The 288,358-nt window shown below is 42.2% G+C and overlaps 5 protein-coding genes and 2 long non-coding RNA genes across 12 annotated transcripts in view; 3 read left to right on the forward strand and 4 right to left on the reverse strand.

Moving 5' to 3' along the window:
• Positions 1-6,705: 6,705 nt before the first annotated feature.
• LOC132381903 (splicing regulatory glutamine/lysine-rich protein 1-like) lies at positions 6,706-18,173 on the reverse strand. The gene is made up of 2 exons (XM_059951616.1): positions 16,389-18,173; positions 6,706-6,712 (listed from the first exon to the last, which is right to left on the reverse strand). The coding sequence occupies exons 1-2, from the start codon at positions 18,074-18,076 to the stop codon at positions 6,706-6,708; spliced, it is 1,695 nt and encodes a 564-aa protein (XP_059807599.1). The 5' UTR covers positions 18,077-18,173.
• An 11,966-nt stretch (positions 18,174-30,139) lies between these two features.
• On the reverse strand, positions 30,140-66,387 carry LOC132382123 (uncharacterized). Of its 4 annotated transcripts, XR_009508213.1 has the most exons (9): positions 64,903-66,387; positions 61,246-61,376; positions 57,250-57,358; positions 54,271-54,401; positions 53,418-53,620; positions 52,715-52,816; positions 50,413-50,512; positions 49,465-49,615; positions 30,140-33,685 (listed from the first exon to the last, which is right to left on the reverse strand). It is a non-coding gene; the product is annotated as an uncharacterized LOC132382123 (long non-coding RNA). The 4 variants fall into 4 exon arrangements; XR_009508212.1 differs by lacking the exon at positions 53,418-53,620; XR_009508211.1 differs by lacking the exons at positions 53,418-53,620; positions 54,271-54,401 and having other exon boundaries at positions 64,903-66,380.
• Positions 66,388-83,518: 17,131 nt separating this feature from the next.
• On the reverse strand, positions 83,519-115,332 carry LOC132382124 (uncharacterized). 2 transcript variants are annotated; one of them, XR_009508214.1, is made up of 3 exons: positions 113,461-115,332; positions 100,423-100,620; positions 83,519-87,915 (listed from the first exon to the last, which is right to left on the reverse strand). It is a non-coding gene; the product is annotated as an uncharacterized LOC132382124 (long non-coding RNA). The 2 variants fall into 2 exon arrangements; XR_009508215.1 differs by lacking the exon at positions 83,519-87,915 and adding an exon at positions 88,590-91,867.
• b3galt6 (UDP-Gal:betaGal beta 1,3-galactosyltransferase polypeptide 6) lies at positions 99,243-112,006 on the forward strand. The gene is made up of 2 exons (XM_059952010.1): positions 99,243-99,429; positions 110,472-112,006. Exon 2 carries the CDS (start codon positions 110,506-110,508, stop codon positions 111,496-111,498), a length of 993 nt encoding a protein of 330 aa, XP_059807993.1. The 5' UTR covers positions 99,243-99,429; positions 110,472-110,505; the 3' UTR covers positions 111,499-112,006.
• A 17,547-nt stretch (positions 115,333-132,879) lies between the features above and the next one.
• On the forward strand, positions 132,880-240,033 carry sdf4 (stromal cell derived factor 4). The gene is made up of 6 exons (XM_059952009.1): positions 132,880-133,441; positions 196,899-197,035; positions 222,697-222,810; positions 229,451-229,609; positions 233,087-233,262; positions 235,937-240,033. The coding sequence occupies exons 1-6, from the start codon at positions 133,131-133,133 to the stop codon at positions 236,111-236,113; spliced, it is 1,074 nt and encodes a 357-aa protein (XP_059807992.1). The 5' UTR covers positions 132,880-133,130; the 3' UTR covers positions 236,114-240,033.
• A 6,007-nt stretch (positions 240,034-246,040) lies between these two features.
• LOC132382126 (tumor necrosis factor receptor superfamily member 5-like) lies at positions 246,041-282,863 on the forward strand. Of its 2 annotated transcripts, none has more exons than XM_059952013.1 (7): positions 246,041-246,231; positions 264,255-264,383; positions 268,391-268,522; positions 270,325-270,406; positions 276,021-276,202; positions 277,983-278,084; positions 278,507-282,863. In XM_059952013.1, the coding sequence occupies exons 1-7, from the start codon at positions 246,045-246,047 to the stop codon at positions 278,602-278,604; spliced, it is 912 nt and encodes a 303-aa protein (XP_059807996.1). In that variant the 5' UTR covers positions 246,041-246,044; the 3' UTR covers positions 278,605-282,863. The 2 variants fall into 2 exon arrangements, with proteins under 2 accessions (XP_059807996.1, XP_059807997.1); XM_059952014.1 differs by lacking the exon at positions 246,041-246,231 and adding an exon at positions 246,262-246,528.
• A 915-nt stretch (positions 282,864-283,778) lies between these two features.
• Positions 283,779-288,358, reverse strand: part of LOC132382125 (zinc finger protein 239-like) — a 13,659-nt gene continuing 9,079 nt past the window's right edge. The window contains exon 2 of the mRNA XM_059952012.1: positions 283,779-288,358. This exon is cut by the window's right edge and continues 4,948 nt beyond it. The gene's annotated coding sequence lies outside the window, so the exon portion shown is untranslated.

The following is a 288,358-nucleotide window of genomic DNA, read 5'->3' on the forward strand; positions in this document are numbered from 1 at the left end:
AATAAAACAGTGGGGGGGGGGAAGAGACAGAGAGAAGTGATTGCCAGAAGTTAGAGAACTCGATGTTCACGCTGTCAGACTTGACACTACAATTATCTGCTTCACGTTTTAATGGGCACTGATCGTCCCGTGCACTGAGTTAGCCTGCTGATTGTTTTGTGGGGTGCCTGGTGCTGAGTAAGCGCCTGCCTTGTGGCACTCACTCGCCAATGTGGAGATCAGACAATAAACCTGCTATACAGTGAGGCAGACTCAGAAATGCCAAGTCTGCAGTGGAATAGCCACTGAGCAACTTATCACCTGTTTTACAACGTAACTCGTTCACTTTTACCAGAATCACGTTCTTTATCACTTTCATATGTCATGAAGTGTGTTGCTTTATGGCAGCAGTGCATTGCAAGAGATTAAAGATTATAAGTTACGATAAGAAATATACCTCAAACCAATTTCACATTACTGATTGGCTGTTTCCTGGTGTTGTAGGTGTTTATTCACTCCCGTCCTTTCCCTGGGATAATGTGTTCTAATCCAGCAACATATGCTTGAAGGGTTCATAGATACATTTGCCAGTCTCTGCTTCGATGCTGCTTCAAGACCAGTGTAACAGGGAGACAGCTGGCGATGCACCGTGGCCCGCTGGAGCAGATTCCCAGTGCCTGTTACTCTAACGGAGCGTAGAAGGCGCTGACTGCGGCACGACAGAGCAGATGCAGATTCACTGTTGTGAGAATCCGGTAAGGATATGTGTGCTGGAAGTTTAAAACAGAAACAGGTCCTGCTGGATGTCAGGGTTGGACTGTGGGGAAAGTAACAGTCAGCGTCTCAGGTCAGAGATCTGCCTTCCGAGTGACGAAGGGTTCCAACTGAACTGTCACAACACACAAAATGCTCAGCAAGTCAGGCATATATCACACAAAACAATGGAGGAACTCAGCAGTTCAGGCAGCATCTCTGGAGAGGAATAAGCGGCTGATGTTTCTGGACAAGAACCTTTGTCAGCACTCATCATTCTGCCTGCTGATGACCTTTAGCATTCTGTGTGAATTTCTAGAATCTGCAGAATCTCTAGTGTTTATGCTCAGCAGGTCAGGCAGCATCTATGGAGGGAAATAGACAATCCAAGCTTCAGTCTGGGACCTTTCATCACGAGTCCTCATAAAGGGCCTCGTCCTGAAGCGTCGACTGTCTACTCCCCTCCACAGATGCTGCCTGACCTGCGGAGATCCTCCAGCACATTGTGCATGTTGCTGAGGGTTTCCAGCGTCTGGTGAAACTGGGTTATTAACTCCGTTCCTTTCCCAGCAGAGGCAGCCTGAGAGCTTCCGGTACTTTCCGGTTTTGTTATAGCCGTGAGATTGACAGGCCCCTGGAGTAACAGCTGCTGACTGATTGAACATTAAACTCTACTATTACCTCTCTATGATGTAATATTGTAGAGTCATAAAGAGATACAACATGGAAACAAGCCCTTCAGCCCTCCAAATCCATGCCAGCCACCAACCCCACATTTACACTAGTCCAATATTAATCCATTTTTATTCCCCTTACCTTCTCATCAGCTACTCCATTCATTTATAAACTAACGGCTATTTACAATGGACAATTAACCTACCAACCCTTTGGGATTTCTGAGGAAACTGAGGGAAACTCGCGTGTAGGTTGACTGCTTTCTTCCCCATGGAGTGAGGGACACTGAGTTACTGTCTCTCCCCGTGTACTTACTGCTGATTCCCCGGTGAGCGCCTCACGGAGTTACCAACCTGCTCCACGTTGAGACCGCTGTTGAGGAGCCAATGCCATTGTTTGCTGTGAAATGCGCTCACTCACCAGCACGTTTCATGAAGTAACCGGCTTGGGCTCATTACTGCCGGTTTCACTGATACTGACTGACTTTGGCTTGGCGAAGCAGATGGAATAGTAGGTGCACACTCGCCTGAGTCAGGTGCCACAGGGAGCAGGGAAGGAGGTCTGCTTGGAATAGAGGCTGCAGTTCTGTGGGAACAGGGACAGGATTTTTACTGGAAATGAGCCGGGAATTCTGCTGGGAATTGGGGCAGGGGTACTGCTGGGAATGGAAGAGGCCTGCTGGGAATGGGTGAAGTGCTGCAGGGAATGGAGGGGTTGTGGGGCTGCTGTGAATGGGAGGATTTCTCCTGGGAATGGGGGCAGGAATGCGGCCAGGGATGGAGGAAGCTGAGTGGGAGGGAGCAGTGCGAAGACCATTTCCTATCAGCTCCCCAACCTGGTCTGTTGAAGAGGGATCACTGGTCTGTTGGAGATGCAACAATCGGCACTGGAGAGCACAGCAGAGTGATGGAAGGGTGCAGGGTGGGAAGGTGGTAGGAGGGGATTATCTGAGTAAAAGAATGCTTAGTAGATCGAGACCTCAAACACAACACAAAGTACGATTATCCCACCTTCCTGAGTGCTTCTGAAACGTATTCAGTAAGAAGCTCAAAACAATGGGCAGGTGTTCCTGCTCATAAACACAAGAGATCCTGCGGATGCTGGAAATCTAGAGCACACACAAAAGATGCTGGAGGAACTCAGCAGGTCAGGCCGCACCCATGGTCGACGTTTTGGGCTGAGACCCTTCCTCGGGACTGGGGGAGAAGAGGGTAAGATGCCAGAATACAAAGGTGGGGGTAGGGGAAGGAGTACTAGCTGGAAGGTGATGGGTGAAGCCAGGTGGGTGGGAAAAACAAAGGGCTGGAGAGGAAGGAATCTGATCGGAGAGGAGAGTGGACCATAGGAGAAAGGGAAGGAGCAGAGGCACCAGGGAGAGGTGATAGGCAGGTGAGGAGAAGTAAGAGGCCAGAGTGGGAAATAGAAGAAGAGGGAATGGGACGGGAATTTTTACCAGAAGAAGAAATCTGTATTCATTCCATCAGGATAAAATCTACAGATGAATCACCCATGAATAACAAAGTGAAGTATATTAATATTAAATATAATCAGGTACGAAACAGATTAACCAGCGACACTTCAAATACATTGCAGCAGAGAGTTCAGAAGCCTAATGGCCTGGGGAAAGAGACTGTTTCTCATCCTGACTGTTTTTATGCATCGGAGTCTCCTGCCTGATGGTAGAAAGTCAAAGAGGATGCTGGATGGGTGGGTGGGATCCTTAATAACACTAAGGGCTCTGTGTATGCAGCGCTCCTGATAAATATTCCCAGTGGATGCCAGGGAGAACCCTTTGATCCTCTCAGCCATTCTCACAGTCCTCTGCAGGGACTTCTGGTCTGATGCTCATCTGCTCCCATACCAGATGGAGATGCAACTTAACACTCTCAGTATTGCTCCTGTAAACCACAGTTAAGATGGTGGTGATTGTGGGGGGAAGCCTTGCTTGTGTCAATCTTCTTAGGAAGTAGAGGCTCTGCTGTGCCTTCTTGTTCAGGAAGGTGACATTGAGGGACCAGGTGAGGTCTGTGATGTGAACTCCCAGGAACTTGACGCACTTAACCCTTTCTACGGAGGAGCCATGAAATCGCAGAGGGGGATGGTTCGTCTGCACCTTCCTGAAGTCCACAAAGATTTCCTTTGTCTTCCCCAACGTTCAGGCTTAGGTTGTCCTTCTCACATCAATCCACCAGCCGCTCCACATCCTCTCCATACTCCATCTCGTCATGGTTCCTGGTAAGGCCAAACTTAGTGATGCAGTTTGAGCTGAATTCTGCAACAGTCGTGCGTCAGCAGTGTGAACAGCAGCGGGGTGAGCACACAGTCCTGGTGAGTGCCAGAGCTCAGAGACGCTACTGCCCACACGGACAGACTGTGGCCTTTCTGTTAAATCCAGTATCCAATTGTAGTGGGAGGTGTTGAGACCCAGTGAGGACAGTTTCCCCATTAGTTTCTGGGGTATGATGGTGCTGATCGCTGAACTGAAGTCTAAAAACAGCAGTCTGTCATATAAGACCCCATTTCCAGGACAGGAGGGACAGGACAGAGGCTATTGCATCCTCACTGGATCGATGAGCAATAAGCAAACTGGAAAGAGTCCTGTGTAGCTGGGAGAAAGTCTTTAATGTGTTCCATGACCTGCCACTCAAAGCATTTCATAGTGGTTGATGTTAATGCACCGGACGATAGTCATTTAGGCAGGATAGTACTGCCTTCTTCAGCACTGGGATGCTGGTTGCCGAGGTGACAATGGATTGTTTCAGAGAGATGTCGGATATATCCGTCAGCTGGGCGGCGTAGTCTTTCAGAACCTGACCTGGTATGTTATCGGGCTCCACGGCTCTGCATGGATTGACTCTGGCCAGAATCTTTCTCATCTCAGCTTCAGCCATTTGGACAGTCTGCTCCCCGGGACACCCTCTACCACCATATCAGGCATCCATCACTCTGAGTCAAAAACTTACCCCTCACGAACCTACCCCCTCTCACCTTCAACCCTCTGGTATTAGACATTTCCGCCCTGTCTACTCTATCCATGCCTCTCATAATCTTGTAAACCTCTATCAGATCTCCCCTCGGCCTCCGGTGCTCCAGAGAAAACAGCCCAAGTTTACCCAGCCTCACATGCTCTCTAAACCAGGCAGCATCCTGGTAAACCTCTTCAAAGCCTCAACATCCTTCCTATAAGGGGGACTGACCAGAACTGTTGCCAATACTTCAGGTGTGTCCAAAGCCGGGGAAAGTCGCATACAGCTGTGATCACATAGAATAATTGTCAATTGATAGACCCTACGCTAGAATCCCTGGAATCCTGGAATTCCCTTTGGCTTTAAAGCCGAGAAATGTACAGATTTCTCACTGAATCCATTAGCAGCGTTCATTATCTGCAATCGCTGATCACAATCGGGCATTCTTTGGCCAGGCTCATAGCTTGTGAGTCTGAAATTACAGTGCTTCCAATGTCTCCAACTATTCTGCAAAACAGATGGACCATCAGCTATAACACTGGGGACACCTACAGCCCCAAATGGGGGAAATCAGGTTGGCAGTTTGTTAACATTGTCCACATAGTTTTATAGGGTCATGGAGTATTACAGCACCAAAACAGGCCCTTCAGCCTATCTAGTCCATGCCAAACCAGTCTATCTACTTACACTTGGAGCACAGCTCTTTATATCCCTCTCATCTACTTATCTGTCCAAACTTCTCTTAAATGTTACAGCTGTATTCTTATCTACCAATTCTGCTGGCAGCTTGTTCCACACCTAAACTACGTGAATAAGAATGCCCTCAGATTCCCCTTGAACGTGTGGCTCTGTTAGTCAAAAAAAAAAGAATTCTCAACAAGATTGTCGACTTAGAAAGTTACACGCACCCGACCACACCAGCTTCCAGGGTTCACGTGCCGCAGCTCTCCGGAATATGGCGAGCTGGCACGGCCCCTTTGAAGATTCAGGCCAGCCCCGCTAATTGGCGGCCATGTTTTGGCGCCAGGATTTTAATATTTAAAGAGCACCTGAACTGAGGTTCAGCGTCCAGTCATCAGCTCTGCTTTAGATCGTTGCCTCGCACCTACTTTAAAACCCTGTCCTCGTCTCAGAATCGTATCGGGTCTCCATTCTAGTCTCCAATACTCCAGCACTTGGGTCTTTACCATCCTTGCCTAGGTTTCTCGTCTCAGTTGCAGGGTAATTTGAGATACATTTTCAAGATATTAAGGAGATTTGATTTGATGGATGGGGGGGGGGGGGAGACTATTTCTGGTGATTAAAGAGTGTAATTCCCGGGGGCAGAATTTAAGAAATCAGAGTCATGCCCTGCAGAAGTGAAGCTACAAACTTCCTATGCAAACACGAGGAAATCTGCAGATGCTGGAAGTTCAAGCACCACACACAAAATGCCGGTGGAACGCAGCAGGCCAGGCAGCATCTACAGGGAGAAGCACTGTCGACGTCTCGGGCCGAGACCCTTCCTATGCACTCTCTTTATCAGTGGACACAGAAGTTGAGTCAATGCTTAATTTTAAATCTGTGACTGACAGACCTTTGTTAGCTGCGGGTGAGGAAAAAGATATCAAACTAGATTGACAACATCATCCCCTTTAAAACCAGATGCCCGAACAGATTTTTTAGTCTCTGCTAGTTAGACTTGTCCACAAGCAGCTTCCAGAAATTACCAAAAATCACACACACAAAAAAAAGTCAGTTGCAGATGCTGGAAATACAAAACAGAAACAGAATATACTCAGTTGGTCAGGCAGCATCTGTGGTAAGAGATGAGAGAAAACCTGCAGATGCTGGAAATCCGAGCGACACACACAAAATGCTGGAGGATCTCAGCAGGCCAGGCAGCATCTGTGGAAAAAAAGTACAGGCAAAATATCGGGCCGAGACCATTCAGCAGGACTTACTTTCATAGACGCTGCCTGGCCTGTTGAGATCCCCCAGAATTTTGTGTGTGTTGCTCTGTAGAAAGAGATACAATTAACATTTCAGTTCCCAGCCCATTCATCAGAATGGTTCAGGTGAAGGGTTCTGGACTTACAACATTAACCATGAATACTAATTTGTTTGCAATATTACTATTAAGATCTGAGGAATTCAGTAAGGCTAGGTTGAACAGAGATGCGTGCTAACCTTCCCAGCTAGGAGATTCTCTCAGCTATAAAACCGTGTCTCCAAGGTTTCCAAAAACATGGGATGACTTCATGACATTAGTGCATTTTAGAAGTTCTTTCATTAAAGTTGATCACTGTGCTCAGCTTATAAACAATTAAAACAGGAACACCTAGCAGGTCAGTCAGCACCTGTGGAAAGAGAAATGAAGTTAACATTTTAGGTCAACGACCATCTACCAGAACTTCCAAAATAAAAATCTCAGACTGAAATGTTAACTCTCTTTGTGCAGAAATCACCTGACCAGGGAGCTTTGTGCTTTTTTCTCAACTCTCCAGTTTCTGCCTTTTTTTTTATTTTAATAGCTGTTGGATCCTGGTGTCTCTATGGCCCAAAGTTTCCTCAGAAGTCAAGAATAAGGTATAAACCATGTTGCATTTGGCTGTTTTATTAAGTTTAACAAGAACGAAGAACGAAAGAGGAAAGAACAGAAGTTGTGGTTACCTCATACTCTGACTAGAGACAAAGAAAACTGCAGTGATAACAATTAATCTATAATTAACTGCAGAAAAGCTGAGAAAATGCAGAATCAGCGAGACTATAATTACTGGAAGATTGACTGAACAATTACGTGTATACAGGCAATTATATAAAAATACAAGGAAGTACAGGAAAGTTAAACAACAAGATAAATCAAGGAGAACGACAATTGTATGCCCTAATCCAACATAAGCAAACTTATGTTACAATTGAAAACACCTTGGTTTCCTCGGCTGTGTAAGCCTGGAGAAGACAACCTGGTGAGATTGAGGTGCGCTCGATCCCACACCAAGCCTGCTGTGTCATTTGCTCCCCTGTTACAGATCAGTGCCACGAAATAACAGACAGTACACTGTGTACAATTAAAGGAATTATATTTATAAATCTTAACTGAAACATTAGTAAAGAATAACAAAAAGGAAAGGGCCCATTCTAATTAAACAGTCAAATGTGCACAAGTTGGAGCTCTAGCGCTGGGCCCTCGGTCAACGTGAAAACACACACCACCTTCCGAATGCTGCTCACAACCCACCTCGAACAAACGGGTCTCCCACCAGATTGCACACTACGACCATTCTCCCCGGCATCTTCTCTCTTCATCTCCTCTCAAACAGAAGTCCCAAGAGCAATTTTATTGTCCCTCACCAAGAAAAACCTGCCGCTAATTGGATGGCACGCATTCTACATCATCCCTTATCTTCAACAAACAGGCTGAAAGCAGAACAGAGCTGCTAAATGAAATACCTACAGCGTAAAAGTAAAGATTTGAAACAGGGCACTACACAATTTATTTTATTTCTATTTTATATTTTTTATTGAGATACAGCTGGGAATAGGCCTGAGCCCAGCGCTTTGAGCTGCGCTGCCCGGCAACCACTGCCCTATTCACAGCACGTTTTACAACAACCAGTTAACCTGCCAACCAGTGCAGCCTTGGACTATGGGAGGAAACCGGAGCACCCGGAGGAAATCCAGTTACACAGCAATCCCCGATATAACCCTAGCTTAATCACGGGACAGTTTACAATAACCACTAACCGTCCCAACCAGTACACCTTCGGACCGTGGGAAGAAACCAGGACATCAAGAGTAAATCCATATGGTCACACGGAGAATGTACAAATTCCTCACCGTGTCGCTGGCACTGTAAAGGATTGAGCTGACCACTGCACTACCGCACCGCCCGGTGGGTTAATTCCTCACTGAATCCAATGCTGCTCACTTTACGGTAATTCGGGCATGGATGGGAAGGTCACCAATAGCTGGAGAAATTGCAAACTCATCAGTCAGGCCCTCATTACTGTGTCACCTGAGTTTCTCTGATCCTCCAGTTTAGATTCCCCTGTATTTTAGACAATAGTTTATTTGGAAATCTATCACTTGCTGTGGCAGCATTCACATGGCCTCGGGGCATTGGTATAATCAGAAGACACAGAAAGTGCCTTGCTCAGATGAATGGAATTTGCTAATTAATCTCTGATTAAGAATTGAGCCAGTTTTACTAGTTTATCCAAGACTTATCTGGCACAGAATCAGTTCATCACAAAAGAACTACAGTTCATCACAGAATTGTTCACTGTCATCGCGTGGTAATCATGAAGCCATTACTTGTAGCGACACAGCAGCCGTAATTACAATCATTTCCCTCGCTTGTTTATGATAAATGCCAATATCCTGTAACACCAGGGTGTGTAAGCTCTTGCCGTGCTTACATGGGCTCAGGTAACAGATGAGGGTGATTGTCTCTCAGAGTATTCAGCCATTCGTCTGATATAAATGCGCCAAATCTCAGCCCAGTTAGAGCAGTCCAGGCAAACCTAGGTAATGCGACTCTATGAGCCCACCAGTGGTTTGAAGCCTGGTGTATGAAGTGGATATCCTGAACTTTTACAGATTAAGCAGCGAAAATCATTCTGTGTACCCAGCTAAACCTGCAATTAGAGCCTGTCAGAAGAAATGGCAGGCTTACTCATTTTTCCTCAAATTAACAAACTGTAAAACTTGCAGGAATGTGGTTTTGAAGCATGTAATTTGTAAGAATGTCAATTAACGCCTGCTGATCATGATGCATCAATAATGCTTTAACATTTCTGAAACAGCTACTGCGCTGCAATTCAGTGCAAGCATTGAAAGGCTTGTTAACCTACCTGTGGACTGTGATAATTGGTGAAAATGGCTGTCAGACAACAGGGAGCAAGTCGATTTAATGCCTGTACCTTGCCGTGCTGCCAACTGCTCCACTGGAATGAAGCGAAGGCTGAGAGAGGACGGTGAGGGTGGGTTTAAGCACGGACAGGCTGGTTTCTGATGCTGTTGCCCTGCACGTTAGAGGTCCAAATATGAGGCAACAAGCAATCAGCTGGGGATCTCAGAGGGCCACGCTTGACAGTACCAGCAACCTGGGTTCAATTCCCACCACTGGCCATAAGGAGTTTGTACGTTCTCCCCATGACCGCGTGGGTTTCCTCCCACAGTCCAAAGACCTACTAGTTGGTGGGTTAATTGGTTGGTCGTTGTAAATTATCCCATGATTAGGCTAGGGTTAAATTGGGGGATTGCTGGTCGTCACGCCTCGAAGGGCTGGAGAGGCCTATTCAGCGCCATATCTCAATAAGCACATAAATAAATCTACATGAGGAAAGGGATTGCTGACGCTTTGGGTTGAAACCTGCATCTGGACTGTGTCTCCACCTCACCTCCAGGTTCAGCACATCCTTTCTAAGGGGCCCAAAACTGCTCACACTACTCCAAGGGAGGCTTCGCCAGTGCTTCATAAAGTCTCGACATTACATCCTTGCTTTTATATTCTAATTCTCTTGAAATGAATGCTAACATCGCATTTGCCTTCATCACCACAGACCCATCTGTAAATTAACCTTTAGAAACCCTGCAAAGCTCCCTCATGTCACCTTGTGTCTCCAGTTGTTGTATTTTCTCTCTATCTAGAAGATAGTCAACACTTTCATTTCTTCTACCAAAGTGCATGACCATACGCTTCCCGACATTGTATTCCACCTGTCACTCGTTTGCCCATTCTCCTAATCTGTCTAGGCCCTTCTGTAGTCTTTCTACTTACTCAAAACTACCTGCCCCCCCACCTATCTTCATATCGTCCTCAAATTTTGCAACAAAGCCCTCAATTCCATCGTCCAGATCATTGACATATAACATAAAAAGAATCAGGCCCAACACAGTTCCCTGTGGAACACCACTAGTCACTGGCAGCCAACCAGAAAAAGGCTCCCTTTATTCCCACTCTTTGCCTCCTGTTAGCCAGCCACTGCTTTATCCTAATAACAAACACAAAATACTGGTGGAACACAGCAAGCCAGGCAGCATCTATAGGGAGAAGCACTGTCGACGTTTCGGGCCGAGACCCTTCGTCAGGACCCGAAAAGTCAACAGTGCTTCTCCCTATAGATGCTGCCTGGCCTGCTGCGTTCCACCAGCATTTTGTGTGTGTTGCTTGAATTTCCAGCATCTGCAGATTTCCTCATGACTGCTGTATCCATGCTAGAATCTTTTCTGTAATACCATATGCTCATAGCTTGTTAAGCAGCCTCATGTGTGGTACCTTGTTAAAGGCCTTCAGAAAATCCGTGCACACAACATCAACTGATTCTCCTTTGTCTCTCCTGCTTGTTATTCTTCAAAGAATTCAACAAGATTCCCGTAAGGAACCCATGCTGACTACGGGCTATTTTATCATATGCCTCCAAATACCCTGAGACCTCATAATAAGCAACTCCAACATCTTCCCAACCACTGAGGTCAGACTAACTGGCCTATAGTTTCCTTTCTTCTGCCTCTCTCCCTTCTTGAAGAGTGGAGTGACATTTGCAATTTTTCAGTCTTCCAGAACCATTCCAGAATCATCTAGTGATTCTCGTAAGATCATTAATGCCTTCACGATCTCTTCAGCCTCTTTCAGAACCTTGGGGTACAAACGATCTGGTCCAGATGACTTATTTACCTTAGATCTTTCAGTTTCGCAAGAACCTTCTCCCTAGTAATGGTAACTTCACACACTCCATGACCCCTCATGCCTGGAACTTCACCATACTGCTAGTGTCTTCCACAGTGAAGATAATACTTACACTCAGCCCTCCTTATCCACGGGTTCCGCATGTGCGGATTCAACCAACCACGGATTGGGAAAACCCAGAAGTTGAGCATTGTTTGCCTCGCATCTCGTTCATTCACTACTTGTGTTGTGAGTGAGAGGAAGGAGTTTAAAGCTAGTAAGGGATGGCTGGCTAGCTATGTAAAGCGCTACAGCCTCAAGAACTTAAAGATCACGGGAGAATCGGAATCGGCTGATGCTGAGGCGGCATCAGCATTCCCAGAAGAGCTACGATGGTTGCATCTGTACTGAGCATGCACAGACTTTTTTCTTGTCATTATTCCATAAACAATACAGTATAACAACTATTTACATAGCATTTACATTATATTAGGTATTACTAGTAATCTAGAGATGTTTTAAAGTATATGGGAGGATGTGCGTAAGTTATATGCAAATACTACGTCATTCTATACTTGAGCATCTGTGTTTTTTGCTATCCGCGGGCGGTCCCAGAACCAATCCCCCGCGGATAAGGAGGGCCGACTGTATTCTGTTTGTCTTCCATTTCCTTGTCCCCCATTACTATCTCTCCGGCATAGTTTTCCAGTGGCCTGATAAACACTCTCACCTCTCTTTCACACTCTGTGTTTCTGAAGAAACTTTTAGTATCCTCTTTAATATTCTTGGCTAGCTTACTTTTGTATTCTTTACCTTATTTATGACTTTTTTTAGTTGCCTTCTGTTGGTATATTAAATCTTCCCAATCCTCTAACTTCCCACTAATTTTTGCTCTATTATATACCCTCTTGTTTGCTTTTATGTTGGCTTTGACTTCTCTTGTTAGCTGCAGTTGTGTCATCCTGCCTTCAGAATACTTCTTCCTGTTTGGAATGTATATATCCTGTGCCTTCTGAATTTCTTCCCTGAAATTTCAGCCATTACTTTTTTGCTGTCATCCCTAATTATCACTCCTCAAATCAGAAAACCTGCCACGAAGCTCTGCCTTCAAATCTCGATCCCCGCCCTGATTAAAAGTAGCCCTTTTCAAGCACCCCTGCTGTGGATTGGCCAGTGGGAGAGAAGGGTTAGGTCGTTCTTGGCATGAAAAGGCCAGCCAAGGGCTTGGGGAGAGGGAGAGGGGGCATCCTGCAATGAATTAGGACAGCTGTTACCCTTTTTGGATTTGCCCAACTATAAACTTACTCAAGTTCTCAAGCACCCAGCCTTGAGCAGAATCTGCACTCCAACAGTGTTTAGGCCCTGCATGGGTATTTCCTGGGGTAATTAATGCTTAATAATTAGAGGATCATCTGATGCTGCCCTAGTTGTTAAGGTGGAAGTCTATGAATCTGCTCCACAAACACTGATCTAACTACTGGAATATTTCTCACGAGGCCTGAGCTGCTGGATGCAATGGAGCCCTGAGCTTCCCTCTGTGGAAATTACAACTGCTCCTGTGCCCCAGTGCTCTTCAACTGCGCTCCGTACCTCCCCAAATCCATCCCGTAGCCAGCTCACCGGTTGTCCTGCACTCCCTGGCTGCCACAGTGGTGCTCCTCGCAGTCAGAGCAACGTGCTTGGAACAGGAGGATCCTGTTCCCCTCCACCTCTCTTACAAAGCCAGCGACGAGGAATCGATTGAAGCTCCTTCGCTGTCACAAGAGGTTGCAGTGATAACATTGCCCAGGAAGATTACCAAGGGACCTCATGTGATTCTGGATTTGGGTGTAGCAGAGGGAGAGGAGAACAAGGCTGGGAAGATTCCTCTTTGCCCACTTTCTTCTGTCTTAAGGAGAAGGGAATGGCAGCCTTTCATTGATACTGCAATGGTTAGGAATTCTATAGATTTACTGAGTATGCCTGCAAGAAAATGAATCTCAGGGTTGTATATGGACTTTGATAATAAAATTAACTTTGAACTTTAAACGAGGCAAGGAAGCAGGGAGCTTGGCCAGAGAGTAAACGCCCACATAGACTGGATGGACTGAATGTGGAGTATACCCTATGAAACCTCTCTGAGAAAGAACAACCAAAGTGAGTTCCTTTATTTGATTGTCCACTTCATCCTCTTCTCCGTACATTAGATATGGTGAAGGGGGAGGAAATGACATTAGAACATAGAACAATACAGCCCACTACAGGCCCTTCAGCCGATCATGTTTAAAATACTCCAAGACCATAGAACCACAGAGCATTACAGCACAGAAACAGGCCCTTCGGCCCTTCTTGGCTGTGCCGAACCATTTTTCTGCCTAGTCCCACTGACCTGCACCTGCACCATATCCCTCCATACCCCTCTCATCCACGTACCTGGCCAAGTTTTTCTTAAATATTAAAAGTGAGCCCGCATTTACCACTTCATCTGGCAGCTCATTCCACACTCCCATCACTCTCTGCATGAAGAAGAACCCTAATGTTCCCTTTAAACTTTTCCCTCTTCACCCTTAACCCATGTCCTCTTTTTTTTTTCTCCCCTAGCCTCAGTGGAAAAAGCCTGCTTGCATTCACTCTATCTATAGCCATCATAACTTTATATACCTCTATCAAATCTCCCCTCATTCTTCTATGCTTCAATCTTACCCTTCCCTCCCACATAACCCTCCTTTGTTCTTTCATCCATGTACAAATTAAGAGTCTCTTAAATGTCCCTAATATACCTGGCTCTATCACCACCCCCAGCAATAAGCTGACATTATACGGTAGTACAGGAAGACCATAAAGACACTATGTACTGTGATGTCTGCCAGTGCAGTTGCTCTGAGAGCCTCTCGTTTTATGTTCCCATTGCTACGATCCTGTTAAACATCTCATTGCCTCCAGCTAGGCCTGTGAATAGTTAATATCTCATGCAACTGTTGATCCCAATTTCCAAGATGCTTTTCTGCTCGCCCTGACTCAAATGGGGCCCTTCCCTCCACAGGTGGTTGCCATGTTAGTGCAGGATGGAGATAAGGTGCTTACTATGCACATATCCACAACCAGAAAATGGCCAAAACGGAAACGTTTGGAAGTCCTGCTCTAAAAGCATATATTATTGAAAGAATCCTGAGAAATTTCTCACAAGCTATCAAATTAATATGAAGGAGGATAAATCTTTTAAGATCTTCATGGCAGGCAACAAGTAGGCCAGCTCAGCACATCACCGGGACTCAACTCCCAGACCTAGAAACAATCTACAATGCTCGATGCCCAAGGCGTGCTCGTAACATCATTAGAGACCCATCCCATCCCGGATACTGTTTGTAAAATCTGCTGCCAGCTGGAAGGAGATGCAGAAACATCTCGGCCAAGACAGTCAGACTGAAAAACAGCTTCTTCCCGAGGGCTGTTGTGCAGTTGAATAACGCTACACCGCAGCTTGCCAATGGCCTTTGGGTGTAATGGACTATTAAAGTCACTTGTTGCATGTAAATATGGGAATTTTTGTTTTAATTAAGCCGTACCGGGTGCATTGTAAATATCTGCTTTTGCACGGAGTGCAATCTCATTGTCTTGTGCAATGACAATAAAGTTCTATTCTGTTTTTTTGTGCTAACCAATTACGCAAGTTTCTCTTTCACATGGGAATGAGTTGTGGCAGCTGTCACAGGTGTCATCCAAGAGGAATCCAGTGATAAACAAATCCACACTACTCAGAGTAGCTCTTCTTAAATCAGTTAGACAATTATCTCCAGGCACTTATTCTGCTTTCCATCAGCCTCTGATAGATTTGTGCTTCTTCAGTCCTTGGTACGATTAAGTGTTTAGACAGTGCGAGACCATCAGCGCAAGGACATTATAATGTTTTGAAAGCTAATCTTGTAAAATATTGAGGTTGTGAACCATTTCTTTGGAGGTCATAGTGCAAGATGAAGCTCCTGTAATTTATGTGAAACCCCTGAAGAAAATTAAGGAAGATCTCGCTGTAGAATGCACAACATAACGTGGATCTGGAGAGCAAAAAGAAGATTCTAAAATATGGAACAAGACCCTCCAAATACTCTGTTCAATCTGTGATTCCACTGGTCTCCCCATCAACCGTCAGTGCAGATCAGAAATAATATCTCTTCCTCACTGACAATCAACACCTCCAAGATGCACGCTTAGCTTTGCCCTGCTCTTTCTTGCTCCCACGACTCGGCACAGCGCAAACGCTATCTATAAATTCGCTGTTGTCAGCAGTATCTTATACGGTGACGAGGAAGCGTACAGGAGTGGGATAGACCAGCTGGTGGAGTGGTATGGCAACGACAACCTTGCACAGTGTCAGTGAGACCAAGGAATTGATTGTGGATTTCAGGAAGGGGAAGTCAAGGGAACGCACACCAGACGTCATCGAGGGGTGAGCAGTTTCAAGTTCCTGGGTGTCAACATCTCTGATGGTCTATCCTGGGCTCAGCATATTGATGCAATTACGAAGAAGGCACGACAGTGGCTATGTTTCACTAGGAGTTTGAGGAGTTGGTATGTCACCAAGGACTTGAGCAAATTTTTACAGATGTACCGTGGAGAGCATTCCAACTGGTTCCATCACCGCCTGGTATGGAGGGGCCACTGCATAGGATCAGAACAAACTACAGTCTGTATACTCACCCTGCTCCACCACGGGCATTAGCCTCTCCAGCATCAACAATACCTTCGAAGGGTTATGCTTCAAAAAGGCAGCGTCCATCATTTAGAACCCCTGCCCTCTTCTCAATACTCTTGTCAGAGAGAAGGCCCAGAAGCCCAAAGACACAGGAACAGTTTCTTCCCCTCCTTCCTCCTTCAGATTTTCGAATGTACAATGAACCCACAAACACTACCTCACTAGTTTTCACTCTCCTTTTGCACCACTTATTTAATCCTGTTTCTTATTATAGTTTACAGTATTTTTGATCTATTTCACTGCACTGCTGCCACAAAGCAGCGAACTTCACAACATGTCAGTGGTAATAAAACTAATTCCGATTCTGGAGTCTCACACGTCACTTCTTGTCTCCTTGCTCCAAAGGATCTTATTCAATATGCAACATGGAACCTGATTATTCAGACAAGTTCATCATTATCTGTGATGATATTCCACCTAAATCTCATTCCACCCCTCCGTCCTGTTCTTGTCTCACTCCTTTCTACACCATGTCTCACTCTCGTCTCTCTCCTTTCCACACCGTGTCTCGTTCTTGTCCCTCTCCTTTCCACACAGTGTCTTGCTCTTGTCTCTCTCCTTTCCACACCGTGTCTCGTTCTTGTCTCTCTCCTTTCCACACCGTGTCTCACTCTCGTCTCTCTTCTTTCCACACCGTGTCTCGCTCTCGTCTTTCTCCTTTCCACACGGCATCTCGCTCTCGTCTCTCTCCTTTCCACACCGCGTCTCGTTCTTGTCCCTCTCCTTTCCACACCATGTCTCGTTCTTGACTCTCTCCTTTCCACACCGCGTCTCGTTCTTGACTCTCTCCTTTCCACACCATGTCTCGCTCTTGACTCTCTCCTTTCCACACCGCGTCTCGCTCTTGTCCCTCTCCTTTCCACACCGCGTCTCGTTCTTGTCCCTCTCCTTTCCACACCATGTCTCGTTCTTGACTCTCTCCTTGCCACACCGCGTCTCGTTCTCGTCTCTCTTCTTTCCACACCGTGTCTCGCTCTCGTCTTTCTCCTTTCCACACGGCATCTTGCTCTCGTCTCTCTCCTTTCCACACCGCGTCTCGTTCTTGTCTCTCTCCTTTCCGCACCGTGTCTCACTCTCGTCTCTCTCCTTTCCACACCGCGTCTTGTTCTTGTCCCTCTCCTTTCCACACCATGTCTCGCTCTTGACTCTCTCCTTTCCACACCGCGTCTTGCTCTTGTCTCTCTCCTTTCCACACCGCGTCTCGCTCTCGTCTTTCTCCTTTCCACACGGCATCTTGCTCTCGTCTCTCTCCTTTCCACACCGCGTCTCGTTCTTGTCTCTCTCCTTTCCACACCATGTCTCGTTCTTGACTCTCTCCTTTCCACACCGTGTCTCGTTCTTGTCCCTCTCCTTTCCACACCGCGTCTCGTTCTTGTCCCTCTCCTTTCCACACCATGTCTCGTTCTTGACTCTCTCCTTGCCACACCGCGTCTCGTTCTCGTCTCTCTTCTTTCCACACCGTGTCTCGCTCTCGTCTTTCTCCTTTCCACACGGCATCTTGCTCTCGTCTCTCTCCTTTCCACACCGCGTCTCGTTCTTGTCTCTCTCCTTTCCGCACCGTGTCTCACTCTCGTCTCTCTCCTTTCCACACCGCGTCTTGTTCTTGTCCCTCTCCTTTCCACACCATGTCTCGCTCTTGACTCTCTCCTTTCCACACCGCGTCTTGCTCTTGTCTCTCTCCTTTCCACACCGCGTCTCGCTCTTGTCTCTCTCCTTTCCACACCGTGTCTCACTCTCGTCTCTCTTCTTTCCACACCGTGTCTCGCTCTCGTCTTTCTCCTTTCCACACGGCATCTTGCTCTCGTCTCTCTCCTTTCCACACCGCGTCTCGTTCTTGTCTCTCTCCTTTCCGCACCGTGTCTCACTCTCGTCTCTCTCCTTTCCACACCGCGTCTTGTTCTTGTCCCTCTCCTTTCCACACCATGTCTCATTCTTGACTCTCTCCTTGCCACACCGCGTCTCGTTCTCGTCTCTCTCCTTTCCACACCGTGTCTCACTCTCGTCTTTCTCCTTTCCACATGGCATCTCGCTCTCGTCTCTCTCCTTTCCACACCGTGTCTCGTTCTTGTCTCTCTCCTTTCCACACCGTGTCTTGCTCTTGTCTCTCTCCTTTCCACACCGCATCTCGCTCTTGTCTCTCTCCTTTCCACACCGTGTCTCACTCTCGTCTCTCTTCTTTCCGCACCGTGTCTCGCTCTTGACTCTCTCCTTTCCACACCGCGTCTTGTTCTTGTCCCTCTCCTTTCCACACCATGTCTCGCTCTTGACTCTCTCCTTGCCACACCGCGTCTCGTTCTCGTCTTTCTCCTTTCCACACGGCATCTCGCTCTCGTCTCTCTCCTTTCCACACCGTGTCTTGTTCTTGTCTCTCTCCTTTCCGCACCGTGTCTCACTCTCGTCTCTCTCCTTTCCACACCGCGTCTCGTTCTTGTCCCTCTCCTTTCCACACCATGTCTCGCTCTTGACTCTCTCCTTGCCACACCATGTCTCGCTCTCGTCTCTCTCCTTTCCACACCGTGTCTCACTCTCGTCTTTCTCCTTTCCACACCGTGTCTTGCTCTTGTCTCTCTCCTTTCCACACCGCGTCTCGTTCTTGTCTCTCTCCTTTCCACACCGTGTCTCACTCTCGTCTCTCTCCTTTCCACACCACAGCTCCTGACATGATAACCTTCTTATTTCTTCTTCATGTGTTGCTCTATCTGTCCTTTAATATATCGATGCTGTTCATCACAACCAGCCTTACTGGTAACAAGTTTTACATTCACACCATTCCCTAGGAATAAAAATACCTCAAGAATTTCTAATTAAAATTCTTCGTGACCATCATACACCTGCAGTTCACAATTCTGACCTTTCCTACTAGTAAAAATATTTCCACCACTTCCTCTAGATTAAAATCCTTTGGCACGTTGAGCTTCATTCTCCACCATATATGGTTTATTATTGTCTCTTTGCTTTATTTGATCTCCAGAGAGAGATTCTTCATAATTCCATTGGCTTTAATTTAATCAAGGGCTTTCACTGAGCCTTTAAACACCAGGATGTTACGTTCCCAAGACACCACACCTATTTGCTTCATTTATTGAAGACTAAAAGGGGAGAGAAACACTTGCAGACACAATGTAGGAAAGAGAGATCTGAGAAAGAAATAGGAGAAGCAAAATTTAGAAGATGATCAAAAGAAGATAAATTTTGAAGAAAGAAATACAGGAGATAAGTAGGTGCCCTGTTGAAGGGTTTCGACCTGAAGCGCTGACTGCTTATTCTTCTCTATAGATGCTGCCTGACCTGCTGAGTTTCTCCAGCACTTTGCATGTGTTGCTCTGGTTTTCCCGCGTCTGCAGAATCTCTTGTGTTTATGATAAATGCATTATTTATCACATACTTAAGACTTTAATGATTATAAGTGCTGGCAAGCCTGTTTGGTCAAACTTTGAGAAGAGAATAACGCAGAGTAACACCAGAGTTCATGATAACTTTGCAAGCTAATAGTTTTGGCAGGACGTCAGACCAACTGATTTAAAGTTAAAGGTGATGCTTTTTCTTCCGAGAGTTGTTTAGCCAGAAGCGTGTTTTTTAAAAAAAATTTGGTCACTGTAAGGTCAAGGTTCACTCAGTCCCTTAATAAGTGAAGGTCTTCAGTTGCTTGGTACAGTTTCATCGTGAATAATACAAGCAACGGGATGCTCAGATGGACTGTCACGTGCTACCTGTAGTGCATGCATTGCTTCTTAAAATAGCACCGCAGGCAAGTGACTCCTTTGTCCAAACTGGCACTTCTCTGTATTTACCCCTTAAAGGAAAGTGTTACACAAATACCCTGAGATTTCCCCACGCACTGTCATCCTCACGCGCACCCTCCTTGGTTGACCCCATTCCACACTCAGGACTCTTCTCCAGGTTCCGGTAAAGAAGGGGCAAGGAGCCATGACCTGAAAAAAAAATCGACCGTCCGTTTCTCTCCTGACGCCGCCGGACCTGCCGGGTTCCTCCAGCCACTTGTTTTCTTCCCACTTCGGGGATGAATTAAGATCTTTGTGTTCACAAACCTTGTTTACTTCAAATGCCAACGCTCACCAGCAAAGTGCCAGACATTCCATGCACCATGGAGCGGTTATTTGCTTTAATAATATGCATAGTTCTGATGCCAGCGGAGTTTACTGGCCTGTCCTACTTGTCCACACCTCTGATGAAATGCCACCTTGAGTGAACTTTGAGTGAGTGGAGTAGGCAGCTGAATAGGACGCAGTGTCTCTGTCAGCTGCGGCTGCTGGAACTTGGAATAGGTGAGGGACTGTTAGCTTACTGATGGCTTGTTGAAAATCAGAGGTTTTCTGTTTTCCTACATTTAAAAATAACCTATGCTTGGTAACATCTAAAAGTGCTTCAAAGTTAATCCAAAAGGTATTATTTTTAATGTAGGAACAAGAATTTCCCTGGGAGCTAGAACAAAAGTAGCTGTCCAACCATTTTGTTTGAAGTTCCGTCTTTGGATTCCAAAACGCGATGGGTTGAATTCTGTGGCCGTAATGCTGCAGGAATTTCAGAAATATTGATACTTCCACAGATACATAACTTAATATGGAAACACCTCAGCTGCTCTCAGTGAACCAGTGTGGTTCCCTGAACTCTACTTCTCAGCAAAGAGAGCAGACGTGGGTTTCAGCTACACACACCCTGCTGCCATAATGCAAAATCGAATGCTTTGTACACGTGAATATACGAACTGTTACCACTGCTGCGCGGGCAGTCCCGCACTAAAGTTAAATTTTTATGTATATGTAGCATAACACCTTTACGGGACTATTTCAAAATATAAAGGATTCCAAAGCCATCCAACAGTGGGAGGGTGAAATCGGAATGGCTATAGTGGGGAGCCTTGTGTTACTTCTTTACTCTCAACCTTTAATGATCACCCCCAAACGAAGATGAAAAGATACTGAGGTGGTTCTCGCACACTGCTGCTGTGTAAGGAGCTTTGCCGACCTCACTCCAGTGGTAATTCTGATAATCGCAGTGAAGACTGATTACTTCGATGGCAGCTTCCAGTTTTGGGCCTCCTCCTTGCAACAGGTTCCCCAGGGGGCTTTCAAAGGAGCCCCGGATGATGCCACCAGTTGTAGATGGCACAAACTGCAGGTATATAGGGAACCGCATGGTAGCGTAATGGTTAGCACAACGCCTCACAGTACCAGCGACCCGGGTTCAATTCCCGCCTCTGCCTGTGAGGAGTTTGTACGTTCTCCCCGTGACGGTGTGGGTTTCCTCCGGGTGCTTCAGTTTCCTCCCAGAGTAACAGGGCGTAGTGGTCTAATCCCGTGATTAAATCAGGGGTCGCTGGGCGGCTTGGCCCGAAGGGTCAGGAGGATGATATCCGACACAGCAGCTCTATAAATAAATGTATATATTGCTTGGGTGACGTACTGAAGGTGGTTGATGTGAATGCCAATCTAATTAGTTCCCTTGGCCTGGATGAAGGAAGTCTTTGACTGGAGCTGCTCTCACTCAGGCACCAGAGTTTTCCTGCAAGTTGTGCTGAGGATTTGCGAGCCAATGCCGCAATCATTCGGCTGTGGTCCGACTCAGTTACGTTGGTGATCAGGGGGTGTTGTGGTGGGGTCAAGTTGAGTTCAGTTTATTGTCATGCACAGGTGCAAAGAAAGACTTGCTTACAACAGCATCACAGGCACATAACATCAAGTTAGTGGCATCCTCAAGGAAAAACATAAATGAAGCATAAAACCTATAAAATATTTATAATAAAGGACACAATCAGAACAAATAATAGTCAATATTGTAGTGTAAAGAGATCAAAGTGGTCATGGTGTTGCAAAACTGACTGCAATAGTAATTGAGATGAACGGAATGGTTGAAGGGAAGTAGCTGTTCCTGAAGCTGGTGGGATGGGACTTCAGGCTTCTGTATCTCCTGTCCGATGGTAGCTGTGAGAAGATGGCATGGCCTAGATCTTTAATAATAGATGTCGCCTTCTTGAGGAGGCTCCTCTTGTAGAGGGTGAGGAGGGGACACGCCCACGATTCACTGGGCCGGGTCCACCACTGTCTGAAGCTTCTCGCGTACCTGCACGTTCGGACTGCTGCACCAGACCGCAATGAAGCCGGTCAGGGTACTTCCAAACTTTCACGTGTAGAAGTGACAGGGCCAATTTGTAAGAGTAACTGTCACACGTGGAATGAGGTTACCAACGGCCAGCTCTCCACATTGCATTGTGAGAGGTACTGTGTCATTCGAGTTGTCTAACGTTGCGTGGTAAGTTAGTACTTCGTGATCACAATTTGCGGCCAAAGTTCTCGGCAAATCAGCAGTGGCGGAGATGACAGTGTTTGTGCTGCACTCTCCCATTTCTTGGTTGTGGATTCTATTCTGTTAATCCTCCAGTGCTTCTCTCAGATCTCATGACTATGAGATCTCATGTGGGGTTGCCATTAAAATTGACCCAGACAGGAAACGGTCACACTAATTAGTTTGAAATCCTGGAAATGCTTCTAATATACAGTTGTGGGTGAAAACAGGTTCCCTTCGTGCAATGGAGCAGTCCCGCTCCCAATGCATGAGAAATCCACTCCAGTGTTTTTTCTCTTTTTTAATTTAAATACACACACATTCTATTACATTTCCCAATTACTGAAAGGGCAGGACAGGTTGAAAATGCAACGTGCATTCAGCCTGTAACTTTCCTTTCAAATTTCACAATGCCTTTGTGAATCTTTTAATCTTTGCCAGACATTGAGTCTCCAGATCTCTGTTGCAAAATCTTTCATGATAATTTAAGACGTTACGTCTGGCAACATTTGTAATGCCCTTTCAGTAAACAGTTCCTTCCCCTGTGATTTAAAGTACTATAAAAAATCTTCAGTCTCCATCCACAACCAAATAGGCCAAAGCTTTCTGAACTTAATACTGGATCCGGTGTCTGCTCTCTGGCTGGCCAGCACCTTGTGCAGTGCAGATAAGGTTCAGGAGTGTTTACATTCACTTTGTGTCACACTATTACATTAACATTGACTGAGCAATATTGTGTGTTGTCACTCTTTGGCTGCTCAGCCAAGAGCACCTTTAAAAGCTTATACAGTGCTGCGATAGGTGCGCAGCAACATGTCTCGATCTGCGTTCAATTGAACCCTTTAGAATCATACGCTCTTCTGCCTAACTGGTCCATGCTGGTTCCAGTTGCCCATAACCCCCTCCCCAAGCCCTTCCCCTCGATGTATATGTCCAAATGCCTCTTAAGGTGTTCCTGCCTCACTCACTTCCTTGGGTAACTCACTGCCCTCTGTGTACACAAGTTGCCCCACAGGGTTCTTTTAAATCTTTCTCCTCTGACCTTATATCTGTGCCCTCTAGTTTTGGACTCCCAAACCCCGGGAAAAAAAGGACCATGACTGTCTACCTTATCGACACCCCTTGTGATTTCATAATCTTCTTTGAGGTCATCCTCATTTTCTTGCAGTCCAAGGAATAAAAATTCATTGTAGCCAACTTCTCCCTAAAACTCAGATCCTTTAATCCAATTAACATCCTCACGAATCTCTCCTCCATCCTCTCCAGCTTGACAATGCCTTTCCTATAACACAGTGACCAAAACTGTTCACAATACCCCAGGCATGGCCTTAGTCTCAACTTAAATAATAGCAACATAACGTCACTATTCCTAAACTCGATGCCTGGCTGATAAAGAACAGCAAGCTGTCTAGTACGCAGCCATTTCCTGCAAACTATCTACTTGCATCCCCAAGAGCCTCAACTCCACAACACTCATCAGTGCCCTGCCATTCACTGAACATGTCCCAAATGTGTTATGCCACACTCGTCTCTGTTGAAATCCATTTGCCATTCCTCAGCCCATTTCCCGAACTGATCAAGATAAGGGTCACACAGCTCCTGTTTTAATGCATGATTCTGAATATAAATTATTCTACTGTTGTTTCTGTCACTGTTTTGGCCAATTTCATATCTTTCCTCAGTGGACCAAACAAACATTAAAGGGGAAGGGTGAACAGTCAGATGTATGGTACATATTGGCACCAAGAACGTAGGTAGGGAAAGGGAGGAGGTCCTGGAGAGAGAATACAGGGAGTTAGATAGAAGGTTAAAGCAGGACCTCCAGGGTAGTAATCTCTGGATTGCTGCCTGTGCCACACACCAGTGACAGTAAGAATAGGATGATTTGGCAGATGAGTGCATGGCTCAAGAATTGGTGCAGGGGGCAGGGTTTCAGATCAAACACGAGGAAATCTGCAGATGCTGGAAATTCAAACAAAATGTTCACAAAATGCGCTTCTCCCTGTAGATGCTGCCTGGCCTGCTGTGTTCCACCAGCATTTTGTGTGTAAGGGTTTCAGATTTCTGGATTGTTGGGATCTTTTCTAGTGAAGGTACGACCTGTACAAAGAGGACAGATCACACCTGAACCCGAGAGCAGACTAATATCCTTGTGAGCAGGTTTTCTGGAGCTGTGGGGGAGGGTTTTAACTAATTTGGCATGGGGATGGGAACCAGAGTGATAGGCTGAGGATGGGGCAGCTGGTATACAAGTAGATGCAGTGTGTAGTCAGTCAGACTGTGAGGAAGGACAGGCAGATGATAGGGCTGAATTGCAGTCAGTGGGATGAGTTAAAGTGTAAAGGGGTCAAAACCAACTGATGAATACAGGACTAAAGGTACCATATTTGAATGCACACAGTACACAGAATAAAGTAGGCGACCTTGTAGTACCATTAGAGATTGGCAGGTATTGGCAGATTGGGCATCTCTGCATCGTGGCTGAAAGATCATAGTTGGGAGCTTAACATCCAAGGATACACATTGTATTGAAAGGACGGGTAGGGGGTGGGGTGGTTCTGCTGGTAAAACAAATGCTTAGAAAAAGGTGATATAAGATCAGAAGGCGTAGAATCCTTGTGGTAGAGTTAAGAAGCTACAAGGGTAAAAAGACCCTGATGGACATTATATACAGTCCTCCAAACAGCAGCCAGGATGTGGGCTGCAAATTACAACGGGAGATAGAAAAGGCATGTAAAAAGAGCGATGTTACAATAGTCATGGGGATTTCAATATGCACGTAGACTGGGAAAATCACATTAGTGCTGGATCCCAAGAGGGAATCTGTAGAATGCCTATGAGCATGCTTTTTAGAGCAGCTTGTTGTTGAGCCCATTAAGGAAATGACAAATCAGGTTTGAATGTTATGTAGTGACCCAATTTGATAAGGGAGCTTAAATTAAAGGAACCTTTAGGAGTCAGTTATCATAATATGACAGAACTCACCTTGCAGTTTGAGAAGGAGAAGCAAAAATCAGATGTATCAGTATTATAGTGGAGTAAATGGGATTACAGGGACATGGGAGAGTTGCTGGCCAAAGCTGTTTGGAAACATAACTGGCAGAACAGCAATGGCTGGTATTTCTGGGGGAAATTCAGAAGATGCAGGAAGAATACATCCCAAAGATGAAGAAGAATTCTAAAGGGAGGATGAGGCAACCGTGGCTGACAAGGGAAGTCAAAGACAGCATGAAAGCGGAAGAGCGGGCATATAATATATTGAAAATGAGCAGAAAGAGCATTGAGAAAAATTTAAAATCCAACAGGAGGTAAGCCATAAGGAGATAAAAGATGAAATATAAAGGTAAACTAGGAAATAATATAAAAGAGGTTACCAAGTGAATCTTATTTATCTAGATGAATGGTGGTGAATACAGAACTGAATAGACTACAGCACCAGAAGACCACATATATATACTCAGTGGAGTCTTTATTAGGTACAGGAGGTACAGTAATAAAGTGGTCACTGAGTGTATGATTCTCAAATGTGAAGGTGGCACCATATTGGAGGGAAGTGTTAACGTTGAGGAGGATTATGTAAAAATATATTAATCAGAATCAGAATCAGGTTCATTATCACTGGCAGTGTTAACTTAGTAGCAGCAGTTCAATGCAATACATAAACTAGAAGAAGAGGAAGAAGATTAATTAATTGATTGATTGATTGATTGATTAATTAGATAACAGTATGCATATATTGATTAGATTAAAAATCATGCAAAAAAGAGAAATACTATATATATTTTTTTAAAGTGCGGTAGTGTTGGCGGGTTCAATGTCCATTTAGGACTTGGATGGCAGAGGGGAAGAAGCTGTTCCTGAATCACTGAGTGTGTGACTTCAGGCTTCTGTACCTCCTACCTGATGGTAACAGTGAGAAAAGGGTATGCCCTGGGTGCTGGAGGTCCTTAATAATGGACGCTGCCTTTCTGAGACACTGCTCCCTGAAGATGTCCTGGGTACTTTGTAGGCTAGTGCCCAAGATGGAGCTGACTAGATTTACAACCTTCTGCAGCTTCTTTCGGTCCTGTGCAGTAGCCCCCCCACCACCATACCAGACAGTGATGCAGCCTGTCAGAATGCTCTCCACTCTTTTCTTCCATAGAAGTCTTTGACTACATTTGTTGACATGCCAAATCTCTTCAAACTCCTAATGAAGTACAGTTGCTGTCTTTCCTTCTTTATAACTGCATTGGTATGTTGGGACCAGGTTAGATCCTCAAAGATCTTGACACCTAGAAATGTGAAACTGCCCACTCTCTCCACTTCTGATCCCTCCATGGGGATTGGGTATGCGTTCAACCTCCAGACTGAACATTTTGGGAGGGAAGGATGATCAGAAGAACATGCAGTCCTTGCAAAAACGAGTAGTACAGAGGAGCAATGGGATCTGAAGATTCTCGTACATATAACCAGGCATTCTGCTAGGGAGAGTTAAAATGGAATCCCAGTTCATTCCGACTGTGAAAATGTCCAAGGCACATATATATAACTAGGCACCTTAGTCTTCTGTATAGTACTGTAATTTTATGTGTTGCACTGTACTGTTGTGGCAAAAAAAAACAAATTTCACGACATATGTGAGTGATGATAAACCTGATTCTGAAATGGGTCACTTTTGTGGATTGAGATTGGGAAGGGGGCAGGGAGAGAGGAAACATGGTTGGGAAAAGGGGAAGGGAGAGGGGAGGAAGCAGAAAGCCCCGGAGAGGTCAGTTGGAATCAAATGACCTTTCCTGGTGTCTCAGGGCTCATGGCAACCCCTGCCCCTGGTTTCCTTCTCTGCCACTTGTCCCACAGGCCCCCCCCCCCATGGCACTCCACCCTTGCCATTCCCAACATACTTTGCTCCAGCCAGGCTTACAAACGTGCTCGTTGACAATACAGTACTTGTTCACCCTTGCTTTATTCATGTGCCTAAGGCCCGTGCACTGTACTGCTGATCCGTACACTGAAAAACAAAGAAGTTGGTTGAGCATTTTTTCAGATCTTGAGGCATTTTAGGAATCTTGAAACACTGGAAAAGGTGTGAAAAACGAGACAAGCCAGGATGGTACCAGAACTGAATCATGCTTCATCCATTGGGGAAAATAGAACTTCCTGGCTTTTTTTTTGGGGGGGGGGAAACGGACAAGGACATAACTTGATTAAGGCTCTTAAACCCAACCTGTCCATCTTGCCAAGCCCTTGAAGGAAGTATTTAGACTTCTACTGCAGACTGAAGGTTGGAGTTCACCTAAGATATTCACAAATCAGTCCAAGAGAGAACTTAGAAGAAATATCCTTTCCAGAGAGTGGATAAAGAAGAAGATTAGCTTTATTTGCCACATGTATATCAAAACATCGAAACATAGAGTGAAATGTGTCGTTTGCATTAACTGTCATCACAGAGCCAGGGCAGGCAGTAAGTGTCACCACGCTTCTAACTGCTTTCTAATCCTTATATCTTTGGACTGTGGGGAAAAGCACAGAGCACCCAGAGGAAACCCACACGGTCATGGGGAGAACATACGGACTGTGGCAGAAATTGAACCACGATCGCTGGCGCTATAAATCGTTCAGCTAACTGCCGCCGTTACTGGTGCTAGACTGCGGAACCTGCGACCGTAAGTGGAACAGTATGAGTGATTTAAGTTAAAATCTGGAAAAACAAGAGAATACAAGGACACAATAAAATGGGAGCAGGAGTGGGCCACCAGCCTCTCATGCCATCCAGTACCATTTTAGCCAATCTGCCCACAGGCCTCAACTCAATGTCAGATTCACAAAGCCTTTGGTTCCTCAACCTTTCAAAAAAGACTATCTCCTCCTTAAATGCTTTCAATGACTCACCCTCCTCAACCTTATGGGGTTAAGAATTCCAGAGATTTGCACCTCTCTGTTAGGAGAAATCTCTTTGCTCTTTGGTTTTAAGTGACTGCTCCCTCATCTTGAAATCATGTGCCCTCATTTGAGGCGCTCCCAGTAGTGGAGATATCTGAGCAACTGAGCTGTCATACTGATTGAGTGTCTTGCGGGTTTCATAAGGAAATAATAAAAGTGGGAACAGATGAAGTGGGACTGGAGAAGGCTAAATGAAGGGTCCCGGCCTGAAATGTTGACTGCTCGTTTCCACGGATACTGCCCTACTTGCTGAGTTCCTCCAGCGTGTTGTGCTTGTTGCGTTGACCCCAGAGTATTTTGTGCTGGAGAAGGCTAAAGTTGGCCATCAGATAAAAAGCCAGAAAGCACATAACACCAGGCTCAAGGATAACCTCAATCCCTCTCTACAAGACTATTGAACGGACTTCTTGTACGAAAGGATGGACTGTTGACCTCACAATCTTCCTTGTCATGGCTTTACACTGTATCACAAGGCTTCCCAACCATTTTGTTTTGCCATGGACCGATACCATTATGCAAGGGGTCCGTGGACAGTAGGTTGGGGACCTCTGCCGTATTGCCTGCCTCCACTACGCCTTCTCCAGAACAACATTCTGTCACTGTTTTTCCCTTTCACAACCTTGTTGTAGATGTGGCATAACGGTCTGTATGGATGGTATGCAAAACAGACTTTCATTATTCATGTAAACCAATTACCTATGTCTAACAATAACACGCATTAGATGGCACGAATGGCTTCTCTCTGTGTTGAATAACCACTGCAACGCTGCAGATGTTAGCGTCTTTGTGAGACTACTTTGCTCCGATTCAATACAGCAGTTGGAAAGGCAACAGAAAATTTACAGTGCTTTTATCAGCACCAAATTCTGAAGTGGAAAACTCACGGCTGCAGACTCATTGTCAATACCTTCTCTATTTCTCAGCCTTTGTCCAAATACTTCAGCTATATTTCCAGCTCCTTCTTACTTCATCTGGTCACTTCGTCTAAACCCAAATCATTACAGGTATTTTCCTTCTCTAATCTTCGTGGTCCGTTGCAAAATTGACCCTTTCCCAAGGGTCTCAAGGGCATAAGGATGTAAAATAGGTAGATAGCAAAGTTTAAGCGGAATTAACATTTTGGTGTACATCTCACTAAGGAGAGGATGTGATGCAAATGCAGATCAGATGTTTCAAAGGGAAAATCAGCCTTAATCTGCAAAGACAAGTCGGGGATGAAAGCCAAGAGGTAGAAGAACAATCACAGATGCTTGAAAAGCCAGAAAATCAAAGAATAAAAGAACATGAACTGACTCGGCAATCCATCTTTGTCCCAGAAATTAACTGCCCACTCCGTCAAACGGCTGTAGAATCCTCCCAATAATTATCCCGCACGATCTTCCTCCCTTGGCAATCTGTCCCTGGCGATCGGTGACTCCTGGAAAACCTAGCTAAAAGAAATTAAGCATTTTATATTTTATTTAAAATTACAGAATCTGCATTTTCTATTGCCTTCTGTGCATTTATATTGTTCCTTTTACATCCCCAACAGGCTATCCCGAAAGATTTTAACCCTAATGAAGTACTTTTAATGGGAATTCACTTCCGTATGGCAGCAGCCTGACTCTGCAAGCTCCCTCAATGGAGAACTGAGGAGTAGTTATTGACTTGATCGATTCTGAGTAATTCCTTTGCTCTTCTTTGAAATAATGCCATGGATTTCCTTAGATCCAGCCTGGAAAGGGTATTTAATATCCCATCTGAGGCATCGAGCAGTACTCTGAAGCATGAGTTAAAGCTTTTGTGCTTAAGTCTTGGGAGTGAATCACATCCTTTTAGCACTAAAACCAATGAGCTACCAAGCTAATTGGACAGTTTAGTCTAGATTATGTCTTGGAATTTGTGCCTCTGCATGGCAAATGTAACTATTTTTACCTTCTCTTGAATATAATTTCTGAAGTCCTTTTCTTCAGTAAACAATCCCAAACTCATTAACCTCTCCTCATTGCTCAGATGTCACAATCAGGGTGTAAGGTTCGGGTTTCTCTTCATTTTTAGCAGCGAAACCAGTTGTTTGGATACACAACTCTAACTGTGTGTACCAATGACTTGCCTCCACTATACCCCTCCTCCACCCGCCCCCCCCCCCCCCCCCCCCCCGCCAACGCTGGTATTCCCAGTGAGTGACCCTCGTTTTATCAGGATCAGCCACAGCCTCGAATCAACCCAATCCTGAGCATACCCTGTGGACACGGAAGAGGGCCGATGTCCAATTGATCTCCAGGTTCCTGGCAGTGATCTTTGCTGGTGTGTGGATCGTATACGAAACAAGGGGCTATCAATCCTCCTCTGAGTCCAGGAGTTAATGGCAAGTCCCTGGGGCATTTTTGAAGTTGCCTTAGAGCCATAAAGTCATAAAGACCTGTAAGAGGCTGTTGGTCCCGTTGGGTCTATGTCAGCCATTAAGTGTCTTGGTAGCATAGTGGCTAGTGTAACGCCACTGCGGCGACATTGACCAAAAGTGACCCAGGTTCCGTTCCGCCAATGTCTGTGAGGCGTTTGAATGTTCTCCCCGTGCCTGTGCAGGTTTCCTCTGGTGCTCCAGCTTCCTCCCACTTTCCAAAGAGTTAGTAAGCCGTGGCCATGCTCTGTTGGCGATTCCTGTGGCCTGTCTCCACACAATCCTCTGACCATGTTGGTCATTGAAGCAAACAACGCATTTCACTGTATGTTTCCACATACAGAAGCTTTGCCCAGTATGCCTGCTGGGAAAAGAATCTCAGGGTTGTATGTAGGTACTCCGATAATAAATTTTACTTCAAACTTTGAACCGATGTGACAAATAAAGCTATTCCTTATCTTTAGAAGCGCCTGTTGGAAAGACAAGAGTTAATACTGGACGAGAAAAGGTGTTGAACTAACTAAGGCAGTCGGAAACAACAGGTCACTCAATGAACATTCCAGAACTATAGTCAGCTAAAGATGACAAACATCACCCACCATTACCGCAGCCCTGGAGTTGTACTGTCCAGCTCCCCTCCACCCTGAACACCCACTGTCCGGAGCCCTGATTGAATCCCTTTGGCTTCTGTAACCCCTAAATGAAATCAAGCCACATGCCCAGCCAGCTTTCCCCATGTCAAAGTTAGTTTTAGTATGTATCTATGCACGGTATGTGGACGTTATTGGCATTGCCAGTATTAATTGTCCTCCCATGATAAACTGAATTGTCAGGTAAGAATTAACCTCTCCAGTGTGTGTGAAATCACGTATTGGCCAGACTGAGTAGGGATGGCAGATTTCTGAAGCTTTTGAATAAACCTGATGAGTTTTTCCAACAGCCCAGTGGTTTTATGATTACCATCACTGACACAGGCGTTCTTTTATTCCAGTTGTATTTAATTAATGCCTTGATTTTAAGCTCCCCATTTGGCCACGAGATTTGAACACATCTTCAGATAAATGGTCTAGAACCCTGGCGGCTGGTTCACTAATTTAACCATTTCATCACCACAGCTCCTTTAGTCAGTTCTCAAGTGCTTGGTCTCACAATAATGCAAAATTACCAGAACTGGGGTTATGATTATAAGAGTTAGTCTACTTGCGATTTGCTCTCTCTATTTCTAAAAGCCCAGTGCTGACAGATGAAATTGTAACTCCTTTATTTTAAGATAAGGTCATGTATTTAAAAATCATGCTGATGCTACTGACTATAATTGACATTCTAGTGAAGGCTTCCAATAAATAAATTCTGTCCACTATATAACTTCAGACAGACATTCTTGCATCAGTTCAATGTGTCACGTGACCCACCACAAGTGAGCACCACAATCGACCTGCTAAGGTCTGTAGGTTTCAACATTACGCTTAAAACCAGGAGGTTGAAATTAGGCCAGGATCATCCCTTGAGAAAAAGACTTATACATTTGAGTCACATTCCAGAATTATGGACTTTTGCAATCACTGAAGTTTGTTCTAGACCAGTTCACACAAGCAGCAACCAGATGATCTTTTTTTTAAATATTTACAGACAAATAAATATTGACTAGAGCTCCTGGACTAATTCCTTTGACCGGCTTCAGAACTATGGCTGTCAGGGATTGTTGAGGAAGTTTGGCCTGAAGGCAAAGCAACAGAGATGATTTGGAGGCAAGCGATAACTGGGGTTCTGGCTGGTGATCGAGAGGGTTGTTCCATAAGACGCTGTCAACATGGAGGGCCAGAGTGATGAGGTTTCCAAGGTCGGCGGGCATCTCTTGGGTAGACAGTTCGTCTTTCAAGCACTCTAGGAGGCCGGGATGGAAATGGGCCAGCAGGGTTTCTGCATTCCAGCTGCACTCCACTACGAGGGTCCTCAATTCCACGGTGTTATCCTTGACGCTGGCGAAGCACCCAATCCACTACCTCCTTTTCACTTCCCTGACAGTCTCACCTCAGCGGTGAGTCCCTCGTATTTATTGCAAATGGTGGTTTTATTGTCCCACTTAGCAGTGGCCCACGTCGGAGCAAGCCCAGTCAAGAGAGAGATGACGTAGGCGATTGGTAACACACAGAGGCGGCTGGAGCACTGGGACAGGGAATTGCGCCACTGGGTTGGAGATCTGCCGAAGCGTTCAGGCACTGGAACGTGGGGCTCCGACAGAGGAGGCTGGCTGCAATGAGAAGGAGAGATGCTTGAGAGTGATGAGCAGATTGTCTTTTGGTTTCCCACTACTCCTGAATCACGTACTCATGCTGGTGGACAGCTTCCTTTAGGTGAGCAAACTTTGCTGTGTCAATCACTGGTTCTCCCATTTTGTCCGGGGTTATAGAGGAAGCTTCGCTCATTTGATGGACCAAAGGCAATGTCTCTTTGTAAAAAGCTCTTCAATTATTTTCACTCCCTTGTCCATTTGGCCCTTCTCACTGATCTCCCCCTGGCACTCATTCCTTTCTTCCCCCTTCCCCTTCTCTTTTTCCATTCCCCCCTCTTGCTCCCCTCTTACCCCCTCTTTTCTCCTCATCTGCCTATCATCTCCCTCTGGTGCCCCACCTCCTTCCATTCTGCTATCAGATTCCTTCTTCTTCAGCCCTTTACCTTTTCCACCTATCATCTCCCAGCTTCACACTATTCATTCCCCTTGCCCCACCCACCTACTTTTCCCCCTCACCTGGCTTCACCTATCACTCATTCCCCTCCATGCTCTTTCCCTCTTCCTTCCCAGTCCTGGTGGAAGATCTCGGCCCGAAATGTGGACTGCTTATTTCGCCTCCACTGACGCTGCCTGACATGCTGAGTTCCTCCAGCATTTTGTATGTGTTGCTCTGGATTTCCAGCATCTACAAAACCCCGCATGTTTATTATTTTCACTCTCTTGCTCTTTTCTGAAGCTCTGCATCTTCTCGGGTTGGCAAATCTGAAATATTTGGCGTGGGCCGAGGTGTCACTTGCTTCTGTGTTTGGTTAAACACAGAGCTATTGCAGCCTGGGATCTTCGGAAGTTCAATTATGATGACTGTAAGGAGCTTGCACATTCTCCCCGTGAACCATCTGGGTTTCCTCCCTGCTCTGGTTTCTTCCGACAATCCAGTTAGTAGGTTCACCGGTTTTTGTGAATTGTCCTGTGGGCCGGCATTAAATAGGTGAGTCGGAAGGACCAGTTCCACGCTGAGCCTCCAAGTACATAACTAGGTGTGTTGCTAGGCAGCGTGGCTCACTAGGCCGAAAGGGCCTGTTCCAGGCTGTGTCTGTAAATAAAAATAAAATAAATGTTTCCCTATTTCTCTCTCTGATTCACAGATCAAACAGATACTAAATTTCAAAACAGCCCGGGCTCCCATCTGAGGAAATGGTGACTTAATTTGTTTGTGTGCACAGCTGCTGGGGGATGAGAGCCTCTCCATCCACGGGGGCGATGCCACTGTCTGACAACTCCGCCACCTGTTTAATCAATCAATGGCTTTGAAGAAAATGCTGAAGTTTGTCGGATGAGACCCTTTTAGTCATGAAACGATCTCTTTATAGTAGGGCTGTTTATTTAGAATGAAATGGAGTGATAATTACCTAAGGCCTGTGTCTGATGCTGTACTGGGAATCCGAAGAGTCCCAGGACAGGAAGGCTTGCATGATGCTGGAATTATTATGACAGTGATGTTCTGTTTACAATAAAGCAGTGTAAATGCAGGCCAACTCTAAAAGCAGTGCCAGCTCCAGCCTCCTCCAACAAAAGCTGTGAGAGCAGTTTAGTAATCTGGAGTGAGGCAGTTCTGCTGCATCACCAGTCCAGTCTCCATAGGTGCTGGCAACAGAGCAAAAGGAAAGAAGTATTGGCATTTACAGCATATAGCATCTTGGGCATCTCATGACATTTACAGCCAGTGAAGTTGCTTCCAAGTGTAGTCAGTGCAGAAGTAGCAAACTGTTTGCACTCAGCAGCTCGCAGGAGCAGCAATGTGATAATGACCCGATAATTTCTTCCTTGGTTGTGCTCACGGGCTAAGCTTTGGCCTCCGAAGCAGTGGCAGGGGATCTTTTGAAGCCCGCCCGAAGGAAGAAGGTGGAGAAACGGCAGCGGGAAGTGCGGGAAATAGTCAGCAGGGCAGAGGGGCCAGGTCGGTAAAGGCCGGGGGTACCGGTTCACAGAACGTCTGCCTCACAGCAGCTGAGTTCAATCCTGTATGTGACTCCACGACTTTCCTCCAAGTGCTCTGATTTCCATCTACATCCCAAGGATGAGTTGGTAGGGTAATTGGCCACTGTGAGCTGCCCCTGGTTTGTAGGTGAGGGTAAGATCTACAGAGAATCTCACGTTCTCACCAGTACCGGGGAACCGGTTAAACTGTGAGGAGAATACAATATTGTTAACAACAATGTAGTGTAACTGGTGGTTGATGGTCAGTGCAGACTCGATGGGCCAAAGGGCCTGTTTCCTTGCTGATTCTCACAGGGGTTCCCAAACTGAGGTCCACGGACCCATAGCTCAATGATCTTGGTCCATGGCATTAAAAAGGGGTGGGAACCCCTGTTCTAAAAAACCCATGGGACATTGATTTTTTATCCCATCGAAAAGCTGGTACCTCTGACAGTGCTGTATTCCTTAATAACGCACTGTACAGGCACATCAATGTTAAGCATCTATTGCCACTTAGGCCAGCATAGACACTGTTAATTCAACTGGCTTTCAAGCAAATTGCAATACTATGGTAAACTTTCAAAATACACAGTAATTCCTTTATTGTTTGGTTCTATCATGGCAAATTGTGCAGATAATGTCAGTCACTCAGCACAAGCCCATAAAGGAGATAATTAGGATGCCAGTTCTGCTCGAGCTTTCGGCGATGACAGCCCTTCCTGAATCACTCCTGCAGCTTTGGATCAATAAAGAACAGACTGTAGAACCGGGCCTCAGCAAAACCACCCCCCTCCCGGAAAAAGTCCAGCATTCCCCCCCTAGGGTGTCCGGGTAGAGAATTTCCGGGATTTCCCCATTTCCCGTGTGAAGATATCTCTAAAGATTTTGGAGATTAACTCTATTTGTCACATGTACATTGAACCATCAAAACCTACGGTGAAATGTGCCATTTCCTTCGATGACCAGCAGAGTACTAATATGTGCCGGGGGCAGCCCGCAAGTGTGGCCACACTTGTAGCCCCAGCATTGGGACAACTCTCTAACCCCAACCCCTACACCTTTGGTGTGCAGGATAAAACCGGAGCACCCAGAGGAAACCCACGTGGTCACGGGAGGAGCTCCTTACAACCAGCAGCAGGAACCAAATCTTGGTTGCTAGTGCCATAAAGCATTTTGCTGACCTCGCTGGTACCGTGGCACCCCTAATCTCCAAGGTATCATCCCTGATCTACTCTACTGTGACCCCTGTTTCTGAGACAATGACGCCCACTTTATCAGAATCAGTCACAAACGTGCCTTCGAGAAAAGCAGTAAGCACTCATTTGTGACTTCCTTCGCCTACTGGAGCAGATTCCCCCCTCCTCCTCCATTTCCCCTCTCCGCCCCCACCATACACACACGTCAGAGCAGCAGGATGTCAGAGAGCTGAGTTGGTGGAACGTTTCTCAGTAGGACGTTGGGTCGAACTCAGAGCACTGCCTGCGGAAAAAGTCAAAGGTCACAGTGGAACCTACGTCCAATCAAAGTTGCAGCAAATGGGTTGCTTGCTTTTGATGAAGTTATTTGGTGAGCTGGCAGATAAGGTCTAGGCGTGCTTATAACAAACGCATCAGCTCCTAGTCAGTACAAGGAGGGCAGCTGTACATATGCACGGCAACTAATTCCAAATTAGGAATGACTTTAACCATACAGAAGAAGGAATTGGAATTTTTGCTTGTTACGCTCTTTCTTTCATAGTCTAAGATCTTAAGACTCATTTGTTTTGTGTGACTTGGAAACGCTTTCTTTTGTTAGCAGAGAACAGCTCAGAAACTACTGTTAGGGATCTTAGTGAACAAAAATTAAAGGTTTGTATACCAGGACACTCTGCTTGATGACGGAGTGAGATGAAGAAACAGGAGTTCTAACCAACGTGGACCATTTGTTCCAAAGGCTCCTCCACACTGACTGGAAGCCTTGACTCGCGTTATCAATAACCTCACGCTTGTTTTCATAAAGTAAATCCTTAATTTATTAACCAAACTACATGTACTACAGAGAACAACTCCATAAAGCCAACCTCCAGCAAGAGCAGCGTCCACACAACGCAACGGACACACAGCTGGGCTCGTACCTCTGGCCACGCCCACCTTGAGCCCCATTTCTCTGTTAGCTGTATGGGGTGGCAAAACAAGACTTAAGCATGAAGTCCTGAAGAAGGGCCTCGGGCCAAAACGTCAACTATTTGTTCATTTCCACAGATACTGCCTGACTTGCTGAGTTTCTCTAGCATTTTGTGCGTGTTGCTTTGGACTTGCAGCATCTGCAGAATTCCTCTTCTTTAAGACATAAGTATGTTGATATGCCAGCATTTTGCCCACTGTTTTAATGGAGTAGTTATCTAACTTCCTGCTCTTCTCAGACAGTTCCTCAGCCTCCAGCATGATTTGTGATCACTGGAACATGGAAGCTGTCTATGAGTGATTTCTATTAACAGAAGTGGGTGCTGTACACAAGCAATCTCACAGACTTTACAGCAGGAGGGTCTGATAGCAAGACAGCCCATAGATGATTGGAGTGCAGGCTTATCATACGCGTGTGCACTAACTTCGAGAGCGACTTGGATGACGTGTAAATCTTTATGTTCCTGCTTTTCTAGCCCCAGACGAAGAACAATTGCCAATAAATGCTCATTTGTTACTGCTCAGTTTCAACATTCAAATAACTATGATTTTTGATTTATCTTGTCTGACTTTAATACCTTGAGCAGAGTGGCAGCATCAATAAAGCTTCACAATAATTGCATGTTACAGCAGACAAATTCATGTGAAAAAGGATCTAGTGCTTTCCCGGTGTAAATGATGAATAAACTCTTCCATCTGGGTACAGGTATCGATTATAACCAATGTTTCGATGACAAACTCTGCCGTCTTCATTGGGGATGATGCCTGGACATTAAGGTGTTCACTTGTGTCAGCATGTGTCCATTTAATTTGGCAACAGTAATTTCAAGCTGTATATTCTGAGTCAAGTTATTTGCACTCAATGTAAGTAAGACCCAGGAATTGATTATGGACTTCAGGAAGGGACAGTAAAGGGAACACACATTGGCGCTCACTTAGGGATCAGCAGTGGAAAGGGTGAGCAGTTTCAAGTTCCTGGGTGTCAACATCTCTGAAGCTCTAACCTAAGCCCAACATATTGATGTTGGTATTACAAAGCTATATTTCACTAGGAGTTTGTGGAGACTTGTTACGTCGCCTAAGACCCTAGGAAATTTCTGCCATGGAGAGCATTCTAACTGGTTGCATCGCTGTCTTTTAGGGAGGGGCCACTGCACAGGGACGGAAAAAGCCGTAAACTCAGGCAGTTCCATCGCGGATACTGACCCGCCAGGTATCAAGAACGTCTTCGGAAGACAATGCCTCAAAAAGGCTGCATCCACCATGATGGACCCCACCCCCCATGACCCAGCGCATGACCTCCTTCCATTGCTGTCTTCAAGGAGGAGGTACAGGAGCTTGAAGACAAGCACTCAACGTTTCAGGAACACCTTCTTCACCTCTGTCAGGATCTAGCCTAAATGTGGAATAAACTCTTCTCGGGTTTCCAGCCCGGTACCTGTATTGATTATAACTGATGTTTCAATAACAAACTCTGCCATCTCCTTTAGGGTGATGCCTGATAACAGATCTATGAATGGACCCATGAACACTACTTCAATATTTTTTCTTTTTTTTTGCTTTTTTTATGCTATTGTCCTTATTTAATTTTTATATAATACATTCTTAGTGTAATTTGTAGTTTTTTTAACTGTGTACTACACTGCAACGCTACTGCAATAAAACAAATTTCACAACATATGTCAGTGGTATTAAAACTGATTCTGTTTCTGAATACATTTGAAGTTAGTCAGTATGAGGTAGTGAAAACTCTCCTGCTGTGACAGCTCTTAAGCCAATTAACAAATGGGGCAGAATCCATGGAAAAATATCTTAGGCATATTGAACTAAGTGAAACTGTAGCCATGGAGAGCTCCACGAGACTTGTTGACATAACGAATTGAAGATAACACTTCTGAGACAGGATGCTCTGATGTTTGCCTCTTTGGTGAACACAGCTCACTTTATACACACACAATAATGTATCAAATGTCTGTTACTGATGGGCAAAAAAATACAGAGAAGATGTGAGGGGATGTTTTTGATCTTTTGATCTGAATGGAATGGGAAGAACTGTTGAAAGCAAATCCGCTGAAAGGCTGCGGGAAAAGTGAAGACGATGGTTTGTAGGAATTAATTCAATAGGCCGAATGGCCTCCTTCTATGCTGTGATGGTTCTGTGATCCTTTGTTTCGTTCTCAGGGTGTGTTGTGGATCACTATGCAGGTCAGCGTTTATTATTATCCAGATCAAGCTCTGGCAATTCTTCCGCTTGAACATTGACAAATTCCACTGGTAAGCGGTTTGCTCCAATCGTGCTGTTGGCTGGCTAACTTCAGAGAGCAGCTGAGAGTCAGGGAGGACTGGAGTCACATGTCAACAAGCTGGGTTAAGATAGCAGCCTGTCCTTCTTTAAGAAACACTAGTGTGACCTTTAGCGCAGCTTCACCTGGTCACTTCTACTGACCTTCACGATAGGTTACCATTCAGGATAAGAGCTAAGGGTTTGGTCAGGCAATCAGGATCAGTGACTGCGGGGGGGGGGGGGGGTTCGGGGTAGTGGTCAGGTCACCAATCAGAATCAATGCCATACGATTGGGTCATCTCATTAGGATGCATTGGAATCAGATTGGTGAATAGGGTAGATGATTTGTGGTTGAACCACCAGTTGGAATCATTTGCTGGGGATCAGTTAGTGATGAGGTTGAGGTAAAGGAAAAAAATAGAAAGGCAGGTTATTTTTTTAAATATTAAGAACTTGAAAGGTGATGAAGTCAAGAGGAACTGGGCATGTACACAACTCACTGAAATTTAATATTGCAGTTTGGCAGACAGAATATTGGCCTTTATAATAAGAAAACGTGTGCAAGAGTAGAGAAGTCCATTTCCTGGTATATAAAGCACCCAGGAAACTGTATCTGGAACACTATCTAGAGGTTTGGTCTTCCAACCTTGAGGTGGATATGTTTGTCCTCGAGGGAAGTAACAGGAGTTCACCACATTCCTTCCTAGCATGGTGTAGTGGGCAAGATTAAACAGACAGGCTGTTCAAAATAATAAGTGATCTTACTGAATTATACGAAGTTCTTAGGTAGTTCTGGAGGTTAGGTGCAGAAGTAGTGTTTCTCGGCTGCTGTGTCTAAAGCTGGAAAGGAAGGGTGTGTGGCATAACCTCAAGTTGGGGAAGGATCATTCAAAAGGCAAGAGTGTAGAAAACACACAACACACACAAAATGCTGGAGGAACTGAGCAGGCCAGGCAGCATCTGTGGAAAAGATGTTTCGGGCTGACACCCTGCCAGCATCTGCAGATTTTCTCTTGCTTGAGGAAAGGTTCTTAACCCAAAGGGCTGTTGAGTAAACTCAGGGCAGAGATGGGTTATTTTGTTGGATATTAAGGAAAGCAAGGCATATGATGTCAGTACAGGAAAGTAGAGCCGATCAGCAACCCTTTTTGAATTGCAGAATGGCTTAATCTTCCCTCTGCTTCTTGGAAGAGACTGATCGCTTTATTTGTTGGGCTACAGGCTAGTGGATCAGAGAATTGGGGCTCGGACATCCTCAGATGTGGAGGTCACTGGCCTTGAGTACTGCTGAGGGATTCACACCCAGAAAGGTTGGGGTCATGGAACACATTGGAAGTTAGAGTTAGAAGAAGTGACACCAGGATGACAAGAGGACACACAGATTGGAGGTGAGTATGGGACCTACCTTAGCAGGGTACCGGTTGTGGGATGGAAGCAAGGATTTCCCCAGAGAGAAAGACTATGATCATTCCTAGGGCAACATGGGCTACTGTTTAAATTTGATGCCACTGATGCCTGGACGTGGTTGGTCGTAATGTCCTTCCTGTGCTTCAGCCTGGGGAAGCTGAATGGAACAGAACTCAGTGACCCAATTTCCAGCCCAGGGTCGCTGGAACAAAAATCTTCTTCCAGTCCAAACTTTCTCACAGACGTGGTGATGTGAGAATTGGAGGTGTGGCAGCACTGTGTGTAAATTACAGGTCTGGTATCCATAGACCTGGTTCAGTGGCGTGAATGGTAAGCAATGGGGACTGAAAACCCACTGGAAATGGAATCAGGATTGTGGTGACACAAGAGCCAAATGTCTCCCTGTAAAAGAAATCCTCAACATGAAAGCTTCTGTTTCTTTTATCTTCCAGACCTAACATACTGCAAATCATTAAGAACTTTCAAATTTATTTTTTGTGGTGTTTAATAGCTTCATTAAAATGTTATATTATTTTCCATGTGGGATGTTACCCATTTATTTTACACATCTATCACAGTATATTTTAAATTATGTCTTAACTTTTGATATTAAATTAGTAAAATGTGTTAATTCTTTCGCTAAAATTTGTTTCAACACCTATGACGATGGTCTTCAGGTTTTCTGTAGACCACAGGCTTGATTGAGTGCACGGCCTCGTGTATTTCTCCATGGGTGGCTAAAAGAGTTTCCTGCTTTTCATTGATCTTACCCATTGGAACACTAAGCTAAAGGCTGAGTTATGCCTTTTGATTTTGTGTATGTTCTGTGTTTTTTGCTCTTATTTGTCGTTGTTGCCGTTTGCACAAATTGTTTTTTTGTGTGCGTGGAGGCGAGGAGGGGGTTTGATGTTTGTTTTTCTTTGAACAGGTTCCATGGTTCTTCTTTGCTTCAAGGCTGCCTGCGGGGAAGACGAACCTCAGGCTTGTATGCTGCATACATAGTTTGATAATAATCTTCTGACTCCATTAGGACTCTAAAAGAAGTACCTACGTCCCTTCTTTTCAGGAACACTTGCCGATCTTCCATTGTTATCTGTGCTGTCGCAGTTGAGCTTTTCCCACTGTGGCTGGCTCATTGTCAGGCCCATTAAATGCTGGAAGTCATAAACACAAGAGATTCTGCAGATGCTGGGACTCCAGAATAACATGCACAAAATGCTGGAGGAACTCAGCAGGTATAAGCAGTCGCTGTTTCAGGCTGAGATCCTTCATTAGGACTCCTCCGTAGATACTGCATGACTGCTGAACTCCTCCGGAATTTTGGGTGTTGCTCCACTGAAGAGGAGGACTGGTTAATTGATGCACATGACCAGTGCCTCAGGGACTTCTATATCAGGGAGTGTGCTTCACTCGCCACTCACCTATCATTTGCCAGTGTACACTTTACCACTCCTCACTCGGACTTTTCATCTTTCTGCCAACTCCTCCAAAACTTTTCCACTCACTAGCTTCCTGTCAAACCCCATGGAATCCGAGCAATGTATGGTTTGTCCCCGTTCAACCCTCATCCATTTGAGTGGAGCCACAACAGTAATCTCTCACTCAGTATCAGCAAGACCAAGGAGCTGGTTGCTGCCTTCAAGAGGAGTAAACCGAAGGTCTATCAGACAGTCCTCATCGGGGGATCACAGCCAGAGAGGGTCAGAAACTTTAAATTTCTGTGTGTTATTGTTTCAAAGGATCTGTCCTAGGTCCAGCACCTAAGTACCATTACAAAGACAACACGTCAGCACTTCTACTTTCTTAGAAGTTTGCGACGATTTGGCATGTCCTTTAAAATTATAAGCAAGCTTTTATAGATATGTGGTGGAGAGTATATTGACTGGTTGCATCACGGACTGGTATGGAAACACCAAGGCCTTTGAAAGGAAAAGCCTACAAGAAGTAATGGATAAGGCCCAGTTCATCACAGGTAAAGCCCTCCCCACCATTGGGCACATCTACACAGAGCTTTGTTGCAGGAAAGCATCATCATCAACAAGCCCCACCACCCAAATTATGCTCTCTTCTTGCTGTTGCCATCAGGAAGGCGGTACAGGAGCCTCCGGACCACACCACCATGTTCAGGAACAGCTATTACCCCTCAACCATCAGGCTCTTGAACCAAAGGAGATAACCTCACTCAACTTCACTCACCCCATCACTGAACTGTACCCATAGCCTATGGACTCACTTTTAAAGACATTTCATCTCATGTTCTCAATATTTATCTATCTATTTATTTATCTATCTATCTATCTATCTATCTATCTATCTATCTATTTATTTATTTATGTATGTATGTATGTATGTATGTATGTATGTATGTATGTATGTATGTATGTATTTATTTATTTTTGTATTTGCACCATTTCTTGTCTTTTGCATTTTGGTTGTTTGCCTGTTCCATTGGGTACGGTCTTTTCGTGTTCTTACTATGAATGTCCACAAAAAAATGAATCTCAAGGTTGTATATGGTGACATATATGTGCATTGAAAATAAATATACTTCAAACTTTGAACATTCTCAGTCAAACTGCTCTCCTGCTTTATGACCATGTTCTAAAGCAAGCAGACTCTGATGTCTACAACTTGTTCCCTGCTAAGTACTATGCTCTGTCTTCACTGAAGAGTTCTCACCCATGATTATAAATCTCATTCATGGCTCTGCATCTCACTGTCTCTGCCACCTCCAACAGTCATTCATCCCAAATTATGCCCTCAGCTCTTCAGAGTCTGCTCTACCTCCCCTCTGACTATATTTTCAAACCCACATTCTCTCCGTTATTCTCCCTAAGTCCTTCCAACGTGCTTTATTTCTGTATACTTTAAAGCCTCTGCAAAACCCACTTGTCCAACTCAGCCCTGGTCAGTGCTTTGAACTCTCCCTTAAGTTGACACGACTTTCTAGATTTCCTTTCTTCATAAACACCTCGGGGATGTTTTGCCTTCTGTCAATGTTGTCGTGCTCAGTTTGCTCTCATCAAAATGTTCTGCGGTTTAAAAAGTCTGCAAAATATTAAACCTACTCAAAAACATCACCCGGATCTTCTGATGTCTAAAGTACACATGTTTCCACTTCCTGTGTAATGTTACCACATTTCCTGTTTAAACAAACAAAGAATCAAAACAATTATTTCTTCCTTTGCCTCACAAACATGACTGGGGTGAATGCCGAGTTCTCTGTGGGTTCAGCTTCAACTCTGAGGAGAAGTTCATGACCAAGGCCAAAGCCAGCAATGATACTGAATTCAAGGTTCCTTCTTATAATATGTTGTTTCTACTCAGCTTTTTATTTGAATCGACTCACTGGATCGTTCTCATCCAGACCTGTGGGGAAAGCGTTGAAGCGAGCTGACTGATCAGTGGTCGTTTCTCATAAGGACCTGAAGCTCAGGTTGCAGCAGAGCACCGACATCTTCACATTAAGGCTGTGCTCGCTCGGTTGCCTCCCTTGTTCCTTGTCTCTACTGTCAGGGCAATGGCTTTTCTGGCCAGTCTGAGGACCCAGCCAACAGCAGGTGTCGAATTTCCAATATTCAACACATTGGGAAAGAAATTAACCTTTAACAAGTGGCTTTCTTTTAAAATTTTTTACTGGACATGCGCCCAACTGTAAGTATCTTCGAGCCACTGACTTCCTCGGGCGTTGTAGAAGCTGCGGAGGTCTGTAAACTCAGCCAGCTCCATCGTAGGCACTAGCCTCCCACTGTTGAGGAGATCTTCAATAGGCGATGCCTCAGTTAGGCAATATCCTTCACTAAGAACCATATCCATCCAGTACACGCTGTCTTGTCATTGCTACCATCAGGGAGGAGGTGCAAGAGCCTGAAGACGCGCACTCAACGTTTAGGAAAAGCTTCTTCCCCTCCACCATCAGATATCTAAACGGACTATGAGCTCATGAATGCTACCTCACTTTTTGTTCTCTTTTTGCCTGACTTATTTTTTTTTGTTTTTCATTGTAGCCTAGTGATTTGCATGTATGCACTGTACTGCTGAGGCAGAACATATTTCTGTGATAAGAAACCTGATTCTGAAGGCAGCTGACCACATTGCCAGGTAAGGAAGGAATAGATTGCTTCTTGGAAGGACATCAGATACCCAAACGGCTTTTAAGGCAATCAGGTAGTCGCAAGGTCATCTCTACGTCAATTAGATTTTCAATTCCAGATTTACTTAATTAACCGAATTTAAGTGCTGAGGGGATTTGAAATGTCTTTGGATTACAGTGCCATGGTCTGATATCACACTTTAATTACCGAATGGGTCAGCCAAATGGTTGATGCTCACTGTTCCACTGCAATAAGGTTTCCAACCCGTAGTGCACCATGGGGCAAAAGGAATGTGCCACCACGGAGGCAAGTCAAACAACAAAGAGAATTCCAGTCAGGTGCCGTAATACAAAAAGTCCTGCAGCTGTTTTTTTTGGGGTGGGGCGGGAGAGGAACAGGAATATTTACATTTCATACGACTCACCTTCTTTATTATTTATTTATTCATTTAGCAGTCCCATGCAGGGTAGGCCCGTCCAGCCTTTCGAGCCACGCCGCCCCAGCAGCCTGATTAACTCTAGCCCAATCACAGAACAGATCACAATGGCCACTTAACCTAGCTGCTACGTCTTTGGACCGTGGGAGGAAGCACACCAGTTCCACGGGGAGGACGTACAGAGACTTCTTGCAGAAAAGGCTGGGATTGAACTCCAAACACCAGAAACGGAGCACTGTGATTGAGCGCCGCATTAGCGTAGAGGTTAGCGCAACGCTATTACAGCTAACTACGCTAATGCGGCGCCCAATCAGAGTGCTCCGTTTCTGGGATACTTGATATATGACGGAGGGCCATTTTCGCTTGTAATTCTAATGATTAGAAAAGGCTTTGCATCCACCTATCACTTTCACAACTTGAATGGAGTCCTGAGTGTATTAGAGCTACTGAAGAATTTGAAGGTTTCCCTGCTGTAATGTGGGACACACTGCAGGCACCCTTCCAGAACAACAGCCCAAATATAACCATCAGAATTGAATTGACTTTACTTCATATAGATGAGGAGTTAAAATCTTTACATTATTTCTCCGTCTAAATGTGCAATGCGCAATTTATAGTAATTTGTAATAAATAGTATGTACAATGGGACGTCAACACAACATAGGAATACAATTGTGCAGAGTGAATTAATCAGTCTGATGGCCTGGTGGAAGAAGCTGACCCGGAGCCTGTTGGTCCTGGCTTTTATGCTGCAGTACCGTTTCCCAGATGGTAGCAGCTGGAAGAGTTTGTGTTTGGGGTAACTCAGGTCCCCAATGATCCTTTAGGCCCTTTTTACACACCCGTCTCTGTAAATGTCCTGAATAGTGGGAAGTTCACATCTACAGATGCGCTGGGCTGTCCGCACCTCTCTCTGCAGAGTCCTGCGATTGAGGGAGGTACAGTTCCCATACCAGACAGTGATGCAGTCAGGATGCTCTCAATTGTGGCCCTCTAGAAAGTTCTTGGGATTTGGGGGCTCACACCAAACTTCAGCTGTCTGAGGTGGAAGAGGCACCTCCAGTAGGTACAGACCACGTGAGGATCCTCAGTGATGTGGATGCCAAGAAACTTAAAGCTGTTCACCCTCTCAACCCCAGATCCATTGATGTCAATAGAGGTTCATCAGATTCAGAGATGTTGGTTGAAAACCAGGACAGCAGGGATAATTATATATTTATCTATCTATATATATGCACATACATACACACACACACACACTCTCTCTCTCTCTCTCTCTCTATCTCTCTCTCTCTCTCTCTCTCTCTCTCTCTCTCTATCTCTCTCTCTCTCTCTCTCTCTCTCTATCTCTCTCTCTCCACGCTCCCCACCCCCCCCCCCCTCACTCTCCACAGTAATTCAGTGGAATCACCTGAACAACCTCAAGTGACCTCAGTTCTCAATTCACAAATGTCAGCTGAGATTCAGGGTGGGACTCAATACAAGGGTTGTGCCCATGTGGCCATATTCGAGGGAGCTGGAGAGAATTAGAATCATGGAGTTTTGGAGATGTACAGCTCAGAAGATGACCCTTCGTCCCAACTTGTTCGCGCTAACTGGGTTGCCTATCTCCGTTAATCCCATTTGTTCACATTTGGTCTGTATCTTTCTTCGCATTTCCTATCCAAAAACAAGTCCAAATGCCTTTCGAAACACAGTAACTGTACCTGCTCGTACCACACTCTGTGTGAAAGGTTTACCTCTCAGGCCTCCCCACGCCCTGTAAACTTGTGCTATCCAGTTTTCGATTCCCCCACCCAGCAATTAAGTTGTGGCATGTCCTGAAGGTTATTTATTCATCCATTTATTTACTCGTTGCGATATGACGCAGAATAGGCCCTTCAAGCCACGCCACCCAGCATCCCCTAATTTAATCCTAGCCTAATTATGGGATGATTTATGATGACCAATTGGCTCTTTGGACTGTGGGAGGGAACTGGAGCACCCAGAGGAAATCCACACGGTCATAGGGAGAATGTTCAAAACTCTTGACAGGCATCAGCGGGAATTGAAACCTGTACTGTAGAACACTGTGCTAACCACTGCGGTACCGTACCTTTTACATCCTGGCTACATAAGGTTTGGTAGTTTTTCCCCCTGAGTTGGAATTGTTTGTGGCAGAGGGTGAGTTGGAAGTACTTCCTCTGTCCTTGTCTTCCTGGATGTGGGGGATGGGGAGAGCGGTCGGAGAGGCCATACGGGAAATCTTGGCAAAGCAGATGCCGGAAGAAAAATGGGAACTGTGTGATAATCAGCATGAACTGAGTGGGCCAAAGGGCCTGTTTTTGCTCTGTAGTGACTCCATGAGCAAGGTGCTTCTTGTTGGAAATGACAGGGGAAGAACTGCAGGTTATATTAAAGGACCTCTGGCCTGAACAGATCAAGCAGGATATTAACCACAAAGCTTTTCCCTAATTCTTATCCTTCAATTAACAGTTACAACAGAGAATCTGGTGATTAATTGTGAGAACAAGATGGTTGCTGCGTTGTCCTATATGGCAACAGGGCCCTCACCTCTTTGGCTATAAAGCTCTTTGGATCATCTCAAGGCCATGAAAGGCACTAACTAATGTAAGTCTTGTATATACAGTATTTTCAGCTTTCCAGTGGTGAGTATTCAAAATAGTTGGTTAGATAATAAAATCTATTCATCGTATTAATGTGACTGACTCATTCAACTTGGAATGGTGTCAGCATGTACTTAAGACACAATCTGTACAAACATCTTGGGGTGATAGGGAATTCTGACCTGAGAGGTAGGAGCTGATTTATTCCCTGTGATGGTTGCCACTTGATTTTAAAAGACCTGGAAATCATCACGACTCATGTGAAGATAAGGCTTTGTGATTGGTTTCACCCAACTGCACCACAGAAAACCCTAGAAACCACAGGCCAGGCCAAGGGAGCGTTGATCCAGCATCACTGCAGTCCTTTTCCCTTTTAACTCTGTTTTGGTGCCCAGATTCTGTGCGTTCCCCAGACATTAAACAGAAGATCAAACCTCCTGCCTTTTGTAAGCTGACCTGATCCTGACTCTCACTCTAAAGTGAGCACCAACCCTGCATCCTTTCTGTAGTATTTTATGTTTATTCATGGCCTGTGTCTCAGACATGCTTTATCTTTCCTTGTGTCGCAATTCAACAATTGTTTATATATCTCCTACATTACCAGGCATTGCATTCGGTAAAATCCATTAAACATTTGTAAATGTCCTGGTGATTTTTTTTTTAACAATTCACCAGCATTAAGGTAATAAATCCAGATTAAAAGATTATGCTTTCAGTAATTGGGATCTGTCAAACCTGACAGAGGGGTATGGACACTCCAGCATTGAGTATACTCAACGTGGACTGCACTCTTTTCTGTAGATGCTGCCTGGCCTGCTGAGTTCCTCCAGCGTTTTGTGTGTGTCGCTTGAGTATGCTCAATAGGTTTTTGCACACGGAAGGCGCTGAGGGTTCGAGGACTGGCCAAGAAGACAAACTTAAACTCAAGTACGGGGGACATCATAGGTAGGTTTTTTACACAGACAGTGGTAGATGCATGTACCGCCCTGGCAGGAGAGGTGGTAGAGGCAGATACGTTCGGAGCATTTATCTAATTTTTAGATAAGTACGTGGATGATAGAAAAGTTGAGGGCTTTGCAGGCTTAATCCTAGAGTAGGTTAAGAGATCGACACAGCATCGCGAACAAAGTTCCCTCTAAGGTGTGCACGTGCACGCATCTTTTGCTACTAGTGCACAAAGCCATTTAAACTGGGCACAAAAAGTTGTCACCATCTACATCACTGCCATGTTAAGTATATTTCACAATCGCACACAATCACATTTCCCTTTCCAGTGTCTGATGCCGACGGTGTTGACAACATGGAGTTTGCAATGATTAGTCTGCAGATTTTAGAACTGGCTTATTTCTACAGTTTTTATTGAAGAAATTATTGATTCACTTTGTTGAATTCCGAAGAAGCAAAGGATGTGAAGCACAAAAGAGCTGCGAGCTCATTCAAAGCGGAACAGCTTGTTACCTTCAGATTTACTTCCACTTAAAAATTCAGTGCGCACAAGTTGTCATGGGGCAAAAACTTGCACAGCACAAGATTTTTTTGCGCACACTGGTCATTACAAATTGGAGGGAACATTGATCACATGCCAAGGGGCCTGGACCTTGTAATAATTTTTGCTTTATGTTCAATAGACATGGTGTGTGGAAATATGCCAGCTCTTGCCACAGTTTCTTTTCTGATACCCCTATTGACACAGATAGAGGCCACTCAGCCTATCACACCCATGCTATCTCCTGGACGGACCCCTCCTAATTCCCTGTATCCCAGAAAGACATTCACTCTCACGTATACTCTTCAACCCCCTCTTTTTCAATTTGTTTTGCCATTAAGCTGCATTAACAGATAACTTGCAGCTTGTCTACGGGAGGAAAATGGAGCGGTGGCTCAGAAAGAATGTGTAAGTCCTTACCGGGCGAACCTGAGCTCAGGTGCCTGTTCTGCCCACGTGGAATGGTTGCTGATTGTCTCCATCTTTCTTTCCTCACTTTTCCCCTTCTGTATTCTTCCCTGGTGCCAAACTTTGACATGGGACTTGGTGGGCTTATCATCTCCATCTGCACCTTAGAGGCAATCAAAGCAGGATTAGGCCATTTGGTCCCTTGTACACACACCACCATTCAACAAGATCATGGCAGACCTTGCCTCTCAGAACCACTTCACTACACTACCCGCAAATCCCTGAATTCTCTCAATATCTAAAAAGATCTATAGATCTCCCTGGAATGTGCCCAGTGTCTGAAATTTCACAGCCCTTTTGTGTATAGAATTCCAAAGATTCATAACCTCCCAGTGAAGGAATTTCTTCATATCCATGTCCTGAAAGCTCCACCTCTTTTGAGTCTGAGACCCCTGGTTCTAGACACCCTAGACAGAGAAAATACCCTTGCATCTACTCAGTCAACCTCCTCAAGAGTTCTGAATAATTCAATCAGATCACCTCTCATTCCCAGTGAATACAAGGCTGGTGCACATAACCCCCCCTCAGATATCAAACCCAACACCCCCAGAATCAATGTGGTTTATTGCAAGCTCATCTCCCTTGGGAAGGGAGAGCCCAACTCTGTACAATATTCCAGATACGGTCTCGCCGTGGCTCATATAATTTGAACAAGTTTTCTCTACTACTGCACTCAAATCCTCTTGCAATAAAGGGCAATTCACCTTCCCAATCGCTTGTTGAATCTATAGATTCACAAACAAGTACACCAAATCTTTGTGGACTTGTGTACGTCAGCATAGTTCAATTTCTTACCTCGTAAGAAAATCTGTACTTTCCTATTTTTTCCACTAAAGTTGCTAACCTCATATTTTCTTACATTATAAAGCTTCTGCTCTTTCTCTCAATCATTTAGCTTACCTGTAGCCCCTGGAGCCTCTATGTATCCTCCTTACAGCCCACACCGCCACCTAGTGCCGAAGTGAAAATCCTGCAACCAGCTGTGGCAACAGCCCTGACCCTCAAAGGAAAAGAAAATGCCTTTGTTTACTTACAGCCTTCCAAAATTTTGTTATCTGCATTCTTATCAGAGTCTGAATCCCTCACCAGAGACCTGAGCACAAAAACCTAGCCTGACTCCTCAGTCCAGCAAACTGCATTGCTGTAGGTGTAACTTTAAACCAAAGTCTGTCTGCACTTCCACATGGCAATGAAAGATCCTTTGGCTCTGTTATCAGGGACACCAGAGGAGTCCTTCCCAATATCCTGACTAATACTTATCTCTCAATCAACACTGCAAATGCAGGTCACTGTTGGAGCTTTCTGGGTGCACATTATACTTTTAAGATTACAACAGCAGTGCATTCATTGGATATTATCTGGGGTTAGGTGACTTCATAAATGCAATACTGTCTCTGAATTTTACAGAGTTAAACTCTGCTTGAGCACAAGACGATTTGAGCTCCAATACAGGGGGATTTAGTCCAAAAAGCCCACATAAAACAAAACTTTCACTAGCTTTTGGGTTCTTATTTATTTACATCCTCCTTAGTGCAATCATTTTGGAAAAGGCTCTTTATCACCTAAAATGAAGAACCATTGCTATCCACATTACAAAATGCAAACACAGTGATACAGTAACCATTTCTCTGTTCATTATTCCTTATTTCTAGTCTAAATCTTCCACTTTCATTTTTGCAAATACCCATCTCTTCCATCAAATGATTAGTAGATTCCTATGTTCCCAGATGCGATTGCTAAAATTATCTTTTGATCTTTTTACATGTTGAAGTGAAACGATGCATACGTGCCCGAAGATGATTATCGGGAAGATGAATAAAATTTTCTGACTGAAATAACAGCCGGTTCCCTAACGCCTAAACAAAACGTCAGAGCTAATACAGGCAGTGTCTGGAAGTAATTGCACTGACAGCTTGTTGACCTGCGTGTTAACATTATGAAAGGCTCACCAAACACAAAATACAATTCAAAATATACCACCAGAAAAATCTTCGGTATAGATGGAACTATATGAACATTTTCTTTCCCATAGAAAATAGGCAGACATAAAAGTGATGAAATAAAGAAGGTCAAACAGAATTTATTTATTCATTGGTCTCCTTCATGGATTAGCCAAAGCTGCTCGGCTTTATTTATTTTTCTAATAAGTGAGGCAGTCATTTTTATAGTTGAACCTCATGCCAATAAAGTAGATGGGAAACCAATCTGTATGCTAATAATCTGAAATAGGACTGCTTTTGAATTCAGTGGTAACATACATTTATATAAAGTTACAAGACCTGCAACATGGAGGGGAAGTTGCCGGTGAATGGTGCACAGGAGCCCTCTGAGGCTTTACTTCTTGCTGCTGCTGAAAGCAGGCTCTCCCAGTGGCCACACTTTTTAATTCCACGTCCCATTCCCATTCTGATATCTCTATCCATGGCCTCCACTGTCAAGATGAAGCCACACTCAGGTTGGAGGAACAACACCTGGTAAACCATTTGGGTAGCCTCCAATCTGATGGCATGAACACTGACTTCTCTAACTTTCATTAATGCCTCTCCTCCCCTTCTTACCCCATCCCTGATTTATTTATTCCCCCTCTTTTTTCTCTCTCTCTCTGCCCATCACTCTTTGCCTGTTCTCCATCTCCCTCTGGTGCTCCCCTCCCCCTTTCTTTCTCCCTAGGCCTCCCGTCCCATGATCCTTTCCCTTCTCCAGCTCTGTATCCCTTTCGCCAATCAACTTTCCAGCTCTTGGCTTCACCCCACCCCCTTCTGTCTTCTCCTATCATATCGCATTTTCCCCCTCCCCCTCCCACTTTCAAATCTCTTACTATCTTTTATTTCAGTTAGTCCTGATGAAGGGTCTCGGCCCAAAACGTCGACAGCGCTTCCCCCTATAGATGCTGCCTGGCCCGCTGTGTTCCACCAGCATTTTGTGTGTGTTGTGGAATATATTAGTATTTGGGTGTGAGTTTCATGCCAACTGGTCACTGATGTTAGCTGATTGCTTCCTTGACTCACTATGCAAATAAATTCTCCCCGTAGTAAAAATGTAGATAAAATATGTGATTTGACTGCAGCGACTGCTCCAAAGGACTGAATGTGAGTCAAGATCACACCGATGGGTGCTATTTACCTGTACCATCGGCCCAAGAGCTATGTCAAGAAATCCAAACTTCAAAGTAAATTTATTATCAAAGTACATGTATGCCAACCTGAGATTCATTTTCTTGCAGGCATACTCAATAAATCCATAATAGAATTAACGAAAGACTGCACCAACTTGGGCGTTCAACCGGTGTGCAAAAGACAACCAACTGTGCAAATACAGAAAGAAAGAATAATAGTAAATAAATAAGCAATAAATACAGAGAACATGAGAACATTTCTATACCTTTTTAAATATTTCCATGAATATATAAAAGTGAATATCCAAAGGTTCCAAGGTTGAGTGAAGAGCCAATGAGATAAATATATTAAATCCATATAATCACCACCCTCTGTGTGAAAAATTGCCCCTCAGGTCTCTTTTTAAAGTTTTCACTCTCATCCTAAACCAGTGCTCCTTCTCCACCCAGCTTTGGACTCCCCTGCCCTGGGGAAAGAATTATTACCATTCAACTTAACAGTTCCTCTCATAATTTTAAACCCTTCTGTAAGGTTCTCCTACATTTCTCCTGCATTACAAGGAATAAAGACCCACCCTGGCCAATCTCTTCCTGTAACTCGGACCCTCTAATCCTGACATCCTCTTAAATCTTCTCTTCACCCTTTCCCGTTTAACCACACCTTTTCTGTAACAAGATGACCAAACCTGCACCCGGTTTTGTGCTCCAAGTGCAGCCTCACCAACAGATTCCAGAAAAAGAAAGCATTTGAAGGGTAAAGTACAGGATCTTAGTCCTAAATAGTGCATACCTTTGAAAGTGCTTGCAGCAGCATGATGGGCTCAATGGCCTCTCCCTCTGCTACTCCATTTGCTCTGACTGGCAGTTAAGGACAAATTAATACAGAAAGGCTGGCTGTAGACAGGGCAATGTTGAATGAAAGCAATTACACCTTTTTTTTTGAGTGCGAGGGATGTGTGTGGCTGGATCCCGGACTTAACTTCCCACCATTCACTGTACAAAATAGAAAGCTCAAATGACACACAATCCAGGTGACCAATTCTAGGTGTTGCCACACGCCAACCAGCTGGCCAGGAATCAGAATCGGTACAGTTATTGTGGGCAGTTTATTGTGTGCAGTTTTGGTCACCTAATTACAGGAAGGATATTAATAAGGTTGAAAGAGTGCAGAGAAGGTTTACAAGGATGTTGCTGGGACTTGAGAAACTGAGTTACAGAGAAAGGTTGAATAGGTTCGGACTTTATTCCCTGGAGCGTAGGAGAATGAGGGGTGATTTGATAGAGGTGGATAAAATTATGATGGGTATAGATAGAGTGAATGCAAGCAGGCTTTTTCCACTGAACTTCGGGGAGAAAAAAACCAGAGGACGTGGGTTAAGGGTGAAGGGGGAAAAGTTTAAAGGGAACACTGGGGGGGGGGGGCTTCTTCACACAGAGAGTGGTGGGAGTGTGGAATGAAGTGGTAAATGCATGCTCACTTTTAACATTTAAGAAAAACTTGGACAGGTACATGGATGAGAGGTGTATGGAGGGATATGGGCTAGGTGCAGGTCAGTGGGACTAGGCAGAAAAACGGTTCGGCAAAAGGCCTGTTTCTGTGCTGTAACGTTCTGTGGTTCTAGATGATAATTCAGTTCAACTACCCTTCTTCAGAGGTCCTGCAGCACCAGTTCTCTTTCTTCCTTCTCAGATGCTGTCTTTGCCATTTTCATTTCAGTAGTTCAGCATCCGCAGTTTTTGCTTCTCGGGGGAGAGAGAGGAGAGCTCACCCGCACTGAGATCAAGAGAAAGTGAGAGGAGAAAGGTGTTGACAGTAAATTTCTCAGATACTTCAGTTAGTACAGATGTCTTCTTCACTCTCACGCTTGTGTAAACTGTTAACAAGGATCCATCAACATTCATGGCTGTAAAGCAGCATGACCAACTCTCCCTGGTCTCTATCCATGAAGGTCGAGAGGGGCACAAATTCAACCGGGCATCAGTGAAAGTCATGGCACCAGCAAACACACGGCATGGTTTTCTGCAAATAATTCTATAACTAGACACGTTGACCTCATCCTATTTATGAGCCAACGTGGGCAAAATTCAAGATCACGAGGCACAGAGTTCGCCACGCAACCAATCAGCGATGAGAGCCCCTCCCTACATCACAATCGAATGATGTCTCCTCGTATGGCGTCAAAAAGTTTGCAAGAGGATTGCCAAGATCGGAGAACAACTCAGCCCTCAGAATATCAGGATGAAGTTAATCTCTTAAGTATAAATCTATTGCATTAAAACAATACATAATGAATGCTTATAGCTGAATTTCACCACCTGTTAAACAGGTTCCAGATGAAGTCGAATTATCTACCCACCCAGCTGAGCAAACAAATCTTAAGTCAAGGGTAAGGTCTATCCGTCTATTTGAGTTTCCCTGTTAATTGTTTATCTTTACAGATTCTAAAAGGTGCAATTTGTCTTCACTACAGTAATGAATGGAGTAGCCCAATCTGAAAACTCAACCAATAAATAGTAACTCTCCCTGTAGTCTCTTCAGATATTCCCAACCTCATCCTTTATACCCTAAGACACATGTTGTGCTTTGAAGAGCAGTACCGCTTACTTCTTGGCTTCCTTACTGATGAATATTTTCAAATTCATCTGAAAGTACTTCAGGCCACACATCTAGCTTTTCAGATCGTTCCTGTATACTCTTGATCTCTCCCCAGTCTAGCCCCGTCAAATTGGATAGTGGATACTGAACAATCAAAAGCAGGAGCTTTGCTTCACTCTCACTACGTTTCACTCTAATTTCATATTTTCTTTTCGCTTTGATCATTTTCCCAGGGTCGGTATGAAGGAGACAGATGACTCTTTGAGCTTTATTATTCCAGCAGTTTGATGTTGATTAAGTTCCTCCACACACATCACTGGTACTGCAGCACTAACGACTACTTCCGTTGGCAATCTCTTCCCTTCACCATACGCCGAGGAATGGAAGTGGAAGGTAGAATTCTGATTGAGCATGAACAACTTGTACAATCTATCCAGGTCACCATCTTCTTCACTTGTTTCAGTATTTTGTTTCAGATTTACTATATCTTCCAATAGGCTTCACACTGCTTGAGTTGTCATGGCCTTGTTTTGCTTTCAAGTGAATTGTCCTTTGATTCCAAAATATGCAAGTGGTCTCTGTCTGCACACACTAGACCGATACTGTGTGCTGAAACTACAATGACCTATCCCCTTCAGGTCATTTATCCTTTTTTCCAACAATGCTTGGCTGTGGCTCATCAGCACTCTGAGCCTCGCCGAGTCTTGCTGCAGATCCTACGCTTAATCATCCTAGATTGCACAAACTATATAATCCTACATATTTCCGGTGTTGTTTCAAATCTGCCGCAAAGCACACGACAATTCGTCTGCTGTGACTGATTATACTCTCAAACTGTAAGACCAGACACTCAGCCTTTGGCTGGTTGGTATTGAGTGCAGGAGTTGGAACGTTCTCTTGAAATTGTATAAGATGATGGTGAAGGCTAAGGATTCCCCCGCTATCTGAAAGTGGAGCGTTTCTATGAAACCGTTTGTAAGCCGAAATGGCATCAAGAAGCAGTTACCATTAACTTATATAGGAAAAATTTCTGAACATTCCCAGAGCCAAAAAATAACCTACTAAATCATACCAAATAGCACATAAAACCTAAAAAAATCGGCACGTACACGCATGCGCACACACCTGCCCACGCAAGGCTTCACAGTCATGGTAGTCTTTCTCAGGGTAAACACAAGTTTAAAGCGGGTGCCTTTTTTCATAAAAGCTAAAATCCTCTTCGGATTTCTTTCGGTTAGCGAAAACAGGCACTAAGGTAGGTCTTTCGTGAAAGCGAAGTGACGTGAAGCGAACCTTCGTAAAGTGGGGGACACCTGCATTGTGTGCAGCTCTGTTCACCTAACTACAGGAAAGATCTCAATAAAATTGAAAGGAGTACAAAGAAAGTTTGCAAGGATGTTACCGAGACTTGAGTACCTGAGCTAGAGGGAAAGGCTGAATAGGCTTATTCCCTGGGGCGTAGGAGAATGAAGGGAGATCTGACAGAGGTATACAATATTATGAGGGTTAGAGATAGGATAAATGCAGGCAAGGTTTTTCCACTGAAGTTGTGTGAGACTAGAACTAGATGTCTAAGGTTAAGGGTGAACAGTGAAATATTTAAGGGGAACCTGAGGGTGGTGAGAGTGTTTTCTAAGCAGTCCTGCAGCACCTTCTGGCCAGGTCCTGATCTCCCTGTGAATTGATATAACTAGTGGTCGTTAACTAGTTAGCAAAATGAATATGAGGTCTGAATATCTGAAGCGAGGGTGGAGGATAGCCTTGTACGCTCCAGAAATGTCGGTATAAACTGTAGTTTATTTAATATTTGAGTAGTATTGTAAATATACTGTTTGATTAAGCATTGTTGTTTGTTTACATAATTCATTAGAGGTTATATGTAAGAAGTACAGGAATGACATGCATCATTAGACCACTAATGAGAAAAAACTGGCTCCTGTGGTTTTCTTTCCATTAGTTTCTGGTGTTACAAAACATAACAGTGGCGACAAGGAAGGTTTAAAAAGAACCCAAGATGACTACCTACTTGTTGAAGCACAGCACTTTTTTTTTCTTCGGAAGAGAAGAGAGAAATTTGAGTTTTTAAGAAGTGCAGCACGTGTTTCTTCAAAAGGGAAGAGACGGTCAAGTTAAAACTGGGAGAAAACAGACAAAATTCACGGGTTCATAAACAGTGAGAAGCACGTGATAATAATAATAAATAAATTGAGCAGAAGTAACTGGCTACATCGGAAAGAGTATTGCACAGTACTGCTACCACACAAAAAAAAAATGCCGCATGTGAGTGATGATAAACCTGATTCTGATATGGGTCTCCATTGTGGACTGAGAGTGGGAAGGGAACAGGGAGAGGGGGATCATGGTTGGGAAAGGGGAAAGGGAGTGGGAAGCACCAGAGAGACATTCTGTAATGATCAATAAACCAACTATTTGGAATCGAATGACCTTGCCTGGTGTCTTAGGGCTGGGAGTGTCTGCACCTGTGTCACCCTCCCCTTTCCTGGCTCTCCTCCTCTGCCACCTGTCCCACACTACTCCCATGGTGCTCTACCCTCACCGTTCTCAACATCCTTTGCTCCCACCAGATTTACAAGCTCGCTCTCCTCTGCATGTTGACAAATAAAGTATTGTGCAAAGTCTTAGCCACCCTAGTTATATATATGTGCTGAAGATTTTTGCACAGTAGTGTATATGTCACCGTATATAACCCAGAGATTCATTTTCTTGCAGGCATTCTCAATAAATCCAATAACCATAATATAATCAATGAAGGACTGCACCAACAGGACAACAAACAATGTGCAAAAGACAGCAAACTGCAAACACAAAAAGAAATAAAAATAATAAATGAATAAGCAATAAATGAATCGACAACATGAAATGAAGCGATGAAGATGGGCTTAATGATGTACTGAGAGATCATTTAGTTTGTGAAATCTTACAAGAAAGCACTCAAAAATGGCTCCTAACTGAAGCACAACTCATATTGAAAAGAGCAGTTGAAATTGCTGTATCAATGGAATCAGCAGCCAGAGATGAAACTGAGTTGCAGTCTGGAATGAAAATAAGTGTGATCAAAATTGCAAAGTCTAGGCAGAAGCCTGCCTGGCCAAACGAATTGTGTTACTGTTGTGGCAGCGGCTCACATACCAGACCAACGCAAGCTTAAAGGCAAAGCTTGCAAATAATGCAACACATACAAAGAGACGAAAATTCATGGTATGCACAGGGAAAAGAAAAAAAATAAAAAGTTAATTTGCAGTTTCAAAAAAAGCACTAATCTGCATGCTGTTTGTTGATAAAATCTGACAAAGATGAGTGACTCGTGTCTAAGTAGTGTTATGAATGTACCACAGCTCTGAGGGGCCGAAGGGTGCAGGGTAGCCCCCTCCTTTGTGAGAATCGCAGGATCACTATTGATTTGGGTCAGGAGACCCAGGAAATGAGAGAGAGACATGCGGAATGTCTTGTTCCCCCGGCGATATAAAGTTACGGGAAACGGCCATTGTCTCTTGGAGACGGACTTGTGTATTGCAATACTGTGCTACGTGGAAGCCCTCAGGCAAAGTGGGCTGGTTGAGGGAGGGATTGCATCACCCCCAACCTGATTGACATCTGAGACCTTGTGGGTCAGGATAAAAGAGGGTCTGTAGGAACAGCCCCTCAGACGCACCAGAAGAAACGCTACTGATCCCGTAATAGCGGAAGCCGATGGGAGGAGGCCACGTGTGTTCGGTTCCATTTTGCCCCGGAACCGGTGGTTTTTACCACGGAAGAACGGCTTTTAGCTAACAACGGGGAAACCAACTCCCAACGACTCTCGAAGGATTGACATCATAAAAGGACTGGACAAGTTTTAACCCGTCTTTCTCTCCAACCAAAATGCTGCAGCTTGAACGAAGTAACAGTGACTTTTATATTTCCATCTGACAATACATTATCCCCTAGACAACGATAGAGCTATTTCTTATTGATTATTATTATACCCGCGCTTTTAGATTTAGTATTGACGACACATATTATCTGTATGTTTGCATTGATATTATTTTGTGTATTTTTATCAGTAAATACCGTTAAAATAGTATCATCAGACTTCAACGGACCTCTCTTTCTTTGCTGGTAAGTGACCCAGTTACGGGGTACGTAACAGTAGCCTTGAGCTTTATAAAGTGAAAAGCAATAAGAGAGACAAGCAATATGGCTTACACCAGAAGTGAATGATTAATTAATTACAATGGAATTGAACACTGGCTTGGCTGTTTCAATCATTCCACAAAATGTGTTTGAATGGCATACTAAACTGAAGCATGCAGATCTCCAACTAAGAACTTAGATTGGAAAAAAGATCACTCCTGTGGGAATGATATTTGAAACAGTGAAATACAACAACCAACAAGCCACATTGGGCTTGCATGTGGTAAAAACAGGAGGGCCAGCATTGTGGAGCCATGATTCGCCTAGACAACTACAACTTTATTAGAGATCCATCCACCATTTAGATGTCACAACCCCTGCGACAGAGTCAACAGAAAGCAAATTAAGAAAGGTACTCTATGATGCCACAGTAGTTTTCAATGATGGTTTTGGAAAATTCAAACATATGAAGGGAAAAATAGTGTTAAATGGAAATGCCACACTCAATTTTACAAAGCCCATCCAGTTCCTTATACCATCCATGATAAAGCAGCCGGTGAGCTAGATTGCATGGAAGCTGAAGGAATTTGTTCCAAGGTGGAGTGGAGCATGTGGGCAATGCCAATGGTCCCAGTAGCCAAGAAGGATTGGACGGTCAGGATCTGTGGTCATCATCAACCCAGTACTGAAAATAGATCACTACCCTCTGCTCAGGATGGAGAATATCTTTACAACACTTTCTGGAGGGAAACTCTTCAGCAAAGTGGACTTAGCTGAGGCCTACCTACAGATGGAGATGGAAGAAGAGTCATAAACACCCAAAAAAGGCTTTGTCACTATAAGAGGCTTATTTTTGGAGCAGTATGTGCTTCTGCACTCTGGCAGAAAGCTATGGACCAGGTGCTGCAGGCTACCCAGGGACTCAAGTTTTACCTGGATGGCTTCATTGTTACCAGTGAGGATGACAAGGGCCATCTCCAAAATCTCAAGAGTGTATTAAAATGATTAGAAGTTTATGGGCTCAGAGTATGACAGAACAAGTGTGAATTCTTTAAATCAAGCATCGCTGACTGTGGTCACACCATCGCCGCACAAGGATTACACAAGTGTGCTGAGAAAATTCAAACAGTGGTGGATGCCCCAAGACCAAAGGACGAGTCACAGATGTGGCTCTTTTCAGGATTTGTCAATTACCATAACGGGTTCCAAATTTGGCCACTGTGCTCCACCCCTTGAACTCGTTACTACAGTTTGGGAAGAAATTACAATAGACAAAGCAGCGTTCCAAAAGGCAAAGGAAATGGTGATGTCAGACACTGTACTATTGTCCAGTGAAGCTTGCCTGTAGCCTCGCCTTACGATATATTTGCAGTCACGTCACATCATGAGTGATGGAAGTGAATGCCCCTTAGCTTTTACATCACATTCCCTTACGCATAGATTGGCAGAAAGGCCTTGAGTCTGATTTGGGGGTAAAATGTTTCAGCCAGTACTTGTATGGGAGGGAGTTTACCCTCATTACTGATCACCAACCCCTAGTGTCCATTTCCAATGCACAGAAGAGTGTTGCACTAACAGCAACAGCACAATTGCAGAGATGGACTCTGTTTCTTGGAGGACAGAATTACAGGATCAAATTCAAGAGGACGACTAATCATGGAAATGTTGATGGATTGTCCCTTTAACCCTTGGGAAAGGAAATAGCTGAAAAATTTACAAAAGAGGACGCTCTGTTTGATGTACTTTCCCTAATGCAAATTGAAAGTCTCCCTATTATGGCAGAGATGATGCAAAGGGAAACCCGAAAAAAACTCACTCTGTCTCAGGTCTACTTGGTTACTCAAAATGGCTGGACATGCAGCTGATATCCTAGTTCCTCCACTCTTACCGGTGCCGGGATGAACTTTCCTTGACGGGGGTTGCCAACAAATCCAGAAGATGCTATTCCTGGGTCAATCCTGGCGCTCACTCGTGGATCTCCTCAGTCCTAATTCCAGAAGGAATATGCAGGACAGACAGCTGAAAAAAAATTGAGGTCTGCTCAAACAAGGAGGTTCAATGTTTCACTCCTGGCGAGGGACTACGGAGGTGACCAAAGGTGGGTATTTAGGAAGATTAAGGGCAGAACTAGGCCACTCTCCTGCACAGTGGCAAGTATGTCTGATGTCATCTGGAGACAACACATCGATCAGTTGAAGAAAGCAGAGTTCATTGTTAGAGCTGTCAGAACCACCTCCTCCAGTCCCAGAGTCAACTCCTGCAACCACCACGGAGAAGGTCCAAGAACCTGAGATTGTGTACAGCCATAGTCTTACCTGCCAAGCAGAGTGACACCTCATCAGGAAAGACATTATCCCACAAAAGTAAGAAAGCCTCCATGGTGACTAAATCTTTAGGCCTGAATGGGACAATTTAAAATATACTATGCTGTAGATATCGATATAGTAGTTGTTTTCTATAGGGTGTGTGTGTGTGTGTGTGTGTGTGTGTGTGTGTGTGTGTGTGTGTGTGTGTGTGTGTGTGTGTGTGTGTGTGTGTGTGTGTGTGTGTGTGTGTGTGTGTGTGTGTGTGTGTGTGTGTGTGTGTGTGTGTGTGAAAGTGTATTCAGAATCAGAAATAGTATCACCAGCACGTTGTGAAATCTGATAACTTTACAGCAGCAATACAATGAAATACATGACAAATATAGAAAACAAAAACTGAGTTACATGAAGTGTATATACATCTATTAAATAGTTAGGTTAAAACAGTAGTGTTCATGGGTTGAATGTCCATTTAGAAATTGGATGACAGAGGGGAAGAAGCTGTTCCTGAGTCCCTGGTTGTGCACCTTCAGACTTCTGTACCTCCTTCCCCATGGTAACAGTGTGTAGAGGGCATGTCCCGGGTGCTGGGGATCCCTAATGACCTTCCTAAGGCACCGCTCCTTGAAGATGGATTAGATACCATGGAGGCTGGTGCCCATGACAGAGGTGACTAATTTTACAAATCCTGCCAATTATGGTTGTATCAACAGCAGATTTATAGCTGCTGCTCGAGCTACGCTGAGCCACAGTCATGGGTGTTGAGAGAGTAGAGCGGTGAGCTAAGCACACATCCCCGTGGAGTGCCAGCGTTAATTGTCAGTGAGGTGGAGGTGTTATTTCCAATCCCCACAGATTGTGGTCTACCAGTTAAGAAGTCGAGGATCCAGTTGCAGAGGGAGGTACAGAGGCCCAGGTTCTGTAGCTTTTTGATCAGGACTGTAGGAATGATGGTGTTAAATGCTGAGCTATAGTCATCAAACAGCATCCTGACTTAGGTTTTTGCATTATCCAGGTGATCCAAGGCTGCGTGGAGAGCCATTGAGACCATGTGTGCTGTAGATCTACTGTGGCAACAGGCAAACTGCAGAGGGTCCAGGCCCTTCCCGAGACAGGTGTTGATTCTAGCCACAACTAACCTCTCAAAGCATTTCATCACCGTAGACATGAGGGCTACTGGACCGTAGTTGTAGGGGCAGCTCACTCTGCTCTTCTTGGGCTCTGATATAACTGTTGCCTTTTTGAAGCAGGTGGGAACTTCTGACTGTAGCAGTGAGAGATTGAAAATGTCTTTGAATACTCCTGCCAGTGTTCTATATTGAGTTGGAATTTTTGGCTAAGCTGGGCAGAGTGCAGTCTATTTAATATTTCAGTAATAGCTGAGTAATATTGTAAATATATTGTTTGATTAAGCATTTTTGTTTGATTACATAATTCATTACGATTTATATGTAAGAAGTACATGAATGGGACATGACATAACACTACCACACTTCATTATTCTTCCCCAGCATTAACATGGGGGTGGGGGGATGTAAACTGCAATAATCTGAATGACAGTGCAGTCCCTCAGTCAGCAGAACGGGCTGTACATCCCCATCAAAAACTCTATCTGCGGGTGAGCTGTGGGCCATTACTGCCAAGGTGTTCACACACCAGTTCTTACTGATGTAGACACATAGACCTCCTCCACGGGTCTTGCCAGAGGTTGCAGCATTTCTGTCTGTTCAAAAGGAGTTTAGACCTTCCAGCTGGATGGCTGAGTCTGAAATGGTGTCTTGAAGCCACGTTTCTGTCAGGCCGACTGTGCAACAAGTCCTTCATCTCCCATTGGTGCGGACACAAACACATTTAATCCAGTTTATTTTCTAGCGATCAGATGTTAACAAGTAGAATTGATGGGGGCGCAGGGATCTGCTTTAAGTCTCGCTTTGGTACTGGCATGCTTCCAGCGCACGGCGTCCCCGGAAGGACTGCGGTGAGGAGCAAGTCCCCACTCCCTGCATTGGTCTGTAACTGCGCAGCACCTTCACTATTCCACTTATTCGCAAAGCAGACTTGCAGATTTTAGTTTTCCTATTACTCAGCAGTGTTGCTCACTCATGGAAAAGACAAACAGTACAAGAAATGTCACCGTTGGTTGGGACCGCTGCATCCATCTTGCTCATTAATGCAAATATTTAATCAGCCAATCGTGTGGCAGCAACTCAATGCATAAAAGTAAATAAACAAGGTCAACCGGTTCAGACTAAACATCAGAATGAGGAAGAAGTGTGATATAAGTGATTTTGATTGTGGAATGATTGTTAGGTGCCAAATGGGGTGTTTTGAGTATCTCCAAAAATGCTGATATGGGATTTTCACACACAACAGTCTCTAGAGTTAACAGAGAAAAGTGTGATTATCAAAAACACCCAGTGAGCCGTAGTTCTGTGGATGAAAATGCCTTATTAATGAGAGAGGTCAGAGGGGAATGGCCCGACTGGTTCAAGCTGTCAGAAAGGTAACAGTAACTCAAATAACTGTATGTTACATCTCTGAATGCACAACACATTGAGCCTTAAAGTTGACAGGCTCCAGCATCAGAAGGCCACAGACTTACAGAAATACTCGTGTACCTAATAAAGTGGCCACTGAGTGTATCTACCAGCTCTCTCCCCACGTGGACCTGCCTTACAATTGGCTGACTCAGATTTCAGGAGACCAAATACTGCACTAACATGTAGTTGATGAGGGCACATGTTTGTCAGCCTTTTGAAGGCAAGGTAGTAATCGCCTGCAGTCACTGGTTCCTGTTCAGTGGTTGAAATCATCTTGTGGGATTTATCCAAACTCACTGAAGACTTAGAAATAAAACTACAGAAAAGTATGCTTGACGTAACATTATTCTAGAACATGGGATCCATGGATCCCTCAGTTAATTGTAGGGGTCCATGGCGTAAAAAAGGTTTATGGCCTACCATGTTAAAATATTAAGGGCATAAAAATCAGGAAGTGTTCCAATCTAAGTGTTCACAAGTGTTTCTAATCTGCTCAGTATATTATTTAAATAGTTTGCAGAGTAGAAACTGATTGAACATACGCCCAATGTCAAAATGTACAAATTGCACAATTAGAAGGAAGGTTATGTTAAATTATCAATAAAAACACCAAAAAAGCCATTGATGGAATATGCATCCATATCTGGTCTCCATACTTTAAGAAGGATCAGAAGGCTCCACAGGGAGTGTGAAGACACTTACTAGAATGGTTCCGGCGTTAAGGGATTTCAGCTCCAGGTTTAGTTTGTAGAAAGCTGTTCCAGTTGTTGCTGATTGCTTTTGGATTGTCCTGCTTGGCTTTTTACCAGTCTCCTCAGTTCTGCGCCATTAGGGATGAACAACATTTTCTGCAAATCACGATAGCTTCCCCATCTAGCGAATGAACCAATGAAAAGGATTATCCTGGTATTCTCCAGTCGTGTCTCGTCAGGTGTAAAACAGTCTCCCTGTTTAGAAGGCGTGCACTGGGCTTTCTGCTCTCGCCTAGTCAACATTCAGTGGGATATTCACACTTTATAACGTTGCCCAAATACATGGAGTGGATTATGACTGTGTTCTGTCTACCTCTATAAATCCTCCTACATCGTCATTTTTCTCCAAACCATGAATACTACTTCCTTTCCCTCTTCCTCCAGTCACTCTCCTTTGTAATGAACTTTAAACCTGTGTCACATCTTGGTGAGATATTAACGCAATTCTCTGCACGATCCAGTGCCCCATATTCCTGCTCCTCCCTTTAACCTGCAGCTGGGTTCTCCTTGCGATTCTTCTGTGATGAGGGAGTCCGGTTTTTCCTCACTACCTAATGAACCCCATTCTCTTCTTTTTTTTCATCATTGCCTGATTACACTAATTTAACATTATTTTCAGTGTGACTCCTTAATCTCTGGCCCTTAGCTTACTCTGAGCTATATAACTGTATCTACTTAACTTATGCAATAACCCAGGCAGAGTGAACACGGAAAGGATAGTGGGGGGAGGAAGGTCTAGCACCAGAGGACACAGCCTCAGAATAGAATTAACATCCCTTATCAAAAGGGTTTAATAGCAATCATTTATTATATGATTATGAATTTATAGCCAGATATATCTAATAAAATTAAAAATGAATGGGCGATGTAACTTCAACTTTCTTTACCTTTAGAGAAATGGGAAAAAATTTTCAATTAGTTAATTTTTCTTCTATTTGTGCTAGACATATGTCGATTCAATTTAAAGTGGTACATAGGGCTCATATGCCTAAAGATAAATTAGCTTGTTTTTACTCACATACAAATCCGATTTGTGATAGATGTCACTCTGAGGTGACCTCTCTGACTCATATATTTTGGTCTTGCCCTCTTTAGGAAAAATTTTGGAAAAATATTTCTGAACATCCCTTTAGAACAGAGATGAGGAGGAATTCCTTTAGCTAGAGGATAGTGAATCTGTGGAATTCATTGCCACAGACAGCTACGGAAACCAAGTCATTGGGAATATTTAAACCGGAGGTTGATAGGTTCTTGATTAATAAGAGCATCAAGGGTTACGGCGAGAAGGTAGGAGAATGGAGTTGAGAGGGACAATAAATCAGCATGATGAAATGGCAGAGCAGACTCAATGGGCCAAATGCCTAATTCTGCTCCTCAGTCTTATGGCTTTGATGGCTTTGTGACCACGTTTAAGGATGATATGAAGATAGGTGGCTCTATTAACTCCAATAACTCATAGTTAGAAAACACCTGGTTAGAGCCCAAAATCTATCTACACTCTGTGGCGGCTTTATTAGATACCTCCTTTACCTAATAACGTGGCCATTGAGTGTAGGTCCATGGTCTTCTGATGCTGTAGCCCATCCACTTCAAGATTCAATGTGTTGTGCATTCAGAGATGCTCTTCTGCACACCACTGTTGTAACGTGTGGTTACTTGAGTTACTGTTACCTTCCTGTCAGCTTGAACCAGTCTGGCCATTTTCCCTGGACGACTCTCACTTATAAGGCATTTTCAGAACTGCCACTCACTAGATATTTTGTAGTTTTCCGCACAATTCTCTGCAAATTCCAGAGACTGTTCTGCATGAAAATCCCAGGAGATTAACAGTTTCTGGGATACTCAAATCACCCCATCTGACATCAGCAATCCACGGTCAAAGTCACTTAGATCGCATTTCTTCTCCCTTCTGATGTTTGGTCTGAACAACAACTGGACCTCTTGACCATGTCTGCATGCTTTTATGTATTGAGTTTCTGCCACATGATTGGCTGATTTGATATTTACATTAAGGAACGGCTATACAGGTGTACCTAATAAGGTGCCCACTGAGTGTACATTTTGGATTCCTGCCTTTGTTAATCTATATTTTTGATGAAATAAATTATTTAAATTTCCAAATTTTGCTTAGACTTCTTAAAAATTTGCCTCTACAGGTTGTTATTAGCCTCCATTTGCATCTCATCTCTAAGATGGAGGATTATGGCTCGGAAGTTCAGTGTGTTTTCTGGGACACCATTTCTTCTTCTGATTGACAAGGCCCGAGATGTTATTTCCTCAGAACTAGAGGGTCAGCAAAAAGCAGTCCCCACTGTATTGCAGCGGTTATCTGGTAAGTGGGACAGAATAGATGATCACTTCTGATGAAAGGATAGGCGATCATTTCTGAAGAGCTTAAACAAAAACCTTCTCTTCAAATCGGCATGACATGCTGAGTATTTCCAGCTTTTCCTGTGTTCAAAAGGAACAGAATTTAGTTTTTCAAGAACATCAGTGCGATCTTCTTCTCCCTTGTTGCTAGGGGAAAGGTTTGAGAGGCTCACCCCACGACGACCGTGCTGCTGGTGCTGAGAACTCTTCCCAAGGCCGTGTTTATGGCTCCAGCAGGTGACTGAAAGCAGAACAAATGACCCCGCCCTCAGGAAGGAAAGAATGCACAAAACTTGTGAGGGAGGGGAGGGCAACTAACGGGAAGAAAAGTTCAAGAGGTGTTGAACTTGTGCTGGGGCTCCCTTTCTGGTAGTCCAGCTCTCACGTCAGGGTCAGGTGTGGCTCGTTTAGTTGCATTTTCAACCTGCATCAGAAGGTTCCTGGTTCAAGTCCCTCTCCAGAGCCTTGTGCATGAAGACCTAACTAACTCTCCTATGTGAACTGGCGAAGTGCTGCACTGTTGGAAGGGACCTGACTAAAAATTCATCCCGAGCATTTGTGCTCAATGCACAATATAACTCCACTGAAACCAATGGCATGACATTTTAAAGTACATGAATTTCGAAGGTATGCAACTATGCATTTATTTAAAATTACTAATTGGGGATGAATTCCTAGTCAGAGGTTAAACAGAAGCTACTTTCTCAGTGGAGTAGTTTGAAGATCAACCAATATTTATCCCTCAATTTCAACAAACAAAACCAATTATCTGGTTAGTTATCTAACTGCTGTTTGTAAGACTTCCTCGGTACAAATTCACAGCCACGTTTCCTACATCACGAGAGTGACAGCATTTCAGAAGGACTTCATCTGCCGTAAGGAATTTTGGAACATCCAGAAAAATAGAAGTTCTTTGTCGGCTAGTTTTGATTTTTTTTTGTCTCTGAAGCTTTCATCATTTTGAAAGGGTCTGTGTATGTTATAGTAAGTTTAACAATGTGATAATGGCATCCCCAATTATGCAATAAAGCCTTCGTCACCTAGCCTGATAACTTACAAATAACAATGCAAAAATGGCAATGAATATACCTACAATAATGACATTGCCAAAAGATTTGAGAGGCAAAGTACTCCTAGTAAGCTTCAGTGATTACAATCTAATGGGTCAGGGTAGGTTATACGAATCCTTAACTGGGAAGTTTAATTGACCAACAAACATTAAATGTAAGCACAAAGTATATTCCGACATTTGTAGAATGGTATGTTCAATTCCACGATCTTTCCAAAAATGGACATTTCCATTGTGCAAATCAACTGAATGAGATTGTTATTCCAACATCACTTCAAACTTATTTTCAGAAAAGTTTTTTTTAACTCTGAATTTTCAGTCTTGGTTAGAGTGCTTGGAATGTATGTTTTGAAATGGAGAAGCTTTAAATTTGAAATATATCCAAGGAAAGTGTCCAAATTTTCAGCTGCTGCAAAAGTGGTACTTCAGTCCGTGATTTGTGCTATGAGCTAATGTCCCCTGAGACCCGGATGGAGACTGTTAGGAATCCATTTCAGCGAGACAGGCAAACAAGAATCCATTTTGAATTAGTTTTAATTTTGTATCTGGGGTGGAAGAAAGCAAGATACCTTTAAAAAAAACTGTCATATGCTTTCTAGAAGCTCTTTTTAATTTTTTTCTAAAACGATAGGAACAAAAATTATGCCATCCCAAAAAAAAGAACATGACCTTCCCCAATTAGTTTAATGAGTGATAACATCACACATGTAACTTGAAGCTAATCAGATCAGGGGCTGCATTTTCAGCGGTAACCTTCGCTGGCCATTGGCATCAACACAGCACAGCTCACAGAATATTGAACCAGGGCAGCAATCAAACGTAAGAAAGTGACGGGATAAAATAAAAACAGCAGAGCTCTTGGGCCAGCTTCATGCTCCCTTGGGACATCCCAACAATTATCATTTATCATCCACCTCCCACAATATCGCCTGGAAAAGGCAAGTTCAAATCTCTAAGATAATTCATGGAGAAGAGAGATGTGACTCCTAGAAGTGATTAAAAACACATTCTGGGAAATAAGAGCATGTTGCCTTAATTATCTTTTGAAGATTGTGAAGTCAGCGACAGTAGGGAACTCGAGATGCTTCTAAGTTCATGCACATTGCACTGGGAAACTTGTCTCCAAGGCTGATGACCTTCTGTGTAAAGTAAAGTGTCCAGATATTTAAATCATTTCTATGCTTACATGACTTATATACATGTTCCCCGATCCGCTCTGTCCTATCTGGTTCAAATAAATTAACTAACTAAGCCGGTGCCATTCCTGTACTCATTTTAACCAATTTAATCAATTCTTCCTGAATTCTCCAGAGTAAAGTTCAAACTCCCTCACTATCATTGTAGATTGTAGCTCATGCCCTCCAATTAAGTGTAACTTTGGTAGCCTTTCTCTGAAGAATTCTTAAGGCCACTCAGGATCTCACCAAATTGAAGCAAGCAAACCGAAGGACCACTGCCACATCCGTCATAAAAGCCCTGCGCCAGCTCTTCACTCTGTTCGGATATCCCTGCTATATCCACAGTGATAGAGGGTCCTCCTTTATGAGTGATGAGCTGCACCAGTACCTGCTGGCTAGGGGCATTGCTACTAGTAGGACCATCAGCTATAATCCCTGGGGAAATGGACAGGTGGAGAGGGAGAATGCCACAGTGTGGAAGGCCACACTTTTAGCCCTTGTCAAAAGGGTTGCCGGTCTCTCTATGGCAGGAGGTCCTCCCCGAGGCACTCCACTCTCTCTGCTCCCTGTTATGTACGTCCACCAATGTCACCTTCCGGTCTACTCCTATCATTTTGCATTTCCCCCTCCCCCCTCTACTTTCAAATCTCTTACTATCTTTCCTTTCGGTTAGTCCTGACGAAGGGTCTCGGCCCGAAACGTCGACATCGCTTCTCCCTATAGATGCTGCCTAGCCTGCTGTGTTCTACCAGCATTTTGTGTGTGTTGTTGTTTGAATTTCCAGCATCTGCAGATTTCCTCGTGTTGACACTATTCAAGTGCATCATAATCTGGATCATATACAGTATTTTTCTTCTTGATACTTCCTAATTAATTTTCAATTGTTACAGATTTTAGCATTGGTCATGAATATTAGAGATTCATGTAGTCTAAATTCTTGGCCTTCACTCCCCTACAATCGGCTTCAGGTTGCAACCATGTCTGATATGTATCAGCCTGTCTGACCCACGTACGTAGAATTTGATTTATTAGCTGGCATGCGCTGTGCTATTCCCTCAACACAATTACACCGCTTTATCATACACTCATCTCATTTAAGACCCTGATTCCCATAATTGTTTTGTTATCAGCTGTGAACTTGCAGGACCTTTCATCCAGAATTTTACTAAAAACTAGGACTGAAGTCCAATACTGATCGCAATGGGGCTTGATTAGTAACTGGAACTAGTGTAGTCTGGCCATGAAAATTTGGCCAATTCCTTTTGTAGCCCGACCTCAACCCATTAGCTCCACAAGGTAGTGTGCTTAGTGTTCTCTGCAAAACGAGTGATTGTGTCCTTAAAGCTGTCACTTCGTTAAACAGAATCATGAGATCGACTGGTCTTCTGATTGGAGTGACTGTCCAGAGAAGATTACCAAACCCTTCTGGAAGTCCTTTCACTAAACAATTATGCTGCGCTGAGCTCTGAGTTTGTGAGTCTGTTTAGTTGCTAGCACACAAAATGCAAAAATATCTAAAACCTGTACACATGGCTCTATTTTACTTATCCCCAAGCCTGGTTCCTCTTCAAAACTTGTTGTACCATTGGGATTTGGTGTTCACATAGTTTTTCAAATGGAACAACATTTTTCAACAGAATTACTTCAGTCCAATGACATCCTCTTTGTATCATAACCACTCGTAGTGGGTTAAACTGGTAATGCAGTGGTTAAATTACTGGTATAGCAGTTTTGAGACGCAGATTAACAATCTAGAGACCTGAGTTTGAATTCCGCCGTGGTTACTGTGGAACTTAAATTCAGTTACTAATCTGGAATTTGGAAGGAACAAGTGCTCATTAATAATGTTGACCATAAAATCTGCAACTTTTGCCAGAAAACTAGAACCAATTCTCTGATTCCCTTCTGTCCATCGTTATTTGATCAGTCCAGACCGACCACATGTCTTTGACTTTAAATTACATAGTGAATGACTCGGTTCTAGGTGCCTCATGACCACCTTGGCAACTATGAATTGGCAATAGATGTTGAAGTTGCCTGTGATATAGACTGTTGATCCTAAAGTATAAGTAAATAAAGTATATGTTCTAACATGTATATTTAGTGGCCACTTTATTAGGTACACCTGTATGTTAATGCAAATATCTAATTATCCAATCATGTGGCAGCAACTCAAAGCATAAGAGCATGCAGCCATGGTCAAGAGGTTCAGCTGTTCTTCACAATGGTAAGAAACATGGTTTAAGTTGAAGGTTCTTCAACTTGGTTGAACAAGGTTGAACAAGTTAGGTAAAGGTTGAACAAATTAGGTAAAGGTTGAACAAATTAGGTAAAGGTTGAACAAGTTAGGTCTTTATTCTTTGGAGCATAGAAGATTGAGGGGCAGACTTGATAGAGGTATTTAAAATTATGAGAGGGATAGATAGAGTTGATGTGGATAGGCTTTTTCCATTGAGAGTAGGGGAGATTCAAACAAGAGGACATGAGCTGAGAGTTAAGGGGCAAAAGTTTAGGGGTAACATGAGGGGGAACTCCTTTACTCAGAGAATGGTAGCTGTATGGAATGAGCTTCCAGTAGAAGTGGTAGAGACAGGTTCGATTTTGTCATTTAAAAAAGAATTGGATAGGTATATGGACAGGAAGGGAATGGAGGGTTATGGGCTGAGTGCAGGTAGGTGGGACTAGGTGAGAGTAAGCGTTCAGCACGGACTAGAAGGGCTGAGATGGCCTGTTTCCGTGCTGTAATTATTATATGGCTATATGCTGTAAGTGACTTTGACCTTCGTGGAATGATAGTTCGTGCTGGACAGGGTTGTTGAATACCTCAGAAACTGCTGATCTGATATTTTCTGAATCAGAATCAGGTTTAAAATCACTGGCACATGCCATGGAATATGTTGCTTTGTGGAACAGCGCAATACATAATGATAAAATACACTATAATAATAACAAATTATGGTAAAATATATAAAAATTAAATAAGTAGTTCATAAAGAGAACAAAATAAAGTGAGGTAGCATACATGGGTTCGTTGTCGATTCAGATATGCGAAGGCGGTAGGGAAGTAGCTGTTCCTAAGACGTTGAGTGGGTGGGTGTCTTGGGTCTTTGGGAGGTACTCCTTGATGGTAGCAATGAGAAGAGGGCAACTCTAGGATAATGGAAATCCTTAATGATGGATGCAGCCTCCCCTTTGAAAATGTTCTCGACGCTGGGAGTCTAGTGTCCATGATGGAGCTGGCTCCATCACAACACGACAGTCACGCATAAGTCTCTAAAGTTTACAGAGAATGGTGCTAGAAACAACAAAAAAAATCCAGTGAGTGGCAGCTCTATGAGCAAAAATGCCTTGTTAATGAGAGTTCAGAGAATGGCTAGACTGGTTCAAGCTGACAGGAAGACGACAGTAAGTCAAATAACCACACCTCACAACTGTGGTGTGTAGAATAGTATCTCTGAATGAATAAAACATTGACTCTTGAAGTAGATGGGCTATACCAGCAGAAGACCAAAAATATACACTCAGTGGCACTTTATTAGGTATAGGAGTACCCTAATAAAGTGGCTACTGAGTGGATGTCACTTATTTTCCACCCTTTCTTCCAGTGCAGAAAATTCTTCAGTTTATTTTCTGTTTTCAAAAATGGATGGAACAATGCAGTGTTCGTAGAAAGGGAAACAATATTTTGAATTATTATAATGATCTGCCTGACTGCACCACCTGATAGGACAATGAGGACTATTCAATCATAACTCTTAAAGGAAATAAGACTTGAGAAGCAAAAAGAAAACAATACATAGAGAGCAAGGCAGTGGGGTTAATTGGACTAATAAAGTGCTGCACTAGCCTGTCTGACCACCTGTACTTCATGGAAGTATTTTTGAATTGACAGTTTCACATTTCCATTTCTTAAAGCATATCTGTCATCTGAAACTTTGGCAAGTTGATACTGATAGCTACAAGGGGTATCCCTTCCACAATGTCCAATTGTTTTGTATGTTCTAGCCTGAAACATCAACCCTTTATTCTCCTCCATAGATGCTGAGTTCCTCCAGCATTTTGTGTGTGTAATTCCGTTTCTAGTTGACCTTGAAAGCTTTAAATTAATTTCTTCTTTGACTTCTCCAATGAGCCAATGCGAATCAATATTAGATGTCTAGGGATCTGGGACAGAAGTGCTCCCAAGTCCCGAAGAAATAAAAATACAAAAAAATGCAGATGCCAGAAATCTGAAATACAAACAGAAAATGCTGGAACCACTCATCAGGTCAAGCAGGATCTTTGAAAGAAAGAAAGAAAGAAAGAAAGAAGAGTTAATGTTTCAGGTCAAAGATATTTTGTCAAACCTGAGGACTTATTCTCCTTAGAGAAGGGCTCTAAGAGTATGGATCAATAAAGTAGACAGTCAAAGTCTTCAGGCCTTGATTCTGGTGGAAGCCACAGCCCAAGTTGAGTTGCCAAAGCTGTGATCCTTCAGCTGGTACTCTACTGTCTCCAGATTTTCTACCTTAGAGAGCTTCTCTAATTGTGAAGGCCGCAAATAGTTTTGAGTTTATTAAAAGGGGGGTGCTTTATTTTTATTTGCTAACAATAAGTGTATTGTGGAAGGGAGTAAGTATGGTACTCATGGAATGAATAATATTAACAGCAGGAAAACAGACCATGAGATAGAGGAGCAGAATTAGCCCACTTGACCCATTGAGCCTACACCACCATTCCATCAAGGTTGATATATTAAGCCTCTCAGCCCCATTTTTTTCTGCCTTCTTCCCATATCCTTTGACTCCCTGACTAATCAAGAACCTATCAACCGCTATTTTAAATATTCCTAGTGACTTAGCCTCCACAGATTCACCACTCGCTGACTAAAGAAATTCCTTCACATTTTTGTTGTAAAGGGGGCTGAGCCCTCTGGTCCTAGACTTGCCTGCTATAGAAAACATCCTCTCTATCTAAGCCTTTCAATATTCAATAGGTTTCAATGTGATCATCCCTCATTCTTCTAAACTCCAGCGATTAAAGGGCCAGAGCCATCAAACGCTTCTCATACCTTAACCCTTTCTTTCCCGGGATAATTCTCGTGAACCTCTTCCGGATGCTCTCCAATGCTAGCACATCTTTTCTCAGATAAGAGGCACAAAAAACTGCTCAAGATATTCCAAGTGCAGTCTGACCGATGCCTTATAAAGCCTCAGCATTACATCCTTGCTGTTATATTGTAGTCCTCTCAATTTGAATGATAACACTGCATTTGCCTTCCTTCCAGACCTTTCAGCCCACAGATCTCTGTCCATCACTATGCTTTCCAAAAGCTTCTTTTCAACTTCATCTCATCGTGTTGCCATACCTCTGTTTTGTTCTCTAAAGTTTATGTATCTGACTTGTCTTTAAATGTCCAGTATCTGTTTGACTCACTCAGTTAGTCTACGCGGTCCCAGGTTGTACTTCCTCACTGCTTCTTGAATAATGGAAGCCCTCCAAAATTCCTCATTGGGTTTATTGGTAATTATGTTAAGTTAATGTGGTGAACTACATATACATGTCTGGACACGCCCCCCCCCCCCCCCTCCGCTGACTGCTCCTGTGGCTCCTCCCACAGACCCCGGTATAAAGGCGATTGAGGCCTGAGCCTGGCCCTCAGTCTCCAGGATGTAGTATGGTGGTCAACTACTGCTTGTTCTTTCTTCCAGTCAATAAAAGCCGATATCTTGCCTTCATGTCTCAGAGAGAGTTATTGATGGTGCATCAGTTAATGACCTATTGTTTTAGATATCCACTAGAAAAAGTAGCTTCTCCAGCAATAGGCACACACACACACAATTGCTGGAGGTCAGGCAGCATCTATGGAGGGAAATTAACAGTCAGCATTTGAGATCAAGATCCTTCATCAGGTTTCAAGGTATAGTTTCTCCTTACTAATCTCCATTAATCTTCTGATTTGCTCGTGTACTTCTTTCTGATACCATGGGGATCAAAAATTGCCAGTCCCGGTAAGTAGCGATAACAATTTCTGATCAACCCTGAGTTAGCAGACAATCCCAGCCAGGGCATCAATATACATGCTGGCATCTGGCAAAGTTTAACCCTCAAAGAACACTGGTAAAAACAAACTGACCCATTATCTCGCCTGCACCCTCACTGGTCCTCAGCTGTTGCCTTTGCTCCTGGGCAACACCACATAAATAATTTAATGCCTTGAAGAGGTGAAAGGTACTGCATAATTTGTGGCATTTATGTGGAATTCATTGCCACAGGTGGCTGTGGAGGCCAAGCCATTGGGTATATCTAAGGCAGAGGTTGGTAGATTCTTGATTGGTCAGGGCATGAAGGGATACGGGCAGAAGGCAGGAGCTTGGGGCTGAGAGGGATATGCATCAGCCACGATGAAATGGCAGAACAGACTTGATGGGCCAAATGGCCTAATTCTGCTCCTGGATCTCATAGACTAAATTCAAGCTCTTTGCATATAAAACTCAGCTGAAGGAGGAGATGAAAGAGCCTGCAGATGCTGAAATCTGGAGCTAAAACACAGGACACTAGAAAATCTCAGTGGGTCAGCCAGCTTCTGTGAAGACAAAAGGTGCAAGTTGATGTTTTGGGTTGAGTCCCTACGTCAGAACCGCAGAACGGGATATCACTTGAATTCCTGTAAATTACAGCGGAAATAACAAAGTATGTATTGGAGTAATAAGTGTAACAAAGAGCTTACGATGCCTATAATGAACATTCCCATGTGCGGTCTGCTAAAAAACAAAACGCTGGACGAGCTCAGCAGGTCAAGTAATATCTGCTGGGGAAAGAGACAGTCGATATTTTGGGTCAAGACTCTGCATCAGTCCCGAGATGTTGACTCAGCAGTTTGAATTGGGCCCCTCTTTACATCATCTGCAATCTCATGTCCAGTTGTAATGCTGGAATGGGGACAGAAAGCTGATTAAAGGACAGGACTAGTCTTGCTGCCTGATACTGCCAGCAGGGCTTTGGTTCCAACAGCTGCTTTCATTTTCCTTAATTGTACATTGTGCCTAATTGCATTACCTCACCTCTGCTGGAGAGAGAAGAATCAGCTGTGAATAAGTCTGATTGGAAATAGTAATTTCCAAGGGGGCCACAGTGTTAGATCTCAGTAAACTGCTCCGCTGAACAAACACCGCTAAATGAACAGAATTGTGCTTTACTCCCTTGTGTTTATAAGAACTCAAGACATAAAAAGGACACAGTGGTGCAGGGAAATGGCAGATTGCTTTGCTAATTGAGCACCATGTGGTTGTGTGTTTGTTCATATGACTTAGAATGTGAGAAAAGGCCATTCAACATTAAGATTCTTAAACTTTGGCAGACTGCCTCTCCCATTATTGTGCCCATCTGTACTTCGTGTAAACTTTGCTTCCATTGCCAAATTAATCATCGCTTGAGTAAAATTCTTCCTAATATTTTCACCCAACATGCTAGTGATCTCAGCAGGTCACTCAGGAAGGCTCAGTGTGTCTTTGAGGTGTTTTCCAGCAATGTCTCCCCACGTGTTAGGCCTGTTTGAATGCAATGATGTCAAGAAGTAAAACCAACTACCAGTAACTCTGGTGTTACAAGGGGTTGCATTCCTAGAAAACAATCTGTATCATAATTTTCCATGGAGCAGGACCGTGCTGCCTGCTCAAGTGTCAAGAAATAAGAGTTGAAAAAAAAGTTGTATATACTTTCCTTCACATAAATTCTGTAGAACAAAGTTATATGCTACATCTCTGATTTCTCAGTGTGATTTGTGAATTCTATAAGGGTATATTGCAGTGATCGCCTCTAATTAGCTGTCCTGTGCCACAAAAAAAGGATAAAATATATAGGTATTTATTCAAGAGAATATTAAGTACTAAATTAAAATTTTATAAAATAGCAGATGTTAAAATCTGAAATTAAGGCTGAAAATACTGGAAAATCCTCAACAGGGCAGACAGTATCTATGGAAAGAGAAAAAGGTAAGATGTTAGGTTGAAGACATTTAATCAGCTGTGATGAAACATCTTTGACCTGAAACTTGAGTGCTTCCAACATTTTCTGTTTTTATTTTAGATTTAATACCTTTGTTGCTTTAGATTGAGAATGACTGCAGAAATTTTTGTAATTTTTAATTCTCCATATATGTACAGTACTGCAATATTCAAAAATTATTTAACAACATTCCTGTCAATAAAACCACCATTGCCGTAAGAGGAAAATTTTGTTGTTTTTCATCATTAATAATTGCTGCCATTTGCTCTCTAATTCGGCTTTTGGCATCTTCGACACATCCCATTTAAGGGTATTAAGATAGAAACTGCTAACCCTGAAATAGAACAATGAAGGTCATCGCGTCAGTGACAGAAGATCAGTTCATCCAATCTAAAAAAGGTCAAAATTGGATCGAGATTTATCCAATCCATACTTTAAATAACATCAATGGATATATTGAAGTAAAAAGGTGAGATTTCCATCATTCTACTGGTGCAAAATGAACCATTTGCAATGAATGTTTCCTTCTGTCAGAGCTCTGATCTGTATGTCCAACTGTACTTTCCTACTAAGTGGGAAATAAATGAGAGCTGGGAAAAACTTTGTCTACTTTGCACGATGATTTCATCTATTTAAAAATGGTGTATAGGTTGGCTTTGTAACACCTATATGCTGAAAGAAAATTTAAACATTACTGAGCTACCCTGAATTATTTTTACAATTCATAACTCCAATTCAACATTGGTGATTTCTCTATTATTGAAAACTTTCATTTGCATGGTTGGAGATCAAAATTTAGCTTCTCTTACAGAATTTTTGCTTCTGATGCATAGAACAATAATTTGCAAGCTGGGTTAGATACTGTTTACAAGGGCTAAAACCTAAACATTATGCTGGGGTTCATTTTGTGTGAGTCCATTATCAGTTTCTATACTTGGGTTAGTAACAGCCAAGACAAGGGAAGAAGAGCTGGGTGTTAACCTAGGTCTTGTGTAAAGTGATGAAACCAGTTTTATCCATGCACAGTATAGATGTGACTTTCTCTCTCAAGTAATCAACTGGAGATATGTAAAAGGGATGAAAACAGTATAACTACTGTTATTTGTCTTCTCAATTGGTGAAGACAACTGATCTTTGTCCTCATTGCTAATATTTTATGCTTTATTTGCTATTTTTTTCCTTTACCTGGTTCCACCTATCCACCCTTCATTCATCCTTCACCCTCTATCCTCTCCTGAAATCCTCTCCCTTTTCCCTCCCTTCATCCAACATTTCTTAGTTCTGATGAGATTCATCATCCTAAACATTGATTCTAATCTTCTCTCTTTTCAGATGCTGCCCACCCTGCTGAATATGCTAAGCATTTATTTCATATTTCTGGCTTTCAAAGTACAATATTTTGCCTTTGGATCTGTGAATAAATATTAAAAACCTTTTTATTCCAAGCATTGAAAAAGACTGCTATACAAGCATAAAGGTGCCTTTTATGTGTCTTATTTAAATTTAAATTCTATAATTTTAAGAAACACTAACGTTATTTTTGTTTTGGAACTGAGCTTTTTTGCAAGATACTCATTCATCTCCTTCCTCGTTGCCTGGAGAGTTATCGCTGAAGTATGCACTACATCTGGTAGTTAGTTAGGTAGCAGTTTTTAAGTCTTGCACTACTCTACTGCTGCTGCAAAACAACACATTTCATGACTTACGTCAGCGATCATAAACCTGATTCTGATTCTTATCACTGTGGTTATTTACAAAAGGCACCCAATTTTTACACATCTCACAATCAGCAAATAAGTTCATATTTTTAAGAAGGGTTGCCTGAGGGGAGAATATTAGCCGGAACACTGTGCTCTTCTTGACAAAGACCCATTCAATCGATAACAGGCAGGCAAGGATTGAAGGTTAACATTTACTGTAGTGATAACACAGCCTATAAATGCCAACTGAGACTTTAAGAGCTCATGCATACACTGGCACTTTGACCCACGGCTTTCAGCCTTGGAAGCATGCAGAACTCAGTCTGACAGTTAATCAGTTGCAATGAATTTCATCAGGCTTTTACTTAAGTTGACTTAAACCTATTCTTAAATATCTTGTTCAGCATGCCAGCAGGATGGGAATTCCACTGTGTATTCAGGACAGAGAAGCTTTCTAAGAATTGGCATCTTTTGGAATGAAGGGATGAGGTACAGATGAGTGAGCAGCCAGCTTGTAACAGTCACAACCACAAGAGAAAATAAGCACAAGTATTCGGCAAAGCTGTCACTTGCAGAGTCTTTGCATTGATAGACAGTTAAAGTACAAGTTTCCTTCATTTTGAAGAGTGGTTTCAATTGTGATGTTTTTAGTTTTTTTTTCTTATGTCCTGCATGATGAAGATATGAATTCCCTATAATACTTTCATTATTCCTGTTTTTATGACTCTCGCATTCTTCTCTCCATGCTACCTTTATCCTCTTTCATAAATACATTTGAAAGCTTCAGTAGATTAGTGACTGGTCTGTATACAACTGTTAATAGTTTTCTGGAACATTCCTGAGTGAAATATGTACACCAGTGCAGGATGGTCTGAGGTATGCCAGCTCCTGCAAAGACTTGAACCGTGAGAGCTTCGGGCTTTCTGTATTGTTACTACTGGAGTCCACAAACAAGCAAACGAGAAGCCCGATTAATTAGCCAAAATCTTAGCAATATTTCTTGGTCAGAGGGTTTAATCCATAGGTGTTAAGTCATTCCATAAAGCTACCCTAGAATTTAAAGAATTGCTATTAACATTCTTCACAGTATCATTAATGCCAGGGTTGTTTTTTTCAACATGTAGGCAGCTGCAGAGAGGAAAACAGTTCTGATGAATAATTATCATCCTAAAGCACATTTATGTAGCTCTCTTCACAGAATCTGCATTTCTCTTTCCATTTCAGAGTTCCAGCAATTGTCTTTTGTTTATTTTCCATTCAATATTTAGGCTTTGGTCTGCACAGATCATTGGATACTTGCTTAATTGATTTTTCTTCTTCTTCTTCTTCTTCTTCACCCTTAGCTCTTAGTGGACCATAGGTCACTGATGACCTCCCATCTCCATTGCCCAAAGTAGATGGCCTGGTTGGAGTTCATCAATGTTTCTGTAATCCATTGTATCCACTGTACAGGGAATTGGCCCATATAGCTTCACCAGAGCCCTTTGACCAGCATTATCCCTTCCCACCTCTCATGACGGGGACGTAGGTTGGACTTAAAGAGGCAATTGATTTTTCAGACCTGGATATTCATAACAAAGTCAGTATTTATTGCCCTGAAAACATAGAAGAAAGGACAATACAGCACAGGATCTTTTAGTCCACAATGTCTCTATTGACCCTGATGCCAAACTAAACTTATTCCTCCATTCCATTCCTGTTCGTGTGCCTGTCTAAACTCCTCTTAAATGCTGTTGCTGTTTCTGCTTCTACCATCTTATCTGGCAGCACGTTCCAGGTCCCTACCACTCACTGAGTCAAAAACATGCCCTACAAATCTCCTTTAAAATTTCCCCCTCTCATCTTGAATCTATGCCCTCTAGCATTTGGCATTTGACATCACTGGGAAAAAGACACTTGACTATCAACCCCATCTATGCTTCCTATAATTTTATAAACACGTCTGACACTTCAGAGAGAACAATCCAAGATTGTCCAACTTCTCCTTGTAACAAATACTCTTTAATCCAGGCAGCATTCTGGTGAACCTCTTTTGCATTCTCTCCAAAGCTTCCACATCATTCCTGTAATATGGTGAGCAGAATTACATGCAACACTCAAAATGTTTTATACAGCTGCAACATGACTTCCCAAGTTTTAAAGCCTCTCCTGATACAGGCAGTAAGCCCTGTGCTTTGTTCAGCACCCTACCTACATGTGCTGTCATTTTCATGGAGCTATGGACTTGCACCCCAAGACTGGTCTGCACATCAATGTTCCTAATACTCCTGTAAACATTCCTCTTGCAAATGAGTACAATACCTCGGATTTGATCAGATTAAATTCCATCTGCCATTTCTCTGGCCATCTTTACAACTGGACTATATCCTGCTTTATCCTTTGTGACACTTCCTCACCATCCACAACATTGTCAATTTTTGTGTCATCTGCAAGTTTACTAACCAGTGTACCTACATTTTTGACTAAATCAGTTTTATATATTTCACAGAGGTCCCAGCTCTGATCCCTGTAGATCACCACTGATCATAGAACTCTGTTTGGAATGACAGCCCCCCCCCCCCCCCACCACTTTCCTCTCTTCCTTGAGCAAGCCAAAGTCTCCACAGGTCCCATGTGCCTTAATCTTCTGGATTAGTCTACCATGAAGGACCTTGTTGAGTGCTTTACTGAAGTCCATGTAAACAATATGCCCTGCTCCCCCTCGTCTATGTCACCTATTTGAAAACTCAATTGAGTTCGTAAGAAGTTAGCGTCAACGTGCCAGAGAACCCTCTCTGACCTCCTCTTTAGCGAATCCGACTGCAAAGCATGCATTTAGCATTTCGTCCACTTCCTTTGGCTCCAGGCATAAATCTCATCCTTTGTCCTTTCTTAGCCACCCTTGTCTTTAACAAATGTACAAACTGACATGCCACTCTTCTTAGTGCTACTCACAAGGGTTAACTTATGGTCCCTTTCAAATCTATTGATTCCCTGTTAAAGTTCTTCCCGGCTTCCTTTATATTCCTCAAGGATCCTGTACAATTTCACCTTAAATATCCTCTTTTTTATTTTTTGACCAAATTTACAAGATCTTTCATCAACAAGGTCCCCATACTTTGCCAACAATGTCTTCTTCCTCACGGGAACATATTGGTCCTGACTTCCTCATGTCTGATGTGGACTGACCTGAATAGAATGACTCCCAATCCCCTCTTTCTGGCTGCTGCATGACACTGCTGTAATTAGCCTTCCCTCAGTTTAACACTCCCCATCCCCCCACTGAAGTCCAATCTTAACTTTATCCATAACTATCTGTAAACTTAAATTATGATCACTGTTTCCAAAATGCTGTCTCAGTGAAATTCCAATACCCTGGTCAGATTCATTTCCCAGTACAAGTGGTAGAATCACGGTGGTGAAGTGCCTCCACTGCTATTCAATGGGGACTTTCAGGATTTATTCACAGTGGTGACAAAGGAACTGTAATATGCTTGCAGGGGTATCAGCAGTAGGGAACATTCTCATGCCTCAGTTGCCCTTATTTTCTTGATGGTAAAGGTCATAGGCTTGGAAAGTGCTGCTGGAGTATGTTGGGTAAGTAACTGCACTGCATTCTGTATACCCATTGTAGATACTATACACTAGTAGAGCTGGCATTAAATGTTTAGAAGGATGGTGTTCAAGTAAGTTATTTTGTCCCAGAAGGTGGCAAACTTTTTGAATGTTGCTGGAGCTGTATAAAGGGTACAGAGTATTCCATTGCATTCCTGACCTATGCCTAAAAAAGCTGTAAAGAAATAGGATATCAGGAAATGAGTCACTTTCCATGGAATATCCAGCCTCTCATGGTCTTGTAGCAATACTTCTGTAACTGGTCCATTTGAACCCCTGCTCAGTGAAGCCACCAGTATCTTGAGGGTGGGCAACTCAACAACAGTCGATAGTTGGATTCTTCCTGTCACCAGAGTTGGTATCTGATTAGTACGTCTGTGGCACAAATTTATTTGGCACATCTCATGCAAACTGTGTTTTATACGTCAGTCTCATTATTACAGTCATACTGTGGTCCGTTATCTTTTGCAATAGGATAAGATGACATCAGTAGTATGACCAATGTTTTAGAGGAGATTGATCAGAAACTTCGCTTGTGGCCAATGTCAGCTAGTTTAAGCAAGTAAACCAGAACTACACTACACTTAGGCAAGATCATGATTAGAAGAATTTCATCCTCCACTCTCTGGAACAGGGATTCCCATCCGTTTTTATGCCATGGACCAATACCATTAAGTAAGGGGTCCATGGACCCCAGGTGAGGTACCCCTGCTCTAGAATGTTCATGTAACAGAGAAGACAAAAGCTGGTTCAAAATAATAAAATAACTAGAACTAATATTGGTATAAAATAACTAGAAAAATTGAGCCTGCTTTCTTTAGCACAGTGAATATTGTGTTGTTGATGAAGTGTCATTGACCTGAAGCATTGACTACATTTTGGTCCTACACTTTCTGTCTAACCTGCAGAGTATTAAAGTCAGAAAAATGTTGCCCATATTTTTTATGACTTAGAAGGAATATCCTTGAATCCATGTCAGTTTACAGAGCAATCCTGGAGCACAATCCTCTCTGTAACCTGTTGGTCCCACATTCCCAAAAGCTCTCCACCTCCCTGTCCACAAATTTTATTGCTCACCTACTCACAAGGGGTAATTTACAGTGACCAGTTACCTACTATCCTATCCTCCTCAACTATTGGTAGTGAGAGGAAACCAAAGGTCCTGGATGAAATCCACATGGGGACAATGAAAACGTGCAAACTCCAACCAGACACACCGGACAGAACCCAGGTTACTGAATGTGAAGCAGCACCTCCACTTGTATTGAATTGTTATGTTGCCTTTAATATTTTACTCAAATTGTTATGAGGTTAGGCAATGCACCATTGAAACCGATGAATAGAGTATTAGGTTGATACTTAAGAATAGGCTATCAGAATTAAGCTCATTATCACTGACATATGTTGTGAAATTTTGTGGCAGCAGTACAGTGCAATAAATTAAAAATTACTTTGGGTTACAATAATATATTGAATTAAGTAAATAGTGCAAAAAGAGAGCAAAATAGTAAGGTAGTGTTTATGGATTCTTGGACTGTCAAGAAACCTGATGGCAGAGGGGGAGAAGCTGGCCCTAAAATATTGAGTGTGTATCCTCATACTCCTGTTCAAATTATACTTCTTTGTTCATTGCAAACTACAATTAACCCTGGCTTTCACTGATTGCAAAATATTTACATATTAAAACCATATTTGCCGATGCTTTTAAAACAGATTTTCTGTCGGTTAATGTTTTATCAGGTGCTTGGTTAGTAGGAACTTTAACATCTTTTATGATTAACATCTTAATTCCAGTCACGTAGAATTTTCAAATGTGTTTTGCCAAGAGATGCTCTGCTTTGCTCAGAGTTGTGTTTTGATGTTGAGTAAAAGAGATTTAATGTCGATACTCAGAGCAGAAATATGACAGTCCCAGCAAAACGTTGAGTAGATACTAAATACTGCATCTTAGTGACCTCCTGTGGCTGGAGGGAGGCACAAATTATAGCAAAATAGTTTTGTGCAGCAACAATAAGAATAACTTACATCTGCTCCTGTTCTAATAGCAAAATTTAACATCAACCATGGCTGACACCAGCTTTTAAATACTCCGAAATTTAATTTTCTCCTGGAGCCCACTACTTAATACATTTACATCAAATTGTGAACACATTTTATCACATTTCCCCAAAGCATTAGTTTAATATTCTGAATTTAATCACATCCATTGAGAGGTGGGGTGGAGATTTGTCTCTACCAAAGGAGGTGTAATGCACTCCTTCCCTCCACTAGCCAGCAGGTCTTGGGCAAGGTGTAGCACCTGTTCAGCCTCTCTGACCAGGGTCACATGAAGCCATGGGAGCAGTTTGTGGATGGTCGTATAGCAATTGGTGCATGTCACAAGTCTTGGTTATGTGATCACTGACGCCTGGCAGATAATCTCGGAAGAATATTGACAATGGCTGGGGTCACCCACCTTGTAAAGACACTGCCCAAAAGGTGACAATGGGTGGCTTGTGTCTGTTCTGCAAGCAAGACAGAAGTCTGTAGAAAAATTTGCCAAGAACGATCATGGTCATGGAAAGACCATGGTCACCTATGACACACAGCATGGCACATAATGAACAAACATCCATAATTTGGTGTTTTTAACTCTATTTTAATTTTATAATGTATTTCCAAGTCAAAAATAAATAAATAATTTCACTGTAAAAAGCTATTGGAACACAGGTCCATTACTCACACTCTACACTTGTTCATTCTCATTTACTTTTCCACTTTCCAGGCTCCCTCTGCCTTGATTTTATGCTCTCTCTCAATCTTCCATTATCCTGCCTTGCATCTAGATATTACTCTGTGCTTCCCTACATTACAGATTATATTCTTCAAATCTACCACAATGTCCACGTGGGCAAAACGTATTTGGGAAGTTCTGAGATTGCGATAGACTCACTTGTAAACATTCATTCTTTACGATGGCAAAATGTTCACAAGAAGGGGAACTTGACCAGCCATCTTGTTGCAAACTGCCATGGTCAAATTTTGTGTGATGGCCAGAAGAGATGGAATAGACCTTGTTACTATGGGTTAGTAGAGGGTAGTTCTGTATATTGTGATGGCCCAAAGTGTCTAAATATTGCAGCATTGTACAGCTCTGAATGATTATAGGGCTGTTCACACATGAAAGCCATTGTACCAGAGGCTGAGGGCATTGAATATCTGACTGAAATGTCTGAGAGCATGGGAGTGTTTAATTGTGACCTTGCACACAGTCCTGTGAGGAAGCTGCAGTTCATCCTTCCCAGGACAAGGGCGATAGTCAATTTCAGATGAACAGACCCAGCTAAGGGTCAGCAGCCAATCGCTGATGTCACAGCATCTTGAGACAGAAGTCACCCAATGTTGTAGTTTTGCAGTGGCAATGGATAGCTTCCTACAAACCCAGAGCATGGAAGTAGTGGAGAGGGACCTCTGAGGGGGTGATCATACTCCAGCAGATTACCAGGGATTCTGATATTCTGCCTCTAGGAGAGGCACCAGCTCAGAGAAATACAAATCTACAGTCCTTCCTCAGGGTGACACCTCCTCTGCACTTACCGTTGCTCTTCCAACATTCCTCTTGCTACTGTGCATGGCTGGCAAGCTGCCAGTCCCGCTGGCACGTCAGGGTCCACCTGTCCCCGCAACTGCTCATAGATCGGCATTAAGCGGAAACTGCATGTCCTCCTTATCTAATTGGATCCTGGATTTCCTCACCTGTAGACCCCAGTCATTTCAGACTGGCAACATTTCCACGATCTCATCTGCACAAGTACACCACAAGGCTGAGGGCTTAGCCCCTGCTCTAGTCGTTTTACAGCTAAGCTCAGCTCCAGTGCCATATTCAAGTTTGCTGATGACACCTTTGCCATGGGCCGAATCAAAAGTGGCGATGAATCAGCATATAGGAGAGAGACTGAAAATCTGGCTGAGTGTGTCATAACGACAACCTCTCACTCAGAGTCAGCAAGACCAAGGAACTGATTATAGGCTGCAGGAGAAGGAAGTCAGAGATTCATGAGTCAGTCCTCATCAGAGGACCGGAGGTGGAGAGGATCAGCAACTTTAAATTCCTAGGTGTTACTACCTCAGACGGCCTGTCCTGGGCCCAGCACTAAGTGCAATTATGAAGACAGAACAGCAGCACCTCTACTTCCTTATGAGTTTGCGGAGATTCAACCTAACACCTAAAACTTTGACAACTTCTACAGATGTGTATTGCAAAGTATATCGCATCACAGCCTGATACACAACACCAATGCCCTTGAATAGAAAATCCTACCAAAAGTTATGGATACGGCCAAATCCATCACAGATAAAGCCCTCCCAACCACTGAGCACATGTACACGAAACGTCATCGCAGGAAAGCAGCATCCATTATTAGGGACACTACCACTCAGGGCCATGCTCTCTTCTCACTGCTGCCACTAGGAAGGTACAAGAACCTCAGGAGGCATACCACTCGGTTCAGGAACAATTACTATCCCTCAGCTATCAGTCTTTTGAACATAAAGGGATAACTTCACTAAACTTCACTTGCCCTATCATTGAAATGTTCTCATAACCAATAGATTCACTTTCAAGGACTCTTCATCTCATGTTCTTGATATTTATTGCTAATTTATTTATATTATTATTTCTTCTTTTTGCATTTGCACGATTTGTTGCCTTCTGCACTCTGGTTGAATACTTCAGTTGGGCGGTCTTTCATTGATTCTGTTATGGTTAATGTTATTCAGATTTGTTGAGTATACCCCCAAGAAAATGAATCTCAGGGTTGTATATGGTGACATATATGTACTTTGATAATGAATTTACTTTACTTTTACTCTTTACTTCCAACACAAATCATTGAAAGTTCAGGTACATTAACAGCAGGCAATCAATGAAGCAAATGATTTCATTGCAAGAGGAATTAGGTACAAAAGTAACAAAGACTTATCTTGAAAAGACTGCACTTGGAAAACTGTGTTCAGGCCTGGCCTCCCTGCTAAAAGAAAGATGTACTTCAACGAGGTTCATTGGATTCCTGTGATTGGGTTTTGTCCTAAAGGAAGAAATCATGCAGACAAATTTAGAAGAAAAAGATGCATTATTAAAACCCTTAATGTTTTTACAGGGCTTGATGGGATCACAATCAGAATCAGGTTTATTATCACTGACAAATACTGTGAACTTGTTTCTTTGTAGTAGAGTAAGACAAAAGATTACCATGTTATGATAGAGATAAAATAAATAAATAGTGCAAAAAAGGAACAGTGAGGTAGTGTTCTTGGGATTTCATGGATTGTTTAGAAATCTGATGGTGGAGGGGAAGAAGTTATTCCTAAAACATTGAGTGAGTGTGCATCTTCAGGCTACTGCCTTCCCTAATAGAAGTAACGAGATGCTGGGATAGTGGTTCCCCTGACTGACTATCTATAACCAGTCTCATAATAAGGGTCTTTAAACCTCTTCAATTCTCTACCCTAGAGATAGGGCAGCTTGGTCACTAGACGTTAAGGGATTTATGGATATTAAGGAATTCAAAAGATATAAGCACAGTGCTATGCCCAAAGATCAACATTTAGAATGGTAGAAAAGATTTGAGGAGGCAGATAGCCTCTTCCCGCTTCTTTTTTTTTAATTTATTTTTTTATTGAAGTTCATCTTCAAACAAACATTTCTATAAGATGTATTTCAGATACTATACATATATGTCATATAGTATTATTTGCCACAAATCTCCCCATAATATTAATCTGAGGTATACACTTATAGAAAAGAGAGGAAAGAAAGAACAAGTGAAAGGAGAAAACTATGTACAAGTAGGGAGTGATCTTTTTTTTTACAACATATTCATTGATTTGTGAGAATAAAATCAAGCCTATGAGGTTATCTTCTCCATTTTGTAAATGTCCATTGTAATTTCCATCCATGTGTTTAAAGTTGGGCTCTCCTGTGATAGCCATTTCCTGGTAAGAGTCTTTTTACCAGCCACCAACAGTATATTCATTAAATATTTATCTCTTTTCAACCATTCTTGAGGTATATACCCAAAATATATGGTCTTACTCTCTAAGATTATTTCACATTTAAAGATGTCTTGTATCCCACTCCAATAGTCTTTGATAATGGGGCATTCCCAGAAAATATGATAATGGTTTGCATTTTGTTTTTCACAATTTCTCCAGCAAACAGGGATGTTACTGTCATAATGGGATTTCTGAGAGTGTGTAATAAAATATCTTATCAAGTTTTTCCATCCAAACTCCCTCCATTTCTGTGAACTGGTACACTTCCATTGATACCTCCATATTATTTTCCATTCTTCCTCAGATACAATTATCCCTCCTCAGATACAATTATCCCTCCTTCCTTCTCCCATTTTGTTTTAATGTATGAAGTCGAATGTGCTTTAAGATTTGACAAACCCTTATACACGCTTGAAGTGATTCTACTACCGTTATCTGAATTATATGCTTTTCTAAATAGCTCTATCAAGCATGTACTTGACTTGGTTACATTTTTAACCCTCCTTTTAACATACTGTCACATCTGTAAATACAGATAAAAGTCTTGTTTTTCTAATAAGTGTTTCTCTTTAAGCATTTCAAAACTCAACAGCATTCCTTCTTTCATTTTATTAGTAAGAACTATTATTCCTTTAGCTGTCCAGTCCTTAAATCTAGTATCCAGTTTATTCGGCGTAAAATCCAAGTCATATGCACACCATTTAAGAATTGCAATATCTCCCTCTAGTTTATATTCTTTTATAATAGCTTTCCATATTTTAAGAGTCCATTTCACCCACGGGTTATCAATAGTATTTATGTAACTTTGTAGGTTGTTATCAGCCAAAATTCCCTGTATGGGGATGAGAAGTATCCTCCCTTCAATGTTTTTTTCCATTGAGCATCATTTGACAGGTTGCACCAGCATATCACAGCTCTCAACTGTGCTGCAAAATAATAATCTCTAAGAGATGATAGGCCCCATCCCACCTTTTCCTTGGTTATTTGCAAAGTTTTGAGATGAATTATACGCCTTTTACCTTGCCAAATATATCTTGATAACATTTTGTTCCATTCATTGAATTGATTTTTGTTAATCTCTATTGGTAGGGTCTGAAAGAGATATAATCGTCTGGGCAGAATATTCATTTTAATGGATTCAATCCTTGAACTGAGACTAAAAAAAGGAATTAGGTCTCTTCCTGCTTCTAATTCTTGTCTTGTTATGCTTATTTTCTCTTTCCAGCTACCTAAAGTCATCTTCACTGCAAATGAGCAATCACCCTCAGCCTGATGCATTGGGAGAACTCAGCTCAGTAACAACAGGTTAGACAAACCCATGCAAAACGACAGGTGCTAAGTGGAAGCACAGAAGTGATTAATAAGCAATTGCAGGACTTTATGACTGCTTGAATATGTAAGAATGACATGGCATGTCTATTTGGTGGTTTCTGGCCTTGTGATATGATGGTGTGACTGTTAAGGTAGAGGGTTGATACTGTGGAGATCCAGGCTTCTCGTTATTCAGTTGTCTGTAGTGGGCTCACACATTAACTCTAACCACCCAGTTAACTTCGACCTACTGCAACTTGCCTAGCGCCAAAATGGTGGGCACCAACTCTCTGAGTTCACACTCATCTCTGAAGCATCTGCACAGTAAAGACAGTTATATTAGACCATTGTTTATTGAGTACAACTATAATTCAGAGCGTTTCTAAGCAAACTCATCCCTAATCTTCTAGACTTGGAACTCAGCACCTCCCTTTGCAACTGGATTCTTGACTTCCTGACCAACAGTCCACGATCAGTAAGGACAGGCAGCAACACCACCACAACTAGTTTTAACATTTGTGCCTCACAAGATTGTATCCTCAGCCTCCTACACTATTCCCTATACACTCACATCTGTCCTAACTCCATCTACATTTACAGATGATATCATCAAAGGGGGCTATATTTCAAATAACAATGTGTCAGAGTACAGAAAGGAGATAGAAAGCCTACTGGGATGGTGTCATGACAATAATCTTCAATGCCAGCAAAAGGAGAGTGACTTCAGGAAGGTGAGGTGGGTGGGGGGGGGGGGGGTAACAGAGAGAACAATGCACAAGGTCCTGTTTGTATCAACGGAACTGAGGTCGAGAGGGTTGTGAGCTTCAAGTTCTCGGGTGAACATCATCAATGGCCTGTCCTGGTCCATCCTCATAGATGCTACAGTCAGGAAAGCTCACCAATATTTGTATTCCCTCAGGAGGCTAAAGAAATTCCGCACATCCCCTTTGACTGTCACCAATTTACATTGACACACTAAAGAAAGAATTCTATCTGGATGCATTACAGCTCTGACCATAACTGCACGTTGCAGAGCTGTAAACACAGCCAGCATATCACAGAAACCAGTTTCCCTACGTGAACTCGGTCTACACTTCTCACAGCCTTGGTAAAACAACATAATCAAAGTGGTCTATGGTCTTACAGAAATCTCTACAATATTCCTAGAGACCCAGAGTATCTTTAGAATTTACCCTGCAGATACAAGGATTGTCCCTAAGAACTATTACTTCATTCACTGCAGCAATTATAATCTGGCAGAGCCAGTCACCTGCCCTAGACTGGTAAATTCTACGAACTTCCCAGACAGATGGCATTGATCACTCTGACGGCTGGGGCACACTCGATGCATATTTTAGAATTGTTAAGCTTCTCCACTGATGGTCATCTTGAGGATTCCTGAGTACATTATGTGTGCAGTCAATTTTAAGAATCCTACAATTTGGTCGAATCCACGCTCACAATGTCTGCTGCACTCCACTGAAGGAGATGAATTTCTCATTCATTAACCAGAGAGCTCCCATCACACTGCATCTGCAACGATGTGCTCCGAGCTATGAAGCAGCAACTGAAATCCGGCAGTCGAGAAGTTGCGGCACCCACTCCCACAGAGAGGCTGATCCAGGAGCAGTTCCACAACTGGAGGTCTACCTGTAGTGTGATGGTCTGCAATCCCTGCACAGGGAGAAAGGCATTTAAAATCTGAACCACATCGATGCATATTCCGAAAAAATGCGTACCAGCTCAATTTTATTAAAAATGGTTCACACCTCCCTCACAGGAACATATTTTTCATACCCCTAAGCCAAGAAACTGGATGCAATTTCCGCCTCCGTCTTCAATAACCAGTTAGCTCAAATCCATGTACACATGCCTAGATATGAAGAGTAAAATCTACTAGGGAAACTAAGGGACAATAATGGAAATAATTTTACAGCCTGTTGTGCCTATACCAGTTCCTTAGAAGAGCTCTTAAGAATTGCACTTAGTATCAGTTAAACAGGTTCCCAATCGTTTTTTAATGCCATGGACCAATAATACCATTAAACAAGGGGTCCATGGATCCCAGGTTGGGAACCACTGAGAAAGGACTTGAACACACAGATATGAAGTGACAGAGCTGTGTCCACTTGCACTGCACCCAGTGTTATGCAATGATGGACCTGTGTTCACTTGCATTGTACTCCAGAGTTAAACAGTCTCTTGTGGCTATACTGAGACTTACTGTGCCTATAGTAGTCCATTACTGAGAGCTGGCTGGTGGTGTAGTGACATCAGCACTGGACTTCAAGGCAGATGATCCCGAGTTCAAACCCAGCCGGGCCCCAACCTGGGCAGCAGCAGTACCTGTGCAGAAGAAAGGCCTGGATTGGCCCTATCTACTTCTAGTAAATAGTACGTCCAATCTTCTTCTGTGTCTTGCCATGAACTCAACTAAACGACTGAACAATAAAGGCTAAGTCTAGGTTCATCTATAGGAGGTATGAATAACCTGAGGTATATGGCAACTTTCAATTCCTTAAGTTGAGAGAAAAACCTGTCACCCCCTATACAACACAGTGGCACTGTGTACACAGCCCCATCTGGCAACACAAGGACTGGATGTGTGACAAGTGAATCGATGTGTGCTGCAGGCTTGTGTGGGTGATGCCTGTGCAAGGCAGATCCATGATACTGGTTACAAGGAATGCTCTATAATATTGGGATTACGATAAAAATTACACACTCCATAATGCATCATGACTCAACGTCCAGCTGGAAACTGCAGAACCAGGTGCTCATACTGCCACCTTGTGGGCAGTGAAAGAGAAGCAGTACAAGAACTGTGAGCCGGGTGAAGGGAACAGGGGCAGGACCGACCCTACATAGTGTACTGCTCTGCCAAACAGTACACAAACCCACCAAACAGCAGACCATTACTTACAGTGTAGAAACGACTCAAATATCTTCCACAGCAAATGCAAAGCACGTGAATGCCCAGAAGCAATGAAAATCTTACGTCACCAGCTCATAGCATTAGAGACAACACAATTCAACATATACCCAGTGGCCACTTCGTTAGGTATCTCTTGCGGTTATTTGAAATACTGTCACCTTCCTGTCAGCTTGAACTAGGCTGGCCATTCTGCATTGACCTCTCTCATTAACGAGGTATTTTGGTAATCCACAGAGCTACTGCTCACTGGATTTTTCTGTTTTTCACACCATTCACTGTAAACTGCCATGTGTGAAAATCCCAGGAGATCAGTGAATTTCAGATACTCAGACCACCCCATCTGGCACCAACAATCATTCCATGGTCGAAGTCACTTAGATGACGTTTCTTCCCCATTCTGATGTTTGGTCTGAACAACTGAACCTATTTTTCCTCTAGTAATGTTTAATCACAGTTACCAGGCTAACATACGATGCATTGCCACCACATGCTGAGCTGGAGTGTGCAACAGGAGGTACACCCACTTTAATTCACCCCCCCAAAAAAATCCTCAAGTAATATCAAAAAGTCTAAGACCTTTCAGAAAGTCAATTACACACTTATATACATTAAAATGACAGTGATATCTTAACAAACTTTCTATGTTAAATTGATTCAGTCCCAAAGACCTCAATTTAGCAATTAGATATTTCCTTTGCACCACATAGAATCTACATTCAAACAATATACTGTACTGTATGCTGCACTATTCCTTGACAAGCGCACTCCCTACAAATGGCTGTGCCATGCGTACTAGTTCGGAACAAGGAATTATTCATCCTCGTAGGTCCAATATGTAAACATGTAAGCATAACTTCTTCTCTACTTTTATACCCATCTCGCTGTTGAGTTCATACCATCCTCTGAATTTTATATACATGCTGTCCTTTCTTTTCCTTATCCTGACTTTGTTGCCAAAGTGATTGAATGGACTTTGTAATTATGGTTTTCACTTCCCCTTTATGCAAAGGCACAACTACATTTACATCCTTAACTTTGCTTGGCTAAAATGCCTGCCACCTCTTCCCTCCAACCCCAACCTGAACAGAGACCCATAAAATGGGACAATCAACCCTAGACCCAGCAGCCTCAATAGGATGAACTGAACCTCTTCGTCTGCCACTAAAACTTGCTGACAGTTAACTGAACCTCTCGACCATGCCCACATGTTTTTCTGCTCTCTCTACACCTATGACTGTGTGGTTAGGCACAGCTCAAATGCCATCTATAAATTTGCTGCTGATGCAACCATTATTGGCAGAATTTCTGATGGTGATGAGGGGGCATACAGGAGCGAGATACAGAAAAGCTTGTATGCTCCCAATGGGTTTTTTTTTTGTTTTTTTTCCATTAGTAGGGTTTTTTTTAGTTAATTATTAGGGGTTCTTTTTTTCCTTTTTTCTTTCAAAAAAATATTCTTAACACTTTAATTTTTCTTATTATTATTGATATATTGCTTAGCCTTGTTAATCAGTTATTTGCTAATTTAATCCTTTATTGTACATAATGACATATTGACTTAATGTATCTTTTTTTGTTGATCTTCAATAATAATTAATAAAAAAGATTTTAAAATGGGAAAAAAGCAAAAAAAAGTATTGAGCCCCCACAACTACTTTCACATTTTACTGCCTCATTTTCTAAATTTAAAATATATTGAAGTTGGATTTTTGTGAGCTAATCACCAAAACATTATGCATCACGTCATATCAAAAGAAAAATTCCAAAACTTGCCAACAATTTACTAAAAATTAAACACCAAATTTGTGGAGCTATGAAATACCTTTGTAATTACTACTCTAACTTTCCTGATGTGCATTACTGTATACTATCATACCAACTCACCCAATTTTTTGGTGTAGAAAATTGGAGAACCACCTGAATAAATACCTCCTCTCTCTGTAAGGTATGCATGGCAGCTTTTGACAGACCAAGCCAAGTGAAGACAAAAGAGAATTCAAGATGAGTCGGGGAAATGATCACAGAAGCAGTCATCTCAAAGGTGCTGAACATACTCCAGAGTCGCTGCAGTCCACCGTAAAAAAGTGGAAAACATATTAAACCACAGCCGTACTACCTAGGTCAAGTCCCTCTCTAAACTTGGTCGCCAGAGAAGAATGGTGCTTGTAAGAGAGACTGCGATGCCAACAGTCACCCTGAGTGAGCTGCAGAAGTCAATGACTGCAACAGGAGATGAAGTTCATGACTCCATAATCTCTAAGGCCTTGCACAAAAAGGGCTTTATGGAAGAGTGGCAAGGAAGAAGCCCTGGCTTTAAAAAAGCATATCCTTGCTCATAAAGACTTTGCAAAAGATACTGTAAAGATGTGGAAGAAGGTCTTGTGGATCAGACTGCAATGGAACTTTTTGGCCTCAACACTAAGTGGTATGTGTCACATAAATTTAATACTGTGCATCAGCCAGGAAAAAGTATGGTAGAAGTGACATCATACTACGAGCAACACATACAAAACACTGGAGGAACTCAGCAGGCCAGACAGCAACAATGGAAAAGAGGAAGCAGTTGATGTCTTCAGGACTGGAAAAAATGAGTCAGAGTAAGAAAGTGGGGAGGGGGGAGGAAAAAACACTAGGTGAAACCGGGAGGGGGGAGGGGTGAAATAAAGAGTTGGGAAGTTGACTGGTGAAAGAGATAAAGGGCTGGAGAAGGGGGAATCTAACTGGAGAGAACAGAAGGCCATAGAAGAAAAAAAAAAGGTAGAGGAGCACCAGAGGGAGGTGATGGGCAGGTAAGGAGATAAGGAGAGAGAGGGAAAAGGGAATGGGGAATGGTGAAGGAGGGGAAGGGAAGTACGAGAAGTCAATGTTCACGCCATCAGGTTGGAGGCTACCCAGATGGAATATAAGGTGTTGTTTCTCCAACCTAAGAGTGGCTTTATCTTGACAGTAGAGGAGGCCATAGACTGACATTTCGGAATTGGAATGAGAAATGGAATTAAAATGCTTCGCCACTGGGAGATCCCGCTTTTTCTGGTGGACGGAGTGTAGGTGCTCAGAGAAGCGGTCTTCCAATCTGCATCAGGTGTCACCAATATACAGACCTGGATACAGCAGATGACCCCAACAGACACACAGGTGAAGTGTCGCCTCAACTGGAAGGACTGTTTAGGGCCCTAAATGGTAGTGAGGGAGGAGGTGTTGGGGCAGGTGCAGCACCTGTTCCACGCAAGTATAAATGCCAAGAGGGAGATCAGTGGGGAGGGATGATTGAGAAGGGAGTCATGTAAGGATGCTTTTCAGCAGCAGGGACTGGAAATCTGGTCAGGATTGATGCGAAGATGAATGTTGCTAAACACAGAGGGATCCCGGATAAAAACCTGCTAGCCTCTGCCAGAAAGCTTAAACTGGGGAGGAAGTTCGTCTTTCAGCAGGACAACAGTCCAAAGCTCACCATCTGAGAAACTATGAAGTGGCTTGGAATGAAGAAAATTATTGGCCTTAGCACGGTCAAACATCCCTGGCAAGACTTCAAGATTGCTGTTCACTCTCACTCTCCAACTAATCCGACACAGCTTGAGCAATTTTGCAAGGAAGAGTGGGAAAATCTTGCTCCATCATGTTGTGCAAAGCTAATAGAGACTTATCCAAAAAGACTACTGGTTGTAATAGCTGCAAGAGGTGGCTCAACGAAGTGCTGAACAAAGGGGGATGAATACTTTCAAACTAGTAACATTTCAGTTTTTGAATTTTTAGTTTTTCATGCTTTACGATATCCCATTTTTTGGGCTCTACTGTGAAAAAACAGCATGTGATTTACAAGCCAAAATTCTCAGTTAAATTGATCAAAATCCCTGATTGTAACACACATTTATGTGAACAAAGGGTTGGTGGCTGATTACTTTTACAAGGCACTGTGTTGTAGCTAGTTGAGTGGTTTTGCAGCAACGACCTTGCACTCAATATCAGACCAAAGAACCAATTGTGGACTTCAGGAAGGGTAAGACAAGGGAACACACACCCGTCCTCATAGAGGGATCAGAAGTGGAAAGAACAAGCAACTTCAAGTTTAGGCGTCAATATCTTTGAGAATCTAACCTGGACCCAACATATCAATGATGCGTACACACACAAAATGCTGGAGGAACTCAACAGGCCAGGCAGCATCTATGGAAAAGAGTACAGTCAACGTTTCAAGCCGAGACCCTTCATCAGGACTGGGGAAAAAAAGGCGAGGAGTCAGACTAAGAAAGTGGTGGGAGGGGAAGAAGAACCACAAGGGATAGGTGAAACCGGGACTGAAAGGTGATAGGTGCCCCCCCACCCCAGTTTCACCTGTCCCTTGTGGTTCTCCCTCCTCCCCCCCCCCACTTTCTTACTCTGACTCCTCATCTTTATTTCCAGTCCTGATGAAGGGTCTCAGCCCAAAACGTCAACTGTACTCTGCCCGGCCTGTTTAAGTTCCCCCAGCATTTTGTGTGTGTTGCTTGGATTTCCAGCACCTGCAGATTTTCTCTTGTTTATATCAATGCAGCTACAAAGAAGGCATGACAGTGGCTATATTTCATGAGGAATTTGAGGAGATTTGGTATGTCACCTGAAACAGTCAAAAATCTCACCAGTTTTAATTCCACATCCCACTCCCATTCCAACATGTCAGTCCATAGCCTCTTCTACCGGCTCAATGAGGCCATTCAGATTGGAGGGACAACACCTGATATTCTGTCTGGGTAGCCTCCAACCTGATGGGATGAACATCGATTCCTCAAACTTTCAGTAATGCCCCCCCACCACCACCTTCACCATTCCCCATCCCCATTCCTGCCCATCACCTCCCTCTGGTGCTCCTCCCCCTTTTTCTTTCTTCCATGGCCTTCTGTCCTCTCCTATCAGACTCCCTCTTCTCCAGCCCTGATTTCCTTCACCAATCTACGACCCAGCTCTTTACTTCAGCCCTCCCCCTCCTAGATGCTCCTATCACCTTGTGTTTCTCTCTCCCCCACCCCACCTTTTAAATATACCCCTCATCTATTTTTTTCTCCAGTCCTGCTGAAGGTTCTCGGGCTGAAACATCGACTGCACTTTTTTCTATCGATGCTGCCTGGCCTGTTGAGTTCCTCCAGCATTTTGTGTGTTTTGTGAAAATTTCTCCAGATGTACTGTGGAGAGCATTGTTTTCTATTATTCTGTATTGCACTGCACCAATGCTGTAAAGTTAACAAATTTCACAATCTATGCCGGTGATATTAAATCTGATTCTGATTGAGTTGCTGCAGCATGATTGGTTGATAAGACACTTGTATTAATGAGCAAGTGTCCAGGTGTACCTAATAAAATGGCCACTGTGCAATTGCATTTGAAAAAAAAAGCTTAGAGGAAGTTTGTTATGTTACCTGTGATGAACTGGTTCAGTTCTGAGACTGAGAAATTAGGTGTGCATTCCTTCAAGCATAAGAGGCTGAGGAGGGAACCTGAAAGGTATGTGAAAGTCATGAGGGACATGGGTGGCTAATAAGAAACACTTAACCAATGGTGAGGTATTTAAAACCAGAGGATGTCAATGTAAGTTAATAGTAGGAGGTTTAGAAGGGATCTGAAAAAGAATTTTTGCACAGATGGATGGAATCTGAAACATTACTGAAGAGGTAGTGGAGGGAGGGACTCTTAAAACATTTCCACATGAATTTCCAAAGTTATGGATGAATTGATGGAAAATGAGATTGGAATTGGTAATCGTGAGGAAATCTGCAGATGCTGGAAATTCAAACAACACACACCAGCATTTTGTCGGAATTGGTAATAGTGGCTAAAGGACTGAACATGAGTTGAAGGGCCTATGTATGGGACAGTCATACAACAGGCCCCGCCATCCCCCTTTTTGCATGTTTGTCTTCTACTTCTGTTGAAAGGTGCTCAGATCGAAGAGACGATTTTTTTTCTCTCCCCTTCCCTGTTGATGCTACTTGGTTGGTTGGGTGATTTCTCCCGTCCTGTCCTCCCGGTCACCAGCCTCTGCGCTCTCTGCGGGTCCTCCCGGCCGCTAGGGGAGCCGCTGAGCCGCGCGAGCTTTCCTCCCGGGGGGAGGGGGCGGGGCCTGGGGAGCGAGGGCCGGGGGGTGGTGCCACGTCACTGGGCCGCTGCCTGCTGCGGAGATGCTGCCGGGTGCTCGTCGCGTCCTTCTTCAGGGGTCGGGGCCCGGGAGGTGGCAGCCGCTGCCGGGAAAAGCGCAGGACGGAGCCGCCTGGACTTCCGCGCGGTTGTCGCCGGCCTCACTCGGTCAGGAATCAATGGAGCGGTGAGCAAGGTGAAGTATTGCCTTCGTTTCAGCAGAACCGACAATTCCGTGTTGACAAGGACAATAATATTGAAATTTGCAGCCTTGGTATTAATACTGCACTATTGTGCTGTCATGAATAATAATGTCTTGAATGCTTGTACTGCATTACTGTAAACATTATTTAACAGCCCAATTAATAATATTGCAATATCCTAGTTGTATAATACTGCATTGCTTGAAATGATGCCTCACTTACTTTAATAACTGCATTGTCCTGATGAATATTACATTATTCTAAATAATATCACGTTGGCCTAAGTACTGCATTATGAATTTTTATTAAATTGTAAGCTGTATCAACAGGACCAGTTGTTTGCTTCCCATGTTTAATTGCCCTTAACACAAGGTGGTAGTCACTACAATGAACTGTGTGTGGTGGTCTTCAGTGAAGTGTTTCTCCAGTGTTAATCAGTTTGAAATCCGTGTATTTAAAACAAGCAGTGATGAAAGAATAGTGATAGATTTACAAGTTAGGATGATGTTCCTATACTCTTGCTGCTCTTGACCTATTTGGGGGGGGGGGGGGGGTGTTTAAAGCAGCCTCACTAACTTACTGCAGTACTTGTAGATGGTACACATGATGGCTAAGATGCTATCTGACATTCCGATCAAACAGGCTGTTGTGTCCTCAAAGGTGTAAGAGCTGTTTGAATATTGGAACTGGACTCTAGCAGGTAATGATTCTTTGGAGGTGTGGAGACTTGGCCACTGGGTATATTTAAGACAGAGGTCAGAGCAGATTTGGCATTACGGATTGTGGGGCTAATACAGGAAGCAACAGATCAGCCCTGATAATTTTGAACAGTGCAAAGGGTTGTACTATTGACTGCTTCTATTTATTATATTCTAATTAGTATTTTGTCACAATCTAAACTGTATCTTAATACTTCAGTGAAGACCAATATCTTGAATAGTGTGCTGGCTAAATCTCTTTTAAGAATAATAAATTCATTAATTTACCATTGCAGTGTATAATAATGTTATAAGACCAGAGTAATCCTGAATCCCTGCCTTGTTCCACCTGTTCACATCTGCCTTGATCTTCATTCTTCGCTTTCACCAAGCTGTTGTCTTCCCACCCAGTTTGTCTTTCAGATGTCTTCCTTTTCTCCCAAGGTCTCGTGCAGAAATTCTGTCCCATTTCTGATATTTGTATTTCTTAAATAAAGAAATCAAAAATCAGCTTTATTTGTCACATGCACATCAAAACATAGTGAAATGTGATGTTTTCATCAGCGACCAACACCGTCTGAGGATGTTTCTCCCACCAGACGCACAGTTGCCAAATTAAACCACATTTCCCCAGCCATGTAATCTCAAATGGTCCCTCTAATCAGACTGTTTTACTCAGCAGCAGCAAATTCTCGGAATCCCTTTAACTTGTTGTTTGTCTTCCAGAGAATAAGCTTTCTCTAAAGAATTCAAACCCGGCTTCTGTTTATTACATTTCTAATTTGCTTCCTCACTCTCTCCATCTTGTCCAACATTCTCTCCTGCCTCTGGCTTATCGTTGTGAGATTTCCACTGTGGCACTGAAGTTCTGAAAGGTGCTGTCTTCCATGTACCTTGTGTTTGCACTCTGTTGTTCCATGTCTAGATATGGTCAGGTTCTCCTGTAGTATTTTACTATGTCACAGTTGTCTCAGGTAGCAAAGATAATTCCAGAGGTCTTTGCTTTCTAGTGTCCCTGAGCCTATCTTTGTTTTATCTTCTCATTCAACAATGTATGACGTGGACCATTTTGTCAGTGAGACATTCAACTTTGCTCTATCGAGTCCATAACTTGTCCAGGCCACCAAATCAAACCTTAACTCGGGGTTCCCAACGTAATGTCTGTGGATCCCTTGCTTAATGACGTTGCTCTATGGCATAAAATGAAGCTTGGCAACCTCTGCTTTGGCCAAATTTCCCCTTGCTTTCCTGTTTCCTCAACATTTTGCCTTGGGGCCTACTCCTAATCCCTCCTTGGGGCCCAATATTAGCCCTTTCTCCAAAACTCGCCCGTGATACCGTGAGATGAGACCTCCAGGCAAGAAAAGCAATGGTTTTCAAAGTTCAAACATTATATAATATTTGATAATAAATTTATCTTACATTACCATATGCTACTTGAAGATTAATTTCATTTTCACGGGGGCACTCATCGTAGGCACAAAGAAATGCAGTAGAGTTATTTTTTTAAACTACACACAGATGGACAAACAATGACATGCAAAGGAAAGGAGCCTCTGCATTTGGCGCAATACCTGTCAGTCATAGCAAAGTACTGCCCAGAAATAGGCCCTTTGGCCCATCTAGTTCATGCTTAACTATTTAACCTGCCTACTCCCATTGACCCCTTTGTCCTTCCTTACCAGAGAAAAGAGAAATTTAAACAAAAAAAAAACTGCAAATGCTGGAATCGAAAATAAAAACATAAATGCTGGACATACTTCGGTCTGACATTAATTCTGTTTCCACAGATCCATTCTAACCTCCCTGAATATTTCCAGAATTTCCTGCTTTTATTTTAGATTTTAGAGAATTAGGTAGTAGTCTAGATTAGAGTATGTATTCAGTAGGATTTGTTAATATATTTCATACAGCACAGCTCAATGCTGTTTGGGAATATTCAGAAATAATAACCTGGAGAGTGCAGTGGTGGGTGTGTTCTAACATGCAGAACCTTTCTGTCCTTGCTGCCAAATCTTTCAGCATCTTTCACTGGAATCAAAAACCGCTGTGTTTTTGAATCTCCAGTCATATTCTGCTCCATCTGAGCACTGAAGCTGTCCCTGTTGAAGTTAATACAAAAAAAAGTCCTCTGCCTTTGGTGCAAAACTTCCCCTTGTCTGTCCTCACCTCTGCTGTAACAGTACCAACCTCAGAAGCCCCTGTCCATTAATTTTCTGGAAATGTCCATGCTGGTAGCTAGGCTATTTTGCTATGTGGCATTCCTCTTTCCCCTCAATCTTCAAGGAATCTTGTGCTTCCTTATTCACCAAGAGTATAATGTTAGGTTCTACGTGTACAAGATGGCCTTCATCTTCACTGCCTCCCCAAATGCATCTATCATTCCTCCACATCATTGCTCTCAAACTGTATATCTGGTAACTAGTATCTGCTTCAGACCCTATACCAAACACTGATACTGTCCTTTTTCCTGGTCCCTCTGTTGTTGAATGGCCTGAGTAGTCTTGATATCCCATTTGACCCTGAGCTAAGCTTCATGCATCAGAAATGTCACTTGCTTCCAGTCCTGGTAGATACTTTGCTTAGTGCCTCTGATCTACTGTGAAATATGACTTGCTGAAGCAAGTGCAACCACTGTCTCGCGTTTGGTGATGTGCTGTATTGAATAATGTAACTGCTGCATGGAATAAAGATGTTTAGTTGCTCTGAAGACTGTTATAACCTTGTGTTTTGGTATTACCAGATCAGATCACATTTAATCACTATGTTCTTGTGCAGTGTAGCTGAAAAATTCAGCATCTGAACCACTCTGCTCATCAGTCTAGCAGTGATGTGACTAGTGAGGTCGTTCTTTTCATGACTGTATTAATTGTCATGAGCAGCAAGCTGGAAATGCAACAATAGCTGACTGCTGTACATAAATTCTGAAAGGATTTCCTAATGTTGCTGTGGAAATGTTCTGATTTAATTAGTGTCCCTCTTGTCATGGACTTTTAACAATTTTAGCGATGTTGACTCAATACCTAACCTATGCATATTCTGGAATAGGTGCAAACGTTTCATTTGAAAAGAGATGAGAACAGTGAGGTTTTTATCAGTACAATGATCTAGGCTAATCTAGTTAAGGTGACCTTGGTAGCATTTGTTTGACTTCTGTTACAGTGATCATTGTGACCATGTAAATGTAGGATGGAATAGTTTACAGATGCAAATGTTAATAGTTCATATGCATACAAGCCTGATTTTAAAAACAAAGTGAAATGATTTTTGTCCCTTTCCAGATTACTGTTCCCTTTGTCTCGTATTTCCCTTCCAGATGCTATTCAATCTCTGAAACTAGTCCGAGTATCAGGTTGGGGTTGGAGTAACGTTCTTCCACCCCACCCCCCTGCCGTTATACATGAGGAGGAAGAAATCCAGATAAAGGCTGCCCCTTTTCCAGCTGCTAACAAACAAGGTGGCAAAGGCTCATCACCTTGTCATGTGCAATTGGCATTTGGGATCTTTCCATGTCTTTGCTTCATGTCCTTTATTGGTAGTGATAGGTTCGTGGGTACAAAACCTAATCACAGGCATCCTCATGGCACGGTCAGGTAACCACAACATATCATTGAACCCTTTCATAAAACACTCTCTCTCACTGAGACCCTGCCTCCTCTCCAGTTCATTGTGGATTTGTGCAGGGATCTATTTTCATCATGTCAGTAAATTCTTGGTGCTCTAACAAACTGAGAATCTATTTTCACTTGTGTTAAAATGGCCTTTTGCATTGGCAGAGTAGCTGAACAGGGTGATTTGAAACTCCAGTGTTTGCTCTGCTACAGCAGGGATTTCAGAAGATGTTTGTTGGCTGTAAATGTCTGTTGGTATCCTGTGACTATGGGTGATGATGTGTTTATAAGTGCAACGCAGTCTTATTTCCACATTTCCATGGGAAGCTTCCTGGGGGTGGGAAGAACTGCCTGTTAGTTAAAGCTTGCAGATCCTTCACATTAATCAGGAAATCAGAGGTAGCACAAAATATCCTAAAATCAGTTTCTCATTCTTTTGCCAAGTTAATGGAAGCAACCATAAAATTGGGTGTAGCCCCTTAAATATCATTCAGAGTGACGTTTATCTGGGTGCATTTGAAGATGGATGCAATAAAGGAAAAACATTTGGTCAAACATTGTCCCACATAATCTTTGATCCTGATGGTTATTCTCGGCAAATGTTGATCCAGTTTATTTTTAAAAAGATTTGCTTGGCTAGTAATTAACCAGTCATTCCACACACCTGCCAACATTTCTAATCTTAGTCAATACGTCAACTCTAATTCCATGCTGACTGCAAAAGATTAATGGCTTCTTTACCCAGGGTTTTAGAGTTATTTTCCAGTTTATTGTAATCTGTTTGGTAAAGGTGATTTAATCCATCCCCACTGAATTCCCAGTTGGGCTAATCGACATTATTATTATCAAGTACTTGGCTTTGTAGTCCTGTGCCTTGTTCCAGTAATCTAGATGATTTGAATAACAAGTCCAATAAGCAGCTTGGGGTGGAGTTTAAAAAATTAGTCTGAAATGTAGTATAATAGCCTCGTAACAGTACCTATACTGAAGGGCACACTATAAATCAAGATGTGGGGCTTGTCAAAAAGTACTGCAATCAAAGAGATGCTATATAAATTGGCAAAATGAAATTGGCAGTAGTAGCTTTCCACACATTCAAAGAATGATTTCTGAGAGTAACACTGGGGAACTCAGTGAGCAGACTATTTTAGCTTTGGCATTGAAATATGGTTAATTGATTTCTTCATAAAGAATCCCCCCAAGGAAAAAATGATTATACCACAGTAGAATTTCAAATTCAGTTTGAGAGTGTGAAACCTGTATCTGAAGATTGAGTTCTAATTTAAATAAAGGCAATTACAGTGGTATGAGGACAGAGTTGACTAAAGTAGATTGTTAAGGGATGAGATGTCAGATATTTGTAATTCCCAACAAAGATATTCAGTTGAGGAAGAAAGATTCCATAAGAGAAAGTTACACTGACTGTGGCTAACAAAGGAAATTGAGTATGGTATAAAATTAAAATGGTGTTCTCTCTTGGTCAGACTAATGGTTGACTAGAGAATTAGGATACTTTTTTAAACTAGCAAAGGATGACTAAAAATTGCAGAGGGAGAAGACAGAGTAGGGGAGCAAATAGAAGGTGGATAGTAAGGTTGCCACGGAGATGGTTTTATGTAGACTGAAGAAGAGTTGGCATTGATCTGATAGAGGTGTTTAAGAACCATGAAGGGCAGAGATAAGGTAGATCATAAACGTGAGAAGGTATGCAGATGCTAGAAATTCAAAGCAACACACACAATGCCAGTCAGGCAGCATCTATGGAAATGTTTCAGGCCAAGACCAGACTGAAGAAAGAAGGGGGAAGATACCAGCACAGAGGGGAAAACAGTGAAAGACAGTTTCACTGAACTCCTGTTGCAGAGAAGATTTAAACTTCAGGGTAGACATCTCTCGAAGAAGTAGCTGATCAGTCTGCCAAAGGTAGGGTAGAATAAATCTGGAGGGCAAAAGTGTAAGATGACAGGGGAAATATTTAAAGAGGCCCTAAGGGGCAAGATTTTTCTCAGCAGGGTGGTGAGTGTTGGAGCAAGCTGCTAGAGGAAGTGGTGGAGGCAGATACATTTACAACTTTTAAAAGACATGTAGACATCTTTATATACTGTACCTGCATGAATAGGATATGGGCCAAATGTAGATGAATGGGACCAGCTCGAGGTCTGTCATGTGCAGATGATAATAACTGATTATTTACAATCTTTTAATTTCAAGTCAGCCTGCTAAAGTTGAGGAAGAGATCCATTTTGATTTTTGTGTGTTCTCAAATGGCTGATGGGGCCAATGTGGCAACTTCAGACTTGTGTTAATAACATGGATCAAGTGACAGCCTACTGTGGACAAATTAGTTGACGATGCAATGAGTAGATCGGCAGGTTGTGAGGAGGAAGCAAGCAGACAGCCAAGGGCAAGTCAGTGGAAATGAAGATGACAGATTATAATGCAGGAAAATATTTAATCTACTTTGAGGAAGAAATAAAAAGTGGATTATTATTTGGAGTGAGATTAGAAAAAATGTTGCAGTACAAAGATCTGAAGGTTCTAATACTTGAAACGTTGGCATACAGAACAGATGATGAGGAAGCTAACAAAGTTGGCTTAAGTAGAACATAAGATGTAGAAGCAGACTTGGTCCATTTGGCCGATCAAATCTGCCCTGCCAATTCATCATGGCTGATCCAATTTTCCTGTTAGCTCCAATCTCCTGCCTTTTTCCTGTATCCCTTTGTGCTGACTGATCAAGAATATATCAGCCACTGTCTAAAATTTGCATAAACGTAATCTCTGCAGCTAACTGTGCAAACACATTCCTCAGACTTGCCACTCTCTGGCAAAAGAAATGCCCCCTCATCTGTTCTAAAAGGACACCCTCTATTCTAAGGCTTTATCATCTGGTCTTAGACTCTCCCACCATAGAAAACATCCTCCACATCCACTCTAACAAGGCCTTTCACCAATCAATAGGTTTTAATAAGGTCACCCCTCATTCTTCTGGATTCTAGTGAATACAGGCCTGGAGCCATCACTTGCCATATGACAAGCCATTTAATCCTGGAATCATTTTCATGAACTTACTTTGAACTCTCTCTAGTTTCAGTGATAATGGGCCCAATGCTGCTCTCAATACTCCAAGTGAAGCCTCGCCAGTGCTTTATAAAGTCTAACATTACATTGCTTTTATATTCTAGTCCTCTGAAATGAATGCTAATACAGGCAGTCCCCAGGTTATGTATGACTTCTGTTCCTGAGTCTGTCTTTAAGTCAGATTTGTACATACAATGGAGCAAGTACATCTGGTATTATTTAGCATCAGTTAGTAAAACGTTTGTCTTGGTATATGGTATATTTTACCTTTCTATGCATATAAAACACTTAAGAAACATATATATTCCAATAATTAAACCACTGTGTTGCTTAGTAATAATTGTAGCTTTCATCAGGGCAGGGCCTTTCACATGCTCCATTAAAATTGTTCCGATTGTTGACCAACTGTAGCCTGATGCTTTTCCAATGACCGATGGCATTTCACCACTTTCTAAATGTTTTATTATTTCCACCTTATTTTCAATCGCGATTGCTTCCCGTCAATGGAACAGAGAAACTGTGGGCGGTGGGTCCCAAGCTGCACTGTTTCCCGAGGTCTGCTGGGTCCTAAGAATCACCACACTGAATTCCCTGGGTCCTAAACTCCACCACACTGAGACAGGTTAAATGGGACAAGTGGGGGCTGTGCTGGGTTTGGATATTTGATCCTCCACAATATTCCACGTGGCAATTTAAACTGAAGGTGGCAGGTTTTTTTACGAGGTTGAGTTGCGAGCTTGACATCAACCTGGCATGGGAGCAGTCTGTCACTAAATTGAACTCGGGAACCTCTGTTCTTGAGCCCGGCGCTGATCTCACAGCGCCACCAGCTGACAGGAATGGGGGGGGGGGGGGGGAGGGGGAGGGGTGAATCTTATGAAGAAAAATTTAAGCCAAATACAAAGTTAAGCACCCAACACAGTGTCAACGGCAACGATTTAAAATGGTGTATGGTGTCGAGATCCAACTTAAAATTGCGGACGACATTCTCCTTCCTCGGTTCGTAAGTACGAGTTGTTCATAAGTTGGACGTTCGTAACTCTGGGACTACCTATATTGCATTGGCCTTCCTCACTCCAGACTCAACTTTCAAATTAACCTTTTTGTGCCTTTTTTTACTTTCTCCATTCATAACATGGTCTAACCTTTTTTTTTCTACCAAAGTGCATGACCATACACTTCCTGACACTACTCTATCTGCCATTTCTTCGCCCATTCTAAGTCCTTCTGTAGCCTCTAGAATCTTTTCTGTAATACTATGGGCTCATAGCTTGTTAAGCAGCCTTGTGTGTGTGACACCTTGTCAAAGGCCTTACGAAAATCCAAGTACACATCAGCAACCAATTCTCCTTTGTCTATCCTGCTTGTTTCATCAATGAATTCCAACAGATTTGTCAGGCAAGATTTTCCCTTGAAGAAATCATGCTGACTGCGGCCCAGTTTATCATGTGTCCCAGTATCGTGAGACCTCATCCTTAGTCTGACCTCAGTGGTTGGAGAGTCAATTATTAACTGGCCTAGAGTTTCCTTTCTTCTGCCTCTCTCCCTTCTTGAAGAGTGGAGTGACATTTGCAATATTCTAGTTCTTCTGGAACCATTCCAGAACTTAGTGATTCTTGAAAGATCATTACTAATGCCTCCACAATCTCTTCAGCCACCTTTCTCAGAACCCTGGTGTGTACATCATCTCGTCGAGGTGACTTACTTACTTGCAGATCTTTCAATTTCCCATGAACCTTTTCTAGAAATGGCAACTCCACACACTTAATGATATGGACACCTGGAACTTCCACATTCCTGTGTTACGTACCCCATAACTGGGTAACTTACCAGCAAAGATAGAGAGGTCCGTTGAAGTCTGATGGTACTATTTTTAACAGTATTTATTGGTTAAAAAGACACAAATAATATCAATGCAAACATACAGATAATATACGTAGTCAATACTAACTCTAAAAGTACGGGTATAATAATAATAATAAATAGCTCTATCGTTGTCTAAGGGATAATGTATTGTCTGATGGAAATATAAAAGTCACTTCAGTTCATTCAGGCTGCAGCTTTTGGTTGGAGAGAGAGATGGATTTTTAGAACTTGCCCTTTTTTTTTATGATGTTGATCCTTCGAAATTTCGTTGGTGGTGATCTCTTCTTTAGCTAAGCCGTCTTCCGTGGTAAGGCCTCAATCCCGGGCAACGGGAAAGGACACACGTGGGCCCTCCACCGGCTGTCGCTGTTAAACGTTGTCACGGGATTTCTAGCATTTCTCCTGGTGCGTCTAAAGGGATTGTTTCCCCAGACCCTCTTTTATCCTTACTCACGGGGTCTCAGATGTCAATCAGGTTGGGATGGTGCCATCCCTCAACCCAGCCCACTTTGGTCATTCCCTGAGGGCTTCCATGAAGTACAGTACACAGTTCCATCTCCAAGAGACAATGGCCGTTTCCTGTGGCTTTGTATCGCTGAGGGGCCAGGACATTCCAAACCCCTTTTGGATTCTGCGTGTCTTTATCTCATTTTCTGGGTCTCCTGACCTGAATTAATAGCATTCTTGTGATTCTCAAAAAGGAGGGGGCTACTTTGTACCCTTCGGCCCCTCCGAGTTGGGGCACAGGCGTAACACTTGCTAGTATCTTCCACAATGAAGACTGATGCAAAAGACTTGCTCAGTTTGTCTACCATTTCCTTGTTCTCCCATTACTACTCCAGCATAATTTTCCAGTGGTTTGATAACACCTCTCACCTGTCTTTTACACTTTGTGTCTGAAGAGACTTTTAGTATCTTAAACACCAAATACACTGCAGATGCTGTGGTCAAATCAACACGTACAAAAGCTGGATGAACTCAGCAGGTTGGGCAGCATCTGTTGAAATGTGCAGTCAGTGTTTCGGGCCGAGACCCTTCGTCAGGACTCTTCCCGTATCTTTTTCCATATCATTGGCTAGCTTTTGTATTCTATCTTTACCTGAATGACATTTTTTAGTGAGTATTAAATGGGGAAGTTCTGATTAAATTTTACATAGTTTAGATCTGGATGTGCTTGCATCTGTATACAGGCAGAAAAGGCAAGAGGAATTTCTCTGAAGACCCTGAATCTGTGGAATCCTCTATCCCAGACAGCTATGAAAGTGGGATTGACAGGCCTTTAAACACAGTGGGAATCACAGGGTGAGAGCAGGAAGATGATATTGAAGTTGAGGATTTTATTAATTGATGAAGCCAAATTGAGAGCTAATTGGTCTACTTGTACTCCTCCTGTTTCTTAGATTTTTATGCACAATTTCTTCCAAAACTGTTAAATATCTAATTGTAAATTAACAATTCAAAATGATAAACTGACTGTCAGACAATTTCAGGTTTCTAAGAACACTTGTTTTACAAATTGTGAACAAGGTTATTTAGTCAACTTCTCAGTGTTTTATTTCCCCGTCCCTTTGGCTAACTTTTAGTGATGTTATGCATATAAGCTGATACTAAAAAGGTTAATTTGGCAACAAGTAATTATCTTCAGAGCGATTACTAAGAGACTATGTTAAAAGGTGTGTGTTTGCTATAAAAGGTTAGTAACAAAAAGAAAAACTGATAATATGGAACAATCATGTTTTTCCTGTTATTAAATCACCTTTTTTTTTTCCCTCCCTGTAGCTGAAAGCACTCCAGAGATCCAAGCACCTTCACAATGAATCTAGCTCGACTTTTCTGTCGTCACAAAACAGCCCTTGGTATTGCCACTCTATCCTTGTTTGCACTGATGTTACTCTACTTGGCTAAATGCACCTCAGAGACATTGAAGTCTCCGGGCTTACCACATGGCGTGGAAAGACGAGCGGATGGTCAGGGTCACAGCAGAGCCAAAGGTCTCTCTGCCTTTCTCGTACTACTGATCACCACAGGCCCGAAGTACACCGAGAGGAGGAGCATCATCAGGAGCACGTGGCTGGCCAATCGGGACCCAGAAATACTCCCGTTCTTTGCCATCGGCACTAGTGGGCTTGCAGCAGAGGAAGTTCAAAACCTGGAGCAGGAAGACGGTCGGCATCACGATCTACTGCTGCTCCCAGACTTGAAGGACTCCTATGAGAACCTTACTAATAAGATTCTTCACATGTATGCATGGGTGGACCAAAATGTGGATTTTAAGTTTGTCCTGAAAGCAGATGATGACACTTTCGCTAGGTTGGATATCATTAAAGAAGAACTGAAGGCAAAGGAGCCTAAGAAACTGTACTGGGGTTTCTTCTCTGGACGAGGAAGAGTTAAGTCCACTGGAAAATGGAAGGAGAGCAATTGGGTACTGTGTGACTATTATTTGCCTTATGCTCTCGGGGGTGGGTATGTTCTATCTGCTGACTTGGTGCACTACATTCGAATTAACATTGATTATTTGAAGGTATGGCAGAGTGAGGATGTGTCATTGGGTACTTGGCTGGCGCCAGTTGATGTCAAGCGCCTGCACGACCCACGGTTTGACACGGAGTACAAATCGCGTGGCTGCAACAACAAGTACATTGTGACGCACAAGCAAAGTATTGAGGATATGCTGGAGAAACAGCAGACACTCCAGAGGGAAGGAAAACTGTGCAAAGAAGAGGTAAAAGTGAGACTCTCGTATATTTATGATTGGTATGTCCCACCATCCCAGTGCTGCCAGCGAAAAGATGGCATACCCTGATGAACAACTTGGCCCTGGCAAGGAGGAGTCAGCGAGACCTATTCAGAATGATGGAGCGGATGTCAACGCAGGAAATTTCTCAAAAAAGGGACTCCATCGCTTCTCAGTACTTTGGGAGCACATTGGTCTTTTGATTGCAAGTCTGAGATTTGCACTTGAATAAGTATTTTCTTCCAAAAAGCACAAAATTGCTGTTCTTCCTGATCAGAGTTGAGAATAGCACATTGTAGTGCCAAGGATTTGGTCCATGTCTAACTACCTTCATGGACAAAATTTGCATTTGCTCAATTTCTGGGTGCAAAAGGTGTCCTGAAGAATACCTGGTGTTCATTAATTGAACCAGTCACTACAGAGAGGCCCATGGGTCCTATTATACTTGTATTTAATTGCACAAGAGTCTAAAGCTCTGGAATTTGTCTAATTCAGCAACAGTAAATGTTAATATATTTGTGTGTATGCATCTGTATGTTAACTAACAATTTCTTCAGGTAAAAACCTTTGGCTTGGCTCTGAGCCTTGAATTTTGTCAATTTCTTCTGGTCCATTTATTATAAGTTTGAATTATCCCTTTTCTGACAGTAAAATTTGCTACAATTAAGATTGGTTTTTAGCTCAAAGCAACACATTGTCTTTTTAAAAAAAAAACAACTTGGAGGCAGGGATAACTTGCATTAAAATGTTACAATAGGGAAATATTATCAATATGTCCAACTAAATTTGCATGACAAATGCATTTTCGTGAATGTTGCTGTTGCATGATTTGCGGCATTATTCAGTTTTACTCTTTGACCAACTGCGGAATTGATTCATCTTTAAACTGCAGCTCTGCTGGACTTTGGGTTTTAGATGGGGGGGGGTACAATGGTTTGCAGTCTGAGATTTCACTCTCCCATAGAGTGTACTCAATTCTCTGGAAATGCAGGAATCCATAGTAAGAATCCTATTGTGTAGGGTTTGTGCTGTGATGGTTTTCATTGCATGGAATCATAAAATTCAAAAGGCTGATAATAGCTTGGGTAATTATGAAAATGTTATTGTCAAGTAGCATTTTGGGAACATTTTGATTCAAATATTTATAACAGGCTTGCTGAAGAGAACACGTGAAGACATAGCAACAATTTTTAAAAGCTAAGCACTTTCTATAACTTGTGTGGGTGCTAAATGATTTTTCAAAAATGTTGCAGTCTCACAGCATTTGGGAGGGTGCATCAGTTTGATGCAGGCTGAAATGAGTTTTTTATGACTGCTGGCAACGTCCAAAGATTGAAGTGTACTTTTCTTTCAGTAACACCTTTACTATTATCTAATCAAGAGTGTGCCCAAGTTGTAGTCCATTGACAGGTGCAATTGGAATCGTGAGTCCAATGCAGCAGATGACCAAGGAGCCGCAGCACAAAACCAGCACCAATTGAAAGTAAGATCTGGTCAGTTGCCCTTTCATTAGGCAGTGGGTAAACAGATGTGAACATGCTCCCTGTGAATGCCTAAACTGAGTTTACATGGAGTGCAGAACTCTGATCAGTGATCATTTCAAAAACATAGCTAGTAATTTTGTTGAAAGATGGGTGGCAACAGTATTTTGGTTTTTTTCATTCTCCTCCCCAATTTCGATCCAGAACCATCTAATAATTTTTTTTTGCTATTTTGATAACACTACTTGGCATAAATAAGGTATTTATTGATTAGTGGGGATACAATGAAGATGGCCAGGTTCAAGGGGAAAGGTTTTCCTTCAGAACAAAAATAGTTCTCAATAGGAGAAATGACGTGTGAACTAGTGGTACGGTATGTTTTACAAACCTTGTTGGAAGGAGCATTTTCCTTGAATGTAGATATTTGAGTTTTTAAAATTAAGGTTAATATTTGCTCTAAATGTGTTTTTGCTCCTCCAGGGAGGTTTTGTAAATATGGACCCAGTTCTCACTATTCAGGCTTTTGAAAATAAAGTATGTACCAATTTACCTTGTACACAGTCTTGAGCCAGCCAATGTACAATATACCTCCCATGTGGAGCTGTCATTCACTGTGCCATTAGTTTGAAATTTTCTCTCTGTAAAATAGAGTAAACTATAAGAGTGATAAAATCAAATGTAATTATTTATTTTCTGTGAAACCTGCAAATCATTTTGTAATTAAAATGCTGGTTAATTGTGCTTGATAAAACCTTCCATCCAGAATGACAACGAGAGAAGTAACATCTTTGCTAGTTGGATCACCTCATATTAAGCTTGCTGTGGATGTTTACCTTATTTGGGCATTACCTTTCTTTAATGCCTCTGACATTTCAGCAGAAATTGCCAATAGAGCTATTTCCCTTGCAAACACACCTCCATTCAGTGGAGGCTTTCGTATTTCAGCAGCTGTGCAGCATCTCTAATGCACTCTAAAGGATGATGATTTACTGGAGACAATGCCAAGATGTACACCATTGCTGTAACTTCCACCTGGAATCTCAGCAGAAAGGGAACAATGATGTGTTATGCTTGAGTGCTTCCATATATGGATTGTAATGGAGATTTTGCATCAAAGAATGCTGAGCTGAAAACTGATCTCTTGACAGATTTGTTGTGCATGAATGAGCTGTTGGAATTGGAACTCTTATTTCAGTTGGATTCAGTTTTTTTAAAACTATTAACCTTGCCTCTGTGTGCATGAGTTCTTGCTGTCTGCTGAAAATGCACACTTCCATTTTCAATTAATTGAAAAACCAGTACTTGAAGTTTTCCTTGGACATTCTCTATGTCTATTGTAGAGTTGTAGTAATGCATTTGAATTTTCAGTGTAGTAAAAGTATAGAAGGTTAATGGTGCATACCAATATTTAACCTTTAATGGTACCACAATTTGTGTATGCATTTCAATCCAGGGAAGGTAATAAATGCATTTTTAAAATATTCTCCTACATTATCAGTATTGTTCATTAATTAAAGTCAATGGTTCTGAACTGATTGAAAGTCCCACTTATTCACACTTAATGAAATGTTCCTTGCCCCACTAATGACTGACAGGGGCACAGAATGCTTAATTGTCAGAGTTGGGGCAGTTTGTGGATTGTCAGGGACTGGTAGCAGAACTTGGCAGTCAGGGCAGCTGATGTGCATTTTTTTTTTTGAAGATCAAACTAGATGCTGCATAAAGAAAACATGGAAAAGGAAGTTTTAAACCAGAAGCATGGTCTTTTTCTCAGGTTGGGAACTAGTGATTTTTAAAACACTGAAGTACTCTGTGATATACAATGAACTGATGCAGTTCCCAAACCTCAGAAATTAGTTACAATTTGTATATAAAGGAATACAACTGGACATACTTTCTAAGTTTAAAAATCCCATAGTTATCTAGTATCTTTGTATTTCTTTAGTGCTCATGCAGTTTATGAAGTCCTATCCAAGTTCTAATTTTGTCCCTAACATGTAATACCTCCTGTATTCAATTTATTTATTATTTAGATTTCACCCACACGCCCCCTTCCCAAATCTGTTGAATACTGCTGAGTTTCATGCCCTTCTGGGCTGTCGGCATGTTGCTCCTGCTGCTGTATACGTCACTCTGTATGGGATAGGAGGTCTGCCTGTGACCAGTGCATGGCCGTGACCAGCAGTCAGCTAAAACTATACCAACTTGCTATGCCCTTGGTTAGTTCCCTGTACTCTGGTCACTGTACTTGGGGGATGCAGTGTGAAGTAAATCTGCTTTGAAGCAAATTCTACAGACGTATTAATGTATTATGCAGTGACTTTTAATGAACAAATTTAAGATGTCATGCGTTGTCTGTTGGAAAATGTGACAATGATGTTTAAGTGTATGGTGATCAGTAATTAAAACATATACACTATGATGGTTATTTTTGTGTTTGGGTTTTCGTTATTCCTCTGGCTTTTCCTAGTGAACACCACTGCCACCTTAACCTTGAAGGCTGTGGGTATCTGATCCATTGGGGCAAGACAGTGTATTGAGGTCTATAGTGAAAATGTGTCTGGTTCTAAATGGCAGAACATGTCCATGGCACTTCAATTCCTAGTTAAATGGAGAAGCTCCAGCCAGCAGCCACAAGTGAAGCATTCCAGAGGATAGATTGTGCATTATAAGGCCCCCTAGATCTGTGTAGAACAATAAACACATTTGCCCCCCCCCCCCCCGACTTCCTTGCTTTCCTTCAGCACTTTGGGCCTGTTCAGTTTGATGGTGCTTATTTTGTCTCCGATATTTGACTATCAATGCTTTTGGTTTTGGCTTAATATCTTCCTTTACCACTTCCAGTTCATCTTTACCATCAAGTCTGTTTCTGATTGGGATGAATTTCTGCATTGCATTGAGATGGCTGTTTAGATATCTGCCACTGATCATCTACTAACTTCAGCCTCATTCCTCAGTTCGTCCTGGACAATTTTTCTGTCATACCTTTGTAATGTCCCTCAATGCTTTTGTGTATGTTGATAATGTATTGGGAATTTTACCATGTGATCATTACAATGTGATAATGACAATATCTCTTATTAATACTATCACATTTTAATACTACCATTGTATTTGACCAAAGCTAAAAGAACTGGATAAAAGGAATGGGAATGCTTCAGGAACCAGCAGCAGAAGACTAAATACCTAAAATGGAAGGGAGAAAAAAGATTGAGAGAAAAGTGTCAATCAAAGTGTTTGGCAATATATGGGGGGAGAAAATAGGATAGTTGAGAGTAAAATGTTGCGAAGTGAGACTAGGGAAACAAAGAAATGGGAGATAATTTAAACTGATATTTTGTATTGGAGGACATTGCAAATATTAGATGGGCTGGCTTCAAATAGGAAGAAAACTTTGAACAGTGCCCATCACAAAGGCCAATGTTTTGGAAAACTGTTGGGACTAAAGGCAGTCAGGACCTGATAACCTCCATCCAAATAGTTTAAAGGAAGTGTTTTAAAAACTTTAAATACCACAAATTGCTTTTTCTTTGCTTGCATTTTCCTCCCTAACGTGGTCCATCTCTAATTGTATCCTACATCAATATCTTTATTTCTGGAGGTGCTAGTGAACAATAGACCTATAATTCTACCTTGGCTACCTTCATTCTTACTCCATTTACAGTGTGTTCTATTCCAATGTACCATTTTCTTTGCTTTCACCCACATCAGTGATTTTAATTTGCTTTTTTTTCTTTGAATAACAATTCTCTACCACTAGTTGTAGGGCCTTCAACCAAATCCTTTGCTGTTCCACGGCTTGATCTCCTTCCCCCTCACTCACAGCTTTCTCCTGACTCCAGTTTCTACCCTACTGCCCTTCAGATTCAGTGAGCCAACCAACATCATTTCCAAAGTGATGCTACAATTGTGGGCGGTGGGAAGAATCATTGCTCGGATCTATTGCTCAGTCACCTATCGAATCCGATCTTAACCCCTTTCTGTGAAATTCCAGAAATGCAGTACCTGCTGTTTTAAACAACACACACAAAATGCTGGTGGAAAACAGCAGGCCAGGCAGCATCTATAAGGAGAAGCGCTGTTGATGTTTCAGGCCGAGACCCTTCATCAGGACTAACTGAAAGGAAAGATAGTAAGAGATTTGAAAGTAGTGGGGGGAGGGGGAAACCTGAGTTTGGATTAATTTTGACAGTAGAGGAGGCCATGGATAGACATATCAGAATGGGAATGGGACGTGGAATTAAGATGTGTGGCCACTGGGAGATCCTGCTTTCTCTGGCGGACTGAGCGTAGGTGTTCAGCGAAACTCCGGTTGGAGGAACAACACCTTGTATACTGGCTGGGTAGCCTCCAACCTGATGGCATGAACATTGATTTCTCTAACTTCTGTTAATGCCCTTCCCCTTCTTACCCCATCCCTGACATGTTTAGTTGTTTGCCTGTTCTCCATCTCCCTCTGGTGCTTCCCCCTCCCCCCCTCTTTCTCCCGAGGCCTCCCGTCCCATGATCCTTTCCCTTCTCCAGCTCTGTATCACTTTTGCCAATCACCTTTCCAGCTCTTAGCTTCATCCCTCCGGTCTTCTATCATTTCGCATTTCCCCCTCCCCCCACTACTTTCAAATCTCTTACTATGTTTCCTTTCAGTTGGTCTTGATGAAGGGTCTCGGCCCAAAACGTCGACAGTGCTTCTCCTTATAGATGCTGCCTGGCCTGCTGTGTTCCACCAGCATTTTGTGTTGTTTGAATTTACAGCATCTGCAGATTTCCTCATGTTGTACCTGCTGTTTTATTTTGTTTCCCACCAGTCACAGCCATAATCAGATTTTGCTGGTGAAACGTTATTTTTCTTGGCAAGCAGTGAATATTGTGTTATTAATTATGTTGTAACTTCTAATTGAAAGATGTAGCGACAATGTAGATAACTCACTAGACTAGTATCCAAATGATCAAGACTAGTGATCTAGAGATGATTATTTCAAATCCCACTGTGGGAGTTGAGTAGTTAAATTCTGACAATTAAGTACATTTGGAATGTGTATGTATGTATATGTCCTAGTGATCATGTTTGCACAATTAAATGTGCTCATGTGACGATATCCATGCAGGAACAAAAACTGTTGTCACTGCCTGATTTAACCCATATGTCAACCCAGTTTTATCAATGTGCTAGTCTCTTAATTGTCCTCTGAAATTGTCTAGTCATTTAGGGCCACTTAAAGATGGGCATAAATACTGGCCTCAAAGGAGCCATCCACAATTTGAGAAATAAAAATGAAGAAACTTAAGGCAGATTGGTTGACCATTTTACAAAACTCCTCTTTTCAGTCTGCAGTTGTGATGCAACCAGTCTAGTGTAGCTTTTAATGTGGCCCTCAATCTTTCTGCCCATGGTCTCCTATCTTGCTCCATTGGAACACTTGTAAACTTCCCATTTGTTCTTTCTTCCCTTCTTTCTTCACACATATTGATTTTTAATCAAGACGCAAGGGATCACAGATGCTGGAATCTGGAGCAACAAGCAATCTGCTGGAGGAACTCGGGCAATCGAGTAGCAGCAGTGGGAGGAAGGAATTTTTTTTAATGATGTGGGTCCAGCATAGAAAGTGGAAAGGGAGTCCATCTCGTGCCTCTATTCTCAGTTCTGATTCAGAATTTTGAACAGAAACACTGAATTTATTTCCTTCTAACAATGCTGCCTGACCTGCTGAGTTCCTACAGCAGATTGTTACTTCCAGTTTTTCTATTTTTTTACCCCACAATTTGATGAAGGATGTAAACCTGAAACATCTTTCTATTCAGATTCTGCTGAGCATTTTGGATGCTATCTGTAATGTTTTCTCAGCCACCAACAAGGATCAGTGCTTTTTACCCAGAAGAAATGTTATTGTCAAATCCAATAGCTAACATTATTCATTTGAGTTTTTATACAAATACATGTTGCTACACTAAATTATTCAAATACCTGCTTTTATGCACTTTGGGTAAGAAATTCCCATGCCCACACAAAAAAGACTGCTGAAAATTGAAATTAATCTAAAATGGATTGATATTGAATGTTTTTAAAGCTCTCATCTCTGACAAAGCTATTGTCCTTTCTTTGGTGTTCTGAGTTTTAGCATTTTTTCCTCTCTACCATAAATCTCTCCAAACGGTATTAAAAAGTAATACACCACTTAAAATTTGTCTACAGGCATTTTAAACTCACTAGTCTGGCAAACAACAGTATTTGTTTACTCACTGAAGCGTCATATTTCACAATATTTGCTTTTCCTGTAGTCATGCTATTTACAGAGTTGATGCTTGCATTTTGTCCTTATTGAAATTTTTGATGACCTACAACTGCAATGACAAAGCTATTTGTGTGGCTTGACTGCTTTAACCACAACAGTCTAATTGCAATCAGCTTTCAAGCCTCGGAATCACTGCAGGCAGCTTCTGCCAATCTTTGCCACTTTTCATAGCATTGTGGAAGTAACACAAACCCCTTACTCAAGGAGAGGAAACTTCCTCCCCACAGACATATTCCTGCATTGCACCCTTCAGACACTGCACCAAGACCTCCCTGGCAACTTCCTGCCAAGGGTCCCTAGAGGATCTCCATAGCCATGTACATTAATATTCTGCCAGAAGTGAAAAGTACAGGTGACCAAAATGCATTATTCTTTACAAAATGCCTAGGACATCTCACTGGGGAAAACTCTGCCACACCCTTCATGAAATTATCTATTCACCCAGAAGTGGGAAGAGTGTATTGTTAAGTTGCTCCTTTAAGAGCTGGCTGCAAAGATGGTTTATACTGTCCAATGAGGGGGGGACTTGATAGAGGTATTTAAAATTATCAGGGGAATAGAGAGAGTTGACGTGGATAGGCTTTTTCCATTGAGAGTAGGGGAGATTCAAATAAGAGGACATGGGTTGAGACGGGGGGCAAAAGATTATGGGTAGCATGAGGGGGAATTTCTTTACTCAGTGGTAGCTGTGTGGAATGAGCTTCCAGTAGAAGTGGTAGAGGCAGGTTCAGTATTGTCATTTAAAGCAAAATAGGATAGGTATATGGACAGGAAAGGAATGGAGGATTACGGGCTGAGTGTAGGTAGGTGGGACTAGGTGAGAGTAAGCATTTGGCACGGACTAGAAGGGCTGAGATGGCCTGTTTCGGTGCTGTTACGGTTATATGTTAAGGTTGGCAAGGTCCAACAACACGTCAGCAGGGAATGTGGTGTTGAAACTGGCAATTTCAGTGCAGTAGCACACAATGCTGGCCTATAATCCTTAAAGTTGGGGTCTTGTACTTTTTGCAACTTTGACAGTCTGGTCAGCGTGTCCTCAGCAGAGTTTTAACTCCAAAAACAGCACAGAGCAATTTCCAGACCACTGTTACTTCCCACTGCTCGGAACTATTGGTAGGAGTGCGCTGGGCCAGCCTTGACTTCTAAGAATGATCTCTTAACCTTAACCTATTAGTGCAGATGCCTCAGACACTGAGGTTAGTAAGATGATGTATACGTGTGAACAGTACAGCAGAAAAAAAGTTACTGCACCAACAGTTGCTGAGTATTAACCACTGGAAGAGAGAGAAATAAAGAAAGTGGCACACTATCTTTAACATAATATCTGTTGGAGTCCTGGCAGACCCAGAGCTTTCCAGGGGACTAAATCTGTGTGAAGTACATCCAGCTGCAGCTCCTTGATGACTGTGTTAGGGATCTGGTGCAGCAGCTTTATGACCTTGTACGGACAAGTGAGGAGATCATTGATCTGAGTTGCAGGGAAGTAGCACCCCTAAGTTGCAGGAGGCGGGTAGCTGGGTGACTCAGTAGAAGGAATGGGACGGTGAACAGGCATTTGGTGCAGAGCACCCCTGTGGCCATTCCCCTCAATAAGTATACTGTTTTGATTGCTGTTGTGGGAGGATGACCTTTTGGGGAATTCTACAGAGATCAAGTTACTGGCACTGAGCACAGGTCCGTGGTGCAGAAGTGAGAGGGGAGTGGTAGTAATAGGGGACTCAATCATTAGAGGATCAGACAGGAACTTCTGTAGTCGTGAATGGGACACCCAAATGGTATGTTGCCTCACAGGTGTCAGGGTCAAGGATGTCTCGAATCGCACTCACAGTGTTTTGGAGAGGGAGGGAGAGCAGCCAGATGTCTTGGTACATAGGAAGGAAAAGCAAAGAGGTCCTGGAGAGAGAATTTAGAGAGCTAGGCAGAAAGCTGAGAAGCAAGACCTCTATGGTAGTAATTTCTGGATTGCTACCTCTGCCACACGCCAGTGAGGGTAGAAACAAGATGATTTGGAGATAAAAGCGTGGCTGAGAAGCTGGTGCGGGGGACATTGTGGGAGGCATGACCTGTACGAAAGGGATTGGCTACACCTGAACCCAAGGGGGACCACTATTCTCGTGTGCAGGTTTGTTAGAGCTGTTGGGAAGGGTTGAAACTAATTGGGTAGAGGGATGGGACCAGAGTGAAGGGGCTTGGGATAGGGCAGATGGTAAAAAGCAAAGATAATGTGCAGTCAGACTGTCAGGAAGGGCAGCAGATGATAGGGCAAAACTACAACCATCAGTGCATTAGGGATGCAGAATCAAAAAAGGTAGCAAATACAGTACTCAGTGTTAAACCTCAATGCACAGAATATAAGAAATAAGGTGGATGATCTTGTTGCACTTTTACAGATTGTCTGGTATGATGTGACCACCATTGAATTGTGGCTGAAGAGTGGTTGTAGTTGGGAACTGAATGTCCAGGGTTACACATTGCATCAGGGATAGGAAGGTAGGCAGAAGGGGTGGCGTGGCTCTGCTAAAAAGAATGGCATCAAATCATTAGAAAGATGTGACATAGGATCGGAAGATGCTAAACCCTTGTGGGTTGAGTTAAGAAACTGCAGGGGTAAAAGAATCCTGATGGCAGTTGTATACAAGCCTCCAAACCTTTAGATGGGATGTGGACTACAGATTACAGCGAGAAATAGAAAAGACATGTCAAAAGGACAATGTTTTGATAGTCATGGGAGATTTTAACATGTTGGTAGGTTGGGAAAATCAGGTTGGAAATTGATCTCAAAAGGGGGAATTTGTTGATTGCCTATGAGATGGCTTCTTAGAGCAGTTTGTCATTGAGTCTACTAGGGGATTTGGTGTTATGTAATGAACCGGAGATGATTAGGGAGTTTAAGGTAAAGAAACCCTTGGGAGACAGTGATCACAATATGAGTGAGTTCAACTTGAAATTTGATAGGGAGAAAGTAAAGTCTGACGTAGCAGTATTTCAGTGGAGAAAAGAAAATTACAATGGTATGAAAGAGGAGTTGGCCAAAGTAAATTGGAAGGAGATGCTGGCAGAGATGATAGCAAAACAGTAATAGCTTAAGCTTCTGGGGAAAAATGAGAAAGGTGCAGGAAATACTCAAAAACAAGAAATACTCAAATGGCAAAATAGTACAACTGTGGCTAACAAGAGTAGTCAAAACTAATGTAAAGCAAAAGACAGGGCATACAACAAAGCAAAAATTAGCAGGAAAATAGAGGTTTGGGAAACTTAAAAACCTACAGAAAGCAACTACAAGAATCATCAAGAGGGAAGAGATGAAATATGAAAGCAAGTCAGCAAACAATATCAAGGTGGATAGAAAAGGTTTTTTCAAGTACACAAAAAAAATAAAAGGAAGATGAGAGTGGGTACAGGACCACTAGAAAATGAGGCCAGAGAAATAATAACGAGGGACAAGGAGATGGCAGATGAGTGTTTTGCATGCATCACTCTTCAATTGGAAGCGTTTAACAGTGTGCCAGATGTGAAAGGGTGTGAGGGCAAGAGAAGTGGGTGCAGTTACTATTACAAGGGAGATGATGTTCAAAAAGCTGAAGGACCTAAGGGTACATAAGTCACCTGGGCCAGATGAACTGCACCCTATGGTTCTGAAGGAGGTAGTGGTAGAGATTGTGGAAGCATTAGTAATGATCTTTCAAAGGTCATCGGACTCTGGCATGGTGGGAGAGGACTGGAAGATTGCAAATGTCACTCCACTCTTTAAGAAAGGAGGAAGGCAGCAGTAAGGAAATTATAGACCTGTTAGCCTGACCTCAGTGGTTGGGAAGATGTTGGAGTCAATTAAGGATGAGGTTATGGAGTACTTGGTGATGCAGGACAAGATGTGACAAAGTCAGCATGGTTTCCTTCAGGGAAAAACTTGCCTGATGAACCTGTTGGAATTCTTTGAGGAGATTACAAGTAGGATAGACAAAGGGGATGCAGTGGCTGTTGTATATTTGGATTTTCAGAAGGCCTTTGACAAGGTGCCACACATGATGCTGCTTACCAAGTTAAGAGCCCATGGGGTTATGGGAAGGTTACTAGCACGGTTAGAGCATTAGCTGATTGGTAAGAGACAGTGGGTGGGAATGAAAGGATCCTTTTCTGAGTGGCAGCCAGTGAGAAGTGGTGTTGCGCAGGTGTCAGTGTTGGGGCTGCTTCTTTTTATGCTGTATATCAATGATTTAGATGATGGAATAGATAGCAGATGATACAAAGATTGGTGGAGGGGCAGGTAGTGTTGAGGAAACAGGAAGGTTGCAGAAGGACTTGGACAGAGTGGAAGAATGAGCAAGAAAGTGGCAAATAAAATATAATGTTTGAAAATCCATAGTCATGCACTTTAGTAGTAGAAATAAATGTGCAGACTATTTTCTAAATGGGGAGAAAATCCAAAAATCTGAGTTGCAAAGGGACTTGGGAGTCCTTGTGCAGAACACTCTAAAGGTTAACTTGTAGGTGGAGTCGGTGGTGAGGAAGATAAATGCAATGTTGGCATTCTTTTCAAGAGGTCTGGAATATAAGAGCAGGGATGCGATGCAGAGGCTTTATAAGGCATTGGTGAGGCCTTACCTTGAGAAGTGAGAACAGTTTTGGGCTCCCTATCTCAGAAAATATGTGCTGACATTAGAGGGGGTTCAGAGGAGGTTCACAAGGCTAGTTCTGGGAATGAAAGGGTTATCGTATGAGGAATGTTTGATGGCCTGTACTCGCTGAAATTTAGGATGAGAGGGGATCTCTTTGTCTAGGCCTTTTAACATTTGAAAGGTTTTAGAGTAGATGTGGTAAGGGTATTTCCCATGGTGGGAGAATCCATTTAAAACAGATGCCGAGAAATTTCTTTAGCCAGAGGGTGAATTTGTGGAATTTGTTACCACAGGCAGCTGTGGAGGCCAGGTTGTTGGGTGTATTGGAGGCAGAGATTAATAGGTTCTTGACTGGCCACTACATTGAAAATTAAAGCAAGAAGGCTAGGGAGAGGAGCTGAGGAGGGGTAAAAAAGGATTAGCCATGATTGAATGGCAGAGCAGACTCGATGGGCCAAATGGCCTAATTCTGCTCCCATGTCTTATGGTCTAAGTGGACTTGAAATATCTAAAGATCGAACTATATAGTTAAAACTATAGATGGGTAAAAAGCGATAATTTAAAGTCCCTAGTTGCGGCACGGTAGCGTACTGGTTAGCACAACACGTAACAGTACCGGGGATCCAGGTTCGGTTCCCACTACTGTCTGTAAGGAGTTTATATGTTCTCCCCTTGACCGCTTGGGTTTCCTCTGCTTGCTCTGGCTTCCTCCCACAGTCCGAAGACGTACCGGGTGGTAGGTTAATTGGTCATTGTATATTGTCCCATGATTAGGCTTGGGTTAAATCTGGGGTTTGTTGGGTGGCAGAGCTCAAAGTGCCTATTCCACACTGTAAGAAACAATTTCAACATCCAAGCTCCATTGGCAGTATAAGAAACTTCTGAGTCAGTAAGGCTGTGTGTCATTTCCATAGATGCTGCCTGACCTGCTGAGCTCCTCCAGCATTTTGGAAGCATTGCTCTGGATTTCCAGCATCTGCAGAATGTCTTGTGTTTACAAATACTGTGGGGAGCGCCTTGACTGTAAAGACACCAGTGATTCAAGATGATGAGTCACAGAAGTGTATGAAAACATGGAAAGAAATTAGTAAGTACTCTCACCCAACCTCAGTGGAAAAAGCCTGCTTGTATTTATCATATCTAAACCCTTCATAATTTTGTATTCTTCTATCAAATTTCCCCTCAATCTTCTATGTTCTAGGGAATAAAGTCCCAACCTATTCAACCTTTCCCTCTAACTCAGATCCTCATGTCCCTTGTAAGTTTCCTCTGCACTCTTTCCTGTGGGGAGGTGACCCAAACTGTACACAATACTCCAAATTAGGCCTCACCAACATCTTATACAATTTCAACATAAAGTCCCAACTCCTGTACTGAAATACATTGATTTATGAAGGCCAATTTAGAACTTTAGAAAGAGCAGCCTAGCTTATCCAATCTCTCTTTATAACAAAGGCCCTCCAGTCTCAGCAACATTTGTTGATCTGCACTCTCTGTAGCTTAATCACATCATTCCTACAGGATTCTAACTAACGATCTGTACAACTGTAACCAGACATTCCAGTTCCTATTCTGAATGCCTCCAGCAACCATACAATACGCCTTCTTCATCAACTTGTCCACTTTTGTTAAAACTATCAGGGAACTACACTGATGCCATGGCCAAGAAAGATCATTACTGCCTCTACTTCCTCAGGAGGCTAAAGAAGTTATCCTTTGAGCCTCCCTTTTTTTTAATTGATGCATCCTATCCAGACGCATCTTGGCTTGGTATGGTAACTGCTCTGCCCACATCCACAAGAAAATGCAGTGAGTTGTGGACACAGCCCAGCACCCCATGGTAACCAGTCTCCCCACCTTGCATTCTGTCCATACTTCTCACTGCCTCGGTGAAGCAGCCAGCGCAATCAATGATCCCACCCACCTCAGACCTTCTCTCTTCTTACCCCTCCCATCAAGCAGAAGATACAAAGGGCTGGAAGCACATACCACCAGGCTCAAGGATAGCTTCTCTTTCGCTGTTTTAAAACTATGGAATGGTCCCTTAGTGCCATAAGGGTAAGGAGTGGATCATTGAGGATACTCTTCCACCCCCCCCCCTCCCATTTGTGACATTTACCAGGAGAGTTGCCTTTGGGGATCCTTACAATCTCTTTGACCAATTCCCATTTGGAAGGAGGTACAGGAGCATCAGGACTAGGACTACTAGACTGGGGACCAGCCTCACCTCTCAGGCTGTGAGATGAATGAATACCCTGCCACCACCAAGGCCTCGTCACTAGGACAGCAAACTGTTTACTGTTTACCTGTGCTGTGCTTTACTTGAATTATATTAACTTATTCATTGTATAATATTTTGGTTTATGTGCTGTGTTGGCAATCCAGAGGAATGTGGTTTCCTTTGGTTGTGCAATCTGATGACAGTAAATTTAAACCTAAGGTGGATTCTTGGCGTCGCAATCTACCTCACCTCACACAAGATCTCATCAAAGTCTACAGTACCTGCACTGCAATTTCTCTCACTGTAACACTTTATTCTGCACTCTTTTATTGTTACACCTTGTAGTACCTCAATGTACTGTTGTAATGAAATGATTTGTAAGAATGGATGCAAGCCAAGCTTTTCACTGTACCTTGGTATATGTGACAATAATATAGCAAATTTACTATGTACTTGTAACCCAAGATTTTGCTGTTAAATAGCACTTACTGGTGCCTTCCATTTGCTACGTATGGCATGCCCTGGTTTAACTTCCCAAGTTACATCACTTTGCATTTTTCTACGTTAAATTCCCTTGCCTCTTTCTCCAGCTGATCTCAGTACTCTTGTAACCTTTGACAACCTTTCTCACTGTCCACTATACCATCTTTTTTGGTGTCATCCGTTAAGTCTACTCTTCATGACACCAACAACCTCATCCAGAACACTAATCTACATGACAAACAATAAAGGGCCCAGCACCATTTCCCCACCATTCCACTGGTCCCTCGTCTAGAAAGCAACTGCTGCAAGGATTACCCCTTGGCCATGGTGATCTGTTAGGGCACAGAGAGAATCTGAAACAAGAGAAAATCTGCAGGTGCTGGAAATCCAAAGCAACACACACAAAATGCTGGAAGAACTCAGCAGGCCAGACAGCATCTCTTGAAAAGAGTAAATGTTGACATTTCAGTCCCAGACCCTTCATCAGGAGAATCTGTATTTCCTGACTTTATTGACTTGGCTAAAATGCATGTGAATTTATACAACTGAATAGCTGTATGCACCCCACTAACTTTCTCTGACCCTCCACGAACAGCCTAAGAATAGAAAAGGTGTTACCCAGGAAAGGACAAGATTGAAGATTGATATTAAAACCTTGATAGTGTAAATAAGAAGAAACAGTCTGCTTTGGCAAAAAGACTGACTACCAGAAAATGCCGGGGATAGTTACTTAATAGAAGGGCCTGTAATATGCTGTACTATTCTATGTTCTATAAGCAATTAGATGTGATGAGAAGGATACTTTCAGAATAAAGATGGGCAGATTACTCATCCTTAATGATCATAACTTCAATTTGGACAGCAACCTAACTATCAAAAAACTCTAAATATTTTACAGTAGAATTCCTACTGAGACAGAGAATGAGTTATTACTCATGGAACAATCTGCTGGAGGAACGCAGCAGGTCAAGCTGCATCTGTGAGGGAAATGGAATTGTTGACATTCCAGGTGAGATCCTACTTCAGGACTTTGCATCCAATGTTCTGCCTTAATTCCAACATCTACAATCTTTTGTATCCCCAATGAGATATCACTGAATTGTTTACAAGTTAGGTTGATTGCCTAACAGGCTGATAGTAATAAACCATGCTTTAATTGGCAGGAAATGACAAATGGTGGCAAACATGGTTCTGATTGGGGGATGTAACTATTTGAAAATGTGTTTGATGATGGAGCAGAGAGCTGCATACCTAAAATTTGTTGATGATGTAAATTAAATTATAAACTAGTAAATTACTTTATTCCTCCAAGAGGACCACAACCTTGATGTGGTATGGAGGCTTGCGTGCCTCAGTGATCCAGTGAGCTGTGTTGGCTGGAGTCAGGGCTTTATGCTTTAGCTCCTGGTATAGTCATCCATGCCAAACAGGTCAAAGAGTAGAGGCCAGACTAAGTATGGTCCACCGGTCCTCAGGTTTGAGTTCAGATTAGGGCTAGCCTGGTATAACAAAACTGTTATGGAAACAGCAATGAAGAAGCCTTCTACATCTGAGCAGCCAAGGACAGACAGAGATGGAAGACCTTCATTCCTGCGTAAGTGCCGGTGATATAATGGGCAGTTAAAAAAATTACTTTATTATTGTCACATGTACCAAGGCACAGAGGAAAACGTGTATTGCATACCATTCACACAGATCAATTAATTACACCCGTGCATTGAGGTAGTACAGAAAAATAACAACAGAATGCAGAAAGAAGTGTTTCAGTTCCTGAGTAAATACAGTGCAGGTAGAGAATAGGGAGCAAGGTAGATTGTGAGGTCAAGAATCCATTATATCATACTAGGGCACCATTCAATAGTCTTATAACAGTGAGATGGGATCTGTCCTTAATCCTGGTGATATATGCTGTTAACACACACCAAATGCTGGTGGAACACAACAGGCCAGGCAGCATCTGTAGGGAGAAGTGCTATCAATGTTTCGGGCTGAGACCCTTCGTCAGGACTTGCCGATATATGCTGTTGGCCTTGTCTATCTTCTGCCTGATGGGGTGGGGTGGGGGATGCTTTTGATCATGCTGGCTGCTTTACCAAGTCAGCAAGAAGCGTGGGAGACCACAGACTGAGTTAGGATGGCTGAAATGAACTCACATGCCAACACTTCACTGTTAGATATTCCAAGCTGGGTGAGCAGGAGTTCGCCAGGATTGTCCCAGGTAAAGATAAACCAAGCGGTACAGATGGAAGCCTAAAAGAGTTTGATACCACAGGAACATTTAAAGGACTCTTAGATAGATAGGCACACTGATGGAAGGAAATGGACTGTGGGGGAGGGAAGAGTTAGACTGATGATGGAGTATGCCTATACAAGTTGACTCAGCAACATGTTCTCCCTGTGACTGCATGGGTTTTTTCCAGGTGCTCTGGTTTCCTCTCACAGACCAAAGTTGTACTGGTAGGAAGGTTGATTGGTCATTTTAAATTGTCCTGTGATTAGGCTGTTAAATAGGTGGCTTGCTGGGTGGTGATGCTTGTAGGGCCTGAATGGCCAATGCTGTGCTGTGTCTCTAAATACAAATAAAAATACAACAAAAATAAACAAAAAACACACACAAAATGCTGGTGGAACACAGCAGGCCAGGCAGCATCTATAAGGAGAAGCACTGTCGACGTTTCAGGCCGAGACCCTTCGTCAGGACTAACAAACACAGGCTGAAGAGTCTGTGCTGTGCATGCCACTTACTCATCGATCTCTGTGTAAAAATTCTACCTCTGACATTTCCCATGAACTTCCCTTCACTCATCTTAGAGGAAGGAAAATTAGAGATGAGTTGGAGGAGGTAGTGCCAGATTGATTTTAATATTACACTTTGAATTCCTCAATATGCTTTATGATAAATCAGTGTCATCCCTGTTGTTAAGCAGTTAGTTGAGGGCCAAGTTACTGGCCAAATTTCAGGAATTAAGATTGACTTCCAGGGCTACACAATGGGTATTAAGAAAGAATAAAGACAGATCATCAGAACAGTAGGAACTTCGCAGTGAGCTGACTACAATTTTATTATTTGGTCATGGGAGGTGGTGTCAATGGCCAGATGAGCACTTGTAGCCAATTGACCCTAAACTGGTGTATTAGAATATTTAACTCAGAAGGTAAGAATAAACTAGATTTTTGTGGCCTTGGTGTACAAACAAGCCAGGCTCAGGCTGGGTGGAGTTCTTTTCCTGAAAGGGATTGGTGAATCAATTGGGTTTTTTCTGCATTCCAGTGGCTTCATGGTTGCCATGGCTGAAGTTAGATTTCCTCCTCTGTGCGATCTCTGATCAATGAACCAAACCTTAGATGATTAATTTAATCACTTAACCACTCTGTGTAAATGCAGCACCACCACAAACCTCACTACGCAACTGAGGCCTGAGGTTAGGCTGTCCAAAATCCTTGGAGCACTAGTAATTGTGATCAGGGTTTTCCTTTGAATACCTTTTATATTCCTCCTATGTAAAAGGGAAAGTGGTGGTGGGAGTCAAAGGTAAGGGGTCAGTGAAGTTTTAATTCACTCAGAGAACACCTGTACACCTGCCCGTTAATGCAAATATCTAATCAGTCAATCATGTGACAGCAACTCAATGCACTACCGCATGCAGACATAGTCAAGAGGTTCAATTGATCTTCAAGTCACTTTTTATTGTCATTTCAACCATAACTGTTGGTGCAGTACACAGTAAAAACGAGACAACATTTTTCAGGACCATGGTGCTACATGAAACAGTACAAAAACTACACTGAACTAGATGAAAACGACACAGAAAAAAAAAACGACACTAGACTACAGACCTACCCAGGACTGCATAAAGTGCACAAAACAGTGTAGGCATTACAATAAATAATAGACAATAGGCACAGTAGAGGGCAGTAAGTTGGTGTCAGACCAGTCTCTGGGTATTGAGGAGTCGGATAGTTTGGGGGAAGAAACTGTTACATAGTCTGGTCATGAGAGCCCGAATGGTTCGGTGCCTTTTGCCAGATGGCAGGAGGGAGAAGAGTTTGTATGAGGGGTGTGTGGGGTCCTTCCTAATGCTGCTTGCCTTGTGGATGCAGTGTGTAGTGTAAATGTACGTAATGGCAGGAAGAGAGACCCCGATGATCTACCCAGCTGACCTCACTACCTGCTGCAGGGTCTTGCGATCAGAGATGATGCAATTTCCGAACCAGGCAGTGATGCAGCTGCTCAGGATGCCCTCAATACAACCCCTGTAGAATGTGGTGAGGATGGGGGGGGGGGGGGTGGAAGATGGACTTTACTCAGCCTTCGCAGAAAGTAGAGACGCTACTGGGCTTTCTTTGCTATGGAGCTGGTGTTGAGGGACCAGGTGAGATTCTCTGCCAGGTGAACACCAAGAAATTTGGTGCTCTTAACAATCTCTACCAAGGAGCCATCAGAATGGGAAAGGAATGTGATCTAAGTAACTTTGGCCGTGAAATGATTGTTGATGCTAGACGGGTCGGCTTGAGTATCTCTGAAACTACTGATCTCCTGGGATTTTCATGCACATTGGTCTCTAGAGTTTACAGAGTGTTATGATCCCAGCCCCCTCCTTTGTGAGAATCTAAGAGCACCCGTCGAAAGGGGAGGGGGGTCAGTAGACCCAGTCGGAGAGAGAGAGAGAGACGTGTCAAATTGCAGGTCCCACCAGGGATACAGAATAAAGACAACAGCGACTATTGTCTCATGGAGACCAGGTGAAAAGCCCTTGGGCAAGGTGGGCTGGTTGAGAGAGAGATTGCATCATCACAACCTGATTGACACCTGCGACCCCGTGAGGAAGTTTAAAGGAGAGTCTCAGGGGGACAGCCCCCTCAGACGCACCAAGAAGACACGAGAGTGTTCCCGCAGCAGCGGGAAGACATTCTGAAGGAAGCCACGTGCGTTAGATTCCGGGATTGGAATCTGTGGCTGGAATCACAGAAAACCGCTTTTAAATAACATCGGGGAGAGGAAACCAACGCTCCCCCGATTTCACGGAAGATTCATCGAGACTCGGCAAGTTCTTTCTCCTCTCCCCCAATCTCTCTCTCTCGGTCGCCCCATGGAAAACTCAGCGATTTTCAAAGGGCTGAGGCCTGCAGACTTTGAGGGACTTTTATATTTCCAACGGACAATCTATTAACCCCTAGACACCAGCAGAGCTCACTTCTTAATGATGATTATTACTATACCCGTGCTTTAGATTGAGTGTTGACGATGTGCACTATCTGAATGTTTGTATTAACCCTACTTTTGTGTCCCTTTATCAATAAAACGTTTGAAAATAGTGACATCAGACTTCAACGGACCTCTCTATCTTTGCTGGTAAGTTCTCCAGTTACGGGATTCGTAACAAGAGAATGGCATGAAAAACAAAAAAAAAACATAAACTGAGTGATAAAGACATCCAGTGAGCGGCAGTTCTGTGAGCAAAAACACCTTGTTAATGAGAGAGGTCAGAGGTGAAGGGTCAACAGGAAGGCAGTGGTAACTCAAATAACCACACGTTGCAACAGTGGTGTGCAGAAGAGCATCTCTGAATGCAGAACATGTCAAACTTTGAAGTGGATACACCTGTTTATTGTCACATGCAGAGCACATGAACACCCAGGTGCAATGAAGACCTTACTTGCAGGACCATCACAGGCTCATAGCAGCAGAGACATGACAGAGCTCGACATAAACTCAGTGGCCAGATTGTGTGTCTTCTGCCACTGTGGCCCATCCACTTCAAGGTTTGAATCAGAATCAGATTTAATATCTCTTGCATATGTCATGAAATTTGTTAACTATACAGCAGCAGTACAATGAAATACATGATCAATAAATTTAGAGAAAAAACTGAGTTACATTAAGTTTTATATAATTTGCATAGTAGGGGAATTAAGGGTTATGAGGAAAAGGCAGGTGGTTGGAAATGAGTCCATGGCCAGATCAGCCAGATCTTACTGAATGGCGGAGCAGGCTTGACAGGCCAGATGGCCTACTCCTATTTCTTATGTTCTTATATTAAACAGCTAAGATAAAATAAGGAGTGCAAAATAACATAAATAAAACGAATTAGTGGGGTAGTGTTCATGGGTTCAATGCCCATTTAGAAATTGCTTGGCAGAGGGGGAGAAGCTGTTCCTGAATCTCTTTGAGTGTGTGCCTCCTCCCTGATGGTAGCAATGAGAACAGGGCATGAGCTGGGTTGACACACCACACAGCTCCAAGTGCTCGTTCTGAACCCCAGGGGGTCACCAGGGGTTGGGGCCGAGTGGCGAGCGCTCAGCCTGCTGCGGTCGTCCAGGCCAGGAGGCGCCAGAGGGGCTCTCCCGCTGCCTCGCCGAGGTACACCTTGCCCAGCGCTGCGGCGCAGACACCTTCCTTCTGCGGCAGGCCTTATCCCGCGGCCTGTGGCTGAGCTGGGCGTTAGGAGTCGGGGGAGCCGTGGGTTGGGTGGCGGACAGACTGTCTATGGCCGAGGCTGGGGCCCGGGCCAGATGACGGCCTCCCGCCGTTGACGCAGTCGCTGGCCGCTTACATCAGTGCAGTCCCCTCCCTCTGCCTCGCCCTCTCCCTCACTTGCCCAGACGTACCATGGTCTCCGTCAAGTCCGTCCTGTGTAGCATCGCCAGCCTCTACCTGGGCTGCTTCTCCATTTTCCTGCTGGTGGACGTTTACGCCCGGCCCACCAACAACTCGGCGGCCAAGAGGGAGAAGTCGGCCGTCGGCAAGGACGAGAACGAGATCCAGCCGCCGGACCATGTGAACGGGCTCAAGTTGGAGAAGGGGGGCAACCTCAACAGGGACTTCCACCAGGAGGTCTTCTTGGGCAAGGAGATGGAAGAGTTCGAGGAAGACTCGGAACCCGTTAGGAACAGGAAAAAGTTGATTTCCATATTTGAAAAGTGAGTAATCTTTCGCATGACGCGCGTTATGGGGATAAAGATAATAATTGTTGCAAAACTTTATAAACTTTCAACAACTCTGAAGTACTTGACTGGCCATCTCTGCTCTATGCTGGTATCTGGGTGGGCATACACTTGTGCACCGGTTTAGAAATGTCAGTAAGAACGCGCGCCTCCTCAATAATCGATTTAATTCGCTGGCACTTCTCCATACTAATGCCATATCTGTTAATTATCTAAATATCAAACAAAATCTCACGAATATTGGAATATATTTGGTAAATGGTTCTGCTGCCCAATCTTGTACCATTGTCATTCTCGGGTATTTTCAAAATTCAAAGTAAAATTTGCTATCGGTACAAACATGTCACCACATACAACCCTGAGATTCATTTTCCTATAAGCATACTCAATTGTTACAGTAACTGTAAACAGGATCAAAGAAAGATCAAGTAGAGCATAGAAGACAACAAACTGCAAAGACAAGTATAAATAAATAGCAATAAATAATCAAGACATGAGATAAGATAAGAGTTCTTAGAGTAAGTTTGTTGGTTGTGGGAACATCTCCATATATGAGTGTAATTAGCTTCTTTTGTTCAAGAGCCTGGTAGTTGTGGGGTAGTAATTGTTCTTGAAGCTGGTGGTGTGAATCCTGAGGCTCTTGTGCCTTCTACCTGATGGTAGCGGTAGGAACAGAGTGGTGACGATAGTTGATGATCAATGCTGCTTTCTTACAACAGCATTTCGCATAGATATGCTCAGTAGTTGGGGGTGGGGTGGGGTGGGGGGAACGCTTTACCTGTGATGTACTGAGCTGAATCCACTACCTTTTGTAGGATTTTCTGTTCAAAGGCATTGATGTTTCCATAACAGGCCATAATGCAGCCATGTTTCAATACAAAACTTTCAATACAGTTGACCTAGATTGTGAGCAGTTGAGCCCCCCAGACACTGATCCCTATGACATTTCACTGGATACAGTTTCTCAACCCAAAATGAGTTATTTATTCCTACTATTTTCTATCTTTTACTATGTTAATTAATTAGGTTCAATCCCTTTGCTCAACTTCTCCCTGTGCGGCAACTTGAAGGCCTTCTCAAAGTACAAATACATCACGTACTGTAGAATATTTTTACCCATTCTGCTAATGATAACCTCAAAGAAACTCACTTGTCAAACATGGTTTCCTTTTCAAATTCACATCTACATCCCACCAGTTCAACTGTCATTATTTTGTAAGTTCTCTTTTGCAACAGACGCAATAGATTATAGTAGTTTTCCTACCTTCTCACTGTTTAAATTTGCTAAGTGAAGATCTGTGCGATCTGTATTGGAATTTCTGAAATTTGGAAGATAACTAGAACACCCATTGTCTTCAAAACTGTGCTTTTTTAGGACACCAACCAGGCCGTCAGGCCACCTTTCAGTTCTGTTAATTTCATCAAGACTTTGCCCCTTCCCCCAACCCACCCCACTAATGCTAATTTATTTTGGCTGTTCATTCTGTCTGGACTGTATTCCTGTGTTGTTTCTAAGAGAAATGATGCAAGATATTAGTTCAGTTTCTAATTCCCCGCTGTACCTTATGACTAAGAAACCCAAATTTTTTTTTGCATATTATATAAGCTTTTATAAACTTCTGTTTTTCTTGTCCAGTTTGCATTTTAGTCCGTGAGCCAGTAGGGTTGGTCGGTACCATCTGAGGGGAATAATGCATAGTGATTTTGGGCAAGGTCTACATCTCTGGAGTTAGAAAATATATGATAGTATTGCACCAATGGTAGCTTTATGCGTGCTCTCATGCATTTTATAACACTACCCTAAAATAAGCATTTCTGAAAAGTGGCCAATATAAAGTACAGGTTGACAACCCCTTATCTGAAATTCTGTAACCAAAAAGCTCCGAAAACCGAAGCTTTTGCTGCGCCAACAGCTGATGTCACTCAGGAGAGACGTGGCAGCACTAGCAGAAGCTGCCAGACGTCTTACTGGTTACATGTGCATTTGTTGTTCACTGTTATTTTATGGTCACTGTTGACTTTGTGTTTAATTTCACTGTGAAAATGTCAAAAAGAGCTGCAGATACCCCAATGGGTAACAATGAGAAAAGAGAGAAGGAAGCATCTGTCATTATCAATAACAAAGAAAGTGGCGTTAGTGCAAAAGCTTGTGTCTATGCGGCATCTTACATTGACGAATTTGCCAAGATAATATCTGATGAAAACCTTAGTCCTGAACAAATCTATAATGCTGATGAAACATTTAGCTATGTTTTGTTCACTGTTGACTTTGTATTTAATTTCACTGTGAAAATGTCAAAAAGAACACGGATTGTAAGTTCTCTCTCCAGCACTCATTATTTGAGCATGTACATTTTCTTGTCATTATTCCCTAAACAATACAGTATAACAACTATCTACATAGCATTTACATTGTATTAGGTATTATAAGTAATCTAGAGATGACTTAAAGGATATGGGAGGATGTGCATAGGTCCGGAGCTCCCCCGGGTGCTAAGGTCCACTGGCGCTGAGACAGGTTAAATAAGGAAGGATTCTGAAATCTGAAAAATTCTGAATTCTCAAATGCAACTGGCCCCAAAGACTTCGGATAAGGGATTGTGGACTTGTACGACATGTATATTCAACCTAGTGGTATTTTGTCATCAGTGATCCCTCAACATTGAAATTTGTCACAATGATACTTGAGTTTAAGCACTTTTCATCAAATGTTGTTATAAAACTTACATTGAAAACTATGTTATTGGTGGTACTCGCAATACAGTGCCCAATTTCAGTACAGTGAATCATTTCATTCTTAGCAAAGTACTTGTCTGTTGTTCATTTTGGAAAAGTCAGTAAAAACCCTAGGACGCGTATAATCAAATGGATTTGTAGAGAATTTATTCAGGAATTCAAATAAGTAATCACTTTTTGTATATATTCCATATTAACATCAGTACAACAGAAAATGTTACCCCACCCCCCAAAAGGTAAAAAAACCTCATTTGGTGAGATTTCTAGAGTTTTATCAATGTCATGATATTTTCTATATTGTTGTATCAAATCAAAACAAATCTTAAGCTTTTGTCATAGCATATAGAATTACAGTACAGTAATCCAAATGTGGGGTTCAACAAGACCATAACCTGGCCCCATTTGGTTGTAGAATGAATATATTTAATCAAAGACTACTTTCCATACTTTCATAACCTATTAATAATCATAATAATTTTCCAAGTCTTCCACATCTTCATCTGAACTTCCCACACTCTCTGAGATGGATGCCTGGTTCTCACAGTCTGCCGGCCTACACATGTCAGTACACCTGAGGCCATTTGCAGCATACATACATCTTGAGAGTGAACTTTTTTTTTTGGACAGTTACAGGCCAGTAGATCCAGGATGGCAACGGGTGCTGGCTGGCCTTCCATCCAGTGCACCGTCAACTGTTCAGCTTCCTCTTCTCTCACCATCTTCCATCCTCTGCCAACAGGGCTTGGCACTTGTTGGTCCTTCTCCAGACATCTTCTCCACATGCCAGCCTGGTAGTTGGCTCGCTGTGCATGTTTTGTTAAGCAGTCCTTGCATGGTGGGAGTTGATGACTTTTGATTTCACCTTTTTTGGCACAGAAAAGGTGATACCTGAGCTCATTGACCTTGGTGGTTGATGCTTTTGGGGCATACAGGAGACATGTAAATACCTCCAGTTTGTCTATCAGTTCTGGGGAGAGATCCCATTCCTGACCCAACTCTTAAGAAGGTGTCCTGAGTTTCCCTGTTGCTGGTCAGAAGTTTAGGGACTTGTCTTTCCTTTGTCTGCCAAAGCGCTTACAGTGTCACATCCTGTATATGCGTGCAATCCGATGAGAGCCCTACAAATCTCTATGCCAACAGTGGCAGCAACCTTCCTGATGTCTATAAGCTTTGTGCGGGTTCTAGTGTCATACTTCTAGAACAATGGGGCCTCAATCTTGTCACAAGATGCTGAAGGCATGATAAAGACATCTGTGTCTTCTGAGCAGATCACTACAGTTGCATACAGAATCATCTCCTGTAGCTTTGCTCTGTACTCTGCCTTCCTCCATTCATGGACTATGAAGCTAATGAGACTATTTCTGCTGCTGACTTTGGTCAGGAAGCTCCTCCCTTGCCTCACCATCTGTGTGCCTGTGATACCTTGCAACTCGTGACCAGGCTCTTCACCCCGTAGAGATCTTTCACTATTCTTGATAGAGTTCTCCTTGTATGTGTCGAACACAACATCTATTTTGCTACTCTGACTGCCTTCCCTCAGAGCCATACCCAGAATTGTTGTGGCAACAACTCTGAAAGTAACTTGATCACCTTTCACTCTTTGGACCCAGTTCATTCCATCATCCACTGTAGCAGAGTTTCCTGGGAGTTGCTCTTCTACTGCTCCATTTTTTCTGCAAGGTTGTGGCTAAAGTAGCTTTATTTGTCTTTCTCAGCAATCCTTCTAGTGTGGACAGGGCCCAGGACAGTGATCCAAGAGGATGAGAAAGGATCTCCTCCATACGTGGACTGCGCCCCTGTGCCATCACTATGATGCGTCCAAACTAAGACCTGACTGCTTTCAGGATGATCGCCCTCCCATTTGATTTCACTTCTCTCTTCTCACACATATCACTGAATATTTTCAGCTTGTTGGTTTTCATTGGGTCATGGAATTTCTTTGCTGGTGGGTCTTCCTCTAGTCTCTCATCCTTGAAGGTTGTATAGCATTGCTCACCAATCTTGTATGCCTTCATCAGGTCGGAGGCAATGTCCTTGGGGGCTGCCTTTGCCGTAGAGATGCTAAGGAGGTCCCGCTTCTCTGCCAATGGGTTGACCCATTCATGTATGAGGCTAACCACTGCTGAAACTGCTTTCTCATCTTTCTGGATCCTTGGCCACTGCAGCTCTGCATGACAAAGCTCTGATTTGTTGCCTTGCACCATCTCCCTTAACTGTCCCAGGAATGCACTGTGGTGCTCAGCTGTTATGTAGTAATACTTGATGGCTCCAGCATTCAGGCTGAACCGTGATGTGCTTCCAGGATTATGTGTGTCTTTGTTCACTGTGGCTACAATAGCCTGGTCCACACAGATCTACCCAAAGGGGTTGTGCACTGAGAATTAGCCTGTCTTGAAGGCTTCATACTCAGAAGAATTCTTCCCTGGAAGGTTCATCATCTGAGCAAACTAAGGGGACAGTTACCTGGCATAATTCATCTTATCATAGGCAAAGCGCCATGGGATCATGGATCTTATAGCATGGAGGTGTAACTCCCAGTCCCCCTCACGAGAGGCACGCAGAAGCCCAAGTACTATGTTCTCTACCATGTCAATGTACGATACCCAGAAAGCGGATAGCTCTCCATTGTTGTGACGGAAAGCTACCACCGCTACGATGCTTTCACGTATTTTCTAGCACTAGGAGTGTATACCTTGCCATCACACCAAGAGTGTGCGACGTGTCAGATTAATACAAATACCAGATCATTGTTTCGAAGACAGTTGTGTCGATAATGCAGCTGCTGTGTAGATGACAGCATTGCCATACTAAGTGACGAGTGTTGTTGGCTGGTACCTGAGTGCCATGAATCTTGTTGCTTCATTATGAGAACTGAACACTGATATAGTCACCAAATATCAGACAGTAGTTGGTTGTGACAAGCTGCTTGTGGACTTCAGGAAGGGGAAGTTGGGGGGAACACATATCAGTCTTCTTCAGCTGTGGAAAGGGTGAGCATCTTCAACTTATTGGGTATCAGCATTTCTGAAGATCTAACCTGGGCCTAGCATGTTTATGCAATTAGAAAGAAGGCATTGCAGTGGCTTTATTCCATTAGGAGTTGAGGAGATATAGCTTGTAGATCATTCTGACTGGTTGCATCATCGTCTTGAATGGAGAAGCCAATGCGTAGAATTGGGGAAAACCTGCAGAGCATTGTAAACTCAGCCAGCTTCCTCCTGGGCATCAGCCTCCCCACCCTGGAGGACCTCCTCAATAGAAGGTGGCATCTATCGTTAAGGACCCTCACCATCCAGGACGTGCCCTCTTCTCATTGGTACCGTCAGGGAGGAGGTGCAAGAACCTGAAGGTTCACCTTCAACACTTCATAAGCAGCTTCTTCCCCTCCACCATAGATCACTGACCAAACAAGCCCATGAACATTACCTCACCATTTTTGCTCCCTTTTTGCACTATTCATTTAATTTTTATATATCTTTCTTGTTATAATTTGCAGTATATTTTAAGAATTGATTTTAGTGCTGCCACAAAACAATAAATTTTATGACGTGCATCAGTGATAATAAACCGGACTCTGATATTTACGATTGTCACCTGTTTACGTCTGTCCTGTTTAAGTATTTCCTGTTTCCAAGTCTTGTAGAAGATGATTCATCCTGGAGCATGGTTCATGTATTAATGTGTTGTTTTAATGTGGACAATCATAGCCAAAGCAGGGAATTGAGATCGTAACCAAAGTGATAGATTTAAAATTGCTTATGGTTGGAATTGCAGAAGGGACGCCTGGACTACGAAAGCTGGGCAGCAATGCTGAAGTAAAGAAAAGGAAGTGCAAATAGGGCCCTGAATTATGGAGACGAAGGGGCTGGTGGGTTAAAGGGCAGGTAGAGATTACAAGTATGGGGAGATGAAAATCAAAACGAAGTTTGCTCATAAGGCTAAGAATTTTAAAAGTTTGACCAAAACATAATGTCTTAAGTGAAGGTAATGGGAAGTGGAACCTGGGATCGGATTTAAGGGCAGTTTTGGTTTAGTTTATGGATAGCATACAATAATAGGATACAAGTTAGAACATATAAGGATGTGAGCTGGGGCAGCATGGTAGCATAGTGGTTAGCACAATGCTTTACAGTTCTAACGATCTGGGTTCAATTCCCACCGCTGCCTGTAAGAAGTTTGTGTGCTCCCCCATGCTCTGGTTTCCCTCTACAGTCCAAAGATGTTCTGGTTGGTAGGTTAATTGGTCATTGTAAATTGTCCCGTGATTAGGCTTGGATTAACTCGAGGGTTACTGGGCGGCGCAGCTTGAAGGGTTGGAAGGGTGTATTCTACACTGTATGTCAATAACTAAACAGACATCGGAAGAGTCAAGTGATCAGCTACATAATAAATCCTGTTAGACAGGTAGATTAACTATTACTGCAGACTTAAGTTGAGTCGGAAATATTGACTGTTTACTCTTTTCCATAGATGCTGCCTGGCCTGCTGAGTTCCTCCAGCATGTCAGGTGTTTTGCTTGCTTTCCAACATCTGCATATTTTCTGTAATCACCTATCCAATTGTTTTTTGAAAAGGAGAATACAGCAGATGCTGGAACTCTGTGGTAAACAAAAACACAAAATAATGCTGCAAATACTCGACAGGTCAGCATTGTTCCTAAGAGAGAAATTGACAATTTTTATTCAGTGAAATTCCACCATGTCAATCAGAAACAATTTCTCTGCTTCTCTGCAGAGTTTGCTGTTAGGCCTAATTTTCACAATTCTTGCTGAAAACATAGAACCATATTTTAATCTGATTCCATTCCTGCATAGCTCCTTGGATTTATTTTTTAAAGTTAAGCAGATTTCTGTATTTAAATTGTGTATTTATGGAGCCAAGAATGCAATACAAAGTCCTGGGAAGCCAGACATTCAAATATTTGTATAAGGCAAGGTTCCACAAACTTGTGATAATGAGCAGAACATGTTTTGAAGTGAGTAAAAAGCAAAATAAACTTTAAAAAATTGCAGAAAAACACAAGATGTTGGAAAAGTTAATTACCTGTGCTATTTATGGAGAGAGAAAAGACAGTGTTTTAAGTCAATGATGTACGGCCATCAATCTGGGAAAACTAGTTTTCTTTTGTTCCCGCTTCCTATCCTACTCAGCGTTTCTAGCAAATTTTTTCCTTCTGAATGTTAGTGCAAAGGATAAGCATCAGCCAGTTTTCTGGGGCTGGGAGAATTCCTTTTACACATGCCGTGAGATCATCTTCATCCATGTATAAGAACAGATGGGGCCTCAGTTTAATATAAATACAAATAGAAAACATGGGGGCAGGCAGCAGCTGTGATGAAAAAACCGTTTCACCATTTTACTTACACTTGCATTCTCACCTGACAGTGTTGGCTTAGATCTGGTGCCCAGTTCTCTCTGGCAAGACTTGAACCTGTTTTCTTTTTACTAGGAAGAAAGGGTGCTGACACTGCAACTTCCTGTCAAGACCCAGCAGAAAGAGCTGGCCAATGGCCCCTCAAACCTGCAATACTTTGCTACTTGAACCCACGATTCTTTCAAATCCAAAAATATATAAATCTTGGTATTGATTAACCTCGTTAAGTGTTGGTCCAAAAACCCCTAGAATGAAGGTTTCCAAAGAATTTTGATCTTTTGAAGGAAGTGTTTTCGCATTTGAATTATAAACAGCATAATTCTTATCCTGAAAATGTGGCCCCTTATCGTAGATAATCTTAGCCTGAGGAAACAGCCTTGTGGCATCCACTCAATTAATCATTTTTCAATAAGAACCTCATTCATCTAAATTCCTAAGAATAAGACTGGTTTCCTTGATATTTCGTTTGGTGGGTGGAAGACCTTATCCTTGAAAGCAACTTACTGAATCTATCCTGCAGTACTTCCTAGCCAATTATATCCATCCCTGGTATGGAGACCAACCTTCCACTCATTACTCCTGTATTGGCCTCGTTTCATCCTCGTGCTGCTGCTGCTTGTAAGGAGTTTCTACGTTCTCCCCGTGACTGTGTGGGTTTCCTCTCACAATTCAAAGATGCACTGGTGGTAGGTTAATCGGTGATTGTACGTTATCCCATGATCAGGCTAGGCTTAAGTCAATGGTTGCTGAGTGGCATGGCTTGAAGGGCCAAAAGGGTCTGTTCGGTGCTGTATCTCGTGGATGGAAATCATGGGGATGGGGGGGTGGGCAGAGACGCTATTACATTAGTCTCATTTCCCTGTACCTCTGCAGCTTATCCTCTCTCACTCATGCCTGCCGTTAACCTATACCTAATTAGCCAAATGACATCCAGCCATGTATTTGTGATGTGAGAGGATGCCGAGCATCCCAGAGGAAACCATAACAGCCACGGAGAGAGAATGTATGAACTAGCAGCAAAGCAAAACGTGTATACCTCAATCTTATTGCAATAAAGATGGCATCATTCATGTCAGCTGGTTGTTGAACCTGCTAATTAACTTTGTTTCATGAGACCTCAGCACCGGTATACTATATATTAATTTCTCTCTATACTTTAACAGACGTTTTTCTTGTGTAATCAACTTTTGTATCTCTTTATCTACTTTTTGTCTTTCTGTCATCTTAATGAGAGTCTTTCGGAAATTCCATGGTTTTTTTCCAAATTCCATTCATGGTTGCGTTCTCACAAAGCTTTAAATGGGGTTTTCCATGTTGATCTGGCTAAATCATGATTTTTTTCCCCTCTCTGATACCCTGTGTTATAACTTCCTTTAAATAATAGATTCTAACACTTCGCTATCTGGCACCGGGCTCACTGACTCCATACAGTTCACAGTTTTCTCTTTCCTGCTATTTCTTCAGTAGCAGACGTACTTTTGTTATCCAGTTTCCTGGGGCCATTATAGAAAACAGAATTTTGAAAGGTTTCTACAAATGTAAGTATACACTGGTGGGATATTGGGTCTGGTTTGGAGATTTTTGAGCTTTTATCCATGGTGCTGTTTCTTTGCCAGTGTTAATTCTTTACAATTTCTTCTTATTAGATGATTATATTCCCATTATGCACTCAGTGGCCACTTTATTTGATATCTCCTGTACCTAATAAAGTGGCCATTGGTCCTTTGTGTCTGGAGCCCATCCACTTCAGGGTTTGATGTGTTGTACATTTAGAGATGTTCTTCAACACACCACTGTTGTAAAGTGTGATTATTTGTGTTCCTGTTACCTTCCCGTCAGCTTGAACCAGACTGGCCATTCTCTTCTGACCTCTGAACAAGGTGTTATATCACCCACAAAACTGCTGCTCACTGGTTGTTCTTCATTTGATTTTTCATCATTTTCTGTTGTGTGTGGAAAATTCCAGGAGCAATTTCAGAGATAATTCAAACCACCCTGTCTGGTGCCAGGGTTAAGGTCACTTAGATCACTCCCCCCCCCCCCCCCCCCCCCCCCCCCCACATTCTGGTGTTTGTTCTGAACCTCATAACCATGTCTGTATGCTTTTATGTATTGAGTTGCTGCCATCTCATTGGCTGATCAGATATTTGCATTGATGATCTAGTGTACCCAATAAAATGGCCTCTGAGTGTATTTGATATGATTGTGTATATTTTGACTTTGTACAAATTATTCAAATGTCTCAGCCTTTTCTTCCTTTCCTATCACAATCCCTTTTCTGAAATCCTTGGGGCCAGTTGCATTTCGGAATTCAGAATTTTTCAGACTTCCGAAAATTGATAATTAACCTATCTCAGTGCGGGTGGACTTTAGGACCCGGCGGAGCACCAGGCCTAAGCACATCCTCCTGTATACTTTAAATCATCTCTAGATTAATTATAATACCTAATACAGTGTAAATGCTATGTAAATAGTTGTTATACTATACTGTTTAGGGGATAATGACAAGAAAAGAAGTCTGTACATGCTCCAACAACAAATGCTGGAGAGAACACTTCTGGGTTTTCCTGATCCGTATTCTCTTACAAATACTATTATAGCTTATTTATAGAGTAATATACTGATAAATGAGATAGTGGGATAATTATAGATCAAAATATATAGCTTCAAACGAACCGAATCAAACACATGGTAAAGTTGCAGTACGTATGGCAAACAAAGCTAAATACTCTACAGGTACCTAATGGGCCAGGAACAGGATTCTAGTTATGAAGCAACACTATGACAGACGGCGTTTTTAAAGACTTCTTTAAGTGTCATCTGTCTCATTAACATAGGCTTATGTCTAAGCAATCTCTCTTTAACTGAGTAAACTGCCATAATATCTTGCTCACTGATAAATGCATATTGTTCAAGGCCAGCAATTAACTGATCCCATATTTTCACTATACCATCTATGGGGATTTTTTCACCTGTGTTCACTATGTCATCATCACTACTATCTTCATGCTTATCTGTATTTAACACCATTTCAGCAATTTCCCCATCACTCAAGGAATGCACAACAGCTGCATCGTTGTCAATGTTCAGCATTTCTTCGATGTCAGCTTCCTCTAACTTATTTACACTTTTGTCCGATGACATTTTAGAGTAAGTTACGAGGTTTGATATCATCATCTTCTCATCAGTGACACGAAATCCTTCAAAGTCCTGATCTGTAGGTTTATTTACATCAAATGTTGTTGTAGGCCAAAGTCTGTGCCAAGCATTTGTTAATGTTAATTTATCAACCTCATTCCAAGCATTAGCAACTGCATAAATGGCATCCTTAACATTGAACTCTTTCAGAAAGTCTTGGATTCCTATTCCTCTGTTGACTGCAGAAAGCGTACAATTCAAAAATTAGTCTTTATACTTGCTGTTCATGGAGCGTAAAATTCCTTGGTCACAAGGCTGTAATATAGATGTCACATTGGGGGGGGGGGGGCAAGTAAATTGCGAAAACATTACATTTCACAAGAAGTTCTGCAGGGGGATGTGCAGAGCAGTTGTCCAGGAGCAATAAAATTTTACAGTTTTCTTCCAGTCCAGTTTGCCTGCAATGAGCTCGTACAGCTGGTACAAAGTGGTTTTTGAACCAGCCAGAAAACATTTCTCGGGTTACCCATGCTTTCTTGTTTGCAGCATAATGCACAGGTAAATCGCGTATGCCTTTCAGACATCTCGGATGTTGGCTTTTTCCAATCACTGCCAACTTCACCTTGTGTGTGCCTGCTGCATTGGCACACCCAAGGATAGTGAACCTGTCCTTAGCATCTTTAAAACCTGTCGGTGCTCTCTCTCATCAGCCGTTGTTAATGTTTTTCTAGGAACATAGCACCAGTACAAAGCTGTTTCATCAGCATTGTAAATTTGCTCAGGGCTAAGGTTTTCATCAGATATTGTCTTGGCAAATTTGTCAATGTAGCTTTCAGCTGCTTCGTGATCGGCAGAAGCTTTTTCACCACAGATTTTCAGATATTTTATGCCATGATGTTTCTTAAATTTCTGCAGCCAACTCTCTGAATACTGACACTCACCTTCAATGTTCTGTTCTTCATGGTATATTCTAGCTTGTTTCATGACCAACATGCCATTCAATGGCACATGTTCACTTCTTTGTTGTCTAATCCACTCAATCAACACACGGTCAAGATCTTCATTTTTTGCCCTATGCAGTGCTTTCCTATTTTTCGTTAGTTTATGGTCATCACTAACACTATAAAACTTCAGTAACTTATCTTTCTGTTTCTTTAAATCATATACAGTGGTAGTTCCAACACCATATTCTTCAGTAAGACGCTGCACAGACACACCATGATCAAGCTTCTGCAATAACTCCACTTTCTGTGTTATTGATAATGATACATGCTTCCTTTTCTTTTTCTCATTGTTACCCACAGGGGTATCTGCAGCTCTTTTTGACATTTTCACAGTGAAATTAAACACAAAGTCAACAGTGAACACAAATTATCAGCGGACAGCAAATGCACGTGTAACCAGTACGAGCGCTTAGCCTCTGTAGTGCTGCCACATCACACCTGAGTGACGTCAGCCGTTGGCAAAAAAATCTTCGGTTTTCGGAGCTTTTTGGATTCCAGATTTTTGGATAAGGAATTGTGGACCTGTAATATGCCCAGCTGTTCCTCTATTTGAATTAACTTTCACTCCTGTCTTCTTTGCATGTTTAGAAATTCTTATAATATTTGGGTTAAAATCAGTTTTGTTTGCATGTACTGAAGTGCTTGAGATATTCTGCCAAGTTAATGATGTTTTGCAGGATTGATAGTTGTTGTTGGATCTGGCCGCAACCAAATTCCTGGCATCTTGGTGCTTGAATAAGAGAGTCTGATATATTAAATAATACTGGTCTAGGTAACAAACACAGAGAGCCCGAAACCACTATCCTAATGACACAGCAAACACATTCATGTCAAGTTTTCTTCTATATGTGGTATGTTTGCATTGAAAGAACATAGCTGTATACAGATGCACCCTGGGTTTATGCTAGGATTGTGCTCCTAACAACTGTCCATAAGCCAATTTTTCCAATTACACCTACAATTTCATTTCACTAAGTCCAGAGAAATTTTACAAAGATGTTGCTGGGTCTGGAGGACCCGAGTTATAAGGAAAGATTGAATAGCTTAGGACTGTATCCTTTAGAAAGTAGATTAAGAGGAGATTTGATAGAAGTATACAAAATTGAGGGGTATAGATAGGGGAAATGCAAACAGGCTTTTTATGCTGAGGTCCTGGGTTAACGGTGAAAGGTGAGAAGTTTAAGGGGAACATGAGGGGAGATTTCTTCACTGAAAGGGTCATGAGAGTGTGGAATGAACTGCCAGCACAATTAGAGCATGCAAGCTCAATTTCAAAGTTTGGATTGGTACTTGGATGGGAGGGTTATGGAAGACTATGGTCCCAGTGCAGGTTGATGGGAGTAGGCAGGCTAAATGGTTTTAGCATGGACTAGCTGGGCTGAAGGGACTTCCTTTGCTGTATTTCTCTATGACTTAGTTATTGCCCTAGCACTATCTGCAATTAAATTGGGTAAAGTAAAGTCTTTTGGAACATCAACTGCTTATTCCTCTCCATAGTTGTTACCTGCTGAGTTTTTCCAGCTTTTTGTGTGTGTTGCTCTGGATTTCCAGGATCTGCAGAATCTTAAATGCAAGAAATTTTGCAGATGCTGGAAATCCAAAGCAACGCACACAAAATGATGAAGAAACGGAGCAAGTCAGGCAGCATTTATGGAAATGAGCAAACAGTTGACATTTTGGGCTAAGACCTTTCATCAGGTCTGGACAATCTGCAGTATCTCTTGTGTTTATGTCTGTAATTAAACTACTGGAATATATGCAGTCAATATAAGTACAATGAAATCTAGTTACTAGCTTGAAAAATGCTTTAAGAGTGTATGGGATAATTTGTCCAAGTTGAATTTCCACATGTGAAGCCATTTATAGCTCTTGAAGCCCCTGCATTATGTTGTAAGTTCAGATACTCAAAACAAGTGAGCAAAAAAAAAAGACTTGCCCGATGGTCTGACTTCAGAACAGAGACATCAATGTCTTATTTCTAGGCTTGGCTCCTGTTCATCACCTGAAATGGCCGGAGGATAATACATGATTGTAATGATTGTAAGTTTGTAAATTGTCATATTGACTCGGGTAGAGATATTTCTTGTTAATGTGGATCAGGACTTTTCCAATAAATAGTTTTGCTCATGGGGGGGGGTGGAAGCATGAAGAAATATAAGGAAACAAGGACATCCCTAATGAAGGGGGGGGGGGTATAGATGGAGTGAACCAGGATGCAGGGGTGAGAGAGGTTGTAGTTTGGGGATATGAAAACTGGGAGCACAGAATATTCTTTACTGTTTTGATGAACTGAACAAAGGAATGCCTTACCTGTCGAATAGGAAATTGACTTTCTGAAACAAAATATTGAGTGGGTGATGGCTCTGCAATCACTACCCCAGGACAGGATAGACTGGAGGCCTGTCCTGGACTTGGCAGACTGAACGTGTGGGTGGGATATAGATGAGGAGGGAGGAACCGGGCTTGTTTTGTTATTGTTGGTTCTGTGTTGTGCTACCGAGCATTGTGGTTGTGCTGTGTTGACATTGGAATGTGCAGCAACACTACGCTGGTGGCATAGTGGCATCAGCACTGGACTTCGGAGCGAAGGCTCCCGAGTTCAAATCCAGCCAGCTCCCTTGCACGCTTTCCATCCATGCTGGCTTGACTGCCGAGCTGGCAACTCAGCCTCGTAAAAACAAGAAAGCCCACTAAAAGCCCACACGACGGCGTCCCCATGACTCCACTCAGACTTAAGGGCTTTCTTCTTAGGGCTGCTGCTCCACACCCTCCACTTCCTTGCCACGACACGCCATGGCGGTTGGTCTTTCCACCCAGAGGTGAGGAGGGTCCCCACTGGAAGTCCCTTTACGAGGGGGTTCTTCCCATGCACCTGGGGGATCTCTGCTGGAAGGTGCTGCATAGAGCGGTGCCCTGCAATAAGTTCCTTAGTTTGTACATGGATCTCCCACCCGCATGCCACTTCTGCGGGTTGAAGGAGATGGTATACCACATGTACATGGAGTGTGTGAGGCTGCAGCCCCTTTTTGCGTATTTATGTGGGCTGCTTCTTGCCTTCTGGCTGCATTTTAGCCCCACCCTCTTTGTATTTGGTCATCCAGTAAGGAGGGGAGCATGGAGAGATGAGGATGTCCTTGTAAACTTGTTCCTGGGGCTGGCAAAATCCGCCATTCAAAGGTCTTGGAAATGGGTGGCGGAAGGATCTCCCCGGGCAAACTGCCTGGCAATGTTTAGGGGGTATGTTCGTGCCCGGGTAAATATTGAAAAAGAACACACGCAGTCCACGGCGACCTTAGAGGAGTTTCGAGACCGTTGGGCTCCGTGGGGTGTAAATGCCATCGTTGATAGAGATGGCAACATTCTGGTGTAATGTCTATTGTCTATTTGTAGTGAAGTAATTGTGTTTGCCACTGTTTTGTATATATTGTATAGCACTGATATTTGTAATAAAGGATTTTGTTTAAAAAAAAGCACATCTTTGGGTGTGTTGGTTGTTAAAGTAAATGACTGCCAAGCCACATGCTAAACATACCATCCTATAGGCATGCAATTCAGATAGCAGGCCACTTGGTAACATATCGGCTAACCTCACCTCCAGATTCCTGTGTATCTGTGGTAACAGCTCACTCCTTATCAACTCCTGCCATTAAAATGATGCTGCTTCCACACCCTTTGAGGAAAAGTTCAAAAATGCAAACCTCAGAAGAACAGTTCACTCCTCATCTTAAAGGTTCTATCAGCATTTTTGAACAGCACTCCCTTAATGTTAGATTCTCCATGAGATTCATCCTTTCCATTGAGCTCCCTCAGGGTTTTCTACTGCAGTTTAGTTCTGTTTAAAGTTCCGTGAAGCAAACCTATCCTCCAAGCAATTGCCTATTGCTGGTAATAAACCTTCCCTTGAATCCCTTCCATACCTCAACGTAATAGAAATAAGGAGATGAAAACTCGCACAGTGCTCCAGATGTCATCTCATGAATGCTCTGTATAGTAGAAGATGAGCCTTCTGCTTCATTGCCCCTGGCAAAAAGTGATAACTTCTTGTTAGGTTTCCTAATTTCTCTACGTGCAAACTGACCTTTGTGGGTCATGTAATAGGACACCCAGCTCTCTCTGCAGTGTTCTGCCAGTTAATGTTTGCTGCCAAAGTCCAAACTGTAATCGCCAGAGCTTTTACCATTTACTTCATCTTGTATAATCCCTTCGCTCCAATAAGACATAGGAGCAGAATTCAGTCCATCGAGTCTGCTCTGTCAATCAGTCATGGCTGATTTATTATCCCCCTCAACCCCATTCTCCTGCCATCTTCCCAGTAACTGTTGATGTTCTAACTAATCAAGAACCTATCAACCTCTGTTTTAAATGTACTCAATGACTTGGGCTTTACAGCTGTCCTTGCAGTGAATTTCACAGATTCACCATCTGGCTAAAGAAATTCCTCCTCATCTGTTATAAATAGCTGTCCCTCTATTCTGAGGCTGTGCCCTTTGGTCCTAGACCAGGCATGGGCAAACTACGGCCCGCGGGCCATATGCGGCCCATTAAGCTTTTTAATCCGGCCCGCAGAACTTGATGAAGTTATATTAATAAACCTTGTTAACGTTTTCTCCCCGCAATTCTGGCGTTTTCCCAATAGATGACGCACTCTATATACATTGACCTTTGTTGAGGTGCAGCGTATTACTCCACATTTGCGCTTTACTTTGTGGCAACCCATTTCCTGGCACATCCGGACCGGCTCACAATTAGCCAGCGTTCCGGCTAAGAGAGATCGCCTGCGGGGATTTGCGAGCACAGAGCTCCGCATACCGGCGCGCTCTCCCTGCTTTGTCATTGTGCGGGTCGTTGTTGAGTTTTGGCACAGGGGACAATTGAATAAGAAGGAGCAGGACAAGTAGACCTGCATCTCCTACCATTTTTGAAATAAAGACAGGAGGAGAGTGATGATGATAATATCTTGAAGGATAACAGAATTTTCAGTGCTTTAAAATAATAACTTACTATTAAAAAAAGCTGTATTTTATTCATTTAATTTTCAGTGTTTTAAAAGTCATTTCAATAAATAGCTAAATACCATGGGACTTCAAAGACAGATATTTTGTTGTAATGCATTTGTTCATTTTCAATTGAAATTAAAGCACATGTTTTCTACATATCCCATGATATTTTATTTTCTCTTATGAGGTGTATTATCAAAACACTCCGTCCATCTGCTCCTGGTCCGGCCCCCCTGTCAAATTTTAGAACACTTTGTGGCCCTCAAGTCAAAAAGTTTGCCCACCCCTGTCCTAGACTCACCCACTAATAGAAAAATCCTCTCCACATCCACTATATCTATGTCATTCAATATTGGATAGGTTTCAGTGAGCCCTCCCACCTCCATGTTCTTCTAAACTCCAGCAAGTACAGACCCAGAGCTATTAATCCTTACATTCCCAGAATCACTCTTGTGAACCTCCCCTGTTCTTTAAAGCCATTGCATCTTTTCTTAGAAAAGGGACTCAAACTGCTCATATACTCCAAGTGCAGCCTGACCAATAAAGCCTCTCCCTGTAACATTTGATGCCCTTACTAATCAAGGACTTAACAGCCTCTGCTTAAAAATACCTAATGACTTGGCCTCCATAGCCAGCTGTGGCAATGAATTCTACAGATTCACCACCCTTTGACTAAAGAAACACTTGCTCATCGTTGTTCTAGATGAACATCCCTCTATTCTGAAGCTGGGCCCTCTGGTCCAAGACTCTCCCACTCGAGGAAATGTACTCTTCACATCCACTCTATCTGGGCCTTTCTGCTTGCTTCAGAATCTGCTTTGCTATCTTTCTTCCATTAGTAAACATAGTGCATATACTTTAAAAGCTCTGATCCACTTCCATAAACTGGAATGTTGCTTCAGAGTTCTATTCTGTGGCACACTGCCTGTTTCTGGCCAACCAGAAAACGACACATTCGTGCAGCAGCTTAGATCAGGAAGTTGAGTATGTGTCTGACAAACTTTCACAGATACTGGTATAGGAAGCCATGTCACTTGACCTGAGCGGGAAACCGAACAGTGAATAAAAGCAATGTACACGTAAGAGATCCTGCAAATGCTGGGAATCTTGAGCAACACACACAAAATGCTGGAGGACCTCAATAAGTCAGGCAGCATCAATGAACAGTTTTCCCTTCTCCTTCCCTCTTTTTCCATTCTATTCTGCTTACCCCCTATCCTTTTCTCCTCACCTGCCTATCACCTCTTACCAGTTGCCCTCCTCATTCCCTTCTCCCATCGTTTTTGGTCCTTGTATATCAGAATCCTTCTTCAGCCCTTTCCCACCGTTTCCCATAAGCTTCTCTATTTTATCCCCTCTCTCAACCGTATATCCTTCCCATCACCTGATCTCACCTATCACCTGCCACCTTGTGCTCCTCCTCCCCCTCCAAAAAAAATACTTATTCTGGCTTCTGACCCCTTCTTTTGGTCTTGATGAACAGTCTTGGCCCAAAATGATGACTGTTTATTTCTCTCCAGAGATGCTGTCAAACTTGGATTTTGAGTGTGTACCAAAAACATTGTCACTGAGATGTCGACTGCTTTGTCAAGCACCTTTGCCCCATCCGCAAAGAGCAGAATTTCCTGATGGCCATCCATTTTAATTCCAATCCCCATTCCCATTCTGACATGTTGGTCCATGCTTCCTCTACTGCCATTATGAGGCCACTCTCAGGTTGGAGGAGCAACAACACACATTCTGTCTTGGTAGCCTCCAACCAGATAGCATGAAAACTGATTTCTCCAACTTCCAGTAAGTTTTCCCCCTCTTCAATTCCCCACTCTGGTCCACTTCTTACCTCTTCTCCTCATCTTGTCTGTCATATCTCCCTGATGTCCCTTTCTTCTATGGTCCCTATCCTATCAGGTTCCTCCTTCTCCACCCCTTTACCTTTTCCACCTATCACTTTGCAGCTTCTTACTTTATTCCCCCCCCCCCCCCCCGACCTGGATTCACCTATGACCTTCTAGCATGTACTTCTTCCCCTTCCCCCACCTTTTTATTCCGGCTTCTTTCCCTCTTCCTTTCCAGCCATAATGAAACATCAACTGTACATTCACTTCCACAGATGCACCCTGACTTGCAGAGTTCCTGCAGCATCTTGTGTGTGTTGACAGATGTTTATTAGGTTTGGTCAGCTAACCGGATCATCTCTATTGTGTGTTCTGACCAGCCGTGGTCTGCTTTGGTGGGTACCTACAGGGAGTTCAGTAAGAATGCTGTTCTGTTGCTTCCCAGGTTCCTAACTGAAAGATTAAATTGGTCTATAGGATTGGATAACATGGAACATTGCAGCACAGTATGTGCCATTTGGCCCACGATATTGTGTTTACTCAGCTCTGCGTTGAACTACAGGACTCTCTTGTGAACTTTAGTTCAGAACACTGTTTGCTTGCGGGTTTTTTTCCTCTGCACATTGGGCGTTCAGCAGTTTTTTTTTAAACAAGGCTTATTTTGGGTTTCTTTGTTTTGTGGCTGCTTGTTGGGTGATGAATTGCAATGTTGTATAAAGTATACATACTCTGATAATGTACTTTGAATCTCATCCTTCCCTCCTACACAGCCCATAACCCTGCATTATTCTTCCATTCATGTTTCCATCGAAGAGTCTCTTAAATATCCTAGTTGTATCAGCCTCTACTACCACTCCTGGCTCTGTATTCTAAACATCTACTGCTCTGTGTTTTAAAAAAAACACTCTTCTTTTGACATCTCCTCTAAAATTCCCTCCACTCACCTTAATTTGTCATTGCCTTCTTGGAGAAAAGGGCACTGACAGTCCACTCTATCTACGCCTCTCATAACCACTCTCAATTCACCTCTTTGCTCCACAGTGAAAACCTAGCTCACAATCTTTCCCGGGTAAGACATGCTCCCCAATCCAAGCAGCTTCCTAGTAAATCTCCTCTGTGTCCCTCTCCTTCCTATAATGAGGTGACGAGAAGTGAACACAGTATTCCGAGTGTGGTCTAACCAGAGTTTTATAGAGCTGCAACGTTGCTTAGTGGCTATTGAATTCAGTCCCCTGACTAATGAGGGCCAACACACCATATGTCTTCCCATCACCCTATCAACTTGCATGGCAACTTTGAGGAATCTATGGACTTGGATCCCAAGAGCCCTTTGTTCCTCCATAGTGCTAAGAATCCGGCTAATAACCTTGTACTCTGTCTTTAGGTTCAATCTCAGAGTGGATCACGTCACACTTTTCCAGACTGAGCTCCCATCTGCTGCCTCTCAGCCCAGCTCTGCATTCTGTCTTTATCCTATTATAACCTATGGCAGCCATCAGCACTGACAACACCACCACCAACCTTTGTATCATCTTCAAACTTACTAACCTACCCTTCCATTTCCTCTTCCAAGTTGTTTATAAAAATAAAAATCACAAAGAACAGATCCTTCAGAACCTTCTGGTCAGCAACCTCCAGGCAGAGTATGCCCCATCTATTCCCACACTCTGCTTTGTGTGGGCAAGCCAATTCCAAATCCACACAACAAGTATCCTTGGATCCCATGCCTTAAGCCTTTCCGGGTGGCCCTACCAAGTGAAATTAGTCAAACACCTTACTAAAATCCATACGCACCACATCCACCAGTCTACCAGTCACCAGTTTATCACCTTCTTGAAAAACTCAATTGTGCTCATGAAGCCTGACCTGTACCTCACAAAGCTATGCTGACTATCTAATAAGGCTTTGCTTCTCCGGATGCTCATAAATTCCATCTAAAAGAATCCACTCCATTACAGATATAATACTGATTCCCAGGATAATTCACAGAATTATCCCCATTACCTTTCTTAAACAATGCAACATTTGCCATCTTCCGATACTCTGCTACTATTCCTGTGGCAAGGGAGGACGCAAAGACTACTGTCAAGGTTCCAGCAATGTCTTGCCTCCTTGCCCATTGTAATTTGGGGTCTACCTCATCTGGCCCTGATATATTACCTATCCTAATATCAAGCAGTAGTAAATCAAGGCAGCTGGACTTGCTGTTTGTCTTGAAGACATTTCGCCACTGGTCCAAGAGGCTTCTTCAGTTCTGATCCATGGTGGGTAGTTTCTTGGCTTATAAACTCTGTGGGTTGTTTAAAGGTATAGCAATCACATGAGGGTCATTAAGCAACATAGAGGTAATGAGAGAGCAATATTGTATATGCTATCCTATTCAATGAGAACTGCACAGATCAGCAAGATAAAACAACCATTTCACAAACGGATGGCCCAACATAGAAGGGCGAACACCTCCGGTCAAGACCTAGCTGAATATCTACACCTAAAGGACAAAGGATGCTCCTTTGATAACAATGTGCACATTTTGGACAGGGAGGACAGGTGGTTTGAAAGAGGGGTTAAAGAAGCCATCTTTGTCAAAGTGGAAAACCCATCCCTGAACAGAGGGGCTGGGGTAGGACACCACCTATCAGCTACTTACAATACAGTCCGAACATCTCCACCTCAGCACCTCCACACCTCCATTCATGCAAAGATAAAAATAATGACCCTCTCATTGCTTCTGTGACTCTTAACGACCCTCATGTGATTGCTATGTCTTTAAACAACTCAGAGTTTATAAGCCAGAAAACTACCCACCATAGATCAGATCTGAAGAAGCTTCTCGGATGAATAGCAGAACATCTTCTAGATGACACAGCAAGTTCAATTGCCTTGATTCACTACTGCTTTATATACAATGATCTGGATGACTGAGAGCTTTCGTAGACTTACCCATCCTAATGTTTTTCTCAAGCTCCAGTGCTGCTCTGTCTTAACCTTGGCATGCACCAACACTTTAGCCTGTTCTATGCTGACCTCACATTCATCAAAGTCCCTTTCCCTGGTAAACATTGAAGCCAAGTATTCATGAAAGGCCTCCCGTCATTCTGCAACTCCAAATGTTTCCCCCTTTTTCTCTGAGCAGTGTTGTAACTACTAGAACAGTGAAGCAGAAGAACATCTGGAACATTATCGAGTTGCATTTTTTTCATGTCAATCTAATTGTCTGGAGTCTGGCATTGGTAAAGTAGAGATCTCAGCATTGAAGTTTTCAGTACTTCAGCCTTTAGCACTCACTTGCTGGTCTCACCATAATGGATGATGGAGCTGTTCTTGAAATTGCTACCTCCCAATCACTGGTTGTTGTATCCCTTTACCTCTTGGTCAGCATTAGCACTACCTATTCATTCCTGATGGATATTGAAACCCCTGAGGTTTTTTGTCCTTGTGGCATTCAACAATATTGCCCCACGGACCTTGCTGAGAAAACTCCTACAGCACAGTCTGAATACACCACCGTACAACTGGGTGTTTGACTTCTTGTCGATAGACCCCTATATACAGTCAGATTGCACAACCACTCCTCCATCCTCATCATCTTCAACACAGATGCTCCCCAGGCCAGTGTGCTGAGCCCACTGCTTTACACTCTGCTCGCACATGACTGCATGGTCAAATACCCGAGCAATCACATCATCAAGTTTGTGGTGGGACTCGTCACTAACAAGGAAGAGACAGCTACAGAGAGGAGACGGAAGAGGTTGAGGCCTGGTGTCAGGCAAATAACCTCTTCCTTAATGTCAACAAGACAAAGGAGATGGTTATCGACTTCAACAGAACTTGCATCACTCATACACCTCTTAATATCAGCAACACAGTGGTGGAAACTGAAAGCAGTTTCAAACTCCTGAGAGTGTACATCACACACAAAGTTTCAAGGTACATCCTACACAGTCAAGAAAGCTTACCAATGCCTCTACTTTCTGAGGAGGCTTTGCTCATCCATACTCATGTCATTCTACGTATGTGCAGCTGAGAGCATCCTAACCAGCTGCAGTACTGCTTGATACAGAAGCTGTATTGCAGCGGATAGGAATACTCAACAACAGGTAGTCAGAACTGTACAACACATCACTGGCTCCAGCCCACCCAGCGTCAAGGTCATATATACAGAAAGACGCTGAGAAAGGGCCAATGACCTCATGAAGGATCCCACCCATCCTGCTGTTTCTCATTTCCATCAAGGAGGAGGCTACGTAATATCCACAGCAGGACCATCAAACTCAAAAGCAGTTACTTACCCCAAGCAGTAAGGCTGATCAACACCTCCACCTACTAACCCACCACTACTTTATTATTTCCCATGAGCTACCTTATGTACAGCCTAGCGTCACTTAATGATCAATCTGTGTAGATAAGCTATCTTATTTATTTGTTTATTTTTATGACTGTCATTGTGTTTATCTTTTGTGTGCATTTTTGTTTGTGCTGCATCAGATCTGGAGTAACAATTACTTAATTTTCCTCAAACGATCTTGAATTTTGGTGCTTCCTGCAAGTATTGCTCATCATGGGAGCACTGACATTGTGTTTGCCTTCTTTGCCAGCAACTCAACTGGCAAGTTAGCCTTTAGGGAATCCTGCATGAGAACTCCCAGGTCCCTTGCATCCCTGATTTCTGAATCTTCTCCCCACTTAGAAAATACTCTGTGCAATTAGTCAGACCCAACAAATACACACAAAAGCATAATGCAGATGTATGAACACACAGGTGACCTCTAGGTTTACACCTGATGGTGTACCTGGTAGGGCTCTGAAAACCTGTGCCAACCAGCGGGCAGGAGTGCCCATGGACATCTTCAATCTCTTATTGCTGTATCCAGAAGTTCCGCCTGCTTCAAAGGGGCAACAATTATACCAATGCTGAAGAAGAGCAGAGCGAGCTGCCTCAATGACTGTCACCCATATCTACTGTGATGAAGTACTTTGAGAGGTTGGTCATAGCTAGAATCAATTCCAGCCTAAGCAAGCACCTGGACCCACTGCAATTTTGCCTATCACCTTGGACCAACTGGACAATAGTAATACCTGATTAAAGTACAATCACACCCTCAGTTCTAAGCAACAGGCTCCAAAACCTGGACCTTCAATCCCTCGACAACTGAATCCCTGACTTCCTCACCAGATTATGCAGGTCATAGGCATCCGTTAGTCTCTTGAGACCATGGATTTGCACCTTGGAAGGTTTCCAGGGCCTGGGCAGGGTTGTATGGGAGACCGACAGTTGCCCAAGCTGCAAACCTTCCCCTCTCCATTCCACCGATGTTGTCCAAGGGAAGGACACTAGGGCCCAGGCAGCTTGGCACCGGTGTCATCACAGAGCAATGCCTTGCTCAAGGACACAACACGCTGCCTCAGCTGAGGCACGAGCCAGTGACCTTCAGATCACTAGACTGATGCTTTATCCACTAGGCCACGTGCCAACATAGAGAAATGGCGGTCATTTAAAGGTGAAATTTTGAGGGTACAGAATCTTTATGTTCCTGTTAGGTTGAAAGGAAAGGTTAAAAGTTTCAGGGAGCCATGGTTTTCAAGGGATATCGGAAATTTGGTTCGGAAAAAGAGAGAGATCTACAATAAATATAGGCAGCATGGAGTAAATGAGGTGCTCAAGGAATATAAAGAATATGAAAAGAATCTTAAGAAAGAAATTAGAAAAGCTAAAAGAAGATATGAGATTGCTTTGGCAAGTAAGGTGAAAATAAATCCAGAGGGTTTCTACAGTTATATTATTAGCAAAAGGATAGTGAGGGATAAAATTGGTCCCTTAGAGAATCAGAGTGGACAGCTATGTGTGGAGCTAAAAGAGAAGGGGGAGATTTTAAACAATTTCTTCAGTATTCACTAAGGAGAAGGATATTGACTTGTGGAAGGTAAGGCAGGGTAGTTATGGAAACTATGATGATTAAAGAAGAGGAAGTACTGGCGCTTTTAAAGAATATAAAAGTGGTTAAGTCTCCGGGTCCTGACTAGATATTCCCTAGGACCTTGAGGGAAGTTAGTGTAGAAATAGCAGGGGCTCTGACAGAAATATTGCAAATGTCATTAGAAACTGGGATGGCGCCGGAGGACTGGCATATTGCTCATGTAGTTCCATAGTTTAAAAAGGGTTCTAAGAGTAAACCTAGCAATTATCGGTCTGTATGTTTGACGTCAGTGGTGGGTAAATTCATGGAAAGTATTCTCAGAGATGGTATATATAATTATCTGGAAAGACAGGGTCTGATTAGGAACAGTCAACATGGATTTGTGCGTGGAAGGCCATGTTTGACAAATCTTATTTATTTTTTTGAAGAGGTTATTAGGAAAGTTGACGTGGGTAAAGCAGTGGATGTTGTCTATATGGACTTAAGTAAGGCCTTTGACAAGGTTCCACACGGAAGGTTAGTTAGGTATTAATATTGAAGTAGTAAAATGGATTCAACAGTGGTTGGATGGGAGATGCCAGAGAATAGTGGTGGATAACTGTTTGTCAGGTTGGAGGCCAGTGACTAGTGGTGTGCCTCAGGCCAGGCAATACCTTACTCTTTCACTATTTACTCCAGTAAAAGACAACAGATGCAGATTTTTTTAATTTTGTTCATTCCTTTGCCAGCCTCTCTGGTGTTGCAAACAACACACCACTCAATTCCTTCCATAGTTGCCAACTTACCAACTTCAGAGTTTCAGTTAACATTTTGAACTTGAACCAACTCATAGGTGACTAACCTTTACTTCAGAGATGACTAACCTTTACTTTAGAAAAAAAATTCTTATTTCCCCCATTTGCAACTGAAACCATGACGTTGTATGAGAATCAATGAGGTGATTAGTCATTGTAAAGATAATCAGAATTTGACAGATTATGAACAGTAAGTTATTGTACAATTTGACACATCTATTAACTGTGGAAATTGGTCAGTGCTTTACGTAAAACGATCACTTGAGCGCCATTTCACCACAGGGAATGATTCTCCTGCTGGCGCATCTACACACCAGATATCTTGCCATCACTCTGCCCAGCTCTTCTAGTGATATGTTTATATAGTTACTATAAAATAAACATGGTAATGATTGATGATCCTGCTGATGGATCAGAATCAGAATCAGGTTTAATATCACCACGTCTGTCATGAAATTTGCTAACGTTGCGGCAGCAGTACAACATAATACGTAATAGAGAAAAAAGGTCAATTACAGTGGAATAAATATATTAGCTAAATTAAATAAGTTGTGTGGCGTCCTGGATCAAAGGTTACAGCCACAGTATGTGAGACTGCAGAGCTGTGTATCGGATACTGTGGTTGGCAGCACAGGGTCACTTCAGGGGACTGTCCTGTCCCACTTCCTGTTCCCCATCTACACCTCGGACTTCAGATACAACTCAGCGTCCTGCCACCCGCAGAAGTTTTCAGACGATTCGGCAGTTGCGGGCTGGGGTTGAGAGGCTGAGTACAGAAGAGTGGTGGACAACTTCATTGGCTGGTGTGGGCTGAATCACCTGCACCTCAACATCACTGAGACAAAAGAGTTGGTGGTGGACTTCAGGAAGGTGAAAACACCCTGAATTCCCACGTCCATCAAGGGAACGGATGTGTGAACTGTCTGGGACTACAAATACCTGGGAACTCACCTGGACTGAAGGGACAGAGAAGGGGTGAAGAAGGGACAATACCGACTGTGCTTCCTGAGGAGGCTCTGGTCATTCAACCTCTGCAGTTCTTATGCTGTAGATCTGCTACGACTCAGAGGTGGCCAGCAATCTATTCTGTGCTGTAATCTGCTGGGGCAGCTGGGTGAGAGCAGCGGACGCCAAGAAGATCAATAAGCTCTTCAGGAAGGCTGGTTCTGTTCTGGGGGTGGAACTGGATTCCCTGATGGTTGTGTCTGAGAGGAGGATGCTGCAGAAGCTACGGAGCATTCTGGACAATCGGTCTCACCCCCTCCATGACAAACTGGACAATCAGAGGAGCAACTTTAGTAGGCGCACCACTGAACATCACAGGAGATCCTTTCTCCCCGTGGCTATGAGACTCTACAACTCCTCCTCCTTAAGTACAGCATGGTTTCATTGCACACCTGTACTTTGCAGTGTTACTTTTTAATGCACATTTTGTATTCTTGTTCGTACTTCACTGCTTACATTTTGTATTTTAAAGTATATATTTCTGACTGAGCAAGACACTGATTCTCACAGCTACCTGGACTATACCTCTTCCCTCCCTGTTACTTGTAAAAATGCCACCCCATCTCTCAATTCCTCCATCTCCAGCACATCTGCTCTCTGGATGAGGCTTTTCCAGAACAAAGAGGCTTCTCTTCCTCCACCATCATAAGCATCTTTTCCATTTCATGCATGTTTGCCCTCAACCCCTCCTCCTGCCACTCTAGCAGAGACAGGGTTCCTCTTCTCATCTACCACCCCACCAGCCTCCGCGTCCAGCACATAATTCTCTGGAATTCTGCCATCTTCAATGGGATCCCCCCCCCCCTGACCAAGCACATCTTTCCCTATCCCCCTCACACTTTCTGCTTTCTGCAGGGATCACTCCCTATGCAACTCCCTTGTCCATTTATCCCTCCCCACTGATATCCCTGCTGGCCCTTATCCTTGCAAACGGAACAAGTGCCACACCTACCCTACACCTCCTCCCTCACTACCAGGTGAGGCAATATTTCACCTGCAAGTCTGTTGGGACCATCTGCTGTACCTGATGCTCCCAGTGTGGTCTCCTGCATATTGGTGAGACCTGACGTAGATTGGGAAACAGCTTCACCAAGCACCTACACTCTGCCAGAAAAAGCAGGATCTCCCAGTGACCACCCATTTCAATTTCACTTCCCATCTCCCTTTCTGACTTGTCAGTCCATGGTTGTGATGAGGCCACACTCAGGTTGGAGGAGCAACACCCTGTATTCCATCTGGGTAGCCTCCAACTCGATGGCATGAACATCAGAGCAGGCTTTGAGTAGAATTTTTTAAAATCTACTCAGTAATCTTCTGCAACACACGCAAAATGCTGGAGGAACTCTGCAGGCGACATATTTGGAAAAGAGTAAACAGTTGACGTTATGGGCCAAGACCCTTCGCCAGGACTGAAGAAAAAAAGATGAGAAGTCAGAGTTCTCATGACACTGACCTCGCATCTTTCTTTCTCCAGTCCTGATGAAGGGTCTTGGCCCGAAACAAGTGTTTACTCTTTTCCATAGGTGCTGCCTGGCCTGCTGAGATCCTCCAGCATTTTGTGTGTGTGTGTGTGTTGTGTGGATTTCCAGCATCTGCAGGTTCTTTGCTTGTCAGTAATCTTCTGCTTGTCTCGGGGATCCCCATCATACCAGGCTAACACCATCCCCAGCTGCAGAGGATGTAACTGCTTCTACCATCAACATTGGCACCACCCAGCTATGTCACTCCAAACTCTCTGGTACGTGATTCACCTCCTCATGTCCTAAAGAACACTCCCACCTAAGTTTGGGGGATGGAATAACCTACACCAGCTGTATTGAATGAAGCTCCAGCAACCCAGAAGTAGCCCACGATCACCCAGGATAAAGCAGTCTGGCTGACTGGCACCCCATCCACTATCCTAACACATTCACCTTTTCCTTCACTGTGGCTGTAGTGAAAGTTGCTTCAACAGCATTTCCTCACCTGTAAACCCCAAAATTGCAAGGGTTGCAGGTACAAAACAGCATCATCACCTGCAAGATCCAATGGAAATATATTATGACTGGTCTAAATCCTGGAAATTCATGCCTGACAGCATGATGAAGTATCTTCAAAGTGATGGTTCACTGTAAGAAAATAAGAGTGTGATTATACAAGTAATCAGTCAGATCAATTCTGACGTAGAGAAACCATTCACATTTATTGCAAAGCCTTTTCCGGGCAATTAAGCAATTTTGTAGTCACTGTTCTAACAGCAAGGGTCAATCTAAAAACCATTTCACCTCTGTGAGTCGGTCAAATAATCGTTGTCAGAGTCCCAGCAGAAACTTCCATGCAGAGTGCCATGGGATCTTTTAAGTCCAGTTGGAAGAAAGGAGGGACCCGACCGTCATTTCATTCTGACAATGCGAGGCTTCCCAGAAATGCGCTGAAACGTCAGCCTCGCTGTTGACATTTGGAAAGGGAAATGTGGCTGGCACCTTTCACATCCCATTTTAAATGGCAGTGGACATTAAAGCAGTAAGTGGAAAAGAAAGTTCCTTGGAAACCCCCATCCTTGATGAGTGACTCACAAGCACAGCAAGGTTACAGTAGGGAGGTGTTGCTGCAACTGAGTTTTTCATTGTACCTCTGCATCCGTGTACTTGTGGATATGACAACAATCTGGATTTCTGGCATCACACAGCCAGGCAGTAATCAGTCTTGACTATTCTCTACTTTTCCCCAAATTTTCTATCCATCAGCAAAACACATCATTAGCCAATTCAATTCACTCCCGTCAGATATACTACACTCCATCTTCCATTTCCTTGCCCACTTGGTCTTAAGTCCTTTTGTAGCCTCCCCACTTCCTGAAAACTGCCTGACCCTCCACCTGTCTTGATATCATGTACAAACTTTGCAACAAAGACATCAATTCCATCCTCCATGTCACCGACGTATATTTAAGGCAGAGGTTGATAGATTCTTGATTGGTCAGGGCAAGAAGGGATACGGGGAGAAGACAGGAGGTTTGGGCTGAGGGGAAATTGGATCAGCCATGATGAAACGGTGGAGCCGACTTGATGAGCCAAATGGTCTAATTCTGCTCCTATATCTTACTGTCTTAATCAATAGAACGGAGAGGCTGTAATACACAGAAGGATATGGGTTCAGAATCATTTTGGTGTCTCCTCAGAAAGCTTGAACTCATGAAATGGCTGTAGTTCAAGCCAAGCTCTGCCTGAAACCTTGGCAAATTATCTAGGTAACATACTCCAAAGCTAGTTACAGAAATATCAGTTTATTATCGGTCACCAGAAAGACAATGCTGGTCTTGATGATAATACGATCAGGAGGCACTTACCAATGCACTGCTCTCTGATGCTGACTTTGGACTCCGCCAGGACTACTTGAATCTAGATCCCACTGCAGTGTTAGCTACATAAAGATACAAAAACTGAATTGCAAAGACCACTTGCATTTGACGTCCGTGCAGAATCTGATATGGTCATACACTGAGGAGATGTAATAAAAGTCAAATTTAATGAAACGTTTCCCGTGTTGGAGTCATACCTTGCATAAAGGAAGATGTGTTTGCTGGCCCAGGACATCATCCCATGTACAGCATTGTTCAGCAGTGATCATAAGAGTATAAGACATAGGAGCAGAATTAGGCCATTTGGCCCACTGGGTCTGCTCCACCATTCCATCATGGCTGATTTATTTTCTCAACCCCATTCTCCTGCCTTCTCCCCATAACCTTTGATCCACTTACTAATGAAGAACCTGTCAACCTCCCTTTGAATATACCCAATGACTTGGCCTCCACAGACATCTGTAGCAATGAATTCCACAGATTCCCCACCCTCTGAATACAGGAAAAAAAACCTCCTCATCTCTGTGCTAAAGGACCACCCCTCTATTTTGAGGTTGTGTCCTCTGGTTCCTAGACTGCCCCACTAAAGGAAACATTCCATCCACTCTATGTAGGCCTTTCAATATTTGATAGGTTATAATGAGATACCCCTCATTTTCAAAATTCCAGTGTGTACAGGCCCAGAGCCATCAAACGCTCCTAATATTTTGCAACTTTCATTCCAGAATTATTCTCGTGAATCTCTCCAATATCAGCACATCCTTACATAAGAGTACAAAACTGCCCAGAGTACTCCCAAGTGTGGTCTGACCAAAGCCCAATAAAGTGTTAACATTACATCCTTGCTTTTATATTCTAGTCCTCTCCAAAAGAATGCTAACACTGTGTTTGCCTTCTTTGCCAGCAACTCAACTGGCAAGTTAGCCTTTAGGGAATCCTGCATGAGAACTCCCAGGTCCCTTGCACCCCTGATTTCTGAATTTTCTCCCCACTTAGAAAATACTGTGCAATTAGTCAGACCCAACAAATACACACAAAAGCATAATGCAGATGTATGAACACACAGGTGACTTCTAGGTTTACACCTGATGGTGTACCTGGTAGGGCTCTGAAAACCTGTGCCAACCAGCGGGCAGGAGTGCCCATGGACATCTTCAATCTCTTATTGCTGTATCCAGAAGTTCCGCCTGCTTCAAAGGGGCAACAATTATACCAATGCTGAAGAAGAGCAGAGCGAGCTGCCTCAATGACTGTCACCCATATCTACTGTGATGAAGTACTTTGAGAGGTTGGTCATAGCTAGAATCAATTCCAGCCTAAGCAAGCACCTGGACCCACTGCAATTTTGCCTATCACCTTGGACCAACTGGACAATAGTAATAGCTGATTAAGGCACAATCACACCCTCAGTTCGAAGCAACAGGCTCCAAAACCTGGACCTCCAATCCTTCGACAACTGAATCCCTGACTTCCTCACCAGATTATGCAGGTCAGAGATATTGTCTCCTCCTTGCTGATGATTAATACTGACGCATCTAAAGTTTGCATGCTTAGCCCACTGCTCTACTCTCTCTACACCCATGACTGTGTGGCTGGCCACAGCTCAACTGCTATGTATAAATTTGCCGATGACGTTACTATTGTTGGCAGAATTTCAAAAGGTAACAAGAAGGCGTACAGAAATGATACAGATCAGCTGGTTCAGTGGTTTCTCAATAACAACCTTGTCCTCAAAGTCAAAAAGACCAAATGAAAGTGGACTTCAGGAAGGGGAAGTCGAGGGAATATACAGTAGAGTTCTTCGAGGGATCAGCAGTGGAAGGGGTGAGCAGTTTCAAGTTCTTGGGTGTCAACATCTCTGAAGATCTGTCCTGGGCCCAAGATATTGATGAAATTACAAAGAAGGCACAACAGTGGCTGTTTTTCATTGGGAGTTTGAGGTGAATTAGTATGTCACCAAAGACACTCACAAATTCCGTGCAGAGTGTTGCATCACTGTCTGATATGGAGGGCCACTGCTTGGGATCAGAAAAAGCTGCAGGAAGTTATAAACTCAGCCAGACCCACCACGGGCAGTGGCCTCCCCAGCATCGAGGATACCTTCAAAAGGCAATGCCTCAAGAAAGGCAATATCCATCATTCAGGAACCCCTGTCACCCAGGTCATGCCCTCTTGTCATTGCTATTATCAAGGAGGAGCAGGAGCTTGGAGTCACACAATCAATGTTGAAGGAACAGTTTCTTCCCCCCCACCTTCAGATTTCTGAATGGGCAATGAGCCCATGAACACTATCTCACTATTCTTTTGCCCTCTTCTTGCACGACTGATATAATTTTTAAAAATGTATATACTAATTGTAATTCATAGTTTTTATTATTACGTATTGCAATGTACTTCTGCAGCACAACAAATTTCATGAAATATGCCAGTGATATTAAACCTCTGAAACATTTAGTGGTGAAAATGTCGGAAGAGCATACAGCCAACTTACCCTGACATTCAATTAATTGCCATCAACAAATCTCCCCCAGCATCATCATGAATCGGAGAGTTACTGTTACGAGGACCCTAACCCAACTAGCTGCATACGTACCTTGTTTGCAACAACAGCTCAAAGTTTCAATGGCAAATAACTTGTATCCTCACACCTCAGCTATGTCACTCTGCAGTTCCCTTTCTCAGCTCCATCAGGGATAGACACTAAATGCTGGCATTGCTATCTCCATGCTTCATAGCTCAAGTGCAGGGGCACAAAATGGTGCATCATTGGGGTTTTGACATTCTGTTGGATGGAGCTGAATTAAGAAAGGTAGTTAGTTGAAAGGAACACAAATATTCAAAACATGGCTTCTATTTTATATTTACTTAAAGTAGAAAAAAATCTTGTGTTCCACAGGAGTATTCTCAAACCATGAAATACAAAGTTCAAAGTAAATTTTATTATCACAGTACATATACAGTATGTCACAACATACAACCGAGATTCTTTTTCCTGCAGGCATACTCAGCAAATCTATAGAATGGTAACTGTAAACAAGATCAATGAACGATCAAGTAGAGCATAGAAAACAACAAACTTTGCAAATATAAATATAAATAAATAGCGAGAACATGAAATAACAAGATAAAGAGTCCTAAAGAGAGATTGTTTGTTGTGGGAACATCTCAATAGAATGAGTGTAGTTATCCCTTTTTTCAAGAGCCTGATGGTTGAGGGGTAGTAACTGTTCCTGAACTTGGTGATGCAAATCCTGAGGCTCTTGTACCTGGTGGCAGCAGCGAGAAAAGAGCCTGGCCTGGACGGTGAGGGTCTTTGATGTTGCTTTCCTACGACAGTGTTTCACATAGATGTGCTCAATGGTTGGAAAGCATGTTATGGAGAAGTGGACAGGTTTGAAGATAATGCAGCTGAAGGCACAAAAATAATTGGTGGAGCAACTAAGTTCAGGGATGAATTAAGGAGCCAGATTTGAGATTACACAAATATTCTGGAAGTTACAAGAATGAAGGAAGTTGCAAAGGAACAGTTTTGCAACTAGGAAGAATTGAAAACACAATGCTGCCCTTGTAAAACCATGTCTTTATTATAAAGCAAAACTTGTAACATATTGGTAATTCAATGCACTGGCATTTCTGCAGATCACATCAATGAAAAAAATATGCTACCCCTCCACTGTTTAGTGGAAGGGTGATATTTATACAATGAATTGATCACATAGGCAGTTGCAATACTAATTGATATTCACAAAGTCAAAGTTGGCAGAATTGTAGGCAGATATGCTTCTATCAGCCTTATCTTCTGTGGTAAGAAGTCAATGAGTACTGAAGAGCAGAAGATTATTTAAACCCTTTAAGTTTCTTCATTTGGAAAGACACAATGCTCTACTTCAGCCTGCCCTTTAATTGCTTGATCTTCATTGCATTCTTCCCTGAACTCCAAGAACAATCACATAAACTGATCATACAGTGCGTGAACAGCGGAAGTCCAGATATCAACCTCATATCTGGCTTTCATCTGCTGGAGCTTGACCCCCAACCTCCTCAGTTTTGCTTTTGAAGATTAATCAAAAGCAGCAGTGTGGCTATTTTTCCTTCATATCATATAACCATATAAGAATTACAGCACGGAAACAGGCCATCTCGGCCCTTCTAGTCCATGCCGAATGCTTACTCTCACCTAGTCCCACTGGTCTGCACTCAGCCCATAACCCTCCATTCCTTTCCTGTCCATATATGTATCCAATTTTTTTAATTAGTTTTTTTATACATTTTCTACATTACAGATAAAAAAACCCAGATCAAAATGAAGAATATAGATACAGTGCAAAAATAAACATACAATAACAATATGTTACAAAGAAAGATAATTGAGAAAGCACCCAAATTGAAGACAAGTAAAATTAGTATCCTCCCCAAGCCCCGCAACACAAAAAAAACTCCAGACCAACCACAACACAATATAGAGAATATAAATCAGGACAATCAAACCCCCAAAGCTGTAAATACACTTAGCAACAGAAGCAACACTTTGCCTACTACCAAAAGAAAAAGGAGCTGAAAGCAAGGGACCGAGAAAAAAACCTTAGTTAAGAGGAAGGTTATGAAAGTACTCAATAAAAGGTCCCCAGACCTTATGGAACTTTAAATCCAAATTAAGAACTGAATAATGAATTTTTTCAAGGTCTAAGCAGGCCATAATATCGTTAAGCCATTGAGCATGCATGGGCGGGGCAACATCTCTCCATCTAAGGAGGATTAAACGTCTAGCCAGGAGAGAGGCAAAAGATAATATTCGACACTTAGTCGAACTCAGCCGTAAATCTGTCTCACCCCAGAAACCGAACAAAGCAATTAAAGGGTTTGGTTCTAGGTGGTGATTCAGAATATACGATAACGTTATGAAGACATCTTTCCAAAATTTCTCCAAGCTATTATAAAACCAGTACATATGAATGAGAGAGGCCTCGCCCCTTTTGCATTTATCACAAAGCGGACTAATGTTAGGGTAAAATCGAGATAATTTAGATTTAGACATATGGGCTCTATGAACAATATTAAACTGTAAAAGGCAATGGCGAGCACAAAGAGAGGTTGAATTAACTGATTTGAGAATCGAGTCCCAAGTTTCATCAGATAAGGAGGTATTTAAATCCTGCTCCCATGCCATTTTAATTTTATCCACAGGGGCACGTTGTAAGGCTGCTAATTTATCTCCAATGAATGATATTAAGCCTTTACCTAGTGGATTAATGGAAAGAAATAAGTCCATAACATTTTTCTCAGGCATTTCAGGGAAGTTAGGAATTAAAGGAACAATAAAGTGTCTAATTTGGAGATATCTAAAAAAATGAGCATTGGGCAGATTGAACTTAGCAGAGAGCTGTTGAAAAGAAGCTAAGCGATTATCAATAAAAAGATCTTCAAAATGTCTAATGCCCTTCCTATACCAGTCATGGAATGCTGAGTCATACGTAGTAGGTAAAAAAAGGTGATTATGTAAGATAGGGCTAGAAACGGAAAAAACATGGAAACCATAAAATTTCCTAAACTGAGCCCATATACGCAAAGTGTGTCTAACAAGAGGATTAACTATTAATCTGGACAAACTACTAGGGAGTACAGAGCCAAGAAGTGCAGAGATAGATAATTCTTCAGTGGAGCTCAACTCCATTGCACCCAATTAGGGCACTCGGGTTGGCCATGGAAGACCAAAAGGTAGCACAACGTATATTAGCTGCCCAATAATATAAACGAAAGTTAAGTAAAGCCATGCCACCCTCTTTTTTAGGTTTTTGGAGATAGACTTTATTAATTCTAGAGCGCTTATTCTTCCACAGATATGACAAAATAATAGAGTCTAAGGATTCAAAAAAAGGATTTAGGAATAAAAATTGGGATTGATTGAAATAAATATAAAAGTTTAGGGAGAACATACATTTTAACAACATTAATACGTCCTACCAAAGACATAGATGGAGGTGACCATTGTAACAGGCTCTGTTTTATAGTATATGAAAGATTGGCAAAATTTTCACGAAAGAGATCTTTAAACTTCTTTGTGACAGTAATCCCAAGATAAGTAAATTGATTATGAACTACTTTAAAAGGGAGATCACGAAATGTTAATTCTTGTGCTTCTTTATTAATTGGGAAAAGTTCGCTCTTATGTAAATTAAGTTTATAGCCAGAGAACTGGCTAAACTGGTCAAGAAGTGAAAACATTGGAGGTAAGGATGCAGACGGATTTGAAAGAAAAAGTAATAAGTCATCAGCATAAAGAGAAACTTTATGCTCAACACCCCCTCTCCAAATCCCGGTCAATTCAGGACTATTTCGAAATGCTTTCGCCAAAGGTTCTATAGCCAAATCAAAGAGAAAGGGACTTAAAGAGCATCCCTGACGGGTGCCACGTTTGAGGTTAAATAACTGGGATTTCTGAAAATTAGTTAAAACAGAGGCAGTAGGACACAAATACAGCAATTTGATCCAAGAGATAAAACTTCGACCAGTCAAATTTTTTTAAACTGCAAAAAGGTAGTTCCATTCTATACGATCAAATGCTTTCTCTGCATCAAGGGAAATAACACATTCAGGAATCCCAGTTGGAGGTGAATATAAAATGTTAAATAAACGCCGAATGTTAAACAAAGGAAGATGGTTTTTAATAAAACCATTTTGGTCATCAGAAATAATAGAGGGAACAACAGTTTCTAATCTATAAGCCAAAACTTTAGCCAAGATTTTAACATCAACATTAAGCAAAGAAATCGGCCTATACGAGGAACACTCTGTTGGGTCTTTACCATTTTTTAATAAAAGAATAATAGATGCCTCATTAAAAGAGGGTGGCAATTTGCCGTAATTAAACGAGTCAGATAATACTGAGAATAACTGAGGAGAAAGAAGTGAAGAGAATGATTTATAAAATTCTACGGGGAACCCATCAGGTCCAGGAGATTTCCCTGAGGACAATGCAGAAATTGCAAAAGATATTTCTTCTGATGATATAGGCGCATTAAGTTTGGCTTTAAAATCAGATGAAAGCGAAGGAATATTCAGATCATTTAAAAAATGATCAACAGAGATATTGTCATTCAAAGATTCAGAGGAATAAAGTCGAGAATAGAAATTTTTAAATGCGTCATTAATTTCTAAGTGATCCGATGTAAAGTCTCCGTTCTCCTTCTGGATCTTTGTAATATGTTGTTTGCCTTTGGAATACCTCAGCTGATTGGCTAGAAATTTACCAGATTTGTCACCATGAATGTAAAAGCGACTCTTACGGGCGTTCGACAGGTTGAGTAGACAGAAGATTAAATTTAGTTTGAAGTTCTACACGCTTCTTGTATAGTTCAGGATTCTTAGTTTGAGCATACAGTTGATCCAGTTCTTTAATCTGATTAATGAGGTCTAATCGATCTACCCAGGACTTTCTATTAAGATTTGCTGTATAGGAGATTATTTGACCCCTCAAATATGCTTTCATGGCATCCCAGACAATCTGGGATGACACTTCAGGTGATGTATTGGTGTTAAAATAAAAGGTTATCTGATCCTTAATAAATTTTAGAAAATCATCATCCGATAATAAAGTTGAATCAAACCACCAGTGTTTATTCCTCTGAGGGAGACCAGGAAAGTATACTCTCATAATCACAAGAATAGACAAATGGAATGAGTTGGTTATCGAGTAAGAAGTAGTCAGTTTTTTTTAATGACAATATTGAACCCACCTCTACCACTTCTACTAGAAGCTCGTTCCACACAGCTACCACTCTCTGAGTAAAGAAGTTCCCCCTGTGTTACCCCTAAACTTTTGCCCCTTAACTTTCAACTCATGTCCTCTTGTTTGAATCTCCCCTACTCTCAATGGATAAAGCCTATCCACGTCAACTCTATCTATCCCCCTCATAATTTTAAATACCTCTATGAAGTCCCCCCTCAAACTTCTATGCTCCAAAGAATAAAGACCTAACTTGTTCAACCTTTCTCTGTAACTTAGGTGCTGAAACCCAGGTAACATTCTAGTAAATCTCCTCTGTACTATCTCTATTTTGTTGACATCTTTCCTATAATTCGGTGACCAGAACTGTATAGAATACTTCAAATTTGGCCTCACCGATGCCTTGTGCAATTTTAACATTACATCCCAACTCCTATACTCAATGCTCTGATTTATAAAGGCCAGCATACCAATAGCTTTCTTCACCACCCTATCCACATGAGATTCCACCTTCAGGGAACTATGCACCATTATTCCTAGATCACTCTGTTCTACTGCATTCCTCAATGCCCTTTCATTTACCATGTATGTCCTATTTTGATTAGTCCTACCAAAATGTAGCACCTCACACTTATAAGCATTAAACTCCATCTGCCATCTTTCAGCCTACTCTTCTAACTGGCTTAAATCTCTCTGCAAGCTTTGAAACCCTACTTCATTATTCACAGTGCCACCTATCTTAGCATCATCTGCATACTTATGAATCCAATTTACCACCCCATCATCCAGATCATTAAGGTATATGAGAAACAACATTGGACCCAGTACAGATCCCTGAGGCACACCACTAGTCACCGGCCTCCAACCTGACAAACAGTTATCCACCACTACTCTCTGGATCTCCCATCCAGTCACTGTTAAATCCATTTTACTACTTCAATATTAATACCTAACGATTGAACCCTTCTAACTAACTTTATGTGTGGAACCTTGTCAAAGGCCTTACTGAAGTCCATATAGACAACATCCACTGCTTACCCTTGTCAGCTTTCCTAGTAACCTCTTCAAAACCTCCTCAGCATTACATCTATCACAGGTGGGATTTATATTAGAAAAAAAATGCGCTAGTTTATCTTTTGACATATGCGCCCTTTGCACTACCTTGAACTGAATCAAGGAGTGATGGGTGCAGATAAATGAATTGTTAACTAAATGATGAATTTCATTCCATTGACCATCTGAAAGTGACTCCTGAAGTTCCGACTCCCAAGCACGTTTAACCTTGTCATTAGATATCATTTGTAAGTTCATGAGCCGTTTATATATAATGGCTATCAATCCTTTTTGAAATGGTTTAAGCAGAAAAATAGCATCTATCATATTTGGTAAGTGAGCAAATGGATAATTTGGTAACAAATCGTGTAGAAAATTCCTAACTTGTAAATATCTAAAAAAATGTGCGTTAGGTATATTATATTTATCCACTAGCTGTGAAAAAGACATTAAACAATTCTCTAAAAACATCTAAAAACGTTTTTATTCCCTTAGTTTTCCATGTTAGAAAGGCCTTATCCAGAATCGATGGTTTAAAAATAGTTAAGATGGATATTACTAGAGAGAACAAAGTTACTTAAGTCAAAAAATCTGCGAAACTGAAACCAAATTTTTAATCTATGTCCAACAATGGGACTAAGATCTTGTCTACCAATCCTAGAAAACAAAAAAGGAAGAGGAACTCCCAGTAAAGAAGCCAAAGCAAATCCCCTTACCGAGTTCTCCTCCAAGTCCAACCATGAAGGACAGTCCTGATTATCTATACCGTGAATCCGAAAAGTGATATAACAAATATTAATTGCCCAATAATAAAATTTAAAGTTTGGTAACGCCAATCCTCTATCTTTTTTTAATTTTTGCAATAAAGGTTTACTCAGTCTAGAACTCTTATTATTCCAGATATATGACAGGATCATAGAATCTATTCTATCAAAGAACGATTTCAGGACAAAGGATGGAACAGCTTGAAACGTATAGAGAAATTTCGGTAAAATTGTTATTTTTATAGCATTTATCCAACCAACTAATGACATTGTCATAGGCGACCATTTGGAAAGTGTTTGTCGTGTATATTCAATTAGAGGAAGAAAATTATACTTGTATAAATCTTTAAAATTTTTAGTAATTTTAATACCAATATAGGTAAAATAATTTTTAGCAATATTGAAAGGTATTTGATCATAATAATCAGAATAAATATTAATAGGAAATAATTCACTTTTATGGATCCAGTGTTTAATTTAAGCACCACCAACCTGCACTAAATCCATATCCCTTGATTCCCTTAATACACAGAACCGCATCAACCTATCTTGAGTGTACTCAGCAATTTGATCATGAATTCCAAAAAGTCTCTGCCCTCAGCATTTTCTTACCTTGCTCGGCCAAGTTGTTATTTTGAGGCTGTGGTGAGGGGCATCCAGAAGCTGAATTCACAAATTGAGGGGTCGTGCCCAGTTTTGGATTCACAGTTTTGGTTACACACCATGGAGCTAGAAAGAAAATGTGACAAACTTGTGAAAAGAACCTGTGAGGTTAAGAAATGACATGTGATGAAGTCATTGGACTGACAGACAGTTGAAAAAACAGGTATCTGTGGAGAGGAAGACTACAAAGGCTTATTGCCAATGAGGTGTGATCAGATATCAAACCACTAATTGAACTGAACTAATGAAGTCCAAACAGAAACTAAACAAACAAACTTACCAAATGAATAAATAGCTCTCCAAGGAGGATATAGGACCTAGGGGTAGCAATGCTATGAAGATCTGCCTCTTGAAGCAACGGTACAATACGGTTGTGTTGACCTACTCTAAGATCAGTCTAATCCTTCCCTCCCACGTAGCCCTCCATTTTTCTTTCTGTCTTAAATCTCTAATAATTCTGCCTCCACCACTTGACAGCACGTTACATGCACCCAGCAGTTTTCAAAAGTTCAAGGTAACTTTATTATCAAATTGCATATGTCACCACATATAGCTGTGAGATTCATTTACTTGAGGGCATTCACAGTAAGAAACACAATAGAATCAATGAAATGCACACAACAAAGACAAAACAACCAATGTGCAAAAGACAAATTATGCAAATTCAAAATAAAATAGTAATAACAAATAATAACTATTGAGAACATGATTTGTAGAGTCCTTGAAAGTGAGTCCATAGTGTGTGGAGTCAGTTCAGTGTTGGGGGTGAGTGAAGTTATCCACACTACTTCACGAGGCTGGTGGTACTTAGTCATCCTATCAACTTTAGGGGAACTTGGGATGATGCCAGCAGGCCCAATAAACTGATTAGAAAGGCTGGCTCTGTTATAGGAGTCAAACTGGACATGCTGGAGGCTTTTATGTTTTTCTGTGTCCGTTGTAAAAACTGATGGCAGTGGGGAAGAATTTGTTGAACCTTGAGGAGAAGATCCTCATGTTCCTGTACCTCCTGCTGTAGTGGCATCAAGAAGAAGGGGTGGCCCAAATGGCAGGTAGGGTCTGGAGAGCAGGATTTGAACCCATAGTCTTCTAGAGACAAGAATTCCAAACTCTGGCAACTACATTCAGAATGTCACTGTGAGTGAAGTTTATTCCCAGTCACTCATCACCTTAATGATCACAGGGATTAAAACCTCTTGCATCCGTTGAAGCCAGGCTACAGACAAGCTTGCCACTTTGCCCTTCTGCATTTTCTTCGCAGATCCACACCGTAGAAACGCACCTCATCACACACAATATAGATCACTTGCCTGCCAATCGCCGCTCCCTCTCCGCTCAATTGCTCTCACCTCATCTCCTGGGTATTGGTCACTCCTGGTGGTATCCTGTTCCAAACTGACCAATAATCCCATTGTGTCCCTATGCATTCACTGTGGGATTGGACAAGCAACTTCACAAAAATAACTAACAAGAGACCAAATCCTGCCCTTCTTCACCACCATCCACAACGTTGCGCTTTGCTCGGGCTCTGACCTGCTCTGGTTTTCGGTTCAGCCAGATAGTGAGGTAACGACAGCCCTATTGTGCCCACAGATGGAGAGTGCAAGTGAGAAATCAGCTTTTAGTTCTTAGTCATCTACTGACCATGAAACACAGTGGGTGACCAGACCTACTTCAAAGGGTTTCGAAATGAGTGCAAGGCTTTTTGTTGACTATGCTGATAGCAAATGATGCAGAGGAAAATGCTTTGAACTCAAGATACCATTGCACCAATCTGACTGTATGCTAAAGGTGACACAGAGGTGACCAAGAACATCAGCTGAGCGCTGAACATCAACTGATTGTCAGAAACTGACTGGTGACTCAGTTCCTACTCCCCTAGAAAACGTGTGCGCAAAACCAAATGCCTTATCTTAATAGGCTGAATCCCTTCCCTCAGACCCAACCTTTGACCTCGGCAAGGCTTTCTGTTATTGCTTAACTACCGCCCTGCTCTTCTCAATCCTTTTGATCACCTCAATCCGATTCAGCTTCCCCATACACAAGCCCATGCTGGCTTTCTCTGTCAAATCCTTACCCCTTTCCAAATGCAGATGAATCCTGACTCTCAGATGCCTTCCAGTAACTTTCCCGCACTGATGTTAGGTTCACCAACCTGTACTTCCCTGATATATCTTCAGAGGCCTTCTTAAATGAAGGCACAACGTTAGCCACCCCTGCAGTTTTCCAGTGCCTTCCTCATTAGCCCTTTCATCTTTCACTTACCCCTCCTAGCTTCTTACTTCATCACCCCTGCTTCACCAACCCACCTTCCCCCTCACCTGGTCTTGCCAGCTTGGATGATGACTCAGACTGACAGAGGCCCTCAACTCGATATTGTGACGTTATTGTACTTTGATAATAAATTTACTTTGAACTTTGAATAAGGTGGGCAGAGTAGACCATGGATGTTGTGTCCTAGCTGTCTAGATATGCAAGCCTGGGCAGTATGATATGGAGAGTAAGCTGTTACTCCTGTCCACGAATCTGACGAACGCAAAGGAACGGGAGAGACCGATACAGTTTGGTAGCAGCAGCGTCGCAGGAATTGCCAGTCGACATTGAGCTCAGTGTAGGATTGCCTTAGGAACTCCAGCTCTGGATTTTTCCCATGGTGTTTACTCCCAAAGTGGGTATAGCCACGAGGCAGTGGAAATTTGAGATCAGAGTTTTTCTTCTCCTAGATGAGCTGCCAACCTCAGGTGATGAGCCCCATCCGCCCAAAGTGACTGGTAACCCACCAGTAAGATAAGAGTAACCCACCTCTGCCCCTTCACAATATACAACCCTGAGATTAGTTTTCTTGTGGGCATACTCAGTAAGTTCATAAAATAATAACCGTAACAGAATCAGTGAAAGACCTGGAAAGATTCTGGTTTTTGCCTCCTTCCTTTCCAGTCCTAATGAAGGGCAGCAGCCAGAAAGTGTGACTATAGATATCAGCCAACTTGCTGAGTTCCTCCAGCATTTTGTATGCTGTTCTGGATTTCCAGCATCTGCAGAATCTTTTGTGTTTATGAAAACTGAGGTGTCTGTCCATGCAGCTGGATATTTGTAGAGGAGCTGGTTTGTTCTCAATTATGTATCAGTTCAATGTTTCAAGTTCATCCTTTTTAATTTGGGAAATTGGTGTCCATATCAAATTTACAAGATAAATATTTCATTTATTGTCATGTGTTGATGCAAAATCTGCTTTTGCGCATTAACATTCCACTAGGGGACAGTGTTGAACCATTTCAGAATCAAGCTTTGGAATCAGAAGCAACAGATTCTACCATGGTGGAAATCCAGAGAAACACTTGACAAAATGCTGGAGGATCTCAGCAGGTCAGGTAGCATTTGGAAATGAATTAACAGTTGATGTTTTGAGCCAGAGAACCTTCATCAGGACTCTAAAGGAAGGAGGAAGAAGCCAGTATAAAAAGGGGGGGGGGGGAGGAAGGGTGGAGGAGTACAAGTTAGGAGGCGATAGGTGAACCATCTCCAACAGGGTCCCACCACCAAGCACATCTTCCCCCCCCCCCCCCCACTGTCTGCTTTCTGCGGGGATCGCTCCCCAAGTGACTCCCTTGTCCATTCATCCCTCCCCACTTATTTATTCTTGTAAGCGGAACAAGTCCCCCTACACCTTCTCCCTCGCCACCATTCAAGCTCCAAACAGTCCTTCCAATTGAGCCAACACTTCACCTGCTAGTCTATTGGGGTCACCCAGTGTATCTGGTGCATCCGGTGTGGCCTCATGTATATCGGTGAGACCCGACGCAGATTAGGAGACCGCTTCGCCAAGCGCCTATGCTCCATCCACCAGAAAAAGCAGGATTTCCCTATGGCCTCCCATTTGAATTCCACTTCCTATTCCCATTCTGACATGCTAGCCCAGGGGTGGGCAAACTTTTTGACTTGTGGGCCACAAAGGGTTCTAAAATTTGACAGGGGGGCCGGACCAGGAGCAGATGGACGGAGTGTTTTGATAATACACCTCATAAGAGAAAATAAAATATCATGGGATATGTAGAAAACATGTGCTTTAATTTCAATTGAAAATGAACAAATGCATTACAACAAAATATCTGTCTTTGAAGTCCCATGGTATTTAGCTATTTATTGAAATGACTTTTAAAACACTGAAAATTAAATGAATAAAATACAGCTTTTTTTAATAGTAACAGTTATTATTTTAAAGCACTGAAAATTCTGTTATCCTTCAAGATATTATCATCATCACTCTCCTCCTGCCTGTCTTTATTTCAAAAACGGTAGGAGATGCAGGTCTACTTGTCCTGCTCCTTCTTATTCAATTGTCCCCTGTGCCAAAACTCAGCAACGACCAGCACAAGGACAGAACAGTGACAGCGCGCCAGTATGCGGAGCGCGTTATTTGATCTGGAGCGCATTTTTTATTTTGAGAACGTACATGCACCTGTGCACTACTCATGTCCATCACTTAACAGAAATGACATGTAACATGTAAGGCTTATTGAAAAAAATATTTTCAAATGCATTTTTTACATAACACAACGAAGAAACTTATTTTTAATTTCAGTGGAACAGTGTTGTTGGTCTCCCTTTTTAGCCAGCGCATCAAAGTCTGGATTTAGTTTTGTTGTGGCGATTCTCAGGATGGATCTGAGGTGTTGGTCAGTTAACTTGGATCTGTGGCTGGCTTTGTTGATGTTCATGACGCTGAACGCCTGTTCACACAAATAGGTCGAGTCAAACAAAGAGTAAAGCGCAAATGTGGAGTAATACGCTGCACCTCAACAAAGGTCAATGTGTAGCGGTGTGCTACATGCAGCGCTAAAATTACGACACGGAGTCGGTAACTGCAGTCGAAGAAAAAAACTTTATTCGAAATCCCCAGCCTCACTTTTAAGCCTCCCTCAACCTGCTCCCCGTGGCACAGAGGCTCCAAAGCTCTGTGCTCGCAAATCCCCACAGGCTGTCTCCCTTAGCCGGAACGCTGGCTAATTGTGAGCCGGTTCGGATGTGCCAGGAAATGGGTCGCCACAAGTGTATATAGAGTGCATCATCTATTGGGAAAACGCCAGAATTGCGGGGAAAAAACCTTAACAAGGTTTATTAATATAATTTCATCAAGTTCTGCGGGCCGGATTAAAAAGCTTAACGGGCCGCATATGGCCCCCGGGCCGTAGTTTGCCCATGCCTGTGCTAGCCCATGGCCTCCTCTGCTGTTGTGATGAGGCCACGCTCAGGTTAGATGTTCATGCCATCAGTAGCCTCCAACCTGGTGGCATGAACATCGATTTCTTGAACTTCTGGCAATGCCCCCTCCCCCAATTTCCAGACCCATTTCCTTCTCTCACCTTATCTCCTTGCCTGCCCATCACCTCCCTCTGGTGCTCCTCTCCCTTTTCTTTCTTCCATGGCCTTCTGTCCTCTCCTATCAGTTTCTCTCTTTCTCCAGCCCTGTATCTCTTTCACCAATCAACTTCCCAGCTCTTTGCTTCACCCTCCCCCCACCGTTTCACCCATCACCTTGTGTTTCTTCCTCCCCTTCCCCCCACTTTCTTACTCTGACTCCTCATCTTTATTTCCAGTCCAGATGAAGGGTCTTGGCCCGAAATGTTTACTGTGCTCTTTCCTATAGGTGCTACTTGGTCTTCCGAGATCCTCCAGCATTTTGTGTGTGTTGCTTGGATTTCCAGCAGCTGCAGATTTTCTCTTGTTGCTGATAGATGAAGCCAGGTGGGTGAGGGAGGAAGAAAGAAGTAGGGAGGTGATAGGTGGAAAAGGTAGAGGGCTGGGGAGGGTAGGAGGAGAGAGTGGATCATAGGAAAGGAGAGTGGACCATGGGAGAGAGAGGAGGAGGAGTGACATCAGGGACATGTGATGGATTGGTAGGTGAGGAGGTGCAAGTGGAACCAGGGTGGGAAATGGAAGAAGGGGAAAGGAGAAAAGTTGCCAGAAGTTAGAGAAATCAACGTTCATGTCATCAGGTTGGAGGCTATCCAAATGGAATAAGAAGTGTTGCTCCTCCAGTCTGAAAGTGGCCTTATCGCCGCAATAGAGGAGGCCATGGACTGACAAGCCGGAATGGTATTGAGGGTCTGGAATCAATTTTAGAATCAGAATCCAGTTTATTATAACTGACATGTATTGTGAAATTTGATCTTTTGCTTCATTGCAATACATAAAATTTACTATAAATTATAATAAGAAAATTTATATTAAAAAATAAGTTAAGAAAGGAAACAAACATAGTGAGGTCGTGTTCATGGGTTCATTGTTCATTCAGAAATCTGATGGCAGAGGGGAAGGAGCTGTTTCTAAAATATCGATGATGTCTCTTCAGGTTCCTGTATCTTCTCTCAGATGGTAATAATGAGAAAGGGGTATGTGCTGGGTGGTGGTGGGTCCTTAATGGATGCTATTTTTTTTGAGGCATTGTGTTTTGAAGATGTCCTCTATGGCGGAGGGGTTAGTGGAGTGCCCATGATGGAGCTTGCAGTGTTTACAACACTCTGCAGCTTAACCTGGTCCTGTGCAGTGGCACCTCCACCCCTGACGGTGTTGCAACCAGTTAGAATGCTCTCCACAGCACATTGGAAACAGCACTGTAAGGTGTGGAACTGCTTTGCCATTCAGTGTCAAGGAATGACAGGTCAGTTGCTTACGAAGTCCATTCCTGAAAGGATTTATTAATTAAAAATTACCAAAGAATCCAAATTGCATAATAGTATTACACTGGAAAACGTATAGGGTGAAATCTTGATGAAGGTCAGAGGGGAGGATGTTGTGGTGGCTGATTAGTTGAGCAAGCAGATTCCTGGCATAAACCAGTATGCCACTCTTGACTTTTAAACGTCATTGTTCAAGGTCTTCTCTAACAAAGACCATTATCCTGTTGAGGAGCTACCCAGGAGGCTTTAAAGTACTCGACGGAGGTTTGGGAGCCAAACTGAGGCAAATGAGGAAGTTGAGAAACAAGTAGAAGTGTCACTCTCACAGGATTCAGTAGACAAGGCAGGGAGTGAGGAAGGTCTGGTTAATGTGGCAGGGGGATGGAAGCAAGTGCAGAGAGACAGAGGGGTGTAAAATGAGGGTAGAAGCAAAATGTAGTAAGGTGAACAGTAAAAGTGGCAGGCAGGCAAATCCAGGGCAAAAATCAAAAAGGGCCACTTTTCAACATAATTGTATAAGGGCTAAGAATGTTGTAACGACAAGCCTGAAGGCTTTGTTTGTCAATGCGAGGAGCATTCGTAACAAGGTGGATAAATTGAATGTGCAGATAGTTATTAATGAATATGATATATTTGGGATCACAGAGACATGGCTCCAGGGTGACCAAGGATGGGAGCTCAACATCCAGGGATATTCAATATTCAGGAGGAATAGACAGAAAAGAAAAGGAGGTGGGGTAGCATTGCTGGTTAGAGAGGAGATTAACGCAATAGAAAGGAAAGACATTAGCCTGGAGGATGTGGAATCGATATGGGTAGAGCTGCATAACACTAAGGGGCAGAACATGCTGGTGGGAGTTGTATACAGGCAACCTAACAGTAGTAGTGAGGTTTGGGATGACATTTAACAGGAAATTAGAAATGCATGCAATAGAGGAACAGTAGTTATAATGGGTGACTTCAATCTACTTATAGTTTGGGTGAACCAAATTGGTAAGGGTGCTGAGGAAGAGGATTTCTTGGAATGTATGTGGGATGGTTTTCTGAACCAACATGTTGAGGAACCAACTAGAGAGCAGGCCATTCTAGACTGGGTATTGAGCAATGAGGAAGGGTTAGTTAGCAATCTTGTCGTGCGAGGCCCCTTGGGTAAGAGTGACCACAATATGGTGGAATTCTTCATTAAGATGGAGAGTGATATAGTTAATTCAGAAACAAAGGTTCTGGACTTAAAGAAGGGTAACTTTGAAGGTATGAGATGTGAATTAGCTAAGATAGACTGGCAAATGATACTTAAAGGGTTGACAGTGGATATGCAATGGCAAGCATTTAAAGATCGCATGGATGAACTACAACAATTGTTCATCCCAGTTTGCAAAAGAATAAACCAGGGAAGGTAGTGCACCCATGGCTGACAAGGGAAATTAGGGATAGTATCAAATCCAAAGAAGAAACATACAAATTAGCCAGAAAAAGTGGCACACCTGAGGACTGGGAGAAATTCAGAGTGCAGCAGAGGAGGACAAAGGGCTTAATTAGGAAAGGGAAAAAAGATTATGAGAGAAAGCTGGCAGGGAACATAAACTGACTGCAAAAGCTTTTCTAGATATGTGAAAAGAAAAAGATTGGTTAAGACAAATGTAGGTCCCTTACAGTCAGAAACAGGTGAATTGATCATGGGGAACAAGGACATGGCAGACCAATTGAATAACTACTTTGGTTCTGTCTTCACCAAGGAGGACATAAATAATCTTCCAGAAATAGTAGGGGACCGAGAGTCTAGTGAGATGGAGGAACTGAGGGCAATACATGTTAGTAGGGAAGTGGTGTTAGGTAAATTGAAGGGATTAAAGGCAGATAAATCCCCAGGGCCAGATAGTCTGCATCCCAGAGTGCTTAAGGAAGTAGCCCAAGAAATAGTGGATGCATCAGTGATAATTTTTCAAAACTCCTTAAAATCTGGATTAGTTCCTGAGGATTGGAGGGTGGCTAATGTAACCCCACTTTTTAAAAAAGGAGGGAGAGAAAAACTGGGGAATTGTAGACCGGTTAGCCCAAAGGTGTCAAACTCAAGGCCCGTGGGCCATATCCGGCCCAGCGTACAATTATATCCGGCCCGCGAGATCATTTTAGATAGATCTATTATTTTAATTATTAATGGCCCGGCAATATGAAGCCTATGATTGTAAGTTAATACCAATCATAAAAATAATGCTTGCTCAGCAGTCTTCTTCATAAGAGACGGAATTTGTGAAGTGAAATACTTTGTAGTTATAGCAGAGACTGAGACACATGAGAACAGGCTGAAAAAACGGAGCCAATGAAAGCTGTGTTCACACGCGCCCGACTGATCCGGCCCGCATGAAGCTGCATTTTGCCCAATCCGGCCCGTGACCTAAAATGAGTTTGATACCCCTGGGTTAGCCTGACATCGGTGGTGGGGAAAATGCTAGAGTCAGTTATCAAAGATGTGATAACAGCAAATTTGGAAAGCGGTGAAATCATCAGACAAAGTCAGCATGGATTTGTGAAAGGAAAATCATGTCTGACGAATCTTATAGAATTTTTTGAAGATGTAACTAGTAGAGTGGATAGGGGAGAGCCAGTGGATATGGTATATTTGGATTTTCAAAAGGCTTTTGACAAGGTCCCACAGGATATTAATGTGCAGACTTAAAGCACACGGTATTGGGGGTATAGTATTGATGTGGATAGAGAATTGGTTGGCAGACAGGAAGCAAAGAGTGGGAATAAACGGGACCTTTTCAGAATGGCAGGCAGTGACTAGTGGGATACTGCAAGGCTCAGTGCTGGGACCCCAGTTGTTTACAATATAAATGATTTAGACAAGGGAATTAAATGCAGCATCTCCAAGTTTGCGGATGACACAAAGCTGGGCAGCGGTGTTAGCTGTGAGGAGGATGCAAGGTAACTTGGATAGGTTAGGTGAGTGGGCAAATTCATGGTAGATGTAATTTAATGTGGATAAATGTGAGGAAAACAGATTATTATCTGAATGGTGGCTGATTAGGAAAAGGGGAGGTGCAACAAGACCTGGGTGTCATTGTACACCAGTCATTGAAAGTGGGCATGCAGGTACAGCAGGTGGTGAAAAAGGCAAATGGTATGTTGGCATTCATAGCAAAAGGATTCAAGTACAGGAGCATGGAGGTTCTACTGCAGTTGTCCAAGGCCTTGGTGAGATAGCACCTAGAGTATTGTGTGCAGTTTTGGTTCCCTAATCTGAGGAAAGACATTCTTGCCATAGAAGGGAGTACAAAGAAGGTTCACCAGATTGATTCCTGGGATGGCAGGACTTTCATATGAAGAAAGACTGGATCGACTAGGCTTATACTCACTGGAATTTAGAAGATTGAGGGGGGATCTTATTGAAACGTATAAAATTCTAAAGGGATTGGACAGGCTAGATGAAGGAAGATTGTTTCTGATGTTGGGGAAGTCCAGAACGAGGGTCACAGTTTAAGGATAAAGGGGAAATCTTTTAGGACCGAGATGAGGAAAAACTTCTTCACACAGAGAGTGGTGAATCTGTGGAATTCTCTGCCACAGGAAACAGTTGAGGCCGGTTCATTGGCTATATTTGAGAGGAAGTTAGATATGGCCCTTGTGGCTAAAGAGATCAGGGAGTATGGAGAGAAAGCAGGTACAGGGTTCTGAGTTGGATGATCAGCCATGATCATACTGAATGGCAGTGCAGGCTCGAAGGACCGAATGGCCTACTCCTGTATCTATTTTCTATGTTACTATGTAAATCAAAATGCATGTACAGTTGCAAGAAAAAAGTTTGTGAACTATTTGCAGTTACCTGGTTTTCTGCATTAATTACTCATTAAAATGTCTTCTGATCTTCATTTAAGCCACAATAATAAACTAATAACACAAACAATTGTACTTCTCATGTCTTTATTGAACACATTATTTAATCATTCATTGTCCAGACTGGAAAAAGTATGTGAACCCTTGTATTTAATAACTGGCAGAACCTCCTTTAGCAGCAATAACCTCCACCAAACATTTCCTGTAGCTGCACAATGGCAAAGAGGAATTTAAAACCATTCCTCCATACAAAGCGGTTTCAGTTCATTATTATTTCTGGAAACCTTGAATGAACAGCCACAGCATCTGAATTTGGTTAAGGTCTGGACTCTGACTTGGCCATTCCAAACATGAATTTTCTTCTTTTTAAACCAGTTGTTGATTTACAAACAAGAGAAAATCAGCAGTTGCTGGAACTCCAAGCAACACACACAAAATGCTGGAGAAACTCAGCAGACCAGGCTTTTTTTCTATGGGGGTGGGGGGAAGTACAGTTGACGTTTTGGGCCAGGACTCTTCAGTAGGACTGATGGAGGTCTCAGCTCGAAATGTTGACTGTACTTTTTTTCATTGATGCTGCCTGGCCTGCTGAGTTCCTCCAGCATTTTGCGTGTACTGTTGTTGATCTACACTTGTGTTTTGGATCATTGTATTCCAACTTCTATTAAGCTTCAGGTGACAGACTGCTACTCTGTCATTCTTCTATAAAGTGTCAAGACAATTTTGAATTCATTGCTCCCTGGCTGATTACAAGCTGTACAAGCCCTGAGGCAGCAAAATAGCCCCAAGCCATGATACTCCTTTTGCCATGCTTCACAGTTGGGTTGAGGTGTTGGTGTGCAGTGCTCTTTTTCCTCCAAACATAGCAAAGTGGATTTCTGTCAAAAAGTTTATCTTTTGTCTCATCTGTCCACAAAACATTGTTGAAGAGTTGTGGAACATCCAGGTGGTCTTTTGCAAACTTGAGATGGGCAGCATAGTCTTCTTTTGAAGAATAGAGGTTTCCTCTGTGGTGTACTTGCTTGTTCAGTGCTTTTCTTGTAGTGGACACATGAACAGGGTTTTTAGTAAGCTCTAGAGATTTCTGCGGGTCTTTTGCTGTTGCCTTTAGGTTCTTTTCACCTTTTTCAGCACCGTGTATTGTGCTCTTGGTGTGATTTTTGCAGGACGCCCACTGCTAGGGAGAGTAGCAACAGTACTAAATTTCCTCTGTTTATAGACAATTTTTGGTACTGTGTACTGATAAAACACTCGGGTCTTTAGAAATGCTTGTGTAGCTTTTTCCATCTTCACGCCACTCTACACTTTCTTAAAGGTCCTCTGAAAGTTGTTTTGATCGAGCATGGTGCACGTAAACAGATCTTTCTTGAGAAGAGCGGGCACTGTCAGTAACCTGACTTTGTGTGTCTTTTTTTCTATAGGGCAGGGCACCTCTACAACTCACACGTCCAATATCATGTCATTGATTAGAGCATCTGACTCCAAATAACTTTTGTAGAAGGCATTACTTCAGAGGTTCACATACTTTTTTGAACCTAGACTGTGATTGTCTAAATGGTATACTCCGTATTGATGAGAAGTACAATTGTTTGTGTGACATTAGTTTAGGAAGATTGTGTTTGTTTATTATTGTGTCATGGATGAAGATTAGACCACATTTTATGAGTAATTAATGTGAAAACCAGGTAATTGCAACGGGTTTGTGAACTTTTTCCATGTAACTGTACTCTAATGCAAGAAGCCTGACAGATGAATTTCGGGCATGTAAAGACACATGAGAAGGAGGTCATACAGCTGTGACAGATCCATCGTTGAGGGATGAGCAAGACTGGCACCTCAGTGTTCCAGGGTGCAGAAGCTAAAGAGTTGGAAGTAGGAGAAGTTGCAACTTCTGATTAAGGAAAACATTAGTGGAGGAAGCGATATGCTTAATGATCCTCCAGTGGGGCAAAAGGAGAATAAGAAGGAAATGATCACTGACAGGATTGTACCAGCAGCCCCACTGAAGTCAGCAAGAATGTGAGGAACAAATACGTTGGGGGTATCAGAAATGGCTGTAGAATAATAGGATTGTAGTAGCAGATGATGTTAACTTTCCTCATGATTAGCACTGCCATTGTAAAAAGGGCTTGGATAGGATAGAATTTGGTCCATCGAAAGTTTTCTTGAGTAATATGTACAGTACTGTGCAAATATCTTAGGCACATATATGTAGCTAGATTGCCTAAGACTGCTGCACAGTACTGTAGATGCCTCTATTAGAGAGTGACAACACTTGACATCCTGTTGAAAATGAGGAAGGACAACTGGCTGAAGTGACAGTGGAGGAGCAGCCAGTGACCTTAAGTTTATTCATTTTAAATTAGTTATGGAAAGAGAAGGAGTTGGTCCACAAATTGAGCCAAGGCTAATTTTGATTTCATTAGACAGAAACTTGCAAAGGTTGATTAGGAGAGGGTGCATGTAGGTTAAAGGTTATCTGACAAGCAGGAGGCTTTTAAAACTTTGAGGACAATGTGTTTCGGTCAACAAGAAGGGTAAGGCTGGTAGGATGAGGGATATTGAGGCACTGGCCAGGAAAAAGGCGGTATAAGTGGCTGGGATATCGCTATTATGTTGGATCATACAATTCAAGTTGAGACTGATACTCGATAGTGCAAAGTCATTGAAAAACTGAAACAGAAAGTGATGCAGTTTTCAATTATATTGTTGGTACCTGGAACCAGAAACTTCAAACATTTAGTCTCAAAATTAGTTCAATACTTGGAGGGGGTGGTTTCGGATGCAGGACTGCCTCCCCACCAGAAGAGACTTGTCTGTCTGGCAACAGCCCTGACTTTCTGGCGTGTAATAGCAGAATCTTTCTTACCTCGATGTCTACCCATGCTCCTGGTAAACTATCACACTGTAAGTACTGGCCAGGCAGCATCTATGGAAAAGAGTAAGCAGTCGATGTTTTGGACTGAGACCCTTCATCAAGATGGATCTGGATTCTGGGTTACCATGGTCTTTTTGTTTAAGTGCGGGATTGTCACCTTAAAGTCAAGGCTAAAATTCAGAAGTAGTTTGATTGGTGTGTATTGGCTTGTACCTATCCTTCCCCCCCCCCCCCCCACCCAACAAACACACACACAAAATTTGCATAATGCTAGTCTTTTACATTCATAGAGAAACTTGCACTTATAGGACATTTTTGGTGTTCAAATACTTGAGTCAAATCATAGGATACTCCTACCAAAGGCAATGTGAAGTGACCTGATGGTCCGTTTCCATGACATTTTTGCAGTACTGACACTGGATGGGAAATGTTACTTTAAATACATATGACCGAGAGTGCAGATCTCTAGTAACACAACATTTTCCTCAGTCCAGCAATGAGGAGTGTCTCTCCAGATCTTCGATTATCAGATCTGTAGAGCAGGATTTGAACCCATAGACTTCTAGAGACAAGAATTCCAAACACTGCCAACTACATTCAGAATGTCACTGTAAGTGAAGTTTTTTCCCAGTCACTCATCACCTTAATGATCACAGGGATTAAAACCTCTTGCATCCGTTGAAGCCAGGCTACAGACAAGCTTGCCACTTTGCCCTTCTGCATTTTCTTCGCAGATCCACACCGTAGAAACGCACCTCATCACACACAATATAGATCACTTGCCCGCCAATCGCCGCTCCCTCTCCGCTCAATTGCTCTCACCTCATCTCCTGGGTATTGGTCACTCCTGGTGGTATCCTGTTCCAAACTGACCAATAATCCCATTGTGTCCCCATGCATTCACTGTGGGATTGGACAAGCAATTTCACAAAAATAACTAACGAGACCAAATCCTGCCCTTCTTCACCACCATCCGCAACGTTGCGCTTTGCTCGGGCTCTGACCTGCTCTGGTTTTCGGTTCAGCCAGATAGTGAGGTAACGACAGCCCTATTGTGCCCACAGATGGAGAGTGCAAGTGAGAAATCAGCTTTTAGTTCTTAGTCATCTACTGACCATGAAACACAGTGGGTGACCAGACCTACTTCAAAGGGTTTCGAAATGAGTGCAAGGCTTTTTATTGACTATGCTGATAGCAAATGATGCAGAGGAAAATGCTTTGAACTCAAGATACCATTGCACCAATCTGACTGTATGCTAAAGGTGATACAGAGGTGACCAAGAACATCAGCTGAGCGCTGAACATCAACTGATTGTCAGAAGCTGACTGGTGACTCAGTTCCTACTCCCCTAGAAAACGTGTGTGCAAAACCAAATGCCGAATCTTAATAGGCTGAATCCCTTCCCTCAGCCCCAACCTTTAACCTCGGCAAGGCTTTCTGTTATTGCTTAACTACCGCCCTGCTCTTCTCAATCCTTTTGATCACCTCAATCCGATTCAGCTTCCCCATACACAAGCCCATGCTGGCTTTCTCTGTCAAATCCTTACCCCTTTCCAAATGCAGATGAATCCTGACTCTCAGAAGCCTTCCAGTAACTTTCCCGCACTGATGTTAGGTTCACCAACCTGTACTTCCCTGACATATCTTCAGAGCCCTTCTTAAATGAAGGCACAACGTTAGCCACCCCTGCAGTTTTCCAGTGCCTCACTCGCAGCTAAGGAAGATAGAAAATTCTCCAACATGTCCCCTGGAATTTCTTGCCTTGCATCCCACAAGGTGCAAGGATACACTTGGTCAGACCCTAGGGGTTTATCCACCTTTGTGTGCGTCAACACTGCCAGCACCCCTTCTTTAGTAATATTGGATATATTTCAAGATATCACTGTACTGGTTCCATATTCCCCAGTTTTCATGATCTTCAAGATCAGCTTCGACTTCACTGCTATAAGACCATTGAGTGCCCCCAGTACAATAAGATGGACTTTCAGTCTGCTTCATTATGACCTTGCATCTTGTCTACCTGCACTGTACTTTGCTTCTCTGAGCTTTTTCTCCGTTGACCTCGGCACGTGTCAGTCACTCCTGTGACCAGTGTCCAGGCAATTTATATTCTAGCTGAAGCCGTGGACTGCAGACTGAACAGGGAAGTGGAATAAGGCTCTTGGTCTTTTGGTTCACCTCGTAAAACCTGGTTTGATATTGAGTTCAAATCTCACTGCCGGATATAATTTGTTTAACAACTTGGAAATTCAACAACATGAGAGCATAAGAAATAGGAGCAAGAGTAGACCATCTGGCCCATTGAGCCTGCTCCGCCATTCGATCAGATCATGGGTGATCTGGCCATGGACCATCTCCGCCTACCTGCCTTTTCCCCTTTGCCCCTAATTCCCCTACTATGCAAAAAATCTATCTAACGTCTTAAATATATTTACTGAGGTAGCCTCTGCTGCTTCATTGGGCAGAGAATTCCACAGATTCACCACCCTCTGGGAAAAGCAGTTCCTCCTCATCTCTGTCCTAAATCTACTCCCCTGATCCTTGAGGCTATGTCTCCTAGTTCTAGTCTCACCTACCAGTGGAAGCAACTTTCCTGTCACTTACCTTATCTATCCCTTTCATAATTTTATATGTTTCTATAAGATCTCCTCTCATTCTTTTGATATCCTGCGAGTACAGTCCCAGGCAACTCAATCTCTCCTCATAGTCTAACCCCATCGTCTCCGGAACCAACCTGGTGAACAGATAGTAGTTGATTTGGACACAGTAGTATAATGGTTAGAACATTGCTTTGTCGTGTCAGCTACCTGGGTTCAATTCCTGCTGTTGCCTGTATGGAGTTTGTACGTTCTCCTCGTGACCATGTGGGTTTCCTCCAAGTGCTCTGCTTTCCTCCCACATCCCAAGACTTGTGAGTTAGTAGGTTAATCGGCCACTTGGGTGTGTTTGGGCAGCGGGGGCTCATTGGACTGGAAGGACCTGCTACTGTGCTGTATTTCTAAATAACTAAAAGGTTCAAAGGTTCATTTTATTGTCAAAGTATGCACGTGCAACACAACTCTGATATTTGTCTTCTCTAGATAGCCATTAAATACAGAAAGACAGTGGGTGCTGATGGAAGATAAAACATCAACCTTTTCTCCCAGCACCGAAAAGAAAAGAAACAAAACTTGCAGGTGCCAAAAACTCCCCTCCCCTGCAATGAAAAACAGCCGCGATGACAAACACCAACCCTTGCACTCGCAGAAAACAATGTCAATAGCGCCATATCCCCAACCACCCCTACACACAAAAATTGACTGAACACCCACCAATCGTCCACAAGAAAGAAAACACCAAAAAATCTGAAGGAAACCAATATAAAGTACATAAATATCAATAAATAACTAAATTTATAATTCCTGCAAATCTATTGGCTTCTTGTTATAAAATAAATGTGGTTCAGGATCTTCCGGGGGAAGAAATCTGACATTATTCTCAGAAGATCCTTTATGGGAATCTGTACCCAGGCCTCGTAGTGGGTGGTTAAATTCCCTCTGGCATGATCTGGCAAGCTACCCGGCTGTGGGCCGCTCACTATCCACCCCATGGAAATCAGGAGTGGGCAGAAGCTGCTGGCTCTGCTAGTGACACCCATATCCTGAAAAATAAATGAACAACTCGGAGCCTTTGGCTTGGGTCGGTATCCAACTGCTCCATTTCCCAGCAAGGGCCACTGCAGCAAATGGAAATGGTGCCCGGAAATCTTGAAGCCTTCCACCCTGTTATCTCAGGGCATCAAAACGATTGCAGCTCACTCAGATTGAGACTAGTGAGATCAGAGTGGCATAATAAGGTACAGTATTTGTTCACCTCAGGTTGTGTAAGAAATCTTGTGATCTCATCAGTAGACTGACTGGGTGTGAAGGTGCTGATGTAAAACAAGCATATAATTATTTCTGCCCTCCATGTGTGAAGAGGAGGAGGATGTAGGGGCACTCCCAGTGTTTTGGATCAGCTTGGTTTTGGCCTTCATTGACACGAGACTCTGCAAGTGTAAATCCAGAGTGAAGCACTCAAAATGCTGGAGACATAGACCAGGCATCAACTATGGAGATGAATATACAGCTGGCGTTTTGGGTCGGGATCCTTCATCAGCTCTCCAACGTTTTGAGTGTGTTACTCTTTGATCTCCATTGTTACTTGTTGGAAGTGTCCATCACACTGGGGACCAGAGATCCAGCCTTCCTGTGCTGTTTGATGAAAGATGATGTTTGTTGGCAGCTGGTGAATGGTCACCTGCCATCAGGGCAAACTTCACGGCAGCATCCTGGAATCGGGCTGTGGGTTGAAGTCGTGCCCGATGGGGGTGGGAATAAAAACTCTCAAGTATCCGCTGAAATGAAGCGCAACTGCGTCGAGTACGAACAATAACTGGCAGAAGCCTCTAATGTTTGGAAAGAGTGATTAAATTGTGAAGTGCGCCCCCACAGCCATACTCAATTAGGTAGCTTTTACCAAAAGCGGTTTCCTTTTTGAGGCTGATTTTTGTGTTGTTCCAGCTTTGTGTAGTTTTTTATTCTTTTGATCTCATTTTTCTTGATTTAAGATAAAGTGAAAAATGCTGGGAATACACATCTATCCTGAAGTAGTAATTTTCTCACAAGATTTGCCTCTCCAAATTCTCAAAGACTAGTATCCCTTTCTGAAAGGGAGCAACTTTCTTTGATCTCTCTGTCAGAGCCCTGCCTAGGAATTCCAGTTTGTCATAGAGAACTACAGCAAAGAGACAGACCCTTCGGCCCATCTAGCCCATGCTGAAATATTATTCTGCCTCTTCCCATTGACCTGCATCTGGACTGTAACCCTCCATACCCCTCCCAAACTTGCCCAAACTTCTCTCCAATGTTGAAATCAGTCCCACATTCACGACTTCCATCATTCTCTGAGTGAAAAAGTTCCCCCCATAATCCCCTTAAACATTAAGCATTTCACCTTTCACCTGTAACCCATGCTATCTAGTTCCAGCCTTGCCCAAACTCAGTTGAATACGCCTGCTTGCATTTACCATGACCAGGTTTTAGCAACAACTTCAGTAACGTGGATGATTCAATATATTAAATACAAGAAACTTTACAGACTAATTAACCAGGTTACAGTGGCACAGTCGTCAATTTCCAGAGGTCCAGACCACAAATGCAAAGAGATTTTGAATCTTGTCACTGAAGCTCAGGAATTTAACTTCAAATAATTCAACTCTAGCCAGCTGGTGGTGTAGTGGCATCAGCACCGGACTTTGAGGCAAATGGTCTGGAGTGTGCGCCTGATGTACAGAGAGGAATAACAACAAAAATTAAACCTTTGTGGTGATGAGTGAGCTCTCAAAAGCTTGAGAGAAAACTCCTGACCAGGTGGGGTTTTGCAACTACCTGGTGTTGTGCAAAGAAGGAAATCTGCTATCCTTGAGGTCTGCCCCGTGCTCCGTCCCAGCTGAGGTGAGACCTAGAGGTCCAGGGTGAAAGGTGAGACATTTCGGGAGAACTTGAGGGGTTACTTCTTCACCCAGAGGTCGGTGAGGGTGTTGAATGGTGGATGTGGGTTCACCACATTCAAGAGAAGTTTGGATAGGTACATGGATGGGAGGGGTATGGAGGGCTATATCCCAGGTTCAGGTCAGTGGGACAAGGCAGAATAATAGTTCAGCATGGACTAGATGCTCTGAAGAGCCTGTTTCTGTGCTGCACTGCCGTATGACTATAACTTGGTCCTAATGGTTTTGGGTAGAGTTGATATGTTCTGGGCGTCCCCTGTATTCTGCTTTTGTTTTCGATTCCCACCGTCTGCAGAATTTATTTTTTATTTCCAGACTTGTTAATTTGGTTGACTCTTAAGCACTTTCAGAATTGGTCTGTGGTCAAGAAGTAAATAGGGATCAGTGGTACTAGCCTTCAAGTGTCAGCCACATACCACTGACAAAATAAAATTTGACATCAAGTCATTGGAGTTTGGGATAGCAGTGACAGCTTGGTTGAGGAGTTGGGTTGAACGGAGAAGTGGAGAAATTTGAGAACTTGGGTCCTTGGCAGATGAAGGCTTGTAGGGACATCAGGTCAGGGATAGACAGGAGGCAAGAAGTGGAGGAGAACACAAAGTACACTGCAGATGCTGTGGTCAAATCAACACGTACAAACAAACTGGATGAACTCAGCAGGTCGGGCAGCATCCGTTGAAATGAGCAGTCAACGTTTCAGGCTGAGACCCTTCGCCAGGGTCATTTCAACAGATGCTGGCCCACCTGCTGAGTTCATCCAGCTTGTTTGTACTTGCAGAAGTGACTGAGGGCAGTACGGATGAAGGAGTTTGGACTTAGGATTCATTAGCAAGATTGCTTAAGCTTGCAAGCACGAGTGACGGGACATGGTTGGGCTGTAGACAGAGTTGTGATAAACTTGTTTATGAAGGTGGGTGAATGTCTAGTACACTTGAAAATTGAAAAGAACACTGATGTTTTTTCTTTGGAAAAGTGGGCACAGCTGTGCAGAAAAGAGATTGGATTTTCACTCCCACTCAATTCTGAGACTTCCTGCTGCCGTGACACTTGGCCTGCAGTGTGTTCCTAGTGTTTTCTGCTTTGATCACCAGATTTTATTCCCTTTTGCCCATTGATTATTGAAACTTTTATTTTCAAAGCATGTTTCAGATTACCATCTGAGTATTAGCCCAATCACTTAGCTTCATTACCTAATAGCACTTTGCAATTTGTGGAGAAATGGACAGGTTTCTAATGTCACAATGTGAGAAAGTTATTGGAGAAGCATTCTCATTCTTCCCCATCTTTACTTATTTTAATTGCAGTCTTTAGATACCATCAGAGGTGGGGAAGATGCTGGAGTCAATTATAAAAGATGAAATAGTGGCACATCTGGATAGCAGTAACAGGATTGGTCCGAGTCAGCGTGGATTTACGAAGGGGAAATCATGCTTGACTAATCTTCTGGAATTTTTCAAGGATGTAACTATGAAAATGGACAAGGGAAAGCCAGTGGATGTAGTGTACCTGGACTTTCAGAAAGCCTTTGATAAGGTCCCACATAGGGAGATGAATGGGCAAAATTAGAGCACATGGTATTGGGGGTAGGGTACTGGCATGGATAGAAAATTGGTTGGCAGACAGGAAACAAAGAGCAGGGATTAACGGGTCCCTTTCAGAATGGCAGGCTGTGACCAGTGGGGTACCACAAGGTTCGGTGCTGGAACCGCAGCTGTTTACAATATACATTAATGATTTAGATGAAGGGATTAAAAGTAACATTAGCAAATTTGCAGATGACACAAAGCTGAGTGGCAGTGTGAAATGTGAGGAGGATGTTATGATAATGCAGGGTGACTTGGACAGGTTGGGTGAGTGGGCAAATGTATGGCAGATGCAGTTTAATGTGGATAAATGTGAGGTTATCCACTTTGGTGGCAAGAACAGGAAGGCAGATTATTATCTGAATGGTGTCAAGTTAGGAAAAGGGGAAGTACAACGAGATCTAGGTGTCCTTGTTTATCAGTCACTGAAAGTAAGCATGCAGGTACAGCAGGCAGTGAAGAAAGCTAATGGCATGTTGGCCTTCATAACAAGGTGAGTTGAGTAAAGGAGAAAACAGGTCCTTCTGCAGCTGTACAGGGCCCTGGTGAGACCCCACCTGGAGTATTGTGTTCAGTTTTGGTCTCCAAATTTGAGGAAGGACATTCTTGCTATTGAGGGAGTGCAGCGTAGGTTAACGAAGTTAATTCCCGGAATGGCGGGACTGTCATATGTTGAAAGATTGGAGCAACTGGGCTTGTATACACTGGAATTGAGAAGGATGAGAGGGGATCTGATTGAAACATATAAGATTATTAAGGGATTGAACGCGCTAGAGGCAGGAAACATGTTCCCGATGTTGGGGGAGTCCAGGACCAGAGGACACAGTTTAACAATAAGGGGTAGGCTATTTAGAACGGAGTTGAGGGAAAACTTTTTCACCTAGAGAGTTGTGGATCTATGGAATGTTCTGCCTCAGAAGGCAATGGAGGCCAATTCTCTGGATGCTTTAAAGAAAGAGTTAGATAGAGCTCTTAAAGATAGCGGAGTCAAGGGATATGAGGAGAAGGTAGGAACAGGGTACTGATTGTGGATGATCAGCCATGTTCACAGTGAATGGCAATGATGGCTGGAAGGGCCGAATGGCCTACTCCTGCACCTATTGTCTATTGTCATATTTGGCTATTTCCATTTCAAGGATGAACTTCCAGTAGCGGTTGGGAGCGACACAATAGCGTAAAGCTATTATAGTGCCAGTTCAAATCCAACCTCTGCCTGTAAGGCATTTGGATGTTCTACTTGTGATCACGTTGGTTTCCTCTGACATTCCAAAAATGTCGGGGTTCCTAGGTTAATTGGTCACATGGGTGTAATTGGGTGACGCGTGCTTGTCGGGCTGTGAGGGCTTGCTACTCTGCTCCATCTTTAAATAATAAATTCCCTGAATTTTATGAATCACCCGATTAAGCACTTTTTGTGCCGCTCTTTCATATGTGACCGCTGACCACAGCCTCTTGTGCTTCCTAAAAACTTGGTAACTCTCCTTCCAGAAAAACATGACCAGCCTAACACATAAATGTGCCAACTTTCCAAGTGAACGATCCAGCATTTGATCAGCAGTAGGCCAGGGGTCTACAATCAGGCTGTTTTAAATCGTTCCACACTCCCGAGCACCAAAATAGGCCCTTCCACTGCCTTGAACCTTTCTCCCTTCTCAAATTATAATTTAGCTAGCATGGTAGTCTCCTTATAAATAACTTCAAGGTCATCTGCAAACACAGACATCACTTAACGAAAGCAATTGCCTATTTGCTTAGATCTTTTGAAGGCAACAGTATAGCCTGGAAAATGTAACCCATTTAACTTAACAATTGGTGTGAGAAGTTGCTGGTTTGCCAGCACACCAGGATATCCGTGGAGGAATACTGCTGATGGGCACCTTCTATGCTGCATTGACTGAGAACGTAAAGAATGAAAAGACATTGGAACACACACAGAATTGCTGGAGGAACTCAGCAGGCCAGGCAGCATCCATGGAAAAGAGTAAACAGTCAACATTTCGGGCCGAGACCCTTCATCAGGACCATAGATGCTGCCTGGCCTGCTGAGTTCCTCCAGCATTTTGTGTGTGTGTGTTGCTTGGATTTCCAGCATCTGCAGATTTTCTTGTGTTAATGAAAAGACATTGCATGGTTTATTCCTGTAAATTTTTTTTTTGTAATTAAAGCTTTTATTTTTGTTAAAAAAATTAATTCTTTAATGTTATGCACCATAACTATTTAGGGTTTCTCATTTGCATCCAACCTTTCCAAAAAGGAAACTATAATCTTGTAGTAAAACCCAAAGGGTAGACACCTTTCTTCACTAAGAGTATGTGATGTCAGTGTTCAAATAATGCTTTTTGAAGGGAAGAGAACGTTGGATTCCTGACAGACAAGTGTTCACCAAAAAAGCCAGTCTAGTGAATGGTTAAGTCAGTACTGGAGGGAGACTGACCAATTCAGCCCACAGTTGCTGATCCTTCAGTGTAGTGCCTTTGAGATTTGACTCCAGGATGGCTGACCACGTCAGTGGACCCAAAGGCTGTGTTTTCTTGTGTGTACCATTAGTCAGTGCTCATCATTTTAATGTATTTCCATCTACAGGGTTGATGCCAATGTTGATAAGAAAATTAGTGCAAGTGAGATGCAGCGATGGATTATGGAGAAAACCGAGGAACATTTTCAACAAGCTGCTAAAGAAAACAAGCACTACTTCAAAACTGTGGATCCTGATGGAGATGGTAAACCAATTTTCTCCATGTCTGTTAAACTCCCTTCTGTTCCTCCCTCTCTGAAACTGTCTACCTATCTAGACACCTTTTTTTTAAGAAAAGGTGACCTCTGCCTGGCTCACTCATGCACTAGATTGGTGTATTTTCCAGTCCCTCTGAAGTGCTTTACTTTCTTTTAAGTGTTGAAGAGTTAGTATTTAGAAATGATATTCAGTCGAGTAAGATGTACTAATCACTCTCTGTCATTGACACCACAGATGGTTCCTGGGCCAGTGGTGCAGCTAGTAGAGCAGCTGTCCCACAGCACCAGAGTCCCAGGCCCATTCCTGACCTTGGGTACTGTCTATATGGGTTTTAAATGTTCTGGTGACTGTGTGAGGTTTCTCCTAGATGCACTAGCTTCCTCCTACATTCTAAAGATTTGCAGGTTGGTTGGTTATTGGCTGCTGTGAGATACCCCTGGTGTGGTGGGTGGTGAAGTTTGGAACATTTAATGAGAATAGTGGGGGGCAGAGAATAAAGATGGAGCATTATAGGAATAGTGTCATGGGTGGTGATGACATTTGCAGACTCGCTGGGGCAAAGGGCATGTTTCAGAACTGGATCGCTCTGTGGAAAGTTATCAAAAAATGCAATCTAAAACATTCAAACATCTCTAATGTTCTACTAAAAATCTTGTTACTTAAATTGTCATTTTAGATGTTGTTTGGCTGGATTGGGACAGGCTGTTTTCTGGCAAAGGTAAAGTGGGAGGCTTTCAAAAATGAAATTTCTAGAGTACAAAGCTTGTATGTGCCTGTCAGAATAAAAGATAAAGATAACAAGTATAGGGAACCTTGGTTTTCAAGAGATATTAAGGGCCTTGTTAAGGGAAAAAGGGATGATCATAGCAGGTATAGGCAAGTAGGAACAAATGAGGTGCTTACGGAGTTCAAGAAGTGCAAGAGAACACAAGAAAGAAACCAGGAAAGCCAAAAGAAGGTGTGAAGTTGCCCTAGCAGACAAGGTGAGGGGGAATCAGAAAGGATTCTACAGGTATGTTAAGAACAAAAGGATTGCAAAGGACAAAATTTGTCCTCTGGAAGATCAGAATGGTAGTTCATGTGTGGAGCTAAAAGAAATGGGAGAGATCTTAAATGGATTTTTTCTTTTTCTTTTTCAATCTTTTTATTGAATTTCATATATATAAAAAAAACATAACATAATAATGAATATTATGTATATATATTCAATATATGAATATAAGTGCATTAGACTTGAAATTGAATTAATAATAGGATAACAATATCCTATTAAAATATCAACAGGAAAACATAGTACATTATCAATCAAGCCTATAATAATTATATGAAAAAAATAAGAATAATCGTCAAAAGAAAAAGAAAAAATTGTAAAAATACAAGCAAAAAATATATATTGAGAAAAAAAAATACTAAACTAAACTAACATGGGCAATAATAACAGTTTATTTGTATATGATAGTGCCAAAAACTCCGGAACTCCATACCAGAACAAGAATAGACAGAGAGAAGGTCTGGGAGAGGTCAAATTAATTCAATTGAAAATGTCGAATGAACGGTCCCCAAGTTTCTTCAAATTTAACTGATGGGTCAAAAATAGTGCTTCTAATTTTTTCCAAGCTCAGATAAGAAATAGTTTGAGAGAGCCACTGAAATGTGGTAGGAGGATTTACTTCTTTCCAATTTTGTAATATAGACCTTCTGGCAATTAATGTTACAAAAGCAATCATTCGTCTAATTGAAGGGGAAAACTGATTACCATCCTCATTTGGTATACCAAAAATTGCAGTAATAAAATGAGGTTGTAAATCGATATTCCAAATTGAGGAAATGGTAGCAAATATGTCCTTCCAATAGTTATATAAGGTGGGACATGACCAAGTGATGTGGGTCAATGAAGCCACATCTGAATGACATCTGTCACATTGAGGGTTAATATGAGAGTAGAATCGAGCAAGTTTATCTTTAGACATATGAGCTTTATGTACAATTTTAAATTGTATTAAAGCATGTTTAGCACATATAGAAGAAGAATTAACCATTTGTAAAATTTTTTCCCATTTTTCTATTGATATATTATATTGAAGTTCTTTTTCCCATTCTTGTTTAATTCAACCTGATATTTCTGGTTGTATCTTCATAATCATATTATAAATAAAAGCCACTAATCCCTTCTGATAGGGATTTAAGATAAAAATCATACCTAAAAAGTCCATTGAAGTTGAATTGGGGAAGGACGGTAGAATTTTATGTAAAAAATTTCTGATTTGTAGATATCTAAAAAGTTAGATTTAGGTAACTCAAATTTGTTGGAAAGTTGGTCGAAAGACATCAAACTACCTTCAAAGAAGAGATCACGAAAGCATTTTATAGCTTTCCTTTTCCATATGCTAAAAGCTTGATCTGTCAAAGAAGGTTTGAAAAAAAAATTAAGTAAAATAGGGCTATCAAGAACAAAGTTTTTCAGAGTAAAAAATTTACGAAATTGAAACCAAATTCGTAATGTATGTTTAACAACAGGGTTGGATATCTGTTTATTGAATTTAACTAAATTGGCAGAAAGAGAAGAACCCAGAACGGAGAATAGAGAATATCCCTGTGCCTCATTGCATTCTAAATTTACCCACTGTGGGCACAATGATGAATCCAAATCTGATTTCCAATAAATTAAGTTACGAATATTATTCGCCCAATAGTAAAATCTAAAGTTAGGTAGAGCTAAACCACCATCTTTTTTAGATTTTTGTAATTGCCTTTTACTTAACCTAGGATTTTTATTTTGCCACACAAATGAAGAAATTTTTGAGTCAATGTTATCAAAAAAAGATTTAGGAATAAAAATTGGTAAAGCTTGAAATAAATATAAAAATTTCGGTAGAATCATCATTTTAATAGCATTAATCCGACCAACTAATGATAAGGATAAGGGAGACCATCTTGTAGTAAGTTGTTGAATTTGATGAAGCATAGGTAAAAAATTCAATGTAAATAAATCTTTATATTTCTTGGTAATTTTTATACCTAAATAGATAAAGTTATCATCAACAAATTTAAATGGTATCCTTTCATTCAATAAAGTTTGCGCATTTAAAGGGAATAAATCACTCTTATCCAAGTTTAGTTTATAACCAGAAAAACTACCAAATTGAGCCAACAAGGATAAAATAGCGGGAATAGACCTGTCAGGATCAGAAATATATAACAAGTCATCAGCATAAAGTGATAACTTGTATAATTTCTCATTGCGGGTAATACCAAAAATATTAGGAGATTCACGAATAGTAATGGCTAAAGGTTCTAATGCAATATTAAACAATAAAGGACTTAAGGGACAACCTTGTCTCGTACCACGAGATAATTGAAAAAAAGAAGATCTGTAATTATTTGTAAGAACAGAAGCAACAGGTTTATGATATATTAGTTTGATCCATGATATAAAATTAGGACTAAAATTAAAATATCTCAAAGCGTTAAATAAGTATACCCATTCAACTCTATCAAAAGCTTTTTCAGCATCTAGTGAAATAACACGTTCTGGAATTGTGGGTGATGAAGTATAAATTATATTAATCAATTTTCTAATATTAAAAAAGGAATACCGATTCCTAATAAAACCAGTTTGGTCTTCTGAAATAATCTGTGATAGTACCTTTTCTAACCTAATAGCTAAAATTTTTGTAAGAATCTTAGAATCTACATTTAATAGTGATATAGGGCAATAAGATGCACATAAAGTGGGATCCTTATCTTTTTTAAGAATTAGAGAGATAGTAGCTTCATAAAAAGACTGAGGTAATCTCTTCTTAACAAATGCATCATTAAAAATTTCACATAACCAAGGGGAAAGCAAAGAAGAAAAAGTTTTAAAAAATTCTATAATATAACCATCGGGACCAGGAGCTTTCCCTGAATTCATTGATGAGATGGCCTCTCCTATTTCGGCCAAAGAGATAGGAGCATCAAACAAGCTACGATCTTCATCTGTCAGTTTGGGAATATTCAAATTGTTAAAAAAGTTATCCATCATGGAAAGATCGCCATCAAATTCTGATTGATATAAAGATTTATAAAAATCTTGAAAAGTGTTATTGATTTCTTTATGATCAGTAGTCAGATTGCCGTCTTGTTTACGAATTTTAATAATTTGTCGCTTAGTCAAGATAGCTTTTAATTGGTTAGCTAACAATTTACCAGTTCGATCACTATGGATATAAAATTGAGCCCTGGTCCTAATTAATTGATTCTCAATTGAAGAAGATAATAATAAGCTATGCTCCATTTGAAGCTCAACTCTCTTCTTATAAAGTTCTTTGGTAGGAGTCACGGAATAAATCTTATCAATTTCTTTAATTTTATCCACTAATAAAGCAATATCTAAATATCTTTGTTTTCTTTTACCGACGGAATATGAGATAATTTGTCCACGGATAAAAGCCTTAAAAGAGTCCCAAAGTATTCCCCTGTCAATCTCTTCTGTATAGCTTGTTGAGAAAAACAAGTCAATTTGCTGTTTTATGTAGGTGATGAATTCTGGATCTTGAAGCAAAGTAGCGTTAAGTCTCCAAGATCTAGTATTATTAGAAAAGTCCGAAATCTTGATAGATAACTTCAAAGGTGCATGATCCGAAATAGCAATAGAATCATATTTACAATCAATAACATCTGTTAAGAAACGATGATCAATAAGGAAATAATCAATTCTAGAATAACTGTGATATACATGTGAAAAAAACGAAAATTCTTTATCTTTAGGGTTCAAAAACCGCCATATTTCAGTAATTCCCGAATCAACCATAAAAGAATTAATAAGTAAGGCTGATCTATTCGGAAGAATTCGAATAGGTTTAGATCAGGGGTTAGCAACCTTTACCACTGAAAGAGCCACTTGAACCCGTTTGCCACAGAAAAGAAAACACTGGGAGCCGCAAAACCCGTTTGACATTTAAAATGAAATAACACTGCATACAACGTTTTGTTTTGCCTTTAAGCTATGTATAAACAAACTATAATGTGTTGCATTTATGAAATTGATGAACTCCTGCAGAGAAAACAAAATTACATTTCTGCATGCAACAAAAACATTTTGAACTCCGAAAAAAAGACGTTGGGTTGAAGGTTACTTTTAAGTAAAATACTCAACGTCCATTTGAGTCCTCCTTGTATTTATGAAAAACGCCAAACTTAAATTTGCCGCCAGCAGCAAACCAAAAATAACGTCAGCCAGCTGTCAACCTGAAAAATGAAAGGACTATTTCACTGAACAATGAAAACATATGAATATACGTAAAATAATAGGCAATTAAAATATTTATCATACTTGTTCAGGTTGACTCCACCTGACAATGCAGTCGTATTCAGTAGGGATGGATCGATGCTTAGGGGAGTGACCGGGAAGGATAATGTGTTTTTTTCCTCTCTGAACTCACAGAAGCGTTTCCCAAACGATGTTTGCATTGCGATGATTGCAGAATGTAAATACTCCGAATTTATCATGTCGTGACCTTGTTTGAACTCTCTCAAATTGGGGAAGTGAGACAATGTGCCTTTCTGTAAATCTCTGGCAAGCAACGTCAACTTGCGCTCGAATGCCAAAACATCCTCCAACATGTGCAGGGCTGTACGTCCTTACCCCGTTGAAGAGCTGTGTTCAGCGTGTTCAGGTGCGCTGTCATGTCTACCATGAAGTGTAGCTTTTCCAGCCACTCTGGCTGTTCCAGCTCAGGAAAGGTGAGCCCTTTGCTGCCCAGGAAAGTTTCACTTCTTCCAGACACGCGACAAAGCGTTTCAGCACCTCCCCTCTGGACAGCCAGCGATTAAAAACACATTGTAGCGGTGTGCTACACGCAGTCAGTAAACTGCAGTCAAAGATAGCTTTATTCGAACTAAACAGCCTTGCTTTTAAGCCTACCTCAACCCGCCCCCCATGGGCGCGGATGCTGCAAAAGACACGTACTCACAAACCCCCGTAGGCTATCTCCCTTAGCCTGAACGCTGGCTAATTGTGAGCCGGTTCGGATGTGTCAGGAAATGGGTCGCCACAACGTCTTATTTAGATTGTACAAGATCACCATAATCTTCAAATTTAGAATTACATTTCAAAAACTAACAAACTAACATAAAATACATTTTAATTAAATACTGACCATGTAGCGGTGTGCTACACGCAGCGCTAAAATTACGACACGGAGTCGGTAACTGCAGTCGAAGGAAAAAACTTTATTCGAAATCTTCAGCCTCACTTTTAAGCCTCCCTCAACCTGCCCCCCATGGCGCAGAGGCTCCAAAGCTCTGTGCTCGCAAACCCCCGTAGGCTATCTAATTGTGAGTCGGTTCGGATGTGCCAGGAAAAGGGTCGCCACAACCAATTATTTCCCAAAGCAACAGGGAGCCGTAGCACAGACATAAAAGAGCCACATGTGGCTCCGGAGCCGCGGGTTGCCGACCCCTGGTTTAGATCTATCCATCGAAGGATTCAAACAACAATTGAAATCTCCACCCATTATCAACATATATTCATTTAGATTAGGAAGGGAAGTAAATAAACGTTTAAAAAATTCAGGGCAGTCAAAGTTTGGAGCATAAATATTAACTAGAACCACTTTTCGATTAAAAAGTGAACCAGTTATCAACAAAAATCTGCCCTGTGGATCAGAAATAATTTCATGATGTGTAAACGAAATTGAGGGGTCTATAAAAATAGACACACCCCTAATTTTGGCGGTACAATTCGAGTGAAATTGTTGGCCTTTCCAGAACCTAAAAAAGCGTTGATTATCCTCCCTCCTAATATGGGTCTCCTGTGCAAAAATAATATTAGCATTTAGTCTATGGAATACTTTAAATATTTTTTTACGTTTAATTGGATGATTTAAACCATTAGTATTCCAGGAGATAAAGTTAGTAGACTTATCCATCATGCCAATATTAGTTGTGTATATCATAAAAGGTTAAAAAGACACATAACCCATAATTCAGGAAGAAGGAAAAATGATTCAGGAGCAACCGGAGAACATGACACCTCAACAATATTAATAATTTAAAGTCGGCCCATAAACTAAAAGCAAAAAAATAAAAAGCAAAAGCGTGAATGAAGATCCCTACCCCCTCCCCCAACCCCACGAAAAAAAGCCAAGCGGCAGGCGCACAAACTAACACTGATATTACCCCCATTTTCAAGATGGCGACTTCATGAAAAGAAAGAAAAGAGAAACTATATAACACCCAGATATAAATACAGGGTTGTAAACAGAAAGAATATATATCAATCAAAATGAAAAAATAATATAAAAAAGCAAAAAATCATTAATAAAAAAAGGATAACCATTGAAGTTTAAAATAGTGTAATATGCCTTTAAAAAAAGATTCCATATTCAAATATAAGGAAATGATGTTTCAAAAAGAAAGACTTATGGGAAGAAGAAACGACATTTTGAAAGGACCATATTACAAAATATAAATGTAAATTCACCAATCTTTTTTTTAAAAAAAAGGTTATCAAAATAAAATTTAAAAAGGGTTCAATAACCACTACAATATATATATAAAAAAAAGGTTCAAAAATTCAGAACATTCGTCCCATTCTGAAATACAGGCAAATAAACGCTTACGGAAAGCAAAGTCTTATGGGAAGAAGAAACGACATCTTAAAAAATAAATCATTATTACAAAATCTTAACATGTATATCTAATCCAGAGGGAAAAAAATTAATTAAGAAAAAAGACATTATAGTAAAGTTAAAAAAGCATCTGTAAATCATGATAATAAAAAAAAACCGGGTCTACAGACCAAAATAAAAAGCTATACCGCAGCTTCATAAGTTAAAGCCTAAAACAGAATGGCGTCTTCTCTCCAAAAGTTCTTCCACATAACACATAGTTCAGGTTGGACTAGAAGAGCGATATTCTTCAACGAATTTCTTCGCTTCTTCCGGAGTATTAAAGAAACGCTGACTGTTGTCGCTCAACATAATTCTGAGATTCGCTGGATATCTTAAAGCTTGTTTAAGTCCAATCGAATGAACCTCGGCCATCACCGGTTTAAAAGCAATTCTCACCCTCATTACCTCGAATGAATAGTCCTCCACAATACGAAAGTTGTTGCTTCTGTGAGAAATCATACCTTTCTGACGAGCTAATCGAATTAAAAGTTCTTTCTCCCGAGGATAATGGAGACGGACAATCACAGCTCGTGGCTTGTCTTTCGCAGCCGAAAATCTCGAAACTTTGTGGGCACGGTCAATAGTAGGTTTAACCCACAAAGCGTCCTCGCCAAAGATTTCCCACAATAAATTAGAGAAATATTCAGTTAAGTCACCAGACTCAACATTTTCGGGAAATCCAATAATACGCAAATTCTGTCTGCGAGACCGGTTTTCAAGATCGGTGATTTTAAACTTATACTGCTCCACTATTTTAACAGTCGACCGTACCTTCTCCAAAGTTTCGATTGTACGTATTTTTTCACAAATTATCTTGTCAAGAGCCGCAAACTTTTCTTCATGGCGTTCAATATCTGCTGCCTGCGATTGAAGCTTGATATCAAATGATTTAACAACTTCTTCAAGCTCCGACATTTTTGCAGTAAGTTTGTTTTCCAGACTTGCAAGTTTAGTATCCAATTTAGTATCCAGAAGACTGGAGATTGCATCGAGAGATATAGGGTCTTTAGACGATTTCTTAGGTACAGACATTTTAAGTTTGAAAAAATTAAATCCAGTGTTATTTTTAAAATAAATCGTAAATATCAACCCATGTAATTAAGTACGAAAAGATTTGATTAAAGGGTGATTATAGCTTAAAAAATGAAGAGCGCCTAAAAGGCAGATGTCTACGTCGCCATCTTGAAACTCCACCCCCCAAATGGATTTTTATACATCTATATTTACTCAGAAGATAGACACAGAGTCTATAGAAGTGAGGCAAAGCAGCATCAACTTCATGGACCCTGTACGAATACAGAGGAGGAGATATTTGCTACCCTGAAGCAAATCAGGGTGGATAAATCCCCAGGGCCTGACAAGATGTTCTCTCGGACCCTATGGGAGGCAAGTGCAGAAATTGCCGGGACCCTAGCAGAGATATTTAAAACATCTTTAGTGACAGGAGAGGGATTGGAGGATAGTCAGTGTTGTTCCGCTGTTTAAAAAAGGCTCCAAACTGAAATCAGAAAATTATAGGCCAGTGAGTCTGACATCAGTTGTGGGAATGTTATTGGAAGGTATTCTGAGGGACTGGTTAGATAAATATATGGATCGTCCGGAAATGATTAAGAATATGTGCATGGTAGGTCATGTCTGATCAATCTTATAGAGTTTTTCAAGGAGTTGATGAAAGTTGATGAATCCAGAAGTTGATGAAAGGAAGGCACTAGATGTTGTCTACATAGACTTTAGTAAGGTGTTTGACGGGGTCCCACACGGGAGGTTGGTCGAGCTGGTTCACTCACTCGGCATTCAGAATGAAGTAGTAAATTGGATGAGGTATTGCCTTTGTGGGAGAAACCAGAGAGTGGTAGTAGATGGTTCCTCTCTGACTGGAGGCCTGTGACTAGTGGAGTGCCACAGGAACCGGTGCTGGGTCTTTTGTTGTTTGTCATCTGTATCAATGGTCTGGTTGATAATGTGGTTTGTCATCTATATCAATGGTCTGGTTGATAATGTGGTTAACTGGATCATAAAATTTGCAGATGACACCAAGATTGGGGGTGTAGTGAACTATCAGCTTGTATTGGAATCTGGACCAGCTGTGATAATGGGCTGAAAAATGGCAGATGGAATTTAATGCAGACAAGTACAAGATTTTGCACTTTGGTAGGACCAACCAGGGTAGGTCCTGCACAGTGAATGGTAGTGCACTGTGGTGTATGGTAGAACAAAGGGATCTGGGAATACATGTACATAATTAATTGAAAGTGGTGTCACAGAGAGTTAGGGTCATAAAGAAAGCTTTTGACGCATTGGCCTTCATAAATCTATGTATTGAGTACAGAAGATTGGATGTTATGTTGAAGTTGTATAAGACGGGGGATCACGTGAGGCAGCAACGAGGGAAGACATGCTAGCGTGAGCTCCGAGTGTGTCTCAATAGTTATCTTTATTTTGCTATGTTATTGTTCAAACCGCATTCCAAAAATTTCTAAAACAAATCTCACTTGCTAGTGGTGCATGGCAAGGTATAATCTTAGAAGTAAGAAGGATTTTTTATCGTCAACTGAAGGAACAAACAGACCCTCAAATGTTATTAAAATGGCAGCTGACTCTGGAAAAGGGGGGAAGCTTTCCCTCGAGACAGTCATGACGGCCATTTGGGAAAGCAAGGTAGAACTATCAACACAAATCGACACTAAAATGATTAACCTCCAATCCTCGCTAATTAAAATAGAATCTGCGTTATCAACACTAGCTGACCAAGTTAAGGGGCATGTATCTGCCAATGAAGACAACATAATAGAAGTCACCAGGCACGTCGAGAAATTGGAGAAAGAGATGCAATTGTTGAAAGACAAGGTGGATGACCTGGAAATCAGGAGTAGGCGGAACAATTTTCAGATACTGAATCTCCCTGAGTAAGCTGAAGGTCGTGACGCAGCTGGATTTTTGGAACAAATCCTATCAGATATTTTTGGCGTTAAAAACTTTCCTACCCCCATCACCTGCGAGAGAGCCCACAGCCTGGGAAAATTTCCCAGCAGTAGTGACAACTCATGGAGACCAAGACCTATAATCACAAAGCTGCTCAATTTTAGGAACAATGAGAAGATTATGCATCTGTCCAGGTAAAAAGGAGTGATTCACTACGAAAATAACAGGATCTACATATTTCCCGACTGTAGTCCAAGATTGCAATGCCTTAAGGACACCATCAAAGAGGTTAAGAAGACCCTACGGGGAAGGGGCATTGATTATTCCCTGCACTATCCAGCTAAACTTCGGATTATGCATAAGGGAGTCATCAAGTGGTTTGTTACTCCTGATGCAGAAGTGGAGTTTTTGTAAGTTATCGATATTAATGATTGATGGTCCTCTTGGTCCATGCACAACGGACGGGTTACTGTGATGCTTACGCACTCTATGCATTGAGTGACTTTTACTTAAGTGATTATTGGATGTATTGCTGTGGCCGATATGAGGACACAAGTAAGTTTCGCAATATGGATACTTTCCCACCTGACTATTGTGGAAAGTGCGTCTCCTTAATTTTTGATGTCATTTCATCTCAACCTTGTGCCTTGAGTTGTTTCTGATTCGCGGTGTTCCTTTTTCTAAACATTTTTACATGTTGTAGTCTGAGTTCTGTTCAAGTTGCTTTGCCAGGTTTTATGTGCATGCTCCTAGGCCTTGATTGTACTCATTTAGAGGCTGTGGAACCTAGAATTCTTAATTAATGGGGTTTAATGCTTACTACCGTAGATTCCGGACTACAGAGCGCACCTGATTAAAAGCCGCACGCTCTAATTTTAGAAAGAAAATCAATTTTGTACTTGTACAGGCCGCACCGGATTTTAAGCCGCAGGTGTCCCACGTTGTAATATGAGATATTTACACAGAAAGATATTACACGTGAGGATTTTTTAACTTTTAGTTAAATCTGTATGGTAACATAAACAAATATATATTGCAAATGCTTTTTTTCGAACAGTGCCTGTAACACAGCTACTTTTAAATATACATACGTATCGGTAACACACAAATTACATTGAGTATACTTTTTTACTGAACAGTGCACGAACAGCATTCCAATATCTCCTAATGACTGATAAAAAAAATATATATACTGCAGCCTACCAGGAAAAGTTATTGATCGCCTTCTCCATCTTCCTCCTGCGCACTAAAACCATCAAAGTCCTCTTCTTCAGTGTCCGAATTGAACAACCTCAGTATCTCGTCACTCACTTCAGTCTCTTCGTTGTCGCTCTCACTTGAGCACACGCAGTCCTCTTCATCACGCAGCAGTCCAGTCTTTCGAAACCCGCTGGTGATGGTGGATGTTGTGACACGGCTCCACGCATTTAGGATCCACTGGCAGACTTGAGTTAAAGGTGCTCTTCGCATGCGTCCTGTTTTGGTAAAGGATTTCTCGCCGCTCGTCATCCAAGCCTCCCACTCAACGCGCAGCGCCACTTTAAATGCCCAGTTCACGCTGATGTCCAGTGGCTGCAAATACTTTGTGGTGCCCCCAGGAATCACAGCTGGAATTGAGTTTGTACTCTTGATAGCAGCTTTCACTGAACTTTCATTGTCAGCCGCTTAAAAAATCACCATCGGTGGAAGCTTTAGTCCGGATGCTGTGCAGCTCAGAACACAAGTAAAATGCGTTCTCTCATGGCCACTTGTTTTCAGTGTGATGGACGAGTCACCTTTTTTATTAACAGTCCGAGTGAGAGGCAGGTCAAACGTCAAAGGTACTTCATCCATATTTATGATATCATCTGGCCCGATGGAATTCTCTGCTATCTTTGTTTGAGTGAATGTGCGGAAGTTAGCAAGCTTTTCCTCGTGGTCGGGAGGGAGCTGCTGTCACAGAGTTGTGCGTACCCTGACGGACAGGCCTTTTCGTCTTCTAAATCTAAAACACCACGATGGCCCACCTCTAAAATCTTAGATTTTCATTTTGGTGGCGATTGCTTTAGCCTTCAGTCTGATCTGCATGGTGGAAACACCGCGGCCACCTGCTCTCTGTGTGTTAACTCAGTCTTCAAGAAAGTTTTCAAGTTCGGGCCATCTGCTATGATTACCTCTGAAAGCTTTTGTCGTCTTTTTGCATTGACTCAGTTCTTCATGCTGGCGTCTCCACCGTCTCACCATCGATTCATTTATGCCAAGATTACGTGCAGCAGCTCGATTTCCTTCTTCAACCGCCAGATTGATCGCCTTTAACTTAAAAGCTGCATCATATGCTTTTCTTCGAGTGTTTTCCATGTTGATGAGGGTGAGTACAAATGACTGATTTACAATAATTTAATTGTGAAAGTGCACTTGATTTATCGTACAATTTCATTGGACCTCTGTGAACTACTCATCAATTTTATTGGTCTACTGTTACGAGGCAAAATGTTTTTGGCGGCATGAAAAAAAAACATGCATTAGCCGCACCGTAGTATAGGCCGCAGTGTTCAAAGTGTGGGAAAAAAGTAGCGGCTTATAGTCCGGAATTTATGGTATATCTTTTTTGTAACTGTTGAGAACTCTTGCAAATTTAGAGAGAGTAGCCTCCCCACCGGGGATGTTTGGTCTAGGGGGCGTCAATAGGTGGGTCTCTACAGGCATATGGTACGGCGCTGTTTCTTAATTACTCTTATTCTTACAGTTATCGCACTATCTTTATGCTCTGAGGTATCTATTATTTTTTTTAAGGCATGACTAGTCAACTTAAAATAATCTTGAATGTAAGGGGAATTAAATCTCCAATTAAGAGGAAAAAAGTTCTTACATATTTAAAGAGACTGATAATAGCGTTTATACAAGAGACGCACCTTTCTGATACAGAACATATAAAGTTAAAAAGGGATTGGGTTGGACATGTTTACTATTCAGTTACCACAAAAGCAAGGGGAGTGGCTATACTCATTAATAAGAACGTGAGGTTTAAATTAATATCAACAGAAAAAGAGAAGAACGGTAGACTTCCTTTAGTTAATTCTGAACTAAATATGAACAGGGTCACACTGATTAATATATATGGCCCCAACCATGATGATCCCGTTTTTTAATGATTTGGTATTAAAACTTACAACAGCTTTGGACCACTGTCTGGTTGGTGGTGACTTCAGTTTGGTCTTAGACCTAGCAATCGATCGATCCACACCAAGATCTCTTAATTGTTCAAGGGCAGCATTGGTCCTAGATCAGGGCATGGGGTTTTGCGATAGTTGGCGACAACTTAATCCAAATGTAAAGGACTTGTCCTTCTTTTCAAATGTCCATGGCTCCTATTCTAGAATTGATATGTTTTTAATATCCCAGAGTATGGTATCCAGGGTTATTGAATGCTCCTACCTACCAGCTATACTCTCTGACCATAATCCAATCAAGTTGACTTGGAGGATGGATATTACACAATCATCATCTTATAGTTGGAGATTTAAAGCATATATGCTTAATGATCCCAAATTCCTCAGATTTATGAATGGCCACATTGATTTATTTATGGAAACTAATTCAAATTCTTTTTCCTAAGCTAACATATGGGAAGCTTTAAAAGCATATGTGAGAGGACAAGTCCTTTCATATAGCACACATAAGATAAGAGAAAAAAGGAAAACTTTTGTATCCCTAGAGGAAGAGATTAGAAGTCTTGAACGTGAACATGCTTTTACTTAAAGTGAAGAAATACTTAATACATTGACATTAAAATGGATTCAATACAATAATTTATGTACAAGTAAAGCTGAGGCAGATATGGCCAGAACTAACTATCATTATTACAAAATTGGAAACAAAACTATTAAGTGACTTGCTTGGCAAATAAAAAAGGAAGAGACCGATAGATTTATCCACTCTGTTGTTATAGATGATGGCAGATCCCTCATTAACCCAGAGGACATAAATCAAGAATTCAGAAAGTTTTATGAAATGTTATATAAGACAGATCATAATATAGAAAATACCGAAGCCACACGTTTGTTGAACTTATTAAATCTTCCTAAGTTAGATTGTAAGGATAAAGATTGTCTTGACTCTGATATAGCTGAAGAAGAGGTTCTTGGCACTATGAAGTCTCTACAGAACAATAATGCTCCGGGGCCAGATGGCTTTCCAATTAAATACTTAAAGCCTTTTCAGATAAGCTTTTAACCCCTTTAACAAATATGTTTAAGGAGACACTGATTAATAAAACTTGCTTGGCAAGAGTACAATAATATTACTGCCAAAACCTGAGAAGGACCGTAAAAAATGTACTTCCTATCGGCCCCTTAGTCTTTTGAATTCAGAATGCAAGATTTTATCAAAATTAATTGCATAAAGATTAGATGACAGTATCCCTAAAATCATTAATGCCAATCAGACAGGTTTTGTCAGAAATCGATACGGATCTGATCATGTACGGAGACTTTTTCACATAATGGAAGAGGTTCATATGCAAAATGATCCCACGTTGATAATGTCGATGGATGCAGAGAAGGTGTTCGACAGGGTAGAACCTACCTTCCTTTTGCAAACTTTTAAAGCAATGAATTTTGGAGAGAGATTTATTCAATACATTGAAACATTTTTTGCTGGTCCTAAAGCTCAAATTCTAACTAATGGAGTCCTGTTGGGTACCTTCCCGTTATCCAGAGGAGTTTGCCAAGTTTGTCCGTGCTCCGCTGCTATTCTTAATAGCTATTGAGACGCTGACTATTGCTATTCGTACTAATCCCACCATTACCGGCATTAAATTTGGCTCAAATGAACACAAACTAGCATTTTACGCCAACGATCTTTTAGTTTTCCAGTCTGATCCGGAAAAGTCATTACCCTACCTTCTACAGTGTTTTCAACAATACAGTACTGCTTCTGGATATAAATTAAACCTTTCAAAAAGTGAAGTCATATCTTTTAATATACAGGATAATAGCATTAAGAACCTAGTCAAACCCTTGCAATGGTGCTCAAATGGATTTAAATATTTAGGCATAGAAATTAGGAGAGCAGCAGACAAAATCCTTAAAGATAAGTACAACAAATTATTGAATCGGGTTAAATTAGTTCTACAGAAATGGAGGGAACTGCCATTATCTTTAATTGGAAGAGTGAACTTAATTTAATTGAATATACCCCCACAAATTTCTATATTTATTCCAATGTGTCCCAATTAAAATTCCCAAAAGTCTCTTTAATGATTTAAACAAATCAATGTCCAGCTTTTTATGTAAAGTTAAAGTCCCTAGAGTCAAACTCTCAATCATGATAAGGGAGGATTAAATTTTCCTAATTTTAAATGTTATTACCTTGTAGCTCAATTCCATCCAATATGGTGTTGGTTGTGCTTTGAGAACAGTGACACTAGATGGCTTTCTATTAAACATCAATTAAAAATGTTCCCTTAAAAGTTCTTCCGTTTTTAACATCTAAGAAAGCACTCTTAAATATTACTAAGAACCCTATAATTTTACAATTCTTTTGCAGAATGACAAGAAGCTCATGCAGTTATTGGTATAAATAACCTCTTTATTTCAGAAAACTCTTCTGTGGAATAACCTCAATATCCCCCACCTGATTGCAGACGGAATTCTAAAGAATTAGGTTAATAGTGGTATAAAAACAGTTGAAGATTTATATAGCCAAGATAACTTTGCCAATTTTCAACAACTATCTGATAAATTTAATCTACCAAATCATAATTTATTTAAATATTTTCAGATTAGACACGGGGTCCATAACAATTATACAGGCTATCCACAAATTCCAAAAGAATCCCCGTTTGAAAAGCACTTGCTTAGTGAAGCCCTGTACACTACAAAGGATCTTAAGTCATCTATTTATATTATCTTAAACAGTAACTTGCCAATATATACTAAGAGTGATATTAAAAATAAGTGGGAATCAGATCTTGACTGTAATTCCAATGATTCTGATTGGTGTAATATCCTTCAAATGTCTCAAACTATTAATTTCAACTAAACATAGACAAATACAGTTTAATATTTTTTAACAGGACCTACTACAATCCGCATAGACTGCACAAAATATATCATAACGCCTCTCCTAATCGTCAGAGATGTAAATCTTGTTCTTTACATCGTAGGAGATTGAGAAGAGATTTGATAGATTTACAAAATTATGAGGGGTATGGATAGGGTAAGTGCAAGCAGATTTTTTCTACTGAGGTTGGGTGGGACTACAACCAGAGGTCATGGGTTAAGGGTGTATTACGTACCCCGTAACTGGGTCACTTACCAGCAAAGATAGAGAGGTCTGTTGAAGTCTGATGGTACTATTTTTAACAGCATTTATTGATAAAAATACACAAAAATAATATCAATGCAAACATACAGATAATATATGTCGTCAACACTAAATCTAAAAGCACGGGTATAATAATAATCAATAAGAAATAGCTCTATCGTTGTCTAGGGGATAATGTATTGTCCGATGGAAATATAAAAGTCACTTTAGTTCATTCAGGCTGCAGCCTTTGGTTGAAGTCAAGAGAGACAGATTTTGGAACTTGCCCATTTTCCTTTTTATGATGTCGATCCTTCGAAATGTTGTCGGCGGTGATCTCTTCTTTAGCTAAGCCGTCTTCCGTGGTAAGGCCCCAATCCCGGCAATGGGAAAGGACACACGTGGGCCTTCCACCGGCTCTCGCTATTAAACGCTGTCATGGGGTTTCTAGCGTTTCTCCTGGTGCGTCTAAAGCCAGACCCTCTTTTATCCTGACTCACAGAGTTTCAGATGTCAATCAACCCCCTCTGATCATTCCCTGAGGGCTTCCGTGAAGTACAGTACTCAATACACAATTCCGTCTCCAAGAGACTATGGCCATTTCCTGTGGCTTTGTATTGCTGAGGGGCCAGGACATTCCAACCCCTTGTGGATTCTGCGTGTCTTTCTCTCATTTCCTGGGTCTCCTGACCTGAATTAATAGCGATCTTGCGATTCTCAAAAAGGAGGGGGCTACTTTGTACCCTTTGGCCCCTCAGAGTTGGGGCACAGGTGTAACAGGTGAAAGGTGAGAAGTTTAAGTGGAACATAAGGGGGAAACATCTTTATTCAGAGGGTTCTGAGAGTGTGAAATGAGCTGCCAGCATATGTGGTGTATGTGAGTTCAATTTTCACATTTAGGAAGAGTTTGGGTAGGTACTTGGATAGTAAGGATATGGGGGGCAATGACCCTGGTGCAGATCGATGGATGTAGGCAGTTTAAATTGCTCAACACAGACTAGATGGGCAGAAGGGCTTGTTTATGTGCTGTACTATATAAAGTGCTATGTGGTGACTAAATGGGAGCTTTAAATTACTAGTTGCTGGGAGTTAAAGCATTAATATACGGGGAGCTTCTGATGGTCCCAGGCTTGTACGTGCTAGAGTTTGGAAGGATGGTGGTGGTGTGGGGTGGTAGGATCTCATTGAAATATATTGAGTATTGAAAGGACTAGATGGAGTGCATGTGGAAAGGATGTTTCCAATAGTGGGAGAGTCTAGGACCAGAGGGCACAACCTCAAAATAAAGGGATGTTCTTTAGAACAGAAGATAGGAGGGATTTCTTTAGACAGAGGGTGGTGAATCTGTGGGATTCATTGACACATATGACTGAGGTAGTCAAGTCATAGGATCCACTTAAAGTAGGGGTTGATGGTTCTTGATTAGTAAGGGTGTCGGAGGTTAGGGGAGAAAGCAGGAGAATGGGGTTTGGAGGGGATAATAAGATATCTTCCATGATTGAATGTTAGAGCTGACTCAATGGGTTGGAATGGCCTAATTCTGCTCCTCAGATTTATGGAGATCCTGAAAGCCGGGAAGGACTGCTGGTGAAACCTGGCAGTTGAAGCAAGCCCTGTGCCATGGACATTCCAAACGTGTCCAGTAAACAATACCGCCCCTGATGTGTCAGAAATCAGGTGCTGCCACAATAATCACCCAAAGCACAAAAATACAGACTGAGAATGGAAACCTTCAGTTCTTTAGAACTCAAAACTCCAAAGTAAGAGAGCTTCAGAAGCAGGGCACACAGCGCAAGACACTCCATGCCTTTACCTCTGACTTGGCGATTTCAGGTAGTTGGGCTCCCTTTCTTTCTCTTCAGAAGGACCTCGTGCTCCCTCTGACTGCATCGGTTGTTGCGGCTCCTCTGTGCACGTGACCACCCACGCCTGCAACATTCTCCTAACTGAATCATGCTGAGAGAAAATTAATGGAGCTACAAGTTGTCTGAAGTTGGGCCTCTGTTACACCTTGTAGCACCAGTTATATGCAGAACATGTTTTGATGCTACCCTATTCAGTGCCCCGCTTTAACTCTACTTGTGATGCCAGATGCTTTTCAAGTTCAAGTCCATTGTTGTCTTAGGCAATGGCAAACATACTCAGGGTGTAACTACCATGAAGATTAGCTTTTGACAGCAGTACTACGGTATATGATGGACAAAAGGTAAAGTAGAAATAAACTTAACACACCTTGCACGTCTCTTTCCCTCTGTCTTTATTGGTGGGTATTCCCAATACCACATGCATCATGAATTTTCTCACTCTGCTTCCTGTAAAGTCATCCTCTTTATCTCCTTACTGCAGACTTACGGACTTCATTATCTACGCAAGAGCCTAACCAACTTTTCGTGTAGCCTCAGCAGTAGGGGTAGATCCTGCACCATTTTCAGACCTTTCTGCTGCAGGGAGAGATCTGCTTTCTACCTTGATGCCAGTTGCTGCCCTCTCCCTTCTGTGGGCTGGCCAATGCTACATAGTATCTTCGCAGCTTCTCTGACCTATTTCCCACGATGGCTCCTCCCTCTTTGAGTAGCCCCTGTTCATTTTGGAAGTACATGGTCATCACGTGAACTCAGCTTTCCCTTGAGACATAGATGGCCACTGGTGCACTCTGGCCTTGCTGGATATTATTTGAGAGGTGCCCAGTTCCATGGTTGGTTTACCCTACTATGCTGTTTAGAAACTTAGCTGTTTAAATGTTGATATTTGTTTAAATATCATCTGCGTAAATCTTTCAAGTCATCTATTCATTTCAAGTTTTTATAATGTTTAGTTTGAAGTCCTGCAAACCATTAACTTCCTGTCTATACTACTTAGTGGTACTTATTGCATACAGCCCTGTCAATTTTTTTTTCACATTCAACTCTGTAGTACAACTTACCTTTCTTTAATGGTTTCAGTGTTGGAAAGTTGCTATTTGAAGGTTGCTATATGTGCTTAATTGCTTACTAGGCACCTTCAGAATTTTCATACGTTCAAAGTAATTTGTTTCCTTCCTCCTCTGCCCTTGTGGCCACTTGAGGTGCAGTTATTACTTTCAAGAGATATCAGATAATCCTCTGACGCAATTAATTCATAGTAAGTATAGAGCCCAACTCAACTAACAAACTGAGGCCCAGAAACGTGTCCTTTTCTCCGGAAGGTGACTAAACAGAACTGCTTCCCTTCTCAATTTCACCAAACTTGCTTGATGGAATTGGGAGAAATTTGAGTCCATTTTCCTCTGAGTGATAGCTTCAGGTTAATTAATCCAAGGAAACCTCATGGTTGCCACTTATTCTTCCGTTTAGCCAAATAATTCATCTTCCTCCAACTCCATCTACCTCCATATTGGGTGAAACACAAAGTAGAGTACGTGAAGTATTCTTGGACACGAGATTCTGCGGATACTAGAAATCCAGATTAACACGCACAAAATGCTGGAAGATCTTAGCAGGTCACGTAGATTAGTCGACATTTTGGAACAAGACCCTTCATCGGGGCTCATTAAGGGTCTCGGCTCAAAACGTTGACTGTTTATTCCTCTCCATAGATGCTGCCTGATGGATACTGACCAAGAATACTTTACCTTGACTGGATCTGTAGTACAACTGGTTGTGTCCTGAAGAACCTGACCATAACTGGTCATGGAAGTATTACACCTATACTTTCACCAGGCCAATTAGGACTGGGTGTTGAATATTGGCCACCCAAATTCTTACTCTTTGCATAAAATTTATAATTAAGAGTGGAGCACTGAGCCTGTCCAAGTCAAATAGTCAATCTCTATTCACCTACAAGTGAGAATGCCTCCCTTAGTATCACATATGGGGGAAAATATTTCTTGTCCAGTTCTGGAATGTGTATGTGTGGAATTGTGGGGGGGGATGTACAGCCAGTGTCCTCTAGCACATTTAGAACAGTGGCTTAGTACGTTCACAGGTGATAATAACATTGGGGTGTGGATCGTGTAGAAGATTGCAGGATTTAAGTTAGTTGCAGATATGGAAAGAGAAATGGCAGGTGGAGTTCAATCCGGCAAAGTGAGAGGAGATGCACATTGAGAGAAGCAAGTATAAAGGGACAATATATAATTAAAGACAGGACCCTTAACAGTTAGTACATCGTTGGCTTCCAGGTTCATAGTTCCTGTGAAAGTGGCTGCACAGGTTACCAGGGTGGTAAAGAAGGTTTGTCTTTATTAAGGCACTGAGTTCAAGAGTCAGGAAGATGCCGTGCATCTTTATAAAACTGCGGTGAGGCCACGTCTGGATTAATACATTCATTTTTGATCACCCAATTATAGGAAGGATGTCGAGTCTATGGAGAGCGTGCAGAAGAGATCTGCCAAGGTGTTGCCTGGATTACAGGGCCTGCGCTCTAAGGAGAAGTATACATACATGTGTTGTCTTCTCTGGAGCGGCAAAGCCTAAGGGAAAACCTGATAGAAGTTTATAAGATTATGAGAAGAATAGATAAGACAGCCGGTATCTTATCCCCCAAGATCAAAACACCTAATACGAATGGGCATACATTTAAGGTGAAGGAAGCAAGTTTTTTGCCTGGAATTTACTGCCAGGGTTGGTAGTTGAGGCAAGTACGATAGAGGTGTTTAAGAGTTTCTAAGGTAGGCACGTGAATAGAGGGATATGGTCATTCTGTAGGTATAAGGGATTAGTTTAGTTAGGTGTTTAATTACCAGTTTAATTAGTTCAGAATAACACGGTGAGCTGAAAGGCATTTTCCTATGCTGTACTGTTCTATATGGATGGTCACCAGTGACTAATTTCTCCTTAATGTATCAGAAGTTCCAGGGTGAGGAAGAAATATTGCTGAAGTTTACTTGAATTTCAAGGAAACTTCTAAGAATTTATTTGGCTTTAGTAAGAATTCTCTTGAAGTACCATTGTCTTTACCATTCTTATTACTAGCCAAGTCAATTCTTGTGATATTGTGAAATAAGCAAAATACCACTGACTACAGAACCAGACAGCATCCCGACTGTAGTACAGAAGATCAACAGTCCAGAGCTTGTTGTTCCTTTAGCCAAGCTGTTCTAATACATTTACAACATTGGCATCCATTTGACAATGGGGAACTTTACTGAAATATGTCTGTTCACAAGACCAAGACAAGCTGGCTAAGTCAACCTGTTCTACACAATCAGCAAACTGATGGAAGGGGGCATCAGCAGGGCTACAAAGTAGGGTGGCATGGTAGCGTAGTGGCTAGCACAGCTCTTGACAGAACCAGCGACCTGGAATCAGTTCCCGCCACTGCCTGTAAGCAATTTGTGCATTCTGTCCGTGATGCGTGGGTTTCCTCTTGGTGCTCCAGTTTCTTCCTACAGTCCAAAGATGTGCTGGTTGGTGGGTTAATTGGTCATTGAGGGATTGCTGGGTGGCACAGCTTGAAGGGCTAGAAGGCTGTTTTCGTGCTGCATCTCAATAATAATAAGTGGCACCCTGGTTGTCCAAGGCCTGTCACCCCAGTCCTCACACATCATTGGCTAATTCCACTGTTCACAAGAATCCAACACCACCTGAGGCAAAGCAGCTTGCTTGATTGGCACCCATTCATTTCCTTAAGCATTAATCCCATCACTGCCAGTGCATACCAGCTGCACCTTCCAAGTCCAAACCACCAAGGAGGACTAAGGCAATAGGCAAATGTGGACATCACAATCTTCCATTCCTCTCCAAGGTGCAGCCATACTGATTTGGAAATTGCTTTAATTCCAACAATAGTATAAATCTTGGAACTCCCACTCCAGTGTCAATGTGATGACACGTTTAAGGAGAATAAAGGCAGTTCAAGGCCAGATGCTCATCACCTTTTTGAGGGCAGTAAAGATGGGCAGTATGTGCTTCCCAAAAATTAAAACTTGCAACTTTATTTTAAAGTCTGACTCTTAAGGGGCTGGATTGACTCATTTCTTATTGCTCATTGACAGTAATCTTTAGAAAAGCTTCTGTTTTGAACAAAACAAAAACCACTGGAAATTTTCATTCAGCAGTCTCAATGTTTCAATGTGGCAAACAACATTCGAGCCACGCAAATGCCAGGCAATGACCATCTCCCACAAGAGAGGCTGTAACCATCGTCCTTTGACATTCAGTGGCATCACCATCCTGAATCCTCTACTATCAACATCTTAGGGGTTACCATTGACAGGAAACTGAACTGGTCTATGTGGCTACCAGAGCAGGTCAAAGGCTGGGAATCCTGCGGCGTGTAACTCACCTCCTGTCTCCCCAAACCCTATCCACCATCTACAAGGCTCAGGTCAGGAGCGTAATGGAATACTCACCACTCGCCTGGATGAGTGCAGCTCCATCAACACTCAAGAAGCTTGATACCATCCAGTACAAGGCAGTCCACTTGATCGGTACCCCTTCCACAAGCATCCAGTTCCTCCACAATTGACAAACAGAGGCATGTAATTAATTAAAACTATTTCTGAAAAAAACACCAGAAGGGGACTCACAGAGAAGCTCACAACACTGGGAAGAGGATTAAGACATTGCAGGTCATCTCTGAATAGTACTTTGGTGCATAGCTGTGAATTTCAAGCACTTTATTTTTGGCAAACTCCTATCAAGCTGTGCTTTTTATTTTTGCTCCCACAGTTTGCCAATAATAAATCCATCTGAACTTGATGTCTGAAACTTTTGGATCAAAGGTATTTTTGTCTAAACTTGTTAGCTTCCTTTTAATTAGCAACCAAAGCTAAGGTCTTACAATTAAATCTTTGCTGTTGCAACATTGGTAGTTAGAGTTAATCATAGAGGATATTGGATCCAACACAATTTTATTCTATTAATATTCTGATTTGTGGACTTTGAAGGTCCACTTGTTCAAACCCCAGAACACCAAAACTATGGGATGAACAGCAAACATTTCTGCAAACAGCAAACCCTTCTGATGAAGGGTTTTGGCCCAAAATGTCATCACCACCTCCTCCCATAGATGCTGTCTGGCCTGCTGAGTTCTGCCAGCATTTTGTGTTTTTAGCAAACATTTCTTTCAGAAGGCACACTCATAATTCTCAAAAAATATCACAGCACTGCCAAATTGAAATTCCTGCACTGTTTGGAAAAATTCAGGGGCCTTTGGCTGAACCTCTGGACCTTCAATGTTCAGCCCTTTAATCACTTTATTGAGACATTCTGATTCTCTGTGAAAGAACTGCAGTGGAAATTCAGTCTTTCTGTGTTAAGACAGCACTTAGATAGTAGTTAGATAGTTTTATCTACTTGTGTGTTTTAAGTATTAAAACCTCTTTAATTCTATATACATAAACCTGTGCATGTGACAAACTTGGCTGGTTTTCATAGTCTTTTATGCTTTTAAGAATTAGACAACTTTCTATATCTTAAACTTTCCATAGCCTCGGTAGATTTTAATGTTTTGCTCTTTAAAACAAGATCTGCTTTTGAAGAGTGAACTGTGGTCTAATTGATGCATTAGGTAGTGCTCTATCTAAAAGAAGTTATCAAACAAGATTTGCTGAACTTATTGCAGTGGTTTCCTGAATCTCGAGCAAAGCTACAGATTCTTTAAAATATGAAGTTAGCCCTCTTAGTTGGCCAATTATAGGAGTAACATTTCCATTTTTTAAAAAGTCCCAAAAGCACTACAACTGTAACATTTAACATTTTCCACTCAGTTGTAGAATTATGTGGAGGCTGATTTAACCTGTTTGGTTGTCTGTTTCCTGCTAGATATTCCCGGTGTACTCTAAAAGCTTTGCAACACAAGTACGATACAAGATACCACATTTGAAGATTTGCTCATGTTGTCTTCCTGCAGAGCATATTTCAACATGTTTTTACTTATTGTTATTTTTAAACCTGTCATGTAATACTTAACGTCATGGCAGCAGTCTAGTTTGATAACTAGAGGGGGAAGTCTGTATGACTCTTTATTTTCTTATTTTTTATTTTCTTATTAATCCGACATCATCCTTGCATCTCTGAAGTGTTTGTTTATCACCATTAAAATGTACCTTGCAGTTATCCACCCACTTTGCAAAAACAAGTTACAATACCACATAGTTTGACTCTGTTTTCTTGTAAGTGGCCACTTGCTACTTTGCTCTTCCAAATTTTTAGATGAAACTGCTTAAAGCCCCTTTCAGTAGGTACAGCTCACCCATCCCAAAGCAGAAGATCCCATCTCTCTGCATGTCCATTTTTAGGATCCTGATTTGCATTCTCTGGAACTAATTTTTATCAATTGAGCTTGATTTGTAGCTGCCCAATATAATAAAGACATTAAACTCAATGGAGAATACAGTTGGGTAGGAATGCATCATGTCCTGTCAGTTTCACCTTTATTTGTCATGCTGTTTGTGTCATCGACCAACACATTTAGAGGATGTGCTGGGGGCAGCCTGCAAGTGTTGCCATGCTTTCGTTGCCAACATAGCATGCCCGGACCTTAACAACCCTTACTAACCCATATGTCTTTGGCATTCATTAATTGTCCTGCCAAATTTTTGCTTGCTGATTCGTTTTGTCTGATTCTACCTACTAAATACAGAGGTTGATGATACCATGAGGCAGACCAAGAGAAAAATGGTGAAAACGGGAACAGTCCCCTTCTGACTTAAAAATATTTGAGTGGTTTGACAGTGCAAGATCACATCCATCTCTGGGTCTACTCTAGATTTCCTTCCTTTGGTTACACCTGTTTAATTTGTTTTCCTAAAACTGTATGTATATGTTGTTTTAAAAAAGACGTACGTACCATCTCTCTATAGGTCAGGTATCCTGGGACGAATATCGAATCAAGTTTCTAACAAGCAAGGGGTTTAATGAGAAAGAAGTGGCAGAGAAAATCAAGAACAATGAAGAGCTGAAGATTGATGAAGAGAGTAAGTACTTGTGCACAGGTCGCCGTCAGAGTCCCACACTTCGTTCCTGCTGATGTCCTGTTGTGTGTGTTTGTGCCATTGATTTCGTGATCTGACCCCAGTAAGTAGGAAGCCATTTCAAGGAATGAGATGAGCATGATTGCTATTCACATGAAAGCAGCCTGTGACTTGAGGGTGGCATTACAGACCCTGTAAAACTGAACTCAGTGGGCAACAAAGGGAATGAACCCTATCAGCTGGAGTCATACCTCACAAAAAGAAAGTAATTCATCTGTTCCTAGAACCAATCATCTTCACCAGTGACCATTCTCCCATCAAAAGGTCCGGAGTGAGTCAGAATCATGTTTATCATTGACAAATGATTTGAAATGAGTTGCTTTGCGGCAGCACTACAAAGCAAGGTATCGAAATTATTGTGAGTTACAACAAAGCAAATAGTGTAAAAGAGGAATGGTGAGGTTGTGTTTATGGACTGTTCAGAAATCTGATGCCAGAGGGAAAGAAGTGTTCCTAAAGTCTTCAGTGTGGGTCTTCAGGCTCCTGTACTTCCTTTGCCAGTGGTAGAAATGAGAAGAGGACATGTCCTAGATTGCGAGGGTACTTAATGATTGATGCCACCTTGAGACACTGCCATTTGAAGGTTGTGCAAGATGATTTCAAAATGTTCAATTGCAGTTTATAACTCCAGGAATTGAAGCAGTCCATGCTCGCTCGCACCAAGTTTCAGGCAACATTCAGGCATGAACTACTAAATGTCCGATTAATATTTTCACCACGAGTGCTGCAAAAGTAAAAAAAAATAGCCACCTCTTGATGTTGTGGGGTGCAATTATCATCAGGTTACCTAGCACCAGCATCCTGGTTGTCATCATCAACCAAAAGCCAACTATTTTGCAGAGCGCCCACTCTCTTCCTGCAGTGGCCATCTTGAGCTTCTGGTCACATGACACTTCAACTCCCCTTCCCATTCCCACACTGACCTCTCTGTCCTCGGCCTTCTGCATTGCCACTTTATATTGCAGTTGAGTAGCATACAGCTAGGAACATTGAATTTTCCAATCTCAGGTAACCCTATGTTCCTTTCCCCCTTATGCCAGTCTAGTCTGGATCTCTCATTTTGTTCGCCTTTTTCACCCTTCCTCTACTTGCTTCCATCTGCCCATCATCCGCATAACTATTTACCTGCGTTTCTTCTTCCTTGCTTCACCTTTCCTAATCCCCTCACTAACCTGGCTTCATCTGCCCATCATTCCACCCCCCCCAACCCCAAATCTAGTTCCACCTTTTACCAACCTCTGTTTCAACCGCTTACTGTTTTATACTGGCTCTTCCCTCTACCCTCACAGTCCTGAGGCAGGGTCTTGGCAGATGCTGCTTGTCCTGCTGATTTCTCCAACAGCTCATATTTGCAACTGCAGGCTCTTACCTTTATAGCTACGTGATTGTAAATTCAGGGCGGGGGTTGGGTACCCTACTGTCAGTGACTCATCCTCTGATACTACAAAGTTTCCACTATCTTCAAGTTCCTTTTCCATTCTCCTTTTGGAGAACTGAGTTTGCAAAAAAAAAAAACTGGAATCAGCCCGCCTTTCCACTCCTTTGGTGCATTTATCTGCTTGAGCCTGGGTGGAATGAACCAGCCAGCCACCTTCAGATTTCAGAACACAACCATTAAAATCTACTTCGCTTTCTACTTTTTTTTCTTTCTCTGTGCAAGTACATGAAATTCAATTGTTCAAACACCCCCTCATGAAAGACAATTCACGTACATATATACACACACACACTGATGTTATCACCGTTGCCTCCAATCTTAATAGTCAGAAATCTTTGCCATACAATAGTGGAAACACTTTAATGTGTTAAAGCTTGAGTTTGGGGAAATTTTCAGGTAAGTTAATTTACCAATAAAAGGGTTAAATGTCAGAAAACTGAAAATAAGTTCTGTTCCATTTACTTGCCCTTTGTGTATATTAGAAGTCAAGCGGTACTCTCTTCACTACGCCCCGAGTTCAGTTTCATGTATTCCATTTACCAATCTCCGAACATAAAGTGCAGTGTAATCATTCTGTGCCATTGTGATTCTTTCTGCATTGAAATCCCTAATTTTGCTTTTGCCAGCAAATTGGTGCTCAAAGCCCTGAATATCACATTTTATGGATAGTGGCTTGCCATTGTTCTGGTGAATCAGCACAGTGTCCTTCCTGAGATGTGGTGCCATTCAAATACCTGCAACAGGTGCATCGCATCTACTCCCTCCTTGTTCTCCCACCCTCTTGAATTAGGAGACCAGTATTCCAATCCCCTATTGATTTATCCACTGAGAGGTCTGTGGGTGGGGATTTCTGTCCTTCGGATCAAAAGAAAATGTCGGTAGCATTTATAATAAAAATATTGATTCATGCTCAGACTTGTCCCAGACTAAAGGGCAAACTGGCATATTATAGCTTGTAGCAAGAAGGTCTTTAATTTGACAAAGAACTTGAGTGAACTATAACCATCAAGGACATGTCTTATGGGGAGCATAGCTTATGAAAACAGGTTGAGTGAACTCGGCGTTTTCTCCTTGGAGTGGCAGAGGGTGAAAGGTGACCTGATAGAGGTGTATAAGATGATGAGAGGCATTGATCATGTGGATAGTCAGAGGCTTTTTCCCAGGGCTGAAATGGTTGCCACAAGTGGACACAGGTTTAAGGTGCTGGGGAGTAGGTACAGAGGAGATGTCAGGGGTAAGTTTTTTATGTAGAGAGTGGTGAGTGCGTGGAATGGGCTGCCGGCAACGGTTTTACCTGAAGCTCCCTAATCGCCTCTGGTTCATTACATAACACCCAGTCCAGTATACACGCCTGACTGTCCTGGCAGACCCATAGTTTCAGCCTGCTCCTGCCCCACCGAACCTGTGTCTGTACCTGGACTCCATTTTATCCCCCATTGTTCAGTCTCTCCCCACCTACATCCAGGATACATCCCATGCCCTTCACCTCTTCAATAACTTCCAATTCCCCGGCCCCGACAGCTTCATTTTTACCATGGATGTTCAATCCTTATACACCTCCATCCCCCATCAAGAAGGCCTCAAAGCCCTCAGCTACTTTTTGGATAACAGACTCCACCAGTTCTCCAGCACCACCACACTTCTCCGGTTGGCGGAGCTTGTTCTAACTCTCAATAACTTCTCCTTTGGTTGTTCCCACTTTCTCCAGATCAAGGGCGTAGCCATGGGCGCTCGCATGGGCCCCAGCTATGCCTGCCTCTTTGTGGGTTATGTAGAACAGTCTATGCTCCAAATCTATACTGGCACCACTCCCCAACTTTTCCTCCGCTACATCGACGACTACATTGGTGCTGCTTCCTGCACCCATGCTGAGCTCGTCAATTTCATTAACTTTTCTTCTAACTTTCACCCAGCCCTTAAATTCACTTGGTCCATCTAGGACACTTCTCTCCTCTTTCTTGATCTCTCGGTCTCCATCTCTGGAGACAGACTATCCATTGACATCTTCTACAAACCCACTGACTCCCATAACTATCTTGACTATACCTCTTCCCACCCTGCCCAATGCAAAAATGCCATTCCCTGTTCCCAGTTCCTCTGTCTCTGCCGCATCTGCTCCCAGGATGAAGCTTTCCGTTCCAGGACTTCTCAAATGTCCTCTCTCTTTCAGGATAGTGGTTTCCCTTCTGGCATCATCAAAGATGCCCTCACCCGCATCTCCTCCACTTCCCGCACTTCAGCCCTCAACCCATCCTCCCGTCACCACAACAGGGACAGGTTTCCCCTTGTCCTCATCTACCACCCCACCAGCCTCCAGATCCAACATATTGTCCTCCACAACTTCCGCCACCTTCAACAGGACCCCACCAGCAAGCACATCTTTCCCTCCCTACCCCTCTCACCTTTTCACAGGGATCGTTCCCTCCATGACTACCTGGTCCACACGTCCCTCCCCACAGAACTCCCACCTGGCACTTATCCCTGCAAGCACAAATGCTGCATCTGTCCCCACACCTCCCCCCTTACCACCATTCCGGGCCCCAGACAGTCCTTCCAGGTGAGGGAACACTTCACCTGCGAGTCTGCTGGGGTCGTCTATTGCATCTGGTGCTCCCGGTGCGGCCCCCTCTACATCGGCGAGACCTGACGCAGATTAGGGGACCGCTTCGTCGAGCACCTCTGCTCTGTCCGTCACAATAGACAGGACCTCCCGGTTGCCACCCACTTTCAACTCTGCCTCTCATTCCCATCTAGATATGTCCATACATGGCCTCCTCTACTGCCATGATGAGGCCAAACTCAGGTTGGAGGAGCAATACCTCATCTACCGTCTGGGTAGCCTCCAGCCTGGTGGTAAGAACATTGAATTCTGCAATTTCCGGTAATTCCCTCCCCCTCCCTCTTCCCCTATCCCAGGTCCCTCTCTGCCTCTCTCCCCTTACAACTTTCTGCTTCTTTATCTCTACAGTTCTTTCATGCTTATCCCCTCCCCCCTTTATCTTTCCTCTGGTTAGTTTTCCACTTGGCGCCTCTAGGCCCTACCCTATCTCTATTACTGGGCTTTGGCACTCTTTCCTCCCCCCCGCCCCCCATTCCTGATGAAGGGTCTCAGCCCGAAACATTGGCTACTCTTTTCTCACGGATGCTGCCTGGCCTGCTGAGTTCTTCCAGCGTTGTGTACGTATTCTTTGATCCACAGCATCTGCAGTTGTATTTTTGCGTAGCTGATCCCCCTAGTAGGCTCAATGACAAACTGCTCTAAAAAGCATTTCAAAGGCATTCAACAAACTCACTCTCTTGAGATTCATTTCCAACCTGATTTTCCCAATGTACCTACATCTATAAGGGAAAAAATTTAAGTATAAAATTTAAGTATAAGGGAAAAACTTTTTTAGGTTGAAGACCCTTCATCAGAAATTTCTTAGGGTAACTGGTCAGAGGGAGGCGGATCAGTAATAGAGTAGACTGATGTAAGAACATAGAACAGTACAGCACAGGAACAGGCCCTTCAACCCTCAGTGTTGTGCCGAACCAGCAAAAAAGTAAATCAAAAACCCCCAAAAGATGATCCCTTCCCTCTTCCTCATTTTCATGTGCCAATCTAAAAGTCTCTTAATAGCTTCTTATGTGTTTGCCTCTACTATCATACCATGCAGCGCATTCCAGGCATCTGCCACTCACCAACAGTTTGGGTTGAAGCCTTCTGGCCAAAGAAATAGACACTGAGCCAGAGGTGGCAGAAGATTTGCTGTTTCTGTATTGACATAAAAGGCTTTCTTTGGAGTTGTAGCATAAGATTGCTTGGCAGCAGCCTGCCAGCTGATGTCCAACATACAGACGCATTGAGCTGCGGTTTACAACTGACTGTTTGGATTTTTTTCCTCCAGGAAAGTTAATATTAGCTGGCAACAGAAAATGATGCTAATGGTCTGTGGAGAGCATAGGAACCAGCATTTCAGATCTGTTTGCTCTCTCAGCACTAACTCTCATCAGATGCCCATAACCATCTTTCTCCAGCCTGACATCCTGCATCTAGCTGGACATGAATTGGACATTAGCATGCACTTTGAGGACCTTAGTGTAATTAGTAAGAATGTGAGTTAAAATCTGATGTACTTGAAATAAAAATATTATGCAAGACAACAAATGAAGAACTGAGGTGTGATGGACCGAGAGCTTTTTCCCTCAGTTTGGGCTTCATTTTTTTCTGAAAGGCATTTGAAACTGGTTTCTAGTCAGAAGAGATTTAAAAACATGATTGTTCAAAGCCAAATCAATAACCATGATAAGAAAATTTAGGTGATAAATGTCCTGACAGTCTGGGCAGATGCCTCAATGCCAGAAATGTTTCTGACAGAAAGTTATTGCTTTTTTACAATGACACCAGTGGGGAGTTTGTGTTGCTGAATAGTTAGAAATAAATAGTTGAAGTCAGAACAGGTGATCCACATTTCACTAGTTTCTTATCAGCTCCAGTTGCCAGTTGGGACAATACTCTATCGATCACTTTTTTCCTGAATGAGTTGTGGAATTTCTGAACACCAAGTACACCCAGTATGGGGACTCTTAATGAAAGCAACAAGCTAAGGACTTTTAGGTTTCTTTCTGGATACTATTAATGGAAAGAATGTCTTGAAACCCTTAAAGATTGGTGGAAATTTCAATTTTAATATCTGTGTTCCATACACTTTGGACTTAACACCTAAGGGCAGGTTTTTATTTCCAGCTCTCTGTCCTAATTCAATGAAGTGAGTGAAAATATGAGATGGTGGTCTTACACTTAGCATTTGGTGTCTCCAGAGAAATGGAGAAGGCCAAGGACAGATATTTTAAAAGCTTTGACTTGAGCTAAGGATGCAGGTTAGTCACTAGACAAGCTTTTGTGAGGCATTTTATACTGTGACAAATGGAGCCGCCTTCATCTAGCTCATATCGGGAAACCACACAAGGTAAGTGTGTTCTACTTTTTATAGATCTTTGGTGATAATGGGTAAACAGCCCAGAATTTGGTGGGAAATGATTCTTGTAGCAAAAATATAAACTTGAAATTGCTACATTGATCAGTAAAATATCTTTTCCCATGCCTAGAAAAGTTTTTTTTTTAAAAAGCTACAATGCAGTAAAATATACTTCTGTTGATTTCAGCTCAGGAAGTTCTGGATAATCTAAAAGATCGTTGGTTTCAGGCTGACGAGCATCCTGCAAATCAGCTCCTGAATGAGGATGAATTCTTGGCTTTTCTCCATCCTGAGCACAGCCGTGGAATGCTTACATTTATGGTTAAAGAAATTATCCGCGATTTAGGTAAGGGATTTCATCTATGCTGTTGCTCAAAGTACATCGCTAGAGCGGTTTGTAAGACATACACCATCTTGTTAACAATGTATCAAATCCGTTGAACTGGAACCTCATGTGTATGATGGTATTGACACCTAACTGGTTGTAGGTACACAGCTTAGGACTTGTTTTATTTTGAGAAAGAAATGATGCAGATTCGAAACTGCTTCCCAATTCAAACAGGATGTCCTGTTTCAGGACTTTCTGTGCAATGATTAAAGTCTGTGAATCAATATTCAAAACTTAATATTCAAATGTAGTAAAAGTCTCCCCTCTATCTTAAATTTTATGTAAAGACTACGTATAATTCATTTCAGTCTGAAAGCAGTCATAGTCCTAAGCAAGTATATGTGTCAGGTGAGACTTGTAGTAAATGGGAGCATTACATATACGGGATGTCTAGGGAGAGTGTAATGCTGCTGGTAGTGACTCAAGTGAGATCATTGGTTATGGGAACACAAGAAATAGAATGAGTTTAGTTATCCCCTTTTGTTCAAGAGCCTGGTGGCTGTGGGGTAGTAACTGTTCTTGAACCTGGTGGTGCGAGTCCTGAGGCACCTGTACCTTCTACCTGATGGCAGCAGTGAGAAAAGAGCATGGCCTGGGTGGTGAGCATCTTTGAAGATGGATGCTACTTTTCCACAGCAACATTTCATGTAGATGTGTTTGATGTGACATTGGTAGGAAAGTGGGAAAATGTTTTCTTTTGTTAAACATTGGGACGTTGAAAGGTGTTGGTGTTCAGAGGGACCTGGGTGTCCTTGGACGTGAAATGCTGAAAGTTAAAATAATGGTACTGCAAGCAACTAGGAAGGCTAATGGTGTACTGATAGTTAAAAAAAATTGTTCTGCACCTGAAACATTGACCATTTCTCTTTTTAACAAATGCTGTCTGATTTACTGGATGTTTCCACATGCTCTGTTTGTATTTCACTTAGTTGGTTATTTCTAGCATGAGGAAAACGAGTACAAGAGTTAAAAAAAAAGACGTAGTTTTATAAAGCCCTGCTGAAATGCAAGAGTATTGTGTTCAGTCAGCTCTCCTAATCAAAGAGTAGAGAGGAGCTGCAGGGAAATTTCACAGATTGATTCTGGAACTGGTCTCATTCGAGGGATGTGACCCCTGTGAGTTGAGCCATCTCGAGTTGTCCTTGGGTTGTGTTGAGCGTTCACACAGTGGAATGCATTGTTTGTGTTTTTTTGTTTAGTTTTTAATTCTCAGCTGCAGTAGCATATGTGTGTGTGCTGGAGGCAGCAACGTAACAGACTTGTTCACTGAAACATGCAGGAGAGCATGACTTAAACTAGGATCTGCAAAACAGAAAAACTTATACCAATGGCTCCCACACAACAACAACATCAAATAAACAAAAACTGATCCACAAGAAACCCTGGTCTCAGGATCCATCTCCCAGAGACTGATTCATAAGATATACAGGTGGCCCCCGTTTTTCGAACATTCATTTTACGACAGCTCGCTGTTATGAAAGACCTACATTGGGACCTGTTTTCGCTAACCAAAGAGGATTTTCGCTTTTATGAAAAAAAAGACACTCACTTTATACGTGTTTACCCAAGAAAGACTACCATGACCATGAAGCCTTGTGTGGGCAGTTGTTTGCGCATGCGTGTACGTGCATATGCGTGTATGTGTGTAGGCGTGTACATGCGGATTTTTTTTTCTCCAAATCGATTTTGGCTCGCTGTCTTCCCGATTTTGGTAAGTGAAACTACACCATACATACAATATTTCTACTTTATATAGGCGGTATATTTATCAAATCATTCCTGCTTTTACTATATGTTCGAGTTATTTTAGGTTTTATGTATTATTTGGCATGATTTGGTAGGTTATTTTTTGGGTCTGGGAACGCTCAAAAATTTTTCCCATATAAATTAATGGTAATTGCTTCTTCACTTTACAACATTTCGGCTTATAAACGGTTTCATGGGAATGCTCTACCTTCGGATAGTGGGGGAGACCTTATAGAAAATTATTCTTATCACCTTTTATAGGCAAACTTGTGGTTTCTGTAAATGATTGACATGCCCAGATCAGTCAGGTAGCCACACAACATCTTGAGTTTTGCAGTTGTAAATTTTGGATGATACCTTTCAAAGTCCCTTGTCCAGAGGAACACTGTGTGCTCTGCTTTGGCAAGTAGCACTTGATGGTGGGTGCAGGGGTGTCTAAAAGGCTTGGGAGGCATAGAAATTAAACATTCCAAAAGGTGGGGGTAGCTGGGGAGTGAGTACTTGGATGGCGTACAAAAGCGTCGGCGGTTGGGGTACTATGATTTCATTGGTGGGACTTCTGATAGCCTTGGGCAGGCTGAGCCATATCTCAATGCCAAGGTGGGCGAAGATTAACACTTGTGGCCCAAACTGACAGAGGCATTGGAGAATTGTACCAATCCTGTTGGGTGAGTCATGGGAAGTGCCACTCCCTCTAGGAACTGCAGTTATAAATGGACAAAACTCTGTTGTCCACAGGGAACCAAATTTCAAGGCGAATGCATCCCTTTGTTTTAAATGTTTTGAAGCAGATAGTTGAGTGGTGTCGCAGCAACACCCTTGCACTCAATGTCAGTGAGACCAGAGGGCTGATCATGAACTTCAGAAAGGGTAAGACGAGGGAACGCAACCCAATCCTCGTAGAGAGATCAGAGGTGGAGAGAGTGAACGGTTTCCATGCCTTCTTGAAATTGAAGCAGCTATATTTCATTAGGAGTTTGAGGAGATTTGGTATGTCACCAAAAGCACTCAGATTTCTACAGATGTACTGTGGAGGGCATTCTAACTGGTTGTATCACTGTCTGGGATGGTGGGGGGGGGGGGGGGGTGTGCTACTGCGCAAGATTGAAGTAAGCTGCAGACAGTTATAAAACTAGTCAGCTCCATCTTAGGTACCAGCCTCCCTAGTACACAAAACATCTTCAAGGAGCATTGCCACAGAAAAGCAGCTTCCGCCATCAAGGACCCCGACCACCCAGGACATGCCCTCTTCTCACTGTTACCATCAGGATGGAGGTACACACTGAACGATTCAGAAGCAGCTTCTTCCCCTCTGCCATCGATTTCTAAATGCACATTGAACCCATGAACACTACCTCACTATTTTTTAAATTTCTGCTTTTCACTACTTAATTTAACTAATGTACATAAATATACTTGTAATTCAGTTTTTTCTATACTTATCACGTATTGCATTGTGATGCTGCCACAAAGGTAACAAATTTCATGACATATTGCAGTGGTATTAACTGATTATAATATTGGGTTGAATTTGTGGGCTGATCATTAAAGCCTAATTGATTAATGAAGAACAATGACCTACTTTGTTACCATCTGAGTTGGCTTTGCAGTGCAGTCTCTAGAATTTAAGAAGGATCCAGTTCTGTGAATTGTTGCACTAATAAACATTGTTTTCACATTCTTCTGCAGATCAAGATGGAGATAAAAAGTTGACTGTGTCAGAGTTTATTTCTTTACCTGTCGGTACTGTGGAAAACCAGGAGGCTCAGGACATTGATGATGATTGGGTCAAAGAGAGAAGGAAGGAGTTTGAGGATGTTATTGATGCCGATAGAGACGGTATAGTCACGATGGAAGAATTAGTGGTGGGTACTTTTGTTCAGTCACACTCTTTTCGTAATTGTAAGAATGTCATACTGCAGCTTTTCCCTTTGAACTTCTACATGAATTCAGCTGATTCTACGTAAGCCTGCTTTTTGCAGAAGGGAGAATTTAAACAGCCCACGCTAGCTGTAACTTTGAGTCACAGCTTTACAAGCATTTTAGTGTTACCCTCTTAAATAGGAAGATTCTTTCCTGTCTGAGAAATTAGACCTGGTCTCAGCACAGCTCTACAGAACAGGAAGCAGGATTAATTTCCAGACAGACAGTTAAAAGAAAAAGAAAAATCCCTAATGTTGTGCAACTATAAAGCAACTAATGGAAATACAAAATAAAAATCTTGACTGTTCCATGAACTGTTTGCTGATTCATTGGCAATCAGTTCCTGGCCCCTTGCATGGGGAAGTGACCATGCTGTTCCACCTTTGCGGTGTCAGCTTTGACACTCTTCCTCTAGGGTCGGCATATCCCTCCTGACTGACAGGACTGACTGACTGATAGGGGCATTATCTAGTCAGCGTGCAGTCAGTAAATTCCCAAAGGAATGCCGAGGCTGAAAGGAGACTTGATAGAAGTTTGTCAAATTAAGAGGCATGGACAGACACACGGCATCTTTTTTGTGGGCTCAAGATGCCTAATACTGCAGAGCATGCAAGGTGATGGGGCCTTAATTTCAAAAGAGATGTGTGGGACAATTTTTTTTTAAACTCACAGAATGGTGGGGTGGAGATATGTCTCTACCAAAGGAGGTGCAAGGAGCTCCTTCCCTCCATTAGCCTGCAGATCACCCTTGGGCAAGTGCCCCTCCCAGTCAGGGTCACATGAAGACATGGGAGCAGGTGATGGTCGTATGAGCAGCCGGTGTATATCACAAGTCCTGGTTCGGCAACCACTGATGCCAGGCAGACAACCTCTGAAGAGTATTGACAATGGCTAGGGTTCACCCGTCTTGTAAAGACAATTGGCTGGAAGAGAGCAGTGGCAATCCACTTCTGTAGAAAAATTTGGCAAGAACAATTGCAGTCATGCAAAGACCACAATCGCCCACATCACACATAACAGTGCCTAATGAACGAACGGTGGACTAATATAACGCACTACCAGGGCGTGGTGGAGGAGGCAAACATAACGGAAGCATTTAAGATGCTCTTTATGAAAGTGCAGAGAATGGAGGGATAAGGACATTATGTAGGCAGAAGGGATCAGTTCACTTAGGCATTTCATTACTAATGCACCATCGAGGGCTGAAGGGCAGGTTCCTGTACTGTACAGGCTGCACTGTTTGAGATATTGACATATTGAGGGGACGCTCAGCTGATATCCCATTCGCCAGCTAAGTTGGACGTGCAGATTTCTGTTGCACCACGTTGAAGAAGAGTAGGAATCAGTGCTGGTGTCTGGGACCAATGCAGTAAATCTCCAGTAATTACAGGTGCCAGACTGGCAGGTTTCCCAGATAATTGGATGTTATATCCATTAACACCTCAACATACCTTTAATACACTTTTATGTATATGTTACGTAGAATTATAATTAATTTTCCAGTAAACTGGATGAATTTATAGGGAGCATGATCATGGTCCTGGTGAATTGGGAGTACGACAGATGTTATCCAGTGAGCCAAACGTCAAACTGCCAGCATTTCCAAATAATGAAATTGAAGATTGTTGGAGCTTCCTGTACATCTGAAGCAAGTTTTTTAGTCACGGTGCATAAGATTACTTGCCATTTCATGCAGTTGTTCCATGGCCCCACAGCAAATTATGGAATCATGGAAAAGAAAAGCATGGAAGGGGCCATTCGGCCCATCTACACTGTGCTGAAACCATTTAAGCTGCCTACTCCTGTTGACCTGCACCAGCACGCTCCATGTCCCTACCATCCACGTACCTATCCAAACTTCACTTAAAACTTGAAGTGGACTCACATGCACCTCTTGTGCTGGCAGCTCAGTCCCTCTCACAACCCTCTTGAGTGTAGAGGTTTCCCCCTCGCGTTCTGTAACAGTCAAATGCTACGGAAACGGCAAATGAAATGCCGCCCAATGCGGCACAAGGCACGGAAAGGAACAACAGCAAACTGCGGTTTAAAAAATTAAGGCGTTATAAATGGGGCAGGCCAGTGAACACTGCAACCCCCAATCCAAAGTAGGAGTCATTGAGTATTGTTCCAAGTGTTCATCCCAATCCCAGGTATAGGAGATTCAGAAAGAATATGAGGGAGGTATTTTTCATCCAGAGAGTGTTGAGTACCTGAAATGCTGTGGTTGTAGTGGGGCTGAAAGCATGCAAGTCTCTTAAGTGACTGTGTATATTACTCAGACATAGAAGGGTTTGAGCCAATGGGATTACTGTAGTTGAGTGCTAGGTATGTGATGGGCCTGTGCTGTACATCTCCAATTCTCACTTCTTCAGAGCTGTATCCTGTACATTTGGAACAGTACTAAACGACCTCTACTTTGGATTGGGGGTTGCAGTGAATAAAAGATGCAAGATTCCCTCTTAATTACGAACTATGTTAAGGATGAGAGTGCAGTACTCTCCAAAAAGTACTCTGGTTCAAAACTCTGCCTCTGTCCCCGTTGGATTGAGTAGTTCTGTCTCCCATGACATTGAGGAACACTGGGCTGTCTCTAACACTTTGCTGTTTCTCTGCCAGGAATACATGGACCCCATGAATGAGTACAGTGCCCTGAATGAGGCCAAGCAGATGATAGCTGTGGCAGACGAGAATCAGGACCACTACCTCGAACTGGAAGAGGTCCTGAAGTACAGCGAGTACTTCACAGGAAGCAAACTGATGAACTACGCCCAGAGTGTACATGAGGAGTTCTGAGGGACGTCGATCCCATGTTAGAAGATGCCATTTGAAATCTCTTCAGCTTTATCAACCAGAAATGCGCTTAACAAAATATGCTTTTTACTTTATTCCCATTGTGTCAATACAATTTCTCTTGCATTTGGATGGAGCTCCTTAACCATCAAGCAGTAACATTGCCTTGTGTAAAATCTCCTTGAAAAGCCAGCACAGTGGAAACTCCAATACTCTGCTTTCTGAAGGACTGTGGAGTGTGGTTGCTGGAGCAGAGTTCAGGGACCAGTGGGTATAAGTCTTGCAGTGCTTCATGGGGCTCCACAAAGGACTCCTGCCGAGTTAAAATGACTCCAGCTAAGCTGACTTGTAACTGTACCTGAGTGAATTTAGTTTATCTTGGCTATAGATGCTTTGTCACTCGTATGGAATGCTAACTGCCACTAGTCTGAAGTGTAGTGTTTCCACTTGAGTGGCTCTACTGTCTGCACCTGGAGCTGAAGTCTGACTACTACTTTTGTTCTTTATAGCAAAAGAAATTCTTCAATTCGTGCAGTTTCTCTAAAAGTTGCCCTTAGATTTCCGCAGTGGATCTTGCAATCCTCTGTAAAGTCTGCAGGAAGCACTGAGTAACTTGTTGAGGCTATGAGGCTCCCAACCATGATCGCTAATTATACTGTAACAGCTTGAGCTTTCTCATGGCCATCACCTAAAGGGTGGATAATCATTTCCCTGCCCCCTTGTTGGTTGGTTGCCTTTTTTTTTGAAATTGTAGAAACTTGTGTAGCAGTAAATACAAGATGAGTTTTACCCAAACTTCTTTACTGAGAAGATAGTGGCAGTGTGGATCTGGCTGCCAGTGGGCACGGGTTCGATTGTAATATTTGAGAGAAGTTTAGGTGAAGAATTTGGATGGAAGGAGTGTGGAGGACTGTGGTCAGAAGCAGGAGATAGGACTAGGCAGAATGACAGTTCAGCACAGGCAAGATGGGCTGAAGGGCCGCTTTTTGTGCCGTAGTACTCTTTGGATTCATGACTCCTGGTGGCTTTGGGTGTGATATCATGCTAAATTGTCCAATCTATGAATAAGCAAAACAATTAACTTCCTATCTGCTTCTGTTGCCAGCTGGGAATTTTGTAATGGTTACTGTAAGCTTATGTGAAGGCTATTCTTTAAAAAAAACACGAATCCGCGTGTTCTTTTGCAGTCAATGCAGCTATCTCAACAAAAACCTTCCTGAACTTTGTGCTGGGTGATTTTCTGAATAATCATGATGACTATTTACGCAAGCTTTCTTTCCAAAGAATTATGTTTGCATCAGCTGCTCACTAATTTTCTGATCTAGCTTTATAGAATGCTGCTTATTAGGATTAATCTAGCAAAGAAGCTATGGGTGACTGAGTTGCAGCATCATTTGGTGTGACGCAATAACGTAACACAGTGCCAGTGACCTGGGTTCAATTCCCGCGGCTGTCTGTAAGGAGTTTGTACGTTCTTCCATGACCGCAAGGGTTTTCTCTGGGTGCTCTGGTTTCCTCCCACATTCCAAAGATGTACGGGTTAGCAGGTTAATTGGTCACATGGGTGTAACTGTGCAGCGAGGGCTCGTTGGGCCGTTCGGGCCTGTTACTGTGCTGTATCTCTAAATAAAGAATTCTTTCAGGAGAAATTGGTTCACTGATTCTCCCTTTGTAATGACCATTCAATTAATGTGTTAAATAGTCTTCGCATTGGATTCAGTAACTTAAACTTGGTCTCTTTGAGCCTGACTTTGCTTTTGTAGTTGATATTTATTGCTTAAGTGAAATCTGTTTGCTGCAAATACACTTAATAAAGTCATGAATCGGAGTTACAGTAGGAATCTTGTTTTTAAACAGGTATTTGAAAATTACTTAGTGGAAGTACCTGACTACTGTAGCGCCACATCCAACCCCACTTTGAGATGCTTTTGTCCAGTTTGTCATTGGAAAAAAATGAATGTTTCCACCGTGCATAGTTCTCTTGCTGAACCGTGCTTTCTGAGTGGCTCACCAAACCATTTTAGTGCTAAGGACCCAAACTTGATGGCGGTGGTGTGAATCTTTAACTTCTACATTACTGAAAAGAATATAAGTATTTGAAATTATAGGATGACTTGAGGCTGACTTATTCAGGACCAAAGCCAAATTATCTTACCAGATTAGCAGAGCAAAGCAAGCAAAAGCAGGAGGAGAAACTAAATTACAAATGCACGCACACACTCACGCAAAAAATGCCGGAGGAACTTGGCAGGCCAGGCAGCATCTAGGGAAAAGAGTGCAGTCGAAGTTTCAGGCTGAGACCCTTCATCAGGAGTCTCAGTCCCAAATGTCAACTGTACTCCTTTCCGTGGATTCTGCCTGGCCTGCTGAGCTCTTCCGGCATTTTGTGTGTGTTGGTTGGATTTTTCAGCATCTACAGATTTTCTCTTGCTTTTAGAGAAGCTAAAGAGTTCATTCAATTATGAAAAGGGTGAACACACCTAATGTTGCTTTTCAAACATGTAATAATAAATGAAAAATCAGGAGGTTTCAGGTAAGTAAAGTCAGGAATTAAATATGACAGCTAAAGATATTGATTGCTTTTTTTCATGATGGGTTATAGAGATTGCAGTTTGTAGACTGGAACAATTACTCTCAACGTGTTCCATATTTTGTTTCCTTCTCTGACAGCACTACTCTACTACTTTTAATGTGATCATCTGTCTGGTAGTCCTTCATACAATCAGCACAACCCATTGTAGATAGGTCTATTTGACTACCTTCATTTTTTTCTTGTTGAGATTTTCTGATGTAGCCCATCCCCAGTGTCTTCAGTTCTCATCCAGCACATATTGTCCCTGGCCTAGAAAATTCTCCAGGAAAGTAGTGAGACTCATTCATTGGTGTAGAGGGCAAGGAAGGACTAAAATCTTGAGCTATATAATTGGTCTCACCCTATTACAGATATTCTCTTTATTCTTTTCATCATCTTGTCTGCAAATTAAACTTTCTTTTCTCTCTCTTTCTTAGTTCTGACAAAGGGTCTCTGGCCTGTAGTGTTAATTTTATTTATCTTTCCACAGATTTCCAACATCTATAGCTTTTTTTTAAAAACTTAATCTACTTAAATTCTACAATCCAGACAGGCAGTGCTGAAGATGTTGATGAAGTTTATGTTTAAAAATTAACATAAAAATCCTGAGTTATTTATTACAAAGTCAATGCCACTAGCTGAATCTTGTCCTTGACATTTGCTCTTGTACAAAGAGTGAAAAGCCTATTGGTGGATGTTTTATAAAATATTAAATCTTTATTTTAAATTGAGTATTTTGTGCATTGATGTTCATGCTGATAAATCTATAAATCCATATAGTGAATATTGAGATAATGCTGTATTGTTTTATATTCACTCAAGAAGCTGCAGACTTTTGTCATTACATTAAAACGTCCTCAATTTATGACCAGGAGCAGCATTTATTTAAGAAGTGTGCTCACACACCTTAGCATCCAATTTGCAGTAAATCTTCTTGGGTAAATAGTTTCTTTGCTAGAAAGTTAGCTGAGTATTTTTTCCTTAAGGCTAAAGGAGCATGCAAGCATTTAAAAATACAGAGCTGAGAATTTTGTACTGAAAAGCATTTGTCGTTCTATTATTGTCATGTATAATTCATCGTCATTTATAATGGCAACTGTATGGTGCATTCCTTTAAATGTTGCATTGTTTGTTTTGTGGCAGCTTCTTGAGAATGAACATTACTCTCCAATAATTTGGTTTAAAGTGCTTGCATTCTAGGGAAATGATTACAATGGTTATTGTCTGATGTATCTATAAATCGGTACTTTCATCAACAAGTTTCACGCCTGTTTTGCTTCTTTGCTGTAATATCTGACCAGAAGAGTTATTAAAAATTTCTTCAGGCAATAAAATAGGAATGAGATGGCAAGATGTTCAGCCAGTAGGAGTTTTCTTTATTAACTTTTTTTTATTAGACACATTTAACAACTAGACCACCAGAAGATATTTGCTGGAGATTGGGCAATGGTTATGTAGGAATGAGCTGGTCAGCTGAAGCTTGAGGAAGTTAGGAAAGAATACTTAGAAGTGTGTTGGGGTGGGGGGGAGAACCTGATCAAAAAAAAGTGATGGGGATGTAAATATGAGGCTCCATCCACTTAAAGTCCCTCTTCATTTCTGGCAGCTCAATCCATATATGAAGCTGCATGTGATGTTCCTTTCAAGTTTCTCACTTCTAATCTTAACCCTATGCCCTCTTGTCTTTGGCACCTTCTCTCTGGGAAAAAGACCATGTCCTTTCACCCCTCATGATCATCAAATCACCTCTCCATCTCCTTGTGCCAGGGAGGAAGGTGCACATTTATTCCAATTCACAGCCAATCAGCCTTTTCTATTTATTTACCTGTTCCTTAAGGTTGTTATAGCTGGGGGTGGTAATGGGGACAAGTTCCCACTACCTATTAAATGCTCCCAATGGTGTGCACCTCAGGTAGCCTCTTGACAACCAAGTCCAGCGCCTGGCCTTCACATGGGGTTGAAATACTGAGCCAGGCTGAACCTTTTCTACTGACGTGAGAAGGGTCAAAGGCAGGTTACTGGCATCTCAAAACCAGTTGCTTCAGGCTAATGGGGCTCATCAACTGCGGCTGGCAGCTCATCTATAAGAAGGAAAACTCTGATCTCAAACCTCAGCTGCCTTGCAGCTATACCCACTCACGGGGAACGCTTTGGGAGTAAACCCCGAGGAAAAAATCCAGAGCTGGAGTCCCTAAGGCAGTCCTATATTGAGTTCAACACTAATGGGAAACTCCTGTGATGTTGCTGGTGCCGAACTCTATCAGTCTCTACTGTTCCTTTGGGTTCATCAAATGAGTGGAGAGGAAGAAATTGCTACAAGGGCAATGGCTTGCTTTCCATATTGTACTGCCCAGACTTGTGTATCTAGATGGCCAGGATGCAACATCCATGGTCAACCCTGACTGCCAGGCCTTAATACTTGTTATCTATTCCCTCTTTCCCCTTGTCCCATCATACATTCAGTCACCAGTCTCTCCTTTGCACTCGTCTCTTCCTTCACACACCAACAGTTTGTTCCTTCCTTTTACCCTGTTTCTTTGCATCATAAAATTGTGAAGAGTTTTTATTTCCCTTTCTGCAGAAGAATCTTGGTCCTTAAAGGCTAACTCCATTTACCTTTTCCACCACACCTTCCTGATCTGCTGACTGTTTCCAACAAGCTTTTTTTAAACTGTCTCTCTGGGAATTTTAGGGGGGGGGGGAAGCAAAAAAAAAGGAGAATTGGAGTAAATGTGCACCTTCCTCCCTGGCACAAGGAGATGGAGAGGTGATTTGACGATCACGAGGGGTGAAAGGACACGGTCTTTTTCCCAGAGAGAAGGTGCCAAAGACAAGAGGGCATAGGGTTAAGATTAGAAGTGAGAAACTTGAAAGGAACATCACATGCAGCTTCATATATGGATTGAGCTGCCAGAAATGAAGTGGGATACTAAGGATTCTGTATGGATAATCACCTGGGCATTATCAATAATTATGGGAAGTTAAAGGGTCCAAATTTAGCTGAAGACCTCCAATTTGTGGTTTTTGAGGGGTGGGTTCTGTTTGTCAGTGCTGTGGATGCTTGTAATAGAGTTAAGTCAACCAGTTGTATCCAAGGTCAGGAGGACATTAGGCCATCTGTTAAGTTAAGCAGGAACTGCTAGTTTAAACAGCTCATGAACTGGGACAAGGCTCCAACTGATATGTTAAAGGGGCCTCAACGCTTAATTCTGCCAGAAAACTGTGGCCCATGAAGTTTGCAGGTACCCAGTCTTTGGGCAAGTTGAGTGAACACATGGCTCTCAATTGGTAAAGGTGTCTCAATTTTTCTTCCTCCTTCCTCATCCCCTTGTTTCTTTCATAGTCTGCTGTCCCCTCCTAATAGATTATTCTTAGCCCTTTGCCTCTCCCACCTATCTCTCACAGCTTTGTACTTCACCCACCCACGTTCCTCCTCACCCATGGTCTCACCTACCAGCCACCAGCTTGGACTCCTTCCCCTCCCTCACCTTATTTTGGCTTCTCTCCCACCCTCCACCCCCCACCCCACCCTTCCTTTCAAGTTCAGATGACCAGTAACATCAACTGTTTATTCCCCTCCATAGATTCTGCCTGACAGTATTACTGAGTTCCTTCACCATTTGGTGTGTTTGTGTGTGTGTTCTTCAGTATTTCCAGCATGGAACAGTCCAGCACAGGAAATGGCCCTTTGTGACCCACCGTGTTGTATCGAACCAGCTCAAAAGCAAATCAAAAACACCCGCACACTAGTTCTGCCACCATGCGCTTACCTAAATGTCTCTTAACAGTTTCTGATGTATTGGTCTCTACCACCATATCAGGCAGCACATTCCCAGTATGCACCACTCTCTGCAATATTCCAGATGTGGCCTAACTAGTTTTATAAAATTGTAAGATAACCTTTTGACTTTTGAACGCAGTGCCCCGACTAATAAAAGCAAATATACCATAAGCCACCTGAACCACCTTATCGACCTGTGTAACCATTTTCAAGGAGTGATGAACTTGGATCCCAAGATGTCTCTGCTCAGTAACACTTAAGGATCTTGCCCTTAACAGTGCACTGTCTCTTTGCATTTGCCATACCAAGGTGCACCACCCCACGTTTATCTGGGCTAAACACCATCTGCCATATCTCTACCCATATCTGAACTGCTCTATATTGCACTGTATTCTTTGCCAGTCTTCTACACTATATAACTCGACCAATCTTCATATCATCTGCAAACTTACTAACCCATCCATTTACATATTCAACCAGGTCATTTATATGTACCACAAACAGCAGACATCCCAGCACAGATCCCTGTGGACCAGCAAGAATTACAGACCTCCAGCTCAAATAAGTCCCTTCAACCACTACCCTTTGTCTTCTATGCTCAAACCAGTTCTGAATCCAAACAGCCAATTTGCTGCGGACCCCATGCATCTTAATCTTCTGGATTAGCCTCCTGTGAAGGACTTTGTCAAACGCCTTACTAAAATCCATGCAGACAACACCCACTGCCTTAAACCCTCACCAATCTCTCTCATCACCTTGTCAAAAAATTAAATCAGGCTGGTAAGGCATGACCTGTCATGCACAAAGCCACGCTGGTTCTTCCTAATTAGGCCATGGGTTTCCAAATGCTCATATTTTCTCCAGCAATTCCCCTACAACTGACAGATAGTTCCCAGAATCTTCTCTTGTCTCTTCCTAAATAGAGGTACAACATTAGCCAATCGCCAGTCCTCTGGGACCTCACCTGTGCCTAGTGAGAACATGAAGTTACTGGCCAAGGCACCAACAATCTCATATGTTGCCTTCTTCAATAACCGGGGTAAATTTTGCCAGGTTCTGAGGACTTATCTGCCTTAGGAGACCCAACACTTCCTCCTCCTCGACCTCTAAATGTCCTTACATGTTTATACACTCAGCACTGATCTCCTAGTCCTCCATATCCTTTTACTTGGGAAATGCTGAAGCAATGTACTTGTTAAATACCTCACTCACATTCCTCCACCCCACAACCTTTTACTTCCTCCTCTGTCTTTTCTAAAACATTGAAAACCTAGTAGATTTTTTGGTTCTGGCAAAGGGGTTGGAGAGGTGCAAATCCTAGGAGTGAATGTCACCCAATACCCTGTCTTAGTCCAAACCCACATGCCTTGGCCCAGAAAACCCACCAATGCTTCTTCTACCTTGGGATAAAGAAGTCAAGTATGCCTGCTTTGACCCTTACCAGTTTTTATGCAAAGCTTCCTATCTGGTCGTATTACAGCTTGGTGTGGCAACTGCTTTGCCTGTGAACTGCCTCCTCTTCAAGGACATCTCACTGCTGCAGTAAAGCAATTAACTTTATCAAAGATATCTGCCCCTGCCCCATCACCCTACGTGAGTGTTTATGGGGCTTAGATCACAACTTCATGTGTTAAAGATAGCTGCAGATGAGGCATCTTATCAGACTGCAGTCTGTTGATCATGAAGTTAAGGAATCATCTGCAGTAATCTGCTAACTCAGAAGTTGATTTATTTTAACCCAGCAGCAATTAATTTACATTGCGTCAAATTCTTGTAAGTGAAACCATTCAGACCTGTTGGTCCCCCTTTCCCCATCAACGTGCAGAGCACCTTTCCAGCACATGGTTAATTAAGTCTCTTTCTGTTGGGTTTTCGGGCAATGAATACCACATCACAATAGCTATGTAAAAGAGAAAAAAAATCCTTGTGCCTCTCAGCAATTTTGACAAATATCTTAACACTATATGATGTGGTTACTGTTGAAGGAGGGAGTGGGGGGTAAAGGCTTCTTCTGTTCTCCCTCGCATTTTAGAATTTCTATTTCAATTTGAGTGTGAAAACCTTGTATACAGAATAGGTGGGAGATTAAAATAGGGGATCAGCAGTAGCGAACAGAGAGCATACTCAATAAATGTCAGGAAAAAGTATATTCCAATCAGAAAGAATGGTTCTATGAGAAGGCTGATTGACCACGGCTAACTTAAAGTTAAGGATGGTAGTTACTTAAAAGAAAAATTGTAAATATTAGTGTTAAATTTTTTTAACTGATACCATGAAAATGTTTAAAAAGAGAAAGAAGATGGTGTACAAGGTTAAGTCAACAATTGAATTAGCCAGGATCAAGAGGCTGAGTATAGAAGAGTGTGTGGGCTGAATCACCAGCAGCTCAACGTCACTAAGACAAAGTGAGATGGTGGTGGACTTCAAGAAGGCGAAAACTTCCTGCATTCCCATCTCCAACAGGGGAACAGATGTGGAAGTCGTCCAGGACTATAAATACCTGAGAATTCACCTGGACTGGACCAAAAATGCAGAGGCTCTGTACAAGAAGAGTCAGAGCCAAATGTACTTCTTGAGGAGACTCTGGAAATTCAACGTCTGCAGTGCTTATGCTGCAAATGTCAGGAAGGCTGGTTCTGTTCTGGGGGTGGAACTGGATTCCCTGATGGTTGTGTCTGAGAGGAGGATGCTGCAGAAGCTACGGAGCATTGTGGACAATCGGTCTCACCCCCTCCATGACAAACTGGACAATCAGAGGAGCAACTTTAGTAGGCGCACCACTGAACATCACAGGAGATCCTTTCTCCCCGTGGCTATGAGACTCTACAACTCCTCCTCCTTAAGTACAGCATGGTTTCATTGCACATCTGTACTTTGCAGTGTTACTTTTTAATGCACATTTTGTATTCTTGTTCGTACTTCACTGCTTACATTTTGTATTTTGAAGTATATATTTCTGACTGAGCAAGCTTGCAACAATTTCCTTTGGGATAAATAAAGTTTTATCTTACCTTTTCTTCTTATCTTAAATAATGTAGAAAATAGCGGAAGGCACGAAGTGCATTGCCCAGAACTGCTCGCAATACTGCACTGTACCTCAAAGGGGTGGGCTATAAAAGATATCAAAGACTGCATCGCTGAGCACAGCTCTGCACGCCACACACCAGAAAAAGCGGGATTTCTCCGTGACCACCTGTTTTAATTCCACTTCCCATTCCCATCCCGACATGTCAGTCCATGGCCTCCTCTACTAACGTGTTGAGGCCACACTCAGGTTGGAGGGGCATTCCGCCTGGGAACCTTATATTCCAGCCCGCACGGAATAAGCATCGATTTCTCGACCTTCCGGCAATGATCCCCCTTCACCATTCCCATTTCCTTCTCTCCTCGCCTGCTCCCATCAGATTCCCCCTTTCCCAGTCCTGTATTTCTTTCAGCAATTTCCCAGCTCTTTACTTCACCCCTCCCACTCTCCTGGTTTCACCTGTCACCCTTCTTCCATCGTTGCCCCGCCTGTGAGTTCCCCACGTGACTGGAATTTCCCGGCATGCTATAGACAATAAAGCAACCCTAAAGGCTGAATGACTTTATTTTCCTGTGGGGGGGTTTGGCAGCGTGTTTGTTCTAACATGTCTCGGAGATTTAGCTGTTATCTGGCGCTGTTGGCATTTCTACCGAACCTCCCGGGGGTGTGCTCAGGTTGCCAACATAATGAATACCTGTGGACCCTCAATTCCAAAGCAGATTGCTGTCCCAAGTGCCCTCCGGGTAAGTACCTCACTGAGTGGGGATCATTTTCGCATTTGATGGGAAAGGGTATCTCCACCAGCAGTGGGGTTGCGCCGGGCAGCTATTGGTTTAAGACGGGAAGCTTACATGTAGGTAGCGCCTTTTTACCAATCCAAAGCATTTTCCAATTGCTGGAAAGTAGGAAAGGTTTGTTCAAACCCGGGAATTTCAGGACATCGGAATAACTTCGACAACACTGCCCTCATTGTGCCGCCAAGAGAAGTATTAGAGGGTTAAGGGGAGATCGCCCCTGCATATCAGGAGCCCATTTCTGAGGTAAGCTGGTTACTGTAAGAGTTACCAAGGTTTGATTGAAGCGCCTGTAGTTTTAACAGGTTCCCGAGTTTCGTTCCAACACGCCAATTGACTAGGTTTGGAATTGAAACCGCGGCCTTTATAATTGTCACATTCTCATTCTGTTCCGCCTTCCTAAAACAGAATGGGAAGTGTCACTCTGTTGAGGGGTTCTGTTTCGATCTCGGATCCTTATTCTAATTCAAGATATGGAGCGTTTGCAACTGAACTGTTAGGCGATAAAAGAGACCGTTTCATCTGGCAGATGTTAACTCAGTCTGTTGACACCTCCCGGGACTGCTGTGGAGTTGACAGAAGTTCAGAATGGAATTCTCCCCTCATTGATTTGAGAAGAGGTGGACAAGCAGAAATCTACAAGGCAAGAGACCTGAAGGGCCCTCCCCCCTCCCCCAAATTGGCTTTTTTCATGAAAGGTTTTTTTCGGTTAATTGCAATCCTGCGAGTTTTGGGGAAGCCACTGTGATTCCTATGGGAAATCTGCACTGACAGCTGTGGAGACTATTGATGTGGAGACTAATAATGGAGTATTGATGAATGGGACTAGGTTAAAGGGTACCAGAGTTTCAAATTTATGTGAATTAGCTGGATTAAGATCTAATACGAACCAAGTCACATTTTAAAATCTACAAATCAGTGTCTGAGTGACTAAATGAGCTAGACAAAATGTGTCAGTAGTAGGCAGACACTTAGATCATATTTGATATAAATAACCTTGACAAGTAGGTGTCATGGGTTCTTCAGAGCTCTTGGTTGAGTGTCTCTGCGTGCTTGCTCTGAAGTTCAGTAAGATCATAGCTCTTTCCTCTAACTTATCCCTCAGTTCCACCTCTAAGTCTCAAATAACCAGAGGATCTGTGGAATTCTCAGCCCAATGAAACAGTGGAGGCTACTTCAGTAAATGTATTTAAAATAAGGTTGGATAGAGGTTTGCTGACAGGGGAATTAAGGGTTTTGGGGAAAAGGCAGGTAAACGGAGATGAGTCCATGGCCAGATCAGCCAAGATCTTATTGAAGGGCACAGCAGGCTCGACAGGCCAGATGGCCTACTCCTGCTATTTCTTATGTTCTTAGCTGGGTATCTTCCTTTTAAAAACTACAAAGATTCACTATTCTTTCTTCTTGTCTTAGTCCTGAGAGTCTGAGTCCTTACTTTGAGACAATGATTTCAAGCACCCCCCCCCCCCCACCCGCTCCTCCCCACTAGGGGAATGATGTCTCTGCATCTTCTCTGTCGAGTCCTGTAAGAATTTTATACATATTGACGAGCTGACCTCTCTCTTTTCTGAATTGGAGATGGTATTGGTCCAGTTTCCTTCATCTTCCATCCCAGGAAGCACATAGGTAATAAATATTAAATTATCAGTCACAGGAAGGAGGAGTATCTCCTTGGTAACTGGAAATAAATAAGAAAGGCTCTCGTGCTTTACCAGTGTGTATGGCATATAAGCCACACCAATGGCTTTTGGGGCCGCCTGGTAAAAGAGTCCATTGAACTAAAACTAGAGGGAAAGAACTTTAACAAAGACAAAGGTTTCGCTCCAAGAACTGGAATTCGATTGTATGCAAGGTGGGAGAGTGGAAACCTGATTAGATGAAGGCCAATTAATCAGGAGGACTGTGGGGGTATAAATACTGGGCATCATTCCTGAAGAAGATGGCAGAGTTATCATCAAAACATCGGTTATAATTGATACCTGTACCCGGAAGGAAGCCCAAGAAGAGTTTATTCATTGGAAATAAATAATTTCGTCAGGTTCTGCACCCTGAATCAACTTTATTCCCAATTTACTGAGGGGATGTTGTCCCACATGAAGACTTATGGAGAGAAGTTGCAAAAGACTGATTCATTAAACCCATGTATTAGAGATCTGAGACGTGAAGGAACCTGTTCAGGTGTGAAAAGTGGACCCTGGGGTGAGAATGATATGAAGGAAAAATAGCCACATTGCTGCATTTAATTAATCTTCAAAAGCAAAACTGAGGAGGTTGGGGGTTAAGCTCAAGCAGATGAAAGCCAGGTGTGAGGTTGATATCTGGACTTCTACTGTTCACACACTGTATGAGCAGTTTATGTGATTGATCTTGGAGTTCAGTGAAGAATGCAGTGAAGATCAAGCAATTAAAGGGCAGGCTGAAGTCGAACATTGTGTCTTTCCAAATGAAGAAACTTAAAGGGTTTAAATAATCAATAGACAATAGGTGCAGAAGTAGACCCTCGCGTCTGCACCACCATTCTGAGATCATGGCTGATCATTCACTATCAATACCCAGTCCCTGCCTTATCCCCATATCCTTTGATACCTCTATCCATCAGATATCTATCCAGCTCCTTCTTGAAAGCATCCAGAGAATTGGCCTCCACCGTCTTCTGAGGCATCTTCTGCTCTTCAGTACTCATTGACTTCTTACCACAGAAGATAAGGCTGATAGAAGCATATCTGCCTACAATTCTGTCAACTTTGACTTTGTGAATATCAATTAGTATTGAAACTGCCTATGTGGTCAATTCATTGTATAAATATCACCCTTCCACTAAACAGTGGAGGGGTAGCATATTTTTTTCATTGATGTGATCTGCAGAAATGCCAGTGCATTGAATTACCAATATGTTACAAATTTTGCTTTATAATAAAGACATGGTTTTACAAGGGCAGCTTTGTGTTTTCAATTCTTCCTAGTTGCAAAACTGTTCCTTTGCAACTTCCTTCATTCTTGTAACCTCCAGAATATTTGTGTAATCTCAAATCTGGCTCCTTAATTCATCCCTGAACTTAGTTGCTCCACCAATTATTTTTGTGCCTTCAGCTGCATTATCTTCAAACCTGTCCACTTCTCCATAACATGCTTTCCAACCATTGAGCACATCTATGTGAAACACTGTCGTAGGAAAGCAACATCAAAGACCCTCACCGTCCAGGCCAGGCTCTTTTCTCACTGCTGCCACCAGGTAGAAGAGCCTCAGGATTTGCATCACCAAGTTCAGGAACAGTTACTACCCCTCAACCATCAGGCTCTTGAAAAAAGGGATAACTACACTCATTCTATTGAGATGTTCCCACAACAAACAATCTCTCTTTAGGACTCTTTATCTTTTTATTTCATGTTCTTGCTATTTATTTATATTTATATTTGCAAAGTTTATTGGTTTCTATGCTCTACTTGATCTTTCATTGATCTTGTTTAAAGTTACCATTCTATAGATTTGCTGAGTATGCCTGCAGGAAAAAGAATCTCGGTTGTATGTTGTGACATACTGTATATGTACTGTGATAATAAAATTTACTTTGAACTTTGTATTTCATGGTTTGAGAATACTCCGGTGGAACACAAGATTTTTTTTCTACTTTAAAAAATAGAAGCCATGTTTTGAATATTTGTGTTCCTTTCAACTAACTACCTTTCTTAATTCAGCTCCATCCAACAGAATGTCAAAACCCCAATGATGCACCATTTTGTGCCCCTGCACTTGAGCTATGAAGCATGGAGATAGCAATGCCAGCATTTAGTGTCTATCCCTGATGGAGCTGAGAAAGGGAACTGCAGAGTGGCATAGCTGAGGTGTGAGGATACAAGTTATTTGCCATTGAAACTTTGAGCTGTTGTTGCGGACAAGGTGTGTATGCAGCTGGTTGGGTTAGGGTCCTCGTCAACAGTAATTCTCCGATTCATGATGATGCTGGGGGAGATTTGTTGATGGCAATTAATTGAATGTCAGGGTAAGTTGGCTGTATGCTCTTCCGACATTTTCACCACTAAACGTATCAGAATCAGGTTTAATATCACTGGCATATGTCATGAAATTTGTTGTGCTGCAGAAGTACATTGCAATACGTAATAATAAAAACTAGGAATTACAATTAGTATATACATTTTTAAAAATTTTATCAGTCGTGCAAGAAGAGGGCAAAAGAATAGTGAGATAGTGTTCATGGGCTCATTGCCCATTCAGAAATCTGAAGGTGGGGGGGAAGAAACTGTTCCTTCAACATTGATTGTGTGACTCCAAGCTCCTGCTCCTCCTTGATAATAGCAATGACAAGAGGGCATGACCTGGGTGACGGGGGTTCCTGAATGATGGATATTGCCTTTCTTGAGGCATTGCCTTTTGAAGGTATCCTCGATGCTGGGGAGGCCACTGCCCGTGGTGGGTCTGGCTGAGGTTATAACTTCCTGCAGCTTTTTCTGATCCCAAGCAGTGGCCCCTCCATATCAGACAGTGATGCAACACTCTGCACGGAATTTGTGAGTGTCTTTGGTGACATACTAATTCACCTCAAACTCCCAATGAAAAACAGCCACTATTGTGCCTTCTTTGTAATTTCATCAATATCTTGGGCCCAGGACAGATCTTCAGAGATGTTGACACCCAAGAACTTGAAACTGCTCACCCCTTCCACTGCTGATCCCTCGAAGAACTCTACTGTATATTCCCTCGACTTCCCCTTCCTGAAGTCCACTTTCATTTGGTCTTTTTGACTTTGAGGGCAAGGTTGTTATTGAGAAACCACTGAACCAGCTGATCTGTATCATTTCTGTACGCCTTCTTGTTACCTTTTGAAATTCTGCCAACAATAGTAACGTCATCGGCAAATTTATACATAGCAGTTGAGCTGTGGCCAGCCACACAGTCATGGGTGTAGAGAGAGTAGAGCAGTGGGCTAAGCATGCAAACTTTAGATGTGCCAGTATTAATCATCAGCAAGGAGGAGACAATATCTCTGACCTGCATAATCTGGTGAGGAAGTCAGGGATTCAGTTGTCGAAGGATTGGAGGTCCAGGTTTTGGAGCCTGTTGCTTCGAACTGAGGGTGTGATTGTGCCTTAATCAGCTATTACTATTGTCCAGTTGGTCCAAGGTGATAGGCAAAATTGCAGTGGGTCCAGGTGCTTGCTTAGGCTGGAATTGATTCTAGCTATGACCAACCTCTCAAAGTACTTCATCACAGTAGATATGGGTGACAGTCATTGAGGCAGCTCGCTCTGCTCTTCTTCAGCATTGGTATAATTGTTGCCCCTTTGAAGCAGGCGGAACTTCTGGATACAGCAATAAGAGATTGAAGATGTCCATGGGCACTCCTGCCCGCTGGTTGGCACAGGTTTTCAGAGCCCTACCAGGTACACCATCAGGTGTAAACCTAGAGGTCACCTGTGTGTTCATACATCTACGTTATGCTTTTGTGTGTATTTGTTGGGTCTGACTAATTACACAGAGTATTTTCTAAGTGGGGAGAAAATTCAGAAATCAGGGGTGCAAGGGACCTGGGAGTTCTCATGCAGGATTCCCTAAAGGCTAACTTGCCAGTTGAGTTGCTGGCAAAGAAGGCAAACACAGTGTTAGCATTCTTTTGGAGAGGACTAGAATATAAAAGCAAGGATGTAATGTTAACGCTTTATTGGGCTTTGGTCAGACCACACTTGGGAGTACTCTGGGCAGTTTTGTACTCTTATGTAAGGATGTGTTGATATTGGAGAGATTCACAAGAATAATTCTGGAATGAAAGTTGCAAAATATTAGGAGCGTTTGATGGCTCTGGGCCTGTACACACTGGAATTTTGAAAAATGAGGGGTATCACATTATAGCCTATCAAATATTGAAAGGCCTACATAGAGTGGGTGGAATGTTTCCTTTAGTGGGGCAGTCTAGGAATCAGAGGACACAACCTCAAAATAGAGGGGTGGTCCTTTAGCACAGAGATAAGGAGGGTTTTTTTCCTGTAGTCAGAAGGTGGGGAATCTGTGGAATCCATTGCTACAGATGTCTGTGGAGGCCAAGTCATTGGGTATATTCAAAGGGAGGTTGATAGGTTCTTTATTAGTAAGGAGATCAAAGGTTATGGGGAGAAGGCAGGAGAATGGGGTTGAGACAATAAATCAGGCATGATAGAATGGTGGAGCAGACCCAGTGGGCCAAATGGCCTCATTCTGCTCCTATGTTTTATATTCTTATGGGCTTATGATCACTGCTGAACAATGCTATACGTGGGATGATGTCCTGGGCCAGCAAACACATCTTCCTTTATGCAATATATGACTCCAAACACGGGAAACTTTTCATTAAATTTGACTTTTATTACATCTCCTCAGTGTATGACCACATCAGATTCTGCACGGACGTCAAATGCAAGTGGTCTTTGCAATTGTATCTTTATGTAGCTAACACTGCAGTGGGATCTAGATTCAAGTAGTCCTGGCGGAGTCCAAAGTCAGCATCAGAGAGCAGTGTATTGGTAAGTGCCTCCTGATCGTATTATCATCAAGACCAGCATTGTCTTTCTGGTGACTGATAATAGACTGATATTTCTGTAACTAGCTTTGGAGTATGTTACCTAGATAATTTGCCAAGGTTTCAGGCAGAGCTTGGCTTGAACTACAGCCATTTCATGAGTTCAAGCTTTCTGAGGAGACACCAAAATGATTCTGAACCCATATCCTTCTGTGTATTATGGCCTCTCCGTTCTATTGATTAAGACAATAAGATATAGGAGCAGAATTAGACCATTTGGCTCATCAAGTCGGCTCCACCGTTTCATCATGGCTGATCCAATTTCCCCTCAGCCCAAACCTCCTGTCTTCTCCCCGTATCCCTTCTTGCCCTGACCAATCAAGAATCTATCAACCTCTGCCTTAAGTATACGTCGGTGACATGGAGGATGGAATTGATGTCTTTGTTGCAAAGTTTGTATATGATACCAAGACAGGTGGAGGGTCAGGCAGTTTTCAGGAAGTGGAGAGGCTACAAAAGGACTTAAGACCAAGTGGGCAAGGAAATGGAAGATGGTGTGTAGTATATCTGACGGGAGTGAATCGAATTGGCTAATGACGTGCTTTGGTGATGGATAGAAAATTTGGGGAAAAGTAGAGAATAGTCAAGACTGATTTCTGCCTGGCTGTGTGATGCCAGAAATCCAGATTGTTGTCATATCCACAAGTACACGGATGCAGAGGTACAATGAAAAACTTAGTTGCAGCAACACCTCCCTACTGTAACCTTGCTGTGCTTGTGAGTCACTCATCAAGGATGGGGCTTTCCAAGGAACTTTCTTTTCCACTTATTACGTTATTGTCCACTGCCATTTAAAATGGGATGTGAAAGCTTTAAAGGTGCCAGCCACATTTCCCTTTCCAAATGTCAACAGCGAGGCTGACGTTTCAGCGCATTTCTGGGAAGCCTCGCATTGTCAGAATGAAATGACGGTCCGGTCCCTCCTTTCTTCCAACTGGACTTAAAAGATCCCATGGCACTCTGCATGGAAGTTTCTGCTGGGACTCTGACAACGATTATTTGACCGACTCACAAACAGAGGTCAAATGGTTTTTAGATTGACCCTTGCTGTTAGAACAGTGACTACAAAATTGCTTAACTGCCTGGAAAAGGCTTTGCAAAAAATGTGAATGGTTTCTCTACGTCAGAATTGATCTGACTGATTACTTGTATAATCACACTCTTATTTTCTTACAGTGAACCATCATTTTGAAGATACTTCATCATGCTGTCAGGCATGAATTTCCAGGATTTAGACCAGTCATGATATATTTCCATTGTATTTCAGTGAGGATCTTGCAGGTGATGATGCTATTCTGTACCTGCAACCCTTGCAATTTTGGGGTTTAGGGGTGAGGAAATGCTGTTGAAGCAACTTTCACTACTGCCACAGTGGAGGAAAATGTGAATGTGTTAGGATAACACACACAAAATGCTGGTGGAACACAGCAGGCCAGGCAGCATCTATAAGGAGAAGCACTGTCGACGTTTCGGGCCGAGACCCTTCGTCAGGGTCTCGATAGATGCTGCCTGGCCTGCTGTGTTCCACCAGCATTTTGTGTGTGTTGTTGTTTGAATTTCCAGAATCTGCAGATTTCCTCGTGGATGTGTTTGGATAAAGGATGGGGTGCCAGTCAGCCAGACTGCTTTATCCTGGGTGACCGTGGGCTACTTCTGGGTTGCTGGAGCTTCATTCAATACAGCTGGTGTAGGTTATTCCATCCCCCACACTTTGGTTGGGAGTGGTTCTTTAGGACATGAGGAGGTGAATCACGTACCAGAGAGTTTGGAGTGACGTAGCCGGGTGGTGCCAATGCGGATGGTAGAAGCAGTTATATCCTCTGCAGCTGGGGATGGTGTTAGCCTGGTATGATGGGGATCCCCGAGACAAGCAGAAGATTACTGACAAGGAAAGAACCTGCAGATGCTGGAAATCCCACAACACACAACACACAACACACACACACACACACACACACACACACACACACACACACACACACACACACACACACACACACACAACACACACAACACACACAACACACACAACACACACAACACACACAACACACACACACACACACACACACACACACACACACACACACACACACACACACACACACACACAAAATGCTGGAGGATCTCAGCAGGCCAGGCAGCACCTATGGAAAAGAGTAAACACTTGTTTCGGGCCAAGACCCTTCATCAGGACTGGAGAAAGAAAGATGCGAGGTCAGTGTCATGAGAACTCTGATTTCTCATCTTTTTTTCTTCAGTCCTGGCGAAGGGTCTTGGCCCATAACGTCAACTGTTTACTCTTTTCCAAATATGCCGCCTGCAGAGTTCCTCCAGCATTTTGCGTGTGTTGCAGAAGATTACTGAGTAGATTTTTAAAAATTCTACTCAAAGCCTGCTCTGATGTTCATGCCATCGAGTTGGAGGCTACCCAGATGGAATACAGGGTGTTGCTCCTCCAACCTGAGTGTGGCCTCATCACAACCATGGACTGACAAGTCAGAAAGGGAGATGGGAAGTGAAATTGAAATGGGTGGTCACTGGGAGATCCTGCTTTTTCTGGCAGAGTGTAGGTGCTTGGTGAAGCTGTTTCCCAATCTACGTCAGGTCTCACCAATATGCAGGAGACCACACTGGGAGCATCAGGTACAGCAGATGGTCCCAACAGACTTGCAGGTGAAATATCGCCTCACCTGGTAGTGAGGGAGGAGGTGTAGGGTAGGTGTGGCACTTGTTCCGTTTGCAAGGATAAGGGCCAGCAGGGGTATCAGTGGGGAGGGATAAATGGACAAGGGAGTTGCATAGGGAGTGATCCCTGCAGAAAGCAGAAAGTGTGAGGGGGATAGGGAAAGATGTGCTTGGTCAGGGGGGGGGGATCCCATTGAAGATGGCAGAATTCCAGAGAATTATGTGCTGGACGCGGAGGCTGGTGGGGTGGTAGATGAGAAGAGGAACCCTGTCTCTGCTAGAGTGGCAGGAGGATGGGTTGAGGGCAAACATGCATGAAATGGAAAAGATGCTTATGATGGTGGAGGAAGAGAAGCCTCTTTGTTCTGGAAAAGCCTCATCCAGAGAGCAGATGTGCTGGAGATGGAGGAATTGAGAGATGGGGTGGCATTTTTACAAGTAACAGGGAGGGAAGAGGTATAGTCCAGGTAGCTGTGAGAATCAGTGTCTTGCTCAGTCAGAAATATATACTTTAAAATACAAAATGTAAGCAGTGAAGTACGAACAAGAATACAAAATGTGCATTAAAAAGTAACACTGCAAAGTACAGGTGTGCAATGAAACCATGCTGTACTTAAGGAGGAGGAGTTGTAGAGTCTCATAGCCACGGGGAGAAAGGATCTCCTGTGATGTTCAGTGGTGCGCCTACTAAAGTTGCTCCTCTGATTGTCCAGTTTGTCATGGAGGGGGTGAGACCGATTGTCCACAATGCTCCGTAGCTTCTGCAGCATCCTCCTCTCAGACACAACCATCAGGGAATCCAGTTCCACCCCCAGAACAGAACCAGCCTTCCTGAAGAGCTTATTGATCTTCTTGGCGTCCGCTGCTCTCACCCAGCTGCCCCAGCAGATTACAGCACAGAATAGATTGCTGGCCACCTCTGAGTCGTAGCAGATCTACAGCATAAGAACTGCAGAGGTTGAATGACCAGAGCCTCCTCAGGAAGCACAGTCGGTATTGTCCCTTCTTCACCCCTTCTCTGTCCCTTCAGTCCAGGTGAGTTCCCAGGTATTTGTAGTCCCAGACAGTTCACACATCCGTTCCCTTGATGGACGTGGGAATTCAGGGTGTTTTCACCTTCCTGAAGTCCACCACCAACTCTTTTGTCTCAGTGATGTTGAGGTGCAGGTGATTCAGCCCACACCAGCCAATGAAGTTGTCCACCACTCTTCTGTACTCAGCCTCTCAACCCCAGCCCGCAACTGCCGAATCGTCTGAAAACTTCTGCGGGTGGCAGGACGCTGAGTTGTATCTGAAGTCCGAGGTGTAGACGGGGAACAGGAAGTGGGACAGGACAGTCCCCTGAAGTGACCCTGTGCTGCCAACCACAGTATCCGATACACAGCTCTGCAGTCTCACATACTGTGGCTGTAACCTTTGATCCAGGACGCCACACAACTTATTTAATTTAGCTAATATATTTATTCCACTGTAATTGACCTTTTTTCTCTATTACGTATTATGTTGTACTGCTGCCGCAACGTTAGCAAATTTCATGACAGACGTGGTGATATTAAACCTGATTCTGATTCTGATCCATCAGCAGGATCATCAATCATTACCATGTTTATTTTACAGTAACTATATAAACATATCACTAGAAGAGCTGGGCAGAGTGATGGCAAGATATCTGGTGTGTAGATGCGTCAGCAGGAGAATCATTCCCTGTGGTGAAATGGCGCTCAAGTGATCATTTTACGTAAAGCACTGACCAATTTGCACAGTTAATAGATGTGTCAAATTGTACAATAACTTACTGTTAATAATCTGTCAAATTCTGATTATCTTTACAATGACTAATCACCTCATTGAATTTCATAGTGTATTGGTTTCAGTTGCAAATAGGGGGAAATAAGAATTCTTTTTTCTCTAAAATAAAGCTTAGTCATTTCTGAAGTAAAGGTTGGTTCGATTTCAAAATGTTAACTGAAACTCTGCAGTTGGTAATTTGGCAACAATGAGAGGAGCTGAGTGGTGTGTTTGCAACACCAGAGAGGCTGGCAAAGGAATGAACAAAATAAAAAAAAAAATTCTGCATCTGTTGTCTTTTACTAGAGTAAATAGTGAAAGAGTAAGGTGGGCGAAGGTGGAAAATTTAATTAGGTTAACTGACTCATTTGCAACAATGGTGTATACTTGGTATTAATGTAAATTCCACTTCAGTAATCATTAAAATGGATATTTCCATTATGTGATAAGGAATTAAAATCAATCTTTTCTGTTAGTACTTTCACTGGTGAGTAAATATGTCTGAAACTTCCCATTGAATGTTTCATTAGGATCAAAGCAAACAACCTCAATTATTTTTCCACGTGTTCAACAATCTTCCAAGCTGCAGCGTCTGAAAGTGTTAACATCTTGCAATGATTTACACTCAAACATTTCCCACTTTTGTCTCAATGTCAAAGGCCTTCAAGGCCCCCACGCTCTGAATTTCTTACGGTATTGATTAAGGCGGGTTAGTTAGTGAACAGAAAATATTATCAAACTTGCTTATTTACAGACATGCAACGCTTGCTTTGCTTGCAACAGAGAAGGAAGTGAAGGCTTTTAAATCTGCATTCTGATCTTGTCTGCCCAAAGAATTTTGGATGGATGGGAGAAATGGTCCTTGAATGGATCTCTTGATAAACTCTAGACTTCACAATCTATTTTGTCGTGGCCTATTGTCTGCCTGCACTTTCTTTGCAAGAGTAACCTTCTTCATTCTATTGTTGCTTTTCCCTTCATTTTTTTTTGTTATTTTTTTTTATTGAAGTTCATCATCAAACAAACATATCCATAAGATGTATTTCAGATACATCAGATATCATATAGCCATATTTGCCACAAATCTCCACATAATATTTATCTGAGGTATACACTTAAAGAAAAGAGAGGAAAGAAAGAACAAGCAAAAGGAGAAAACTATGTACAAGTAGGGAGTGATTTTTTTTTTAGAACATATTCTGCTTTTCGCTTTGTACAGCTTTGAGGTGCTGATGGATTGGAATGTTCTGTATAGACAGAAGCCAAAGTGAAGTTTTTCACTGTATCTTGGTACCTGTAACAACAACACAACCATTAACCAATCAGTCCTCTCCTCTGATGCTGATTAATCTGTCACCATTGTGCAGGCAGTGAATGGCATGTCAGGAAGAGCTTGAGGTTTCCTCAAGCCATGGAGGCTGAGGGCTCACCTGCTAGAGATATGCTTGACTATGAAAAGTATAGATGAGTACAATAGTCAATCTTTTTGCCATGGTAGGGGCAACAAAAACAAGAGGGAGGTTAAAGGGCATTTGAGGGGGAAGTTTTTAAGCAGGAAGTGACTGATATCTGGAACGATACCAGAAGAGGAAGTGTAGGCTGATACAGGCCTAATGCAGGTAACCAGATTAGCTTAGTTGGGCAAAACAGTCAGCATGAATATTGGGGCTTGGTTCTGTCTGTACAACTCTTGTAACTCTGTGATTTCAGGTCTGCGTGACACTCTGACTCATAATATAAAGCTAACTGGCTCCAAGAACGCACTGGAGATGGCCAAAAGCCAGCAAATGCATTTCAATGAATTGCCATGAGTCAGCATTTGGTGAGATGTTATAGGTAACATCATCTTAAGCCTGGTGGGACTCGGGCTGCTGACAACAGCTCACCAGAGTCCTCTGTCTTGGGCCGAAGGCTGATCAGCCCCGCAGCTCCTGCTTTCCCCACGCGGCTGCGTACACCTTCCAGGTGAAGATCCTTCCTCTCCCAGGGATGAGGTCTTTGGAGCTTCTATATTGGTGTTTCTGTAGCTCTGGGCTTTCATGGAATGAGGTTGCTAGCCCCATGCCCAACCCTTCCTCCTTTTGCAGCTGGGCTTGGGACTGTCCAAGGCAGAGCTAGTCATGAAATCTCAAGCTTGATAATAAATTGGTTTTGCCTGTTGGTGCCTCATATGGAAAAGTCACTCTTTTCATTGAATTTCTGATGATAAGGCCTGTTTTGCTATGCCTACTTTGTGGTTGTAGCTGAAGTGCAGCTACTTTATCTTTCCTTTGATAACTAGTCCTCTACTCTGAACGCAATATCTCTAAGTGACACCCAACTTTCCCGTAAGCCACAGTTTTATCATCACTTTAGCTTTTGAGAAGCAGGATGCATGTTAGTTTAACTGATAAGATAATTTGCTGGCTGATTACACTAAATATAGTAATGAACATGTGAATTTCTTTGTGCATAGGAAGAGGGAGTTAATGTTTCTCTTTGAACAGGTTTGATGGGTGTGGGGAAGACGAATCTCAGGATTGGTTACCACATACATACTTTGAATCTTTGAACAACTATTTCCCTCAAGTGTCAAGGTTTTTCAAGATTCAAGGTACATTTATTTTCAAAGTATACATGCAGTATACTACTCTGAAATTCATCTGCTTGAGACAGCCGTGAAACAGCAGACCATGGAAGCTGTTCAAAGAAACCATCAACTACCCCACGTACAAAAATACTTCACAAAGATCTTGCTGAACTGTCCTGCGATATAAATATATTGCCATGTTGTCAAACAATGAATAATCTAGTCTCTCTTTTCAAACTGTTCAGAGCTTTCAGACTCCATTCACCTCTGATTGTGCATTTGAATGTATATTTAGCTGGTCCCTGTACTACTTGGATACCAAATAAACAGCCTGACCTTTTTTGTTATTCAGTTAAGGGGCTAAAACCAGTGAGGCAGCTCTAATAAATTCTAGAAAGCGAGATCAGCCTCCATTTACATTTGTAGAGTGGCAGTGATCTGCTACAGTTGGCCTGGTGAAAGCATTCCCACAATTCTGTTGGGCAGAGAGATGCCTGATTTTGGCTCAGTGACAATAAACGAATCGCAACGTGTCTCCAAGTCAAGAGTGTGAGTAATTCGAAGGGGGGACCTTCTGGTGGCTGATGCCCTTGTTAAGTTGTTGCTCTGGCCCTTTCAGGGGGTGGCTCATGGGCTTGGCAGGGGCTACTAAAGCAACCTTGCACTTGGCAGTTCTTGAGGTAGTGAGTGTTGACTGTGCAAAGTATTTTAAAGAGACATAGATGTGAATGTGACAGTCAGAAATGAAGAGAGAGCAGTTTCCCAGAAGTTGGAACATTCACTGTTCATTCCAAAAAGTACAGCTGTTCAGATGAAACACCAAGCAGATGCCCTTGTTCTTCACGAGAATCTTGGAGATCCAATGGCATAATTTTGACAATGGGTGGGAGAGATAGCCAGGTGTCCATGCTAATATTTATATCTCAAACCACATCATAAGACTATATCTTCCGGTCTATATCCATTTGCAGTTTGGGGAAATTCCTGTGTGCGCTTTTCCGATAGTTTACAATGAGAATACCTCAAAAGATATTAATTGACTATAAATGGTTTGAGTTGTTCAAAAAGACGTGACATGATGCTATTAAATATAAACTGTTCATTGTTTTGTTTCATTTGCTTTCATGGTTGTGCATATGTTCAAAGTAAATTTATTATCAAAGTTTATATATGCAACCCTGAGATTCATTTTCTTGCAGGCTTCCTCAATAAATACAATATAGAATAATAAACATAGAATCAATGGAAGATTGCACTAACGTGGGCATCTAACCAGTGTGCAAAAGACATAAAACTGTGCAAACACAAAAAGAAGTAAATAATAATAATAAATAGATAAGCAATAAATATCGAGAACATGAGATGAAGACTCCTTGAAAGTGAGTCCATTAGTTGTGGGAACATTTCAATGATGGGGCAAGTGAAATTGAGGGAAGTTATCACCTTTGGTTCAAGTGCCTGATGGCTGAGGGGTAGTAACTATTCCTGAACCTGGTGGTGTGAGTCCCGAGGCTCCTGTACCTTCTCCCTGTTGGCAGTAGGGAGAAGAGAGCATGTCTTGGGTGGTGGGGGAGTGGGGAACCCCGATGATCAAATCTGCTTTCCTGCGAGAGCACTCTGTGCAGGCGTGCTCAGTGGTGGGTAGGGGTGTACCAGTGATGGATTGGGCTATATGATTACTTTTTGTAGGGTTTTCTATTCAAGGGAATATGGAGGTTTGATCAGGTTCTGCAGGAACCCTTAACTTTGTATGTAGCATTGGGCATTGAAACGGTTCTGAGCTGTGGAGCTGTAAAATGATATGATGCAGAAACAAGTTCTTCAGCCCCACTGAATTTGTGCCAAAGTTCAAACATCCATATGTGCTAAGTGGCCATTTTATTAGCTACTGTACCTAATACACTGAGTGGTCTTCTGTTGTAGCCCACTCCCTTCAAAGTTCAAAGGGTTGTGCATTCAGAGATGCTCTTCTGCCCACCACTGTTGTAATGTGTGGTTATCTGAGTTACTGTTGCCTTCCTGTCAGCTTGAACCAGTATGGCCACTCTCCTCTGACCTCGCTCATTAACAAGTTGTTCACAACTCCCGCTCACTGGATGTTTTTTTTTCTCAGGTCATGCTCTGCAAACTCTTAAGCAGGGGTTCCCACGATTAATGGTAAGGCTGCATGGCATAAAAAAGGTTGGGAAGCCCTGCTGTAGAGACAGTTGTACGTGGAAAAAATCCCAGGGGGTCAGCAGTTTCTGAGATACTCAAACCATCCAGTCTGGCACCAATGATCATTCCACAGTCAGAGTCACTTAGATCACATTCCTTCCCCATTCTGATGTTTGGTCTGAAGAACTGAAACTCCTGACCATGCCTGCATGCTTTTATGCATTGAGTTGCTACCATGTGATCGGCTGATTGGATATTTCCATTAACGAGCAGGTTTATCTAATTAAATAACCACTATGTGTACGCTAATCATTACACTAATCCCATTAATTCCCATTGATCCATTGATCTAAAATATTGCCATATAAAATCTATAGGACTGACGTAGTGATGGGGGCAATTATAACCTACCCTGATTTGCTTATGATGTGGTTAGGCAGGAAAATGATTCATAAGAACTCAAAAGTCTTCAAAGAGGAAGAAGTGGGTTAGATGAAACAGCAAGAAGCTGGTGGGTGGAATTGTAATTTTGGTAGAATTAAAATTAGAATAGTAATTTTAAATAGAAAATAGTAAATGTCAGGAAAATTAGTACACAAAGATTGCCTGTAGATACAACAAGCATGGCGTCAGTGATACACAGCACGAAAAGAGACCCCTTCAGCCCATCCTTGCTAGTCAAGGTTATGTCAGAACTGTTACTACCCCTCAACCACCAGGCTCTTGAATAAAAAGGGGTAACAACACTCACTTGCCCCATCATTGAAATGTTCCTACAACCAATGATCTCACTTTAAGGGCTCTTTATTCCATTATCTCATGTTCTTGCTATTTATTTGCATTTGCACCGTTTGTTGTCTTCTGCACTCTGGGTGATCTGTCATTGATCCTGTTATAGTTACTATTCTATAGATTTGCTGAGTATGCCCACAGGAAAATGAACCTTGGGGTTGTATATGGTGACATATAGGTCATTACGTTAGCAGTGAAACCTTTCCCAGGGTGTTACATGTACTTTGATAATAAAATTTACTTTGAACTTGGTTTTTAATAGAGGAAGAAAGTAATGGCAGAATTGTAAAGGGCTTTAATGAGACCATACTTGCAGTATTATTTGTTCTGGTTAAAGGAAGGATGTACATGGGAAGGAAGTTAACTACACAGATTCACTTGATTGACTCTTGGGAGGAGATGATTGTCCTATGAGGAACATAATGTGAACGATGGGCTTTAGAGCAATGAGGGGTCCCATTGCAGCATTCATGTTGTTAATGAAGAACTAAAGGGGTGGATACCTTTTCTTCTGGCTAGAATTTCAATTACAAAGCCACACAGTATTTATAGCCTTTACTGCAGCAGAAACTGAATGTAAGAGTGAAGATGACTTTGTAGGTTTTAAATACACTCACACCTAGAATATTGTACAGAGGTCTGGTACATCCTTCAGGAGGGATAAACATGCATTGGAGGAAGGATTTGCCAGATTGATCAGGGATTAATCTGTGTATATTCTCTAGAGATTACAGAAACAAGGGGCTGATTTTGTAGAAATAATGAAAATTCTTAAGGGATGACAAAGCAAATTCAGAGACAATGTTTCCTCCAATTTCAAAGTTGGCCATCTAGGACTGAGGTGAGAAGAAATTTCTTAATATGGGGTAGTGGTAGTTTTGGAATTCACCACCCAAGAGGCCTGTGGAAGTTCAGTTATTGGATATATTTGAAGAACAAGGTTTATTGACATGAAGAGAATCAGGAGATATATGAATTTTGCAGGTGTGAAAGGGTAAATTGTCTATAAGCTGCATCTCTTTTTGCATTCCTTCCATTTATAGCTCTATGAATCTTGTACCTGGTCTCTTTTATTCCTTCAAATCTGCCTTGTTTTGCCACACAACATCATCACTTTTTCTAGATGTTTCTTTGGTATTCCATTGAAATATTTTTCTTTTGGCCTCCCCCGTCCTCTCCATCATCCTTGGCATCTTCTTTATCTTCATTTAGCTCTGTTCTTCAACTCTCCCCACCTGATGTATGTATACGGCTGTTGTACAGAAGCTTTAAATCTTTTCTCTTCCTTCACAGATGCTGTTTGTTCTGATGACCATTTCCAGCGCAGTTATTGTTCTTTTTATTTCCGATTCAACATCAAACCTTTAAATTTTCATACTCTGACAGAAAATGCACTTTATTTTAAACAGGACAATTCATGAGAAGTCGATGTAAACGTTTTGGTGCTCCGGCAGATTGTGAGCATTGTCAAACTGGGCATTTTACGGACACCTGGAATATACACTTTCGCTGTGCTCCATGTACAGGTTGTTCTGAAGGTGAGTTTTATAATTACTATTGAGCAACCAGATACCAAATAATGGAATGGGGCTTTGTTCCTTTCCCTTAGCTATGTTGGGTGTGAAAATTTTACCACAACTTGTGTGAATGGTTGACTTTCTGTTGTTTCTTTGTGCAGATTTTGAGTTAATGCCTTAAAAATTAGAACCACCCCCAGAAATGATAACATCCCAGAGTAACACACATAAAACGATGAAGGAACTCAGCAAGCCAGGCAGAATCTACGGAAAAGAGTGAACAGTCAACGTTTTGGGCTGAGACCCTTCATCAGGACTGGAAAGGACGAGGAAAAGTCGGAGTGAAATGGCAGGGGGAGGGGAGGAAGAAGTACTGGGTGGTAGGTGAAAACTGGGAGGGGGCAGGGGTGAAGTGAAAAGCTGGGAAGCTGATTGGTGAAAGAGGTAAAGGGCTGGAGAAGGGGGTATCTAATAGGAGAGGGCAGAGGACATTGAAAGGAAGGGAAGGGAGAGGAGCACCAGAGGGAGATGATGGACAGATGAGGTAAGAGAGGGACATAGGAATGGGGAATGGTGAAGGAGAGGTGTGGGGGGACAATTACCAGAAGTTGGAAAAGCTGTAGAGTAGTTAGTATGGGGGATTCTGGGTACTAGTAGGTCATAGGTTGCCAATGCCAGTCAGTGGGCTGACTCACAAACATGGCTAGGGTTGGTAGATAGTGTTCTGTGGCCACAGTGTGGGACTGGGACCAGTGGTTAGTGACAGGCATTGATTGGAAATAGTGTGTGATGTAGTGAGGGTGAGAACCTATAAGAGTAGAACAGTGCAGCAGCAGGAACTTGCCCTTCAGCCACAAAGAGCTTGAGGCCAAATTTAATCAGTCCTTTCTTCTTGGGTTCGAATCCAGCCAGCTCCGTGCACGAGTTCCACCCATGCTGGGTTGTGTGTTAAGCTAGCAGTGGCTTGTAAAAAAGACAAACACTAAAGAAACAGCACAGTTGTCACCTGATGCTCCTAATGGTGCAGGAGGAAATTTATCATACATTTTAACTGCCTGCACATGATCTGTCTTCCTCTATTCTCTGAGTACTTTATGTGGCTACCCAGAAGCTTCTGGAACACAACCATAGTATCTGCTTCCTCTCTCACCTTCCAAACAACTACCACTCTCTGTGTAGATACAAAACTGTCCCACAAATCCCAGGTTGGGACGAAGATTCTCAGCGGCCTTAAATTGTTGGACTATCCTGTGTCAACTAGACTTTCCGGTATGACATACTGTGCTCATTTCTGGTCGGCTCACTGCAGGAAGGATGTGGAAGCCATAGAAAGGGTGTAGAGAAGATTTACAAGGATGTATTGGACTGGATTGGGCAGCATGCCTTATGAAAACAGGTTGAGTGAACTTGGCCTTTTCTCCTTGGAGCAACGGAGGATGAGAGGTGACATGATAGGGGTGTATAAGATGATGAGGGACATTGATCGTGTGGATAGTCAGAGGCTTTTTCCCAGGGCTGAAATGGTTGCCACAAGAGGACACAGGTTTAAGGTGCTGGGGAGTAGGTACAGAGGAGATGTCAGGGGTAAGTTTTTTACTCAGAGTGGTGGGTGCATGGAATGGGCTGCTGGCAATGGTGGTGGAGGCGGATGCGATAGGGTCTTTTAAGAGACTTTTGGGGATAGGTAAATGGAGCTTGGAAAAATAGAGGGCTATGGGTAAGCCTAGTAATTTCTAATGTAGGGACACATTTGGCACAACTTTGTAGGCTGATGGGTATGTATTCTGCTGTGGGATTTCTATGTTTCTATGGCATTTATCCATTGGTGAAAAGTTCTGTAAAAACCAAGGAAGGCTGTGGACTGGGAATTTCCAGTACAGCCAAGGCTGCTGATGTCATCATCCAGTTAACCTCAATGTGTTTAGGTAACTGCTCTTGAATTTGTGGCTGGAGATTTAGAAAATTATTCTAAGACCCTTCCCAACCCTCTCCCCTGTCATCTGCACAGTGACTGGAACCCACCCAATGCCTCTCGCAGAGAACACCTGAGGCAGCAGAAATGTTGCTGAGATGGCAAACTTTTTTTTAAAGGATGTTTCCTGTCTGCTCAGTTTCCCTACTCGATTTCATTAGTAGGCTCGCGTGTCAGAACTTGTGGGATTCCCAAGTAATGTGATGTGCAAGGGGTTTTTGAGGAGATAGGCATATTTCCTCCTTATGCAAATAGCTTAAGATAAGAGGGGAAATGCAATTTATGATTAAGCTTGATGAAAAAAAATGTAGTTTGTTTTGTTTTTCTGAATGGGCTTTAGAACGTAATGGTAATTTTGGTTTTACTTTCTGTTGAAATTGGATTATGTAGAACAATTACTCAATTATTGACTTTTTAATTTAATCACATGAAATTGCACACAGAGTGACTTTCCAACATTGACAGTGTTCAACTTTTGGTTCTTGCATCAAACCAGATCCCATTCTTCAGCTTAGCTCATGCACTCATGGGCCTTCTCTTCTTTCATGTCCTTTCTTTTCTGCATCTTAGATTCTTAGGTTTTTAAAAATGTATTTAGTTATCTATTTATTGGGATACAGATCTGGCCCTTCGAACTGTGCTGCCCAGCAATCCCCCGATTTAACCCTAGCCTAATCACGGGACAATTTACAATGACCAATTAACCTAAAAACAGTCTTTGGACTGTGGGAGGAAACCAGAACATCCCAAGGAAACTAGGATGGTCATGGGGAGAACGTACAAATTCCTTACATGCAGCGGCAGGAAATGAATTTGGGTCGTCTGTATGGTAAAGTGTTGTGCTAACCACTGTATCACTGTGATGCCCAATTCCAGTATCTGCATTTATTTTTTTATTTAAATATTCATTTAATATTCTGAGATTACATTTTCCAGTCATTTACTTGGTCATAGACATGTGCCACATGTCCACTTAGACCATAAGACATAGGAGCAGAATTAGGCCATTCAGCCCATCGAGCCTGCTCTGCCATTCCATCATGGCTGATCCTGGATACCAGTCAACCCCGTACACCTGCCTTCTTGCCATATCTTTTGATGCCCTGACCGATCAGGAAATGGTCAACTTCTGCCTTAAATAGACCCACAGACTTGGCCTCCACTGCAGTCTGTGGCAGAGCACTCCACATATTTCCTACTCTCTGGCTAAATTCTTCTAAATTCCAGTGACTACAATCGCTCCTCATATCTTAACCCCTTCATTCCCGGAATCACCATCATGAACCTCCTCTGGACAGTCTCCAATGACGAAACATCCTTCCTCAGATATGGGACCCAAAACTGTTGACAATACTCTTAAGTGCAGCCTGACTTGTGTCTTATAAAGGCTCTGCATTATCTCCTTGCTTTTATATTCTATTCCCCTTGAAATAAATGCCAACGTTGCATTTGCCTTCTTTACCACAGACTCGACCTATAAGTTAACCTTCTGGGAGTCTTGCACAAGGATTCCTAAGTCTTTCTGCACCTCTGATCTTTGCATCACTTCAGATAAAGATGACAAGGAAAGGCTGGATGAATGGCAGGGGAGCGTCTTTGATTTAGTGACACTAACAAAGCTTTTATTAAGGGCAAAGGATGGGCATTGTGATGAGGAAGCCAGTGGAGAAAGTAACAGAATTAGTGATGTTGCCAAAAGTGGAAATTAATGTTAACTCTCATGTCTTCACTATTTTAATTTCAAATGGCCAGTCTGCTTTTTGCTTTTAAGCTTATTAACTAAGGTAATTGGAAACTCATTTCAAGTTCCCACTCATCATTCAGAGTGGGATCCCATAAGATTTCTTCATACTTCCGGAGATGTCATCAAAAATCCCTTACCTGGAAGAAATTACAAATGTGATGTCTCTTTCTTTACAGAAGGTTGTTGACTGCCAATAAGTGTGTGTTGTAGTGTGTTTCTAATTATTATTTAAAAACCGTAGCATGCAAAATGTGTGCTGGTCACTTTGTTATAACAGATCATTTTATGAAATGCTTCCTGTTTCCAATCCAGAACATGGTTTTCAAATTGAACATAAATGCAGCAGCACAGCCAATACCAAATGCACCTGTCGGCCAGGTTACTCTTCAGATGGGAATGGAAAATGTTTCAAGATATGTGACAAAGGAGAGCAATTAAAACCAGGTACAAAACTATAAACATTTGTGGAGCCATAGTGTAATGCTGCATGAAAACAGGCCCATCAGCCCAGCTTGTCTATTCCAACCAAGATGCCCATCTGTGCTAGTCCCACTTGGCCTATTTCAACAAACAGTTCAAGATAACATTACGGTGAATTTCCTTTGTTTGTGTGATCTGGGAACCACTGGCAACAGCAGCAGTTGTTGCCCATCCCTCATTAGTCTAATTGCTCTTGCAAAGGTAGCAGTGAGCCAATGTCTTGAATCACTGGAAACCTGATGGTGAAGATACTCCTATGCTGTGGCTTGACCATGGCTTCAGGATGTAGCCTCAGGGAAATATTTCCAACTCAAGGCAGAGCTCGACTTCGAGGCAGAACCTCCTATGTGGCTGCCTTCTTTACCCTTCTGGGCAGTAGAGGTCATGCTTTTGGGAAGTGCTGTTGCAATAGATAAAGTGCTTTTTTGTAGATGGTAAACACTGAAGTCACTGTGTCCTGGTGATGGCAGGAATGAATTGTTAGCGTAATCAGTGGTTTGCTGGTCAAAGAGGCTGCATTGTGCTGGATGAAGCTGACTTTCTTCAGATTTATTGAAGCTACATTCATCCAGCAAATGAGTGTTATACCACATTCTTGACATGGTGGAAAAGTATCAAGAAGTGAGTGGCATATCTTCTGATAGCCAGCACTTCACCTGTGGGTCTGTCGAAATCATCTGTATCCAGTATTCCCAATGAGGCCCGATATAGATTGGGGGACTGCTTTTCCAAGCACCTTTGCTCCATCCGCAACAGGCAGGATTTCCCACTGGAAAACCATTTTAATTCCACTATTTGCATTCTTACATGTCGATCCATAGCCTCCTATACCGCCGTGATGAGGTCGCTCTCAGGTTGAAGGAGCAACACCTCATATTCTGTCTGGGTAGCCTCCAACCCGATGGTATGAGCGTCAATTTCTCTAACTTCTAGTCATTTCTCCTGCCACCCCCTTCCCTGTTTTCCCATTCCCTATTCTGGCTCCCCTCTTACCCCTTCTCTTCACCTTCCCCTTCCTCCATCCCTTTCTCCCATTGTCCAGTCTCCCTTCTTATCAGATTCCTTCTTCTTCAGTCCTTTACTTCTTCCACCTATCACCTCCCAGCTTCTCACTTCACCTACTCTCCTCCTGCCATCTATCTTTCTCCTCACCCAGCTTCACCAATCACCTTCTGGCTTGTAGACTTCCAGCTCCATCCAACTTCATATTCTGCCCTCTTCCCCCTTCCTTTCCAGTCCTGATAAAGGGTCTCAGCCCAGAACATTAACTCTTCATTCTCCTCCACAGATGCTGCTGAGTTCCTCCAGCACTTTGTGTTAGTTACTTTGATTTTCTGTTGTGGTTGCTCAAGTGGATGTTGATGGGAGGGAACACCATCGAATGTCAAGGGTAGGGGGTTAGATGTTTTCTTTTTGAAGAAGGTTACAATCTGAGACACAAAGGCCCAAGCTTGAATGTTATCTGGCTGTTACTATGTGCGTTGTTCTTGGGCTGAGCTAACAGACCTCAAAAAAACGACAACCTTGTTTCCTTGGGTGAGATGTAAGCCAACCACTTTACAACTGGTTCTGTGGTGAGGCTTCCGTGTAAGTAAAATCCTGTGTAGGTAAAGATTTAACTACGTAGTTCTTCAGAATGAAAAGTTCTTTGCAGATTTTTTGATGAGAGTAGATTTGCTTACTTGTGGCTATAAAATTATCTGTTTACGGTTACCATGATCTCTTCAGCTAACTGACTAGTTTCATTTATACTGTTCAATTTGTAGGTGACATCTCTACTTGTGAACCATGTCCAGAAGGATCTTATTCAGACGAAAGAGGAACCAAATCATGCAAACCTTGGACAAGGTAGCTGTAACTTGGAATGAGTTTATATTCAATTCCCTGCAGCGTTGATAGATTTTGGTGTTTTAATCCGAAGTTTTTTTTTTAAGAAGTCAGGAACGAGGCACAAAACATGTTGCTTCAAGATCGTTTTATTAAGAGTTGATAGAACAGAAAAAAACTTAAACTTTCAGTGACAGGACAAGGAAAGTGAACATCTGCGGATGCTGGAAATCCAAGCAACAAAACACTGGAGGAACTCAGCAGGCCAGGCAGCATCTATGGAAAAGAGTACAGTTAACGTTTCGGGCCGAGACCCTTCAGCAGGACTGGAAATAAAGATGTGGAGCCAGAGTAAGAAAGTGGGAGGAGGGGAGGAAGAACCACAAGGTGATGGGTGAAATGAGGAGGAGGGGTGAAGTAAAGAGCTGGGAAGTTGATTGGTGAAAGAGATACAGGGCTAGAGAAAGAGAGAGTCTGATAGGAGAGGGCAGAAGGCCATAGAAGAAGGAAAAAGGAGAGGAGCACCAGAGGGAGGTGATAGGCAGGCAAGGAGATAAGGTGACAACAGTTAATATTAGATATTTCTTATGTTGGTTGAAAGACTGGGATGGATCTTTTAGCCCTCATTGGGTGAGTTTGGAAATTAAATCAATACCAGGTTATGCTCTGGGTTCTATTTTAGGGACTTCTCTTCCTTTTGCTCTCGCTAAATTGCCGAAACGAATTGACAACCCGATAGTTAAACATACTTTACGTATATGGTTTCAATTTTGGAAATTTTTCCGGTTGACTCAGTTCATTTTAAATATTCCTATTGTATCTAATTGTTTTTTCCACCCTTCGATTATAGACCAAGCTTATTCGGCTTGGAAAACTAAGGGATTACTACGATTTTCTGATTTATTTTTAGACAATTGTTTTATGTCTTTTGAGCAATTATCTAATAAATATAATTTGCCTAGATTTCATTTTTTTAGATATTTACAGATTAGGCATTTCTTAAGTACTGTACTTCCTACTTTTTCAAATTTTGTGTCTTCAGATATTTTGGAGAGTTTGTTTGAATTAAACCCTTTTCAAAAAGGGCTTATATCAAAACTTTATAATATAATTATGAAGATATGTTCAGAGCCCCTTTATAAGACAAAAAATGATTGGGAAAGAGAGCTTAATCTTATTATTCCTATTGAGAATTGGGATAGAATTCTTCAATTAGTTAATACATCATCTATATGTGCCAAACATTCATTAATATAATTTAAGGTCGTACATATGTCCAAGGATAAATTAGCTCATTTTTATTCTTATATAAATCCTATTTGTGATAGATGTCAATCTGAAATAGCGTCTTTAACTCATATGTTCTGGTCATGTCCGCTTTTGAAAAAATATTGGAAAGATATTTTTGATATTATTTCTGCGGTATTGAACATCGATTTACAACCCCATCCTATTACCGCAATTTTTGGTTTACCAATGATGGACTCACTTCATTTATCTTCTTCTGCCTGTCGAATGATTGCATTTCTTACTCTAATGGCTAGAAGATTTATTCTGCTGAATTGGAAGGAAATTAATCCTCCCACTGTATTTCATTGGTTTTCTCAAACTATGTTATGTTTAAATTTAGAAAAAATTAGAAGTAATGTATTTGATACTTCTAATAAATTTGAAAAGATATGGAGACCATTTATTCAATATTTTCATATGATGTAATATGACCCTGTTTCAAGCCTATTTGATTTTCCAGCTTTAATCTTATATATGTTGACAGGATCAGAGTTGACGACACTGGTGATTATATATTCTTGTGAGATATTATAAACAGCCCTTTTTTTTTCTTTCTTTTTCCAGTTTTTCTTTCTCTCTTTTTCTTTTTTTGCTTTTTTTTCTTTATTGGCTATTAGATTATTAGTTTAGTTTTTTTTGCATAATATTTTTTTTCTTTTTTCTGTTTTTTTTATATTATATATTATGATATACCTAGATTTACCTTGTTCATATATATACTGTATCATTCATGATTTGGGAATACTCATTTATACTGTAATTATTGCTTATGTATTCTTTCATGTGCAATGGAAATGTGTATGTTTGTAATCCCATTACCAATATATCAATTGTATTTTGTTCATATTATTAATAATAATAAAAAGATTGAAAAAGAAAGAGATAAGGTGACAGTAGAGGAGGCCATAGACTGATGTGTTGGAATGGGAAGTGGAATTAAACTGGATGGCCACTGGGAGATCCGGCTTTTTCTGGCGGTGAAACTGTGGATGCTCGGCAAAGCAGTCTCCCAATCTGTGTCGGGACTCCCCAAGATACAAGAGGCCACACCGGGAGGAGCAACTCCTTGAGTTCTATCTGGGTAGGCTCCAACCTGATGGCATGAGCATTGATTTCTTGAACTTCTGGTAAAACTCCCCCCTCCCCTCCTTCACCATTCCCCATTCCATTCTTTCACCTTATCTCCTTACCCACCTATCACCTCTCTCTGGTGCTCCTCCCCCTTTTCCTTCTTCCATGGCCTCTGTCCTCTCCTATCAAATTTCCCCTTCTCCAGCCCTGTTTCTTTTTCACTAATCAACTTCCCAGATCTTTACTTCAACCCTCCCCCCCTTTCCCAGTTTATCCTGTTACCTTGTGGTTCTCCCTCCCCTGCCCCAGTTTCTAACTCTGCCTCCTCATCTTTTCTTCCCAGTCCTGGTGAAGGGTCTCGGCTCAAAATGTCTGTACTCTTTTCCATAAATGGTGCCTGTCCCACTGAGTTACTCCAGCACGTTGTGTGTGTTGCTTAAATAAGTACAAACAGCTATTTTATACTACTGAGATACGGGAAAAGTCCTTTCCAATCTATAGATTAAAAGTAATCAATGAAAAAATACTTATTCACAATGCAGAACAAAGAAGCATCCACAGTTACACTCTGTATAGCCGCTAGAGGCATATTAAATTGTTATATGCACACTGTAACCACTAGGAATCATTGTAAGCAATCAGTTGTAGAAAGTTATTATATAAAATACAAACAGATAATTAATTGTTAAAACTGCAAAGAAAATAATAAATAAACAGCCTAATCCTAGAATTGAGCAGTCCGATACAATGGTGTGTCCTTCACAAACAAGAGAAAGTCAGCCGATGCTGGAAATTTGAGCAACACACACAAAATGCTGGAGGAAATATGACGGCAGAATATAGTATTAATGGTAAGACTCTTGGCAGTGTGGAGGATCAGAGGGATCTTGGGGTCCAAGTCCAAAGGACACTCAAAGCAGCTGCGTAGATTGACTCTGTGGTTAAGAAGGCATACGGTGTATTGGCCTTCAATTGTGGGATTGAGTTTAGGAGCCAAGAGGTAATGTTGCAGCTATATAGGACCCTGGTCAGACCCCACTTGGAGTACTGTGCTCAGTTCTGGTCGCCTCACTACAGGAAGGATGTGGAAGCCATAGAAAAGGTACAGAGGAGATTTACAAGGATGTTGCCTGGATTTGGAAGCTTGCCTTATGAGAATAGATTGAGCGAACTCGGCCATTTCTCCTTGGAGTGACGAAGGGTGAGAGGTGACCCTTGATAGAGGTGTGTAAGATAATGAGAGGCATTGATCGTGTGGATAGTCAGAGGCTTTTTCCTAGGGCTGAAATGCTTGCCACAAGAGGACACAGGTTTAAGGTGCTGGAGAGTAGGGACAGAGGAGATGTCAAGGGTAAGTTTTTTACACAAAGAGTGGTGAGTAAGTGGAATGGGCTGCCGGCAACGGTGGTGGGGGTGGATACGATAGGGTTTTTTAAGAGACTTTTGGATAGGTACATGGAGCTTAGAAAAATAGAGGGCTATGGGTAAGCCTAATAATTTCTAAGGTAGGGACATGTTCAGCACAGCTTTGTGGGCTGAAGGGCCTGTACTGTGCTGTAGGTTTTCTATGTTTCTAACTCAGCAGGCCTCCTCCACTGTTGTGATGAGGCCACACATTGGTTGGAGGAACAACACCTTGCATTCCCTTTGTGTAGCCTCCAACCTGATGGCATGAGCATCAATTTCTTAAACTTCTGGTAATGCCACCCACTTTACCATTTTGTATCTCCTTTTCCCTCCCTCACCTTATCTCCTGCCTATCACTTCCTTCTGGTGTCCCTCCCCCTTTTTTCTTTCTTCCATGGCCTTCTGTCCTTTTCACCTATGAACTTCATAGCTCTTTACTTCATCCCTCCCCCTCCATGTTTCACCTACCACCTGGTGTTTCTCTCTCAACCTTTCAAATCTACTCCTCAGCTTTTTTTTCTCCAGCCCTGCTGAAGGGTTTCGGCGGAAACGTCGACTGTACTTTTTTCCATAGACACTGCCTGGCTTGCTGAGTTCCTCCAGCATTTTGTGTGTGTTCTATGTCCTTTCATATGGGTGCAGGGTTGCCCTTTCCTCTTGCTCAGTGCAGAAACTAGATCCTGTGAAGAGAAAGCCAATGCAACAGATACATTTGGATGTTAAAGGACCAACATTGTCACTGATTGCAGGGAGACATTGATAGGATGCCGAAGTGGGCTGAGAAGTGGCAGATGAAGTTCAACCCAGAGAAGTGTCAGGTGATACACTTTGGAAGGACAAACTCCAAGGCAGAGTACAAAGTAAATGGCAGGGTACTTGGAAGTGTGGAGGAGCAGAGGGATCTGGGGGTACGTGTCCACAGATCCCCTGAAAGTTGCCTCATAGGTAGATAGGGTAGTTAAAGCTTATGGAGTGTTAGCTTTCATAAGTCAAGGGATAGAGTTTAAGTGTCGCAGGGTAATGATGCAACTCTATAAAACTCTGGTTAGGCCACACTTGGAGTACTGTGTCCAGTTCTGGTCGCCTCACTATGTATGTATGTATGTTAATGTATCATTTTGGAAAGTGTTAGGTTTTTAAGTCGATTTTCTCACTCATATTTGATAGAGAGAACTGAATAGAAATGGCAGCTCTCAACATGTCTAATATGACATTCCTGTTTGATTCTATGATAGGAAAGTAACTGGTCAGCGACAGTGTGGGCACTCTGACCTTACGTTATTTTAATGTTTTATAGTTTTATACCTTTAGTCACAGGTTGCAGTGACATGATTAACCTTTTGTCACCGTCAATACGATGTTTATCATAGATCTTTTTGCCTTTTCACAATTTAACGGTGCAATTCGTAAGTTTTTTTTGTGTGGGGGTGGGGGATTTGATATTTTTCTTTGAACGACTTCCATGGTTTTCTTTGTCTCATGGCTATCTGGAGAAGACAAATCTCAGAGTTGTATACTGCATACATACCTTGATAATAAATGAAACTCTGAACCTTTTGAAGTAACGTTTTTTAAATGCATTACACATCGGAAGCACATAGCTTCAAATCTCATCAATTAGCCATGCGTACTCAAATACTTGCACTGACAGCACTTTGTGCATTAATGTGATATTCTGGTGCTGCTGCAACTTATTTTCTGCTACTTATCTATTTAATACTGTTTTTCTGTTACTGTCTTGTTTTTATCTACCGCTTTATTTAATTGCCTGAGAGGAAGCCAAACAGAGTTTCATTGTACCTATGTATAATGACAATAAAGATCATTCATCCATTCACAGACTAGATGCATTTTCACTTTTGCGCAGGTGCAATGAGACATTTCAGCACGGATCAGCAAAGAAGGATTCAGTATGTGGTTCATTTGAGTCTAATCCAACCACCACCAGCAAAGAGAGGCTCTCTACCCCTGAGACCACAGAGAGTATGACATTGCTAAAAATGACAACAGTTGTTTCAACGACAGCAGATAATTCAGTAACATTGCCAAGTAAGATTTAATAACTTGTCCTTAAACACTATTTCCCATCATGTCTTTTTTTACCATGTCACAAAGAACCGAAGGTATTGAAGCAAAATGTGGGAAAGAGCTGGGAGGTGGGATTAATTCATGTAACACTCTGTTTTGAAAGGCATGGATACACTAGGGTGATTGCTCCTCCTTTGACGTATAAATTCTACCATTCTGCAATTACCTAGGCCTTTCAATGTGACCACACGTTCAGTATTTGTGACCCATACCATTTGTGATACATATTAACCGTGTTGGCGCATGGCCAAGTGGTTAAGGCATTCGTCTAGTGATCTGAAGGTCACTGGTTCGAGCCTTGGCTGAGGCTTGCATGTGTGTCCTTGAGCAAGGCACTTAACCACATATTGCTCTGCAATGTCACCAGTGCCGAGCTGTATGGGTCCTAATGCCCTTCCCTTGGACAACATTAGTGGCGTAGAGAGGGGAGACTTGCAGCTTGGGCAACTGCCTTTTTTCCATTTTTAAAAAAAAACCTTGCCCAGGCTTGCAGCCTGGAAACTTTCCAAGGTGCAAACCCATGGTCTATCGAGACTTAACGACTTAGACAAAAATGTAGGGAGTATGTTGGTATGACACAATAGTTGGTGGTGTTACAGAAAATAAGATTATTGCCAAAGTCTACAGCACATGGGTGGAGTTTAATCCCAACAAGTGCGAGGTGCACTTTTTGGGGAAATCAGGTCGGGGTAGGACATGAGTGTAAATGGCAGAGCACTGAGGAACGTTAATGAGCGCAGGGTTCTTGGCCTTCAAGTTCATAGTTTCCTGAAAGCATTGTATGGGGTAGTGAAGGAGGTTTATGGAGTGCTTTAGGGCACAAAATATAAAAATCGGGACATTATGTTGCAAATTTACGAAACACCGGTTAAGCTGGTCTTGGAGTATGAGATGCAGTTCTGATTGCCACTCCAGGAGAAAGACGTGATTGCAATGGAAAGTGTGCAGAGGATGTTGACCAAGATACTCCCTGGCTTGGGGGTCTTTAGTAATAGGGAGAGATTAGATAGGTTGGGATATTTTTTCCCCTGGAGTAAAGTAGGCTGAGATAGTCTGATGGAGGTAAATAAAATTACATGACACATTGAAAGGGTAGATTTACAGTATTTTTCCCCATGATAGGATAGCACAAACAAGGGAGCATAAGTTCAGGCTGAAAGGAAGGAGCTTTAAAATGGATTTAAGGAGAAATTTTTTTAACACAGATATGAAGAGAGTGGTGTCTGGAACTTGCTGCCAGCCTATTTTATTCAGTTATTTCTTTATTTAGAAATACAGCATAATAAAAGGCCTTCTGGCTCAAAGACCTGCACAGCCCAAGTACACCAAAGTGACCAATTAACGTACTAAAGTGTAGGCCTTCGGAATGTGGGTGAAAACTGGAGAACATGTGGTCATGAGGAGAACATACAGATAGCAGTGGAGTTGATCCTGAGTCACTAGCACTGTAATAGGGTTGTGCTAGTCCCTACATCACTGGGTCAGATACAATCATTATTTTTAAGACGGGGCAGGCAACACATAGAAGTATATAGATGTTATTCAAACAAATGAGATTAGTCTGGATGGCAAAATATGGTATGGGTACAGAGCCTTTTTCTGTGCTATGATGCTTCAACCCAATGTGGTAAGCAAAATTTCAATGTTTATTGCCTCAGTGGCATTAATAATGAATGTTTTGAAATGTTGAAATCAAACACCATCCTTTCATGTCATGTTGCTTTTTTCTCTTTATTTTCAGAGCAAGTCAACTTATTTTTCATATTTGTCCTCATGGTGGTGGTGGTGCTGTTAGTCGGTTTGGTGCTTGTACGATATATGCCCTGTAGGGAGCAAAATCAAGGTGAGAACAAAGGCTTTGAAAGAATCATTTATTCTTACTGTCACATGGCTTTTAGATTCATAAATGTAAATTAAATGAGAAACTGAAGCAAGTGAAGAAAGTGGGTGAAGAGCTGGCTGTATTTAAAGATTCCCATTGGCTACAGGAGGAAATAAAAGCTTATTTCTGAGTTTCTGATAATTGGATGATTAATAGCTCAACTAATTCCATTGTTCTAATTACTTTTTCAAAGTTAGATCCGGGATTGAAATCTACTTCTCCTGTAGACTGATTATCTTCAAGTATTGTTCTGCTCCTGCCAATGACAATTTTAATTATAACTTAAGAGTGGTAACTAGGATGAGCACAAAGTTCTATTTTGTAAAAATATTATTGGTAATAAATTGAAAATTCTATTTTGTAATAAATGTGAAATTTTACAGGTTTCCACTGCTGTTTTGGACCCAGAATCTATACAAAATCTCCAGTTCCTGTCCAGGAAGAATTCAATGATTTCACATCAGTGCAAGTGAAAAACTGATGGGTTTTCAGTGTAGACAATCCTCGACTAATTTTCAGGCTCACAAGTAAATACACTTGCCTGAATTGAAATGTACACATGAAGAAACTGGTTCAACAATCTCTCAGGGATAATATGTTCTATCACTTTTCATCTGACCTCATTAGGAATAAGGATTATACATTGAACTTCTCAGACTGTAAAGAGCCTATATATTCGCTTAACTTTTGTTTCTTATTTTAATAGATTGAAAACTATTTCAATCCTTTATATGTTGCTTATTTTTGGTAAGTAGAATAAAAACCAATAAGTACCTCATTCTGAAAAAAAGAGAGAAATAATTGTGCAAAAATGAGAGGCACAGATAGAGTAGACAGGGAGTTTCTGTTTCCCAGGTTGAAATGTCTAATACCAGAGGGCATACATTGAAGGTGAGAGGGGGTAAGTTCAAAGGGGATGTGAGGGGTAAGTTTTTTTTTACTTGAGTGGTGGATGCCTGGAATGCACTGCCTGGTATGGAGGTGGAGGCAAGCACATTAGAGGCTTTTAAGAGACGTTTAGGGAGATGCATAGGTGTAAGGAAGATAGAGGAATATGGACATGGTGTTGGTAGGAGGGATTAGTACTTAGGTGTTTGTGATTTGCTTTTTAGCTGGTTTGGTGCAACATTGTGGGCCAAGGGGCTTCTTCCTGTGCTGTACTGTTCTATGTTCTATGTTAAATTTTATGAGCTTTCCTTGAGTGAATGGATCATCATTATCTTGTTGTATGACAGAGAATTCTGATACACATTGAAGACTGAACAATGGCTTGTTTTATTTATAATAATTTCCTTTTTTCAAGATGTTATGTCAGTATTTACTGTCAGTTACTAACTTGTTAAGGTAAGCCAAACTCTTGAACTAGTGTAGTCTTTCTGATGAAGGAATTCCCAAAATGTTGGGAACTAAGTTTAAGAATTTAGACTCAAGCGCTGAAGGAGCAGCAATAGATTTGCAGTTTGGTATGCTCTGCAATTTGCAGTGGAAACCTCAGGCAGGTCCTCCATGGTACCAGAGGTCACGGGAGTAAGAGTTTTGGGCCAAGGAACCTCAATGCATTTTGCAGATAGCACACAATGCGGTTATGCCTTCCTGAAGGTGAAAGGTTTGAATGTTTATAGCGGAAAATGTGTTGCCAATCAGTCAGGCTACGTTGTTGTGTATGTATCAAATTTCCTGAGTCTTGCACTCATCCAGGGAAGCCAAGAGTATTCCATCATACTCCAGCCATGTGCCTCGTAGATAGTGAAAGGGCTTTGGGGTGTTGGGCAAATCATCAGCATTTATAGATACAGTATTATACAGATGGCCTCATTAAGAGTAACAAGCAGAATGTTGACAGTGGGCCTCGGTGATGATACTGGCACTGAACATCAGGAAATGATATCCCGCCACTTTGAGTGTGAGTGTTATCTGGCCACGCCTGAATGTTATCAAGGACTTGTTAAAAGTGTGGTTGTGAATGGGATTGAACATTGTTTGCTGATGGTTCCACAATGCTACTTCTGGTAATGGAAAGAAAGTCATTGGAAAAACAGTTGAAGGTCATTAGGCCAAACATAATGCCCAAAGAAACTTCTGCAGTGATGTCGTAGTGCTGGGATGATTGAAAACCATCCTCCTTTGTTTAATTATTGGAGTGTTTTCTCTGATATCCATTGACTTTAGTTTCTTCTGGGTCCCTTTAATACCACACATAGATGCTACCTTTATGTCAAGGGCAATCACTTGCATTTCACAATATAGTTCTGTGAACTAAGGCTGTAGTGAGCCCTAGAGTGGAGTGGACTGGTATAACCCACACTGGGTTTGAGGAGATATTGTAACAGAAGGGGATAGATGTTGCCACCTTCCAATACTTTCTGTTAATTGGGAGTTAATTTGTGGTTTGTAATCTAGCTGGACTGGATTTGTTCAGTGTTTTTCTTAATATGATCTCCAGTGCCTGGGTAATTACAATGTTGGTAGGAGCCAGTGTTGTAACTGTAAGTGTTGTAAACCAGCTTGGTTTGAGTTAAAGCAGCTAATTCTGGAGCTTATCTTTGCTGCGTCCAATATTTCATTTCCTTATGTCACAAGGTGATTTGAATTTCTGAATTCTTGCTTCTGTGAAGCTGTAATGGACCTTTAATGCTCACTTGTTTTTGCTGAGGATAGATACTTTTGGAATGTCCTTCTCTTTTTATCTAATTGTCAATCACCATTCATGGCTAGATGTGGCATTGTACAGCCATGGTCAATTGAGGAATTACTCAGTTGTGTCTTGTTCATGCCATGCGTAGTCTCACCAACAGGCAGCTCAGTTTCTTTGCTCAGCTGGTACTGATCCCAGAATGCGCTTGGCATTCCTCGTTGTTAGTAACATTACGAGATTGTGGTTTCTACATTTCTGCTGCTGATGGTCCTACATGATGATTCCTACTTTTGAACTGCCAGCTTTGTTCCGAGTCAATCTCGTTTAGCATGATTGTGTTGTCACATATCACAATGCATATGTGTCAATGCGATCCACAAGGATTAGCACTTCTATCAATAACTAGTCAGTGAGGAAAAGGTCAGAGTAGAATTTTGCCCTCCACTGCATTTTGCCACAAATATACCCTGGCAGCTTTGTTCTTCAGCTCTCAGTGATAGCCCCACCTAGAGAACATATTGTGTCCTTGCTGATTTCACTGTTTCTTCCAATTGTTGCTCATTGTTAATTATTTGCTGAGTAAGGATGGAGATAAGAGGGGATTCCTTACACATGGCTGACCTAGAATATGAAAGCCAGGATGTAATGTTGAAGCTTTTTAAAGCACTGGTGAGGTTTCACTTGCAGTGTTGTAAGCAGTTTTAGGCCTCTTGTCTTAGAAAGGATGTGCCCTGCAGAGGGCTCAAAGGAAGTTTACAGAAATGCTTTCATGATTGATGAGTTTTGTCCTATAAAGAATGTTTGTTGGCTCTGGGACTGTATTCACTAGAATTCAGAAGAATGAGGGGGTGACCTCATTGAAACCTATCGAATATTGAAAGGCCTTGATAGAGTGGATATGAAGAGGATGTTTCCTATGCTGGAAGAGTCTAATAACAGAGGGCACAGCCTCAGACTAGAGGATCGTGCTTTTAGAACAGAGATGTGGACCAGACTCAATGGGCCAAATGGCCCAATTCTGCTCCTTTGTCTTATGGTCTTATGTCACGGGGTGCGGAATCAATTTGAGGACTCCGATTTAAACCACTGTGCTATTGCTTTTGGTGAACCTGAACATACCTGTGATGGAGAAACCTGGGATGTTATCTGTAAGATACAATCATATCAGATTGCTTGACCGGTCTGTATGAGCTCTCCCAATTAAGATGTAAATTATCCGATGTTTGTGAGGTTGTTTTGATCTATATTCAACCCTGTCACATCTGAACAAGATGCCCCAGTGATAATGGGTGATCCAAGCAGTCTCTGTGTCAGTATATCTGCTGTCATTCAATGTTAAAATTATAATGCATGCTGAAAGTGTGGGAATATTATCCACCATTCCTTTTGTCTTCTCGAGTCAATGAGATGAAGCTGTGGTTTTTAAAACATCCGTACACCTTTAATCTGTAACTGAAGGCCTTAGTACCAGAATATGCTTCCTTTGACTGCAAATATCATGGAAATCTGCAGCATGTTAACGAAGATTTACTTTGAAAAAGTAACAAAGTACAGAAGGTTCCAGTAAGCAAATCCAAAGGGCTTTCAGCCCTTGGGCCCTGAAATCATAGAATAATCACTGGATTTGTAACCTAGGGGCCCAGACTAAAGATCTGGAGATGTGAGCTGGGGAATTCAAACTGATAAAATATGGAATTAAAAAGCTGTCATCAATGATAGTGACAAGAAAAACTGGAGTGTCTGAATTCTTTTGGGAAAAAAAAGTCTTGCTTACTTTCTTTCATTGTGTCTGATTTTTGTGATTCAACAGATGTACATCACTTGCTGCTTGACTTTGCAGTGGCTTCATTAGCCATCCATTTTCACCAAGCTTAAAGGCCACATCTTCACATCATCACAAAATATCAATCTTCTCTTGATATATTTACAAACATGTATGGGTAGGGTGAGTATAATTGTCAGTCAACTGCAAAGTTTCTGGCTGGAAATGTGTTACTGATCAAAATGAAGGGAGATTTCCATGTCTTGACCAGTCTGAAAGCCTTCAATGTTGGCACTATGTGACCATATTGAAAAAATAGTACATTTCCTTGTGCCACCTTCTGGTTGTAGAGTGCTGGAAATTCGAACAACACACACAAAATACCGGGAGGAACTCGGCAGGCCAGGCAGCATTGGGCCAAAAGATTGACTGTACTTTTTTCCAAAGATGCTGCCTGGCCTGCTGAGTTCCTCCCGGTATTTTGTATGTGTTGCTTGCCATTGAAATGTTCTCTGTAAGCTCACAACGACTATATGATGGCGTACGAATAAAACTATGCCAGCTAATTCCTGGTTGATAAAGAAATCTCTGCAACATGCAAATGTAAGCTGTTTGTGTAGAGGATTCTCCCTGGGCCCAATTAACAATATCTGCAGTTTTGTTAGATCAGCAGAGGAAGTCCTCACTAAAATATTTCCAACTCTGTTAAACACTGTTATAAGGAACAAGAATTCCATAGTTAAGCATGTTTCTTCTTAATTGATACTGATTCAGAGATTTATTTTTATATTATGTTTTATTTGACCAAGATACGTGTTGGGTTTCATTCAATTGATAACTAACATATCCATTTTGTTATCATTATCAATAGAGACAGACCTATTTAGCTCTGTAATATTTGTCTTGACTGCAAACTCATCTTGGATACGTGTCATCTATTTTTAATTTCTGACAAAATGCTATTGAAAGATTAATGTTAGTGATTCAACCAAAGTTAAAACATAATTAATACTTAATCCACCCTGTGGCTGCCACCTTGTTTCCCGTATAAAGCTACGGTTAACTACATTTACACTGAAATAAACTGCTGATTCCCCTTTGAAATTCTGCTCAATCCAAATTCTTATTTATAAAAGCACTCTCTCTCAGTCCTTAACTCACTGTCTCTTTAGTCCTGCTAGCTTTTCTTTCTAGATATTTATCCAACTCCTGTTTGAATGCTTCAATTGAATCACCCCCCCCCCCCCCCCACACCCCTCATTCAGACCCACACCACCAGTTTTACTCTCTTGTTACTTTTAGAAATTCCCTTTATTCCAGGGCTCTGGTTTGGATAGTGAGATAGTCTATACAGCAAAATATAGATCCTTCGGGAATTTGGGAAGTGAAATGATGAACAGTTTTTAAGGCATTGAGGCTTAATGCCTTTATGGGATTGAGGCTTCATAATGCATTGGTCAGGCTGCACTTGGACTACTGTAAGCAGTTTTGGGTCGAGATGAGGTTCATGAGAATGATCCCTGGAATTAAAGGGTTAATGTCTGAGGAGTGTTAGATGGCTCTGGTCCTGTGCTCAGTGGAGTTCAGAAGAACGAGAGGGGAACTCATCGAAATCTATCAAATATCGAGAGGTGGAGAGAATGTTTCTTATAGTGGGGTAGTCTAGGACTAGAGGGCACAGCCTTAGAACAATCTCTTTTAGAACAAAGAAAAGGAGGGATTTCTTCAGCCAGAAGTTGGGGGGGGGGGGGGGAGAGGGTGAAGCAGTGGAATTCATTGCCCCAGATAGCTGTGGAGGTCAAGTAATTGGAGAGGGATAGTAAATCTGCCACGATGAAATGGCGGAGCAGACTTGATGGGCCAAATGGCCTAATTCTGCTCCTCTGTCTTTAATCCAAACAAGAGTGAAGCATTGCAGTTGGGATGTAAAATGCAAGAGTGAAATATACAGTGAATGGCAGGATCCTTAGGAGGATTGATGCACAGAGGGATCGTTCAAGGAGCTATGCATGCCCATAGCTCCCTGAAAGTGGCAACGGTAGTGGAAAAGGTAATAAATGCATATGGATCAGTTGCTTTCATTGGTGCGGGCAAGGAGTATAAAAGTGTTACGGCTGTATAAACTTATGCCACGTTTGGAAAATTATGTACATTTCTGGTCACCATGCCATGGAAAGGAAGTGGAGGCTTTAAAGGTGGCACAAAGGAGATTCGTCAACATTGCCAGGATTGGAGTGTATCAGCTATAAGCAAGAGTTTATACAAACTTAGGTTGTTTTCACTGGAGTGTTGGGAAGCTGAGGAATGGCATGATAGAAGTATAAAATTACAAGCAGCATAGACAAAGAAGATGCCTCCCAAAGGCCAGCTAACAGGGCTCCGGTGAAGCTGTATGGGCTAATCCTGTGTACAGTGGATATAATGAATTACAGAAACATTGATGAACTCCAACCAGCCCATCAACTCTGTGGACAACGGAGACGGGAGATCATTGAAGGCCTATGCTCCCCTGGGAGATGAGGGCTTAGGAAGAAGGTAGGTAAGGTGGATAGTGAGAGTTTTCTTCCAAGAGTGAAAAGATCAAATATTAGAGAACAAAATGCCATAGCTTTAAAATGAGAGAGGGAGAAGTTTTAAGGTAGTGAGTTTTTTTTTCCCACAGAGCAGTCGGTGGCTGAAATGCGCTGCCAGGGTTGATGGTAGGCGGAGATATGATAGCAACATTTAAGAGGCATTTAATTAGAATGAGCAGGCAGGAATTAGAGATTGGATCACGTGTAACACGTGGGATTAGTTTAAAATTAACACCATGATCGGTGCAGACATGGTGGACCAAAGTGGTTCATTCCTGAATTGTAAATATTTGTACATTTCAATGAGATTATCTCTAATTGAAGATTTTAGGCCCAGACTGCTCAATCAGTCCTCGTTTGACAATATGTCAATCCCAGTGATCAAACTGGTGATGCTTTGATGAATTCCCTTTGTGGCCTTGTCGTAAATAGAGAGATTAGACTGGGACACAATTATTTTCAGGTAGAGTCACTCAAAGGCTCCTTTTATTCTTACAGGAAATTAACCACACACCTCGTGCCTCCTCCCACCATAGCTTCCTACGCATCAGTCGTAACCAACTCTGGCTCAGTTTGCTCTCATTTCACTCTATTTATCATGTATTGCATTGTACTGCAGTAGTAAAGTTAACAAACGTCACAACGTATGCCTGTGATATTAAATCTGATTCTAATTTTACTAAACTAATCACAGGTTCCGATAACTCAGACTGTAGAACCGCATCAGCAAATGCCAGGAAGCAGTAGCAGACTGTGGTGTACAGTTACTATTCTTTGAATCATAAGCAATATGGAGACAGGAATGACAATATTAGCATAAAACAGTTCAACACTCAGCATCTCTTCTTGAACTCCTTATTGAGTTACTGGAAAATATTATAATACTGAAAATACCACTGTAGGAGTTGAGCTTTGAGGAGAAAGTGCACAATAATTTAACAATTTGACTGTGCTACCCACATCCAAAAACAGGGGAAGTTTATGCAAATACTCAAAAATAATGTCGATATATAAGAAAATATCGGCCTCACAAAATGTAAATTATTAATTCGGTGGCTTTCAATGGGGAATTTTCATAGCTCTATTTCTTACAAAGAAATTGGCCAGAAGGTAGGTGTATCTATGCAATGAGTAAAGGAAATTTTCAGAAAGAGTTGTTCAGAAATTCTCTCTCATTCACCCACTGGAATGGAAGCAGAGATTTCTATTCCTTGAACTGGTGGTGGATATTTATTTTGTACCCATAATAGGTGGGGTGGAGATACGTCTTTATCAAAGGACATGTAAGGCACTCCTTCCCTCCGCTATCCTGCAGGTCACCCTTGGGTAAAGTTAGACCCCAATCAGGGTGATGTGAAGCCGTGGGAGCAGGTGGCAGATGGTCATATCACCAGTCCTGGTTATGGAACCACTGACACCAGGCAGACAATCTCTGAAGAGTATTGATGATGACTAGGGTCCCCCCGTATTGCAAAGACTTTGCCCAGAAGGAGGCAATGGCAAATCATTTCTGTAGAAAAATTTGCCAAGAACAATCATGATCGCCTGCATCATATGACATGGTATATAATGATGATAATGGCTCACAATTGCCAAAGAGCAGTAATATCCAGGTTTTACTGACAGCCATTTAATGGAAATTATCTGGTAAAATAGAAATAGGCAAAAGTGACTGGATTTGAAAGTATTTCTCATAACTAGAATGTGGACTTACATTCAGACTACAAATGAAGGCAAGTCTATGTAACACAAGGTTTTCTATAAATTATGTTCCCACAGTTTCACTCTAGCTTATAACGGAAATGGGACCTACAGAAATAGAGCTGGAACTGATTGACAATGCTCCTAGAGAAGTCTAATGTAATTGGTAACGGAGTCACTTGAGGATAATGATGTGGATGGAGTAAAGTGACCTTTGTACACAGAATATAGTACAGTTTCAAGTAGTTTGGTGAACTACAATTTTCCTTTCATTTTATGTTTTCCTTGTGACGAGTTTCCTCCAGGTTCCAAAGACACAGGGGTCGGTAGATAAGTTGGCCAATGTGCTAAGTATAGGTGAGTAGTATAGTATAGAGGGTATTACTGACAGTGTGAGGGGAAAAAATTTAGGAGGGCTTAATGTAGGATTAATGTTAAAGGGTGGTTTATGGTCGACAGACTGATCTTTCTAGGAATCGTCCCAGGATGCAACGTGAAAGTACTATCACACAAAAATCACCAACCAAGGCACTTGAGGTGTTCAGATTGATGAAGTAGTTTGCAAGAAACATCTGAAAAAATTGAAAAGGGCTTTATGCACAGAACTGCAGACTCAGGTGTAACACGTGCTCCAGTGTTACATGGGCTGAGCTTGATTTTATCTTTTACACCCAAGATGGAAACATCTGAATCACTTCCCATTCAACTCTCATGCACCAAAAACAAAGCATTAACTGAGTGGACATGAAGGAGCAATCACATGATTGTGGTATACTGTGAGTGAAAGGAGTTACCTCACACCAAAATTATCAATTCACAGAGATGTATAAAACTTTTACTACTTTGATTAAACATCCATATTAAATTATTAGGTTGATTACCAGAGTACTTGGGTTAGAATATTCACTGACATAATAGGCATCTAGTGGAGATCTTAGGAAGTCATGTTGCTTCAGTACAACATTCACACATGACTACTTTTCCCTCCCCCAATTAGTGTGGCACATCCAGTGTCTTAACTGAAGAGAGCAACGATTTCACTGCAGGACGTATGATACAGGACAGAAAGTAGCCATTCAACCCATTGTGCCTCTGCCCGAAAAGAGTGACACATCCCACTCCTCATTTCCTTCCCTGAAGAACACCTCAGATGATGCAGCACAGCTTCTACCCAAAGTATCAGCCAGGATAACCTTGTGTAATGTTTGAATCCCTGATCTCCTGTCTTATGAATGAGACTGTTAGTGTTGGGCATTGTCAACGCCGTGCCAGGGAATGTATCCTTTAACTCAGATTAAAACAAATAAACTACAGTTCATGTCAGCTAAGCAATCGGTCTTCCAAACTACATTATGCAAAGGTTGGCTTGGAGTTGCAAAAAAAATGGGATGGTCACTTTCATTTAGCTTTATTAAAGATGTCAAGTCCATTTGTTAGCAGCCACATCATTCAACATGCTAATTTTCAGAAGATAGCAAACTGTTTTACGGAGAAGGAAAAATTGTGCCAAGTTCTTTTATCAAGCTGATTCTCACTTGAGGCAATAAAAAAGCAAAGAGCATTT

The sequence above is a fragment of the Hypanus sabinus genome, chromosome 27 (assembly GCF_030144855.1).
Source record: "Hypanus sabinus isolate sHypSab1 chromosome 27, sHypSab1.hap1, whole genome shotgun sequence".
Taxonomy (NCBI): domain Eukaryota; kingdom Metazoa; phylum Chordata; class Chondrichthyes; order Myliobatiformes; family Dasyatidae; genus Hypanus; species Hypanus sabinus.

Coding starts and splice junctions, on each gene's coding strand:
- LOC132381903 (XM_059951616.1), bottom strand. CDS start 18,076: ATGCCGTGTGGAAAGGAGAAAGACGAGAACGAGACGCGGTGTGGCAAG.
- b3galt6 (XM_059952010.1), top strand. CDS start 110,506: ATGAATCTAGCTCGACTTTTCTGTCGTCACAAAACAGCCCTTGGTATT.
- sdf4 (XM_059952009.1), top strand. CDS start 133,131: ATGGTCTCCGTCAAGTCCGTCCTGTGTAGCATCGCCAGCCTCTACCTG. Junction 222,811..229,450: donor GCTGAAGATTGATGAAGAGA/GTAAGTACTTGT, acceptor TGTTGATTTCAG/CTCAGGAAGTTCTGGATAAT. Junction 229,610..233,086: donor AGAAATTATCCGCGATTTAG/GTAAGGGATTTC, acceptor ATTCTTCTGCAG/ATCAAGATGGAGATAAAAAG.
- LOC132382126 (XM_059952013.1), top strand. CDS start 246,045: ATGACTTTATTTTCCTGTGGGGGGGTTTGGCAGCGTGTTTGTTCTAAC. Junction 246,232..264,254: donor CTGTCCCAAGTGCCCTCCGG/GTAAGTACCTCA, acceptor TATTTTAAACAG/GACAATTCATGAGAAGTCGA. Junction 268,523..270,324: donor AGGAGAGCAATTAAAACCAG/GTACAAAACTAT, acceptor TTCAATTTGTAG/GTGACATCTCTACTTGTGAA.